We start from the raw sequence: 248,265 nt of genomic DNA, 5'->3' as shown, positions 1-248,265 counted from the left end.
AAGGGTGTTTGGGAACAAGGAAAAGGTGAGAGCATCCTTTTGGAATAAAGGACGGCCCTTTAAGTACCTCTAGCTTTCTGGAAAACTCTTGTTCTGTTCACTTTGCCGCTGATGGGGGAACACTTGGTCAAAGTTGACAGCCGTTCCCGGAACGTTTGGGACCGGTGTCCTGTGGAGGGTGCACACTCCAGCTTGGAGGGCCCAGGGCGGTGACTTTCCTGGTCCCACCCCAATCCTGGTGTTCTCAGACATCTTGCTTTCCTAATGGAATTGCACTGCCCAGTCTGGCTTTTCTTAGACCCGCTCGCACATCCTTCCCTTTCCCCCCTGCCTTCCGGGGCCCCTCTGAGCCTTGGATGTCGTTACACGCCCCCCCCAGCCCCCCTCCGCCACCATGTCTGCGAGCCAGATGTTTGGGGAGAAGCGAGGAGGTCATCTGTCCAAGCCCAGTTTTGCAGCAGCAGAGATAAAGTACCATTAGGCAAAGCACCATCAGGAAAGCTACTGGCCCTCTTCAAACTCGCAGTCCCTTTCTCTACAGCTTACCCTGTGGCCCCTTCATCCCACAGATGTGGTCCAGGTGTGTGTAAAATACAAACACTACAACTCTCATTCAAACTGCAGTTGGCCCAGCAACAAAACCCCTTTTGCTGCTTTAAATCCTGTGGCCCCTTTTCCGCCCGGCGTGTGGCTACGAAATTGCTCTACGTACACAGGTGTATGTAGTATAAAATGTTTTTTAACGTTTATGCATTTTAAAAAGAAATTTTTTTTTAAAAGAAAATTTTTTTTACATTTTTTATCTATTTTTGAGAGACAGAGCACAAGTGGGGGAGGAGCAGAGAGAGGAAGACACAGAATCCGAAGCAGGCTCCAGGCTCCGAGCCGTCAGCACAGAGCCCGATTCGGGGCTCGAACCCACGAACCGTGAGATCATGACCTGAGCCGAAGTCGGACGCTTAACCGCCTGAGCCATCCAGGCGCCCCCAGGTGTACAAGGTATAAAGTAATAGGAGCTCTGACGGAATTATGGGCAGGATGCTTTGGGCTGCATCTAATTCTCAAAGGCAGCTTCCTGGAGGAGGTGACAGCCTGGATGTGTCTCCCAGGATAAGTGGGTGGCAGGCAGCGGGGGCAGCCTCAGGGTGACGTTGGGAGGAATCTTGAGGAGCTCAGGAGGCAGGGACACAAGGAAACCAGGGCTCAGATGAGGGCCGAGGGGCGGCCGGCCTGGTCAGCGAGGGCCTCATAAGGGCAGGGCTGCGGAGGTGGACTTTTTTCTAAGGGCAACAGGGAGCCCTGAAGGGTTCTAAGCAGGGGAAGGACATGAATTTTAGGCCTGAAGCCTGGCTCCCTAGGCCTCCTAGGAGGGGGAACACGGCGGTCAAGGACAAGGGGCTGGGGCAGAGGCCCTGTGGACAGACAGGCAAGGTCACTGGCATGCCTGGCATCCCTGGCAGGGACTGGGCTGCGAAAAAGAACATCATCGAGGATGGGACCCCCCCCCCCCGAACGCTCTGGGCTCCCAGCTCCTCTCAGCAGGAGGAAGCCCCCCAGCCCCCGATGCCTGTAGGCGGGGGAGGGTTTTGCTCCCCGCAGTTCGGGTGAAGGGTGGACTCCCAACTGCCTAAGAAAGCTCCCAGGGGTCCGGGCAGTAATTAGCCCAGCCCGGCAGGCGGGGACAAGGACACCCTTGTTTTTCCAAGCCTGCTGCCCTGCCCTGACAATCCGCATTCTCCCAGCTCCTGAAGGGGTGTCGTGTTAGAATCCCACTCTCTGGGCACAGAGCTCCCTGACTCAGGAACGGAGGCTGGACCCAAAGAAAAGCTGTTCCCCAAACAGGGATGTTTTGGGGCGGGGGGGGGGGAGGAGGGTCCAGATCGGGTGTGGGGAGCACCCCGCTGGGTATCCCTCTGGCGCTGTGGTAGCGATGCAGTAACATGGATGTCGTCATGATGTGACCCTGGACGAGGGCCTCATGGCCCAGCCTCAGTCTTCTTGTCTGCAAAATGGGAATGGCTGGTGTCTGTCCTTTCGTGTTGGCGGGGTAGGAGGGGCAGAAGCAGAGAAGGTAGTCCGGAGCGGGTCAGCCCTGATCAAGGATGTGGCAAGGGACAGGGGAAGCGGCCGAAACAAACTTTTCTTCTCTGGCAGGAGGGAGGGTGTCTGTGAATGTCATCAGCAAGCTGGTTCCTCTCCTCCCCCAGCCTGGAGAGCTGGAGAGCCTCTGCATGAAACTTCCTTGGGGCTCTGTGCGAGACACGAACGGCCCCTGCCTCAGTTTCCCGACCACGGCAATGCAGCTCCTTTTCCTCGTTTAGCCAAGCTCCACGGGGTCCCAGGGGTGGTGCCCTGCAACGGGTGAGAGGGCTCCAGCCCAGTGCGGGGAGGGGCGGTGCTGATGTGGAGCCAGGGACCCAAGATCAGGGTAGTGGTAGTGGGGGGGGGGGGTGTCTCTAGATCAGTGTCAGGCTGGAGGTGGAATCCTGGGGCTCTGCCCCCAACTCCCTGTGTGATTTTGGGCAGGTTTCTCCCCAACCATCCCGGTCCTTGGTTCATAAGCACATGGGGAGTAAACTGTTTTCAGTTTTTATTATGAAACATTGTGCACTGGGGCCCCTGGGGGGCTCCATTGGTTAAGTGTCCGACTCTTATCAGGCTCAGGTCATGATCTCACGGTTCGTGGCTTCAAGCTCCGCGTCGGGCTCTGTGCTGACAGCTCAGAGCCTGGAGCCTGAGCAGGTCTCTCTCTGACCTGCTCACACTCTCTCTCTTTCTCAAAAATAAGTAAAATTAAAAAAAAAATAATAAAAAACACTAGGCTTACGAAATAAAATGTTCCCATTGCCTTTGAATCCTCTCCAGGAACCTCTCCATCCTGTCCCCGCCCCAAAGGCAGGCTTTCTTGAATTTGGTTTCCCTCCCTTGGCTTCGCCTTGCCCCTCAACAATGCTTTTAGGTTTGTGGGCTTTCAGCCCATGTGCAACTGCTGGAGGTATTCTTCTGTGGGCTCCCTGTGTTGCTCGATATGATTTTTGGCGGGTTTGTCCACACAAATTGGGGGGCCACCGAGCGTCCCCTTACGTGCCGTCCCTCAAGTACTCGCCCGTTCTCCTCCTGACGGACCTTTAGTTTGCTTCCAGTTTGGGTTCTTGTTTAGATTTGTTCTGGGTTTTCTTTTCTTTTTTTTTTTTTTTAAGTTTATTTATTTTGAGAGAGAGAGAGAGAGAGAACGGGGAGGGGCAGAGAGAGAGGGAGAGAGAGAGAATCCCAAGCAGGCTCTGTGCTGTCAGCGTAGAGCCCCCCACACGGGGCTCGGAATCACGAACCATGAGATCGTGACCTGAGCAGGAATTAAGAGTCAGGGGGAGTGTGGGTGGCTCAGTCAGTTAAGCATCAGACTTCCACTCATAACACAATCTTGCAGTTCGCGAGTTCGAGCCCAATGCTGGGCTCACTGCTGTCAGTGTGGAGCCCGCTTCGGGTCATCTGTCCCCCTCTCTCTCTGCTCCTCTCCCGCTGTGTTCTCTCTCTCAAATATAAATAAACGTTAAAAAAAAAAATCAAGAGTGGGACACTTAACCAACTGGGTCACCCAGGCGCCCCTAGATTTGTTCTGTTTTTGCTGTTCTGTCCCCGTCCTGTGTTACTCACCGCACAGGCGGCCCGGGTGCACGTCTAGGTGGGAAATTCCAGAATCTTGGGGAACGTCCGCCTTCCCCTTCACACGATAATGTCAAATTGTTTTCGAAAGTGCTGGTAGCGATTTACCTTCTCACAGCAAAATCTAAGTTCCTTTTGTCCAATATCCACGATGACACTGTGTATTCTCAGATCTTTTCACCGTGGCCCGTCTGGCTGTTGAAGAAAGACAACACAAACAAACAAAACCTGATTATGGGCGGGGTTGGGCATCTTTTAAAACTTTGTGGGCGGCGGGAGTCTCCTCTTCCATGAAATAGTTACCCACAACCCATTTTCTATTGGGTTGTTTGGTCCTTTTCCTTAACGATTTGTAGGATTTTTTAAACGTCCCGGATGTTATTCCTCTACCGGTTGGAAAAATTGCCAGTATTTCTCCTGCTTTGTGGCTTATCATCGTGTCTGTGAACTGACAGCAGTTTGTTTTTTTCACTTTGTTTTTTTTTTTTTTATTTTTTAATGTTTATTTACTTATTTTGAGAGAGAGAGAGTACCCACATGCACAAACAATCGGAGGAGGGGCAGAGAGAGAAAGGGAGAGAGAGAATCTGAAGCAGGCTCCACACTGTCAGCGAAGAGCCCTACACGGGGCTTGAACCCACAAATCGTGAGATCACGACCTGAGCCAAGATCATGAGTTGGACACTCAACCAACTGAGCCCCCCAGGCGCCCCTGTTTTTTTTTTTAATGTTTATTTATTTATTTTGAGAGAGAGAGTGAGCAAGTAAGGAGGGGCAGAGAGAGAGGGAGAGAGAATCCCAAGCAGTATGGAGCCCCAAGCGAGGCTCGAACTCATGAACCATGAGATCATGTCCTGAGCCGAAATCAAGAGTCGGATGCTTTAACCGACTGAGTCACCCAGGCGCCCAACAGACAGAAGATTTTAATATGAACGTAGTCACATTCATCATCATGTTCTTCACGGTTTAAATCAGAGAGGTTCAGTTTACTTTTCAGCCACATGGCTCTTTATTTAAAAGAAGCCACGTATGTACTCCTCACAGAATGCCCACCCCACTACCGGGCCAATTCGGTCCTTAAAGAAAACTAATTGCCAACCAGATGGAGGCCCCAGACATTTGAGAACCCTCATCCCTGTTCCCCCATTTGCTGCCACTTACAGTCTGCACGACCTTGGACAACGACCTTCACTGCGTTGTGCCTCAGTTTCCCTCTCTGGGTGAGCAAAAGGAGATAGCATTTTCTCTAGAGTTCCCATGGCACCTGGGATGCTGTGAGCACTCTGTAGGAGTAACTATGCTCTCTCAGAGCGGAGATTGCCAGGGATTTCCACCAGAGGCCGGGAACCAAGAGACAGGGCTCCCTGAGACAGAACATTCCAGTGCATTGCCAGAGCCTCCCAGCCCCAGCCAGGCAAACGCCCTGAGATCAGCCCCCTCCCAGAGCACTGCCTCCCCATCCGCATGGGGGTTGCACCCTTTTGCTCCTTCTCTCTCCTGTGCCCTGAGCTCCAGCCCGGATGTCGCCCACCCCCGCACCCTGACTTCCAGCCCTTGGTAGGGCAGAAGGACCCAGGCCCATTTGCAGCCTTGAGCCCACCTCCTCTCTCCTCTGAGCCCAGGCTGAAGCAAACTGCCAGGCCCGCGGCACGGCTGATCCTAGTAGATTCCCAGATGGTCCATTTAAGCCGGGAATGCTCGATTTCCTGTTTGGTTTTAGGTCAGCAGTTCCTAAACCAGAACTTTCTTTCCCATAAAAAGTGTTTCTTCAGGTTACTGACACTGTTACGCCACTGTGAAAGCCAGGGAAATATGGGACATTTTTTTTTTTTTTTTTTTGTATTTGGATCAAAATGGAAATTAACTCCTGCCCAAGGAAGAAGTGGAGGTTTACAGCCCTGGTCCCTCCTGGTGACCTGGGTTCAAATCCCCCCGGAGACACTTCTGGCTGCCTGACTTCGTGCAAGTGGTTCATGGCCTCACGGTGGTTCTCTCACGTATTAAACACAGGAATAAGGATTTCTTCACTCATGTTTGTAGAGACTGAATAAAATGTCACAGGAAATGGCTTCTCGCACACGCATGGCATAGGAAAAACACGCAGTGTCCAAAGAAACAAAATTTCTCCCTATTTGCCCAGGTGGCTCAGTCGGCTGAGTGTCCAACTTCAGCTCAGGTCATGATCTCGCGGTTCGTGAGTTCGAGCCCCGCGTCGGGCTCTGTGCTGACAGCTCGGAGCCTGGAGCCTGCTTCGGATTCTGTGTCTCTCTTTCTCTCTCTTTCTGCCCCTCCCCCGCTCACTCTCTGTCTCTCAAAAATGAATAAACGTTAAAAAAAAATTTAATTAGAAAAATTAAAAAAAATGTCTCCCTAACCCAGGGCCACTCAGCTAATCATCCGTGATAATCTGTCAGGGTTCCTGTCACCCGGTCCAATATTCTCTCCAATCGAAGTTTTACAGAGTGGGCAGAAGAGACAATAAGACCAAGGGAGAGGCGAAAATGCATGAGAAAAAAAGGTTGGTGAAGAAATTTTTTGAAGTGAAGGCGTCATAGCCATCCTTATATCAGACAATCTAGACTTTAAAATAAAGACTGTGACAAGAGGTAAAGAACGGCATTATATCATAATTAAGGGGTCTATCCACCAAGAAGACCTAACAATCATAAACATTTATGCTCCAAATGTGGAAGTACCCGAACATATAAATCAATTAATCACAAACAAAGAAACTCATCGATAATAATACCATAATAGTAGGGGACTTCAACACCCCACTTACAACAATGGACAGATCGTCTGATCAGAAAATCAACAAGGAAACAATGGCTTTAAATGACACACTGGACCAGATGGACTTAACAGACATATTCAGAACATCTCATCCTAAAGCAGAGGAATATACATTCTTCTCCAGGGCACATGGAACGTTCTCCAGAATAGACCACATACTGGGACACAAAACAGCCCTCGACAAGTACAAAAAGATGGAGATCATATGTTCAGACCACAACGCTGTGAGACTCAAAATCAACCACAAGAAAAACATTTGGAAAGGTAACAAATACTTGGAGACTAAAGAACATCCTACTAAAGGATGAATGGGCTAACCAAGTAGTAAAAGAGGAAATTGAAAAGTACATGGAAGCCAATGAAATGATAACATCACAGCCCCAAACCTCTGGAACACAGCAAAGGCGGTCATAAGAGGGAAGTAGACAGCAATCCAGGCCTTCCTAAAGAAGGAAGGAAGGTCTCAGATACACGACCTAACCTTCCACCTGAAGGAGCTGGGAAAAGTGCAGCAAATAAAACCCAAAACCACCAGAAGACAGGAAATAATAAAGATTAGAGCAGAAGTTAATGCTATTGAAACCAAAAAAACAGTAGAACAGATCAAGGAACCCAGAAGCTGGTTCTTTGAAAGAATTAAAAAAATTGATAAACCTCTAGCCAGTTTGATCAAAAAGAAAAAGGAAAGGACCCAGATGAAGGGAAGGCATCAGAAGGGCTAAGGGGAAAAGAAAACAACTCTGAAGTTCCAAGAAGCAAGTCCAGGCATCAACCTGAATCTGTCTCTAATTATAATTAAGGAAGAAATTTGTGTCATTTTCCAGAAATTGCCACATCTTTGGAAGGAGCATGATTGGATAAGAATGTGGAATATTCAACCAACCTATAAGGTCTCCATTACTCATGACAGAAGTTTCTATGGATATTAAAAAAAAAAAAAAATCTATGGGCCCCTACACTTAAGTGTCCTACTTCAGCTCAGGTTGGTGAGTTCCAGCCCTGTATCAGGCTCTCTGGTGTCAGCACAGAGCCCGCTTCAGATCTTCTGTCCTCCTCCCCACTCTGCCCCTCCCCACTGGCACTCTGTCTCCCCCAAATAAACAAACATTAAAACAAAAATCTGTAGCGCATATTACTAAGTGAAAGAAACCAGTCTGAAAAGGCTACATGCTGTATGATTCCAACTATATGACATTCTGGAAAAGGCAAAGTGGTGGAAAAAACACAAAGATTAGGGGCTCCTGGGTGGCTCAGTCGGTTGAGCCTCTGACTTCGGCTCAGGTCATGATCTCGCGGTCCATGAGTTCAAGCCCGAGTTGGGCTGTATGCTGACAGCTCGGAGCCTAGAACCTGCTGCAGATTCTGTGTCTCCCTCTCTCTCTGTCCCTCCCCCACTCACACACACACTCTCTCTCTCTCTCAAAAATAAATAAACATTAAAAATTAAAAAAAAAAAAAAAAGAGAGAGAATACAAAGATTAGTGGTTGCTTGGGACTGGATGGGGAGGAGGAGTGAGGAGGGATGAGTAAGGCGGGGCACAAGTGATTTTTAAGGAGGTGAAATTACTCTGTATGATACTGAAATGGTGGATACATGACATGCATTTGTCAGCAGCCATAACACTGTTTGAACATAAAAGGGGAACCTTAATGCAGACTATGGCCTTTAATTGATGCTAATGTGTTGATACTGGCTCATTAATTGTAATAAATGTACCACATTCATGTAAGATGTTAATAATGGGGGAAACTGGGTGCCAGGGAAGGAAGGGGGTATATGGGAACTCTCTGGATTATCTGCTTAATTTTCTGAAAACCCAAAACCACTCTGAAGTACACCATCTATGAGTTTCAAAATTTTTGTACTTGCAGGAAGTGTGATGTGGTGGAGAGAATATTGGACCAGGTGACAGGGAACCCTGACAGCGTATCGCTGATTAGCCTAAATGACCCGGGGCGAGACCCTTGCCCTCTGAACCTGGGTTTTCTCTTTTTTCAAAGGAGGGCACTGGGGGCTGGCTTATCTCTAAAAGTCTCCCTCCACCTAGGAAAACCTCTGACTTTCCTATAACATTTTGGAAGGATAAACAAGTGAAAGGCTGAGTGTCTCAAGAAACAGCGCTAGGAATAAAATATAGGGAACGTTCACGGCAACTGGTTTAGTTCCTAGAACCCGCAGAAGGTATAGAAAATGCCCAAATCTCCCGCCCTGGGTCACCTTGATCCGCCAATTCAAATTTCCTCCAAATACCACGCGGGAGGCGACAGCAACCGAAACACTAAACTGCCTCTGGTCCCTACCAGCTGGCGGGGGTTTCTTCCCTCCACGGCTGGGCCTAGAAACTCATATTTTATTCATGAAAATTTGAGGCCCTGGGAGGCCTCGGCATAAACAGGATGTAAATATTTGCGGGTGGTGGGGAAGAGGTGGTATTTGAGCCGGGGCTGTCCTAAGTGGGGACGTCCGGGACAATGCTCACTTGGGACCCGCCCACCTCTAGCCCGTCTATAGGTTGGGTGTGTGGTGGTGGGGGGGCATGTGCAGCATGTACCCCTGATTGGAGACCCCGTTTCGGACTCCAGAGCCCTCCAAGTGGGACGGGATGTTGCTTCACCTTCTGGTGCTCCCCCTGCCCCCCCTTTTCCTCGATCATCAGGGCTCCATCCCGCCTTCCTCAACTTGAGACTTGGGAGTGGCTTTCTGGGACTTGCAGACGTGCCTGGCCACCTCTGCAGCCCCTCACCTGGCCTTCCTGCACCTGGACACCCTTTGTCTCGGCCATTCGCTGGAGTTCCGGCCATCCCCCAAGCCGTACTGGTGCTCAGCCTTTGCTCCACCTCTGTGAGCTTTGACTTCTCTAGAAGACACCCCCCGCCCCCGCCCCTCCGCTCTTGTGTTTGCGCGCACTACACCCTTTTCTGGAACCTGGGGCAGCCCCACCTCTTGGACTCTCCCCCGAGAATAACTCCTAATGAGTTCTGGGGGCCTGGCGTGGGTGGGCATCACTTCCTCCAAGAAACTGTCCCGGCTGCTTCCCCTCCAAATCTGGGTTCAGAGTTCCCCTCCTCCTCCTCCTCCTCCTCCCCCCTCCCCCGCCCCCGCATCTGCAGTGCTGAGCTAAACCTCTTTCTCTTCTGTATCCCACACTCCGATACGGTCCCAACTTTGGTCCTGTTTACTAAATAAATACTTGTTGACTAAACGGATGGCTGGCCGGCCGGCTGGATAAAGACGTGGCTCTATTACCACCTGTGTCTGTGGCCATCTGTGACTTGCGACTCCCCCCAGATGGAATCCTTCGCTCCCACGCATCCGCACCGCGGATGGCAGTCCCCACTCTTTGGTGCCTTATGTACACAGCGTCAGTTTGTTTCTCGCTTGTGTCCTCCCCACCCCCATCCCACAGCCTGTGTTCTACACCTAGGACATTTCCTGGGGCATAAAGCTGCCGTCTTGGTGCAATGTCCCAGGGCCTCGAGGATTTCCAAAGTTAAACCCCGCACCCAACAACCTCCAGTATGAGGCAAACATTTCTACCTGTGAGACGCACCTTCTGGAATTGACACCCTCAGGGCCTTCCCGAAGAATGTTGTGTGCGCATGCGCGCGTGAGCGGGCACGCTCCGGCTAAGTAAGCCTTCTTCAGACAGTGAGACCCATGCTTGGCCGTTTCTGGGATTATGGAAAACAGAATACACCCCCACATTGGAATGCCAGCAGGTCAGGCTGGACCCGAGAAGCACCCCGTTTGCGGTGGATGGAGGTGGTCTTAAATGGCGGACGGGACCTCACGCTGAGAATAATGTCCGGAGATTGCCGTAGAAAGAAGTGTCGAGCTCCCTGGGTGAGGTTTTCAAAATGTAGTTAGTCAACCCTTAATCGATCCTGTGTGGACATGTAGTTTTTCTCAGTATAGGGCTTCTTAGCTTCAAGTGGGCTCCCTGGTCCAGCTGTCCAAATGTTCCATGCCACAGAGAACCCAGTAGGAAGCAAAAGGAGGGAAGGAAGGAAGGAAGGAAGTCTCAGAGCAGCCATAAAGGGCCTGGCCTGGTACTCCCTCTTCTACAGGAAGAGCCCCCACACCCCCACTCACACTAGAGTCCCTAAGTTTATCGTGTTTATCATTTATGGAGGCCTTAGATCGGAGGTTCATTCCTGCTGCACGCCAGGGCCCCCAGACCTACTGCATCGGAACCTCTGTGGTGCCCCCCCCTCCCCAGGCCTCTGCATTTGTGTCAAACCTTCTGGGTGATTCTATGCAGCCAGGCTTGAGAACCCTTGACCATGCTTCCTGAAACTGCATTTGTGACCTGCTCCCAGCTGATACGGATGTCGCCGTACCACACCTGATGGGGCAAGACTTTAGGCAGGATATTTTTTTACTTGAGGGGCACCTGGCTGGCTCATCAGTGGAGCATGTGACTCTTGATCTCGGGGTCATGAGTTTGAGCCCCATGATGGGTATAGAGATTACTTAAAAATAAGATCTTAGAAACATTTTTTTTACTTTAAATAATTTTTTTTTTATTTGAGAGAGAGAGAGTGTGTGTGTGTGCGTGTGCGTGTGTATGAGAGCAGGGGAGAGGGGTGGAGGGAGAGAAAGAATCCCAAGCAGGCTCTACACTCAGCATGGAGCCTGATGCGGTGCTCAATCCCATGACTCTGGGATCATGACCTGAGCCGAAATCAAGAGTCGGTGGCTCAACTGACTGAGTCATCCAGACGCCCTTGAAATAAATATTTTAGGATGCCAATGGTTCACAAATCATTCTTGTTTCAGAAGATTAAAACAGAAATTCATGGACTGAACCTTCTCCCCTTTGCCAGATCCCCAGAGGGAAACACAACTGTTTGTTCTTTCTGGAGATAAAGTTTCTTTTTAAATGCATTGGATTGGGGGGGCCTGGCCGGCTCAGTTGGTGGAGCATGTGACTCTTGATCTGGGGGTCACGAGTTCAAGCCCCACATTGGGTGTAGAGATTACTTAAAAATAAAATCTGAAAAAAAAAATACACTGCATTATATATATTTTTTTTTCCATGACTCTTTTTTGCATGGAGACTTTTCCTGCTCAGTATACAAGGATGGCCTTCATTTTTTAGTGACTACGTAGTATGAACGTAGCACAACTGGCCTCCCCCTTCCACCTACAGATGGACTTTTCTCTCATTTCCTGCTTTCCCCCATTCTAAACTGCTGCAGTGAATATCACCATCATACATACGTCTTTGTGCACATGTGTAAGCATTTCTGTAAGACAAGTTTCTAGAAGAAAATTCTGGGTCTGAGAATGTATACTTTTTTTTTAATGTTTATTTATTTATTTTGAGAAAGAGCATGAGTGGGGGAGGGGGAGAGAGGGAGGGGAGAGGCGGAGAGAGAGAGAGAGAGAGAGAGAGAGAGAGAATCCCAAGCAGGCTCCACACTGTCAGCACAGAGCCCAATTCGGGGCTCAAACCCATGAACCATGAGATCATGACCTGAGCCGAAATCAAGAGTCAGACACTTAATTCACTGAGCCCCCCAGGTGCCCCAAAAATGTGTACTTCTAAAGCATCACTAGAAATTGACAAATTATTCTCCAAAAGAGCTTTACAATTTGTACAGAACAGAAAAATAGGCAAGCAGGTAAGTCTCGGGAGAGGAATATAAAAGGTCAACGCACATATTAACATGTGCTTATCAGGAAAATGAAAATTATGAAACTAATATAATGCTGTATGTTAACTAACTGGAGTTAAAATAAAAACTTGAAAAAAGAAAGTGAAAATTAAAGCAGCAATGATATATACACACGTTATCTATTACAAATACTATGTACGTTACATGTAATGTGCCTATGTGTATATATATCTGGACACCGCACTGGCAAACAAACAGAAATATGCATTCCTGGGGCGCCTGGCTGGCTCAGTCAGTGGAGCATGTGACTCTTGACCTCGGTGTTGTGAGTTCTAGCCCCACATGGGATGTAGAGATTACTTAAAAATAATCAAGAATGTTTCAAAAGAAAGAAAAGAAATACGCATTCCTATCTTGCATCAGTCATTGATGGAGGGGTAACTGGACAAAACAGGAATGAGCTTGGTGCTCTGGTCCCCCATCCTCAGCAGATTGAGAAGCAGCCCCAGGAAGGTCAGGGCAGACAGACCGACTGAGGACAGGAAGAAGGCAGAGCATGGATGAATAAACAAACGGAACACAATTAGAAGTAAAGAATCCAAACAGCCTAACGAACCAGGATCTATCGTGTGGGGCAAATAGTCCCCCACGTGCCCTACGTAGCCCTGGGGTCAAGCCCCCATCACAGCACCCAAATCCCATGGCCACTGTACTGATGGCTCTAAAGCATTTGGAAAATTTCTGTACCCCCTTTTTTTTTTTCCCAAGAAGGCAAGGAAGTGTGTAAAGCAGGTTTTCAAAGTTTCCCGATTGTTAAAATATAACAGAATCGTTAAAACGAAAAACTTTGCATACGAAGGGCACTTAACCAGAACGTGTATTTACGTAGAACCAGCGTGTCCTCTGGGAGGATTATTAAAGCATTGCTGCTCAGAATTTGCTTAGCACAAGGCAGGCTCTCACCCTTGAAATCACCAGCCTTACCCATCCTAAAATGCCACCTTGTGAGGAAAAGCAAAGGCCTTTTAAAAGATGCATCTCAAAAAAAAAAAAAAAAAGATGCATCTCAGGAGGTGCTTGGGTGGCTCAGTCTGTTAAGCATCTGACTTTGGCTCAGGTCATGATCTCTCAGTTCATGGGTTCGAGCCCTGCATCGGGCTCTGTGCTGACAGCTCGGAGCCTGGAGCCTGAACCGGATTCTGTGTCTCCCTCTCTCCCTGCTCCTCCCTCCCTCATATGTCTCTATCTCTTTCTCAAAAATAAGTAAGGATTAAAAAAAAAAAGTTTCTGGGGTGCCTGGGTGCCTCAGTTGGTTAAGGGTTTGTACTCTGTCTCTCTCTCTCTCAAAAATAAATAAACATTAAAAAAAAAAGTTTCTTTGGAAGGGCGCCTGTCTGGCGCAGTTGGTAGAGCATGTGACTCTTGATCTCAAGGTTGTGAGTTCGAGCCTTACACTGGGTATGAAGATTACCTAAAAAATAAAATCTTAAAATTTTTTTTACAAATTAAAATAAACAAATGGGCACCTGGGTGGCTCAGTCAGGTAAGCATCTGACTCTTGATCACACAGCTCAGATCTTTATCAGGGTCTTGAGTTCAACCCCTGCCTTAGGCCTGCACTGGGCGTGAAGATGATAGATAGATAGATAGATAGATAGATAGATAGATAGATAGATAGATAGATAAAGGCAGGCACCTGGGTGGCTCAGTTGGTTAAGAGTCCAACTCTTGATTTCGGCTCAGGTCACGATCTCATGGTTCATGGGTCCGAGCCCCGCATTGGGCTCTGTGCTAACAGTGCGGAGCCTGCTTGGGATTTTCTCTCTTTCTCTCTCTCTCTCTCAAACATTTTAAATAAATAAATAAATAAATAAATAAATAAATAAATGTTTAGTTGCAAAGTTAAAGATTTTCTTTTGACTTGTAAAGTTACATATTTGAGAAACCTTATTCCTCCTCAAGCTTTCAGGTTCACTTTACAAACCTTATTTTTCTTTTTACAACTCTCGTGAATTGTGACAATACTTTTAAAGGTCTTTTTAACTACAGAATAATTGAAACCTCTTAAACATTAAAAACAAATTTTTTTAATGTTTATTAATTTTTGACAGGGAGAGAGACAGAGTGTGAGCAGGGAAGGGGCAGAGAGAGAGGGAGACACAGAATCTGAAGCAGGCTCCAGGTTCTGAGCTGTCAGCACAGAGCCCGATGTGGGGCTCGAACCCACGAACCACGAGATCATGACCTGAGCTGAAGTCAGACGCTTAACCAACTGAGCCACCCAGGCACCCCAAAACCTCTTACACATTTTAAACTACATTTATAAACGTAATATATTTGGTTTCCTTTAAGTATAAGTCTTTAAATGTATCTTATAAATCTATTAAACTTATAATATGTTGAATCTTAAGGTCCCTTAAATACTCTAATACTATTTATAAATTTAGGAAGATTTTAACCTACAATCACAAGTTTAACTTAATTCAATTTTACATTTTAAATTAGAATCATAAAGTTCCGCCTGGTAGACACCAGTATGTCTAATTCTCTTAAGCCATTTGGGACCCTTAAAATATCAAATAGGTAATGATTACACAAAAGTGCTACAGAAAAATACTAATGCGAAATTTTGACTTACTTCATCATGTTTGTATTTCTGAAACTCCCTGGGATTATTCATTCATTCAAAAAATATTTATCAATGACACCTGAAACTACTGTGACATTGTCCATCAACTATACTCAAAAAAAAAGAAAGCTTATTTCTTATTGCTAAATAATCTGTCTATCTATCTATCCATCCATCTATCTCAATATCTGCTAACTATCAAGCACTGTTCAAGTCAATGACAACAGCAGTAGTTGGCTAAGGTGGAGAAAATCCTTGCCATCATGAAACACATCCTAATGGGGGAATGCATACACAATACATACTTAATACATATTTATCAGCTGGAATTACGTGCTATAGAAACAAAAGGAAAGCAGGGTAGGAAAAGGACTGGTAGGAGGAAGGAAGCAGATGACAATGAATAGACCAATGGATGAATAGATGACACACAGCAGAGACCAGAATGAGGCAAGAGAGCAAGCCATGTGCACATGTGAGGGAAGAGCACTCTAGGCCAAGGAAATAGCAAGTGCAAAGGTCCTGAGGTAGGGATGTGCTAGGCACTTTTGACTTAGAGCGAGGAAGCTCTTGTGGCTAGAGTAGTGTGAAGGCGAGGGTGGTACAAAGGGAGGTCAGGGAGATGGCCTCATGGAGTTTAGACATATGGAGCCCCATAGGGGTTGGGTTTTTCCTCTACCTTGACCATGAATATTCTGTAAGGATTTGTCAGGAGACCTTCTCCAGAAAGTCATTCTAATGACCCTTATTAAATTGAAGATGCTCTTACTTGGGACCCACTAATTCCATTTTTATCTACCCTAGAGAAATTATCTCAGAAATGCAGTGGAATACTCTACAGCAGAAAAATTAATTCATTCAGCAAGTTTTTATTTTTTTATTTTGTTTATTTTTTATATTAAAAATTTTTTTAACATTTATTTTTGAAAGAGAGAGACAGAGCACGAGCGGGATAGGGTAAGAGATACAGACAGGGAGACACAGAATCTGAAGCAGGTTCCAGGCTCTAAGCTGCTCAGCACAGAGCCCGACGTGGGGCTCGAACTCACGAAGCCCAAGATCATGACCTGAGCCGAAGTCGGACGCTCAACCGACTGAGCCAGCCAGGTGCCCCTAATTTTTTATTTTAGAGGGAGAGTGCAAGTGAGCAGGGGTGGGGCAGAGGGAGAGAGAGAGAGAATCAGAAGAAGGCTCCGCTCTGTCAGCACAGAGCCCGACACAGGGCTCAGTCTCATGAACTGTGAGATCATGACCTGAGCCAAAATCCAGAGTTGGACACACAACTGACTGAGCCACCCAGACGCCCCAGTCAGCAAGTTTTACTGAGCATCTACTCTGTGCCAGACATTGAACATAAGAGACAACAACTCCTACTCTTATGGAGTTTACGTTCTAGAAGAAGAAATAGACTTCTACAGAGAACTCTCAAAACCACAATGCTAAGTGAAAAAAAAATTGCAAAATTATACACAGAATGATTCAACTTACAAGAAATTAAAAAACTTACCAAACAATAATACATCATGGTAATAGATAATTTATGTCTCATCAAAGTACGAAAGCCTATAAAACATACAGGCCCAGAGCTCAGATCACCTAGTGTAGATCGACTCTCCCTCCTACTCGCTGAGAGAACTTGGGGACAAAACTTGACCTCTCTGTGCCTCAGGTTCCTCTTCTGTAAAATGGGGGTGGAAGAGGGACGAAGAGAGAAAGGGGTGGGGAACTTTAGTATCCATAATGTTTGATTTCTCTTTTAAAAAAAGAGGAAAGGGGTGCCTGGGTGGCTCAGTTGGTTGGGTGACTGACTCTTGATTTTGGCTCAGGTCGTGATTCTACAGTTCAGGAGATTGAGCCCTGCGTCAGGTGTATAAACCTGGGATCAGACAGTGCATCAGGCTCTGTGCTGACTGTGGAGTCTGCTTAAGATTCTCTCTCCCTCTCTCTCTGCCCCTTTCCACAATTCATGCTCTCTTTAAAAAAAAAAAAAAAAAAAAAAAAAAAGAGGTTGGGGTGCCTGGGTGGCTCAGTTGGTTAAGCACCAACTTCAGCTCAGGTCATGATCTTGTGGTTCGTGGGTTCAAGCTCCACGTTGGGCTCTGTGCTGACAGCTCAGAGCCTGGAGCCTGCTTCAGATTCTGTCTCTCTCTCTCTCTCTCTCTCTCTGCCCCCTCCATTGCTCGTGCTCTGTCTCTCTATATCAAAAATAAACATTAAAACAAATTTTTTTAAGGCAAAATTTTAACATCTGTCTTGGTGGGTGAGTATATGCATATTATTTTCAGTATGCTTCAAATGTTTTATAATTTTAAATTTAGAGAGTCAAAGATCACAAAACAAACACTTTGACACAGTTTTCTGTTTTCCTTTTTTTTTTTTTTTGAAGTTTATTTATTTTGAGAGAGAGAGTGTGCAAGCGGGGAAGGGTCAGAGAAAGCGGGAGAGACATAATCCCAAGCAGGCTCCGTGCCATCAGCGCAGAGCCTGACTCGGGGCTCGAACTCACGAACTGTGAGGTCATGACCTGAGCTGAGATTGAGAGTTGTGGCTTAACCGACCGAGCCACCCAGGCACCCCCTGCCCCACTTTTCTTTTGTTTTTAATTAATTACAAACAAAATTTAATTTTGTTTGTAATTAATTTGTAATTAATTTGTTTTTAATTAAAAGAAATTTTAATTTCTTTTGTTTTTAATTCCAATATAGTTAACCTACAGTACTATATTATTTTCAGGTGCACAGTGTGGTGATTCAACAGTTCTGTACATTTTTCAGTGCTTAGCGTGGTAAGCGACAATTTTCTCTACAAGCACCCTTGACTCCCTCCACACCACTTGCCACATGGCAACCAGGGACCTAAAATATAAACTGGGCCCTGTGGCTGTTCCCTAACTTCTCTGGTCCTGCGGTATGGCCCCTCCAGGCCTCCTTCCTCTCCCACCCTGATTCGCACCCACCCGGGAGCCACCGTGTGCTCATCACTCCTTCAGGCCTCGTCAGGCCCCAGGGTGCCATGACCGGGACAGAGAAGAGCTCCTGTTCTCAAAGAGCTGCCATTCTAGGGGTGGGGAGACCAACAATAAACAAGGCAATAAATCCAGGTAATTGTAAGTACAACACAGAAAGAAACAGGATCTCGGGATAGAGAGCAAATGGATAGACGGAGAGGGTGTTAGGGGAGGCGCCTTCCAGGCAAAGCCAACAGACACTCAGCTCTCAAATTCAGGGTTCAGATCTCAGGTAAAATGCCCCCTCCCCGGCAAAGCCCTCCTTGACCTCTAGGTAAAACAACCAATCAATCAGTGCCACTTAACCATCATCATAATTAAGTAAACACATGACCAGTCGTTTGGTGTCTGTCTCCCTCCCTACAACACAAGCTCCTTGAGGGCGGAAGCTTGCCCTGTTCCACATCCTGTGCTTATCAGAGCGGCTGTAGGCACTCAATCAATATTTGTTAGAGACAGAAACCGCGAGTCAGGCGGAATGATGTCTATACCAGCTTCCAAATTCCGCAAATGTGATCGGCACAATTCCCGAGGACGAACGTTACCCAGCCAACAAATCCTTATACTGGAAATATGTTTAGGATATATGCTTTTTCACTACACAATGAGCCTTTTAATGTTGAAAATGCTAGTGAGAATGTTAGAAAAATTGTAAGGGTGATGGAACACTGCAGGGTCTGGGAGCGAACAGTTATTTCAGTGATAGTATCACTGCTTTAAAAAAAAACCAACAAGGGGTGCCTGAGTGGCTTGGTCGGTTAAGCGTCCGACTTCAGCTCAGGTCACGATCTCACGGTCCGTGAGTTCGAGCCCCGCGTCGGGCTCTGGGCTGACAGCTCGGAGCCTGCAGCCTGTTTCAGATTCTGTGTCTCCCTCTCTCTCTGTCCCTCCCCTGTTCGTGCTCTGTCTCTCTCTGTCTCAAAAATAAATAAAGGTTAAAAAAAAAATTAAAAAAAAAAAAAAAAAAACAACAAACAGCTACAATTCATAAAGAAAGCCCCTGGGAGACAACAAATGAGTTTTCAAAAATTCCGTGTAAGCAAGGTAAACAGCATCAAGAAGGGTCAACATCCCGGGCCAGTGGTGGAAAGCAGGTGTGTCTGGTGGTCCTGGTCCTGGGATGCCACCAGATTTTCAACCCCACGTCCTGCAAGTCACTTGGGAAGTGGGCGCCACCCTAGTGGCAAAAGCCAAGGTGTCATTTTAACCAAGATTTGTTGCCCGTCCCATTTGGCAATTTGATGGGAGGGCTCTGGCTTCTGGTAAAGGATTTTGTTTTCAGTTTGCTCTCCTTTTCCATGTCCTTCCTCTTTTGTGTAACTAATTGCCCTCGTGAGGGAAGAGTCAGGGAGCTCAGCCCAGAGCAGAGGAGGAATTCACTTTGGCTTTCCTTGCCTTTTCCTTGGTTTGGTCCTAAACCTGTGCTTTCCCCAACACCCCCTGCTCCCCCTCCTCCCCCACGTGGCTGCTGTGTGGCTCTATGGGACTGGGTGGAGTTTTTAAGCTCTGAGCTCTGTCTAGGCTCAAGTACAAGTCACAGAAGGCTCAGTCTAAAGAGAAAAAAAAAAAAGAAAGAAGGAAAAAGCCCTGATATGCTGTTCTGCCCCAAAAGTCACCTCCTTCCCTGATCCTCTTGGTGTTCGAAGGACATCAGTGAACGCGGAGTCCTGGGAGCGCCAACAGGCCTCCTGGAGAGCGGCATTTTTGGAGAATCATGAAAGGGGAAAGAATTATAAACTGTGTTCTGCATTTATTGCAAATGTTTCATTTTTAAAATTAATTTAATTTTTTTAGAATTTATTTTTAGAGGGACGCACAATACGACTGGGGGAGGGGCAGAGAGGGTGAGAGAGAGAATCTCAAGCAGGTTCCACACTGTCAGCGAAATGCCAGACATGGAGGTTGAACCCACAAACCGCGAGACCATGACCTGAGCCAAAATCAAGAGTCAGATGCTCAACCGTCTGAGCCACCCTGGCGTCCCCAAAACGTTTTGTGTTTCAGCTGTGTGTATATGCGGTTAGGAGGAGGGTGTGTATGTGATAATATTAACAATATTACATGGGAACAAACCCAAGGGAAAACGATGAAAGAGACATTTCAAGAAAAGTTTGTATTTCAAGAAAATGTGTATCTTCTCCAGAGAAATAAAAGATCTGTGAATAGTGATCTTGAAAACATGCCAAACGGCTTAAAGGAGAACGGAAGAGGGAGAGCCAACTTCAAGCCTCCCCCACCCCCAAATCATATAAAAGGGAAAAAGAAAAACACTGAGAAAGTCCTGAACCTGGAGACTTTAGTAATTATTACCATCATGCTTCAGAATCGGGAGTCATTTGAGGTCCCTGCCCAACTGGCAATAACTTCAACAGAATGAGAAATCACGTGTTCTCACCCACCTCGAGGGACGCAACTGTAGATTATGCCCACTGCTTCCAACTTGCTAGCCTGGCTGCAGAACTCGAATGAACAATTAGCAGATCTGAACTCCACATCGGTCTACTAGGTGCAAGAGAAGGCACCAGGCGTCAGGGGGCAGGCACCTCGTCCTCCAGGAGCTGACCACTCAGGTAGGAAAGATGAAGCAGAGAATTTACACATGAAAAAGGAACACAACACCAATCCTGTCTTCCCCAATACATTCCTGCAATTGGGGAAAGAAAACTGAAAGGCAAGGACAAAAAATAGAACACGATCCCTTGCGATATAGATTTGGGAGCCCGTGTTTATTTGAATGACAAATCCATCACCTGGAAAACAAGGTCTTCTACCTGTAATATATAGAGATTTGAGTTGGTGATGGAAGGGAAAGAGCCATAGGGTTTTGATCAGTTCTCTGGTGACAGCAGCCCAGTTCCTCACGGCTGACCAAACTGTTCTGGAAACGTGGATCCTCACGGTTCATTAAACACACTCAAATTGAACATTCACACTGTGCCAGGTCTTGCGCTAGGCACTAGGGAGAGAGATAAATGGGTCCCGATTCTTATCTTCAGTGTGGACATGAAAGCCAATTTTTCTCCCCAAGTTGGAATGCAGTGGTATGCTAAGTGCAATACAACAGAACTTTATATGAATTGCTTTGGCAGCACGATGGGGAATGAATGCTGGGGCCACCACCTGCAACCTCAATGGCATCGGACAAATATTTCAATCATTCTCAAGCCTGTTTCTGTGGATATTTAGGAGTATCCACCTCGGATATAGTATAGTAGGGTACACTACAGGGTTTAGTAAGAGCATAGTAAATGACGGTCCTTGTACATTATTTTTGTTTATTATGCACCCTTATTATGACATTTGGGCTAGGCGGGGAAAGATTAGTTCAGTAGGCAGAAAACGAGCCCAAAACAATGCTCAAAGCACTCATGAATATGGAGTACCTAGTTTTCCGGAATGAAATTGAGCCACATCCTACAGAGGGGCAGTTGCCGCCTCTGCAAAACGGGCGTTATTTCCACCGTGCAACACTGGGAAAACTCCCCGACCGCAAGCGCCAAGTTCCAGGGCGCAGGAGCGCACTCCATGGGAGCTAGCGTTTCCACCGGGACACCTGAGCGATCCGGACAGCTGGGCACAGTCAGGTCCCAGATGACACCGCCCAGACGTTCAGTCCCTATGCGTGTCCGCCGTCAAACCCACGTCTGGGCGGCGGCGGGATGCTCCCACCCCCCAGGCCTGCCCGCGCGCCGCCGCTCCAGGCCAGCCACGCTGACAGGGCCTCCCAGACCAATCACACAAAGACGAAAACAGCCGAACGTCCCTTCCTGGAGCGACCTGCCTTCTCGGAAGTCGATGCGGTCGGGTCTCGCCTTCCTCTCACTAGCGGGCTGGACTCCAGGCCTCCCTTAGCAACCGCGGCCTCTAGCAACCGACACCCCCGCTCCCCTCGGTCTCGCTGGTGCTCTCTGCGCAGGCGCAAAAGGGGTGGGCCCAAGTCTTCCGCCGGCGACCGGCGTCCCCCGAGTGCTCGGGGCGGGGCTTGCGTGATGGCGTCACAGGGCGGGGCTTCGGGCGCGGGAAGAGGCGGCGGGAGAATGGAGGTGCGGGAGAGCGGCGGTGGCGCAGGAGAGCTGGGGGCCCAGGACCCTGCCCCCGCCTCCGGCAAGACCGCGGGCAGCGCGAGCCACTACGAGCTGCCGTGGTGAGGACCTAGGCCATAAATGATGGGTGCTCTGGACGTGTGGGTGGGCGAGTGGGCGGGCCGCGTCCCGTGGGGAATCCAGGGGCTGGAGCTTGTTCCAGGGGCTCCTTAGCGGAGCAGGAGGTCCCGGGACGGCGTCGAGTACATTAGTATTTGGAGAGGGCGAGGGATGCGCTTCGTTCACCCCACCTAGCTCAAGAGGGGCCGGTCTGAGGTCTGGGGGGGGGGGGGTGTCCTCGGTCAGAACCGAGACCTGTGATCACAGAGTGTGTTAATAGCCGCCTCCTGTGACCACCCACTCAGCACCCGGCGCTGTGCCTGGGGCGACTCTGATGTCGGGAAGCGTTGGTTGCAGATTCGGAACTCGGGGTTGCGTGCACAAGGTGCATCCTGGGTAGCTAAGAGGAGCTGGTGACATGGGAAGCCACCTCACGGGCACAGGTGTGGTACGGATGATCCGCTCCGGTCCCACTCCCTATGCGCGTGGTAATGGCTTTACTCTCTCGCCTGTGTGTGTGCCCATCCTTCCAGACCACCCCTCTTGACCATAGCAGGCACCTAAATGGAGTGCAGTACAGCCCACTGGGCTATCCACAGCGGCACTGTCCAGTCCCCCAGCCGCTAGCCACTTGAGTCTATGGAGTGCACTGGAAATGAGGCTAGTCCCAATTGAGATGGGCTCTAAGTGTACAAAATACACTGGATTTCCAGGACTTAGTATTTAAAAAAATCCCATTAGTAATTGTTACATTGACTACATGTTGAAATAATACTCTTTCGGATATATTAGGTCCAATAAATTATTTAAAAAAATTTTTTAATGTTTATTTTTGAGAGAGACAGAGCACAAGTACATAAGGGGAAGAGAGAGGGAGACACAGAATCCAAAGCAGGCTCCAGGCTCCGAGCTGTCAGCACAGCCCCTAGGTTCAATAAATTACTAGTAGAAGTAACTTTACCCGTTTTCTTTTTATCTTTAAAAAAAATTTTTTTTGAAATCGAGACAGAGGTAGTGTGGGGGAGAGGGGCAGAGTTAGAGAGAGAAGGAATCCCAAGCGGGCTCCACTCAGCACGGTGCCCAATGCAGGGCTCAACACAGGGCTCCATCCCGTGACCCTAGGACCACGACCTGAGCTGAAATGGAGTCACATGCCGAACCAACTGAGCCACCCGGGTGCCCCTTTTTACCTTTTTTAAGGTGGTTGCCAGAAAGTGTAAAATTACATATGTGGCTTAAGTTACATTTTTTATGCACAACACTAGATGCTTACTTCATTATACAAAACACACGACTGTCATGAGCTTCCACTGGATAGGGAAAGAATAGAGAATCGACAAGTAGACGTGTATATTTGCTGATGACAGGTGGCATGGGGTAAGTGGGTCTGGTGGTCAGGGAAGGCCTTTGATGAGCTATTTCAGCAAAGGCTGGAATTCAGGGAGTAAGCCATGTGGCAATGTGGAGAAAGCTTTCAGGCAGGGGGAGCCCCTCTGAAGGCCCTGAAGGAGGAACATGTTTGCCTTGTTCAAAGTCTAGCTTAAATTCCAGCACCTACATTCCTCGGTGGTGATTCCCTTCCTCTGGGCTTCCACAGCCCTTGTATTTTTTTTTTGTTTGTTTTAATGTTTTACTTATTTTTGAGAGAGCGCAAGCAGGGGAAGGGCAGAGAGAGAGGGGGACAGAGGATCTGAAGGGGGCTCTGTGCTGACAGCAGCGAGCCTGATGCAGGGCTTGAACTCACGAACCTCGAGATCATGATCTGAGCTAAAGTCAGACGCTCAATCGACTGAGCCACCCAGGTATCCCAACCCTTGGTTTATATAACCAGTTTAGCACCGTAGTAGGATTTGTTAAGCTCTGTATGCTTGCTAATAGGAAAGGCCTTTAGAGCAAGAACAATGTCTCGCTCGTTGCTATACCTTCCACTTTGCGGCCCTTAACATCTCAAACTCCTGGGACACCAGGGTGGCTCAGTCGTGAGATCAGGCCCCTAGTTGGGCTCTGCACTGACAGCGTGGGGCCTGCTTGGGATTCTCTCTCTCTGCCCCTGCCCCACGCACACACCGCTTTCTCTCCCTCAAAATAAATAAATAACTGAAAAAAAAATAAAAGATCTTGAACTCCTTGCACAGTGCTTGCCACCTGGAAAGGGCTGAGTAGGAACAAGAAATGAGTTGGAACAAGCATGCTCCAACGGCTGGTCTTGGAGGAGAGCTCTTTATTGACTGTACTGTGTGTCAGACAAGCTTCTTTGCATGAGGCTGCTTCTGGAGGGGATGCCGGCCGAGGGTAAATTAGAGAGTATAATAAAGGGCAGAGGGGGGCGCCTGGGTGGCTCGGTCGGTTAAGCGTCCGACTTCAGCTCAGGTCATGATCTCACGGTCCGTGAGTTTGAGCCCCGCGTCGGGCTCTGTGCTGACAGCTCGGAGCCTGGAGCCTGTTTCCGATTCTGTGTCTCCCTCTCTCTCTGCCCCTCCCCTGTTCATGCTCTGTCTCTCTCTGTCTCAAAAATAAATAAACGTTAACAAAAAAAATTAAAAATAAATAAAAAAAAAATAAAGGGCAGAGGAAGTATTAATGGTCACATCATTGCAAATCCACTCCCACTTCTGTTCTCAGAGCTCGAGAAGGTCATCTTCTTGTGACCTAGCTTGCTTACTAATTTAAAAGGAGAGAAGCATGGCTCTGAGTAAGCCACTGGCCTGTCCACACAGGATCACAGGGCCGGCCTGTGGAGTCTGTCTAGCCAGCCCTGCGGTGCACCTGGCACAAGTCTGCAGAAAGTGGCAGGTGAGGGACGAGAAGGGGGCTTGGTTGCGCCCGGGTCCGTCAGATCAGGTGTCGGCGCCTCATGTTCTGAGACTCTGTTGTGACGGGCCGACTGTGGCGCTGCACAGTGTCACGTTGTTCCAGATGGCCCGCACTGGCCCTTCTCCAGCAACAACAGGTGTTCCTCTGCTGCGGAGGGTTTGAAGCCTTCGGCGCACAATTCTTAGGCGCTTAACCTTTCAAATGGCACTGAGATGCCTCTTGAAATTTAAAACCTGCAGCATTTCCTATATTTAAATTGAATGTATGTAGCCTTCTTTTTTTTTTTTTTTTTAAACATTTTATTTTTGAGACAGGGAGAGACAGAGCGTGAACAGGGGAGGGTCAGAGAGAGGGAGACACAGAATCTGAAACAGGCTGCAGGCTCTGAGCTGTCAGCACAGAGCCCGACACGAGGCTCGAACTCACGGACCGCGAGATCGTGACCTGAGCCGAAGTCGGCCGCTTAACCGACTGAGCCACCCAGGCGCCCCTGTGTAGCCTTCTGACAGGGCTCTCAGGATTACCCTCTAGTGCTTTCTTTTGGACCTTCTGAAAATAGCCCTGTCAAGATCTTTTATGTGTTTTCTTAAAAACAGGGTTGAAAAATACAGGCCAGTGAAGTTGAGTGAAATTGTCGGCAATGAAGACACTGTGAGCAGGCTGGAGGTGAGTAATTTTTTTTGTTTTGTTTTTGAGCTGATCTTAAGTCACATTCTTGTGGCTTTGACAAGCTCAAGGCATTTGCAGGAAGACGGCGGAGATAGTGAGGGGCGGGGCGGGCCTGGAAGCCAGAAGAATTAAGGGATGGAGAGACAGTCTGGAGAAGACTAGAAGCCATAGTGGATAACTTGACATGTTTAAAGGGCTGGCTAATTGGAGGGGGTTTCTCTGACTTGTTCTGTGTTGTTCTAGAGCAGGGATGGCAAACTTTTTCTGTAAAGACCTACTAGTCGATAGCTTAGGCTTTGCAAACCATGTAAGGTCTTTGTCCAATATTCTTAATTTTTAATTTTTAAATTTTTTGTTTGTTATTTTTTATTTAAAATTTTTTTTTCATTTTTAATGTTTATTTTCCAGAGAGAGAGAGACAGAGAGTGTGCAAGCGGGGGAGGGGCAGAGAGACAGAGACACAGAATCCGAAGCAGGTTCCAGGCTGTGAGCTGTCAGCACAGAGCCCGACGCGGGGCTCGAACTCACAAGCTGTGAGATCATGACCTGAGCCGAAGTCAGATGCTTAACTGACTGAGCCACCCAGGCTCCCCTAAAATTTTTTTAGTGTTTATTCATTTTGAGAGAGAGAGAGAGCATGCGTGCAAGTGGGGGAGGGGCAGAGAGAGAGAATCCCAAGCAAGCTCTTTGCTGTCAGCACAGAGCCTGATGTGGGGCTCGATCCCACGAGCTGTGAGATCATGACCTGAGCCGAGATCAAAAGTCAGATGCTTAACCGGCTGAGCCACCCAGGCACCCCAATATTCTTAATTTTTTAAAACAATCCTTTAAACATGTAGAAACTGTTCTTAGCTAGGGGGCTTATAAAAACAGGCCTTAGGCTGGATGGCCCCCACCTCCCCCCAACACCTCTTTACAGTAGTTTGCCAACCCCTTCCTAGAGGGACTAAGTGACAGGACAGCCGGCTTCAGGACGACAGGAATAGGAACAAGCAGAAATGTTCACCGCAGAGCAAGCTTTGAAATCCTAGTTCTAGAGGTCTTCAGGCGGAATCTAGAAGCCCAGCCGTTTGAGACCTGACAGAGACAATCTCTGCAGTAACTGGGACTTAGACTTCAACAGCTACCGAGATATTTATTTCTTTTACACCTTTGCTCATTTTACAGATATTTGAGTATCTTTCGTGGGCCAGATATGGTCCAGTGTTAGGAGCTGTTGATAGAAGGGTCGACAAAATAGACATGACCCCTGCCCGTGTGGGATTTACTCTCACAGGGGCTGAAATCAACAGGTACTGTGATGAGCAGTCTGCCAGAGGAGGTACAGGCTGCTGTGGAATCAATCAGGGAATAAACCTGCTCACAGTATCTTAATTCTCAAATGGAACAAGGGACGGCAAAGATAGGTAAGCGAGAGTTAGCCAGACATGGGGAGCGGGGCGGGGGGTGGGGCCGGAGCTAGGGAAGGCAGCAGGAATGGCATGTGCAAAGGCCCAGAGGTGAGAGGGCCTAGCTTGCTCTGGGGGAGGGGCGGGGATGCCATCTGAGTGGAACACACATAACAGTGCTTTCCAGACATTAATGGGTGTAGGAATTGCCTACAATTAATTAATTAACGGGTGTAGGAATTGGTAGCAATGCAGATCTGATCCAGTAGGTCTGGAGTGGGGCCAGGGAATCTGCATTTCTGACAGGCTCCCGGAGGATGCCGATGCTGCTGGTCCTTGGAGCCCACAGGGTAACAAGGCTGTAGAGCGTGTGTATGGGGAGGTATGAGAAATGAGCTGGTGAGGTGAGCACGGCCTCATGAGCCCTGTGGAAGAGTTTGGGCTTCATAGGGAGGGTGTTAAGGAGTCCTTCAAGGGCATCAGTCAGGTGCAAAGGTTTTAATAGATGTGCATTCTAGAAAATTGGGAAATTGGTTGTGGTTGCAGTAGGGAAAATGCATGGGAGTGGGGCGGGATTAAAGACCAGTTAGCGGCCAGTTAAAAGCGATCCAGGAGAGAGGTCATAGACAAAGGAAGTGGCAGTGTGGCTGAAGAGAAGGAAATGGACTTGAGATAAAGGAAAAAGGATGGCCAGGCCTCTATAATTGAGGCACTATGTGGGGCAGGGGGTGTAGGGGAGGCCCAGTCCAGGATAGCCATGACCTCCCGGTTCCCGGCATGGGCAATAGGATTGACAGTCCACACAAGGGGAAGCCTGAGTGGGGTTTCAGGTGTGAGGGGGAATGAGGACTTCGGTTCGGAATATGCAGAGGTGAGAGCTCCGTGGGGCATCCGCGTGGAGAAACTGGTGGCCGTGCTAGTCCACGGGCCTGTGTGGCTGCGGACGCTTGGTGCCTCAGGTCTGCAGATGAGTCCGTTCTGATGCACAGTTCTTTCTTCAGGTCTTTGCAAGAGAAGGGAACGTGCCCAATATTATCATCGCTGTAAGTACCTGGTCCCGGCCCTCCCTGTTGGACGTCTTAGAGTCTCACTTTCCCTCCAAGAGCCTAAGTGCGCAGAGCTTCCTGGTCAGAGAGGCCCATGGCCACCGAAGCCCTGGCCCTTCCTCTTGGCAGGGAAGCGTTCCGCTCCAGGTGGTCAGGAGGCCTGTGGGTTGGTGGCCGTATTGATTTGGGGTGGGGGTTTGAGGGGGAGGCGAGCGCAACAGTGGGGAACAGTAACTCGAGAGCTGAGGCGAGTTCATTCTGTCGGCCTGAAGCCCCCTCGATCCCCTCCTAGGGCCCCCCAGGAACGGGCAAAACTACAAGCATCCTGTGTTTGGCACGCGCCCTGCTGGGCCCAGCATTCAAGGACGCCGTCTTGGAGCTCAACGCCTCAAACGACAGGTACACCTGGGAGTTAGGACCCCCTGAAGGGTGACGAGTGTTTGAGGTTGAGTTGCCATAGAAACCGCCTTTCTGCAGTTCTGTGTTGTACCTGGAGTTTGTCTCGCCAGCTCTGTGTTTTCCTTTGATCCTCCCCCGTGAACAAGAATGAGAGTCTAGCCTGTAGACATGGCATCATAAGCACTTGAACTGCTCGTGTACTTTTTTTTTTATGTTTTTATTTTTGAGAAAGAGGGAGAGTACGAGCAGGGGAGGGGCGGGGGGGGGGGTGCGGACAGAGGATCCAAAGCAGGCTCCACACTGACAGCAGAGGGCTTGATGCGGGGCTCGAACTCATGAGATCATGACCTGAGCTGAAGTCGGACACCCAACTGACTGAACCACCCAGGCACTGCCACTTTGTGGTTTTTTTTAATGAAAGTTTTGTTTTTTTTAAATGTTTTTAGTGTTTATTTTTGAGAGACAGAGATAGAGCACAAGTGGGAGAGGAAAAGAGAGAGAGATAGAGAGACACAGAATCTGAAGCAGGCTCTGGGCTTTGAGCTGTCAGCACAGAGCCCGACGTGGGGCTCGAGCCCACGAACCACGAGATCATGACCTGAGCCAAAGTTGGACACTTAACCAATGGAGCCATCCAGGTGCCCCTTTTTTTAGTGAAAGTTTTAGAAGTTATTTTCTTATTATTTATTTTCTTATTATTTATTTATATTATTTATTTATTATTTATTTTCTTATTATTTATTTATATTATGCTTATTATTTTGAGAGCGACAGAGCACAAGCGGAGGAGGGGCAGAGAGAGGGAGACACAGAATCCAAAGGAGGCTTCAGGCTCTGAGCTGTCAGCACAGAGCCTGACGTGGGGCTCGAAACCACGAACTGTGAGATCATGACTTGAGCCAAAGTCAGACGCTTAACCAACTGAGCCACCCAGGTGCCCCTAATGTTTGTTTATTTTTGAGAAAGAGAGTGAGTCAGGAAATGGTGTAGAGAGAGAGGGACAGAGGATCCAAAGTGGGCTCTTCACTGACAGCACAGAGCCCGGTGCAGGGCACGAACTCACGAACCAAGAGATCATGACCTGGGCTGAAGTTGGACGCTTGACCGACTGAGCCACCCAGGTGCCCCTAAAAATTATTTTTAATTTTTGTGGTAAAATACACATAACCGTAAAATGTGTCATCTTAAAAAATTGTTTTTAAGATTTTATTTTATCTTTCTAAGTAATCTCCACACTCCACGTGGGGCTTGAAGTCACAACCCCCAGATCGAGAATCACACGCTCTACCGCCTGAGCCAGCTGGACGCCCCCCATCTTCAGAATTTCCAAGAGCACAGTTCAGCAGCGTTAAGTACGTTCACGCTGTTGTGCAGCCATCCCCAGAACTCGGTTCCCTGCAGAACCGAGAGTGGATATCCGTTCAACAACGACTGTCCATTTCCTTCTCCCCCAGCCCTGGGCAGCCACGTTTCTACCTTCTGTTTCGACGACTTTGACTCCTCTAGGGACCTCTCGGAGGTGGAATCCTCTAGCATTTGTCTCTTCCTAACGGGCCTGTGTCGCTCGGCATCATGCCCTCGGGGCTCTTCCGTGTTAGAACAGGTGTCAGAATGCCCTTCCCTTTTACCACCGAGTAGTATCCCCCTGCGAGGACGGACCGCCACATTTTGCTTATCCTTTCCTCTGGTTCGGCCCCCTGCATCGCTTCCGTCTTGTGGCCGCTGTGAACATGGGTGTACCAACAGCTCTTTGAGACCCTGCCTCAGTTATTTTGGATATATGCTCAGAAATGGACTCGCTGGATGATTTTCGGCCACTCAGTTTAGATTTTGTAGGAGCCGCCACACTGTTTTTCCACGGTGGCTGTGCCACTTTGCACTCCTATCAACAGCGCCCTGTTCCCCGACATCTTCACCAACGCTTGTTATTTTCTGTTTTCCTTGGTGGTGGTAGTCATCCTGATGGGTGTGAGGTGCTGTTTGCTCTTTTCTTTAAGTTTATTTATTTTTGAGACACGGAGAGACAGTGCGTGAGTGGGGGAGGGGCAGAGAGAGGGAGACACAGAATCCGAAGCAGGCTCCAGGCTCCGAGCTGTCAGCACAGGGCCCGACGCGGGGCTCGAACCCACGAACTGCGAGATCACAACCTGAGCCGAAGTCGGAAGCTTAACCGACTGAGCCACTCAGGCGTCCCCTGTGCTGTTTACTCTTTAGATAAAAATAGTAGAGGATTATGAAATGAGGAACCGTTGAATAAAAATGTCTGCCTTTGGTTATTCCTTGAGGCATGGTTCTCAGCTCTTTATTTATTTTTTTAATTTTATTTTTTTAATTAAAAAAAAAATTTTTTTTTAATGTTTTATTTATTTTTGAGACAGAGAGAGACAGAGCATGAACGGGGGAGGGTCAGAGAGACAGGGAGACACAGAATCCGAAGCAGGCTCCAGGCTCTGAGCTGTCAGCACAGAGCCCGACACGGGGCTCGAACTCACGGACTGTGAGATCATGACCTGAGCCGAAGTCGGATGCTTAACCGACTGAGCCACCCAGGCGCCCCTAATTTTTTTTTTTTTTTAACATTTATTTATTTTTGAGACAGAGAGAGACAAAGTATGAACGGGGGAGGGTCAGAGAGAGGGAGACACAGAATCTGAAACAGGCTCCAGGTTCTGAGCTGTCAGCACAGAGCCCGACACGGGGCTCGAACTCACAGACCGTGAGATCATGACCTGAGCTGAAGTCGGCCGCCCAACCGACTGAGCCACCCAGGCGCCCCGGTTCTCAGCTCTTTAATATTTTCCTGTGGGTCTTTTTTTTGGTAAATGTTTATTTATTTATTTTGATAGAGCGAGAGAGAGCAAGTGTGAGCATGACTGGGGGAGGGGCAGAGAGAGAGGGAGACAGGATTTGAAGCGGGTTTTGCACTGACAGCAGAGAGCCCGATACGGGGCTCAAACTCACAGACCGTGAGATCATGACCTGAACTGAAGTTGGACGCTTAACTGACTGAACCACCCAGGCGCCCCTATACTTTGCTGGTTTCGAAGATCCATACATCCCTGAAACAGGCAATGCCCTTCAAATATGACTAACCGCTCATCCGTTGTCGCAAATGGCCCTGGGATTGATCCATTTTGTAAATACCGAGTCCGGATGTCAGATACAAGTAGGTTCTAGCCTATTGTCACTTCCTGTTCTACTCACACTTGATTCGTCAGACTCACTACTTTTGAAAACTCTGGTGGCTTATCATCTTGAGAAAATGGCCCATAATTATAAAATAGTTCCAACTTTAGATTTATTAACACCAATTTGAACAATCAGTACAAGGATTGTTTTTTTTTTCCATCTGTTTCCTTCCGGTCCCCTTCGTATACACCGCCTACCTTCAGCTCTTGACCCCCGTAAACTACCCCGTACATGCTGGTGGGCACACATCATGGGAGATGAGAGAAGACTGTCACGTGACCTTTAAGCAAACCGGGATGGTCAGGTTCTTGTCACAAGATCCCGGGGAATGAAGTCCTTCCTGTCGAGTGACTAACTGGATGGAAATATATTGTATTTTTTGTCCTCGGAACTACACTGTGCATTCCTTGATGCTGAAGTTTGAGAAAATTCACCGACGATGCTGGCATCGTGGGGTGGTCTGACTGTGGTCAGCCTCACCGTCCTCATTAGCGTCTGGGTGCTGTTCGTTGTCTCTCTGTGGTCATTTTCTGATTTATCTGATAATATGGAATGCCCTCCTGTCATCTGTTTTCTCGTTGACGTTGTAGGTGGAAAAGGAAGCGTTTTGAATTTTCAGCTGCGGTCGATGAATGCTTTAAAAACAACAAAGAGGGCGTATTTGAACTTCTTTTGTACCTTCTGGAAAGGGAGTGCAGTGCCCCTAGGGACACAAAACACTGGAGGGTAGGGCGGTAGTGACTATTTTCCACACGACTGACCAATGGCACCCGTGTAGGCGAGTGCAGCAGCCTTGCGTTTTCTTAAGACAATCCCCTTTTTAGCGTCATTGGGAATAATTGATAAGTAACGATGAAATAGTTACTAGGATGATGACACTGCCAGTTAGTCTGAAGATACAGAGTTTCAAGAATAAGGTCGCTTAGGGGTGCCTGGGTGGCTCAGTCGGTTAAGCGTCCGACTTCGGCTCAGGTCATGATCTCACAGTTCGTGAGTTCAAGCCCCGCATCAGGCTCTGTGCTGACAGCTCCGAGCCTGGAGCCTGTTTCCGATTCTGTGTCTCCCTCTCTCTCTGCCCCTTCCCTGCTCATGCTCTGTCTCTCTCTGTCTCAAAAATAAATAAACATTAAAAAAAAAAATTAAAAAAAAAAAAAAAAAGAATAAGGTTGCTTAGACCCATGATGGACCCCAGATTATAAAAGGGTCCGTTGGACTCCTAGGGTAATTGCAAGATAAAATGAGTTTCATCCCAGCAAAAGAAGTAAATTTGGTTTTTGGGAGACCTCCAAGAAAGAATAAAAGTAACGAACTGTTGATCCTTATAAAAAGTTCGAATTGCCCCAAAACCCTAGAAACGAAAGTCGTTTCCATGGTGGCGTTCCGGGGGTTGGAAGTCCCTATGAAGGCACTTGGACTTGTCTCAGAAGGTGACGGTACCGTTCTGCCTTGTTGTTTCAGGGGCATTGACGTCGTGAGGAACAAAATCAAAATGTTTGCCCAGCAGAAAGTCACCCTCCCCAAGGGGCGGCACAAGATCATGATCCTCGATGAAGCAGACAGGTAGAGTGCTTTGCCAAGTATAGACATTGACCTTGACTTGTCAGTCCCCTGTTGGATTTAATATGAAGTCGGGAGGGAAAACTCTCACCCTTGCACTTTTGGGGCAGATTGGCTTATCGCATCTTCAGAAAGCAATTTTGTAGTGGCCTGAGCCTTGAACCTTATCTTTATTACAAACATTCATCTAAGACATAAGTCAGTTAATGTGTTGGTTCCAACATCACTTACGTGAATAATTTAAATGATGCATTTTTTTCATTGTGGTGAAATACACATAAAGTTTACCATTTTAACCATTTTCAAGCATCCAGTTCAGTGGTATTTAATCATCCTAACCCTCTGAGGTGGGTCATATCATTATCTCCTTATAGGTGACTTTGAGGCTTACGTAGGATTTTCCCCCCCTAGTGCATTTTATTTATTTATTTATTTATTTATTATTTATTTAAAAAAGATTCCGGGTGTAGTTGACACAGTGTTACATTAGTTTCAGGTGCACAACATAGGGATTCAACATCTATACGTTACGCTGTGCCCATCACAAGTGTGGCTATCGTCTGTCACTGTGCGACACTGTTATATCACTATGTTTCCCTATGCGGTGCCTTTGAAAATTTTTTTCACGTTTATTTATTTTGAGAAAAAGAGAGCAGGGGAGGGGCAGAGAGAGGGAGAGAGAGAATCTCAAGGAGGCTCCTCACCGTCCGCGCAGAGCCCGACTCAGGGCTCAATCTAACCAATCGTGAGATCGTGACCTGAGCGGAAATCAAGAGTCGGATACTTAACCGACTAAGCCGTCCAGACGCGCCTGTGCTGTACCTTTAATACCTGTGACTTACTCGTTCCGTAACTGCAAGGCTGTGTTTCCCTCTCCCCTTCACCCCATTTTGCCCTTCCCCGCCCCGGCTCAGGTAGTTTGCCTAAGATCCCATAGCGGTGAGTGTCTCACCTCCCTGCCTATGTGAGACCCGCGCGGATCCCGGAGAAAAGCTGAGCGTGCTCAGTCTGGAGATCAGGGCTCCCAGGGTCTCTAGGGAGGGTTTTGTGTCCAGTGGGCCCTGGGTCCCAGTGGCGAGCTGCCCCTGTGTTTTCCTTCTCAGTATGACCGATGGAGCCCAGCAAGCCTTGAGGAGAACCATGGAAATCTACTCCAAAACGACTCGCTTCGCTCTTGCTTGTAACGCTTCGGATAAAATCATAGGTGAGGGTCAGCTCTGCGTGGCATGGGGTCCACACGTGGCGCTCACGTTGGCTTTTTAGCAACAGAACAGCAGGGGCTTTTTGATTGCCTGCCGTGGGCTGAGCACTGCAGAATCAGCTTTTTCATTTAATCTTCTGTAATTCTATGTGAAGGTATTATCAGCTCCGCATTAGAGGTGAGAACACTGGAGCTCAGAGAGGTCGGGTCGTTTGCCCAAAGTCACACAGCAGGCGGAGGAGCTGGGACTGGAATCCCAGGCCCATGTGACTCTTGCACCATCGCAGGCACACACGACACTTTGATCTGTACGTAGCGCCACGGTCCCTGCCTTGCTCCAGACGTGCTCCTGCACTTTCTTTCGGCTCTGAGCGCTTGGCACGGTCTCAGTCTGCACGTGGGGCTTTGTCATTACCAGGAACTGCCCCCTCTGTGGAAGCTTACCCGTCAGTCCGCTCTGACCGGGCGCCTGGCCGGCCCTCCCCGAGGTCTGTCTGCTTCCTCACTCACAAATCAAGAGTCCACACTCAGCCCGACCAAACCACTCCTACTGATTGCTTTTAAATGCCAACTCATCGGAACCAATTGTTCTTCTTATCGGTGCTGATAAGCCAAATACGTAATTAAGGTTATGTTATGAAGCTTCCTGGTTCCAGAGAAGTTGAAATGGACTGACTCTTAGGACTCCCAGGATTTTTTAATGCACATAAAAACTCACAGGAGTGCATTCCTTGAAGGCGTGTGTGAGCACAGGACAGACAGGGAGACCCGAATGGGGCTTGGGGATCGTAGAGAAGCTGCTGTCATAGTCTAAATCTAGGGTGAGGGGCAGCTTCTGGAATTCTGCATCTGTCTGTCTAGCGGTTCTCTGCCCTGGCTGTGGTCAGAATCTCCTGTGGAGCCCTTACAGAAACCACAAGATGTACCGTGCTCACCCTGGACTGGCTGGGTGGTGACACCCAGCACTGACTCACCAGCAGGCTGTGGCATGTGGGTGTCTCTATCCTGGAGGGTCTTTTTCCCCTTCTGGAAGCTGCCTGGGGCAGTGCTGGGGAGAGGCCTCTCCTGTTGCCGCTTCTTGGTTGATCCTTTGAAACTTGGCCCTCATTTCGGGGGAGAGAGCACAGGCTGGGGGGAGGGAGCGCGGTGCCGGCGTGGCTGATGCTGATGCACGCACAGTGCCACCAGGCCGCCCTCTGGGGACAGCCTCACCCTCCTGTCCCTTCAGAGCCCATTCAGTCCCGCTGCGCAGTCCTGCGCTACACAAAGCTGAGCGACGCCCAGGTCCTGGCCCGGCTGATGACCGTGCTGGAGCAGGAGAAGGTGCAGTATACAGACGACGGCCTGGAAGCCATTATCTTCACCGCCCAGGGAGACATGAGGCAGGTGCGTGTCGCCTGGTCCCAGGGGGAAGGTGCGTGCCCCGGGTCCCAGGGGGAAGCAGGGAGTGGCCGCTATGCAGACGGGGCACAGCCCCGGGGCGGGGAAACCCCACACGCCATCCATCGGGGCCTGGGGCTGATGGAGGGCAGACCTGTGGGGGGGGTACTGCTCCCACGCAGGGTGAGGGGGTGGTGGGAGGAGCCTGGGAGGGTAGGGGGAGGAGCCCGGGAGGGGGAGGGGCAGGACCGCAAATCTCCCTCCACGTGCGCTTGTTCCTCCACAGGCCCTCAACAACTTGCAGTCGACTTTCTCGGGATTCGGCTTCATCAACAGCGAGAACGTGTTCAAGGTACAGGAGCCGGTGGGGCCCCCGGGGGTCCTGCACCTCGGTGTTGCCACCGCCGGCTGTGCTGGGGCCCCTGCTCCGGGTGTCCCCGTGTGCTCGCCCCGCGCAGACTCCGGAGGGTGTCGGGCGCGCCCCTGCACGTGGGGAGGTGGCCTTGGTCGCTCACCCACCCCCAGGGTCACCCCGAGGGCCCTCATGTGGCCCTGCTCGCAGAGGTTCTCAGCATCTGGTGGCCGAGGACGCAGGCTTCCGCCGCGCGCGCCCCGAGATCACATGGTCCCACTGCTGGAGGGCGAACGCTGAGCCCCTGCCCCCCCCCCCCCCCCCCTTCCGCACCCACGCAGCCCTGGGACAAAGATTCCCGCTCTCCCACATTGGCAAAGGGTTTTCCTCCCGGGAATACTTTTGAAAACTGGCTAGTGCATCCTGACAACTCGGGGTCTGCGTGCTGGAGACCAGCTTCCGTCTTATTTGGGGGTAAAGGCTGGGTAGAGCTCCCCATGTATTCAGACCTTAGCAAGTTCGAGCCGCGTTGAAAGCCTGTTTAGCCCCTGGTGGCGAATGTGTTTTCGAGGACACTCTGGGAACTTGCTTAGTCTCCTCTAGGTAGTTCAGGCCCCAGGTCATCTGGGAGCAGACGTTCCAGGGCTGGAGGGTTTCTGAGGGAAGTTAACTGAGCTGGGAAGACAAATCCCAGGGCGGCGGAGGGCAGAAGGCGTTTCACTGGAAGTTGTACATGTGGATCCTGAGCTGGAGGGTGGAGTGGGGTCTGCAGGCCAGTGGAGGCAGAGGCAGGGGCAGGGGGGCGGCCCCAGGCTCAGTGACACCCCCGCACCACCTGCAGGCTCTGGAGTGAGGGACCCTCTCCGGGGAATCCGGTTCCTATTCCAGGTAGGAGGTCGGCCCACGAGAGCTCCCGGTTCTTAAGTGGATTCTGAGCGGTTCCGGGCAGGCCCTCCCGGGACCTCGTGACCTAAGGTGTGTGGCTGATGGCTTCCAATAAGACAGAAGATTCCGTCAGCCCCTGTTGACTCAGCTTGTGCCTGGGGAATCTGTAACGACGTGTCAGAAGCTCTTCCTCACTGGGGAGGGGAACACCATATTCTGTCTGGTGACTCATCTGGTGGTGAGAGGGACGTTTCCAAACCTGGTCGTGTTTGCCGGAGAATTCGAGGAGGAAAGCCAGCTGAGAGGTTACACCAGTGGCCCCCCAGTTGGTCTGTCGGGGCTCCTTCCCGGATGGGCCCCCTCAGCCCCTGACAGGCCTTCCTTTCCGGTTTGCTCAGGTCTGCGACGAGCCCCACCCCTTGCTGGTGAAGGAGATGATCCAGCACTGTGTGAACGCCAACATCGACGAAGCGTACAAGGTTGGCCTCGCGCCTGCGTCCCTGACACGGGGGGAGCCTCTCTGTGCTAGGGACTTCACAAGCGTCGTTCCACTGAATTCTTTTTTTTTTTTTTTTTTTTTTTTTGAGAGAGGGTGTGAGTGATGAGAGGCAGAGAGAGAGAAAAGCAGGGCTCACCTGAAGGGGGCCTCCTGCTCACCCAAAATGGGGCTTGAACCCACAAACCGGGAGATGATGACCTGAGCTGAAGGCAGATGCTTAACCGACTGAGCCACCCAGGCGCCCCCTCCACGTAATTCTTAGAACAAGGCTAGGAGTTGGGTACGCGTCAGAGGGGAAAACTGATTGCGGGAGACTGAATTTCTCGCTCTAAATCCCACCGCTGACAAGCACTCAACCTGCGATTCAGAATCACACACACTTGTACTATAATTACATCCCCCACGAGGGGACTTTGCTGACCCAAGACCAGCCCAACTCCTTACGTGTCAGTGACCCCATCTGTCTGCGGAGGGAGACCTCATCCTCTGGCCCTGCCTGAGGAGTGTGGGGATGGCTCACTGGGACCCAGTGGCCCCTGGTCGTCCAGGAGAGGCAGGACCGGGGACTTCTAGACTCATTATGGAGTCCAGTCCCAAGTGCAGATCCCAGGGGGCATCTTCAGGGTGCCGGTGGCCCTCAGGTCCACCAGGGCGGCAGTGGTACGATTGAAGTCCATTGACCCGATTCTGGGAGGTCCCCCACACCCGGCTGCCAGCAAACTAGGCCAGAGGTGGACTGGGTTTAGGGGCCAGACGTAACGCAAACCCGAAGGGGAGACCTGGGCAGAGACCCCAACACACAGCCTTTATAAAGGCAGCCTTCAGATTTATGAACACTCAGCTTCCTTACCCCCTGCGTCCGTCCCAGGATGCCACCAAAGAAAACAGCTGAGCCCGGACCCCGCAGTCTGGGTGGGCCGGGTGGGGTTGGAACTGGGGCCTGGGGTTGCGAGGGCAGGAGGTGGAGAGAACTCGGCTCCAGTGGGGGTTTGTTCGAGGCTCGGCTTGCAGGGGGAGCGCCTTGTGACCTGCAGCTCCGGAGGGCACAGCAGACAGACGGTTCTGCCTCTTCCCCCAGGACTCGCTGGGATGATTCATACGGCTTTTTCGGAGCCTTGGATAAAAATACTACGTGGCCGTTGTAGTAGACCGTGCAATGCTTTTCCAAACGTTTGTGATGTTGGGGCGCCTGCCTGGCTCCGTGGATAGAGCGTGCGACTCTTAATCTTAGGGTGCCGAGTTCAGGCCCCACATGGGCATGGAGCCTACTGTAAATAAATAAACAATAAAACATTTGTGATATTCTCTCTGCTTGTTGGGAAACTCATGACCCCCCAGGCGACCTGGAGGGGGTAGCCCACCGGCCGTTCCCCTGGATCACTGCGTTGCCCAAGATGATCCGTCCACTCCCTGCGGTGTGACAGACCCAAGACTGGTGTGGCTTCAACTTCTTGTCGTCCCCCCGCCCCAGTACCCTTGTCACCACCTCGTCTCTTCCTGTTTAGATTCTCGCTCACCTGTGGCATCTTGGCTATTCACCGGAAGACATCATTGGCAACATTTTTCGAGTGTGTAAAACCTTCCAGATGGCAGAATACTTGAAACTGGAGTTCATCAAGGTCAGTGAGAGTACAGCGATGCCCCCCTCTCCCCCAGGGAATGCGGGCCACGTCGTGGGCTCTTCGTTTTGCTCACGGGCCTGGCCCCTGGAAGGCACGTGGCGAGTGTCTTGACCACAGCAGAGGCCGGCGGCTCATCGACCGGGGGCCGGGAGATGGTTGAAGCCTGTCCCGCCTGTCAGCGACCTTGGGTTCCTTAGGGTGGCTCTTCATTTGCGATTGATTTGTTCCTTTACCCTTAAGGTCGGGTTAATTGAGGTACAGTTTACATAGAGTACAATCAACCTCTTGGGTGCCTTCTGTTGACAAAAGTGCCCAGTCTCATAAACGCCATAGCTTTATGATTCCCCGTTCCCCAAAGATATGTGCCCCTCTGTAGTCAGCTCCTCCCCCAGCATCCAGAAGCCATTGATCTGCTTTCTGTTTGCAGGGACAGAATTTTCCAGAATGTCCTATAAATGGAATCAAGTAGAAGGGAGCCTTTTTTTTTTTTTTTTTTTTTTTTAAGGAAGAGAGTGAGCAGGGAGAGAGTAGACGGGGAAAAAGAGAGAGAGAATCCCAGGTAGGCTCCACACTCACTGCAGAGCCCAATACGGGACTCGATCCCAAGACCCTGGGATCATGACCTGAGTCAGACACTCAACCGACTAAACCACCCGTGCCCCTCCCCGCTTTACCTATGTATCTTTTTTCTTAAAATCTTTTTGTTGTTTTGTTTTTGGGGAGCCTTTGAGTCTGGCTTCTTCTACTTTGCTTAATGCATTTAGGATTTGTTCACGCTGTCGCGGTGGGTCCTTCCTTTTACTGCCGAGTGCGTTCCACGGTACGGATGAAGCACGTTTGCGTGTTCGCCAGTCGGAGGACGTTTGAGTGTCCGGGTTATGGGGACTCCACATAAGGCCACCGTAAACATTTATGTGCGTGAATGCGTGTGAATGTGAACGTAACTTTTTACTTCTCTGGGGTCACTTCCCAGGAGGCGAGGTTGCTGGCTGTAACGGGAAGGGTGTGTCGAACTTGTCAAGAAACTGCCAAGCCGATTTCCGAAGCGGCTGTGGTATTTTGCATTTCTGCCAGCAGCGGGAGGGTTCCAGATGATCCACGGCCTGGCCGGCACTCGGAATGTTTGGTTGATTTTTTTTTCGGTCGATTTTTTTTTTTAAAGCCATTCTAACAGACGCGTAGTAGTATCTGGTCGTAGCTTTATGTGCATTTCCCGGTGACCGAGGATGTCGAGCTCTCTTCCATGTGTTGATTTGCCTCCCACAGTCCTTAGCAAAGCAAAGTTCAGCTGGGTGGTTTTCTTGTTCTTGAGCTTTGAGAGTTACTTCTATATTCTGACTGCAAGTCCTTTATCAGGTATGTGTTTTACAAATATTGTAATATTTTTTCCAAGCCTGGTTTTGTTTTTTTTTTTTTTCTCTTTAAGAGTATCTTACAGGGGCGCCTGGGTGGCTCAGTCGGTTGGGCAACCAACGTCACTCAGGTCATGATCTCACAGATCGTGAGTTCGAGCCCCACGTCGGGCTCTGTGCTGACAGCTCAGAGCCTGGAGCCTGCTTTGGATTCTGTGTCTCCCTGTGTCTCTGCCCCTCCCCTGTTCACGTTCTATCTCTCTCCTTCAAGAGTAAATAAACATTTAAAAAAAAATTTTTTAGTTAAAAAAAAAAAGTATCTTACAAGGAAATATCTCAACATCCTCTTAGAAAAAAATAAACCGAGCTTTAAACGTAACCTGTTACGACTTAGAGTTTATTTCCCAGCTGGAGTGTGAGTTCATTGCATCGAGTTTAAGTAAACTATTAGTTCGAGTTAAAAATAAAACCTAAAGTGCTCCCTCATGTATTAACCAGATTTACGTTTGCTTTGTTTTTCAGGAAATTGGATACACTCACATGAAAATTGCAGAAGGTGTGAACTCCCTTCTGCAGATGGCAGGGCTCCTGGCCAGGCTGTGTCAGAAGACAATGGCCCCGGTGGCCAGTTAGGGGACAAGAGTCCTCCTCATCCGTCCGTGAGACCCAGTAGTCAGCGCCTTCTGATTTGGACAAAATGCTGCCTTAGATCAGCATGGGGACGCACCTTCCTCTCACACAGTCGTGGCCTTCACCTTCATGCGGCTTCCACGATAGTTTGCGCTCAGCCTCAGACTCACAGATGTGGTGACAGGATGGAAAGGCCCCAGAGAACCTCCGGGGCATGGCACCCGATCTGGGCACGTGTGGCATTTCAGCTAATAAAAAAGCTGTCCAGGGGCACCTGGGTGACTCATTGGGTTGAGCGTCCGACTCTTGATCTCGGCTCAGTTCATGATCTCAAGGTTCATGAGATCAAGCCCCGCGTCGGGCTCTGTGCTGACGGCACAGCCTGCTTTGGATTCTCTCTCTTTCTCTGTCCCCCTCCCCTGCTCGTGCTCTCTCTCTCAAAATAAATAAACATTAAAAAAATACAGTTTTATCAGCAGTAGGGTGGCAACACAAGGCCAGGAGGAAAACCGGCTTCCTGTCTCTGCCCCTAGCATCCTACAAGTAGAAAAGGTGATTTAGGAAGAGACCGACCAAGCTGATCTCAGTTCTTGCAGAAGCCTGCTGTGATTTACTACGGAGACAGACCTCTCAGAACAGCCTGGGGCAGCGGGCCCTTCGGCAGGACGGGCAGCGATCACGGGACGGTGTTACTGGGTATCCTGTGTGTGCATGCTGCCGTAGAAATCCCCAGGGAATTTTATAATAATTTGCATGACTGTTCCCACCACCCCCCCCCAAGGTACTATTTTTTTCAAATTATAAAAAATCTCAATTGTACGTAAGTGGAAAGAATGATGCAGTGAACTTCCCATATCCACCACCCATCTTAACAGTTTTACCAACATAGGGCCATCCTTGTGTCCTCTTGTGTTCCCACCACCCTCCCCCATTCCGGTGGTTGAAGCAAATCCCTGATGTGTTATAGGGGTTGGGGGTGACTCAGCTCCTGTGATTGGTGGTCTCATGTGAAATCTTCCATTGAGAACAGTTGTGTGTTGGGGTGCCTGGGTGGCTTGGTTGATTAAGCATCCGACTTAAACTTTTAACTTAAAAAAAAAATTTTTTTTAATGTTTATTTACTTTTGAGAGAGAGAGAGAGAGAGAGACAGCGTGTGAGCCGGGGAGGGGCAGAGAGAGAGGGAACCACAGATTCTGAAGCAGGCTCCAGGCTCCGAGCTGTCAGCACAGAGCCCGACACGGGGCTCGAACCCATGAACTGTGAGATCATGATCTGAGCCGAAGTCAGACACTTAACTGACTGAGCCATCCGGGCACCCCAAACTTAACTTTTTAAATGTTTTACTTATTTTTGAGAGAGAGAGTGTGTGAGCAGGGGAGGGGCAGAGAGAGGGAGACACAGAATCCGAAGCAGGCTCCAGACTCCGAGCTGTCAGCACAGAGCGCGACATGGGGCTCGAACCCATGAACTGTGAGATCATGACCTGAGCCGAAGTTGGACGTAAATTTTTTTTTTTTTTTTTTTTTTTAAGAAAAAGAAAACAGCTGTGTGCCATGCTGGCTCCTGCCCTGTGGGCTCGAGGACAGAGGGTCCCGGCAGCTTGCCTCCTGTGTCCCCGCTGCCGCAGAAACACAGATGGTGCTGGAACAGCCGGGCAAGCCCATGAGCCTTTCTTTAAATCCTCTCCCGGCCCAGGGTTGGCCACAGCGGCTCTAGAGCTCCCTTCCACTCTGCCATTCCTCCCAGGAAGGTTTGTCACCTGCCCGGGCCACAGCGTTGAATGGGACACTGAAATGATACAGGGAAGGCTCCCACGTAACTGGCTGTTTGGGTTAGGGCTCCAGTTAGGGGAGAAAAAGAATTAAGGTCCTCAAAACCTGCAAGGTGAGGTTTTAGAAAAACATAGTTTCTCCATCTTATTTTTCATCTGGAGCTTCCATGGTCCCTGTGAGGTTTGGGGGGAGGCCCAGGTCCAGAAGGTTCCCCACACCCAGCAACCGTGGAGCCCGGAGCCCCCGCCGCACCCCACTCCTGAGCCTGTGAGATCAGGACTCCTGGGTGGGAAGTAACAAGTGGCCAACGATTGTTGTCATTTTTCCTTCTCGTTTCCCAACCTGTGGCACTAACTTATGGAAAGAGGACTGACCCTGTGACCAGGTCCCTGTCCCCAGCACACCCTCTCTCTCTCCATCCCCCGACCTTGGCCTGGGGCGGGGCAAGGCCCCTTTGCATGAAGCAGAGAAAGCAGACATGAGAATTGCTACTTTTAAATGAAAATGGTCTATTGGGATGTTTCAGTTGAAGGAAGCATCTTGTTTCTCTGGCTGTGGCTTTTCTGACTCGGGAGGTCCCTTTGGGCCCCTGCCCTTCCCGTGAGACAGCTGTGTTTCTGCCCAATCAGCTCGGCCGCACGGCTCCGCTCCTTCGAAACGTGACGCACTCTGTCCACAGCAGACGTCCCTACGGGCTGCGCGAAGTTCCCTGCAGCCTTACTTCTTCCAAGTGAACTGAGGCCCAAAGAAAGGAGCGCCGGGGCTCCCCTAACTCTGCTGAAATTACGTGTAATGCTTCTAGGAGGCGAGACAGACCGGATCTCTGCCCGGAGATGTGGATTATTAAATATGGCTCCACCTATATAAATTAACTATACAAGCTTATGGACCACGAGGAAGAGCCCAGCAGCCGGCATTGGTTAGCACTTTGGAACCTGAATCCAAAGCAAAAAGCACAGGAGTACCGGTGATGCACGATGTTCTAGATGTGGGGACAGGGATGCAACTTGCCCTGAATCTTGACATCCGGTCACGGCAGGGGCTCTGGGCTCCCATGGGAGCCGGGTGGGGGCGGGGGGTAGGGGGTGATGCCACCTGTAACTGTCCTTTCCCCACCGGTCCCCCGCGGCCTGGTGGATGGCCCTCAGATGTGTCAGCGCGTCTCCCAGGAGTAACCGTGGGGGTCTAGCGGTTGAGCAAGTCAGAGAAGTGACCTTTGGGGAGGCGGTAAATAGTCCTCTGAGTTTGGTGGTCCCCTCGGCTCCTTGAACGAAGATGAAAAGGTTTGTTACGAGGAAAAGGGTTGCCTCGACAGCACTCTGTTCCCTCGGCCCCAGGGTGGCTGGGTCAGGGTCAGGGTCAGGATGGGTGGAGATGGTCAGCGTTCAGCCCCCTTCCTGCCCTGCAGGCTGAGCCCGCCCATCAAGCTGCCTTCCTTCCCTTGGAAATCCTGACTGTGCTTATCGATGCCGCCCGGCTGGGGTTAACCCGCACAGGGACGCCCTCTGCCCTGTGACCCGCGCTCACCTTCGAGGCGCGTCCTCTCCCCTCCCACCCAGAAGGCACCTGCCAAGAGCGTCTGCTCTAACTCAGCCCTGCTTCCGCCTCGCCTGGCACAGCCCTTCCGCTAATGCGAGTCCAGGGATCGTGTCACTCCAGCCTCCAGGCCACCGTGGGCGCCGGCCGTGGAGTTCGGCCCCCTGTGCCGGACGTGATGCTAGACGCAAAGGTTCCATCCAGCCGCAGTTGGACCCCAATCCTGAACCCACTATGTCGTTTCTGCCACCCTAACCTACCTCACAGCATCATTTCTTTCAGCTCAGAAACCACAGCACTCTGGCTCCCGCCCCGCGTCTCCGCTTCTCTGCTCCCTCGCTCCCCACTCTGCAGTGGAACTTCCAGAATGTTCTCCACTCCCTGTCTTGTGCTCTCAATTCCATTCTCTCCTCAGCATCCGGGGATCCTCTTTCCAGTCTCCCAGGCCGCCCCCTCTCCCATCCCAGAAAACCCAGGTGCAGGCCGCGTGGCTGGCCGCGCCTCCCCATCGTCAGACCCTCTGGGCGCACCGCTGCCCCCCTGCAAATCTCTCCCCCAGCGGGGCGAGGAGGGAGCCCCCACAGCTGCCCTGGCCTGCCCCAGTCCGACGACCACAGGGCTTATCACCCCCTCACATGCCTCTTCCTTTCCTCTCTCAGCCTACAGCCATCTGTGAAATCTCTCCCACCAGAGTGTAAGTCCTGAACCGTCAGGGATTTGGGTGGATTTTTTTTTCCCTTCAGGTTTTATTTTTAAGTAGGGGACCTGGGTGGCTCAGTCGGTTAAGCGTCCAACTCTTGATCTCGGCTCAGATCATGATCTCATGCTTTGTGAGTTCGAGCCCCATGTCAGGCTCTGCATGGACAGTGTGGAGACTGTTTGGGACTCTCTCTCTCTCTCTCTCTCCCACTCTCTCTGCCTCTCCTCTGCTCATGCCCCCCCACCCCAAGAATAAATAAATAAATTTTTTAAAAAGCTTTAAAAATTTTAAGTAATCTCTACACCCCCTGTAGGGCTCGAACTCACCACCCTGAGATCAAGAGTTGCACGCTCCACCGACTGAGCCAGCCGGGCACCCATGAGTGGATTTTATGACTGTGTCTGCCGCGCTTAAGGCCGACTTGCCCGCGGCAGGTGCTGGGAGGTATGGTTGGGGGAGGGGCAGTGGCTGAGCTCTCTGTGCCTTCGGGGCACCACGAGAGGGCACGTGGGAACATTCAGCCCCACGCTGGCTGACCAAGCGGGTGCTTCGCACGGCCCAGCCACGACCGTCACGGGCACCCTCCTCTGTCTCCAGGTCCCACCCCTGTCCCTGTGTCCCTCACATGCCGTGTCCCAGTTGCACCGTTTTGCCAGCGAGGAAACAGTCCCAGAAGGTGAAGTCACTCGCTCAGGATTGCGGAGACCACCCAGGGCCCACCCCGTCACCCCACAGCTCACCAGCACCCCCGGCCGGACCCCCCACAACAGCCTGAGGCCCTTGTGCCTGCCGTGGAGCTGTCCCCTCGCCGGGCCTGCCACGGGAGCCGGGGGCGGGGTGGGCAGGGGCTGCTCAGGGGGCGCAGCACCTAGGGGCGCGGTCCCAACGCCCGACAGAGCCCCCTCCCCCATTTCAGCACCATGGGTGCCACCCCTCGACCCCCTCCGGGGCCCCCACGTGGCTCCCCAGCCCTGTTTTTTTCCCCTTGGGATGGGGCCTCTCAGGCCTGTGAGGCCCACCGCCCTGGGAGAAGGGGCACCTACCTTCCAGGCCCTCGCTAGGCTTCTGTGGCTGCCACGCTCTCGTTCACGTAATCGGGCTCCTCGTCCGGGCTTCCTGCCAGCGACGGGGACGCCTCCCTCGGGCCTTGCTCTGCGGACCACAGGGCAGACGGTTCCGGTTCGCACGTTCACACCCACACCCGTCCCCCCCCCGCCAGAGGCTCGGGCCCAGACCCCCAGAGGCTGCGAAACAGCCTACGGGAAATGCCACACTCAACAGTGTGTCAGTCTCATCCCTGCGGTTCGCCGGAGATTGGCCCGTGGCGGGGGCTGCCGACGGGGTTCGAGGCGTCTGCGGCCACCGACGGGCCAGAGGCGTCGCTGCACAGTCAGCTGCACGGGCTGCAGGGGAGCCCTCCCGGCCTGGCCCTCCCGGGTCAGACCCCGACTCTCCCTCCCTCGCCCACCCCCGCCCACCCGATCCTCCCAGGCCAGGCCCCCCCCCCGCAAGCCTGCTGAAGCTGACCGCTCCGGAGCGCCTGCCCTCCAGCCACGTACCCACCACCCTCCTGGACTCCCGCCACTGCCGGATGGACGCTGAGTTCTGATAGTCCTCAGATCCTTCGTCCCCTGCAGGGAGACACCGAGAGAGGGGCTGGCCCAGGCCTCAGGCCAGCGGGGCGCCTGGGTTCCTCCGGGGAGGCGTCCTGTGCCCCGTGCTGGGCGGCCCCTCGGGGGAGGAAGGGGTCCTGTCGGTGCATCTCACTGGGGCCGGACCCCCGGGGCCCCTCCAGGCCTCGAGCAGGACTTTATCCAAAGGCACGGGAGCTGAGGTGAACCTTCGGGTTTCGAGGCAAGTGGTGCCTTTGAGCAAGGGGGGCCTCGGATCTCAGCCGAGGAGGCTGGCCTCCCTGCCAGCTCCCGGGACTGGCAGCCTCACCTGACTCAGTGTCCTTCCGCTTGCAGATGAGCACGTTCTCGTACGAATTGGCATCATCATCGTCTGCCGGGGAGAGGAGACGGGGCTGTGGGTGCCGGTCGGCCCTGCCCGGCAGGCCGGGCTCTTCCTCCCTCCCTCCCTCCATCCTGCCTTCCCTCCGTAGGTGACCCGTCCTGCCAAACCCTCAGCCTCTGCACCGACCTCCCCACCCCCCGCCCCGGGGGGCTCCCGAACATTCTCTTGGACAAGCTTCTTCATTGACACTGGCCTGGCTTCGGCAGCCGCCACCCTGAGCTCCTTCATTGTCTTCTGAGGTCCCCCCCAAATGCACCGGGGAGGGGGGAGTAGGGCTCAGGCTGCAATCAGGCAGTTGGCTAGTTGGGAGGGAGGGAGGGAGGCCCGTTGCTACCGGGCAGTGAGGGGCAGGGAGAGCTGCTGGAGGCCACGGAGAGGCGGGCTCCGGGCCTAGGCTGGTCCTGAAGCAGTACCTCTGGGCGGGGCGGGGCGACCCCAGGCCTATCAGAGCCTGGCACCCCCTCATGGCCCCCGTCAGCGGCAAGCTGAGCTCTAACTGCTGGCCCACTGCCTGCATCCATCTGTGTCAAAGATGGGGCCCCCCTCATCTCTGGGAGCCCCTCCCTTATTCAGAATAGCTGAGGTGGGTGCAGGGGGCGGGGAGAAGACCCTCCTCTCTACCCACCACGGGCCCCACCCCCCAGCATGGCCCAGGCAGGAGCCAAGATGCAGGAACTGGCCTCAAGCCCCAGACCCGAGCACCTCTCAGCAGGCACTGCCCTCCCTCGCTCCTCAGTTTCTTCTTCTGTGAACCAAAGGTGTTAAGGGCCTAAGATTCTGGCATCTTCAGAGCCCGCAGGGCTCAATGTCCATCAGCCCGGCCGCCCCGCCCAGAGCCTTTCTCCGAGGTCCCACGTGTACCCGTCGGTTGCTGCCCAGTCCCGAGGGGGGGGCCTGCACGACACGGGGGCTCAGCCTCCCCCGCTACCTCTGCCCCCAGCTCCCCCTCTGGTTCCCTCACCTCTGCGGCCCACCACCCTGTCCCCTCTGTGCCTCCCACACGTCCCTTCCCTACTGCGCTCCTGGGCTCTGGCCCCCGAGCTCCCCGACTCCGCCATCCGTCCAGACCTAGGCCCAGCCTCCTCCTCCACGTTCTTCCCACCGCCTCTGGCCCGGGGAACGTGGCTTCTGAAGTTTCCCACCTCCCCCTTTTCCCCCTCCTCCACCTCACCTTCCGAGGGCTTCTGGAACTGCCCCCAGTTGTAATAGTGCGTGGCGATGGGGTCTCTGGCAAGAGAACACAGACACAGGCCGGTTGCTGGGTAGGCGGGTGGTTGGGGTGGGGGCATCACGGGGGACAGTGAGGCCAGGGCTGTTCCAATATATTGTTCCCCCGGGGGCTCGTGGGGGCTGGGCCAGGCTCTCCCCTGGTCCCTCCGTCCCTGAGCCACCCAGCCTGGCTCCAGCCATCCCGACTCGTCCCCCTCTTCCCCGGGGAGCAGTCTGTGCTCATCTGTGAGATGAAGAGACATCCCTGAGGGCCCTTCCTCCCTGGGGTTTTTGGAACTTGTCTCTAGGTGATGCGGGATGAGTCCCCCAGACAAACCCTCCCTAGAGCAGGGCCATGTCCCTGTCCCCACAAAGCCATAACCACCTGAGGGGCAGAGCCTGCCTGGGCCAGTGGGTTCCGGGGCAGCAAGTCTTCCTAAAGGGGGAAGCTCAAAGCAGGGGTGGGTGGGGGCGGGGATGAGGGGCCAGGGCCCGCAGAAGACCACTCACATGAAGGCTCCATCAGATCCTCGTCTGCTTCCTGCAGGAGGAGGTGAGAATTAGGCCTGAGCCCCGGGCTGTGGGCCCCACCGCAGCCCCCACTTCCCCGGATGCCACCCACCTTTGCTGAAGTTCTCTAGGTACCTAGAGGACGCAGAATCTGGAAGAAAGGCGGGCTCGTGGCTTCCTCCCGTCTCGGCCCCACTCCCACCCCCAAGGAAGGGCCTTCCAGACCCAAGTGTTTCCTACCTTCGTAGCTTTGCACCTGCTCTCTGTCCCCTCCCCCCAGGCCTCCTGGCCCAGCACCTCAGGGGATCCCCCCACTACCCACATGTCAGTCCCCCCTTCACCCTCGCCCCCACCCCTGTGTCTCAGTCCCTCCTCTCCCTCATGTCTCAGTCCCCCCTCACCCCTGCCCCCACCCTGTGTCTAAGGGCCACTCACCCTCGACGCTGGGGGAGAACCGCAGAAGCTTGTCCTTCCTGCAGGAAAGGGGGAAGGGAGGGGCTGAGGAGGGCTGGGTGGGGAGGAGGCCTTGGGGTTTGTGAACCACAGCCCCATGGTCCCCTCGTGGAGCCCTCAGAATCCAGCTCTGGGGCTCTGAGGTTCAGGGAGGAAGCGAGGTCTTGGCCGGAGCTCAGCCAGGTGGGGACCGCAGGACCCTCCTTCCCATCACCTCCTATGGGGTCGTGACCCCTCTGGGCCTGGGGTCGGGGGCTTAGGCCTACCTTGTCGGTGCCACGTCAGAGGCTGTGTCCAGCAGGGGCCCTGGCCAGGCCTGCCTGACCACTGCGAAGGACAAGGGGGTGTTGGCTGGACCCCCAGACCAGCCTGCCACTACAGGCCCCTCACTCCACCAGATCAGGCCTGGCCACCACCTCAGAACGATGGGGACAGATATGGACACCCCCAACCCTGAGCCCAGTCCCTGGACCCTTCAGTTTGGGGACTCACAGGAATAGGTCCGGGCCACCGCAAAGTTCTGTGCATTCTCTTCCCTGGAAACACACGGAGCTGTGCTGAGCCAGCGCATGGCCTCCCACAGCCCAAGGGACAGAGAGACAGGAGAGATGGACAGACAGGGGCGAGGAACGGAGAGGGGAGGGACAGACGAGGGTGAGAGTGATCCAGGGCTCCCTGATGCCCCATTCTCCGGACTGCTCCCCAACCCTGCCCGCCGGCTGTCCACCCTTCTCGCACGGCCCCAGGCTGGAGCCACCTGTCTCCACGGCCTCCCCAGGGACCCAGGAGATGGTCAGGAGGGTCTGTGGGTGGGGCTGGGGAGGCGGCCCCGAGATTCTCCGGTGAGGGTCAGGTGGCTCTTCAGAGATCTCAACCGACGGTAACTTCAGCCCCTCTTGAGATGTTCCAACCCACCATTTGCTCCCAAATACCTGGTGAGGTAACTTCAAAGCCAGACACAGCGAGGTGTCCAGCCATCACCCCGTGTCTTCTTTCTTTGAAACGGATCTCTGATTTTTATGGAGGCCCATCTAAAAGACTGTATTTCCCAGTCTCTCTCGTGCCTAAGCATGGCCCTGTGATTAAGCCCTAGTCAATGAGACGCAAGCCAAGGTTGTTGGGACCTCCAGGAAAACGCCTTTAAAGGAGGCACTGCCAACAGGGGTGCACCCTTTTTATCCTGGTGCTTCATTCTTACTACTGCCTGGAACACAGAGATGAGGGCTGGAGCTTTGGTTGCCATTTTGGACCATGAAGCTCCCTGGAGAGCAGAAGCCACCACTAAGGGTGGGAGGGCAGGTTGGCTAAACATTAAAGCCTTTGGGGCTCCTCCTCTGGACCAGAATGGGTATCTGGCCCAGGCTTCCAGGAGCTCCTGCAAGGCTGAGGGGTCAGGGTGCCTGATTTAGGAGGGCTGTCCTAACTCCACAGGAGAGAGTCAGGCATGGCTTCCCACGGGAGCTGAGCCTGGAACACACGGCGGTCACTTCACGTAGGCTGGCAGGATGGAACCCAAGTGAAGTGGGTTCTCCTCCTGTCCAGGCCCAGTTTCCACTTCCCACCATGACAAAGTTTCACTTCTGGCTCTAACTCAGTCAGGGGCCCCGAGTGGGCAGGCACTGAGAGAGGAAGGGAGACAGGAGATACGGAGGAGGCCTGCCTTGGGGCAGGGGTGTGGGAGGCACCAGCGGGGCCCAGGTCCCCCACCCCACCCTCACCCCCTGTGGAGCTTGTGGGCTGGAGATGCAAGGGGAATAAGTGGTCAAAAAAGCCAGGAAGAGTCTAGTCCTGGGCCCAGGGCTGGGTGTGGATGGGGACACTCTATTTTCAAACTTCATTGTGGTTTTTCAGTTGCAAAAGGAAATGAGAAAGCGTGTGTTTGCAGTCATAGGTGAGTTCCTTCCCCGGGCCGGCACACGGTGCCGCATGTGTGAGAAACACACGCATGAGCAAGAATGCTGGGGGCGTGTGGGTGTGAGTGGGCACGCCAGCCTGTGCACACGTGTGCACGCGGGTCTCAGTGCCGGGGGTCTCTCCTGGGTCTCAGCCCAGGCCCGCCGTCTGTCACTTTCCTGCTCAGCGTAAGGACACCAGTGGCCCCTGCCCTCCTGACCCGGGCTGTCCTTGGGCCACACCCCAGTCTGCAGCGACCGGCACCTCTGACCCTCCCAGCGCTCGCCTGTCCCCGAAGTGCCATCCGGCCTGGGGTCAATGACCCCGCTTCACCTCTCCCCCTAGCTCCCTGCTTCCGGCTCCTCTGTGGCTCCCCCGGGCCCTCAGGACAAAGGCCACAGCCTCCGCCCCCTCGCCCAGCTCAAGTCTCTCAAGAGAGGCCTGTACCTGCCACCTCAGCCCCAGAAGACTGTGTCCGCCCCGGTCCTCGGTGGGCAACGGCCCGCACTGTTCTCTCTCTGGAATGTCCCCTCTCACCTTCTTTCTTTCTTCAGATCCTCCCCCCCCCCCCCCCGCAGGCCTCCTGATCCCCCCAGGACACGCCCACATCCTCCTGGAGCTCTGAGCTCTGTGAGCCTTTCTTCCAGGGGAGACCTGTACCCCGCTTTGCTCTGCGCCCGGTCTCGGTTCCCCACGTGGCCTAGGAGGGCAGGACTCATGTCCGCCCCCAGCACCAGCACAGCGGCCTCCCCTGGGCTGGGGGCAAGGGGAGGACCTCTGGGCAGGCAGGCTGTCCCTCCTCCCAAGGCTGGACTGCTCGGGACCCATTGGAGGAAGGAGGCAGGAAGGGGTGAGGGAAGGGGGGCGGGGACACCCGAGGGGCTGCCCCTGTGGAGGCCCACAGCCAGGGCACCCCAAGTCACTGGGCTGGGGACACCTAAGCACTCACAGGCTCCTCTGTTCGTAGATCTTCTCAGACTTCTTCACCACTGCAAGAACAAGACCAGATCAGCAAGCGTCCCAATGCTGGGGTGGGCACTGAGCTCTGAGATCCCCCCATCTTGTCTCCCCTGTGCCCTGGGCAGGCCCCAGATGGGACATGGGACATGGCCGGCCAATCGCCGCGGGCCACCTGTCACTGATACGGTGTCTGCTCTCTGGGAGAGCAGAGCATGAAGGTCCACGCTGCAGGCAGCACAGCACATCTCCACCCTTTTTCCAGAGCATTCCCCTGCCCCAGACCCCTTGACCCAGCACAACCAAAGCCCCACAGTGACCCAGACTCATGGTCTTCAGGGCTGGTTTAGGGTTTCATCCCCGCCTCGTCGAAGCCTGTCTTTCGGTCCACCCAGCGCGGCCAGGTCTGGGTACGCCCTTGTCCCCCGCCGCGCTGTTACCTGGGCGGGAGCACCGCACGCACAGGCTGGCCACCGTCCCCAGAAGCAGCAGCAGGGCCGCCCCCGGCCACAGCAGCTCGGCGTCCACGTTCATGTCCGCTCCTAGCCACTCGTCCTGCGGGGCTGCAACGTGGATCATCCCGTGACTGCCCCTCCAGGGTCCTGCCCAGCCCCACACCCTTGGATTTCCAGACCCCCTGTCCCGACAGCCCCACGGCTGAGCCCAGGCCCTGGGAGCACCGGCTCCCCTCCCTGCCCTAGCAACGGGTCAGGCTGGAACCAGCCCTGGGACCACCCTGCTCCCTCATCTGACCCCAAACTCGCAGTCCTGGCCCCAGGGCCATCACAGACACTTGGTAAGTGCTGGAAGGTTCTGGGGACCAGACAGCACCATGTGCATATGCCCTATATATGCCTTTGCTTAATCCACACAACTGCCCTCCCAACGTTTCACAAATACAAAAACTGAGGCCGGAGGGGCGCCTGGGTGACTCAGTCGGTTGAGCGTCTGACTTTGGCTCAGGTCATGATCTCATGGCTGGTGAGTTCGAGCCAGACGTTGGGCCCTGTGCTGACAGCTGGGAGACTGGAGTCTGCTTCGGATTCTGTGTGTCTCCCTCTCTCTCTGCCTCTTCCCCACTCATGCTCTGTCTCTCTCTCTCTCTCTCAAAATGCATAAACATAAAGAAAAAGAGAGAGAAAGAAAGAAAGAAAGAAAGAAAGAAAGAAAGAAAGAAAGAAAGAAAAAAGAAAGAGGAAGGAAGGAAGGGAGGAAGGGAGGAAGGGAAGGAAGGAAGGAAGGAAGGAAGGAAGGAAGAGAAGGAAGAAAGGAGAAACTGAGGCTGGAGATCCCAGCTGCAAAGTAAAAAGTCAGGACTCAAACTCCAGCCTCGGGGCCCTAAGTCTGGCTCTACCCTGTCGCCTCCTGTAAACCCAGCTTTGCTTCCTGAGCTCGGTCCACGGCCCCTTCGGCACCAGAGCCCGGCAGCCGCCACCCAGCCTAGGGCGTTTCTCGGCCCCTTTCAGGAGTGGGATCTCCTTTCCTTAAGCACCAGGGGGGTCCTGAGGGCATAAGGGGAAGAAGGGTGCGGGGGGGGGCAGAGAGGCCTGGCGGGCCCCCGCTGCAGCTGGCGGCGGGAGGTGCCGGGAGCATCAGGGGCTGGAAGGCGGACTCTGCGGGGTGAGGAGGCTCTGAATCCCACCTGGCCTCGGGCCACCGCTTGGTCAGTGGCTGGTCCCAGCCGCGGAGCCACGCTGGGACTGCCAGTCCTTGGCGAAGCCACGGGCGGCCACACACGGGGGCCCGGGGAGTGCCCTGCTGAGGGGGTTTCCGGGAAGAATCATCGCGAGCGTGGAGACGGTCTCCTGGCAGTGGCCAGGGGACGCGGCTGAGGGGGCGACAGGGCGTCTCCGAGGGGGCCCTGCCCCAGGGCGGGCACGCGGAGCCCACACCTGTGCACACCTGTTTTCCCCCTGCCTCAGCCACCCGGGAGGAGGGCTTCTCCCCACTTTACAGCCGGGGAAGGCGAGGCCGGGGGAGAAGCGGAGCCTCGTACCGCCCGGCTCCTGCCCTGGGCTCCCCGAGGCCTACAGCGCGGCGACCGGCGGTCCCTTTCGCCTCTCCGGGCTGCCTCCACCCTTGTGGCAAAAATGACCAGGAACCTCCACGCCACACCGAGCCTCCGTCGAGGCCGTCACGGAGAAGCCACCCCTCCTTCCCCAAACACCGAGTGAGTCAGTGGGAGCACGAGCGTCGCCAGATCTCAGGACGGGGCGGCCCCCGCCACCCCGCGACGTTGTCCGTGTTGAGCCCCGCCCTCTCAGAGCCGGGGCGCTGCCCTCCCGGCCTGCACAACCTCCTCCCCGCACCCCCGCCCCCACCTTGGGCCGCCCGCCCCAGGGCACTTCAGGCTGTGTGGGGTTGGGAGCACCTGGTCGTGGAGGGAGGACTCCAGCTTGTGCCTGTTTGTCTCCTGGCCTCGGTTTTCTCATCTACAAAATGGGGATCGACGCAGTGCCTTCCTCAAAGCACTTTTGGCAGATGATAAACAGTCTGGCTCACCGGCCGGGCTTCCGGAAGAGAAGCGTGCTAAGGGTCTTATTTCTGGCCGGCTGGTTTAGAGAACTCACTCGTGCTCTTGCGGCCTGGCGGCGGAGGCCCAGGACCTGGCCTGCTGACCTCTGTGGCCGTCCAGGGGAAGGGGGACCCTCGACCGCAGGGCATCCTGGCCACCAGGGCGCCCTCTTGCTTCCTGGACCCGGCTGTCCGGGGACAAGCAGCACGGTCGGGGCCGGGGTGGGGGGGCATCCTGGCCCACCCCCGTCCCCCTGGCACTGGCTGAGGGAAGGGGGGGGAGCCCGAGAACACAGCGTGTGTCTGCCTCTGCTGTGGAATCCCAGCCTCACTGGCCTTCGGCGGCCCTTCTACAACAGGGGAAAGAATGACACATCCCTCAGGTGTGTCACATGAGGCCCAGCATCGAGATGGTGCTCGGAGGTGCTAATGTGGGAGCTTGGGGGACACAGCTGGATGACAACCACGACTCGCCACCATCAGGGTCCCCAAGGAACGGGAAGGGGCAGCCACAGCCTTTTGGGGGCGGGGTGTTGCAGCGAATAGTGTGGGGTAACCCTACCAGAACCGTCCCGCCTGGTCCCCCAGACACACCGGCCTGAGCCCCCCTCCACCGCCCCACGGGGGCCATCGTGCTGGGACCCCAGGGCAGGCTGGGATCCAGCCCGGCCCCTCAGTTGTCACAGACGCACCAAGTGTCACTTGGGAGATGCCAGCTCCCTTCATCCAAAGGAGGAGAGGGAGGCCCAGAGAGGCAGGCACTCTGTCCGAGTTCCCCCAGCGAGCCCGTCAGCAGAACCAGTACCCCAGCTCAGGCAGGGCTGGCTCCAAAGGCCACGTTCCTGTACCCCTTTCTTACAATTCTATTTTTAAGAAGCATGAAATATTTTTTCGAAGAGAGGCCCCCCCCGGACTGAGCAGATCTGCCCTCCGCCGGGCTTTCCCTCCGAGGCCCTGCGAGCTGGCGGGCGCAGGATGAGGGTTGGGGGAGGAGGCTGAGCCCCCAGGAGAGGCAGGCCCAGGGGCCCCAGGAGGGCCCCAAGGGGCAGGCAGGGCTGGGTGGGGTGGGGCGGCGAGGCGGCCTGTGGCCAAAATAGCACAAAGGGAAGTGCGCAGTTTTCAGATGAACAAGGTTTGCAACAGCCCTCGGTGGGAAAGCCCTCAGGGCCGGGGAGGCCAAGCCTCAGTGTCCCAGCCTCCCGCCCCATCTCCCAGCCCTACCTCCAGCCGTTGATGGGGAAACTGAGGCCTACCAGGGCGGCAGGGCAGACTAGGGGGCAGGAGTGGAGCGAGAGATTCGGCTCTGGGCCCTGGGAAGGCTTTATCCGCTGGGCTCTGGTCTGGTGCCTGTTCCCTTTCCCATGTAATCTTGGCCTTCAGATAAGGACGACCCAGGGGCCTCTAATGGAGGCTCGTAATGCTCAGGAGGCCAGTGTGGGGGCCTGGGCAGCCCTTGTTCCGGGGCAGAGGTGGGGAATGGTGACGGCCAAGGTCAAGGCTGGCGGGGGGCGGGGTGGGGGGATGGTGACCCCAGGGCCTACGACCTCGCAGACAGCAGAGAGCTGGAGCGCCAGGCTGGGGGCTGGGTGGGGGCGGTGGGAGGGCTGCTTCCATCTGGCCTGAGGCAGGCCCTGGGCACGCTTGCCTGTGGAGTCCCACCCGTCCTCCCATAGCCCGGTGGCAGGGATGTTACAGTCCCATTTTACGGACGAAGAAACCAGGGCTCGTGGGCCTGGCCCCTCACCGGTCTCTGGAAGCGACAGGACCCGCAGGGGCTTCCCAGGCCCCCGTAGGCTGGGCTGGGGAAGGCGAGGGTGGGAAGGCGGCCAGAACAGGCTGCCTGGGTGCCACAGGGTGCCGCAGGGTCCCGGAGGGAGCACTTCCCAGCCAGGGGCGCCAGGGCAGGACCAGGGCCCAGAGGCTGGGCATCTCCCCACCCCACCCGGCGGGACCCCCCCAGCACTCCCGCTGGGCCAGTGGGGCCATTCCTGCCCCCGTGGGGAGTTCAGTGGGAGCCAGCCTCCGGACCCCTGGCCCTGGGCCAGGCTCCAGGCACTCCTGGGCAAGACTTACCTGACAGCTGGGGGCTCCTCACTGCGGCCACTTCATCCTGAGCCCACACACCTGCCCGAGCTGACACCAACGCCACAGACTCTGGCGGGCAGCAGGCAAGGCAGCGGGCTTCCTGTCAGCCCCTGAATCATCCCTCACACATCCGCTGCTCTGCCGGACAGGCTCTGCTGTTAACAGACGGAGACACAGAGACACTCGCAGAGACAGGGAGAGACGCCGAGGGACAAGGGGAGAGAGAGACGGACGCAAGCAGGCGCAGAGAGCGCACACACACACACACACACACACACTAAATACACACACGTAAACCCAAGTCACACAGAGAGGAAGAGACATACACAGAGGGACTGGGAGAAAGAAGGAAGTGGGGTGCACACACACACACACACACACACACACACACACTTCGAGAGGGAGCAGCACACAAAAAAAGGCACACAGGCAGGGAAAGAATGAGAAACAGACACACACATGCATACACACGTACAAAGTGTCCTTTCTCCTCCAGAGACGGGCAGAGCCTGAGCTTGAGCTTGACCGACAGACACAGACACACAACACAGAGACCCGCAGACTCTCAGAGACGCACAGAGGGAGGGAGAACAAGAGAGAGACACTCAGGGAGCGAGAGTCCCAGGGAATGAGACACGCTCTCACGCGCACACACCGTGCACGCTCCCGTGGAACGTGGGACAGAGGGACGCACGGCAGGTGTGCGCTGGGGCAGACAGAACAGCGCTGCAGCCCGCCCGCCATAGGCGTCAGAAGCAGCAGGACAGGGAGGTGAGCCGGAGGACACAAGGGCGGAGATGATCCGGGAGCCACGGCTCACGGCCCCCCACCCCCGCCCTGATTCCCGGAGACCCCTCCCGCGGCTGCTGCCCCCATGCCTATACCCGGTCCACTTCAGGGACTCCACACTGGCTCCTGGGGGACCCACAAATGCACAGGTTGCTTGGGTGCCTTCTGTTACTGGGCGTTGACTTGCCTAAGGCCATGGAACTGGTAGTGGCACCCCGCTCGGAGACCCCAGGGAAACCCACCAGGGTCCCAAGCCTCCATTAGTCTGGAATTTCAGAGCCCAGGCCCTCCGGTCCCGTGGGCCCCTTTTGGCCAGAGACTTGGTTTCTCTTTCGGCCCATCCCGTCCAGGCCGGGGCCAGGGCTGCCCGCGGCTGCCACCCTGTGGAGAAGATAGGTAGTGCAGCGGCCAAGCCTTGATGTGGGAGATCCCTGGGGCCTCACGCCAGGAGCTTGTCCCCCATCCCAGTGCACGGTGGCACCGGGACTAAAGCCAAGTCCGTCTGACTCCCAGGCCCGTGGCTGTGCGGGTGCTGCCATACTCCCCTGTTCCCGGCTGGGCCATGCTTCATTTGGTTCCCACGGTAACTGGCCCCTTTGATGTCACAGGCAGAGAAGGCTGGAGGCCCATGGAAGCTATGCTGGATTTGAGCCCAGATCCCAAATCTCCAGCCTGTCGTCTTCTCACCACCCACAAGTGCAGGGAGGTTGGTGGCTGTGTGCCAGCGGCCCTCCATGCTGGGACCACCTGCCCGAGCCCCACTCAGACAACTGGGACAAGCCGGTGTTGGTGTCCATCGATCCCTGGACCGTGCCCCTACCCAGGGGTCTCCAGCTGGCAGAGACGGACGGAACCTCACACATCCAATGGGAAGGAGCTATCGTCCTACATGCCTGGCTTCTGTCTCAGGCCTTAGCAATGGCAGAAGTGACCTCCAACCACTGATAAGGTGTTAAGGTCAATCTGCGGTGGGACCTAGCTCAGACCCTCTCTGAGCCCCTTTTTTTTCTTTTTTCAAGTTTATTTTGTAAGAGGGGGAGAGCACAAGCAGGGAAAGGGGAGAGGGAGGGAGGAGGGAGGGAGGGAGAGAGAGGGGAGAGGGAGGGGGGAGGGAGAGAGAGAGAGAGAGAGAGAGAGAGAGAGAGAATCCCAAGCAGACTTCGAACCACCAGTGCAGAGCCTGATGCTGTGCTCAAACTCTCAAACTGCAAGATCATGACCTGAGCCAAAGTTGGAGGCTTAACCGACTGAGCCACCCAAGCGCCCCTGGGGTCACAGACATACTAAAGGCTGATGGGAAGCTATGGATTATCCACAGAGAAAGCACCTTGAGAAGTGTGCACGTTCTAGAAACCCCGGGAGCCAGTGTGTCTGCCACCCCCAAGCCTAAGGTGCAAAAGAGCCTCCCTTCCACTCCTCCTCCCCAGCCTTCTGACACCTACTCTTGGCTGTGAACTCACTCCCCAAAGGCACCTATTCACATTCCTCCACCTCCCCCAACCTAAGTTAGCTTGTTTTGCCATCTGCAAGTACTTCTGAGGGGCTTTGAATCTAACAAAAGCGCCGTTGCAGTCTGTCCACACCCGGGCCTAGGTCCCGTCTATCACGTCGTTGTGATCCATCCACACGCGCCTGCGCTTCATTCCATTATCCGAATGCAGCTTTTGCTGCCGTGTGATCTGTCTGGGGTACATACCTGGGAGGGGAAGGTTAATTCGATATTCAAGTTCATTCCCAAAGTGACCACCCGCTTACATGCTCATCTGTAACACGAGAGACCACAAACCCTCCAGGCAACCGGCTTGTCAGTTCATGACGTGCGCCACTCGAATGGGGTGCACGACGGTACTTTCTTTCTTCGCGGTCTTGATTTACAAGGAATGCCAGGATTGCTAGTGGGGCGGAGCATCGTTTTTTGGCCTTACTTCCTCTTTCACGAAATACCTGTTAACACCTTCCTTCTCTGTTGGGTTTTTCTCTGGACAATTTGCCGGAATTCTTTACATGTATATATATACATATTTAAAGGTTTTTTATTTATTTACTGACAGAGAAAGAGAGGAAGCACGCTGGAGAGGGGCAGAGAGAATCCCAAGCAGGCCCCATACCGGCATTAGAGTCTGACACAGGGCTCGAACATACGAACCGTGAGATCATGACCTGATCTGAAACCGAGCGTCTGATGCTTCAACTGAGCCACCCAGGCGCCCCTGCAGGAATTCTTTACACACCCCTCATCTTTTGTTTTAGTCTTTAACGTGTCTTTTCATTTTCTTTATATTTTGATAGAATACCTTGAAAAAATATCTAGGGGCGCCGGGGTGGCTCAGTTGGTTAAGCGGCCGCCTTCAGCTCAGGTCATGACGTTTGAGTTCAAGCCCTGCGTTGGGTTGACAGCTCAGAGCCTGGAGCCTGCTTCCAATTCTGTGTCTCCCTCTCTCTCTGACCCTCCCCCACTCACACTCTGTGTCTCTCAAAATAAAAAAATATCTATTGAGCACACTTTTAGTTTCAAGAATATAATGCATGAGAAAGACCCTACAGATTCCAAGGCACCTTGGTGCTATTTACAGAATCTCTAGGCTACCTGAAAAGCTGCTCTGACTTCCCTCCCTCCCAATCCCATTCAAAAAGAGAAGCTTCGAGGCCAGTAATGAATAATTTTATTAACGTTTACCTTGTCTCCGACAGAGAACAAAAGAACAGGTACAGGAAACAATTCTCTCTGGTCCCCAAACTGCATACCAAAGAGCCCGCCATCGTGAAACAGTTTTTGCTTTTATTTGTATATTTGGTATTTTACGCTTAGAGGGTGGTTACAGATGGGGGAAGAGATTAGTAGTAGGTTATAATTAAGTATAGTCTTCATCGTTTTGGTTCATGTTCATGACAACAAACTGCAAAAGGAAGCCTCTCAGAAGGATGTTATAAGCCTGTTGACTTCCTGTGAGTATCAAACATCTCACCGTTGTTCAAGATTGGCCAAGAAAGCGCAAAGGACAGACCAAAGCTCTTCATCAAAACTTGAAAGGCAGATGCGGGGAGGCCCCGGCCGGATGCTCCCAAGGACGCACGAGGGGGTCCAGCCCAAGCAACTGGCCATCCGTTAGGTCTCCCTGCAGCTCTGCGGTTTCATGGCTGTTCGTCTGGCGAACCCGGTCTGTGGAGCGTGGGGCACACCAGGTGACGGCCACCTGTGACGCACCTTGGACTGCTATCCTGTATGGAGGATCCTTTAGAGATCCCAGGATGGGACACCCTGTCGGCTTCCCCTCCCGACTTCCCGGAAAGAAAACTGGCAAGAAGTCCACTGGGCAAGACCCACCCCATTCTCCACCAGACCGAGAGGTGCCACACACACACACACACACACACACACACACACACACACACACACACGACACCGGGCCCCGGTAGGTCCCACTGCAGTTAACATTCAAAAACCAATCCTTGCACAGGCTAGTGGCCCCACATGACCTCAGGAGCCATGTGGAATCTGAGAAGAGGGTGGAGGGAAACAACAGAGTATTTAAGGTACTACTCATGAAAAGAAACGGGTGCGTGGCTGGCTCAGCGGGTAGAATAGGTGACTCTTGATCCCAAGGTTGTAAGTTCGAGCCCCACAATAGACAGTTTCTCTCTCTCTCTCTCTCTCTTTTTTAAGTAAACGAACAGGTGTAAGAATCCCTCGGGGCCACAGAGCAGTCTCACTGCACAGCAAAGGAATGCTGTTTCTAGTGAGTCTCAAGCAGGAACTGCTTTCCGGGTTACTGTTAACAGGCTCTTGCTCTCAACTAACTTCTCTACCAAGCAGCCTCCTTCAACAAGAAAACCAGGCCATTCCTTAGAATCCTGAGCCGAGTGTGGATGCCAGGCAACAATTCCAGCATCTTCCTCCTCGACCCAAATGCACACCTCCTGACCTCGCCGTTTCTGCCTCCTGCTAAGACCTCTGAGTCAAGATGGGCAGCCCCGGCTTCTGGAAGTCTGCCGTGCAAACTTCTCTCCTGAGCCCTGGAGAAACAATCTGGCCTCTGACAAAATGGGCTCTGAAAGAAGAACATTCTTAGAAACCTGAGCCCCTTATTAAAAGGGCCCAACCTGGCACTCCGTTAAATTGTTTCTCTGAAGGCAGTTCAAGAATAAGTAGGGGGGGAAAATGCAGAGAGAGAAACCAGGGATCAACTGTCTGTCTACACTAAACCTATTTCCAGAATATTCATAGTTGGTATAAACTTTTATTTAGGTGCCTACTTGGGAAAAGATGTGCCTTCCTCTCTTAATTCAGTTACTTAGAGGAGACAGATACTAAAACGTTTTCGGTAATACTTAGTATTACACAAATACTACAGGCCAAGGAACAGGTGCCTGTCAAGAGAAACGCCCACAAAGTCACAGTGACATCTCGAGGGAAGCAGGGAGAAAGCTCCAGGGAAACCTCTGGAGACCCAGATGACCCCCTTCAAGGGTCTGAGCGCTCCACAGGCCTTTTAAAGATGGGATCCAAGGGACCTTTGGAAAGAAGCTTCATCGAGGGTGCCTGGGTGGCTCAGTAAAGCATCTGATCTCAGTTCAGGTCACGATCTCATGGTTCGTAAACTCAAGCCCCAAGTCAGGGGAGCCCCATTCCTCTCTCTCTCCCTCTCTGCTCCTTGCTCACTTGCACCCTTCTCTCTCTCTCTCTCTCTCTCTCTCTCAAACAACAACAACACTACTAGAAGCCTTATCGAGTGGGGTTTCAAGCCTGGCCACCAGTCCAACTCCACGTGGGGCACAGAGCGTTCAGTCGCAGGGACCTTACCCCTTAAAGAAAACACAGGCAAGTGCCGCGTCCTCTCCCCTGGTCTTGGCAGGAGAGCAGTCCAAGTGACAGCCACGCGTCCAGGAACCAGAACAGTGTCCACCCTCCCTGCCCTCCCCCTGAAGGTTAGTTAAGCTGCAGTCAAGGCTCACCTCACAGGAAGCAAATTCTGCACGTGCCCGGCCTTCCTCCACCCTCCCTGCTGGCCGGGTCTCCCCACGCCCCACTCGACACAGGGCCCAGCTCTGCGCTGCATCCCCTGGGTCACAAAACCACGCAGCGGTGGCTTCCCAAAAATACAGGATCCGCTTGCCACGAAGTAGCACCCGCCACGGCCACAAAGAGCATCTAGAACTTCTGCTAAAAATAAGCAGTTATTATTTTTTTTTTTTTAATTTTTTTTTTTTTCAACGTTTTGTATTTATTTTTGGGACAGAGAGAGACAGAGCATGAACAGGGGAGGGGCAGAGAGAGAGGGAGACACAGAATCGGAAACAGGCTCCAGGATCCGAGCCATCAGCCCAGAGCCTGACGCGGGGCTCGAACTCACGGACCGCGAGATCGTGACCTGGCTGAAGTCGGACGCTTAACCGACTGCGCCACCCAGGCGCCCCATTTTTTTTAATGTTTATTTCAGAGATAGAGCGAGCACGTGCACGCGCACATGTGGGGGAGGGGGAGAGAGAGGGAGACGCAGGATCCGAAGCGGGCTTCATGCAGACAGTAGAGACCTTATGCGCGACTCGAACTCGCAAACCACAAGATCATGACCTGAGCTGAAGTCAGACGCTTAACCGACGGAGCTACCCAGGTGCCCCCCAAATCAGCAGTTATTAAAAGCATGCACACGCTGTGCAAACACCTGATTTCTTCCATTTTCAGGAAGAAAGTCCCTTTACCCAATCAAAAACTAAGGCCACACTGCATGCAAGGCCTCTGTTCAGAAAACTGCCATTTTTAGGAAATGAGAAGAAAGGGGGGGGTGGGTAGGAAAACCTGGGCGTCCTATTTCTAATCATCGCTAGCTTTTAAACTGCTTTCGCTAATCCTGTAACTTCCAAGAGCAAGATGCTTCTCTCCTGTGGTCGCAGTACATTCTACCGGATTCGGACAGAGCTTCCCCAATTTAATAAGGGTGTGAACTTCTCGTTAAGAGCAGCTAGAAAGAAGTCAAAAATAAAGGCGAGCATTAAATATTACGTAAGGTTTTCTTTTATTTAAAAGATCATTCACAAAATACCATATCCATAGATTTACTTTCTGTCATATAGCTGAATGTGTTAAGTGTTTGGAATTCCATTCTTACATTTAAAAGTCAACTGGGATTGATTGCCCAGAAGTTTAGATGAATTTGTTTTGTTCTTAATCTTTTCCACATTGAAGATGTAAGTAGGTCATCTGAAAGCATCAGGTTTGATTACAACCACATAATGCATGTCTTTCTTAAGTTAAGTATTGGTGTTACACAAATGGTTCTTATTTCGGAAGCAGAGGCGGCAGGTGAAGGAAGGAAAGGAGAGAGAGTTCTGTAGTTGCTGAGACCCCGAGACTGAGACCCAGTGAGAGAAGCCAAGGACGCCAGCTAGCGACGACCTCTCACCTCCCCTCCCACCCCCAAACGGCAGGTCTCTTCCCTGGGCTCTAGCTGCTGGCGGCCCCCAAACTGCTCCCAACGGGACGGTCTGGGACTCGCTGCTGAAAAACCCAGGTTGCTCACACACACGGGCGTTTAGCTCAGGAGCTACGGCCCAGCCCCCCTGGCCCTGGGTGCGTGCCAAACACAGCTTGTGGGGATAGGCAACTGTGCCCCAAAGAGGAGACCTGGGGACTTACAGCCACCTACCAGCTCTCTGAAGGCTCCTGACAGCCCTGCAGGGTAAAACCCTCAATTCATCAAGTCAAACAGTAAAGTGCCAGATTTTAGGCCCATTTTCATTATAAAAGTCAGGGAGGGCGGGAAGCGCAGTATCTCACTGCTACTTACGCGAGGAGCAGACACAGGTAAACACAAGGGAGAGACAGGGACACACACGCGACGGGGTCTGAGGAGAGTCTGCGTCCGCACGGGGAGCACGGCCCAGGCGCGGCTCGGCCACCACTGCCCGTCGGTCCCCCCGGAGCGCCCTGCCCGGACAGGAGACTGGACGGAGGCTCGGCGCACCCAGCCACCCACGGGAGCCTCCGCCTCCGCCGGGGAGGAGGGGACGAGCTCGCACGACGTGCTGACCCAGCCATCCTGGCGTGCGCACGGAGGTGTGCTCGGCCCCCGGCCCGTCCGCTGAGCTGCTCACCGACTCACGCTACCACCCTCTTCTCTTAGATTCCACCTTTGAAAGGAGAGCCTCCGGCTCGAATGATCCATTCGGGGAGGGAGTGACAGAGACAGGGCTGCTTATAAATAGGGACAGGGAGGAATCTGCAAGGATCAACAGATATTTTATCCTTGTTTTGAAAACAAGGTGCCTCAAATTCTCTCTGTTGACCACAGCTGAATAAAAACAAGATGCTACCCAATTTGTGACTTCTTTCTGGTTTTTTTTGTTTTGTCTTGTTTTGTCTTTTTCCTTCCCTTGGAAGCCACAGCAATACAGAACTCCACATGCAGGTCAGAAGAGAAGCACTGAGAAAAATGAAAGGACCAACCGGGTCTGGCCAGAGTGTCCAAAGTAAAACGAGAAAGCAGGGGGAGAAAAATGGAGCAGCACCTCCATCCTAAGAACGCCCACGGGTGGCTGCCTCTGTCCCTCGAGAGAGACTCAAGTACTGGAAGGCAACAAGGAGCAAGAAGGAAAAAGGACAGAAGGAAAATGGGAAAGGACTGGCAGAGAAAGAAAGAAAAAAAAAAAGCACAAAACAGGCACTAGATAGGTTCAGCAAAGCCAAGAATGTACTAAAAACCACTTGTTAACTGCTGACATGCACTCACAAGCTCTGTGTTTCCGCTGTAAGAAAGGAGGACAAAGGTCAGGCGCAGGAATGGTGACTGCAGGACCGCTGGTCCAGGGGGCTAGCCAGGCTGTGGTCTTGCTGTGACTCCCCCACACCCCATTCCCTCCCAACCGCGAGCTCATTCTTGCTCCTTGTTAACGACTTCCTCTCTGGGCCTGGCTCCCCCGAAGATGGCAGAGTTGGGATTGGCTACTTGATTGAGGGGCGTGGCAACTGTTCGAGGCTTCAGCTGGAGCCGTGGCCTCTGTGCTCTTTCCTCTGCGGGAGAGAAACCAACGTGGTTTATGAGAAAAGGACCCCACATTCCCCGCCCGGGTGGAATGATCCGACTGAGGCCAGCCCCTACAGGCCAGCCCATTTTCTAACCATCAGGCCAGCCCTGAAGACCCATCCCATCCCCAGACGCTCTAACAAAGGCCAACTCGTTACTGAAGACTTAAGGGGCGGGCCACAGAAGCCACCGTCCGTGGCACGAGAAGGCGTGTGTGTGTGTGGGGAACAGCCAGCGCACCAGGGCAAGACAACCTCCACCCACAAAGCATCACCGTACCTTCTGTTGGTTCTCTGAAGTCCATATTGGACCCTCGAAGGGGAGGGCCATCTCTGAACCGACTCCCCATTGGGGGGCCTGTTCGCCGGTCACCTGGGCGACTCCCTCCCCTGCCTCCTAAGAAGTCATCCCTGAAGCCTGAAGGAGGAAGAGGACACCGGATTACTTTTTAAGCTACCGTCTCAAAGCTGACTGTGCAGCTGGCGTGGACTGTTCAACTTGAATTCTTTAGTTTGTCCAACATCGGAAGTTTTTGCAAAAGAGTGCATGGGGTCCAAATGAGAATGTGCTGGGTAATCTCAATGCTAACAGACGTTATACTTCTTACGAAAGAAAAATAAAGCGAGCTGTTCAAACCTCAGCTTGCAGGAAAAGTGGCGGAAACCCCACCCCCTACATAAGACTATAAAATAAGGCTCGCGACAAACAAAAATCCTCAAAGCCCATCTTATTGTGTCTTCTAACATAAAGCCTCTGATTATTAAAAAGATAAACCTGAAATGTGAAAGTTACAATTTAGAATGCGACACCCAAGAAAAGCCCAGACACGAAGACAAAATAAAAACACGAGGCCACCTCTGGGTGACGCGCCCCACTTGTCTCTGTTGTGTGGCGGGTGTGCAGCACCGTAAAAGCTCGGCACCCGTGTGGTCAACAAGGCAGTTACCCGGCACGGCTCGCCCCCTTCGCAGAGCGGGGCTCGCAGAGGAGCGGAGCACCTCGCCCCCAACCTGCGCCACCTCCGGGGGCTGCGAGGGGGAGGAGAGGTTTCCTCCCCATCCCTGCGGGTATCTGCTGGAACCGTCAGCAAAGCAACTGTCACGACAACGGTCAGGAGTGTTCCGACTCTCATCTGTCTGTAGAGAAGACGGTTTTCTCCACAGGCTTTGAGAACCCTAAGTTTTCTTCAGTTCTGTATTTCATGGAAGGACTTTCATCTAGAGGGGGCTTAAGCTGACTAGACTTTTAACAGTATCGCCTACTGAAAGGAGAGTGAGCTTCCGGTAAAAATTTAAGAAATAATATTGTAATTAAACAAACCAGTCCGCCTTCCCCTCAGCCCCCAAAGGTGACCACTTCTACTCGAAGGACGGTGCCACTGCTCAAAGCTCTGGAGGAACATCTATCTTCAAGAAGGATCCTGAGCCTGAGGAATATTCTATATATGGTCCATCCGCATCATCCGTAGATTTTGTATCTGCCCATTTGTCGACTCACTAGCCTTTGTACGTAACCCTGAAATTAAATCTTTTGGCCCTTCTGCTTTTCCAGACATGCACAGAGCAGTGGAAATCTGAGTCGCCCGACATGCGTGTCTCTCGGCTGAGGTCCAACAAAGCAACACTCTGCCTCCTTGTTTCAGCTCAGACCATAAACAAGTGTCTTTTCAAACTATTCGGTGCCAGGTTTTTGCTCTTTTGGGCTTTTCTTTGGCAATTTCACTGTTTAAAGCGGCCCCGCACATAGAGCTGAAGAGTCGTCTAGCATTCCTAAGTGCAAGAAGGCAGTCCCGTACCTCACGGGAGAAAACACGTTAGATAAGCTCCATTCGAGCAGAGTTCTGGTGGTGCTGGCCAGGAGCTCCTTGTTAAACAAATCAACAGTATAGGGGACATTAGGGGTCTTTAAACAGAAATACACGCAACAAGGTACGTACTGGTCACTCGACAAAATATTGGGACCAGAAGCTCACAGGAATCAGACCCTGTCGCTTCCCCTGGGAACAATGGTTCGGTATCTGCTCATCTGGGGTTCTCAGTGATTCTAAACTTAACTCCCCTGAATATGAAGACTCAACTGTTTGCAAGGGTGGTATTTTTCTGTTCTTTAAGGGTGGCCAAGGAATTTGGAAAGCGATCAAGTTATCTGAAACCCAGCTTAGAAACTGAGTTGGACAGTACCAATTTTAACCAAACAAGTAATGAAAACAATCCCCCCCAAAAGATTCAGACCAATAGGAGCACTGATTTGGGGAAAACATACTGGGATGTATACAGTCAGGTAGAAGGTTCTTTATAGAATCTTTTAAACCAGAGCTCACGCTGTTTATTCAACAAGCTTAACTGAGATTCAAACATCTGACTGACATTTCCCCCAATCAACTGTGAAGCGGACCTTTCCATGGGAGTACAAAAGCTACTCCCCTAGGAGAATAAATTTTGCGACCAGTGTGTAGCATAAATCAGCTCACCCCCGCACTGACAAGGCAGGTAAGCACGACTGCTACTTAGTCCGGATGCACCCAAGTAGGACAGAAGGGAAAAAACCCAAAACAACAGAAACAGCACGCATCCACGGCCAGTGACCACCTCATTTCAAAATCTCTTACGACGGGTGCCGGCGAAGATTATGAGGGAAACGCAAGGTCTGACATTACCAGGTATCTTTTAATTAAGTTTGATGACAGATTTTTAGGAGGCACGCCGTTCATAAGAACCTTCCAAGTTTTTGTTTTTTTTTTTTACTTTAACGTACTTGGCTACCTCTGGGGGTGGGACTCTGCTTTCTTCTATTTTTTTGGTATTGCTCCAATCTTCTTACGACAGTGTATGTCATTTAAAAAACAGCATCACTTTGAAGAGCAAAAAAGATCTACGTTCACAAATAACGGATACAAGCATCACTCCACCATGCGGGCACCTCTGGATTCGGACACCTGCAGACACGGCAGTTTATGCTGAACCTGGTGGGTGGCGAGGGAGTTTCTCTGGCTGTGTTCTCTGCTTCCGAGAGTAAAAGTCCCAGCGAGGGCAACAGTTCCTTACGTAACTGCCACAATTCCAGAGCCTACACACTCAAGCGCTATTCCTACAGTCCCAGCGAATTCAAAACCGGCCGGTCCCAGGCCACCACTCGTCAGGCCACTAACGGCTGCACTCAGATTGACTTTGAGAAGACATTTGCTGCGTGTTTCAATCAGAGACTAGCTTATACATAAAATTACAGGTTTGCTGGATCATACTGTACTTTTATGAATAAGCTCATTTCTGATTGGCTACAGGATTTTTAGGATTAAGTAATTCAACAGATATAAGCGGTCACCTGTTTAGCCAAAGTAGCACTGGAAATGCACTCGTAAAAATTTTGGTCTTCAACAGCTTGTGCCAGTTCTTCCCATACTTACCAAACACTATCTGCCGAATTTTGTTTGATGGGGGAGGGTGACAGGGTGGTTGGGTGGGGCACTGATGTTATCCTCTCATACAGTGGAGAGTGCAGAGTTTAGAGAAAACAGACTACTTTCTCATTTTTTACCTGTTACAACTGACGTTTTGATCACATATACAATTTATTTTTGTTAAAAAAAAACAAAAACAAAAACAAAAAGAAAGTAAAGAGATGATCAACCCTTCAAAGCAGAGGCCCGACATGCAAACCGACCTCTTAAGGGGAGACAAGGAGGCACCTGGTGGTCTGCCTTGGTAAGTTAAGAAAAGGAACAGAGCAGATCGTGTCCACCAAGAAGAGATAGGAGTTCCATGCCCTTCAAAAAAACAAACTGGTCACCACGACTTTAACCATGGAAGAAGGAGTCACCAAGAACCACGGTTACGAGGCTTTCTGTAAGCTTCCAAACCCCCCCCCCGCAACTTTCTAGAAGTAACAGTGCTTCTATTTACGCAGAGCAGCCAAGGGGATTCCTTAGACAAAGGCCAGATGGGAACTATAGGCTGAGGCATCGTAACAAAAGGAGGTGGGTCGGTCTAACTCGCCCACAGTGTGGAACCTCTCAAGTCCTACCCCGAACATTTAGGTTCTAACAGAGGCTTACTGCATGCCTGGGCATCTTTCAGGAAAGTTTCACCTGCGGAATGAACTAAAGGAGTAGTCCGGCCAGGTGGGCTACGTCCACACTAAACGTACAACAGCAGCAAGGCCATTGAAAAAGGTTAAGTGGTGATACTTTAAATACTGATACCGGAATTGAAGTCATCCCGGGAATCCCATCCACCTCTAGATTCTCGAGAGCCACCCATTCCTGAGGACACACAAAAAAGATAAAGGTGAGGTCGTACCATTACCCTGCTGCACACACATGGCAAAATTCTTTGGGAAGAATCACTCACGTGATGAGAAGTTCAAAAGAATTGTAAGAGTTTTTGTTGCCAATAGGAAAAAAACAAAAAACAAAAAAACAAAACAAAAACAAAACCCAGGCTTGTGGAAGCACCATCCATTCTAAGATTTTTCCACGTTTTTAAAAGCTCACAAAAGCCTATCAGACCGGCAAGATAATTCTAGTAGCCTTCAACAGTTGTAACCAGTGGGCATACAGTTAAGTGTTATGTTCAGTTTTAGAAGAACCAATCACCTCTGTCATCTGGTCCACCTTTCCTGAATCCAAAGCCACCTTTATCTTGTTTTCTGCCTTCTGCAATGTCCACACGAAGCGACCGATCACCCAACAGCTGATAAGGGGAAAACAGTGTAAGTATAGGCAAAGACAAACATCAAAGCTGCTAACACGACACAGAAAAACTGAAGATACTTACTGCACCATCATATGTCAAGGCTTCCTTAAGGGAATCCACCTCATCAAATTCTACATAGCAGAAACCTGTAAGAGAAACGAATCCCAATTTCCTCAAGGAATTCTGGGTTAAGACACAGTGGGATCCCCGTCCCTCCCATTTCCCCACTTTCGTTGCATCTAAGTGACAGCAGGCTGGCAGAGCCTAAAAGAGAGATTTTGCTTTTCGGTAAACAAAATACTCGACTGGTATTCCTCCCTCTCAATTATACTCTACCAGAAAGTGCCAACCAGGCACTGAAATGGCAGCTGTTTTTATAATGCTTTCTTTTTAGAAGTTTTAACCATGACGTTAGAACCTTTCCTGGGCCACTGAAGAGCTGACTTCTGAATGACTTTAGCTTCTCCCTCAACCTCCAACAGTTTCCACGCCCCTTCCTCCTCGCAGCCTGGAGTCTCGGGCTGCACTCGGCACACCCCTCGCCCCGCTCTGCTCACACTGCACCCTGTACTACACCACACCCTCCCACCGCACCCCGAGTGTCCCCGTCCCGTGCGATTACACCTCACCTTCAGGGCCCACCAGACTACAAATGCTCTGAAGGCTTGGGTCCAAACTCTTCCTGTTCACCATTCCCCCCCCCCCCCCCCCCACTACTTGCAACAAGAAGGTACCGCTTGGCTGGAAGGATTCACAATGGTCTAGAGTCCTTGTGGAAACCACCTCCCGTGCTCAAAGAGGCCACAAGAGCCCGGTCACCCATCTCACACCTCAGAGCTGCTCAAACGGAGGATGACCCTCCGTCTGATGTAGAAACTAAAACCTGCTGCTACTGACTCAGCCTCAAGGCTGGCCTCGACCACCCGTTCCTCCCCTCCCCCAGAAGCCCGAATTCCTAGCGCATCTAGGAGGCACACTGGGTGGGCCTGACTTTCACAGGCTGAACAGGTACATTTACTTCTGCTGTTAGAGCGCTCGTTATTAACAAGGCTTCCGGTTCTAAAGCCAAGAACGCCTCCAAAACGGTAAAAGCGCCACCTATACGCAGAACCGCTCGGGTGAGCGAAACCTCTGCTTCTCGCACAGCTAGTACCTCTCCTTGGATGTTCTTCTGGCTAAATGACGTAAACCGCATGCCCTTGTACCTCGCGCCATGCCCTGAACAGAGAGCGCGTTTCCCTTCAGGGACTCCGGAGAGCTAGAGGATGACGCTCACGTGACTCTTCCTGCTTACTGCTTCCCGGCTCACGTGCCTTGAAGAGACTAATCTACAGACACGAACTTTACCCAAAATTTGAGCCAACCCTCCCCCAGACACGCTCCCAAATCACAAAGATACAGCGATGATATTTGTGAGCTTCTCTTCTGAATTCTGTACAAATACTTAGATCACAGGAAAACGACAAAGAAGAAAGCCACGCGTCGGTGAAGGGGAAATGCACCGGCAAAGTCCTCTGTTCTGTCTGTTCATCTCTCTCCCGGGGAACTCCTTTACTGGCAGACAGGACTGCCAGTCAGGCAAACAGCACCTTTACTTGGGCATATATTGCACATTTCTACAAATAAGATCACGTGTAAAACATTCTCCCCCAAGTAGAACCGAAAGCCTCATGGGTTAAGGGGCTATGCGGGTTTCAGCTACTTGGATAAACACTTCCACAATTAAAGCCCTCTGGTTCCCCACCATTTTGGTTCGGACCCTCCCTCTACGAGAATATACAGTACGAATTCCCCAAACTCACCTTTAAATTTGTCTGTGTCTTTGTCTCTGACTAGCCGTACACTCCGTATGCTGAGATCCTTGAAGATAGCATCTATGTCGCCCTGAACTGTATTAAAAGGTAGGTTTCCTACATATGCTGTGTAGGGGGGCTCTGTGGGCAGCTCCTTCTGGCTACGGGAACCATGGCCACCAGCACTGCCGCGGGACCTGGAGGGGAAACAGACAGGATTCAAGTCTACTTGTCCCAGGGCGGGGACAAGGGCAATGTCTTCCACTCAGCCATACCAGTCATGTGAACGACTCCACTTGATTGTACAACAGCATCTTGAAATTATCAAGAGTATCCCAAAATACCACTTATGGAAAGGGTACCTATTGTTTGGTGACAGAAACGTCCACAGAAACACAGAATGTACGTAAGCAGACATTTCCCCGGAAAATCACATCCGAACAGAACGTATCCCTCCTTGCACGACCGGTTATTTCCTACTTACTTAGACTCAGTATCTGCAAAATGCTCATGTCCTAAAACCTTAGCAAACCCCTCCCTCACACCTGGCAGCTAACACACGCAGAGACGGACCGTCCAGACTTCTCACACTGTGTTCACAGGAAGGTTTCCAAAGCTGCTCCAAGTTTAAGCCATTCGTAACGCACCTGCTCCCTGCTGCTGTCAGATTATGGAAAACACAAGCTGGGGAAGGGCAGAGAGAAAGGCGGACAGAGGATCCGAAGCAGGCTCTGCGATGACAGCAAGAGCTCGATGTGGGGCTGAACTCCGCAACCATGAGATCATGACCCGAGCCAAAGACAAACGCTCAACCGAGACACCCCAGGTGCCCCTTAAAACTCCTCTCTTAAAGGAGTTGCCTCACAACACAGATCTGCTCAAAGCCATCCTTTTCGCAGGGGAAGCATCAATACAAGTCACGGAAAGTAACTTGGTTTTTGCTAGGGATAACATGAAAGAACTCCGCCATCTTTGAGATAAGTACCATCCTTTATGACATTTTCTTAGCAGAAGAACAAAATCACGATGTAATTCTTAGATGGCTACAATTAAGCTTAGTAACTCAAAATTCTGCTACTTCCCAATAGGAAATTCTACATTTTGTTTTCAAGTGAACTGCACCCCACCTGCTCTCACTCCCCCCACCCCACCAAGGTGAGTAAATGACTTGTTTTTGCGCTTCAATACCCTTCACAACGCCACTGTTTTTCTTTTTTTTTTTTAAAGTTGATTTATTTTTGAGAGAGAGCGAGAGAGCAAGAGGAAACGAACCAGGGAGGGGCAGAGGATCCAAAGGAGGCTCTGCGCTAACAGCAGAGAGCCCGATGTGAGGCTTGAACTCATGAACCCCAAGATCATGACCTGAGCCGAAGTCAGATGCTTAACCGACTGAGCCACCCAGGTGCCCCTGCAATACCACTGTTCTTATCTCAATAACCCGAAGCCCTAAAATACTTTCAACGAGATACTCTGAGACTGAATACCGACTATATAAGATACAATAGATGCAAACTTTTGAAAAACTATCAAAGCACACGATGAATTACAATTAATAACTTGAAAATCATCTGTTACTAAACATCTGGTGGCAACAGTCCCTTGCCCTCAAGCAGCTCAAGGTGAGCGGCACGTGTAAGACACAAACAACTACACTGGCACACACTGCCTGCATGTTTGTGTGTATATGTACGTATATACAGAAGGTGAAAAGCCACAACGATTTTTTAAAACCTTAAGGTGAAGGTGAGAATGGAGAGCTGGTAAATTGAGCAGGTGTATGTCTGATGACTCGGGAAAATGGAGGAAGGAAGGCTTGCTCAAAGGACACGTGGAACATTTACAGAACTTACGCAGGATGCCGGCTGCAGGGCCCAGAAGGTGGAGTCAGGGCTCTGAGTTCAGGCAGCCAGGTGAGCCTGGATAAGGACCGAGGGAAGGAGGGTAGGTAGTGTTAATCGGATGGCAGGGGCACGAAGAAGAAAGCCGCAGGATAAGAAGCAGTTTCTGGCTCTGGGGAAGATGGCAGAATCCTGTTTCAAGCAAGCAGTATTTTAAGAGCTAGACATGTGGAAACAACCAACCCAGCCCATTAACCTGCTTATTTCACCAGAGCCTCACAAAACTGCCGGCGGCTTACTATTCCAGATTTTCCCAAGAATCGCCACAGTCACCCTGCATACTACCCTATGTGACATAGTTCTATGGGACTTCAGCATGTCTTACAGGACAGGGCAGCCGGACTGCCCGTAATTTGCCTTCTAATTTACTGTCTCCGACGGTTACAAAGCGAGAAGAGTGGAAGTCTCCAGTGTGCCAGCAACTTGAGACCAGGGCGAGGGGACAAACCCCAGAGAGTGCATATGCGTGTAATAAAAGGATACATCCAGTCAGCAACCCACCGAATTAAAAAAAAACCCAAATGTCGGGAAATTCTGAGCGAAAACTCCCATGATACCTTTTGACAGTAACTGAAGTTTACAAGAGACTATTGTCTAAAGCTGTGTTACTCAAAAGCACTTTCTAAAACAGGTTAAAAACAACGCAGGCAGAGAAGACTCCTTTGACACCTTTCTCAGCTTGGTGTAGAACCTCTTCCAAATGACCTCTGTCTCTCTCAGTTTCCTCGTCTGTGACTTCATAAGTGTCTCAAATCTTTCTTCTACAAAGTTTAAAACCGACCATAAAACAACTCATAAATCCTGATTGCTTTATAAAAGTTTAGCAACGATTCCAAAGCATTACGGGAAGACTAAGCACGCTCCAGGCTACACGGCTGTGCAGAAGCGGGGGGACAGGCTGCCGTGGATACGGAACAGATGAGCCAAAGAGCAGGCCGCCCCCCCCCCCCCCCCCGCCCCGGTTCAGAACAGACACCTGAAGGTCTGCGCTGCAATCCCCCAGGCTGTATTGCACCCCCTCCACTCAGCATCGATCCTTCCAGCTCATGACTGCTTCTGCTCTCCCTTAGGGACAGTCCACTGCTTTTTAAAATAACATATTCAAGTTTTAAAGTTTGATACAGAGTGAGAGCAGGGGAGAGGCAGAGAGAATCACAAGCAGGGTCCACACTGCCAGTGCAGAGCCTGATGTGGGGGCTTGAACTCACAAACCGTGAGATCATGACCTGAGCCAAAATCTAGAGTCAGATACTTAACCAAGTGAACCACCCAGGCGCCCCAACATATGCAAGTTTCAAAGTAATAAATTACAACCTCGGTAACTTAGGAAATCCAAATTTCAACTCCAAACATGAACAAGATCCTTTACAGAAAAATCACTTTTCTTTACTCAAATCATGTCTATGAGGTACAGAGGGCACAAACCTAAGACCCAGTCCCTGCCCTCAAGGAGCCAATAATCCAACTGACAGGGTCCAGGCATCAGGAAAGGAGAAATCAAAGACTGCAGGCAATCTGGGAGACAGCCACAGGGAGCAGGGTCCGCAGGGGTGAACAACAGGAATCGGGACCCTTGCGTTCCCACAGCACACAGGGAAACGCTGACCTAACAAGCTGGTTTGCCATGAAGAAGCCTGTGGGAGGCAAGGAGCCTGGAGGGAGGGTTGACTGTAAGAAACAAGATAAGACAAGAGAGTATTAGGGCCGGGATCAGCTCCAAGAAGTAGATTCAAGAGAGAAGTGCTCCAGGCTTACTTTCCAAGTATAAGGGATAAGAAAAAAGGAGGGATGCACGCTAAGCTCTTTTCTAGGAAAGGGTTTTATAAAGACTTCCAGAGGCCATCAGAAGCCACACATAATTTAATCACTGTTGCTGTTACTCTCGAAAAATCAAGAGGGAAGCCAAGATACCCAAGTAAAGAGTATTAACCTCTCTGGGGTATTTGCAACATTACATGTTCTCCTATTAAGTCTAGGTTAGGGACACAGTAGTCTTAGGGCTGATCAACAACTCTGGTCTTTTAGGTCTCTCACATTCCACCCAGAAATACATACTAGCATATATTACACTGTTTCACGCATGACACCATGCTGGATCCTGTATAAATATCCCCAAAAAGATCGCCTTTGTAAGATTAAAATACAAGTAAACAACAAAGTCCACTGAACATGCTTTAAAAAAAAGAAAAAAAAAAAAAAAGTCATGGTTATGATGTGCAACCCATTCAGTTTCTAGAAAATAACCAAAAAAAGGTTGAGCTCTCAAAAGCCAGGCCCTCATTTCAGTTTTATCTTACCTACTACTAACACCTTACATTACCAAAATACACTAATTAATATCACTGAACCAATATCGATACTTTACTAAAGCTCAGTTTATTCAGATTTCCTTAGTTTTTACCTCAGGTCCTTTTTCTCTTCCAGGAGCCCATCCAGCGCCCTATTACATTTTAGTTGTAATTGAGGTTTTTAAAAACTAGCCCCAGACAACTTGGATTAAAAGCATTTCATTTCCAAGCAGATCTCCCTCTCCTAGATGTATGCAGTCTCCAAGGCCTTCAATCAGCATTCACAATTAAACCCCTTCATCTTGATAACTGGCATTACTGAAGGATGGGCAAGAGAGCCTGTGGATGTTTCTGATCAACCCTGGGATCAATGATGAACTCTTCAATGAACCCTTTCTCAGAGCTCTTTTCTGCTGTGAATGGTTATCTTCATAATTCAATCCCATCTGCAGGATTAAAAAACCCTTGCAGGGAAATGCAAAGTAGTTCTAAGGCAGAATTCTGTCTCCAGAACTATTACGGTCTCTGGTACTCAGCAGGGGTGGAAGGAATGAAGACACAGGCCTAGCAACGCCTCCAGGATCACAAATAACTTCTTCCACTAACATGAATATTCTTTCTTTAAAAATTTTACTTATTTATTTTGAGAGAGGGAGGGGTGGGGTGGGGGAGAGACAGGTCAGTGGGGAGGGGGCAGAGAAAGACGGAGAGAGAGGGAGTCCCAGGCGGGCTCTGTGCTGTCAGTATGGAGTCCTACTCAGGCAGGGCTCGAACTCATCAACTGTGAGATCATGACCTGAACTGAAATCAAGAGTCGCTTAACTGACTGAGCCACCCAGGCACCCCTGGGTATTCTTATTTGGGAAAAAAAAATTAAAATATAAGAGAGGATTACATGTACTTAGATGACATCTCCAATTAGGTACTTAAATGTCTTTCAACAAAAACTTTGGCTACGACCAACAGCAAGAGAAACATCTTTACACCACGACTAAAAACGTGACACATATATACCTGCCTGCATAGTAGCTGTACAATAACAAAAAGCTTCTCAACAGTACAAACTCACAGTATAACATACACTATTCTCTATTTCATCTTTAAAAATGCTTGTCAGGACCTCTAAGTTGATCTCATCATCTACCAACAGGAAAGAACAGGCAGTCTGAAAGCCTTGTTCCAGAACAGGGAGCACAAGGGGGACTTCTGGTTTACAGTCTTTCTGAAAATGTTTCTTACTAGGAAAAAAGGCATTTATCGCAATGTACTAAAATTTTGGACTCCCACACATTAATGAAAGCAAATAAATGGATTATTAATATAGTAGCTTCATATGGTGCAAAACATTACTCAATCCAAAGTTCCAGATTCTTCAGAGGAAATAAAATAAAAATCTCAAGCTGTTTATCGGTCCTCAGAGAGTACTGCCACAAAAAACATCTGTCTTGAAGCTATGATGTAAACCATTTCTATGGATTAGTTTTGAACTTTATAGGCCAAGAGTTCTTTTCCCTATTTATTTTATTTTTTTATTTTAGAGAAGAGAGAGAGCACGCGTGCAGGGCAGAGGGAGACAGAATCCCAAAACCTGGGACCGTGACTTGAGCTGAAAATCAAGATTAGGATGCTCGGGGCGCCGGGGTGGCTCAGTCTGTTGAGCGTCTGACTTGGTTTCTGCTCAGGTTGTGATCTTACAGCTCGTGGGTTTGAACTCCATGTGCAGGTCCACGCTGACAGTGCAGAGCCTGCTTGGGATTCTCTCTCTGTCCCTGCACGGCTCACATGTTCTCTCTCTCAAAACGAATAAACTTAAAAAAAAAAAAAAAAAAGAGTAAGACGCTCAACCTACTGCCACTCAGGTGGCCCAGGAGAGCTTTTTCTAATTTAGGGTGATTATTTGAGATTTGACATTCTACATACTATCAGCTCCAATTCATTTGATTAGTTTTTTAACTTTTTTCTTAACATTTATTTATTTTTGAGAGACAGAGCAAGACAGAGCACAAGTGGTGGAGGGGCAGAGAGAGGGAGACACAGAATCCAAAGCAGGCTCCAGGCTCCGAGCTGTCAGCATAGAGCCCGACGCGGGGCTCGAACTCACAAACCGCGAGATGGTGACCTGAGCCGAAGTCGGACGCTTAGCCGACTGAGCCATCCAGGTGCCCCAGATCCACTTCACTTTAAAGAAAACTTCACATTTTCATGTGATGTTCAATTTTATGATCTACAAATAGCTTATGTTTCAGTTATTTAGAGAACAATAAAATGCCAAATAGACCACCAGATAAAAGCTAGAATTCAAAGGCATACAAAACTAACAGTTCTTCTCCATTTACTATCTGAAAAACCGTGAATATCACACTAACACCACGTATTAATTATACCTTAATAAAATTGAAAATACTTGAAAAGTCATAAAAATCTGTTACTTGTACTAAAAGACGATATGTACTAAGATGTATACCTATTAACATTATTTATTAATAAGTGTTTCTGCTAATATCAAATTTATTTTAACCTCTAGTTGCCCTACACGTGATAGTTACAAGAATTAGGCAAGGGGGGGGAGGGAGAGAGAGAGAGAGGGACAGAGAGAGGGAATGTTAAGCAGGCTCTATACTCAGCACAGAGCCCACTGTAGGGCTCAATCCTGGGACCATGACCTGAGCTGAAATCAAGAGCTGGGACACTCAATCGAGCACCCAGGTGCCCCATCAGGAGATTTAGTGGGCACACTGACCAAATGCCATGGGCAAACTTTGGTCCTGATTCAAACAAATCAGTTGTACATCAAAATTTACGAGCTAATTAGAGAAATCAAAATACTTATGGTGGGGGGGGGGGGCGGCCTGGGTGGCTCAGTGGGTTGAGCATCAGACTTCAGCTCAGATCATGATCTCAGTTCATGAGTTCGAGCCCCGCGTCTCCGTGCTGGGCTCTGTGCTGACAGCTCAGAACCCCCACCTCCTCCCCCCCCCCATTGGATTCTGTGTCTCCCTCTCTCTCTGCCCCTCCCTGTTTCACACTCTGTCTCTCTCTGTCTCTCAAAGTAAATAAACATAAAAAAAAAAAAACTTCCTGGGAAGTTTTCAGATGTGGTAGTATCATGGTTATATTTTTAAAAGTCTGTACCTTTGAAACTCATACTGAAGTACTTCTAGATGAAATGAGACATCTAAGATGTGCTTTAAAATATTCCAGGCGGGGCGCCTGGGTGGCTCAGTCGGCTCAGGTCATGATCTCACAAGTTCCTGAGTTCGAGCCCTGCGTTGGGCTCTGTGCTGACAGCTCAGAGCCTGGAGCCTGCTTCAGATTCTGTCTCCCCCCTCTCTCTCAAAAACAAAAAACAAAAGACAAACAAAATAAACAACAAAAAACAAACTTTCTTAAAAAAGGTAAACAAAATAAAATAATCCAAAAGCTTGTGAGGAAAGTGAAGGGAGGAGGTACAGATGAAATAAAAGCCGTCACTTTAAAGAGTGGGTAACAGGTACATGAGGTGGATTAGTATTGAATTCTACCTTTATTTGTACTTTAGACTTTTTGTAATCAAATCTTTTGAAGATTCAAATAGGCCAACTATATGAAGTAATCTTTGAGACAACTGCACAAAACTGAACACGAACTGGGTAACAGAAAAACTGGTTAAAAAGAAACCCCTAATCAGTTAGCAACATGCATGTACTCAAGTTTTAAAAGTATTTTCAGACAGAGAGACAGGAAGGCTGACTGGCTTTAAAATATTCTATCCCAGGACGCCTGGATGGCTCAGTAGGTTGAATGTCTGACTCCTGATCTTGGCTCAGGTCATGATCCCCCTCCCCCCCCCCCCCCCCCCCCCCCCCGTTGTGGATGGAGTCTGTGTAGGGCTCCGTGCTGGCTGTGGAGCCTGCTTAAGATATTCTCTCTGCCCCTCTCCCCCAATCGCATCACGCTCTCTCCCCCAAAAATAAAAAGATTCTATCCCCTCCCCACAATGGGGGAGACTGATGAAAACAGGAACAGCAAAAAGGTTTATAAAGCTAAATGAATGGAAATGAAGAGTTGCCCAATGGGCAGTTTCTGAGTATCACTGTGAACACCAGTGCCACTTAGAAATGGTCAAAGTGGTAAATTTTATGGATACATTTTACCACACATACACACACACACACACACACCCTGAAAAAAATGAAACCAGGGAATGGTTACATGGGTTTGATACACTGGTTTCCACTTCTGTTCACATGTGAAAGTGTTCAGGTTTATTTTTCTAAGTTTATTCATTTTGAGAGAGACAGAGCCCGGGGGTGGGCGCGGGGGATGTGGGCAGAGAGGGAGAATCCCAAGCAGGCTCTGTGCCATTAGCACAGAGCCCAATGTGGGACTCAAAGTCCTGAAACCATGCAGGACAGAAATCAAGACCGCGACACTCAACCAACTGAGCCACCCAGGCACCCCTGAAAAAGTTTAGATTGGTGTTTAAGTGTTACATAAAATGAGCAACTGGTAAATTCTGGCCTAATTTAAACCACACTGACCTTCCTCCACAAACAGAAAATTAAGCTCAAGGAGCAATCCTTTAATATTCTCAGGTGGCCTCTGTAAACACTAACATGCACTTCCTGTGGTCCTAACTGTGCCTTCCAGGACCACACCCTTCATTTAACAGTCCCCCAGCGCCTTACTAGCTGCTACCTGAGACCTGCACTGATCTTGCAACTGACCCCACAGTAAATCAAGGCTGGGGCACCAAACTACACTATTACTCATACTTCATCATGGAGTATTTGCAGAGAAAGGAGCCTATGAGCTTCAAAACACAATGTCCCTGATAAAGCAGTAAAAGTGATTAATTTTACTAAATCTTGACCCACTTTTTAATATCCTATGTTTTGAAATGGGGGCAAAGCATTATTGCGGCTTATAGAAATGTGATGGTTTTCTCCAGGAAAAGCATTCATGCAAGTTTACAAGCTGAGCTAGCTATGCTTTTCATGGAACACCATTTTTACCTGAAGAATTATCAAACTATGACTATTCGTTTTCTTGAAAATGAAGTGAGCCTGTCCTTTAAGGAAAATGAACAGTATCTGTTGCCAGTGATAAAATGCGGGCTTTTCAAGCAAAAAATAAAGTTTTAGAAAACTCATATTCATCAACATAAGTTTGAAAGTCTCACAATCTCTGAAATTGTTCTCATAAAATCAACTGTGGCATAAATAAACATCATTTGGTACTGTATAATAAAATGTACTAACACTGGGAAGATCTGCATAACTCAATGAACTGATCTTTTCCAGATAACCAATGCCTCATGTTACAAGATCATGAGCAGGTAAAAAAATCCCTTTGAAATATAAAATGATCAATGGACTTTAAAGAATAGTATGAAGGGGCGCCTGGGTGGCTCAGTCGGTTGGGCGTCCAACTTCAGCTCAGGTCACGATCTCACGGTCTGTGAGTCCGCGAGTTCGAGCCCCGCGTCGGGCTCTGGGCTGATGGCTCGGAGCCTGGAGCCTGCTTCCGATTCTGTGTCTCCCTCTCTCTCTGCCCCTCCCCCGTTCATGCTCTGTCTCTCTCTGTCTCAAAAATAAATAAACGTTAAAAAAAAAAATTAAAAAAAAAAAAAAGAATAGTATGAAAAGTTTACTAGATAAAGTTTCAGATTCCACACTGCAACTAACTTTTGCAGAAAACTACCACTTGTCCAGTTTTGGTATAGGAGCAGAAAAAAAAATACCCACAATTATCTGAAAAGGCTATTAAAATACTACTTTTTCCAGCTGCTTACCTGTGTAAGGCTGGATTTTCTTCATGTATGTCAACCAAAGCATCCCATCTCAAGAGTGAATACAGAGGCAGGTATGTATGAGAAACCAATTATCTTCTATTAAACCAAACACTCAAAGGGCTCCAAAAACGCAACTGATTAATTACAGAAGAATAGTGTGCAGAACAGGGGAGATGATAGTCTCCATCTACCCTATACTGAATACAAGACTTAACTGGAGGTGCCACGTTTTCAATGTAGTATCTTTTCAACATAGTATCAACATACTGGAGCACATCCAGAGGGCCCCATCAAGAACACTTTTTTTTTAAGTTTATTTATTTAGAGAGAGAGAGAGAGAGCATGTGCACAGGGCAAAGAGACGGGGGGGGGGGGGGGGAGAGAGAGAGAGAGAGAGAGAGAGAAAATCCCAAGCAGGCTGTGACCGTCTGCAAAGAGCCTGATGCCAGGCTCAAACTCACTAATCACAAGATCTTGACCTGAGCTAAAATCAAGTCAGACCCTCAACGGACTGAGCCACCCAGGCACCCCCCCCCCACCCCAATTTTAGAAATCACAACATGGGAAAATGTCAAAGAACCAAGGACATTCAATTAAAAAAGACAATGTAGGTATTACAGCTTAAGTTCTATCAAAATCAAGCAATTACACTTATTTCGTGTGCAGGTCTAACCAGATGTACAAATGAAAGGCAGGGGCACCGCATGCTGTCCTGTCCAACCCTCTCTTCTACTTCTAGGGGAAGCTGGAAACTGGAAGATGGGAGTCTAATCTAGGACTGATACTGCCCCAACACTGTGTTTACATGTTTCAAGTTTCTGGGAAGACTACTTGAATTAGTGGGACATCCTCCCAGAACACTAAAGGTTAACTTCAAATAGAAATATACATTTTAACAATATACCAAGTCAGTCTTTAGAAATCTCAGAAGCATTTGCAATAAATATTTCAAATATAAATTTTGTAACAAGCCGATAATCTACAAGAAAAAATTAGTTACCACTCATTTACAATATAGCACTCTTCATAAAGTGCTTTATGCCTATAGAATAGATTTCTCTTGGCTTTAGAAATAGAGCCAGGAAAGTGAAAACTCACTCGTTAATTCAATAGAACTTTTCCCACTCTTACTGATGCAAGGGAAATATGATTAAGTGTACGAGACACTGTGCTGCTTGCTTTGGACAGCTCACTTAATATTCCCAATAAATAGCTCTACAGAGGAGTTTTTATCTTACATGGGGGAAACTGAGGCTCAGAGAGCTAAAGAACTTGTTCCAGAGCACACAGCTAATACAAGGCTCAAGGCTCAGATGACCCTTAAGCCCTGTCTGCCTGATTCCAAACTGTGTTAGGGCTTTTCCTCAAACTGTGTTAGAGACTGTTGGTGAAACCAAGTCAAGCATCTGTGGTAACGATTTTCATAGAAGATAATGATTTGGAAGCCAGCATTTGGGAGGCCGGGGAGTGGAGAGGAGGACGATAACCCCAGGCCACCTGGCATTTGGTAGGCAAACAGGATTTTAAGATAAACTTTTTTAATACTTCTACGGGTCCTACCATGACCAGCGCAAATAGCTACCATTGTTTATACCCTGCTTTCTTTCCTCTTATTAGTCTTAAAATATGCTTAGAGGGGCACTTGGTTGGCTCCCTGTCCAAATGACATCTATTGATTTCAGCTCGGTTTGTGAACCCAGGGTAGTGGGAACAAGCCTCTGGGTCGGGTCAGGCTCCATGTGTGGAGTCTGGTTTGGATTCTCTGATTCTCTCTCTCTCTCTCCTTCTGTCCCCCTCCCCGCTGCTTGCACACTCTCTCTTAAAAAAAAAAAAAAAGTTAGAACTCCAGTCCCCCAACTGGAACTTGGTAAAGAATACTTAGTGGAATTTAAGAAACAAAACAGATGAACATAGGGGAGGGGAAGGAAAAATAAGATAAAGACAGAGAGGAAGGCAAACCGTAAGAGACTCTTAAATGCAGAGAACAAAGTGAGGGTTGCTGGAGGGGTGCTGGGTGGGGGGGATGGGTTAACTGGGTGATAGGCACTAAGGAGGGCTCTTGTTGGGATGAGCACTGGGTATTGTATGTAAGGGATGAATCACTAAATTCTACTCCTGAAACCGTAATTACACTATATGTTAACTAACTTGGATTTAAATAAAAATTTAAAAATAGAGAAATAAAAATCTAGATTAAAAAAAAGAAGACTACTTAAAGGTGTAGTTTTAGTAGGTACCATTTTCAGCAATCTCGAGTCTTGCTACCTCCAAGTTCCCATCTAATTCCCAGAATTGACGGTTTTAGGCTGGAGCGCGCAAAAGCATGTCATAGTTAGAAATGTAAAAGCCTACCACTCTCCACTTTATTGCCAATGGCCAATAAAATTAAAACCCAGGAAAGAAAATTTAGCAACCTACAGAACAAAATACACTCAAGATCTAGTACAATCAACTCTTGGTAATTTGGAATTGTGATTTGCTTTGCTTTTGGGGGCAACAATGCAGTTCCAGGCTCTGTCACTGGCCGCCGGGGACATTCTCAATGGGTTGAGAAAATAACCGCCTAACACCGCTTCCTGACAACAGCGCTGGGTATCACATACAACACAGAAGACAATTACAGGGAATGTGTAATTATTAAAACCAAGCTTTTAGGTTATGACTGCATTTCACACCTGCTATTCCTTTCACCTGTGACCCAAGTGGTTTACAGTTGAGACCTCTTACTCGCTAATTTTAGACCAAAGGGAAGGGTCCCTTGGTACAAAAGCACCAAACAAAGCAATGCAGAACTGGCTTTCCCGAAGTGACCATCTTCTACAATGCCTAAGCACTGTATGCGAACATAAGCAAACAGCACTGAGACATCGATGTGAAACATGGTTCACGTAACAGCACAAATTATCACGGAAGGTTACCCACGAGCCTCTACCACCTTGCTGAATTTCTGAGGAACCAGAAACTGGTTAACTCCAGAGCTGATGAAATTAAAGTAACATTGACTCTGGAATAGGAAGCTTTTGGCCCAGACCTCACTGCTACATGTCTGGTCCTTTGTAAAGTTTCTGGACTCACTCCGGACCCTGTCTAAATGAGCACACAAATTCACCAATGCGTTTTTAGGACTGCTTTTAGGAACTGAGTGGCATTTCCCATGTACTTAAATGTGACATCCACTAAAAGTCTGACTCAAACACCTCAAGTCACCAGAGCAGCTAGCAAATCTGTCGAAAGGCGGGGGGGGGGGGGGGGGGGGGGTGGCGCAAAAAAAAAAAACCCCACAGTAACCAAACACCAAATCCCAGATTCAGGATAATATGACTAACTTATTGTAGTCCCGAACCAACTAAAACTCCTTGGATCTGCCTTAAATCAAACCACTCTGTGTAAGAGTTTTCCTGGGCACTTTTAATGTTTCTTGAAACTAAAGAAAAAAAAAATCCCAGTTATTAAATTTCAAGATGACTTTAAAAGCAAATTTGATGTCTACGAACCTACCCCAAAGGCAACAGTTTCACATGTCATCCAACATCTATTTCTTTTTTATTAGCAAATAAAATATTCTTTGAAAGAACAGGTGGTTCCACCTTCCCCAACTTCCATATTCTAGCGTCATGAGTAATATTAGGTACACTCCCTAACCAAAACAAGCCTTTGTCTGAGCCAGTCCCAAACCAAGGTATTAAAAGATCATTCTTCACCAAACAAAGATACTTTTGGGATTGAAACCCAGGAGACTGGACACCTCAGTAGGTACTATTGTGGTGTTATCCTGGGAAAGTAATCCTTTCTGTAAAAGTACACAAAGGCCAAGTGTGTCCTTGACAAATAGCAAGATGTTTATAGTCTGTCTTCTAAATTCTGCATGAGGGAACAAAAAAAAAAAAAAAGAAAAAAAAAAAAAAGAAAAATATCCAGCGCGGATTCCCGAAATTAAATACGCTAAGTTTCTTATTCACTAGTGAAGTATTTCTCTTTCAAAGGGGGTGTCTCAATTGTATACAGTCTGTAAACGACCAGAATCAGAACGAGGCTAACTGCGATTCCTTCTCCAGGTCAGAAGGAGAAACTAGGGAGAAATAAAATTTTCTGCCAGCAAGCACGTAGCACCTGCCAATAAGACAGTGACCCAGGACACAGGAAAATTAAAAATGCTATTATGTATTTTCTTTTGCTTGGTCTCCCCCTCCACCGGCGTGAATCGGACCACTCCCGGGCTCTAGCCGCCAAATCCCTGCCTCACACATAAGGGAAGGGAATCACCCCTCTCGCCCTCCCGACCTTACCCAGTCGGCTGGCCTCCGGGCGAAGCGGGCCAGAGCGCCTGCAGCGCAAGCAGAGAACAGGAGGCCGGGACCTGGACAGAGACCCGAGCGGGGCAGGCTACGGCCCCCACCCCGCGCTGCAGCAGAGCCCCGCGCTGGCCCTGCCGTGCTGGGGGATGGGGCTGGAAGCGGGAGCTCGTCCTCCAAGGCACTCAGTGCCGCTGCGGCCTGGCCTTGCGGCCAAGGCACTGGAAAGACGACACGTCGGCGGCGGCGGCGGGAGACACAGGGACGAATCTGCGCCGCGAGCAAGACGTGGGGGAAACTAACTGCCGCCGCCCCCCTCCCCGAGCGCGCCATTTCTAGGCCCCGGCCCTCCAGGCTCCTCTCTCAGGCCTCCGCGGGCCGAGCCGGGCCCCCTACCGCCCGCCGCCCCGGGTGAGCGCGGGAAGGCCGCCGCCCCGGGGCCCCTGACTCCGCCCGCCCCCCGCGCCCGGCGGGGGCCCGCGCCCGCCAGCCTCACCCTCTGCCGCCGCCGAAGCTGCTGTAGGCCCGATCGTCGTAGGTATCGAAGTCCGCCATTTGCCGTCTCCGCTCCGAGAGGAACCAGGGTGAGCGAGGAAGGACCCCGCAATATAACTCCCCCCCGCCCCGCCGCCGGGGCTGTCCGCCGCGCCGCCTGATCGCAAATCGCACGCACGCGCGCGCGCGCGCACGTACGCCGCGCCGCGCCGGGCCTGGGCCGACGGGCCGCTCCTGGCCCGGCGCGCTCTGCGGCCCACGTGGTGCGGCGGCGCGTTGGCTGGGCGCCCGGCCTTGCGCCCCCGCCCATTGTGTGCTGGCCCCCGGGCTTCACCGCAGCCGCCGGCTGTCCCCCGCCCCGCCCAGCCCGTGCGCGCAGGCCGGGCCCTCCCTTCGGGAAGCTGGGGTGGCTTGCTCCGCGCGCTCTGACGCCCTCTCCGCGGGCTGGTCCGGGACCCTGCGCCCCGGCCGGCTGGACTGCCTGCTGTCGCTTAGCTTTTCGTACTCCAGACCTGGCAGCCCCCCCCCCCCCCCGCCCCCCCGGAGGCCTGCCCCACTTGGCCCTACTCCGACACCCTCTTCTCGGCCAAGGGGTCGCCCGTCCACACCAAAGTAAGGGCCACCTCCTCCAGGGAGGATCCCCCCCCCCCCCACCCCCCAGCTGGGCACTGGCTGAGAATGCACTGGGACGAAGGGCCCTGAAGGGGTGAGATTGGGGGTCAGGATCCGAGCGTGAGAGGCGATGGGAGTGCAGCTAGGAATCCTGACTTCTGGGGTCTGTCTACTCGGGGCTTCGGTATTGGCGGAGGGCAGGGGTGTTGAGATTAGAGTGTAGGTTGCTGAACTAGCAAGAGTTCGGCGCATCTCGCTTTTGCAGAGGTCATTGCGCTGGGAAAGAATTCAACCCGGACTTGAATTTCATCTAGCTCAAGCAAAGCTTGGATATGTAATGAGAATTAATTACAGTGGTAGTTTCTCAGACACAATTTAAAAGAACCTCAGAATTTTTGCAATGTATGCCCAGTACTTTTATATTTAAGCAATTTTTGCTACTTTATCCCAGTGCTGAGATTGACAGAGCAGCTATGAAGTCATTTTCTGTTTTCGTCTCTTCTTATTTACAAGTGATAAAACCACTTTACTATGGGATAGACCCCAAGTAACTTGGGCTCCACCTCTTACTAGCTGTGTAACTTCGAGCAAGTTACTTAACCTCTTTAGTGTCTCAGTTTTATCATCTGTAAAAGGGGAGGATATCACCTACCTCTTTAATGTTGTAAAGATTAGATGAAGAAATGTTGGTAAAATTCTTGGTTCACAATAATCTGTTTTGAGCACCTGTCTCCTATGTGTCTAGCATCATTATGGCTAATTTGGTTTCTTCTCTCCTTGCCCGTTTTGAACTTGGACCCTCCCTCCACCTCTCTGCCCCATAACTCCATTACTCTAAAAACATAAGTGCCCTTGACTAAATGAAAACCTTATTGTTTATTCTTATTTATTTTCTTCCAGTTTTTTGAGACCTTAATATTTATTCTTGAATGGCCTTACATTTTTTATTACAAAGGCTCCCAGTCCAAAGTCGCTTCAAGGTGAGATCCTGGGGGACAGGAACCCATATTAAGAGTCATCTGTCATATCCCACAAGGCCCTACATGAGGGAGAAGGGTGTCATTTATCATTAATGAAGTAAAAAGAGGGAAGACTTCCAGAAAGGGCGATGGCTGGGGCTCTTCCAGTATGAGGACCATCCGTGGATCATCCCTGATTCCAGACTTGATCCTCCTTACTCTACCCAGCCAGCATCCAGGGCCAGTCTTGGGCCATGTCCCAACTAGCAAAAACCCTTTCCCTTCTTTTGGGTTCTCTTGCACAAAGCCTGCCTTCCACCCAGGATCCAGAGATTGAAACCAATCCTAGAAAGCTCCATACCCTTGGCGAATGCCTCCCTGGCAAAGTTAGATGCCCAGCCTCTCCTGAGGTTGTCCTCATGAGCTTTGATACTGATTTGCTCCCTAACTTCTTCGACAGAGTGCATATCCCAGTCTTTACCAGTCCCTGTGGGTCCTGGGGGTGGAAGTCCCCCGAAGGCCCAACAGTTTCTCTGGGAACCTTTAATGTAGTGGTGGGGCCTGTGCATTGCATTTCAAACTGCTTGTGTTTAATCCTGGCCAAGCCACTTACTACTAGCTGTGTGACCTCAAGTGAATTGTGTCAACTGTCAGTTCTCTGTAAAACATGAATAATAGTCGTGGCGATAGTTTGCAGCATTCAGCTATTTTTTGTAACTTTTTTTTATAACGTTTTTTATTTATTTTTGAGAGACAGAGCACAAGTGGGGAAGGGGCAGAAAAAGAGGGAGACACAGAATCTGAAGCAGGCTCCAGGCTCAGAGCTGTCAGCACAGAGCCTGACGTGGGGCTTGAACCCTCAAACTGCAGCAAATCATGACCTGAGCCAAAGTCAGATGCTCAAGCGACTGAGCCACCTGGGCACCCCAGTATTCAGCTATTTTTAAGTTCTGAAATGTTGGTGTTTTGTTGGTGTGATATGGTTAACTTATGTAGGATAATCTGAATATGAGTAATTTTTAGGTTGAGATTAAGGTCAGTGATTTAAATAGTCAATTTCTGTGAAAAGGCATACCGATACTCTACAAATCTGTACAGTCCGCTCCTGTGTCAATCTCAGCGAGCATCTGTGTTGAGCCACTGCAAAGCTTCTGTTACAAGCATGTTACTGTAGGTCAGAGACTTTCCATACAAATGAATAGGAGTATGAGAAAAATTGAAATTGACTCATGGAATTCTCCCATCTATATATGATGAAAGTAAAGAAGAAAACAGAGTACTGAATATGCTTTGTTTATAACCAAAACTGTAGCTCGCTAGCACTAAAAACATGCAGACTTTCCCTGTCTCTCTACCCCTTTCTTGCTCCTACTCTGTGCTCTGTCTCTCTCTCTAAAATAAATAAACATTAAAAAAATTAAATGGGTGGCTGGGTGGCTCAGCCTGTTAAGTGTCTGACTTCAGCTCGGGTCATGATTTCCCGGTTCTGAGAGTTTGAGCCCTGCATCAGGCTCTGTGCTGACAGCTCAGAGCCTAGAACCTGCTTCAGATTCTGTGTCTCCCTCTCCCCTGCTTGTGCGCTCTCTCTCTCTCTCTCTCTCTCTCTCTCTCTCAAAAATAAATAAACATTAAAAAAGGGGGGGCACCTGGGTGGCTTGGTCGGTTGAGCGTTCCGACGTCAGCTCAGGTCACGATCTCACGGTTGGTGAGTTCCAGCCCCGCGTCGGGCTCTGTGCTGACAGCTCAGAGCCTGGAGCCTGCTTCGGATTCTGTGTCTCCCTCTCTCTCTGGCCTTCCCCTGCTTGCATTCTGTGCTGTGTCTTTCTCTAAAATAAACAAACATTTTAAAAATGTACAAAATAAAAAAATAAAAATGTGCAGACTGCAAAATATCTCAAAAAACTGTTCAGAAAGATCTCAGATATATTAGAGAAGAGGTGGGAATGTTTGGGTAAGAAGGATGCTTCACCTCTGTCTCCTTGGTCTGGTCTGTTTGCCATGGAGCAGTCGTGGTGTTTTCCTCAAAAAACAAAATCAAGGCATGCCATGGTCTCTGCTCGGACCCTCCGTCCTCCAGAGTAGGAACCAGAGCCTTTCACTGTGACCTACTCACCTTCCGGCCCCTCCCTGCCTCTCCCATGGGTCTCGGCCCAGCCAAGGTGGCTGCGTGGCTCTGTATGTCTGATGCCCCAGCCTTCGGGCCTTTCCACCTGCTGTCCCCCTGATACCCACAGGACGCCCACCTTCGCCTCCTTTAGGCTTCTGCTCAGAGAAGCCCTCCCTAACAGCTCTATTTGAAATAGCAGCAGCCCCCCCCCCCCCCCCCACTTTTTTATACCCCTCTGGCTCTTCTCTCACCTGAGTTATTAACTTACTGTTTTCTTATTTAAGGCCTGCCCATCCTGAGAGCACAAAGGGAGTTTGTTTTGCTTGCTGATAAAGTCTTTTTTTTTTAAGTTTATTTATTTATTTTGAGAAATATTGCGCAAGTGGAGGAGGGGCAGAGAGACGGGGAGAGAGAACCCCAAGCAGGTCTCACACTGTCAGCGCAGAACCTGACACGGGGCTCTATCTCATGACTGTGAGATCATGACCTGAGCGGAAATCAAGAGTTGGATGCTCAACCAACTGAGCCACCGGGGTTCCCCTTAAGGCTGTAAATTTTGCCCTAAGTATTCCTGTAGGTGTATCCTCTCTGTTTTATCATATGGTGTTTTCGTATCTTCTTTGACCAGTCAATACTTAGAAAGGTATTTTCATGTTTGGAATGCATGGGGATTTGCTTATGTTCCGTCTTGCTGATTTCCCACTGTATTCTATTGTGGTCAGAGAATATGCTATGCACGATAGTGATTTTTGGTATTTATTAAGACTTGTTTGTGACTTAGCATGTGGTCAGTTTTTTGAAAATAGTCCGTGTGTATTCTCTATCTCATATGGAGTTTTATGAGGGTAATTTATTTTTATTTATTTATTTATTTATTTATTTATTTATTTATTTTTAGATTTTTTTATTTTTCTAAGTCATCTCTACACCCAGCATGGGGCTCAGACCCACAACCCCAAGATCAAGAGTCACACACTCTTCTGACAGAGCCAGCCAGGCGCCCCTGTGAGGGTGGTTTAAATCTTCCATGTCCACACTACTTCTTCCCTGCTTGCTCTAGCTCTCAACTGGTGGGAGAGGTATTTTAATGTATTTCATCACCGTGATTGTGGGTTTGTCAACGTGTGTTTGTAATTCTGTGAATGTTTGCCTTTTGTATTTGGAGACTGTTGTTATGTGCCTACAGGTTTAAATTCTTTTGTCTTGGTTAACTGATCCTTTTGAACATTATGTAGTGAGGCTCTGTGCCTACCAGTGTTTTGTTTTCTTCTGTTTTTGCCTAAAAGTCTGCTTGAATTGGTCCGTAGTCATGTTCTTTTGCCTCACGTTTTAATTAATTAATTTATTTATTTGAGAGAGAGAGAGAAACTGGGCAGGGGAGAGAGAGGGGCAGAGGGAGAGAAGAATCTTAAGTAGGCTCTATACTCAGTATGGAGCCTGACACAAGCCTCAATCCCATGACCCTGGGATCATGACCTGAGCCAAAATCAAGAGCTGGCCGCTTAACCGACCGAGCCACCCAGGCACCTTGCCTCACATGTTTTCCCCTCATCTCTTGACATTTAGTCTTTTTGAATCTTTATGTTTTTAGGTGAGCCTCTTGTAAATAGCATATGGTCAAATATTATGAATAGTGTATAATCATATAACCCTTTAATTGCCAAGTTAGTCTATTTTCATTTATTGTGATTACAGACGTATTTGAATTATTTATGTCATCACATGGAAATTGGTTAGTATCTTTTATTCCTTCCCCCAACCTTTCTTATTATAATAATTCTATTTCAAAATTTTAGAAGTTGTCGATTTCTGGCATGCATCTTTGATTCAACAGAGCCAAAAATTAATCCCAAACAAAACAAGGACCTTGGAACCCTTCTTATTTTTTTTATTTTTTAAAGCTAGCTCTGTGCCCAGTGTGGTGCTCAAACTCACAACCCTGAGATCAAGAGTCACATGCTCTACTGCCTGAACCAGTCGGGCGCCCCTCTGCCATCAGTCTTATTATGGTCAGATAATCAGCCCTGGTAGTGCCACTGGTAGCTTTAAACTTCTTTTTTCCTTTTTGCTTTTGTTATGTGTGTTCACCGTGATGGTTTTGAAGTGAAGACTTACTCTTTTTTTTTTTTTAATGTTTGTTTGTTTATTTATTTATTTATTTATTTGTTTGTTTGTTTGTTTGTTTTGAGAGAGACAGAGACAGAACACGAGCAGGGGAGGGGCAGAAAGAGAGGGAGACACGGAATCCGAAACAAGCTCCAGGCTCTAAGCTATCAGCACAGAGTGCGACGCAGGGCTTGAACCCACAAACTGTGAGATCATGACCTGAGCCGCTCATGTGAGACTGACTGAGCCACCCAGGTGCCCCGAAGACTTACTCTTTCTAAACACGGGTAGGGTTTATGCTTCTTGGGTCTTGAAACTTGTATCTTTTGTCAGTTCCGAAAATTGAGCAATCATTCTGTCTTTAAATATTGTCCTTCCCCCATTCTTTCTCTCTCTTTATTGGATCCTACTAGGCCTATGTTGACATTTGTTATTCTCTCTTCTATGCCTTCTAACTTCTCCTTTGTATTTCCTCTCATTTTGGTTTTCTGTGCATTCTGGGCACAGAGAATCTGTTCCTCAGACGTGTCTCCCAGCTTACTAGTTTTGATTTCAGCTACTTTAACCTGTTATACAGCTCATTTCCTTTTTTAAATTTTGTTTCATGGAGCGCATGTTTCATTTTTAGAAGTTCTACTTGAGGGGTGCCTGGGTGGCTCAGTCGGTTGAGCGTCCGACTTCGGTCCAGGTCATGATCTCACGGTTCGTGGGTTCGAGCCCCGCGTCGGGCTCTGTGCTGACAGCTCAGAGCCTAGAGCCTGCTTTGAATTCTGTGTCTCACTCTCTGTCTGCCCCTTCCTACTCACACTCTGTCTCTCTCTGTCTCCCAAAAATAAACATTGAAAAAAAATTTTTTTTTTTAAATAATAAAAGTTCTACTTGATTCTTCTACACACCTGCCTCCGCACCATGAATGATATCTTATTCTTTAGAGTTCTGATTCCTAACATTTTTCCCTTTAATCATTTGTTAAATCATTTTAATTGAATTATAACATACATCTGGAGAAACGTACTAATCATAGATGCATACCTCACCAAATTTCCAAAAGTGAACCAAGCCTTGCGACCAGCACTAGGGTCAGATCTCAGAACATTCTAGAATCCACGGAAGTCTCCCTCGTGCTCACACCCAGTCTCTCCTTCCCTCCAAAGGCCAACACTTTTTATATTCATTTTTTTTTTCCTACAGGGGAAAACGCGATTGTAGTCAGCCACTACCACAAGTTATGCAGTCGAGTTTCCCACATTTGGGGAAATCACAGAGGTCAGCACGTCCAGAGTGCAATGGATAAGCCTCACCCTGGGAAAACCACCTTCGTGATCATGGTATCTCCCCTGCCAGGTAAGTATATATATTCTCTCTCTTTTTTTTTTTTTTTTTTAATTTAATCTCTACACCCAACGTGGGGCTCGAGCTCGCGACCCTGAGATCAAGTTACATGCTCTTTTGCCTGAGCCAGCCAGCCTATATTCGTTTTTAAGACTCATTTGATGTCTTTTAGATTGTTGTCATCTTCTGTTTGTTGTGCTCTCTGAGTTTCAATCCAAATTGCGCCCCGCCCCGCCCTGCCCCGCCCCGGGATTTTGACATTTCTCAGCGTGAGCTTATCCTCACAGTGGCTGGTTCTTAATTATCCTTTCCTCCAGTAGAATCCATCACAGCCTGGGTAAAATGGAGTATGGCTTCAGAGCTTTTCCCCTTGGCTTATTCCCCAGGAGTATCACCAGACCAGGCTCGGTATTTATGTCGGCGTTTGGCTTGAGAGTTTCTGGACTGTCCCAGCCCGGTAAACCACGTGATGCTGGGCTGGGAGTTTGGGATTCTCTGGCTGAAACAGACAAGCTTGCTTGTCACCCACCTCCCTGTAGATGGACACATTTTCTCAGGTTCCCCCTTTCACTTTTCAGAGTTCTCAGGTCCACCTCTAGCCCTGGGTGTGCCCCAAGGATGGCTCCTGTCCCCACAAGGGCGCTAAGCATAAGCCCCTGCTGCTCACCCTTTCTTCACCCGGGGACAGAAGCCGGGTGAGCTCATTAGCTGTCATCTGCGGGGGACAGTGCCCTCTTGTTTCTGGCATCTGACGACTTCTCTTTCTTTTGTGCGAACTCAGCCATGCATTTGAGATCATTTCTGTTCTGTTTCATTGACCATTTTCAGGTGTTTGTGAGGAGAGAAATTTCAGATTATTATAGTATGCAAAATCAGAAACACTTGAAGACGTCAGTGAGCTGTTGAGCACTTGAAAGGTAGCTCGTGCGGCCGTGTGGAACAGATTTTTAATTTTCATTTAATTTTATGTTTTTATTTTTTGAATGAAGAACAAATTTACATCCAAGTTAGTTAGCATGTAGTGCAATAATGATTTCGGGAGTAGATCCCAGTGATTCATCCCCTATGTGTAACGCCCAGTGCTCATCCCAACAAGTGTCCTCCCTAATGGCCCTTGCGCGTTCAGCCCATCCCCCGACCCCAAACCCTTGCAGCGACCCTCACTTTGTTCTCCATATTTAAGAGTCTCGTAGGTTTTGTCCCCTCCCTGTTCTTACATTATTTTTGCTTCCCTTCCCTTATGCTCATCTGTTTTGTATCTTAAACCCTACATATGTATGAAGTCATAGGATCTTTGTCTTTCTCTGACTAATTTCGCTTAGCATAATACCCTCCAGTTCTATCCACATAGTTGCAAATGGCAAGATTTCATTCTTTTTGATCCCCGAGTAATACTCCGTTGTATATATAGACCACATCTTCTTTATCCATTCATCCATCGATGGACATTTAGGCTCTTTCCATCCTTTGGATATTATCGATAACACTGCTGTAAACATTGGGGTGCATGTGCCCCTTCAAAAAAGCACACCTGTATCTCTTGGGTAAATACCCAGTAGTGCAATTGCTCGGTCATAGGGTAGCTCTATTTTTAATTTTTTGAGGAACCTCCACACTGTTTTCCAGAGTGGCTGCACCAGTTGGCATTCCCACCAGCAGTGCGAAGGGGTTCCTCTTTCTCTGCATTCTTGCCAGCATCTGTCATTGTCTGAGTGGTTAATTTCAGCCATTCTGACTGGTGTGCGGTGGTTTAGTGTGTTTTTTACGTATTTATTTTGAGAGAGAGAGAGGGAGTGTGGGAGGAGCATAGAGAGAGGGAGACAGAATCCTAAGCAGGCTCCACGTTGACAGCACAGAGCCCACTTGGGGCTCAGTCCCATGAACTGTGATACCGTGACCTGAGCTGAAATCAAGGCTCGGAGGCTCAACTGACCGAGCCACCCAGACGCCCCTAATTTTCATTTAATTTTAATTAATTGGCACTGAAATTTAAATAGCCACAGGTAGCTTGTGGCTCCCACATTGGACAGTCTGGCCTTAGAAAGGAAGGAAGAACTCATTAAAGCCCCATGAGCTTGGCATGCTCGGGTCAGACTCACCCCAGGGTGTGGACCACGGGCGTTCCACAGCCCTGGTTCACGGCTCTGAGCACCTTGATGGAGGTCAAGTGGGAAGCTTGTGGGTTGGCCTAGATTCCATTCTGTGGATGTGGACCCACAAGTGCTGGATGAATGGGCCAGTCTGCCCGGAGGACAGGCCCTAGGGGGTGCCCTGGGGTTCTGTATTAGGCCCCACCTATTTGTCTGTTGAGGGCGTGGCACAGAGTTGAGAAGGATTAGGAACACCTTGAGTGACAGTCATGACCAGGACCCTTGTGGTCTCTTCTGCCCCTTAAAACCGTGGCTTGCTGTCTTCGCCACCGACCCCTATTCTGTCCTCAGCCCTTTCCTGACCCTCAGACTCTCCCTGGAGGGCCCCTCCCCTGGCAGGACTGCCCACCCCGGGGCCTCTGTTACAGCCTCACACATCTGGTGATTCCCCCGACGCCCAGCTTCTATACTCCCCACTCTTGACGTGCTTACTCTTCTGATACAAAAGTGTACATACGTATGTGTCCACGTTCACATAGATAAAACGTTTATGAAAGTAAACTTTATGTGCACAGTGGGCAAGATTCAAAATCCATCCATGAGTATACAGTGAGGTTTGTCTCCCCCACGCCCTGGATTCCAAGCCACCAAATTCCCCTTCCCCAGGGCAACGGCTGTCCTTCAACACTGGGAACACCTTTCCTCAAGAGCCTTAGGGATTTCTGTGTGACCTGCCAAACAGCAAGTGCCTGGAGGGCAGGGCTAATCTTGTCCGTTCTCTGCAGGCTCCCTGGGCACAGGAAGGCTGTGATGCTTGGGTCAACCACAGCCATCTGAGGACGAGGCTCCTGAGTAGTAACAGGGAGTATAATGGAGCCTTAGTGGGGATCCGTGAACCTCCGGCAGCATTGTGGGCCACAGTGCTCCTTGAAACTCCCCCCACTAGCTTCCCAGGGGCACCAGGCTGGAGACAGAGCTCATTCCTGGGACTGCTTCAGATTCTGTGTCTCCCTCTCTCTTTGCACCCCTCCTCCCCGCACTCTGTCTCTCTCAAAAATAAACATTAAAAAAATTAAAATGTTTTTATTTATTTTTGAGAGAGAGAGAGAGATCACATGCAGGGGAGGGTCCGAGAGAGGGAGACAGAGAATCTCAAGCAGGCTCCATGCTGTCAGCGCAGAGCCTGACGCGGGACTCCAACTCACGCTGCGATCGTGACCTGAGCCAAAATCAAGAGTCAGACACTAAACCAACTCGGCCACCCAGGCGCCCCTCTAAATTTGTTTTTCTAGCAACGAGCTGAGACCAAAGGGAAGGGAGGGTTTGAAGGGTGCTGAGGGATGGGGTCCTGAAGGGTACAAGACGAGGGTTGAGTCCATGCCAGGGAGAGACCTTCCGTACCCATTTCCAGTTTTCCTTTCTTGCACTGGAATTCTGCTCTCACAGCTCAAGCCTTGGGTAGAAGTCTTGGGGAGGTCCACATCTTGGGGGGTAAAGAGGATCAGAGAGCTGGAAAAAAATAGGGAGAGGGACAAGATTATGGGAAGGAGCAAGTCAGGCAAGTGGTGACGGACAAGGTTGAGCTGGAACCCCTCCCTGGGAGACCTCAGGGGCGTTTGGTGGGGGAGACACTGAACTTCCCGAGTCCCTGAGGCCCGGGATCTGATTGACTATTTGTATTGTAAAATCCAGGGAGCTTGGCGACCCTGGGGCCACAGGCATCATCACCACACTTGGTTGGAGGTTGGTTGGAGGTTGGTTGGAGGTTGGTTGGAGGTCACCATCGGGTGCTGACCAGCCCCAGCCTGTCCCGGACACTGAGTCCTCCTACACTGCCAGGCACTCCCAAGTCCTTGCTCACCTCTGTGCCTTTGCATGTGCCGTTCCCTCTTCCCAAAATGTCTTTCCCTCTCGGTCCCCACTGCTCCCACATGCCCACCAGACAACCACCCACTCCTTTTCTATGCTCACTGCGAATGCCGCCGCCTCCAGGGAGCCTCTCACGGCACGGATTCCTCAGCACAGTGTATTGGCGTGTCTGCCTTCCCCCACTGTGCCATGGGTCCTCCGGTCCCAGGGCCACGTGGGGTTCGCTTCTACCCCGTCCACCTACCCTCCTGCAGGCAAATGGGTATGCAGCTCATGCTTGCTGAATAAATGAATTTTTTTTTAAAGCTAGTAGCATTACTTCTAGGTAAGTGAGACTTGGCTTTAAACTGTGCTGATGTGGGGGCGCCCGGGTGGCTCAGTCGGTTGGACGTCCGACTTCTGCTCAGGTCATGATCTCACAGCTCTTGAGTTCGAGCCCCGCATCCGGCTCTGTGCTGACAGCTCGGAGCCTGGAGCCTGCTTCCGATTCTGTGTCTCCTTCTCTCTCTGACCCTCCCCTGTTCGCGCTCTGTCTCTCCTTCAAAAATAAATAAACATTAAAACAAAGTTTTTTAATAAAAATAAAAATAGACTGTGCTGATGTGGAATTTGTACTCGCCTGTGAAAGTTGTTCTGAGACGCAGTGAGCTCCGCCCCCCCGGAAGCAAATGTCACCCACCTTTAAAGGCAATGTAACAGACATCCACTGGTGTTACCCTGCCAGAATCACAGTGTCTCTTGCACTCTCCCATTTGCCACTGTAAGCGAGAAAGGACACAGGATCCAGGCTCGGACAAGCATGGTACCCAGCCTCCTGGGGACAGCAATCAATCCAGGCGGCTTGCACGTGACCCAGCAGGTCAATCAGTACCCTTCCTCGCCATTGATGCCTGAATGCAGGGAGGCAAAGCTTCCCTTCCTGGGGTTGCTAAGCTGGAACTCCTTTGTGAGCCACTGAATTTGATTTTTGTTTTGCCTTATTTTTCTTAAGCCAGTTTGAGTTGGTTTCCATCGCTAGAAACCATGTAAGTTTGACTCAATAAAGGCCAAGTCAAGTAAAGTGCATGCTTCTGACTGGTCGGGGGGGGGGGGGGGGGCGGCGTATCAGCTCTGAGCAGTTTAGTTTTACAGGTAGAGAAATAAAATGCCACCCGTTCCCAGTGCGCTGAGAAGTCTGGAGACCACGTCCTGTGTGTAAAATGAGGAAGACCTGGGGATTTTTAGCCAGGAGAAGGGAAAACTCTGGAGGCTGCAGAGAGGCATGCTGGGAGGACTGGACTTGGGCAATAGCTGAAAGGTACAAGACAAGGAGTGACTGGACAGTGACAAAAGCTGTCTGAAAATAGAGGCACTGCTTTGTGAGGTAGTGAGATCCCCATCACTGGTGGTATTCCAACAGAGACAGAGAAGGAATCAAGAGTACTGATGAGGCAGTTTTTACCTTGGTTATAACAACGGTCCACAATAGGGAAGTACACTCTTCCCAGCTGGGGGAAAACGTGGATGCTTTTTTTCCTTTTTTTTTTCTTCAGTCACTCAATGACTTAGGGAGTGCAGTTGACATATAGTGCATCTTATTCTTTTTTTTTTTTTTAATTATTTAAAGTTTAATTATTTATTTTGAGAGAGGCAGAGAGAGCACAAGCAGGGGAGGGGTAGAGAGAATCCCAAGCAGCCTCCCGATATGGAGCTCGAACTCACAAACCATGAGATCATGACCTGAGCCAAAACCAAGAGTCAGATGCTTAACTGACTGAGCCACCCAGGCGTCCCTAGGGAATTTGATTCTTTGGACTGGCTCAAATACTAAGGGTGCCTCTATTGAGAACCACTGGGAGAAAAGATTAGATTAGCAGAGTAATTTTAGATTGTATTTTAGTGATGGAACAAACCTTCTACAGAACCCTGAGACACAACAATTCCACCTCTAGCATTTTTTTTTTTTAATGTTTGCTTATTTTTGAGCGAGAGAAAGAGAGAGAGTGTGTGTGCAAGGGAGGGACAGAGAGAATCCCAAGCAGGCTCTGCACTGTCAGCATAGAGCCCAACGTGGGGCTCAAACTCATGAACTGTGAGATCATGACCTGAGCCAGAATCAAGGGTCCGACGCTTAACCGACTGAGCCCCCAGACGCCCCCCACCCCCGCCTCTAATATTTAACATTCAGATACATTCATGTTTGTAGGAAATGGTATATGTACACAGTTATTTCAGCGAAAGAGTTGGAAGCAATTTCAGTGTCTCTAAATTAGGGTTCATCATGGGGCGCCTGGGTGGCTCAGTCGGTTAAGCGTCTGACTTCAGCTCAGGTCATGATCTCGCGGTCTGTGGGTTCGAGCCCTGCATCAGGCTCTGTGCTGACAGCTCGGAGCCTGGAGCCTGTTTCCGATTCTGTGTCTCCCTCTTCCTCTGACCCTCCCTGTTCATGTTCTCTCTCTCTCTGTCTCAAAAATAAATAAATGTTAAAAAATAAAAAATAGAAAAATAATAAATTAGGGTTCATCCACACGCTGGTGTACTGTGCAGCCCTAAAATCGAATGGGGGATCCACTCTGAGCTAAGATTAATCAGAAATGCTTAACAGACTTTTGTTCATCGAAACACCTATACAAAGATCTTCCTTGACTTACTACAGGATTATGTCCTGATCAACCGATTGTATGTTTTCCACTTAAAGTGGAAAACGCATGTAATATATCTGACCTACATCATAGCTTAGCCTAGCAGACTTTAAACGTGCTCAGAACACTTACATTCGCCCATACTTGGACAAAAATCATCTAACACAAAGCCTGTTTTATAATAACGCATTGACTCCTGTGACATCCTGAACGCTGTTCAGACAGTGAGAAGCAGAATGCCTCCCTGGGCACAGGAGGGTTGACTGTACATCGGTCATTCACCCTCATGATTGCGTGGCTGATGGGAAGCTGCCACCTCCCCGTGTCACGAGAGAGGACCATCCTACACGTCGCTAGACCGGGGAAAGATCCAAATTCTAAATTCCAAGTACCGCGTCTACTGAATGCACACTGCTCTCACACCATCATAAAATTGAAAAATCCCAAGTCGGGCCTGTCTGTAGAACGTTCAAGGCAGCACTATTAGTTATCATGAAGCCTTGGAACCTGCCCAGATGCCCATCCACAGTAGAACGGATAAATGGTCGCGTATTCATTCAATGGAGTAGCTCACAGAAGAGAGGAGGAATCATTTGCAACTATACAACACGGATGAATTTCACAGACATAAAGGAGGGGAAAAGAAACTAGACACAGAAGACAAAATACCCTGAGCCCTGTCTATACAAGTACAAAAGCAGGCAAAACTGTAATGTGAGAGGTCAGGATGGTGGTTGCACGGAGGGCAGCACAATGCTTTTCCCTTATGATATGAGCACTTTCATGTATGTATATTTTACTTAAAAAACAGTTGCAGAAATGGGAGGAGAAAGCATCTCATCTATGGGAATGATGTCATCTCTGAGATTATGGGATGGAAAGAAGCAAGGGACCAGAGGAGTGTGTGTCCATGAAAAAGTGTGTGCTGGGGCGTACCTGGGTGTCTTAGTTGAGCATCTGACTCTTGGTTTTGGCTCAGGTCATGATCTCCTGGTTCATGAGTTCGAGCCCCCCATGGGGCTCTGTGCTGACAGGGTGGAGCCTGCTGGGGATTCTCTTTCTCTCTCTCCCTCTGCCCCTCCCATGCTCTCTCTCTCTCTCTCTCTCTCAAAATAAATAAACATTAAAAAAAGGGGGGGCACCTCAGTGGCTCAGTCAGTTAAGCATCTGACTCTTGACTTCAGCTCAGGTCATGATCTCAAGGTTCGTGGGTTTGAGCCCCGCATTGGGCTCTGTGCTGACAGAGCGGAGCCTGCTTGGGATTCTCCCTCTCTCTCTGCCCCTCCCCTGGTCTCTAAATAAGTAAACAAACAAACTAAAAAAATTTTTTTTAATTAAGTCAGGTTGAGAAGGATTGGTGGCGGCCATGTTTCAGAGCAACAGAGAATAAAGAGACCCAACAGGAAGTAGCCATAGGGTACTTAGTAATGTGGCCAACATAACACAACAGCTGTAAAATACTCTTCTGAGATTATTGAGGAAACTTAACTGTGAACTGGATATGAGATCATACTGGGAGTGATTGTTCATTTTCTTGAGTCTGATAATGGGATTGTGGTTTTGGAGAGGACGGGGTTTTAGGTGATGTATGTTGAAGTATTCAACGTGTTCAGGAAGTGAAATGTTATGATGCTTGGGAATCAGTTTTGAAAGGTTTCAGCAAATCCAGCCAACCAGCCGTATACACACGCGGGCAAATGTTAACAATCTTTGAATATAGATGGTGGGCATAAGGGGCTCATGAACCCATTATTTCAACTTTTCTTAATATTTGAAGTTTATCGTAATAAAACGTTTGGGGGAAGTCTCAAAGATGGCCCACTGGGGCACAGTTTTATAGTCCTTGGACTCACTTTGTGTACAGCCATTTGTGAACTAAGGAGAACCAAAAGCCCAGCTGAAGTGCAGAAAGGCCCCGGGAAGGCCGGGGTGCTCGGGATTTCTGGGGTCCGTGTAGGTTTGCAGAAGCACTGGGGTGAGGCTGGAGAGGTGGCCTGAGTGGCATGAGGAAGGGCCTTGAGTGCCAGGTTAAGGAAGCTGATTTTGTCTAGGACTCGAGCAAGCCACCAAATGGCGTGAACAATGCTGGCATATCAGCTGGGAGCAGTGAGGGTGGTGATGAACTGGAAAGAGGAGCCTTAGCGTCAAGTGCCGAGGGGCAGGGCAGCCTGGTGGGGATCTCTGATCATCAGGGGAGACGGGAGTCCCCTCTGAACGGAACAGCTGCCCCCTGGAAACAGAAGAGAACTTCTCAAGAGCATCCATGGGCACCTGGGTGGCTCAGTCAGTTGAGCGTCTGACTCTTGATTTGGGCTCAGGTCGTGATCTCCCGGTTCGGGAGCTCTAGTCCCGCGTCGGGTTCTGTGCCCACAGCTCGGAGCCTGGAGCTGCTTCGGATTCTGTGTCTCCCTCTCTCTCTGCCCCTCCCCCGCTCGTGCTCGCTCACTCGCTCGCTCTCAAAAATAAATAAGCATTTTAAAGAATTTAAAAAAGAGCATCCAAAACCCTTTCTTTGCATGAGAAATCTGGTTTAGAGCGTTGACCCATTTAAAAACAGAAGCAAAACAGAACACTGTCGGAAGCAGACAAAGCAAGACTGAGGCCCTGATCGGGTTCAGGGGCCACCATCCTCGGGGGAGTGGGGAGGTGTGACAACCCAGAGGGCAGGGCGGTGGGAAGGCCTGACTGCAGAGGTGCCCAGGGGCGGACTCCATGCAGGAGACTTGGTGACTAACCAGATTCAGAAGGGGGAGGGCGGAGTCCAAAGCGCCTCCCAGGTATCCAGCGTGGGCAGCTGGTGAGTGAGGAAGGCACTCTGGAGGCAGAATCACAGAAGGAGGGCAGGATGCTGGGGAAGGGGAGTCCGTGTCTGGGCTGGAGACTTGGACACAGGGAGCTGGAGGTCCCGGGGTGGGCAGCTCTGTTGGAGGAGGGTTAGTCTGAGAGTCTGAGGACAGATGGGGGAGGCAGGAGGGGCAGAAGAGACCACAGGGGTCCCGGTCGTGACTGTCACTCAAGGTGTTCCTAATCCTTCTCAACTCTGTGCCACGCCCTCAACAGATAAATAGGTGGGGCCTAATACAGAACCCCGGGGCACCCCCTAGGGCCTGTCCTCCGGGCAGACTGGCCCCATTCATCCAGCACTTGTGGGTCCACATCCACAGAATGGAATCTAGGCCAACCCACAAGCTTCCCACTTGACCTCCATCAAGGCGCTCAGAGCCGTGGACCGGGGCTGTGGAACGCCCGTGGTCTGCACACTGGGGTGAGTCTGCCCAGGCTATGGGGCCATAGGGAGCCACTCCTTCCTGTTTTAGGGGAAGGGAATATGACCTTTTATTGAGCAATTACAAGTCAGGGAGGATCAGAGAGAGAGGGAGAGAGAATCCCAAGCAGGCTCCGTACTGTCAGGGCAGTGCAGAGCCCGATGTGGGGCTTGAACTCATGAACTGTGAGATCATGACCTGAGCTGAAGTTGGATGCTTAAGCGACTGAGCCACCCAGGCGCCCTTGTGGTGTTTTTAGATTACACAGGAATGATCTCCACCTCCACCCCGTTTCTGGCCCCAGCTCTACTTGGATTTTGCCATACTCCCTAGCAAGCTGTATCAGAATTTTGGCAGGACAAGAGGGGCTATGAAAGCTTGTTCTGAAAAACCTCTCCATATGTCTCTGATTTGGCAGGCTAAGATAACTGGAAAACCCTGCTCGTGAAATTCTCTGAAATGTTCCATAAAATTTTAAAATTTTATTTTAGATGCACAGCTGAGCCCCCATGGAAGAGAAATCCCAGGAGCCTAGGAACAAAGAGGGGACTAAATAGGGTAGATGACAGCCAGTGAGTTTGATGAGGGAGCATAACCGCAGGCTGAGAGCAAAGTACAAGCTAGCACCCCGCCCCCCCCCCCCCTCAAGGTGGTTCATGTAGGATATTCCTTGGACACTCCCTGGCTACCCCAAAACAGGAAAGGACAAAAAACAAATGGTTAAACTGATAAGAGTCTCCACCAGTTTACAAGAAAAAGGCAATCCCATCAATAGCCTAAAGTCCAGGAACTCCCTACTTATTGTCTTAAGAGGGAACGAAAACCTTAGCTGACAATAGCTAAGCCTGCAGTAATCTGTGAGTCTTTAGCCTGTGAAAATCTCTTTGGAAACTTCCCTTTTGACTTTACCCTCCCCAGCCCCGTAGTATATAAGGAGCCCCTCTTCACAACCCCAGTGCAGCTCTTTCTGCCTACAGGCCCTGTACCATGCTTTAATTTTTTCATTTTATTTTATTAATATATTTTTGAGAAAAAGAGAAAGACAGAGTGCAAGCTGGGGAGGGGCAGAGAAAGAGGTGGACACAGAATCCGAAACAGGCTCCAGGCTCTGAGCTGTCAGCACAGAGCTCAACGTGGGGCTCGACCTCACGAACCATGAGATCATGACCTGAGCCGAAGTTGGACGCTTAACCAACTGAGCCACCCAGGCGTCCCCCAGCTCCGTGCTTTAATAAAGTCACCTTTTTGCACCAAAGACGTCTTCAAGAGTTCTTTCTTGGCCGGCAGCTCCGAACCCCACCATCACCCCAAAACCTCATCCAGTTGATAATGTGTCTTCCCTTAGGTGTCAGTGAAGGTTGGTAGCCAGGAATGACAGGAGATGAGACCCTGGATTAGGGTTGCCAGAAAAAAATAATATAGGATGCCCATGTATGTATGTATGTATGTATGTATGTATGTATATGAACAGACAGATATATGCATTTGTTTATATACATAAACAAATTTTTTTGGCTAAATATGGCAGCCCGGACCCACCTAAAATGGAAATTTTACCCAAGAGTCCTGTAAAGTTGACCCTTGAAAAGCCACTGTCCATTAAAGGGCCAACTAGAGGTAATGTGTCTACCGGAGGGTGACAAGCAAATTTGTCTGCCTCAGCCTGAGAATTCAAAGCCCCTGACCTAGTTTCACACTTGCGTGGGATTCCAGATCACTCCACAGGAATGGCTCAGTAATTTCTTACTCAGTAATTTCTTGCAAGCCAAGAAATCAACAGAAATAAAGATGCTCCTGAAGAAGAAGAAGAAGAAGAAGAAGAAGAAGAAGAAAGTGAGAATGGGGGTAGGGAGGAGCCCTAAAGGTATGCCCCCAGACTATAAGGGGTTCTTAAAACAAAAAGCAAACACAAATGATGAGTTTACAGTTAAGAAATGTCAGAGCCCTTGAGGAGATACATATTCCACAAGTAAGACTCAAAGGAGGCATCTTGGTGGCTCAGTTGGTTGAGTGTCTGACTCTTGATTTCTACTCAGGTGATGAGCTCCCAGTTCATAAGTTGAGTCCGGCAAGGGCTCTGTGCTGACAACGCAGAGCCTGCTTGGGATTCTCTCCTTCTCTTTCCGCCCCTGCTCTCTCCCCCCGCCCCCCTCTCTCTCAAAATAAATGAATAAAAACTTAAAAAATAAGACTCAAAGGTACAGCAATTAGGATAACTGGAGCACCCCATCTTGAGGTTATATAATAAAATGAAAGGGAGCATAAAATTCAATATATTGATTATGATTAAAGATGTAAAATAAGAAATCCAAACTATAAGAAAATAAGCACCCTAAAACTCCGTGGAGGGGTGTCTGGCTGGCTCGGTTGATGGGCACATGACTCTTGGTCTCCGGGTTGTGAGCTCTAGACCCACGTTGGGTATAGAGATTACTTAAAAATAAAATCTTTATTAAAAAAAAATCCTTTGTATATGACAAAGAACCAAGTAGAGTTTCTAAAAATAAGGGGCGCCTGGGTGGCGCAGTCGGTTAAGCCTCCGACTTCAGCCAGGTCACGATCTCGCGGTCCGTGAGTTCGAGCCCCGCGTCAGGCTCTGGGCCGATGGCTCGGAGCCTGGAGCCTGTTTCCGATTCTGTGTCTCCCTCTCTCTCTGCCCCTCCCCCGTTCATGCTCTGTCTCTCTCTGTCCCAAAAATAAATAAAAAAAAAAAAAAAAAACAAAACGTTGAAAAAAAAAAAATGAAAAATGTAGTAATTAAAACAAAGATCATAATAAAGCCCTCAAAACATGGATTGAATAGCCGACTGAACACCGTAGAAGAGAGGATCAGAGAACTGTAATACGAGATTTCAACAAGTACAGAGAGCTGAAATGATGAAAGAAATATGAAAAAGAAGTTAGGAGGGGCGCCTGGGTGGCTCAGTCGGTTAAGCGTCCGACTTCGGCTCAGGTCATGATTTCACGGTTCATGGGGTTGAGCCCTACATCGGGCTCTGTGCTGACAGCTCGGAGCCTGGAGCCTGCTTCGGATTCTGTGTCTCCCTCTCTCTCTCTGACCCTCCCCCATTCATGCTCTGTCTCTCTCTGACTCAAGACTAAATAAACATTAAAAAATTTTTTTTTAATTAAAAAAAAAAAAAAAAAAAAGAAGTTAGAAGACACAGACAATAGAACCAGAATATTCAACATCTATCTAATAGAGTTTCCAGAAAGAGTATAGTTCAGAGAGATGAGGTAGAGGTAATAGCCCAAGATAGAATGGCTAAGGATTTGCTGGAATTGTTGAGCCATGACTCTCAAGAAATGAGGACCACTGTGAATCCTAAACAATGAAAACATAGGTCCATGTAGATTCCCACAGTAATAAAATTCAGAAAAAGGTATACAAAAGCATTTTGTCTCTCCCAGATCCTTTCAGGAAGAATTGCTAATGATGTACTTCAGGAAGAAGAAACTTGTACTCATACAAAGGAGTGACGAATGAGGGCAAGTGACAGAAGCAAGATCTTGGCAAAGGTCTTGGCTCAAAAAAGCAACGGTAAGAACGGGTAAAATTATCAAAAACAACCATTTCAGTACTCTGGAAGTTAACCAAAGGCAGACAGCAAATTGAAAGGCAATTCAACAAAACACTTGAGAGCCTCAGTAATAACAATGGCGTCTGTGACATTTTACTACCAGGTGACTCCCGTTTCCCTTCCCCCAACCCCAAAGGCCAGGACATGGTAGCCACAAGAATTGGCTGCCTTACTGCTGCTGGAGGGGCTGACCTGATTTCGGAGCTCTGCAAAAAAAAATTCATAATTGAGAGGTGATGTTGAAAATAATATCAATTAGTGGCAAAGCATTGGGGGAACGCCAGTGTCATGGCCACCTAAGGCTTCAGTGCCATTTGGGACAAGCAAGCGACCAGCCAAAATTTTGAGAAGATCTGGGGCACAAGATAGCCATGGGGGACTTTGGGAAGCACCAGCGTATTCCTGGGGATCTAGAAGCACACACACACACTAAGAGCTGCGTGTACATGTAGGAGGGGACTCAACCCTGGATCCCTGGCTGACCATGAGGGCCTATGAGGCAGAAAGTAAAATCCAAGTCAGACTTGTAGCCTGCCTGACTTTTGTGTTCCCCAGCCCACACTCTAAGGTCCAGCTGGCAAAGGGCAGAAAGAAGGCGCTCCTTCAAGGTATTTAAGGAAAACTTCTGACCAACTAATGACTGGCCACTAAGCTGTGCTGAGCCAGGAGTGGTCCCTAGGAAGGCTGGTTTAAAAACAAAAATAAGAACTAAAACAAGCAAGCAAACTGAACAGAGGCTTTGGTTGTCCCACACTGCGGGGAAGACAAAACATACAGAACTAGTCCAGGCAAGTCACCAAATGACCAACCAGACAATAATGACGAAATCTACAATCACCACCTCTGGGAGCTCAGAAGCCTGAAATACATTATCTAAAATGTCCCATCATGGGGCGCCTGGGTGGCTCAGTCGGTTGAGCCTCCGACTTCAGCTCAGGTCACGATCTCACGGTCCGTGAGTTCGAGCCCCGCGTCGGGCTCTGGGCTGACAGCTCGGAGCCTGGAGCCTGCTTCCGATTCTGTGTCTCCCTCTCTCTCTGCCCCTCCCCCGTTCATGCTGTGTCTCTCTCTGTCTCAAAAATAAATAAACGTTAAAAAAAAAAATTTTAAACTGTCCCATCTTCGACAGAAAATTACAAGACAGATCTCATTTAATCCTCCCCACAGAGGAGTTTCTAGCTCACATTCGGGGAAAATAAGGCTCAGAGAGATAAAGTCACTTGCTCTAGATCATACAGCAAATACACGGCAGAGCTGACACACTAACTCTGTGTGAGTGATGTGCAGAGAAACAGGAGAATAGCCCAAACACAGGGAGAAAAGCAGTAACTAGGAACTTGAGTTGGAGGGGGGGCCCAGATGCTGGACTTAGTACTGACAAAGCAATGACAAATATGTTCAAAGAACTAAAGGAACACATAAAGGATGAAAGGGAAGTATGATAGTCACTCATCAAGTAGAAAATGTCAAAAGAGAGATACTGATTTTGGATGTTCTGTTGAGAACAACAGTGAGAAAAAATTTCTGTTGTTTTAAGCCATCGAGTTTTTGGCCATTTGTTACAGCAGCCGCCAGAAGCTAAGACACACAGACACTAAATGTAAAAACCGTATGCTGTGGCTATTGGGAGTGCGTTAAAAATACATAGCCATAGGAGGTAAGATGGTGAGCTCGCAGTGAGCGTATGTCAGGGATGAAAATAGGTGCGCCTGGAAGCAGATTTTAAAAGCAGTTTCTCCAGGTCGTCTTCTTTCACACCACGGGATAAGCATCTTGAGTCACCATGGTATTAGCGGCAGTAGAACGGGTGATATCAGACAGAACTACCCAGAAACATTTTATTTCCAATTCAAAACGGAGCTTTATATTGTGTTTGCCATAAATCTACGTATTCGCCTCTTCCAGACGACTATGACTGCAAAGTAGAGCTTGCTTTGACATCTGATGGCAGGACGACAGTATGCCCTTCTGTGGACGTTCTGTATGAACAAACAAAACCTATCCCACGGCCAGATCCTGTGCATAATAATGAAGAAACACATGATCAAGTGCTGAAAACCAGACTAGAAGAAAAAAATGAACCCTTTGAGCAAGGACCTATGACAGAACAACTTAGCAAAATGTTCTTTACTACTAAGCACCGTTGGTATCCTCGTGGACAGTATCGTAGACGTCATAGGAAGCTGGATCCTCCCAAAGACAGATGATATTGAGGTTTTCAGGGATCAAAGGGATGTTATCTTGGGTCTTATTTGCCATTTGAGAAAATGCAATTGAGTATATTCACTGTTAGATAGCAAAACAATAATAAAATGTCTTTTTATATATTAAAAAATATGTATAACCATAAATATATGTATTTGAGAATAAGATATATATTTTTTTCTTAATGTTTATTTATTTTGAGAGAGAGTGTGTGTGCATGTGCAGGGCAGGGGCAGAGAGAGAGAGAGAGACAGAGAGAGACAGAGAGAGACAGAGGGGACAAGAATCCCAAGCAGGGTCCTTGCTGCCAGTGCAGAGCCCAATGTGGGGCTCAAACCCACGAACCATGAGACCATGACCTGAACCAAAATCAAGATTTGGACACTTAACCAGCTGAGCCACCAGGCGCCCCGAGAATAAGATATATTTAAATAAGAAACAGTGAACTAATAACCTCAGAGACTTAGTAAAAGAAAACCAGAGTGAATACAGAGAAAATAGAAGGGCAGAAATTAAAGAAGCACCAAACAGATAAGCAGTAAGGGAGATATGTCAAAACAAACAAACACACACCTGTGGCAAAATTACCAGAAAAATACGAGGCACAAGTTAACACTTTTAGAAATGATAAAGGGGACTGAGAGCAGAGATTTAAACTATCCATCCTTTTCTAATAATAATTAGAAATCTTAGGGGTGCCTGGGTGGCTCAGTTGGTTAAACATCTGACTTTGGCTTAGGTCATAATCTCACGGTTCATGGGTTCGAGCCCTGCATTGAGCCCTGGGCTGACAGCTCAGAGCCTGGAGCCTGCTTCAGAGTCTGTGTCTCTCTCTCTGCCCCTCCCTCACTCCCACTCTGTCTCTGTCTCTGTCTCTCAAAATAAATAAAACATAAAAAAAAAAAAAAAGAAAGCTTAGGCCAAAATGGTGAGTTTCCTAGACAAATGCAAATTAGGGGCGCATGGATGGCTCAGTTGGTTAAGCATTATTAGCCTCTTGGATTCAGCTCAGGTGATGATCTCATGGTTCATGAGTTTGAGCCCCTCGTCTGGCTCTGTGCTGACAGTGTGGAGCCTGCTTCAGACCCTCTCTCTCCCTCTTTCTCTGTCCCTCCCCTGCCCAAGCCCTCTCTCTCTCTCTTTCAAAATAAGTAAACTTTAAAAAAACATTTAAAAATGCAAATCATCAAAAGGGACTCAAGGTGACATGGAAAATCATCAAAGAAATTGGTATTTTATTAAAAAAATTTTAGGGGCCCCTGACTGGCTCAGTCAGTGGAGCACGTGACTCTTGATCTCGGTGTCGTGAGTTTGCGCCCCATGTTGGGTGTAGGGATTGCTTAATTTTCAAAAAACCAAAATAATTTTTAAGGGGCTTTATTGAGATAATTCACATACGATCTAATTCACCCATTTAATGTATGTAATCCAGTGATTTTTAATATGTTAACAGGTTGTACAGCCATTAGCAGGATCTAATTTTAGATCGTTTTCGTGCCCTCCCATCGAAAAAATTCCTTACCCATTAGCGTTCTCCCTCCCTCTTGCGCCTCCCTCCCTCCTTTCTTTGTCTATGGATTTGCCTACTCTGCACATTTCATGTAATTGGAGTCACGTAACGTACGGCCTTTTGTGACTGTGTTCTCTCACTTAGTATGTTCTCGAGGCGAGTACATGTTGCAGCGAACATGAGTACTTTATTCCTTTTCATCGTCGAATAATATTCCACGTGTCTGGGTATACCACCTGTTTATCTCTTCACCGGTTGATGGATATTTGGGTTATTTCCACTTTGGGGCTATTATGAATAATACTGCTGTGAACATTGGTGTCCAAGATTTTGCGTAGACATCTTTTCAGTTCACTCTGAGAAACTGCCAGCTCTTTTCCAAGCTGGCTGCACCATGTAACCTTCCAACCAGCAGCGTATGAACGGTCCGTTTTTCTCTACAACCTCCCCAGTGCTTCTTAGTGCCTGTCCTTTAAATGATAGTCATCCTAGCGTGGGTACGAAGTGGTATTCCATCGTGGTGTTTGGTTTAAGTTTACTTATTTATTTTTAGTCATCTCTACACCCAACATGGGGCTTGAACTCACGACCTCAAGCTTAAGAGTCACATGCTTTTCTGACTGAGCCAGCCAGGCACCTCATGTGCTTTGTAATTCTTCATTCAATATCTACCTTTGATGATAAACGTCCAGATTTTCCATTAATTATGTGTGATACCTGACTGGGTGAGCACAGCAACAACAAATGACAGTATCATACATTTCTCTTTATCCTACTGTCTACTGCCACCATCTTGGCATAAGCCCCCACTGTGTTTCTCATGGATTATCATGAGTGTCTCCTATTGACTTCCCTGCCTAAAGTTTCACTGTTCGCCAGTTTCCAACATATGCTTCACCTAGCAGTCGAAGTGGGTTTTTTTTAAAAAACATTAATTTATTTATTTTGAGAGGGAGAGAGAGAGCGTGTGTGCACATGTGTGAGTGGGGGAGGAGCAGACAGAGGAGAGACAGAGAATCCCACGCAGGATCTGTGCTGTCGGCACAGAGCCCGACACGGGGCTCGGTCTTACGAACCCAGCTGTGAGATCATGACCTGAGCCGAAATCAAGAGTCGGATGCTCAACCGACTGAGCCACCCAGGCGCCCTTCGATGGGAGACTTTAAAGAGAGGGATTGTTTCTATTTAACGGTCTTTTTCTTGAATGGCATTTTAAATCTTCCTGAAATGCAACACTCATAACAGCTTTATGGATGACTTCTGCTAAACGTTCAAGGAATTGCACCAATGCATAATACATACTCTTTTGGAAATAGAGAAAAAGAAAAAGGAACAGTACACACAGATTCTATGAGGTTAGTATGAGCTCAGTGCAAAACAAAGCAAGGACTGAGTGCAGGATAAAGGGAGAGGGCCACCTTCTTCTGAATTATGCGTGTAGGTATCATCAAAACCTCTCAGCCAACAGAATCCAACTGGATGCATAAAAATGAATACATTAGAGGGGCGCCTAGGTGGCTCGGTCGGTTAAGCGTCCAACTTCGACCTAGGTCAAGCTCTCACGGCTCGTGGGTTCGAGCCCCGCGTCGGGCTCTGTGCTGACGGCTCGGAGCCTGGAGCCCGATTCAGATTCTGTGTCTCCCTTTCTCTCTGCTCCTCCCCTGCTCGTGCTCTGTCTCTCTCTGTCTCAAAAAATAAACATTTAAAAAAACCAAAATTTAAAATTAGAGACAAGAAAAGCGTGCTTACTTTTGCCATGTGTGTTCAACATTCTATGGGCAGTACAAGCCAGCACAGAAAAGCAGGAAAAATAAGCCAGTGGTATTTGAACTGGAATAGGTTACATTGGTTCAAAAAAAAAAAAAAAAAAAAAAAAAGAGAGAACTATGTATATCATCTACATTGAGGGCTTCCCTGTTTATGGAAGACTTACCAACACTTGAAAAATTCACTTTAATTTGTGTTTGGCAAGTTTGAGCTTCTTTTTTTTTTTTTTAATGTTTTTTGTTTTTTTTTTTTTCCTAAGTGTTTATTTATCTTTGAGACAGAGACAGACAGAGCACAAGCTGGGGAGGGGCAGAGAGAAGGAGACACAGAATCCGAAGCGGGCCCCAGGCTCCAAGCTGTCAGCACAGAGCCTGATGCGGGGCTCAAACTCGTGAACCCCAAGATCATGACCTGAGCCGAAGCCGGATGCTTAACTGACTCAGCCATCCAGGCGCCCCGGCATGTTTGAGCTTTTTAAAGTAAAATTTTAGAACTTTTCGTGAGTGGTTTGGGACCAACCTCAGCAGGAAGCAGAGCCCATTTTATATATACATAATTGCTCTGCTGCGTTGACTCAGCCGCTTACAAGATGGAACACACTCTAAAAGAAGGAAATTACATAATTTTATTTTATTTTATTTTATTTTTTTAAATGTTTATTTATTTTTGAGACAGAGAGAGACAGAGCATGAACAGGGGAGGGGTAGAGAGAGAGGGAGACACAGAATCTGAAACGGGCTCCAGGCTCTGAGCTGTCAGCACAGAGCCCGACGCGGGGCTCGAACTCACGGACCGTGAGATCGTGACCTGAGCCGAAGTCGGATGCTTAACCGACCGAGCCACCCAGGCGCCCCGGAAATTACATAATTTTAAAAACCATTTTAATTTGTGTAAGACAACTGGCTCTGCCATACACTCTGATGAAAAGGTAGTAACTTGATTTCGTACTTAAATGGTATTTTTGCAGTCGAAATGATCATTGGAGTGACACATGAATCCACCGTTTGCAACATCGTTTTATTGTATTCCAAAGTGCTGTGTTGATTTGCCAAAATTTTGTAACTGGGAGAAGGAATTGCCTGCTTTAAATTGTCTTTTTTTTAAATATTTATCTATTTTTTAGAGAGCTTATTTATTTTTTTTGAGTGGGAGCGGGGGAGGGGCGGAGAGAGAGGGAGAGACAGAATCCGAAGCAGGCTCCAGGCTCTGAGCTGTCAGCCCAGAGCCCGACATGGGGCTCGAACTCACGGATGGCGAGATCACGACCTGAGCTGAAGTTGGATGCTTAACAGACTGAGCCACCCAGGCGCCCCAAGAATTGCCTTCTTTAGATATGTATTTCCATAAGTCTTTGTGATTTAGAGTGTCATATTACAGGCTGATTATGTTCATAGAAAACTATTACGGGGCCCCTGGGTGGCCCAGTCGGTTGAGCATCTAACTCCTGGTTTTGGCTCAGGTCGTGATCTCATGGTTTTGTGAGTCTAAGCCCCGAGCTGGCCTCTGCACTGACAGTGTGGGGCCTGCTTGGGATTCTCTCTTTCCCTCTCTCTCTCTCTCTCTGCCTCTCCCCTGCGCTCTCTTTCTCTCTGAAAAGTAATAAATAAACTTTAAAAAAGAAAACTATTACTTACATTTTGCAGCGCCCCAGACTTAAACAGAGGAACAGTTGTTGCCATCTTTTAGCATTCTAGATTTGCCTAACTTCTAAAATCGCCATGTGTCAAAAATCACACTTCCGTAATTGCTAAAGCATGATATGTCAGATTATTTTAATGTAGTCACGTTTTGAAGTAATTGTGACCACAAAGCATTCTTTTTAAAAGGAGACTTGTGTGTTTGACTTCCAAATCAATTCCAGCATAAATCCCAGGTACTTAATGCTTTTTTTTAAATGTTTATTTATTTTGAGAGAGAGACAGAGAGTGAGCAGGGGCGGGGCAGAGAGAGAGGGAGACACAGAATCCCAAGCAGGCTCCAGGCTCCAAGCCGTCAGCGCGGAGCCTGATGCGGGGCTCGAATCCACAAACTGTGAGATCGTGACCTGAGCTGACGTCAGTTGCTTAACCCACTGAGCCACCCAGGCACCCGTCCTCTTATTTTGTTTTTTTGATGTTTTTACATTTATTTTTGAGACAGACAGAGCATGAGCAGGGGAGGGGCAGAGAGAGAGGGAGACACAGAATCCGAGTCAGGCTCCAGGCTCCGAGCTGTCGGCACAGAGCCTGATGTGAAGCTCGAACCCACAAACCGACTAACCGTGAGATCATGACCTGAGCCGAAGTTGGACACTCAACCGACTGAGCCACCCAGGCGCCTCGGGAAATGCTTATTTCTGGTTACCGAAGGCCAGGTGCCACGTGGAAAACAACACAGTTGGTGAATTTTCTTTCACGGTTCAGCGCATGCAATGACTAAGTATTTCTGATACGATTGTTGCATAGACAGCATTTTGCTGAAAAGCCATTAGCTTTTGCCTCTATTTTATACTGCTAACGTAAGCGACCAACTTGTCAGGTTTTTTACGAAAGAGAAAGTTAATATTTGCATGCAAACCACATAGTATCCTAAACTCTGTTTTCCATTTAAAAGATTGTCTACAAACCCCATGTGATCACCTCAAGAGATGCAGAAAAAGCATTTGACAAAACTCAATAACCGCTTTTATGATAAAAATCCCCAAACACACTCGGAACGGAGGAAAACTCTCTCAGCCTGAGAAAAGGCACAGCTTAATATCACACATGATGGTGAAAGGCTAGGACAAGACAAAGACGTCTGTTCTCACCACTTGCATTCAACGCTGTATCGAAAGTTCTGGGCAGGGCAATTGTGGAGGAAACACAAAGTCATCCAGACTGGAATGGAACAGTTAAAACTACCTCTATTTGCAGATGACATGATAAGGTGTCCAGAAAACCTCAAGAGGGATGCCTGGGTGGCTCAGCTGGTTAAGCATCAACTCTTGATTTCAGCTCCGTCAAGAACTCACGGTTCGTGGGCTGGAGACGCGCGTCGGGCTCAGATCCTCTGTCTCCCTCCCTCTCCGACCCTCCCCTGCTTGTGCACACGTACTCTCTCAAAAATAAACATTACAAAAAAGAAAAGATCGTCTCACAGGTCTCTGAGGCTCTGCCCATGTTTTTAAAAGTATGTCGTCCTTGTGTTTCTCAAATCGGATAACTTCTATTGATGTATCTTCAAGTTCACGGATTTTCTCCGATCGTCTCCGTTCTGCTATTAAGCCCGTCTGGTGGATTTTTTATTTCAGATATTTTATTTTTGCGTTCTAGAATTTCCATTTGCTTCTTTTTCATAGTATCCATGTCTCTGCTAAGATTTCCCATTTTTGAATTTATTGTGAAAATATCTTCCTTTGCTTTTTTTTTTGCAGAATTATAATAGCTACTTTGAAATAAAATATTATAGGGCTAATGTCCACATTTGGGTCAACATGGGAAGGCCTTGGAAGATTTTCTTTTCTCTTGAGATTGGTCATGTTTTGTTGTTTGTTGTATGCTGAAGATTTTAGATTTTAGATTAAATTTGTGACTATTATGTTGGAGAGATTTCCTGTGTTGATTTTTTTTTAAGTTTGCTTGTTTGTTTATTTATTTAGAGAGAAGGAGAGAGAGCAGGGGAGGGGGAGAGAGAGAATCCTAAGCAGGCTCCATGCTGTTAGGCATGGAGCCTGACTTGGGGCTCCAACCCACGAACCATGAGATCATGACCTGAGCCGAAACCAAGAGTTGGATGCTTAACTGACTGAGCCACCCAGGTGCCCCTGATTTTTTTTTTTTTTTTTTTTTTAAATCAGGCAGTTAATTTGGTGCACTCAAATTCAAACTCTTATCTTTTGGGCAGCAACTGAAATATCAGTTCAGTTCTTTTGTGTGCCCTGAATCTGCCCTGGTATGCATGGTGTAGGGATCAGCCAGAGATGTGGGGAGACTGGGACTCCCCTGGATCTCTTCTTTTCACAGTTCTCCCTTACTTGCCATCAGCTGTGTTTGACCCAAATACTGTCCTCAGGTTCTTCAAGCCAGAAAGATTAATTTTAGATTGGACAGAGCCCTTACGATATGACACTGTCTTGACCTCAGACTGAAAGCTATAAGAATAGAAGACACACTGTGCCAGTCCCTTCTTCCAATTTTTAACTCCTCTTCAGAATCTGCCTTGGTTCACCCTCCAGTGCCTTCCTGCTATTTGCAAATATTTGTCTAGAGTTTTCAGTTGTTGCCTGTGGGGATGTCAGGTTTGTTGAGTGCTTACTCGGCTATACTGGATGTGAACCAGCGTTTCCAACTTTGATGATGAAGAACATTAACCGATAGATTAAAACAACTTCATGAAGCCCAAACTGGATCAATGCCAAGAGAATCACATCGAAGCCAACCAGAGTCAGGCTGCTGAAATCCAAAGGGAAAGAGCAAATCTAAAAAAGAGACAAAGGAAAAAGAACGCGCAAGAGAATAGGAATAACGGCTAACATCTGATCACAACGGGTGGATGCCAGAAGACAATAGAAAGACAATGTGCAAAGGCTGAAAATACAACCTGTCTGCCTGGAACTCTATGCCCAGTGGAAACAGTTTTCAAAAATGAAGGTAAAATACAACTCTTTGGATAAAAGTAGAGAAAATTTGTCTCTAGCAGACAGGCACTATGAAATCGCAAGAGGCTGTTTATCAGAGAGGAAATGCTACCAGATGGAAAAAGATCGAAGGGAAAGAACGAAGAGAACCGCAAATTATAACTATGTAGGTAAAAGTAAAGGCTATTTTTTTTTCCTCGTCTTGATTTATTTAAGGAAACTGGTGTTGATTTCTCGTCTTGATTTATTTAAGGAAACTGGTGTTCAAAGCAAAAAAATACTAATAGTGCATGGTGAGGCTTATAACTAGCATGCGTAGAAGTAACACCCACTGCAGTAATTGTACAAAGGATGGGAAAAGTTAGCGGAGTTACGTTTGGGGAAGGTCCTTATATTATGTGTGAAACAAACATTAATTCAAGGTAAACTGAGTTAACGGTTAGTTTTGTAATCTTTAGAGCAATCAATCAAATATACAGAGAAGGATAACTCAAAAGCCAAAGAAGGAGATAAAATGGAATTCTAAAAACAAAAGCAAAAACAAAGAACTTAATCCAAAAGAAGGCAAGAAAAGAACACAGGAACGAAGGTGGGAAGCAATAACTATCACGTTAATAATGATATTAAATGTAAGAGGGTAAAATGTTATTAATGGCAGAGTTTGAAAGATTGAATGACAAAAGAAAACCAACTCATATGCCTTTTGCAAGAGATGCAGGTTGAAAGTTCAAACAGGTAAAAAGATATATCATGTAACCACTAAGTAAAGAGATACAACATGTAGCCACTACCATAAGAAGGGTGGAAATGGCTACACCATGTAGCCACCACCATAAGAAAGGTGGAAGTGGCTACATTAAAATCAGAGACAAAGGGCATTTCCTGAGGATAAAACGGTCCATTCATTAAGAAGACACAGCTATTCTTGTGGCTGGTAGGTGGCTCAGTCGGTTAAGCGTCCAATTTCGGCTCAGGTCATGGTCTCACGCTTCGTGGGTTTGAGCCCCGCGTTGGGCTCTGTGCTGAGAGCTTGGAGCCTGCTTTGCATTCTGTGTGTGTGTCTCTCCTGCTCATGCTCTCTCTCTCAAAAATAAAATAGAACATGAAAAAAAGAAAAGACGACACAGCTATCCAAAATCTGTAAACACCCAATACAAGAGCGTCAAAATGTAAGAAGCAGGGAAAGGGTAGCTTTTCAACAAATGGATTAAGGACTCTAATTCCAGAATATATAAAGAACTCTTACAACTCAATAATATGAAGAACATAACCAATAGGAAATGGCAAACATTTTTATTTGTTTATTTTTAAATTTATTTTTGAGAGACAAAAAGGAAGAGAGCGGGTTGGGGAGGGACAGACAGAGGGAGACAGAAGATCTGAATTGGGCTCTGTGCTGTTGGCAGAGAGCCCGTTGCAGGCTCAAACTCAAAAAATGAAAGATCATGACCTGAGCCAAAGTCAGACGACTAACCAACCGAACCACCCAGGTGCCCTAAAAATGGCAAACATTTTGAACAGGTACTTGGCCAAATGAAATATACAGGTGGCAGATAAGCAAATAAGAAGATGCTCAATATAATTGGTCACTAGAGAAATGCGTATTAAGTTCACTATGAGATGCTGATGGCTTAAAAGCAGAGACTGATGATACGTGTACTGCCCTTAAAGATGCAGAGAAAGGAGAACCCCTAGCCATGGCTGGAGGAAACTAACAAGGGTACAGTCACTTTGTCAGTTTCTTTCTCTCTTTCTCTCTTAGAGACAGAGAGGGCATAAGTGAGCAAGGGTCAGAGAAAGAGAGAGAGAATCCCAGGAGGGGCAGAGGGAGAAAGAGAGAAGCGGAGCTCATGTTCACCCAGTGTGGGGCTCGAACTCACGAACCATGAGATCATGACCTGAGCCAAAGTCAGATGCTTAATGCCTGAGCCATCCAGGCACCCCTGGCAGTAGGCAGTTTCTTATAAAGTGAAGCATAAACATACCAGGACCCAGCAATTGCACTCTTGGGTATTTATTCAATAAAAATGAAAACATACGTCCTTATAATGGCTCGTATATGGAAACCCAAACCCAGGAACAACCAACTTGTCCATCAACAGAACTCAGAAACAAATAGAGTACATTCAAACAATAGGATACAAATAATGCAATGCAGAGAATAAAATACATCTATACTCAACAGCATGGATACACCTGGAAAGAATTAGGTTGAACAAAAGAGGCCAGACATTAAAAAGTACATGCTGTCTGATTTCATTTACTTGAAGTTCAGGAACTGGAAAATGTGCTCTAGGGTGATAAAAATCATAGCAATGGTTGCCTCTTGGGCGGTAATGGTGGGGATTGATAGGGAAAGCCCCAAGGGAACTTTCTGGAGATAGGGAAATGTTCTCTACCTTGATTGGCATGGGAGCTACATGGGTGCGTGCATTTATTATTCTTCCAGTTGTGCACTTAAGATTTGTGCATTTTGCTGTGTATAAATATTACCTAAAAATTATCTTGGCAGTTTGCTTTCTGTATTTTATATTTTAGGCTTATTTGGTCTGTTTTTTTCCCCCCTCGCTAATTAATGGAGTCCTGGACAGGAGGCTTGGAAAAGCTGCTAATAAAGAAAAATCTTAGCTATAAAATTTTATAGCTTAGTGTCCTTAAGCTGCAGAAATGCAGATATGGAATGTTATAAAGCCATTTCTGATGAAGTAAGTTGAGAGCATCACAAAAATATCATTTCTGTACTCCAGCCCGACGTGAGAGTGTGCAGATGTATAATCCTTTTCTAGAAGTGCAATTTGTTCAAATGAGTTTTTTAAGACACCACACCCGGGCTTCAGGGTTTTTTACTGTGAGCTTTAACCAGTAATCCCCCAAAGTCTGCATTCTTGTTATCTTATTTGATAACTTGCTGTCCTTGTAATAATGTTTAATTTGTTGTGTATTCTTTTCATGTATATAGAAGATATAAATAATTAAGTTTCTTTTTGTTAAGTCAGGAAAGAATCGTTGACGCTGTTTTCCTTTTCCTACCTACAAACATTTAATAAAACTCCAAATTGATTGGATTTCTTATTCAAACAGAGGGTTGTGAAGTCTGAGTCTCATTTAAATTTATAATGCTAAGAACTGGGCATACAAAGTGTTCATGGACTTGTTCGATGGAGAGGTCAAGAGGTTAACATAAACAGAGTAAATGTTGAATGATGGATGATGTAATTATTGAATGAATAATTCAGCTGTTCGTCCTGAGGGTAAGATGGCAGCCGGGAGTCCTAGATCTTGTAAGTTCAATTACTCATGATTTTACCCATGAACTTATCCAGCAAATATTTCAGCCCTACTCCTGGTACCAAGTACTGTAGCAATCAGGGACGAGTCTGGATAATGGAAACCAAAACTGATAATTTACCGGGGCCCAAAGCTCTAAGCGGTATCTCCATGAAATGCAGCTGGTGTTCAGAACCCTAGGGAAAGGATGTGCCCTTGGGTGGTGCCCAAACTGCTGAGAAGGTGGTGTCCTGCTGCCGATGCTTGGACCACTCGAGAGAGAGCTTTGGGCAGCCTGGACTTATGCATGTTGCAGGTGGCTAGGGGCAGAAGCCAAGGGCTTGCTGCTACTTGAGAAAATACAACCAGTGGCAAACTGGAAGGAAGGCCTTTCTCCCCTTTGGGTATTTTACAAAGTCCCTTTAGTGCTTCCTCCCGCGGTCAGAAGTTAGAAGGAAATCGGCGGGCAAGAGAAAGAGACCTTCAAAGGTGGGATTGTGAAATTGATTTGGTTAGGTTTTCGACCTTGAACCCATGAGTTATGATTTGGTTAGGTTTTCGACCTTGGACTCGTGAGTTAGTTAACCCAATTAGGTAACCCAATGTGGTGTGGAAACAAATGGCCAAGGAAAACTGTAAGGATGGTGAGGTGGGCTGGCTATCCTCACTACCCTGCAGAGTTACAGGAAGAGAAGGATTAGCTTGGGGCTTTAAATTCTCAGCTCAAGTCATGCTCAAAGAACCAGACAGATTTGTTAGTTAATTAATTAACTAAAATATTTACTGATTTTGGGGGGAGAACGCAAGCAGGGGAGGGGCAGAAAGAGGGGGACAGAGGATCTAAAGGAGGCTCCACACCAACAGCAGCGAGCCACATGCGGGGCTTGAACCCATGAGCTGTGAGATCGTGACCTGAGTCGAAGTCATGACCTGAGCCGAAGTCATGACCTGAGCTCAACCGACTGAGCCACCCAGGTGCCCCCAGATAGGTTTTATGATGGCTGTATCAGCTGTTGCTACGTCACAAATTATTCTAGAATTTAGTGGCTTAAAATAATCAACATTTATCTCATAGTTTCTTAGGGCCTGGAATTCAGAACTGACTCATCTGTGCTGACTCAGGGTGTCTCCTAAGCTTGCAGTCGTGAGACTGGCTGGGGCCACGGTCAGCTGAGGGCTTGACTAGGCTGGAGTGTCTATTCAAAGGCACTACCTCACATGGCTGGAAAGTGGGTGTTATGTTGATTTCTCCTTTCAGTTCTAGCTGTTTTTGCTTCGTGTATTTCAAAACAATGTTTTTAGATGCATACACATTTTATTTTTTTATATTTTTAAAAATTTTTTTAACATTTATTTATTTTTGAGACAGAGAGAGACAGAGCATGAACAGGGGAGGGTCAGAGAGAGGGAGACACAGAATCTGAAGCAGGCTCCAGGCTCTGAGCTGTCACCACAGAGCCCGACGCGGGGCTCAAACTCACGGACTGCGAGATCATGACCTGAGCCGAAGTTGGCCGCCCAACCGACTGAGCCACCCAGGCGCCCCAGATGCATACACATTTTAGATAGTTATGCCCTCTTGGTTAGGTGGCTCTTTTATCATTATTTAATTTGCTCTTTATCCTTAATCATTTTCAGTTCTGAAGACTACTTTGATATTAATTGACTTGAATCTAAATATAGCCAAGCCAGCTTTAAAAAAAAAAAAAAAAATCAGGGCGCCAGGGTGGCTCAGTCAGTTAACTGTCCAACTCTTGATCTTGGCTTAGCTCATGATCTCACGGTTCATGATTTCGAGCCCCAAGTCAGGCTCTGCCCTGACAGCAGGGAGCCTGTGTGGAGTTCTCTCCCTTCTCTCTCTGCCCCTCCCCGACTCGTTCTCTCTCTCTCAAAATAAACTGAAACAAAATTTTAGAAAATTAGTGTTTTGTGGTATATGTCGTTCCATCCTTTTAATCTACTGTATCATTATATTTCGTTTCTTTCCTGTAAATATAAATGGCATATAAATTATTTTATGTATTTATTGGGGAGGGGCAGAGAGGGGGGTGGGGAGAGAATCCCAAGCAGGCTCCATGCTGTCGGCACAGAGCCCGACATGGGGCTCGATCTCATGAACGATGAGATCATGACCTGAGCTGGTATCGAGAGTTGGACACTTAACCAACTGAGCCACCCAGGTGCCCCTCCACGGATTGACTTTTAAACTCCTGGACCACTATTACATTCCTGGGATAAACCCTACTTGGTCATAGTACATTATTTTTATATATTCCTGGATTGTATTTGCTAATACTTTGTTGAAGATTCCTGCTTTTACATAATATATTTTTTAACGTTTATTTATTTTTCAGAGAGATAGAGTGAGAGCAGGGGAGGGGCAGAGAGAGAGGGAGACAGAATCCGAAGCAGGCTCCAGGCTCTGAACTGTCAACACAGAGCCCAACGTGAACCCATGAACCATGAGATCATGACCTGAGCTGAAGTCGGACACTCACCTGACTGAGCCACCCAGGCACCCCTACTTTCTTATTCTTTTTAAAAAATATTTTTAAACTGAGCTTTATGCCCCATGTGGTGCCCCATGTGACCCTGAGATCAAGAGTCACATGCTCTACCGACTGAGCCAGCCAGGTGCCCTTACATATTTTCTTTGCTGTGTGTCCTTCAACTAACTTTTCCTTCCCACACCATTTTCCTTATTTGATGTCAACATATTGATCTTGATGGTGAACTTCACTATTGAAGTCTTTCAGTTACAGGGAATACTCAAGTGGAATTCTGCCTGGAATTAACACAGGTCGATGGATACGGTGTCTCTAGCATGTTCTTGTCCCTCCCCTTTCGGAAGAGAATGACGCATCTGTGTACAAAGCATCCATGCTCCTTGTTGTACAAAGCATCCATGCTCTTTGTCGAAGCACAAAATTGTGAGACTCATATGGAGATCGAGTGTGGTAGGAAGGTGTGTATGGGTGATGGGTAGCCAAAGGGGTGGACTGTGCTGGTTACTGTATCTCAGCCCCAAGCCCACTCCACTTTCTCTTCTGTGATGCTGTTGATGGATTACCGAGAACTACATTTCCCAGGCTTCCTTGCCAGCAGGTTTCCTGTGAAAGTGGGCCTGCTAACAAGGGTGAGCTGAGGGAGACCCGGAAGTGAGACATAGGAAGGGACTTGCTTGTGCTCTCCAGCACTCGTCAGCAGCAGTGGGTTTTAGCTCCAGCACGTATCAGCTTTGTACCCACCTTCTTAGAAGTTCCAGCATCGACTGCTTAGAATCCAACCCTTTGTCCCAACACATATCAAAAATCCAAACACTGGTTCCTAGGGCTCCTCCCTCCAAGGTCCTAGCCCCCTTCCAAGATTACCCTTAACTTCCCCTTCTGGTACAGGTATTTGTGGCCTCGGGTAGTCCCCTCTCACACTGATTTAGGGTTGACCTGTGTGACCAATGGAACATGGTAGAAGTAATGCTGTGACTTCTGAGATTGGGTCATAGAAGGCAGTGGAGCTCCCGGTTTGCTCTCTTGGGAGGCTCACTCTAGAGGATGCCACAGGGACACTCAAGGAGCACTGTGGAGGGGCCCCAAGAGGGACTGAGGCCTCTGGTCATCAGCCGGCATCAACTTGCAGCTCTGTGAGTGAGCCCCATACAAGGTCCTTGGGAGTCCAGCCCCGGTCACACCCTCAAAGGACTGCAGCCCCAGACGGTATGTGACCACAACCTCAGGAGAGACCCCAGACCAAAACCACTCACCCAAGCTGCTCCCAGTTCTTACAGAGAAGTTGTCAGCCACGAGCGATTACTGTTCTTCTGGGCCACTGAGTTTAAACGCTGCTTTGCTATGCCAACACTCGATCACTAAAGTAACCCCTCTTGCCCTAAGGGCCCCTGCCAGGGGGTGGTAGCTGCTTTCCAAAGTTCACCATCTCTGGGTCATCACAGTATCTACTTTTTGCCCTTCCGCTGTCTTTCGACCACTATATAAGCAGTTCCCTGGATGGGGGTGCCTGGGTGGCTCAGTTGGTTAAGTGTCCGACTCTTGATTTCGGCTCAGGTCATGATCTCATGATTCCTGAGATCGAGCCCCTGCTTGGGATTCTCTCTGCCCCTCCCCGGCTTGTGCACATGCTCTCTCTCAAAAATAAATATTAAAAAAAAAAAAAAAAAAAAAAAGCAAAATAATTCCCAGGGTTAAGTGCCCTCTATTTGAAAAAGCTAGTGTGGTTTTCCTGATGGGATCCCTTAAGGTTTAGAAAGAAGAAAACATTAAATGAAAGCAATACATTCCATAGTATCTCATCCGGCCAGGCCTCCACTGCTGCCCTGTGCCTGGCCCTCCTGCTCGTCCCCACCTGCCTGTCCCCACGTGCCCCTGTCCCTCCTGCCCGTCCCCACCTGCCCCTGTCCCTCCTGCCCGTCCCCACCTGCTCCTGTCCCTCCTGCCCGTCCCCACCTGCCCGTCCCTCCTGCCCGTCCCCACCTGCCCCCGACTCTCATCTTCCCACCAGACTCCTAGTCACGAAATTCTGTTCTTGTCCTATTTCCTCGGAGCCCCAGACACACATGGCAACTTGGAACCCGGATGGGGAGTATGGAATTTATTTTATTGTTCTGGGTCTGGGTTTTGTTCCTTAGACATCACGATTCCTGGACGGCGGGGACGTGTCCCACCCCCTGGACTCGCGGTCCCATGGGCCTGTTCGGATTGTTTTCCAGTTTCAAAGTGCACTGAGAAGGCTTCACAGTTTTAATACTTCCTAGATGCTCAACTGAGGCAAAGTGACAAAATGGCCCCCCCACCCCCGCCCGCCAGAAAAATAAAACCCCAAGCCCCCCGGCAGCAGCTGCTGCAGCCGTATGAAAAATAATACAAACTCTTCTTAAAAAATAGATTACACAGGAAGAACCCAGAGGACTGAGGGCCGTGGGGAGGGCAGGGAGCCTGGGGAGAAGCCCGGAGGGGCACGGAGATGAACTGCAGGGGTCGGGCTGCTGGGGGACGCCTGCCTCGTCCGCTCTGCCCAGCGTCCCTCTGCGGCTCCTCCCAGCAGCTCTGACCCAGGGACCCAACTACTCCCCTTCTCCCTCAGTGGGCCCGCCCTTCACCCTGAGGCCTGGTACCTGCTTCTCACTAAAGTGGCTTCAATAAAGAAATGAAAAGATCCAGAGCAAGAGAGGCCTGCTGCTTAGCCCCCAGGGAATTCCACCCTGCAGGAGCTGACCTCTCCCTGTTTTGGGGTTCGGGCAATTATCGATACCTGCTGCTACCGAGACACCCCACCCCCCGGGAGGTGAAGGACCCCAGGGGCTTGGCCTCGCCCTCGTTCCGCGCCCTCCCACATCCCCGGCCGTTACCGGGCCCGGTCTGAGGCCGTCTGCCAGCCCAGCCTCGGAGTAGCTGCGGACAGGTGGGGTGTGCGCAGGGCGGCCGGGGGCGATGGGGTGCGGGATGGGTCCTCCGGCTCATGCAAAGAGAAGCGAGAGGGGGCGGCCCCACCAACACAGAGGTAAGGCAGGGTGAGGTGACGGTGTGTGTGCAGCCAGGCCAGCGCCGGGGTCGGGGGCAGAGACGGGACAAAGGGGCCGCGGCCCGCAGGGTAGGAGAAGGCAAGTCGGGGCCCGGCGCCGGGGAGGAGCCTGCCTGCCTGCTGCCCAGCTGAGGGCTCCGTAGCCGGCTGCCGCCCGCAGAGGAGTCTGGTGCTGGGTGGATTCTCTGCAGGCGGGGACGGGGGCAGCTGGGCGGGCCGGGGTCAGTCGGGGACCTCGGGGTGGGCAGGCAGTCCACTCTCGCCACGCCGGTAGGTCTCCCAGAAGCCCCGGTCCAGCTGCTCCAGCTGCGGGCCCAGTGGCAGGTGGCCGGCCAAGTGCATGCGGAGGGTCTCCAGCCATTGTTCCAGCTTCACGAAGGAGGGTCTGGGGTGACAGGTGGGCGGGATGGTGGGTTCTGTGCTGCCGGGGGGGGGGGGGGGGGGTGGCCCCACCCCTAAGGATTGCTCCGGGCTGAGCCCCCGGCCCCACTTACCTCTTCTCGGGGTCCAGATCACAGCAGCGCACGGTAATGGGGAAGAAGCTCGGCGGGCAGTTTGGGGGGCAATAGCGGTCCAGGAAGCCTCGCACGTTGAGGCCAAAGTCCATGGTGCGGGGTAGGTAGTCAGGGTCAGCGTTCACCCGCCCGATGATCTGTCCAGCACAAGGCCCAGCGGTTACCCGCGGTGGGGGTGGGGGGCCGCTGGGACTGACGCCAACCAGGTGGGTTTGAGGGCAGGTCACACTTGGTCTGGGGCCAGGCTGACCACTGCACCGCCCCCCCCCCCACCCCCCACAAGCTTGCAGGTTCCCAGGAGCCCCAAGCCCGAGGCCAACCGCCACCCACCCCCACCTACCTCGCACAGGACGATTCCAAAGGAAAACACATCCACCTTCTCATCGTAGCTGCGGCCTGGATGGAGAGATCGGCTGTCAGCAGGTGAGGCTGGGTTGGGGGCCAGCAGGGCGGGACCAGGAGAAAGAAGCGAGCGACTGGACTGCCGTGGGACCAGGGCTTAGGTCCCTGTGTTCCCGCCCCTGCCAGGTCTGAGCAGACCTCTGCGGGGTGAGGATGACAGCCCTGCCTGGGGGGGTGGTTCCAGGCCCAGCTCAGCCACCCACCAGCTGTGTGACTCTGGACAAGTCATGGACCACACGGTGACCCCCAAAACTACCCATGTCAAACCCCTGGAACCTGTGACCATTACTTCACTGGAAAAAAGGTCTTTGCAAATATGGTCATTAAAAGGATCTTGAGATGAGATAATCCTGGATCATCCGGGGGCGGCCTCTAGGTACCGTTGCAAACATCCTAAGAGAGACTGAGGAGGACGACACACAGGGAGAGGCGGCCGTGGCCACGAGCCCGGGAATGCCAGGGCAGCCACCAGAAGCCAGAAGCCACAAGGAGTGGGTGCTCCCCGGAAAGCCCTGGAGGGAGCGGGGCTCTCCTGGATTGCAGACTTCTGGCTTCCAGAACTACAAGGGAATAAATGTCTGTTGTTTTAAACCACCCGGTTTGTAGTAATTTGTTAACAGCACTCCCAGGAGCTGATACAGACTCTCTGGGCCTCAGTTTCCTTGGCTGTAGCGGCGGGTGGGGGGTGGGGGGTGATACATGTAACCTCATGATGTTAAAAGCAGCCAGTACAGCCGCCCTCATGTGTCAGATGTGGCAGGCCCTCACAGCAAACCCTTAAAGGTAGGGATTTAGCCCCCTTCTGCAGGTTAAGTTACTGGGTGGGGGGGATATGGAGGGCTATGTTAACTCTGGTCAGTGCTGGCACCGAGATGCCCCCGGCTCTGCCTGCCCTCTGTCTGAATGTCACCTGCCCGTGTTGGGTGTCACCTGGGGTGTCGTATGTAGTCATCATGTGACAGGCCCGATAAAAAAGAAACCGAGCGGGAAAGAGGCCCCGGGTGGGCCAGGCTGTCCGCCACCTGATCCCTGGGCCCTGAGAAGATGTCACTTTGCAGGGGACATGCTGGCGTGACTGAGTTAAGGATCTGGAGATGGGGAGAGGACCTGCGATACAACCGCAAAAGGTCCTCAGGAGGGAGGCAGGCACGGAAGGAGACTGGGCAACGGACACAGACGTCCGACAAGGTGCCAGGGCCCCGGCCTCTGATGGAGCCAGGCAGCCTTTAGAAGCTGGAGAGAAAGCGGGACCTCCCCCACCCCGGTTGACCCCTGACTTCAGGCCAGTGACGTGGACACTGGACTTGCCACCTCCAGGACTCTGTGATAAGCGGGTGGCGTGCGGGACAGTGGCACGGGAAACGAGTTGCGGGACCCAGGGAGGAGGCTGGGGGGGAGGGGGGGCTGGGCAGCGGGGGCTGCAGCCCCGCCTGGGACCCCCGGCCCGGGGGGCCCACTCACCGTTGATCATCTCGGGCGCCATCCAGTACGGGTTGCCCACCACCGTGTAGCGCTTTTTGCGGTCTGGCTTCTTGAGGCTTCGCAGGTCTTCGGGCTGTGTCTTCTCTTCCACCATGAGCCGTGCCAGCCCAAAGTCGGCCACCACCACGTTCTTGTTCTGGGGTGACCACGAAGCAGGGCCGCACTGAGAGGGGCTCCTGGCAGCACATGCCCGCCCCACTCCTAGTCCGGACGGTTCCACAGACAGCCCGGAGGACACGCCCCTGACACCCCGGGGCCCGTGAGTAGTGCTCTGTGTGCCCCATCAGGGCACCAGGGCTGCCTTGCTGTGCCAGGGAGGGAGTAATTCTAATTCAAGACCCGGGTCCTGTGCTTGGCACGTGACAGCTGTGTCTCTTCCTCCTCCAACAGTCTGGGGGGGGGGGGTGTTATTTTTATCCCCACTTTACACACGAGGTTACTCAGGCCCAGAGAGGTTAAGACAGTTGCCCGAGGCCATCCAGCCGGTCGGCTTTACTGTTTTAGGTTTGTAGGAGTACAGATGTCAACCCCTGTGTCCACCCAGCAAGGGACAGACAGGCTGCCCTGGGTCACCGGTGCCAAGCCAGGGGCCTGGAGAGGTCTCTATAGGTCCGGCAGCCAGGTCTCTTAGACGTGGCGTCCAGGGTCCTGGAAGTCCGGACTGTGTGTGCCAGCCCCAGGATGGACCACTGGGCACGGACACAGAGGCCGTGTGTGACAGGCCAAGGGGGCAGGGGCCCAGCCAGGGGGGGTTAGGACCAGGCTCAGTCCACAGGGAAGGACTCTGCTGTTTCTGCAATGCCAATGTGGACAGTTGCCTGCAGAAGACTCTGCAGAGACGGCAGACAGGGGAGGGGCCGAGCTCGCACAGTGTCCACCAGGATCGTTCAAGTGCTGGTCCCTCTCAGGACCTGCGCTTCTGAAGACTCCCCCGGGGTCCGATGGTACACAGCCCCCAGACCCTGCTGTGGGAAACAGCTCCAGGGAAACCAGCAAGGGTGACCACTGGATTCTTAGAGGCCCCAAACGATAGGTGAAAGTTCTGGTTTGTGTACACATGGATTCTTGGGATGGGGAGCTCACAGCGCTCATCAGATTCACAGGGGATGGCCCCCGCTGTGGGGTCCAAGCTGGGACAGGCCGCCCCTCCTCGCCCTGCACACCCGCCTGGCTCAGCCCTGCAGTAACACCCATCACCAGCAGGGGCGGCCGGAGCAGGCTCCCTGGGAGGCCGACGGAGCCCGCCTTGCCCACCTCTCTCGTGTGTTCACTGCCCACAGCTCTCGGAGGCCCAGAGTCCCCCAGAGCCTCCCGGAAATCCCCAGAGGGCTTAGACCACCACCTCCCCCACTCTATAGTGACCAACTCATTGCTCCCTAAATGTCGTATCACCAGCCCTTTGCACGCGCTTTTCCCACCACCCGAAACACTTCTTGTACTGAATTCACTTGGCAAACGTCTGCCTGGAGGACTTTTGCAGATGCTACCAGTTAAGATGAGGTTCTACTGGATTAGGGTGAGTCCGAAATCCAGTGTCTGGTGCCTTTATAAGAAGGGGACAGGGGCACCTGGGTGGCTCAGTCGGTCGGGCGTCCGACTTCGGCTCGGGTCATGATCTCGCGGTTCATGAGTCTGAGCCCTGCGTCGGGCCCTGTGCTGACAGCTCGGAGCCTGGAGCCCGCTTTGGGTCCTGTCTCTCCCTCGCTCTCTGCCCCTCCCCCACTCGGGCTCGGTCTCTGTCTCGCTCTCAAAAATAAACATAAAAAAAAAAAGAAGAGGACACACAGACACACAGAGGGGAGAACGCTGTGTCAAGACCCAGGCAGAGACCGCAGTGATGTGGTTACAGGCCAAGGAGCGCCAGGGATCGCCGGCCGCCTCCAGAGCCTGGGGGAGAGCGCAGGACAGGCTCCCCCTCACAGCCTCTAGGAGGAGCCAGGCTTCTCAACACCTTGATTTTGGACTGTTTGTTTTGCTTCCTGCCCCCTGCGAATACATTTCCGTTATTCCAGGGCGCCCGGTCTGTGGTTCTGTTACGGCAGCGACGAAACCAGGGCATTGCCTCTCCGGTGGGGCATGGTCAGCCGCCCCTTCCTCTGCCTTCTGTGGACAGTCCACGGTCCCCCTCCATCCCCCACCTCAGGCTACCCCCACACTTTTTTTTTTTTAGGTTTACGTACTGATTTATTTTGAGAGAGAGACACAGAGCACATGAGCCGACGAGGGGCAGAGAGAGGGAGAGAGAGAGAATCCCAAGCAGCCTCTGCACTGTCAGCTCAGAGCCTGACAAGGGGCTCGAACTCATGAACCGTGAGATCACGACCTGAGCCGAAACCAAGAGTCGGACTCTCAACCCACTGAGCCACCCAGGCGCCCCCCCCCCCACTCCCCTACTTAAGTGTGTCCCCCAGAGCCTCTTTCCGAAGCCTGTCTTGACCTCCCCAGCCCGCGCGCCCAGGCCCTCCTCCAGACCTGCAGCTGTTGGCGTGGGCCTGGCCACTCTGCCGTGGGCTGTCCTGTCAATGCCACCTCGCTCACCGCCCGTTACAGTTTCCACACCACTCTCTCCTTTATCGATTTTTCCGAGCCTCCTAACGACCTGGGACCTGTTGATGGCTCAGAGCGCTGGAGCCACAATCCACGTGGATGGCGCAGCCGGCTCTGTCTGCCTCTTGGCCTGGCGCTGTTTCCGCCTGGGCCGAAGGAGGCGTGGGTCTGGGCAACCTAGGACCCCCGTCCGGGGCAGGCCACGAGGCCAGGAGTGGGCGGGCGGGGCTCCTGCAGTCTCCCTCCCTCCCCGGCCCGGGCTGCTCACCTCTCGGACCAGGCAGTTGTGGGAGTTGAGGTCCCGGTGGATGATGTTCATGGAGTGGAGGTAGGCCTGGGGGCAGGGGGCACAGAGGTCAGGAGGCAGCTGCGCCGAGGGACCCCAGCCCACCCCTGGCCCCCCAGAGGCTTCTACCTCCCCTCCTGCCTCAGGGACACTTCCCACCCTCAGCCGATCCCCCTGCTCTTTCTTGGCACTTCCTGATGGCTTCTGTCTCTCAGTGCCTTCTAAGGTTTAAGGTCAGCAGGACAGAATCCTTTCATCGGTGGGGTCAGATCACCCAGCCGCACCCCCGGAGCCTACTCACCATCCCTGAAGCGATATCCTTGGCAAAGCTCACTCTCTGACTCCACGGGTACTGGCTGTCCTGCGGGGGGCGTGGGGAGAGAAGGGCCAGCGTGGACCAACGGGGCCACAGTGGCAGGACAGTTGGGTGAGAGGGAAGCCAAGGCAGCAAGTGTCTCGGAGAGTCCAATGACCCCCCCCCCCCACTTTCTTTTGCACCCACCTTTGTCTGCTTCTAAAGGGTGTGGGGGAATAACTCAAAAACACCACTTTCCAGTATGTGTTTTCAAACGCAAAGTGGGGGACACTCCTCTGTAACTCCTGAGCCAGCTCTTCGCGGGGAAAAAAAAACTCTATGTTCGACACAATCCCATGCCTTCGGGTTTTTAGGAAATCTGAACCTACTTTCCCGTGCAGGCAGAGAGGGATGGGCCCCGCGAGATCGCCTGCAGAGTGCCAGCAAGTAGGGCTTTGGGCTCAAATCATCTGGGAAACGCCGGGTTCTCACACCCCAGCCCCCTACAGAGATCAAGTTGGGGGGAGGTAAGGACATGAGAGCGTAATCAAGACCCAGAGTGCAGCAAGGAAGCCCAAGTGGGTGGAGGCTGTGATTCCAGATTGTACTTGACCACAGAATCCTTTCTGAGAACTCACACCTGTTACAGGCCTGCAGGGACCACAGCCTGGGGCAATGAGGAGTCTGCAGGTGCAGGAGGGGGTCAGGACCTCTTGGTGTCCGGGTGATGCCCAGGTGGGGACCCCCGGGGCACTGTGCGAGAGCACCAGAGCGTTAGAAGCTTCTCTCCAAATACTTTCCCAGTTGGGATTTGCAATTTCATCCAAGCCCTTAAAGAAAGTTCTGAATTTTCGGGTGCCTGGGTGGCTCAGTTGGTTAAGCACCCAACTTCAGCTCAGGTCATGATCTCATGCCTCGTGAGTTCAAGCCCCACATCGAGCTCTGTGCTGACAGCTCAGAGCCTGGAGCCTGCCTCGGATTCTGTGTCTCCCCCTCCCCTGCTTGTGCTCTGCCTCTTGAATTAAAAAATTAAAAAAAAAAAAAAGAAAGTTCTGAATTTTACAGAACATAGTAAATAGTAAATATGATTTGGTTTCTCTACAAGCAAAACAAAGGCCCACAGGGGAGAGGTAACAAGGTGCCCCTCCTCAGGTGTTCAGCCCTGGGGCAGGCGAGGCTGGGTCTGGCTGCTCTGGGGCGGGGCAGGGCGGCTGCCCCGAAACAGCCTGTGTGTCCCCTCAGCCAAGCTGCCACCCTCTCTGCACCTCGCTCCCCGTCTGATTCGGATTCAGGGTCTGGAGGGCCTTGGAGACCAGAGGCCAACCCCACCGGAGAGCTGAGGAGGCCCAGAGGGCAGCTGCCCCCCCGGGGCCTGTGGCGCTGGCTGTGGGGCCGGGGCGACAGGTGTGGGCCCTGCCCACGCACTCACCATGCTCTTGATGATGCCACGGAGGGTGCCCCCCTTGATGTACTCAGTGATGAAGTTGAGTCTCTTGTCCTTATAGAGCACGCCGATGAACTTGAGCACGTTGGGGTGCTCCAGGCATCGCATGACCTTCACCTGGCGGGGTGAAGGCAGGCTGGGCCTGGGGCTCTGCCCAAGTCTCTCTCTTCCCCTGCTGCCCCGCCAGAGATCGCAGCTGGTTCCCCAAGGTGCCCGTGTGGCCCCTGCCACCCTCCAGGATGCCCGGGCCCCCCTCCCCCTCCTGCCGGGATACTTTCTCTTCTTTTGGTGTGTGGGTGGAGCATCACATCCTCCCGGAACCCCGGGCCACCCCTGTCAGTGGAGAAGGGGCGGGGGCCATGGGATGTCCCAGGAGTCTGGTGAAGGGGAGGGTGCAGTTCTGCTCACTGACCTCCTTGAGGAATGTCCTCTGGGTCTCTTCGTCAAACCGGATCAGCTCCTTCATCACCATCACCTCGCCCGTCTCCCTGTGCGTCACCTGCGTGGGGACACAGAGGCACGGAGCCTGGGTACCGACGGAGGCCCCAGCCCCACCCCCAGAACCGCAAGGGGGACGGGCAGATGGCTTCAAACTCTTCACAGACATTTCGTGTGGTGCCTCATCAATTCCCTTACAGACGAGGACACAGACACTCCGCAGGTTTCCTGACAGTGGCCAAGGGCACCCAGCAGGACGGAGGGGGTGGCTGGGTCTTGGGGGCCAGGACCGCCTGACTCAGAGGCTAGCTCTTTCCTCTGCTCTGCCGGGCTGCTTCCTGGAGGTCAGATGGGACTTCTCCCCTGGGAAGGGGACCAGGGACAGGGCCTCGCCGGCACCTTCTGTATAATCCTGAACCTTCCAGCCTGGTGACAGCCAGGTGACCTCAGAGCCAAGGAGGGGCTTGTGTCTCTACTGGGGGAGCATGTGAAGGGGTGAGCAGCATAGAGGCCGTGAGGGGTTGGCTTCAGGCTCAGTACAGGGCCCCGGGGAAGGAGCTTTCTGGGTCAGCCCGGGTTGCCCTCCCACCCACTACCATATCCCCCACATAACGTTCTGGGTCTCTCTGTAGTGGGTTCCCTCCTCTAACTGACTCAGGGAGGTCCAGGGGGAGGAAAGTACCGGCCAGGAAGTCTGGAAGCCCGGTACCCCTTCCACTGTGGATTCCTGCAGGCGGGACTGATGGGTCTCACCTGGCCTGTCCCCCATTCCCACCTCTGGCCCCGCCCCTGCCCAGGCCCACCCTGTACCTTGATGGCCTGGCCGAAGCAGCCTTTGCCCAACACCTCCCCGTGGATGAGGTCCGACGGCCGGAAGATTCGGTGCGGCCGGCAGACCACACGGAGGGATTCAGAGCGACCCAGGTCCTTGCGCTGGGAGGCTGGGGAGCCCAGGGAGCCAGCACCTGGGGACCTGTCGATGCTGTAGCTCCTCCTGAGGAGGCACACACGGGGCTCGGTGTCACCGGGGCAGGTGGGCACTGGGCCTCGGTCCTGTCCCCTTCCTCCTGCCTGCCACGCTCCCATCCGTGCCAGTCCATGTACCTCCACCCCAGTCCGGGAGAAGGTGGCACAGGGCCGCTCTCCTGGGCGGTCAGAAGGCTCATGCCCCATCCAGCACCCAGACTAGACTAGACCTCTATCCTGGGCCTGCTGTCCTGCAGGTGCCCTTGGTGGGACCATTTGTCCTTGGTCTACTCTGGCTGGTGGCCCTGGGGCAGATGCTTTGTCTCCCAGCATCTGAGTGCCGGGCCTTGGGGTGCAGAGGCAGACAACCTATCCAGGATGCCCTTAACCCTGCCATGTGGGTGGCTCCACAGGGTAGCGTGAGCTCTAGACACACGCACGCAAGGAGGAAATACGTGCCTTCGACACCATTAGCTCTTAAACATTGTCACCCCAGAAGATATGCCCCCCCCAAAACCTTTGCCAGGAGTCCTGAGCAGGACCCAAGGTAAGTGGAGTGAGGACCAGGCTGCCTCTGGGTTTCTTTCTTGTGTCTCCCCTCCCTTCAAGAGGGTATGGGGCCCTTGGCACCTCCCGCCTGGGCCCCCGCAATGGCCCGCAAGCCACCTCTGGCCTTGGGCACCCTTGTGCACGGGGGCCCGTGCCTCCCCGACCGCACTCGATGCTCCCGTCATCCTGAGCTACCTGCCTGCTGTTCCACCCTGGAAGTGCTGTGGGACCCCCCGGCTGGGGCAGCTGCACCCCTGCTTTCCTACCTCTCACAGACCTTTCTTTCTCATCCCTCCGCACCCCTTGCTGGCCTGCTTTTTTGCGGGCCTGCCTCCCCCATCAGACTGGGAGCTCCCAGAGGGCAGGAACCAGGTCTCATCCCCGAGGCCCAGCGTCTGTGAAAGTACCTAGATGTGACAAGGCACGGGACTGACTTACAGGACGGGCTTCTGCCGGGAAGAGCTGCCCACCTCCCCGCTGGGAGTGTGGATCGGAGAGCCCAGGGGGCTGGGCTCAGGCCCTGGCCCATGGCCCAGCGTGTCGTGTGGGTCATGCTCAAGAGTTAGCTGGAGCAGGCGGCTGGTTTCCTGGATCAGAAGATCAATCTGGGGAGAGCAGGCGTGCGGACAGGTGAGTCAGAGGTGGTGCAGGTGGAGCTGGGGGAGGAGTCAGGCATGAATGCACCACCTCCAATTCTGCTCACCAGACTCAGGGCCCATACCTCATCCAGGGGCACGTTGCGGATGGGCGTGCCATTGATTTCCAGGATCCGGTCTCCGACGTGGATGGAATTCTTCACATCTGGGCTCATGCAGCCTGGGTCCACTCTGTGGGCATAGAGTAGTGGTCAGCCAGACCCCTGCCTGCCTGTCCCCTGGAGCCTGGATGGGAAACCAAGCCCAAGGGGATCAGACTGGGGTAAAGAGGCAAATTAACTCTATTTTGCGTGATTGATAGATGGCAACTGCCTAGAATTTGGAGTTCTGGTTTGATGGGGAAGAACTCTATAATCGATTACTAATGTCTGCTGTGGGTGTGAAATTGGAGAAAAGCCCATCTATACTGGATGCACAGAGGCTCCCATTCAACAAGGTGCTGTCTCTGCCATGGAGGACAGACAGATCCTTCCAGCTGCCTGGTATGCTTCCGGCAGATACGCATCATCTCGTGAGAGGAGTCCGAAGAGAGTCTGGATCCCCTGGATTCCTGATTCCCAAACTTGCCATGCAAGATGAGGCTAAGGCTTCCACTTCTCCAGAATCAGCAGCTGGGTGGAGATAGGATGACACCCAAAATCTAGCTCACAGAACGGCCGTTTTGCCAAATATACTTTGCTGCCGCTTCTTTTTTTTAATGTTTATTTATTTTTGACGGAGAGAGCGTGAGCTGGGGAGGGACAGAGAGAGAGGGAGACACGGAATCCAAAGCAGGCTCCAAGCTGTCAGCACAGAGCCAGATGCGGGGCTCGAACCCACAAACCATGGGATCATGACCCGAGCCAAAGTTGGACGCTTAACAGACTGAACCACCAAGGTACCCCTATACTTGCTTTTTTTAACTCCTTGGTCACCGTGTTTTCATTTTGTCTTCATGAAGGCTTTTTAAAGGAATGTTTACTGTGTCTCTGTCCTGAGATAGGGAAGGGGTAGGGAGCAGAATGGAGACTGGGAACTTTAAGAAAAAGGTTCATATGGGATGCCTGGGTGGCTCAGTCGGTTGGGCGTCCAAGTTTGGCTCAGGTCGTGATCTCACGGCTCATGAGTTTGAGCTCTGCGTGGGGGCTCTGTGCTGACAGCTCAGAGCCTGGAGCCTGCTTCGGATTCTGTGTCTCCCTCTCTCTCTGCCCCTCCCCGCTCAAGCTCTGTCTCTCTCAAAAATAAATAAACATTAAAAAAAAAAAAAAAAAAGGAAAAAGGTAATAAATGCAAAAGGAAGAACGGAGTTAGAATATCGCCATGGTGTAGTCGTCACAGTAATAATTGATACAGATAAGAATCCTCTGTGGATGTTAAAACCATTCGGGGAAAGGCTGGTGGGGACAGGATATTCACAGAACCAAATCTCACAAATAACTTACTGATTGTGTTACAAAGGGACAAAAAATCCTGGGCAGTAGACAGCAGACTGTATTTTACCCAAGTAATCAAAGGTGACATCTCCCAGCAAAGGGCTTTATTGGCAATGTGGGTCTGGTGGGAAGATCCAAGAAGGACACAGAGTCACTAATGCAGTTACCAGGTCAAAATGCATAACCTAAATCGAACAAAGGGGACACAGCAGCCCAAATTGAACGGAGGGGTATTCGACTTGGCAATCGGCTGGGATTCTTCATAAATGTCAAGGTCATGAGGACAAGAAAAAGCCGAGGAACTGTCACAGAGTCAAACAGACTGAAGGGACGTGAGGGTTCAATGCACTGTATGGTCATGGGTTGGATCCTGGGTCTAGGGAAATTGCTATAACGGCTGGCGTTGAGAAAATTGGCAGAATTTGAACGTGGACTTAAGATTGGGTGAAAGTGTCACGTCAGTGTTCAATTTCCTAAACCTCATAATTGCACCCTAAGACACAATTGATAATTATGGAAGAGGATGATCTTGTTTTTAGGAGAAGGTATAAAGTATTTGGTGGGAAGGAAGGGTCACTAACGCCTGCTATCTACTCTCAAGTGATTTAGTAAATAATAGCAATATGTACCTATGTGTATATATAAATATGAATAAGTCATACAAACATACACATAAACACACACATATAGGTAGGAGACACACATAACCTAAATGTGGCAAAAAAACCCGTTAAAACTGGTGAACACAGAAGGAGGTGGAGGTATTCAATGTACTTATCTGTTAAATTTGCTGTAAATTTGAAAATTTCGTGACAAAAAGTTGAAAAATAGTGAATATATTTCATTGCAACAGGCTTCTTGTGGCTCTTAGAAGCATATTCCTTGGGGTGCCTGAGTGGCTCAGTCGGTTCAGTGTCCGACTTCAGCTCAGGTTGTGATCTTGCAGTTTGTGAGCTCGAGCCCCGCATCGGGCTCTGTGCTGACAGCTCGGAGCCTGGAGCCTGCCTCGGATTCTGTGTGTGTCTCTCTCTCTCTGCCCCTCCCCCACTCAGGCTCTGTCTCTCTGTCTCTCTTAAAAATAGGTGAACGTTAAAAAAAAAAAAAAGGGGTATATTCCTTAGCCTCTTGTCATCCCTCAGTCTCCTGCGAGGGCGGTGGGGGGGCCGGGGCACAGATAAATTAAGCTTTCCTTAAAATGCTTAGAAAAAAACAAAAAGAAAAGCAGTCCACTGATTCGTTTAGAACCAACAAGTAAATCCGGTGAGCAGACTTCGGCGAGGCTGGGCGGCTTCTCAGAGGGGCACGGTCCCTGCCGACGCCGTTGGGAAAGCGGCTGCTGGCGGGCAAGAATGCTCATCCAGGGGCGCCTGGGTGGCGCAGTCGGTTAAGCGGCCGACTTCAGCCAGGTCACGATCTCGCGGTCCGTGAGTTCAAGCCCCGCGTCAGGCTCTGGGCTGATGGCTCGGAGCCTGGAGCCTGTTTCCGATTCTGTGTCTCCCTCTCTCTCTGCCCCTCCCCCGTTCATGCTCTGTCTCTCTCTGTCCCAAAAATAAATAAAAAATGTTGAAAAAAAAAAAAAAAAAAAAAAAGAATGCTCATCCAGCGAGGGATGCCGGGAGGAGGGGCTGCGGCTCCCGTTTCTAACATCCCGTCTGGTTTTGAGGGCCCAGCTGGTCTGGGAGTTCCCCACCTCTGCCCGGTCTGTCTGCCCGCTTGTGTAAACGAGACAGCTGCTGGCCTGGCTGGCGTGCAGGGCAGCAGAACAAGCCCAGTACCACCTCCCCTTCTGACCAGTGCCCAGCCCTGGTGCTGGGACCTGACAGCTGGTGAGAAGCGTTCGCCGGATCCAATGGAAGCTGGCACTCGGCTCCCACACCCACACAGGCGGACGTTACTTCTCAGGAGCCTGGGTGGCTCAGTCGGTGGAGCATCCGACGTTGGCTCAGGGCACGATCTGACGGTTCAGGAGTTCGAGCCCTCCATCGGGCTCTCTGCGGTCAGCATGGAGCCCCCTTCAGCCCCGCTGTCCCCTGCCCTCTCTGCCCTCCCCCACTCACTCTCTCAGTCTCTCTCAAAATAAATAAACTTAAAAAAATCATAAAACTACTTCCTCAAGGAGTCCATCAAAGCCCAGAAGAGACCTTAGAAGGCTCCAAGGTGTCCAACTGCCTCACTGTTCAAAGAACCCCAAAGCCCAGAGAGGAGAGCAGCATACTGTGTGGGCTCTTCAATCTGCATTCCTTCCTGCATTTCAGACTCTTTCTACATCCTTTAGAAGTTTCTTTATGGATGACCTATCCAAGTCTTGGTTTTGTCCACCTTACCGTGGTTTGTTTTTTTTAAGTTTGTATTTATTTATTTGAGAGAGAGAGCGCGTGCATGTGAGTGGGGAAGGGGCAGAGGGAGAGAATTCTAAGCAGCCTTGTTGGCACGGAGCCTGACGTGGGGCTTGAACCCACGAACCGTGAGATCATGACCTGAGCCAAAATCAAGAGTCGGACGCTCAACCGACTGAGTCATCCAGGCGCCCCACGCCTTAACGTGTTTTTATTTTTCCCTTTTGCTTGAAGGGTATTTTCCTCAAGGATAGCATCCTAGGTTGACGGTTATTTTTTGCTCAGTGCATTGAATACACATATCATTTTGCTGATTTTTAGCTTCTGTCGTTTCTGTTGAGAAATCAGCTGCCCTTTTTTGGAGGTAATCTATTTTCTGTGGCTGCTTTTAAGGACTTTTCTTTTGCCTTGGGTATAGCAGTTTCACTATGCGGGGTGGGTGACCCAAGGGTGGATATTTTATTTTGTTGTTTGGGATCTACTGGGCTTAAGTCTGTGATTTGGTGTCTGTCAGTTCTGGAATGTTCTCAGGCATCGGATCTTCAAATGCTGCCTCCCTCCTGCCATCTTATGCTTCTCCTGGGATGCCCAATGGATGTCCAGATCCTCACTCTGTCCTCCATGTGTCCTAACCCCTCTGTCACAGCTTTCATCCTTTTATTTCATTTCTAGGAGTTCCATTTGGTTCTTTTCCATATTTATCTGCTCCTTATTTTTTTTTAATGTTTATTTATTTTTGAGAGAAAGAGAGGGAGACATAGAATCTGAAGCAGGCTCCGGGCTCTGAGCTGTCAGCGCAGAGCCCGACATGGGGCTCGAACTCATAAACCACGGGATCATAACCTGAGCCGAAGTCGGACACTTAACCGACTGAACCATCTGGGCGCCCCCAAATTTCTCTGCTCTTTCCTCATTTTTTTCTAAACCTCTCTTATGATTAAAACACATTGAATAAAATTATTTTACATGGTTTCTGATCATTCCAGTATCTGGAGGTCTTGTGGGCCTGGTTCTATTTCCTGTTGTGTCTGCTGGGTCTCACAGTGCCTTGCTTCCTTACGCACTCGCTGAGTTTTGACTGAATCGCTTCCTTGGGACACTTAGCTCAGTCCACCCAATGAAAAGAGCTGCGTCTGATTCTACCAAGGAACACTGCCAGTTGGGAAGTACTTTAAACTTACAGTTGTGACTTCGTTTTTTTTTTTTTTTTTTTTTTTTTGAGCCACCCCGGCATAGGAATTTGTTTTGCAAACCTGTTTATAAATTCTCGGGGGAGATTCCCCCCTCCCCTTCCATTCAGCTCAGATCAGTTTATCCTACAGTTCCGGGAGTGAGGGGCTGATGGAAGGTGTGGACTGTTTCTCATTCATCCTCATCCAGAGAGCCCTTTGGGACCCCAGTCGAATGGAACAGGAGTTCTCTAGTTCCGCTGGCTTCCTCTACAGGTCAGGGCTTTGAGAGGCCCAGCCACAAAAGGACTTAAAGACAGAAGCTTAAGTTCACTCAATTTCCATTTGGCCTTAAGGCAAGGCTGTCTTCAGTGGTTCTGCTGACACTCCTGGGCTCCCTACTTGGCCCCGAGCTGCTTACTCCCCTCTTTCTTGTTGGGTTATACATGGACTCAAGAAGAAGTTTTCACTATTTTTCATCTAGCATCTGCCGTGGTTTTTAAAGGAAGGACCGGGCCAGGGACGAGGTACAGCAGATTGTCAGAGCTGGGTTCTGTCTGTGCCCAAATACTCACCCGCTCTCAGGGTGCCCTAGACTCCAGCCGCCCACCAAGAGCACCCATGGCCACAGCCAGACCGGCCGTGGCCTCGGCCAGCCACTCACCCCTGGACGCGGACGGTGTGGGAGTGCTCTGTGCTGCAGCCCGGCGGGCCGTGCGGGGGGTCGATGGAGACCGAGAGGCCACGTTTGCCATGAGCCGACGCTGGGATGGATACTAGGGTGACTGTGTGGGGCAGGCGGGAGCCGGGGGAGTCGGGCAGGATCTGCTCGATGACGGGGGTCACCACAGTCTGGTAGTAGCAGTGGCCGCTGCAAGGGACCCAAAGAGGGGGGAGAAAAGACTGTTAGGACAGTCCCCGGCGCCTTCTCTCCTCCCTGTGTCCCTTTATGGCTCCCCATGGCAAGAGGGGTCGTCGCTGCCTGATAGGACTGGGGCAGGAACCGGGATCAATCATTCTGGGCTTGTCCGCTCCTGACATGCTGTCAGCTGGCCAGGAAAAGGCCTGTAGACACATCCGGTTCAGGAGGAAGTCATTAAAAGTCCATCTGGGATTAAGCCATGCTGCCTGGGAATCCAGCTTGATCGGCAGTGGATGGTACAGAATTTGTCTGGTCTTTGTCCTGGCTCTCAACCCTTGGAATACGAACGTCCCCGAGACCACACCTGAGCTTTTGTTAACAGATGACTCAGGATGGGGGCTAGTCACCAGAAAGACCGGACCGGACCGTGTGATCAGAGGGTGGACCTGTGACCCAGCCTGACCTTGAAGGAGGCGGGGGAGGGGTGTCTGGAGAACCAGTTCAATCATGTGCCCAATGGTTCAATCAATAGCGCCCACACAATGAGGCCCTGATAAAAACTCCGGTGAGGCCAGGACAGGTTGGGGGTGTCACACGTCCTGATTCCAGGCGGGGTAGTGCACAGAAGCTCTGTCTTTGGGGCCCTCCAGACCTTGCTCTTTCCATCCTCTAGCTGGCTGGTCCTTATATAGAGGGATTTGTACCCTTTATAAAACGCCCTGGAATCCTAAGTACAGGGCTTTCCTGAGTTCTTGGAGCTGTGTAGAGAATCGTGAAACCTCCTCAGGGGTCGTGGGAACCTCTGAACTTGGAGCTGGGCAGTCTCGTTGGGGGACGGGCCTGAGCTTGCAGGGTCAGGGTCAGAACTGCACCTCAGTGACACATCAGCAAGAGCGATGTCTGCCGCGTTCTCCGTGGGACTCCTGGGTTGTTTCCCACGCACTCCTACCCCATGGCTCCTATTAACGACCCACCGTCCCACATGGGATGTGGAAGACCTGTCGGGGGGGGGGGGGGGGGTACCCCGGGCTTGGAGGGGACCAGGGCGCTCACCAGTACAGCTTGGAGTGCTCCACCAGCGTGTAGGTGTCCCCGTCACCGATGAAGGTCCCGCACGTGAGGCAGATGAAACACTCGGGGTGGTATTTCAGCTCCCCGGCCACCTGGCGGGGGGGGGGGGGGGGGGTGGCAGGGATGGCCCAGATCAGCTGCCCCTTCCCCCCCTGGCCTCCTCTCAGAACGGCCCCCAGACAAACTTTGGGGGCCCGGTTGGCCAGCTGCAGAATTCTGGTTCCGCAGACGGGCACACAGACCGAGGGGCTCAGAAGGCGGGGCGGGGAGGTCAAAACAGGCAAAAAGAACGAGAGGGAGGCTGGGGTAGGGAAACCCGTGAGGACACGCGCACGCGCACACACACTCACCAGGGGCGATGAGTAGGGGCGGGTGCTTACCATGACCAGCCCCTTGGTGATGTGCTCCGAGCACCCATGGCAGGACTCTCCATAGCGGGCCCAATAGTCCCTCTTGCAGAAGAGCTGCCCATCCTTCTCGTAGTACTGGTGCGAGAGAGAGGCACTGCACTCACAACACCTGGGGGGGGGGGGCACAGGGACTCAGTCTGGCCCACTGCACAGCTGGGCCTCGGCATAGTCTGTAAGCTGCCTCTGTAAGAATCAGAAAAAGGTGTGCCCCCCCCCCCCCCCGGCCCCTTACCCTCCTTGGGCAGAAAAAGCCTGCGCTGGGGCAGAGGGCTTAGCAGGTGGAGCCAGGGATGCCCCGGTCCCTCAGCTGGAAGCCTCTGTGCAGTGCACAGCCTGTACAACCACCCATGTACTTCTGCACCCGGAGCATCTGGCCGGGCTGCTAGCCCCAGGGTGAGAGATGCTCCTCACGTTTGAGCCCCTGTCCCTTGTCACGCAAGGAAGATGGCCCAGAGAAGGCAAATGACTTGCTCTTGGTCACCAGTCTGGTGGAGAGGGGAATGGAACCCGGGAGCCCAGGCCTCGGCAGGGTGGGGGTGGGGTGGCTGGACGAGTGCCAGCTGATACAAATGGCAGTGACCTGCTGGAGCTGTGGAGACCTACCAGATGCTGGCACCTTCCCACCGTCTTGGCGAAATGTACTCAATCCACACAGGCCACCATGAGAAAGGTTAGTTCTGGAGGCTCTAAACTGCCCTGGGCCACACGATGGGTGCCACAGACCCCGCAGAGCTACTCCCCGTTCCACGACCATATGAGGCAGACGTCTAGCTCAGCAGAACCAGCCAGGATCAGCGAAGACAGACAGAGGGTCTCCCTGTTTCCTAGCTATCAGATGCTGTAGTCACAAGAAGGGGGGGGCTCAACCAGAGCCCCAGTGCCCACACCTTCCCTCACAAGGGCCATGGCACCGTTGCAGAGACCGCCCAGATGTGCAGTCCTCAAGGTCAGGATCCCCCTGCAGCGTTGGGAGGGGCCATAGGGGAGGCCTGGTTGGGGCAGACGGAGAGAAATGATGCACCGGCTTCTATGTGTGATCCCACAGGCCAGGAGCTAGACCTACATGCCTGGCTGCCCTCCACCCAGGAGTGAGCTGGAGGGGGACCAGAGGCCAGGCTGGCAGGATGAGGAAGCGCAGGGTGCCCGGTGAGCCAGCGGGGGCAGGAGCCACACCTCGTTCTGAAGAGCCTGACTCAGGGTCCTGGGTGCACAGGTACGCCCGGGCCAGCATACACAAGGAGCAGAGAATCTGCCCGGCTCTGCTGCTGTTTGAGCACTCTGGGTCATGTGCCAAGGTCATGCAGGGACAGGGGAGGAGACTGTGAGCTCAAGCCCAGCAGGGAAACAATCCAGGAGAGCAGAGGAAAGACTGGGGCCTGAGTGAGACTGCCCAGTCCCCCAGGCAGCCAGGGAACCCTCAGCCTCTGCAGCAGGCATGCGGGAGATCTCACTGAGGGCACACGGATGCTCTTTAGGGAACTGGGAATGAAGAGGGAGAGGCCCGCAGGCAAGAGTGCTGGTGGGACACTGTCCCTTTAAGAGGATCCAGACAGTTCCCCATTGTCTGGGAGCCTGAGGGGAGGGGCGGGGGACCACAGCCAGTGGCTGAGGGTTGGGGAGAAGGCACGATAATGCCCGGCCCAGGTTCAGAAGCACAGGGGTGGGGGTGCATCCAGGAAGACGGGGAGTTCGATGAGCTCCCCCTACAAGAGGAGGGTGTGGGGGAGGGAGGGCCTCCGGAGACTGCTCTGGGATGTGAGACCAGGCAGCGGAAGCAACGCTGGCCCGGAGCCATGACGTCATTCTCAGCCCTTCCTGCCCAGCACTCCCAGGCCCCCAGCCCCAGGCGTCCTTAGGGCACGCATCTCACTGCGAGGTGGGCAAGGTGGGCGAAGGGGCAAGTAAGGCACTGGGCCCGGAGGGCGGCAGCCCAGGCTGAGGGGATCCCTGGTGCATGCCCCCAGGGGGCTGCAACCTAGCTGGAAGGCACAGAGGAGCGGGCTCTGCAAAGAGGCTGGCTGGTGTGCAAGCACCGTGACCTTGGGGAGGCTCCCCCACCTCCCACGCGTCCTGGGGCAATCAGTGAGTGATTCACTTTGCCCTTCCACCCACCGGACCAACCAGACCGCCCTCGAGTCACAGCAGTGTCACCACAGAAGTCTCCCCCTCACTCCTGGCTGCCAGCCTGCAGGAAGCAGGGCCTCGCCTGCCTCTGGGTGGGTGGGTGGGTGGGTGGGCTGGTGGGGGCTCGGGAGCAGCTGTCTTCCTATGGGGGAGAGAATGCTCTTCTCCAGCCTGCAAACTCCTACCCCTTCACTCCCGCACATTCATCACCGTAGCAGGCCTGGAAGACCCGGGTGGCGCTGACTCAGGGCTGGGTGAGTGCAGTCGGCTCCCTGGCCACCACTTCCTTGAAGTCTGCTCAGTCACCTGGAGGGGGTGCCTCCAAGCAGTCTGCACCTCCACCGGGCCTGTCTGCATCGCCAGCCTCCGTTGGCCCTACCAGTCTCTGCCATCAACCTGAGGGCTCTCTGAGGTCCCACGTCAGGCATCCACAAATGCTGGACCCCAGAGAGGTGAGCGGCTCCTGCTGGACGCTCCACCCGGAGCAGGTCTCATCCGCCAGCACCCTCAGAACTGCTCGAGGGCACCCGGGCGGGGTCTCTATCTCAGAGAGGGGATCTAGCCCAGACTCACCCAGCAGCTTGGTACCGGCACTCAGGGCCTCGGCGTACCTTTGTACGAGGAAGGCACATAGGAACCCCTGGCCCCTGTCCATCCCTTCACCCCTCAGGCCTCTGTCTGGGCCAAGAGCCAGAGGAGGAACGTGGGGTGGGCAGGCCTGGCTCTTAGGGGTGCCCCGCACGTGCTGCTGCCCCCAGCAAGGATGTCAAGACAGGAGTACCAGTACTGAGGATGTGCAGAGATGGCCGAAGGGCCAGAAAGAGGAGCTCCTGGAAGACGGTCTTTGCCCCAGTCCAAGGCACACTTCCCTGAGAGCAGGCACCTACAGAGCCAGGCTCGGGTGGGGAGGAGGACCCTGGGGAGGACACGGAGAGCTGCGCTGGGAGGCAAGGTCTGCAGCGACAGGTCCAGCCCTCCCAGGGACACTCTCGACCCAGGGCCACATCCCGCAGAAAGAGCCGCTGGAGGACCAGCTTCGCGGGGAGACTGGATCAAAGGACCAGAAGTCTCAGCAGCGGCCTGCTTCCCCCAGCAGGCGGCCAGACAGTGACCTAGAGGTTTCGGTTCTCGGTTCTCCTGCCCCACAGCCGGGTCCCAGGTAGGTCTGCCCCACCGTGGCCTCCGGGCCCGGGGCGGTTGGGGGGCGGGGGGCACACCCTGCCTAAGGTTTGGGACGGGTGGAGAGGGGCTCTGCACTCACTTGGCTCCTTTGAGGAAGCGGCTTCTTCTCAGGGCCAGCATCCTTTGCAGCAGGGGGCAGCGGGCTGCGCTGCGGTGGGGTGGGCCCAGCCAGCTGCTTCCCCATCCTACCCCAGGCCCTCAGGATTGGAGGCTGCAGAGGGTGGGGCTAGCTCGGCCACACAGCAGCGGGGACGATGCAGCAACACGGGTGAGCAGGACTTGGTCCGGGCCCACAACAGGAAGCAGCTGAGGGGCCTTCTGCCTGGGCTCCGCTGGCGGCTCGGGTGGCCCTCAGCCCTGCACACCTTAGGAAGCACCCTCTGTGCCCCTCGGCCTCTGCTTAGACAGAGGTACCGGAGGCTTGGGACTCTCTGGGGACAGGGACAAGCTCAAAGGCAGCTGTTCCTGCCGGTGCTGCTCCCAAGGGAACGGAGGTTGACTTCCACAGACAGTTTGTTCCCCTTGCCTGAAAGGTCCCCCGAAGCGGGGGAGACTGCCTCCCGGCCTGGGCTCTGAGCCCTGTGCCAGCTGTGGGCTCACCCCCGTTCGCCCAGGGCAGCCCTCCCCACCCCCCCCTGCCCCAGGCCTCCAGGGAGATGTCTCCAGAGCTACGGTGGCCCCCGGGGCTCGAGTGCCACGGGCTTCTGGGAAGGGACCTCACCAAGGCAGCAGCTGGACCAAAGCAGAGCTTGGACGACTCAGCCCGGCCATAACCCCCCGGGAGGTGGGAGAGCTAGAGCTGAGGAAGGAGCAGGTCCTGTGGTGACAGGGACCCCAGCGCTGATGCCAGAGGCATGCCGTATGCACTCACAACCCTCTCACCACAAGGCCTGGGGAGCCAGCGACTGCTGCCGGTGCACGACATGGACTGAGAGGCTCTTGGGGACAAGGCAAGTAGAGACCAGAAGCTGGCTGCTGGGTAGCCGTGGGGCGCGGGCAAGGAGCGAGTCCTGAGTGATTCCTCACTGTCACGGGGGTAAGGACGCTGCTGGCCTTGCTCAGATTTGGGGGCGGCTGGGCGGGGCACACACGGCTGGGCCAGGAGCACTTGTGGAAGCCAGCGTGTGGACGCTGTGGCTCCTACTGCCTGTGGACCCTCTCTCACTGCGGGAGCCTTCTCTGTGCCCCCATCACAGCCGGCTCAGTGGCACATGCCTTTTCCCTAGGGCCCTGACCTGGGGCCTTACCCCTCTCTTGGTTATGAAGGGCAGGAACCCGTCCTAAGCTAGGTTGATACATCCTGCCCCCCTCCTTCCCCGCTGTGGCTTCCGAGGCCCGGCCCTCCCCGGCCCTCCCCGGCCCTCCGGCATGACTCCCCAAATCCCACCTCCCTCCCCACCCCCAGCACAGGGGACCCCAAAGTTCTTCCTGATTTCTCTCAGCCCCATCCTGAATCCCACCCGTGACCGAGTGGTCTCAGACCACCACCCCAGCGCCAGGCAGGGCACTGCCACCCTGGATGGTCTGCTGCGTTTCAAATCAACCATGGCTGGGCACGGCTCATCACCCACCGGGCCCCAGCTTCACGAGAGCCAAGGGCCCACCATCCTTCCCAGCACTTGGGGCAAAAGCCCAGACTTTCAACTCCGATCTTAAGTACACATAGCCTTCTGTTGACTGGAAGCCTTACCCGTAATATAAGCGGTACAATTAACACAGATTCTGTATTTACGTGTACTATCTACCGTGGTCTTACAGAAAAGTAAGCTAGAGAAATGGTGGTGAAGAAAATCATTAAGAGGAGAAGATACATTTACGGTACGGCACCATGCAAATCTGCCTATTAAGTGGACCCCGCGCAGTTCAAACCCGTGTTGTTCAGAGTCAATGTAATGTTAAGAATGCCCAATAAATGCTGGCTGCTGGGACAGCCACTTGCCAATACTGTTCCTTCTACAGCTGAAATTCTCTCCATTTGTAGTCCCTGTCCTAGGTCAGCCCTTATGAGCTCGGATCCCTGAACTACCGTGACAGTTCCTTCTCTGCCAAGTCACCGCCATCTGCCCACTGGGATGGCACTTCCGCTCACGTCCCTCCCCTGCTTTCTGCAAACCCTCTCTGCTGGCTCCCTCTTGCCCTTGGAAGGTCCTTATCTTGGCCTTAGGGCTCTTTCGCAAATTGATCCCAACCTGGCCTCCTCCCCCTGCTCTTTTCCAACCAAATGAGCTATTGTTCCTGTCTGTGTCTGTCTCCGTGCTGGTGGCCGCCTTCCCTGAAGGCCTCGTAGTGGACTCCTGACTGGCGCACCCCCCCCCCCCCCCCCCCCCGCCCCAGTCTGGCGCCTGCCTCTCTTCTGGCCTCACTAGCCAGGGTGGACGCTGTGTGTCCCTTTCACTCACTGGCTGTGTGTGACTCTGGTCAAGAGAATTAACCTCCGTGTCCCCATTAATGGAGACGACACAATAGGTTAACTAGACAAAGTCCTTAGGAGGGTGCCTGGCCCTTACTAAATTAGAGAAAACGTTGGGTGCTGTTCTTAAAGAAAAATAAAACAAACCTTGTCAGAGGTTTCCACTGCCTAAAAGAAACCCCTTCAGCTGGTGGTCACAACAGAGACAGCACCAGAAGGAAGAGCCAGGTCTCCCAGATTGCTGACCCAGCCTCTCGTCTCTGGCAGGCCTTGCTTAGGGCCCCCTCCCCCCCTACCTGAAGCAGTCTGCGTGCCAGTCAGCATTCAGGGCCTGGAGGTACTGGCCATCATAGATCCTCTGGCCGCAGCTCGCACACACAGGCAACTCACTTCCTGCAAAGTGGACAGGGAGTCAGGAACCATTCTTCGGAGGCCCAGCCTGCCCTGCCCATCCCACGTGGACTTGCCCATCCCTGTGCACACACAGGCAGCGCCCAGGCACTGTGCCGAGCAGAAGGATAAAGGATGCAGGTCTGAGAGTCTTGCTGAGACTTTGGCTAAGTTGCTAGGCCTCTCTGGGCCTCGGTTTCCCTATCTGTAGACTCAAGAGGGGAATCAGATGTCCACCCTCCAGCAACAGCATTCTTCAACTTCAGCTACTGTCTGGCAAGGCCGATAGGGAGAAAGAAAGCAGCAGGATTTAGGGATAAGGCAGCAGGTAACTCTCTTGTCACAGCCCCTCTCCTCCCCTGCCTGCCCAGGAAGAGGAACCTTCAAAGAGTAAGGACTGGGCTGGTGCATCTGGGGCTGAAGCCGCTACAGAAGGAGAAAGGCAAGGAAGCCCAGAGGTGCTTCATGCTTAGTCTGAGCCTTGGCGATGCCCGGGCTTATGAGGGGCTGCCGGGGTCGCAGAGCTGGGCACTCCCCGACACCTGCTCTGAGGACGACTGGCACCTCTTTAAGCCCGCCACCAGGCATGCTTAGTCATCCTAGGGGCCTGGCATCCTTGGAGCTGGGTGGGCCCTGGCGAATCCCCCAAACCTGCCCCTCCCCATTGTACAGATGGGGAGACTGAGTCCTGGAGAGGGTAAGGCTTGCCTGGACATACAGTTAGGCTCCCAGGCCACAGCCTGTCCTTCCATGAGGACACAGGAACCTAAGACAGGGGTGACAGTGAGGTGGGCCCTTGCCCCACGTAGGCCTTCAAGGGCCTGGGACAGGGCTGGAGCGGGTTGACATAAACGGGACCTGCATTGGACCAGGTGAGCCTGTGTGATGGCTGTTGGCGGAACCCCGGGAAGGGGACCCCGGGGAGGGAGTCTCGGGGGTCTTTATACCCTAACTGTCCTGCAACCCAAGCCTTGGGCCTCCTGGTAAGGGGGAAGGGACTGAAAAGGAGGCTAGGATGAAAGTCATCCTCCCAGTCAAGACTGATGCAGGCATGGAGTTTGGTGCAGAGAGAGGAGGTGGGGGCCCCCAGGATACTGTCGACGGTTCCTTGGAGGAGGTATATTTCTGCTCTGCCCATCCGGGCCCACAACCACCAGTACCGGGGCGCCAATTACCCAGCCCCCAGTTGTCAAGACGGGGAAACTGAGGCCTGACACGTAGCGCCTGGCTCAAGGTCACGGAGCGGGGCGGGCAACTCGGACCCAGGGCTACGGCTTCCCCAGCACCTCTTTCTTCCCGGCCGGCTTAGAGACAGGATAAGGGGTGGCCCCAGTGCGAGCCCCGGGTGGGCAAGGCACGCGGATGGAGGCCGGGGCCGGGCGGGCAGCGCCTGGGACTCCTCCGGGGTGGTCTTCGGTCGGGGGATGGGGCAGGCGGGGATGAAAGGGAGGAGGGGCCCACCCCGCCGGGCCGAGGAGGGGGAAACAGGGTGGGAGCGTGTCAGGGAGGGGCCTGCGGGCTCGGGAAGGGCGAGCTCATCCCCGAGGAGGCAGGGGCGCGGCCTCGCAGCAGACCCGGCCTCCGCGGCCACCCGGCCCGGCCCCCTCCCGTGCCCCCGCTCGCCCGGCCGCCCCGACGCGGCGCCCCCGCCCGCCCGGCCCCCGGCGGGCGCCCGGCCCGGCCCGCACCCCGCGCACCTTCCTCTCCCATACGTTCTTCCCTCCAGGTGCAACAAAGTAGCGTCAACCTCATGCACTCGGCGGGGGGCGGGGCCCGGCGGGCTGGGGCTGGGGGCGGCCCGGGCCCCGCGAGCTCGCCCGCAGCCGCCGCCGCCGCCGCCGCCGCCGCCGGCCCGGGAGGCGGAGGCGGAGAGCGCGGGCCGGGCCGGAGTGGGCTCGGGGCTCGCGGCGCCGCCGCCGCCTCTCGGACACCGGCTCCGGCACCGGCTCCGCTCCGCGGCGGCCTGGGGAGGGAGCGGAGGGGCGGGCCGGGGCGGGGCCTGGAGCTGCGGCACGGGGGCGGGGCGGGGCGCGGGCGAGCGGCGGAACTGCCCTGCGCGGCCCCGCCCCGCGCCCTCGGCGGCGCCCCGCCCCGCCCTTTCATTCATCTTCCCCGGAGCGCCAAGCGCGTGCTGGGAGCCCCAAGGCTGAGACCCGTAAGGCGAGAACTGCGGCGTCGGAGGGGAAGCTCGGGTGCGGCATCCTAGAGGGATGCAGAGGCCCAGGGAAGGGGCCTCGGTTTCCCCGCGGAGAGCCCCACACATCCGAGCTGGCTGCAGGAGGCAGTGTGGACCCTGAGGACTGTGGCGGTCGCCTTGGGGACGGGCGCCGGTCTGGTCCTGCAGCGAGGGCAGGCCTCGGCGGGGGAAGCCGAGGGTCCACGTCTCAGGTCCTCACCGGCTAGGCAGGGGGCTAAAGGAGGAGGGTCTGGGGAGGAGTGAACCTCTGCCGGCTGTGACAGATGTGCTCAGGGGTTTGCTCTTCCCAGGGCTGGAGACCTGGAGCTGGCGCCGCCCTGCAGGGGGTGCAGGAGAGGACGCAGCTGAAACAGGGTTTGGGCTGAGCGAAGTGGCCGGAGCAGTTGGGCCGTCCCCAAAGCGCAGGCCCCCAGTCGAGCCCTGAAAAGGTGGACCGCGCTGCCTAGAAGTGGAGAATCGTAGAATACTGGACCTGGGGGAGGGGGCGCGACCCTTTGTCCCTTTAGCCCCATCCTCGCACTGCATCCCATTGCCGAGAAGCGGTGAGCGGAGAGCTTGAGCAACATGCCAGGTGCGCCCAGGGAACAAAGGGACAGAGCTGGCCAGACTTGGACTATAGATAGTCACGTCTGTGTAGGACTCTTCTAGCCAGGGCCCGCAGTCAATGGCCTGCAAGGCAAGGGCGCTCGCCCCCCCCCCCCCCCTTGCTAAACAGTTACCTGGGGGAGGGAAGAAAATATTAGAATTTTAATTTCTGATAAGAAAGAAGCTGGGCTTTTAAAAATACTTAATATTTAGATTGGTGTGAGAAGGCCACAGTACAGAGTCGACCTGTGCCTTGTTAGCTGAGTGGTTTTAACAAAACTAATGCTCACAGAATGGACTCGTGGCTGCAAAAGATTCCTGAAAAGAAAGCAGAGATTGAAGACGATGCTAACACTGGTCAGCCCCTGTTCCCAGTGACAGCAGTGACTGGCTCAACAGATCTGACAAACTCAATAGCATTGCTCATTAGAAGGTATTAATTTTTTTTTTAACTGAAAACAAAAAGAGGGATTTTGTATTTTTAAATATTATAGTTGTTCAAATATTGTTTCTCTCATCTTTATTTTTTTTTTTTTTTTTAAATTTTTTTTTTTTTCAACGTTTTTTTTTTTTATTTATTTTGGGACAGAGAGAGACAGAGCATGAACGGGGGAGGGGCAGAGAGAGAGGGAGACACAGAATCGGAAACAGGCTCCAGGCTCCGAGCCATCAGCCCAGAGCCTGACGCGGGGCTCGAACTCACGGACCGCGAGATCGTGACCTGGCTGAAGTCGGACGCTTAACCGACTGCGCCACCCAGGCGCCCCTCTCATCTTTATTTTTTAAAAGTTTACTTGTTTATTTATTTGATAAAGACAGAGACAGTGTGAGTGGGGGAGGGGCAGAGAGAGAGAATCCCAAGCAAGCTCCGAGCTGCCAGCACAGAGCCTGATGCGGGGCTTGAGCTCATGAAACTGTGAGATCATGACCTGAGCTGAAACCAAGAGTCAGGTGCTTAACTGACTGAGCCACCCAGATGCCCCTGTTTATCTCATCTTTAGATGAGTTTAGATAACTCTGCTTTTGCATGGTTATGTAATGAACATAGGTTATTTGGGAACAAATTAAGAGCTCTGGCTCGGATGTGTTATGTTTTAGGTGCCTGTTTGCCATCCGAATGGCAAATATATATGTGATGTTTGCTCAAAAATATTTTACTTATGGGGTTCATGATAAAGATTTTCTAGATGAGGTGTCAGGAGCCCAGTGGGAAAGGCATATTTACTCCAGGGCAGTGATTAGGATTTGTCCAAACTTGCTAAATTGGTGCCTGGCTGAACACAAGCTGACGACAAACAAGAGACTCCCTGGGGACACTGTCACAGGATGAGCCCAAGACTGTCACCCAGGGCAGGGGCCAGAGCTTGGACTGTCCTAGCTTGGGGACAAAAAGAGCTGGCATCACGGGATCCCTGTGGTCAGACACAGTCTGTCCCCTTCTCACCCACTCTGGGTGACCTCACCCAGACACGTGGCTTGGTGACTCCCTGTCCTGTCTTTGAACCACGAGACATAAGGACCCAAGCGTCAGCCCAAAGTGGCACCTCCACTTTGACGGTAAATGGGCACCTCACACTTCATGTGTCCAGGCCAGAGCTCTTGATTTGTGCCTGGATCTGCTTTTCTGTGGGTGTTTCTCATCTCAGTAAGTGACACTGCCATCATCTAGCCGTTCAGGCCAAAACTTGCAGGTGGCTTTCTCTCACTCTGTCCTCCTGTTCCATGCACCTGATCCATCAGCAAATGCTCTTGACTTTCTGCACAAAATATGTCCAGAATTCCACCACTGCTCCCTCCGCTCTGGTCTAGCTGGGTGCGATAGCCCCTTCACCTTCAGAGCCTCCGAACATACTGCTTTTAAACCCAAAGCCCTTACTTCCGCCTTCACAGGACTTAGCCCCTGGCTACTTCTTTGCTTTTATTTCTTCTCCCCTTGCTCACTTTTTTTTAACCACAGGCACCTCTTCTGCAGTCCTAACTTCCCAAGCATGTGCTTACAAATCACGGGGACTTTGACTGGAGGTCAGGTGTCCCCAGCCATCCCGAACCTAACATTCTTTGTCAGTATCTTCTCTCTCGGCTTTTATTAAAAAAAATTTTTTTTTAAATGTTTGTTTATTTTTGAGAGCGAGAGAGACAGAGGGCAAGCAGGGGCAGACAGAGAGAGAAGGAGACACAGAATCTGAAGCAGTCTCCAGGCTCTGAGCTGCCAGCACAGAGCCTGACGCGGGGCCTGAACTCACAAAACCGTGAGATCATGATCTGAGCCGATGTCAGATGCTCAACCAACTGAGTCACCCAGGTGCCCCTAAAAAAAGTTTTAAGAAAAAATTTTTAAAGTTTATTATTTTTTTTACTAATCTCTACACCCAACGTGGAGCTCGAACTCACAACCCTGAAATCAAGAGTCACATGCTGTTTGTGCTAAGCCAGCCAGGCACCCCCCTGTCCTGGCCTTTAATTCTCATGGCAGGGATTCACCCGACATTAGAATTAATCCTTTATTTCCAGTTTCCTGGGGCCGCCAGTAGCAAATTACCACAAACTCTGTGGCTTAAAACAACAGAAATTAATGTTCTCACAGTGCTGGAGACCAGAAGTCCGAAATCAGTTTCACTGAGCCCAAAGCAAAGGCTGCGCTCCCTCTGGAGGCTCTAGAGGAGAATCAGTTCCCTTCCTCTTCCAGCTTCTTCTGTTCTAAATTGCAGCAAGAACCCCCACATAATATAAATTTACCGTCCTCGCCATTTTTAAGTGTGCCTTTCAGTAGTGCTAAGTTAGTCAAGCTGTTGCGAAACAGATCTCCAAAACTTTTATAAATCTGAAACTCTGTAACCGTTAAACAGCAGCATGGTGGGGGCGGGGTCCTCTCCCTCTCGCCGAGTCCCCGGGGACCACCATTCTACCTCCTGTTTCTAGGAATTAGACCGCTTTAGATACCTCGTGTGAGTGGAATCATACAGTATTTGTCTTGTGACAGGCTTATTTCATGTAGCATCATGCTCTCCAGTCTCATCCATGTTGCAGACTGAATAATATTCCGTTGTATAGATATACACGTGTTTTTATCCACTCATCCGTCGATGGATTTCAGGGTTGCTTCCGCCTCTTGGCTGTTGTGAATAATGCGGCCATGACCATGGGTGTGCAATATCTGAGTCCCTGATTTCAGTTCTTTTGGATCTATATCCAGAGGTGGGAATGCTGGATCCTATGGTAGTTCTAATTTAAAAAAAATTTTTTTTAATGTTTATTTATTTTTGAGAGAGAGAGAGAGAGATGGAGCATGAGCAGGTGAGGGGCAGAGACAGAGGGAGACTCAGAATCTGAAGCAGGCTCCAGGCTCTGAGCTGTCAGCACAGAGCCTGACATGGGGCTTGAACTCACGAACCGCGAGATCATGACCTGAGCTGAAGTCAGACGCTTAACCGACTGAGCCACCCAGGTGCCCCACTTCTTGTAGTGTTTTTGTCTGGTTTTGGTGCCAGGGCAATGCTGGCCTCTTAGAATAAACTTGGAAATGCTCCCTCCTCTTCAGCTTTTTTTTTGGGAGGGAGAGTTTCAGGAGGATAGGTGTTAATTCTTTAAATGTTTGGTAGAATTTACCAGTGAAGCCATCTGGTCTTGGGCTTTTCTTTGTTGGGAGAATTTTGACGACTGATTCAATCTCCTTACTTGTTATTAGTCTTTTCACATTTTCTATTTATTCGTGATTCAGTCTTGCTTTTGTTGTGTGTTTTTAGAAATTTATATATTTCCTCTGGGTTGTCCAATTTATTGGCATACAGTTTGTCTAAATTCTTATAAGGATACTTAAAATAATTTTTTTTAATGTTTATTTATTTTTGAGAGAGGGAGAGACAGAGAGCAAGCAGGGGAGGGGCAGAGCAAGAGGGAGACACAGAATCAGAAGTGGACTCCAGGGATGCCTGGGTGGCTCAGTCAGTTGAGCATCTGACTTTGGCTCAGTTCATGGTCTCATGGTTTGTGAGTTCGAGCCCTGCGTCGGGCTCTGGGCTGACAGCTCAGAGCCTGGAGCCTGCTTCGGATTCTGTGTCTCCCTCTCTCTCTGCCCCTCCCCCACTCATTCTCTGTCTCTCTCTGTCTCAGAAATAAATAAACATAAAAAAAAAAAAAAAAAAAAAAAAAAAAGAGGCGGGCTTCAGGCTCCAAGCTGTCTGCTCAGAGCCCAACCTGGGGCTTGAACCCACAAACTGTGAGATCATGACCTGAGCCGAAGTCGGATGCTTAACTGACTGAGCCACCCAGGCGCCCCTAGGATACTAGTGATGGCATTTAGGGCCAACCAGGGTAATCTGTCCACTTCATGACCCTTAACTGAATCACATCTGCAAAGACTCTTTTTTGCATATAAGGTAAATGTCGTGGGCTGAATTATATCTCTGCAAAATTCTTATGTTGAAGTCCTACCCCCAGTACCTCAGAATGTGACTGCATTTGGAGATAGAGCCTTTCAAGAGGCAATTAGGTTGAAATGAGGTTATTAGAATGGGCTCTGATCCAGTCTGACTGGTGTCCTCATGAGAAGAGGTGATCACGAACACATAGGCCCAGAGCGAACACCATGTGAAGACACAGGGAGGAGAACAAACAAAGAGAGAGGTCTCAGAAGAAGCCAGCCCTGCCGGCACCTTGATCTTGGACTTCTGGTCTCCAGAACCGTGAGAAAATACATTTCTGCTGTTTAGGCCACTTAGTCTGTAGTACTTGGCCATGGCAGCCTGAGCAGAGGAGGGCGGTGATATTCACAAGGGTCCAGGGATTAGGACCTGGATGTCTTTGGGGCTATGATCAGCCCGACACCTTCACTTGCCATCTCTCTACCTGGGTGTATAACTAATGAAAGCAAGGAGTTTATGTATTTTGTTCTTTTTTAAGTTTATGGATTTATTTTTTGATGAAGAGCGCAAGCGGGGGAGGGACAGAGAGAGGGGGAGAGACAGAATCCCAAGCAGGCTCCATGGTGTCAGTGCAGAGCCCCACGCAGGGGCTCGACCTCATGAACCACGAGATCATGACCTGAGCTGAAATCAAGAGTCGGTCGCTTAACTGAGTCACCCAGGTGCTCCTGTATTTTGTTCTGAAAACAGTGCTTAAGGGGCGCCTGGGTGCCTCGGTCTGTTGAGCGTCCGACTTCGGCTCAGGTCATGATCTCACAGTTCTAGGATTCAAGCCCCGCGTCCGGGGCTGTGCTGACAGCTCAGAGCCTGGAGCCTGCTTCGGATTCTGTGTCTCCCTCTCTCTCTGCCCCTCCCCTGCTCGCGCTCTAGCTTTCTCTGTCTCTCAAACATAAATAAATAAACGTTAAAAGAAAAACCAGTGTGTATCCTCAGGGAGTTAACACGCTGGTGTGTGGAGTCAGGTAGTGAACAAAAGAAGTCAAATACATGGTCTGTCACATGGCGACGGGTGCTCTGGAGAAAAGGCAGGGACAGGTGAGGGAGGAGGATACCGTTTGTAATGTTAGAAACAGAGATTGAGGAGGACCTTCTGAGAAGGTGACACTGGAGTCACTGAGGGAGGCGAGGGAGCCAAGCACGTTGACAGCAGAGGGAAGAACGCTCTGGGCAGGAGAGACAGCAGATGTAGAGGCCTGCGGGGTGGGGGTGGGGGGACGGGGGGCTGCTCCCTACAAGGGAGAGAGAGAGCCAGGGTAAGTGCATGGCCTGGCAGAGGGCCAGGTAGCAGGGCGCGTGGTCAGAACAGCCGGGACACTCCTGTGGGGACTCCTCGGCCATCAAAAGTTCTCTGGCTTTGGCCCTGAGTAAGCCGGGAGCCATGGCAGGATTTTGAGCAGGTGCTTGACTTGTCTTGACGTATGTTTTAAAAGGATTGTTTTGGCTGCTGCGTGGAGAGAAGGCTGGGGGGCGTCAGGGAGCTCAGTTAGGAAGCTGTGTCAGTAACTGGGGCAAGAGCTCCTGGGGGACCAGGACGCCACCCCTGGAGGCTGTGAGAAGTGGCTGGAATCTGGGGTCTTCTGGCGGTCGTGCTGCAGGATTTGCTGGCCAGTCTGCTGTGGGGTGTGAGGAGAGAGGGGTCCCAGATGGCTGCGAAGCTGCTGGCCTGACTACCAGAGAGCCACCCGAGCTGCCATCTAGGTGGGCAAGGCGGGAGGGGGCAGGCTTTGGAAGGTGGGGGGACTGGGCTCCAGCGGGGTGTCCATGGGACTCCCAGGTGGACGTGTTAAGAGTTGGATGTGTTAGCCCGGAGCCCAGGGGAGAGATCTGTGCTGAAGGTGTCACTCTGGGAGTCGCCAGTGCAGGGGTGGTGTTTAAAGCCATCAACTATGAGAAACCAAAGCAGGGAGACTGATGGGCTGAATGCTGGGACTGGCAGACTTTCAGAGGCCAGAGAGTGGAGAGGGGACCGGCAAGGGATATTGAGATTTTTTTTGTTTTAAAGTTATTTATTTGTGTGTTTATTGGGATGGGGGGAGAGGGAAATCCCAAGTAGGCTCCACACCCAGCGCAGAGTCTGATATGGGGCTTGAACCCACAAATCACGAGACCATGACCTGAGGCCAGTGGGACGACTAGTCAACTGAGCTACCCAGGCACCCCAGCAAGGGATATTTTTGTTGAACGAGTAAGTGAGTGAGTGAGTGAGTCTCCTTTGTCGCCACTCTTGGGTGAGCTGTGTCATCCCTCACGGACTGTCACAGCGGTCCCCTTGTGGGTCTCCATGAACCCACCCCTCCCCCCTTTCCTCCCCCTCCCCGCTCCCTCCAGGCACTCCAGCTGTCCTGACCCTCCTCCCTGCTCTTCCTGCTGAATTGCTTTTTGCGCTCCTCTGTCCTCTGGGACATCCTCCCAGAGCATCACCCCACCGCCTTCTCTTTCCATCCGACCTCCTCCTGGCACTGCTCACACAGACAACCACACTCCCAACAGACAGCTCCCTCGCCACCCTTCTGACCTAGGGGTATGCCCACTGGCCAGGCGGTTGGCTCTAGGACGGACGGAGGGAGGCCTGAAGCCACGTGGGCCCTGGGACGTGGAATTGGTGGTTTGGGGAGGAGATTCTGGAATCTGACACGCAGGACGTGCTCCAAAGGGGAGTTGTGGGCTCCACGTGGGCGTGTTCCCGTGGGCCGTGTGGGTGAATGGCTCTTCCTTTGAGGGGATGTTTCAGAGGGAAACGCTTCTGGTTTTTCTTAGGTGGGGCCGTATCTCCCTTGTCTGCATGGCTGTTCACCAAGGCCGAGGGTTTGGTCTGGACACAGGGTCATTTTTGTTTTCTCCACCCCTTCGGCTGCACCCTCAGCATCTGGAGGCCACCCACTAGGCCCTGTGCTCCAGCTCTTGGGCCTAAGGGGGAGGCCTGGGGAAGGTGTGGCTGGGTGGGTGAGCCACCTCCTCAGGGGAGACCTCCGGGAGTGGGCATGTGTGGGGCCGGCTGGCCATGCTTCCCCTATAAAGGGGCTTTATTATTAAAAGGCAGATTGAAGATGGAGAAGGATGGATCTGCCAGGAGCCAAGGGCAGGTGATTTTGGTAAATAGCACTCCCAAATACACTTCGAAGAGTGGAAGTTCCTTCCGTCCCTGGGGCGGATGAGACCGTACAGAGGAGGCCATGATACCGTTTCCTTCAAAAGGTTTTCACTTATTAGGCTTTTCTGAAGCAGTTAATTCTCTTTTCTTATTTAAAGGAAAAAAAAATATGTTTCATCCGGAGTTATACCCAAGTGATTAAAATGAATTTTCTGCTGGGGATATAGCTCCCCAGATCAGGAAAAAAAAAAAAATTTGTTTTTTAATTAACCACGCAAATAAAACCAAGAGAGCATTAACAATCAAAAACAGTCCCCAAATATCCAGGACAAAAAATAAAATATTTATTGATCTATCACAGCGAGACACAAAGAGATGGGCGGGGCAGGGGCGGGAAATGCTCTGAAATACAGTGGCTCCAGGGAGGGCTGGGGGTTACAGTACTGCATGGGGGGGACCCAGGTTGGGGAGGAGATTCCTGCTGCCCCAGCTGGCACAGCTCCTCACACCCTGGGTGCTCAGGCCCCATCGTAGGGGGGTGGGGTGGGGTGTGGAGGGGTGGAGGCAGGGCACGGGCCGCCGGGACAGGTTAACCAGGTTGACGGTGGGGGCGCCCAGCCAGCTAGTGGTGCGGGGCGGTCAACTGGGGACAAGGATGGATGGACGGATGGACAGACGGGTGGATGGTTTCCACAAGAGCAAGAGGGCTATTCCCGATGGCGGGGGGCGGGGGCGGGGTGTTCCCATCCGAAGGGGTCCCAGTCACGGGGAATAGGTGGGAGACGAGGGGGCCAAGAGGTGGTATGACCGAATCCAGCTTGAGGCTTTTGGTGCTTGGGTACCAACTGGACCACAGCCGAGGTGGGGGGAGAGGTTCTGGTGGGCAGGGGGAGATGGGGCTGCCCAGGAAGTGTCTGCACCATCTTCAGAGGAGCCCCAGGGAGGGGGTCCCCGAGGGGCTGCCCTTCCCTCCTCCCTCCCCCCCCAGGAAGATGAGAGCACCAGCACGTAGCACCAAGTTCCCCTGGAGATGGAGAGCGTATGGAGGGGGGAGCTCCTGGGTGGGAAGGGGGTGGGGGCAGGGGGCCGAGCCCACCCGCCCCTGGCCTCTGAAGTAAGGGGCTTCCTGGGGCCCACCTGGCCACCACTCTTGTGTCCTTGCTTTGCGGATTCCCGAGGCCACCCAGCCTGGCCTGTCCCCTCCCGGGGTGGGGACTGGGGAAGGGGAGTGGGGGAGGGATCACGAGGGGTTTACATTCTCCACCAAGCAGTAGCACCAACGTTGATGAGGTCGCGAGTCAGCGGTCCTGGGAAGCTCACTTTCTCTTCCGGCCACAGGATTTCCCCAGGCAGGCCCCACCTGGGTGGGAGGAGGCACGCGTGACCGTCCGGCCCCCTCTGGGTCCCGCTCAAGCCCCTGCCCACTCGGACCAGCTCCGAGCTGTTCTTGCACCCACATCACCGAAATGGGGAACAGAGGCTCCAAAGCCATGAGCAGTCTGGCCGCCACCTCCCGCCAGACTCTGAGCCGTCACATTGCACAAACTCCTTGTGGGCAGCTGGGTGGGAGCAGGGATAGTGATGCAATCAAGACTCAGAGAGGGGAAGGGACCTGGCCCGGACCAGGTCTCTATCTTCTGAGTCTACTGTATTTGAGAAGCCTTTAGCCAGCAGCTCTGAGCAGTCCCCCTAAGGGAAAGGAGGGGAAGGGACAGCTGACAGAGTCTGGAGGAGACGGTCCTCCTAAACATGAGGGTGCATCAGATGAACAGGCTCAGAGAAAGGGAGAACTCGTAGCGGCTGAGCTGGGACACACACTCAGGACTCCTGCCCCCTCCAGGGGACCGATGGATGGGCAAGCCTTGTTTTAAGCCACTGAGGCACCCACGGTCTGCCAGTAGGGCCTGGAGCTCGACGTGGCTCCTACCGCCACCTGGTGGCAGTGGGCAGCTGAGCGGGACCAGGACCGGCTTCTCTCTGTGAAGCTCACGCTGGGGGCTTAGAAAACGGTGTGACAGGGCCACAGGCATCAAATAGTGCCTGACGGAGAGCTGGGTACCCTGGACAGGGTCAGGCTGGTCTCGCCTCTGCCTCTTCCTGCCCTGGCCTCAGCTGCCTCCTCTGTGTAGTGGGGATGCAGGGGAATGTGCAGCCTGAACGCACACGGGAGTGGAGCTGGGCTTCTTTGGGTCTCCTTTGGGCACTGCTGGGAGGTACCTTTGGGGGTGCTGATCATGACCGCCCCCCGCACTCCCAGAGGCACGACTGCATCTTTGAGCGAGGGTGTGGCTCTGGGCCGGGTGATGGCCTCTGTACATCCTGCCCAGCTAGGGGCACCTTGGGTCCCCCACCCACCCCTCAAATTCCCTGACTCTAGGGTCTATTGTCCCGCTTTCTCTCTTTCCTTCCCTGTTCCTCTGAGTTCTTCCCTTCCCCACATCCCTTCTCTTTTCCTTGGCTCCTCCGGGTGGGGGTGGGCAGCAGGGAGCGAAAAACTGCCAGGGCTGGCTTGGGGTGAGCCCGGGGGATCCGGGCCCACTCTTAGCTCTGAGTGTGCATGTCGGAGGTAGACGCAGGGATGGGGGGTGGGCGTCCAGCTCCCCCCAGCCTCTCCATACCCTGCTAGGTCTAGTCCAAATGTGCTCCCCTCTCCTAGGCTGATGGACCCCAGCCCCCTGCCTCTGTCTGCCCCTCCCTACTCTGCCCTGTCCCCAGGGGCTGAGTCTCTACTCACCTTGGTATCCTAGGGCTCCCAGGGCCCCTCCAAAGGGCTTGGGAGGTTTGCCTGTGGAGGGGAGGGTGGGGGTTGGGGAGGGGGCCAGGCTTTCCTGCTTCTCCTAGAACCTTACCTTGTACCAGGTCTCCACCCTGTCTCAGGAGGTTCTGAAGGCCTTCCTGCCCCCAGCCTGCCCTTCAGTCCCACCAGCCTGACCTGTGCTGTCCAGTTATGCTCCTTGTGGATGGCATCCCACCTGTGGAGGTCTGAGCAGCTAGGAGGGTGCCCCCGCCCTGAGTCAGACCCTGGCCATGCTGACTGCCCCATCTAACATGCCCTGGGCTTTGGCCTCCCTGACCACCTACTTGAACGGACCTTGTTTCTCCCCTTACACACTTCCTTTCCTTTTCTCTGGGACCTTGTCCGTCTCTCCAGTCACACCAGAGACGGGGTGGGGTGGGAGTGGGGGGTTGGCCAGGTCTCTGTCTCCCTCCTGGTGTCCCATCAAATGCCAGGCTGGGAGCCCCAGGAATGGGATCACTGCCCCCATTCTTACATCCCAGGGCTGAATTTTCTTGGCATCAGAGGGCCAGCCCGAGGCCGTGGCCACCATAGTATTGTACCCCGACTCCATGAAAGTAACTAGGGCCCCGCCTGAAGCGGGGCTCCTCCTTATTGCAGACTCACTGCCAATTCCCAGGCCCCCAGCTCCACCACCTGTGGGGCAGGGAGAGGGGCTGTGAGTATGTCTGCTTCGGGGGAGCCCGCCAAGCCTTTCCGGACAGTGTGGGCCCCACCCGAGAGGGCCAAGTTCTGAGCCTGGGTGTCAGGAGCCCGGGGCTCTGCCTCCCTCGGTGTGTGACCTTGGACGAGTCCCTCCCACTGTCTGAACCTCAGTTTGCCTCATCTGGGACACGGGGCTTTGGAAAAGCTGATGCTCCCTGGCCCTTGCAAGGGAGGTAGAGAGGACTGAGGGGAGGCCCTGTTTCGTGTGATGGAGGTCATGGGTCTGCCCCCCGGGCCTGGCCCTTCTGAGCAGATGGCGTGGGGGAGTTGACAGGAAGGGGCCCGGGGACAGGGAGGCTGGGTGTACCTGGGTAAATGGGAGACAGTCCAAAGCCCGGTCTTGCCGCAACTCCTGTGGGAGGGGTTTGAGGTTGGTGTAGGGCAGGCCCTGCTCCAGCCGCTTGGCCTACTGCCTCTCTGCCCAGGACCACCCCCTCCCCCTGCGTGCCCCTCACTGGCTGAGCAGCTTTCTTTACAAACCTTGTCTCCAGCCCCGTAGCCCCAGCTCATCAGCCTGGTGTCTGTCACCCACAGTGTACCCCCTGACCCTGAGGCCTGCCCCTTTGCCCAGGATGTTCCCTTTCCTGGACTATCCTCCCTCTCTCTCTCTCTCTCTCCCCGCCCCCCCCCCCCCCCCCCACCGTGTCTTTGTCCCCCGGCTGCTATCCAGACAGGCCTCCTCTAGGCCCTGGGCAGAGCTGAGGATTTCACAGAGAGATGGATGGCCCCTGCCTCCAACTGGGAATGGCCTGGTGGCCCCTAGGACACCTCCAAGGCCAGTGGCACCTGCAGGTGGACAGGGGTTAGGACCACACACGATTTAAGGGGTGCCGAGCACCCTCTCTGGGTTCTGGGGGCAAGAACAGGCCTTCAGGGCTATTGTGAGCAGGACTGAGGCCTGAGTTGGGGTGGGGACAGGGGACAGGGGTGGGGTGGGGTGCGAAGCAACCTCACACCTGGGCAGAGGAGAGGGCAGGAGAGAAACTCACCGTATTTGGCCGCTTTAGCAGCTGCAGCTGGGGACACACCTGGGGAGACACGGGGTATGTGGGCTCAGGAACAGCAGGGCCCTCCCCGAGTCATGTCCCCTCCTGACCTGCTCGCCCCACTTACCATCTGCCCACCGACTCATCCGCCCTGCCGCCCTCCCTTATCCATCCCTCTTCCCAAAAGTCTTTAGTAAGCTCTTCCTGTGTGTCCAGGCTGGAGCACGCAGGACGAGATTCAGGCCGGCTCGGATAGGGGGACACAACGGATGACCCACGGAAGAGGGAAATGTCAACACGAGGCCCGCCACGGTGGCAGAGATTTTGGGGGGAAAAAAATTCCCTCCTGACTTTGCTTTCCTTCTCTGGAAAATGGGCACAACCATCATTGTCTTGATGTACTCCCACTTAAAGTGGTCTGGGAGGCTGATGAAAGAGAGGGAGGGGAGGGGGTGCCCAACTGCAAGAGGGTGTTTGCTGAAGGTCCCCCAAATGCTGCAGGCCAGCCTGAGGCAGGTGCGTGGGGTGGGAAAGAAGGTCAGTCTCTGCGTGTCTCTCTCTCATACACACACACACACACACACACACACACACGACCCATGAACGCTCTGATTCCAGAGTAGCCACTCACCTCCAAAGCCCCCAACCCCTGGGATGGCTCCGCCGGCTCCGAGCCCCCCAACTCCCAGGGCTCCGGCTCCCCCGAGGCCTGTGGAGAGAGCCGCGTGTTCAAATCCCGATGGTGGGAATAGCTGGTCTGTCTGCAGACAGTGGGGTTCTCATCCTTGGACCCACGTGGAGCCTGAGCTCCTGGGGCCTCGAAGGGCTGGGCCCTGGGGAGACGATGCCTCTGAGGGCCCCGGGGGCAGGTCAGGGACTCTGTGCTCCATGGTGCACGGTCAGAGGCCTCCCCGCCCCAAACCCCAGGGCCTGGGGGCCACCCCCACCTCCAACCAGCACTCACCAAACTGGGCAGCTTTGGCAGCGGCTTTGGCAGCAGCAGCTGAGGCAGCAGGTCCGGCTCCTGGGGACACAGGAGGAGCTCAGAGTGAGGGACGCTCCACTGGTCAGCATTCCTCCCTGCCCAGCCTTTCCTGGGCTTTATTTATTTATTTATTTATTTATTTATTTTTTAATGTTTCTATTTAGTTTTGAAGGAGAGAGAGAGAGAGAGAGAGACAGAGCATGAGTGGGGGAAGAGCAGAGAGAGAGGGAGACACAGAATTCGAAGCAGGCTCCGGGCTCTAAGCTGTCGGCACAGAGCCCGACGCGGGGCTCGAACTCGCAAACGGTGAGATCATGACCCGAGCCGAAGTCGGACACTTAACCGACTGAGCCACCCAGGCGTCCCACCTGTCCTGGGCTTTTGACTCACCTACCACACCGCCTGGGACACCTACTCCGCCAAGAGCCCCCACCCCTGCAGCTCCTGTGGAGAGATGATGGAAAGTCAGCACCCCAATTTCTGCAGGACGAGGTCTCCCTGCCCCGGGGATGCTAGGCAGCGCAGACGGGTGGCCAAAGTCACGTGACCCAGCGGAAGGAGCCTCGGTATGGGTCCTGGCTCTGTCCTGACCAACCGGGCAAGGGGGGGGACCCCTTTGAGCCCCGGCCCACCCATTTTGTCTCCTTCCCAGACAGCTGGTGTTGGGAGCCACAGGTGGCCACAGCGGTGGCTACGAGCTGCGGAGGGCAGAAGACGCGCGTCTCGGGTCCTGCCGATCCTGTGTTCAAATTCTGCTTTCTCACTATAGCTGTCGCCTCGCTGACCCCCAGAGCCCCATCTCCCTAACGGGGATGATGATCCTTACCCCACTCACACTACGGGTGTTTGGGGAGCGGACGTACTCTGAGTTCCGAACCTCCGTCCAGTATGGAGCTGCTGCGTATGGCCAGGGAACGCCTTACGCAACAGTCACGGTTCTCTGTGCTTTGCATGCGGCGGCCCGCTTATTATTCATTGCGACAGGGCAGGCAGGCACTGTTATCGTCCCCATTGTGCAGATGAGAAAATTGAGGCCCGGCAGAGGCTACGCGGCGTCCTCAAGTTTCCGCGGGCAAGAAATGGGAGCCAGCGCCCTTAACTGCTTTGTTTCCCTGGCAACGTCTGTCAGACTCAGGCAGGCCAGCAGCCGGCAAGGAACAGGAGAGGGGCCTGTGGGCCACCAGGCCCGTGGGGGGTGGGGTGGGGGCCAAGGAAGCCGGGATTTTCCGAAGTGGAAACGGGCCCCAAGCGGACTGGCCGGGGCCGGTTGGCGGTTCCCTGGCAGAGGCCGAGTCCGGCTCCTAGGAGGCCAGGAATGCGGGGGCCACAGACAATGTGGGTCTGTCCAGGCGGGCTGCCACGTCCTCCAGGCTCGTGGCAGGCACAGTCATGCTGACAGCGAGGCAGGCGGGAGGTGAGCCTAGACGAGGTGTCCTGGCTGTGCCGGAGAGGAGGCAGGAGCTGCCCGGCCGACAGTAGGCGGGGCCCCTGGCCTCGGGTCCCATGAAACTGTCAGGGCCAGAAGGGCCTTAGGGACCATGGTCCTCATCAAGGAACCGCCACCGGCGGGGGGGGGGGGGGGGGGGAGGGGGGGGCGGGGAGGAGGAGGGGGTTTGGAAATGTGAGGGGCGTTTCAAGTCGTCCCGGAGCTGGAAGCATGATAGGCATTTAGGGGGCAGGAGCCAGGTCTACTGAACCATCATTAATGTGTCCTAGAAACTGCCTTTTTCCACCCTGACCATCCCAGCCGTGCGCTGCAAGCTCCGGGCCCCGGGCCCTGGCCCCGTGGAGGAGCGAGGGGTGACCAGGTGTTCTCAGGGCTGATAGGGCGGCTAGCAAGCCACCCAAGGGGGGTGGGCAGTGGGCAGGGCGCACTCACCATATTTGGCTGCTTTAGCGGCAGCCAGGGATCCAGGGACTGGGGGAAAAGGAAAAGAGGGCTGGTCAGCAGCTGAGCTCTGTGCCCAGAAGTTCTGCCTCCTCCAGGCAGCCCTCCCTGACTTCATCAGCCTTCATCGTTCGTCTCAAAGCCCTGGAACAGAGACTCCCGGCCCGGAGCTCACCCTGACAGGTACAGAGCTCCGGGATCTAACCGTGCCACTGCCAGTCTGGTCTGGGGCTGCTTGGAGGCTGAACTGTGCCTCCTTCTTCCAGTGTGATCTGCCTGAGGCTGGACGCAGAGCAGGGGCTAGGTGAAGAACTGGAGGTCCTAGTGGCCCTCTTGCCACAGTGCACTGCTGAATGGGAGCCAGACTGGCCCACTCATGCCCGCTGACCCCAGGGACCTCCACCCTCCTTTCCTGGGTTGTGGGCTCCTTTTCACTTCGGAACCCCGTCACTCCTCTACTGAGCAGGCAGGAACTCTGAAATCTAGCAGCCTGGGGGCACTCCCTTTGCCTGGCCTGCCCCCCATCTGTTAGCCTAGTCGTCTCTGACTGCTCAGGAGGACCTGATGGGGAATTTACTACGATCCCCTGAGTAAGGCTCCCGGGAGTGTGTGGCCAGGAAGAGAGGTCTCCCTCCTCCGAGCTCAGGGGGCAGTTTCTGCCCAGCCCCTAGAAGGCCCCTCACCCGCACCTGCCCCAAAGCCAGGAACGCCAACGCCAACTCCAAAGCCAGGAACGCCAGCACCAACTCCAAAGCCAGGAACGCCGGCACCAACTCCAAAGCCAGGAACACCAGCAGGAAGCCCAGCTGCAGCCCCTGGGGGAGATGGGCAGGGGTGCGGTGGCAGCAGGTAGGGAGCATGCGCCCCTGGGGGTGTCCCACCCAGGAAGCCGAGTCAGGCCCCAAGGGTGGGGCCCAGACCCATGCAGGGGTCTCCTTGCCCTTTACCTGCCCTCTCTACTCCTACCAGGAATGGTCTTCCTAAAACTCCCACTGACCACCAAGTCCAGCCTCTCCCAGTCTGGCATTCAGGGCCAGACGGTGGCTGTGGACACCACCGTCCTTTCTAGCCTGATTCCCCACCCCCCTACCGGCTCCTTCCCTCTTGGATTAACTCACTTCTGACAACCATCTGCAACATTTGCCGTCGGCACCCGTGTGTCCCATATAAGGACAGGAAACTCGGAGGTTGCTTCGCTAGTGTGGGACCCAGGGCTTGAACCCAGGTCTCCCTCAGGCCCAGTCTATGCTTCCAACCCCTCTGGTGCTGAGGCTGCATATCGTGGCTTGGGTCACACTGGGCCAGCCCCAGGCTCGCAGGGGTGAGGGGAGAAAGGTGGCAGGGCACTCACGGTACTGGGCTTTGGCGGCCGCTTTAGCAGCGGCTTTGGCTGCATCTGGGGTCCCCACTCCTGCAGGGGGAGGGAGGGGGGTTCAGAGATGGCACCCATGGAGGATTCAGAGGTCCCTCAGGCCCTCTTACTCAGTAGCTCACCTGTAACACCACCAGGGCCAATGCCAATGCCGGGGCCAATGCCGGGAGCCACGCCGGGAGCCACGCCGGGAGCCACGCCGGGAGCCACGCCGATTCCAGGGCCTAAACCTGCAAGAACGGAAGAGCTAATTCTTAACCAAGTCCTGACCAAGGAAGACAGAGCTGCAGGCTGGAAGTCCAGAGCCTTGAGATCTTGTCCCAGCCCAGACACAGACTTGCTGTATGACCTTGGACAAGTTACTCTCCCTTGATGGGCCTGAATTTCCTCATTCCTAAAATGAGACATGTGTGGGATCAGGAGCTCTTAACCTTTGGAGGACAGGGGCCCCTTTGAGACTTTCGGGGGTGATGGAGGCGGTTACACAGCAAAGGGAACTCTGCAAGACAGGTAGACCCGGGCTCACAGCTCAGCTCCGCCGCCATTTGGCTGTGTGAATGTGGACGTGTCTCTTAAGCTCTCAGAACCTCAGTTTCCACATCGGTAAAATGGGAACGGTAGTACCAACTTCGCAAAGTCGGTGTAAGGATTGCCTCCGCAAACAGCAGCTTTGTATAAAAGGGGTTGTTTGTCATATGTGAGTTTGGGGGTCAGCAGCCCCGACGTTGAGATGTTCTCTGGCCTAGACAGTGCTGAGTTGCGTGGTCTGAACCTTGATATCTGCAGGTCCCCAAGTTGCCTCTTTGCCCCCGCCCTGGCCCAGGGCCTGGCTTACAGATGGGAATCTAGAAGGGCTGCTGTGGTTTGGCATATTCAGGAAGGTGCTGGTCAGGGAGCCAGAAATACCGGCCATAGCTCAAGGAGATGGGAGTCCAGTGAGCCCAGCGTGAGGTGCCGAGGGGGGCAGGCCCCGGCTGGACTCGGAGGCGGCGAGGGCTTTGGGAAGGATGGGGAGCCCGGTCCTGGAGGGCTCACCAGGGCCCGCTCTCACTTTGCTTTCCTGATCAGGACTTCACCCACACCCCTAAAAGTGGTCAGATAAGCCAACGATTGTGAGAAAGCCCAGGATGTGACAGCCCGAGGGGACTTGCCTCCTTGGGGGGAGTGGCGCCGCTAGACCCTAGAACAGGGAACATGAGAGAGCCGTGCTCCAGAATGGGGGGTTGGGGGGGACACTTACCAAACTGGGCGGCTTTGGCAGCGGCTTTGGCGGCTGCGGCGGCCGGGGTCCCCACTCCTGGAGGGGTGAAGAACAGGGATCAGGGGGCAGTCCCTGGCACCCCTCCCCACATCCTCCCTTCCCCTTCCCCGATTTTGGAAAGACCACCCATAGGGAAATGTCCCCTCCCACAGCAGACCCTCCCCACGCTGCCTCCTTGCCCCTGCAGACAGAGAGGGAAGCACATGGAGTCGGCCTGCGTCCCACTCCGAGGATGGCCCACTAGTCAACCTAGGCACGTCCCTTCCCTGGGAAGCGGCCCTGGGACTGTGACATTTTAGCTCTGGCTATGGCAGACCGGAGCCCAAAGCTGATGAATTGAAGCACAGACCCTCTCCTCATCCTCTAGAAGGCTTGTGCAGCTTTCTGCTGATGGTGGTGTTTATTTAAAAAAAAAGAAGAAGAAGAAGAAAAAAAAAAGAGAAATTCCTAACAGTGCCCGTATCCCAAATGGGAGGAAACAGCCCATTTCTTAGGGGGAAACTCAGAAGGGAAATTTTCTCCCGGAAAGAAGGCACACAGAAGAGAAATCTGGTGGGGAAAAGCCACCGAGGACGTGAGCCCAACGGTGGTATAGACCTTCCCGCCTGATCAGGAACCAGAAAGGCCCCTGGAGTGAAGGAGGCCATCCAGCCCTGGCAGAGCACAGCTCGGCCATCTAGCTGGATGACGGCTGACTTCCCGAGCCCCCCCCTCACCCCGGCAAGCTGGGGTCCCCTGGAGGGTCTTCCCTCCAAAGGGGAATTCGCCCTCTCCCCTCCCCACCCCTGGGCTCCGTGAAGTCTTGCCATCTGCAAAGTGATGTACTTGACCGGTCAACTCCAGGGCTCCTTTCGTGAGACAGAGCCACCCCTCCTCTGGGTTGGGGACGCAGCTCACCTGGCACCCCTCCTACGCCTGGCACGCCTGCTACTCCGTCTCCGATGCCTGGCACCAGCCCGCCCAAGCCTCCGACCCCTCCAGCACCTGGAAGAGCAAAGAGCGTCAGGCTCCTGGGAGAGGGAAGGGGAGACGGTGGAGTGGGGAACAGAATGGCTGCATGGGCACCTCCACCTGGCTGATGTGGGGTACAGCTGAGAAGAGGGGCTGATAACCATAGTGGTGAGCAACTGAAAAGGGCAGAAGAGGTCAGAGTGGCTTCGGAAGATGGGGTCGGGGGACTCCTGACCTTGACCCAGGCCATTCAGCCCCAGGGGCCTGAGGGTGGGGTTGCTCTGCCCTCTCGCTGGAGAACTGCTCTGAGCTTGGAGCCTGGGCCCCAGGGGAGAGCAGGGCTGGGGTGAGCAGGAGGGGAGGGCACCGCCCTGGGTGTGGGGACAGGCAGGGCAGGGGCACTTACCGTACTTGGCTGCCTTGGCGGCTGCTGCTGCCTGAGCTGCGGCTGCTGCCTGGGCAGCGGCTGCTGCGAAGAAAGAAAGTTGGGGGCATCTCAGTGGGGCTGGGCGAGCAGTGCTCATACCCAAAGTTGCTGGAGGCCGTCCTCGCGCGCGTTGAAGCCCAGTCTACGCTCCCTTGCGCCCCCCTGCCTCTCCCCCCCCCCCCCCCCCACCGCCAGCCCTACAAAAGAGAAGTTTCCCCAGATGGAACTAAGGCTCACCGGAAAGGTCAGCTCCAGGGACAGCTCCAGGGACAGCGCCCACTCCAGCTCCGACACCGTAACCAGGAAAGCCCCCGGCGCCGATCCCAAAAGTGGGAATGCCTCCAACTCCCACTCCCACTCTGGCCCCTGCAGAGGGAAGAGAGTTGGGTGGAAAAGCATGTCAGTGAGGGAGGCTGGGGAGGGCTCTGGGGGGTGCCGGTCAGCCGGAAAGACGATGCAAACCTCTCCCAAGTCTGATGAATGAAGGACCGGAAACCATAGAATGCACGGGCCTCCTGCCAGCCTCCTGCGGGGAGCATTTACGGACACCCTGCCCCCTCTACTCTCCAACCACTGTCTTCTCTGAAGGGCCCCTTTGTCGGCTATAGAGAGATTGTGGGCAGGTCCCGCATCCCCAGTCAGGCTTGGGCTCCTCTGAGAGGGCCCCGGCCAGGGCAGGGAGGCTCAGGGACGTGGTCTCCACTGGGAAGGCCGTACTGGGACTCTCCCATCACTCAGCCCCATGGCCTCGTGGTGGGAGACGACCAGAGGAGACATTGCCCTGGGGCCCAACAGTTCCAAGTCCCAGCTCTTGTCAGTGGCTTGTGATGTGACCTTGGGTAAGTCACTCCCCTTCTCTGGCCAGAACAGGATGGGGCAGAGCTAACCACACAGCGCTCACCGTATTTGGCTGCTTTGGCGGCTGCTTTAGCGGCTGCAGCTGGTGACACAGCTCCTGGAGAGGCCAAGGGGGACACAAATGACTCAAAGTTCTACCTATCCGTTCACCCATGCATATCCGCATTTACTCCTCTGACCATCTGTCTACTTAACCACCCGTTCATCCACCCATCGACCTACCCACGTGTCTGTCCATTTGTTTGGCTATCCTTGGACTTCAGTCCACCCGCTCAACGACTTATCTCTCTGTCCCTCTGTGCACCTACCTATCCATCCACTTATTCACTCATCTGCCTATCTGGCCATTCATCGATCCATCCAATCATTCATTTTGCATTTGCCTTCCACACACCCATCTAGTCATTTGCTCACTGAACCATGTGCTTATCCATCCATCATGCATGATCCAGGCACCCATCTATCCAGCCATCCATCTTTCTAGCCACTTATCTAGGGCCCCATCTGCCCTTCCATCTGTCCTTCCATCCCTGCGTCATCTATCCATCCATCATTTTACCCATGTGTCTAGTCATCCATATATCTACATATCCTTGTTCTGTCCCTTCATCTACCCGTTCCCTCATCCATCAACTTGTCTACTCACCTACTCACTTGCCATTCACCTACATACCCAGGTGTCTGTCCATCCATCCATTCATCCATCCATCCATCCATCCATCCACTTACCCACCATTTACTGAGCACTTATTCAGCTAAGGGCTGGGAACACAGAGATGAAAAAGAAATGGCCACTGCCTCCAGGAGCACACTGACAGCCAGAGGATGAATTAGAGAAGATGACGCTGGCAGTGACTAATTAGGAGGTTGTTACAGCCCAAGGAGGAGAAGGTGAGGCATGGGCAGTCGTATGAAGAGAAGAGGATAGATGCGTGAGGTATTAGGGGGAATCTGAAAGTCTTAGCAACAGTTTCAATATTTCTCTCTTACCCGCGCGCATATGCACGCACACACAGCCCAGCTCACCTAGTCAACCCACAATTCCCCGGGCCCCCAGTACCTGGGACTCCAACACCTGGGACTCCAACACCTGGGACCCCAACACCTGGAACTCCAACACCTGGAACGCCAACACCTGGGACCCCAACACCTGGAACGCCAACACCTGGGACCCCAACACCTGGGACTCCAACTCCCGGGACAAAGCCTGGCCCACCAGGCACCACAGCTCCGGCAGCTCCTGTGGGAAGAAAAGATTATTTTCCTGGCCGGACCCTGTGGGAATCTCAGAGGGCCTCCAAGGGCATGGCTCTGGTGATCTGTGGGAGAGGCAGGTCCTGAGTGCAGATCCCAGGCAGGCTGGCCTTGCCCCTGCGTGGATCCAACCCATCGGAGAGAAGGGGAGGCAGACGGAACCTGCACAGAGCTCTGCGGGTTTGGATCGGTGGACGGGAAGAGCCCGATCTGTGTCTAAAGTAAAGTCAGGTCTCTCCGCTGGGCGCCCAGGCAGTGGGTGCGGCAGGTGCGGGCAGCCCTGAAGGTAGGAAGGGAGAAGCCAGAGGCTCCGTGGGAGCCCCCTCACCCGCCACCAGCTGGGCCAATCAGTGGAAAGTAATGGCCTTCTGGGCAGAGTGGCCAGAACAGGCAAAGGCAAGGAGGTAGGGCCATCGCATGTTTGGGGCGGGGGCGGGGGTGGGGGCTAGAGGCTGCCATAGATGGATGGAGGTCTTGTAGGGCTGGGCTGTGCAAGGCCCATGCAGATGGAGGGTCTGGGGGCAGGCTGGGACCCCGGGCCTGCTCAGGGCACTCACCGAATTTAGCTGCCTTAGCGGCGGCTTTAGCAGCAGCAGCAGCAGCAGCAGCAGCAGCAGGAGTCCCTGCCCCTGAGAGACAGTCACAGAGGGTGAGGCCCTTTCCCGGGGACCCTCTCAAGGACACCCCCACCCCCCAGCAGTACAGATGCTACCTGCGATGCCTCCAATCCCAGGAATTGCGCCGGCCGCACCAGGAATGCCGCCACCTCCAACACCAGGGAGAACCCCGGCTCCAGCACCTGCCGGGATGGGGACAGTGATGTGGCTCCCAGGGCCCCGCCCCCGAGAGGCCCCGGCAGGAAGGCTCCTTGGATGCCAGCATTTTAACCAGCACAATCTCCACTGGGAACGAGGCCCAGGCATCTCCGGATGGGCCTGCTGGAGAAGGCCCCCACCCGACTGTTCCTTGACTCACCCCCAAAGTGTCCATTTCAACACGCTCATTAAGGGACTTGTATGTTTTCAGACAAATCCCATCCTGATCACTGCCACATACTGAGAAACCACAAGCGGCCGCTCCCCGGGCCAGAGGGGCCCCTGTAGGAATGTTCAAGGCTTCCTCTCCCTGTGTTCCAAAGCCTCGGCCAAGTTTGTAATCCAAGCGCCTGGCTGCCTGGCTCTGGCAGCCCCCCTCTGTCCCACTCTCCTGCTCCCACATTCCAGCCATCCCCTCCAGCCTTGGGGGCCTAGAGGGAGGGCCTGCGGGGCCTCCAGGGAGCAGGCCTCCCGCTCAGTACTCTGCCCCTCCCCCCCATCCTCCCACCTTGGGCCAGTGGGGAGATGTCCTCTGTCCCATCTCGGTACAGGAAGGGCTCCCCCGGGAACTAGAGATGAAGCCAAGGGCTTCAGTCCCAGTAGACTGATTCTGAACTGGGGGATGATCTGGGGCAGGGGCATAAATAAATGTTCACTCTGCCCACTACACGGGCGCAGGGAAGGCCTTGCCACCTTTGCTAGTCAAAGCATCACTGACTTGAGCGGGTTGGACGTTGTATAGCACACATTAACTTGATAGTGAACAACAACATTGTTTAAATGCTCAAGTATGCACCACCCAAAATGATCATTCCAACCACCATAGAAACCCATCCCCTCTGCCTGGGCTTCTCCTTCCTATATTCACCACATGGTAAACTCCAGAATCACACATGATTTTCCCTGAGAAGCCTTCCTGATTTTCCCCAGGTAGATATAATGTCTCCCTCTTCTTGACTCCCACCACAGTGCCTGCATTTTCCAGCAGGGCTCTTAGTTGACCCTGGTCTCTGAAATAGATGGAGGGAGGGAGAGAAGGGGAGAGGGAGGGATGGATGGATGGGTGGATGGATGGATGGAGAGATGCAGGATGGAGGGATGGGAGAAGGAAGGGATTGGTGGAGACAGGGAGGGATGGATAGATGAAGGAGGGAGGGATGGAGTGAGGAATGGAGGGGAGACAGATGGGGGATGGATGGATGGATGGATGGGTGGATGGATGAAGGGATGGGAAGAAGGAAGGATTGATGGGTAGATGGGAGGAGGAATGGATAGATGGAAGGAGGGATGAATGGATAATGGATGGATGAAGGGATGGAAGGAAGAATGGATAGATGGAAGGATGGAGTGATGGAAAGAAGGAAGGATTGATGGATGGATGGATGGATGGGAGAATGGATGATATTGAAAACACTGGATAAATGGTGGGTCAGAGGCTGCCTTTGTTTGTTCTCTGTGAGGCAGGCTCCCAGTGATAATAGGGCTGGGGGGCTGGACGGCTGGGGGCTGGCAGGGGCACTCACCAAACTTAGCTGCTTTAGCTGCCGCTGCTGCAGCCTGGGGGCCAACCCCTAGGGAAGGGGAAGGAGAGAGAGACTCTGAAAACTGCCCTTGTGTCTCTGAGCCCACCCGTTCCAGCCCCACGAGAGCCAATCCTTTCATGTGTGGGTGTGGGTGAGGGACTTCACAGCAAGCAGAGGCTGATGGAACTGCCCCCACCTGAGAATCTTCTCCAGGCTCAGACTGGGGTCTGGATGCACGGTGGGCTGGCCTGCATTCTCGAGAGACCCTGGCCAGCCCTGCGGCTCCGGAGCCTGGGTGACTAGTGCCCCTTGAGCTGACAGTTGGGTGAGATTCCTTACCTGTCCCTGTTGGGTACCCAGCCTTGCCCGCAGCGCCAGCCACTCCTCCTGGCCCATAGCCTGTGAAACAGAGAGGCTCAGTGGGCATCTGTACAGATCTCACTGTGGCTGCCCTCCCTGCCCTGCCCTGCCCTTCAGGGGTCAGGCTGCCCGGAGTCTCCACCCTATCACTCCCAGCCAGAGTTAAAACAGATTCAAATGCGTGTGGGATGCTTCTTCCCGTTTTACAGATAAAAATACTGAGGCTCAGGGAAGAAACTGGTTTACCCAAGGCCTGGGGCTAAGTGTGAGGACCAGAATTGAGAACCAGGCTGCCTGAGTCCAAGATCTGTGTTCCCTTGTTAGGGAATTCCCTTTCCAAGACTTTGTTCCATCCCCAGGTGGCTGCTCTCCTAGTGGAATAGGTCCTTGCTAAGACCCTGCGGCTGGAAAGCACTACAAGCCCATCCGTTTAGGAGGGTCTTACTCACCATAGGGCAGTTTCCCAGTGCTGTAGGGCAGTCCGTAGCCACCTGAAGAGAGGGCAGGGTGGGCTTAGGGGCTGCTCCATGGCAGTCCTGTGCTGGGCCCCCACTGCCTGGGTAGACGGACCTACCCCCACAGGTACTGAGGCCTGAGACCTCCCTACGCGCACCAAAGGTCCTGCGCAGAGGCTCTCGGGAGTGCAGATGCCCTCGCTGGAGGAGGGAAAGGGATCCCTGCTCCAGGGAATGATGGAACAGCGCTCCCCCCACAGATCCAGGGCCTGCCATGGCCTTAGAATCCTAGTATCTTCCTGATTAGTAACCTCCCAACAGGAACCATCTCATTGTCTGAGCTGATTGCGGGGGTGGGGGCTGACATCGGAGGCGTCTTTCCATCGGAGGGTGTTTCTTTCCATCAACACAGATCGCTTCCCATCAGGGCTATGGGTCTCTGTACCTGTGCCCACGTGTGCACATGTGTAAACATATGTGTGCATGTGAGTGAGGCCCAGTGAGTGGCACCTCTTGAATCGTCCTTCTGACTTACCTGGCAGCTTGGGAGCCTTGATGGGGTACCCCAGCGGGACTCCAGGCTGCTGGCCCCCAAAGGGTCCAACTCCTGCGGGAACAAGGAGAGCAGACTCAGGTCCCAGCAATGTGGGCCAGCAGGCCTGCTCAGCCCTCAGCCTCACACTTGACTTTCTGCTCCGTGGGAGCAGCTGATCAGTGGTCGGCTCAGTGCTGGGTCACTTCCTCCCGGGAAACTGCCGGGCGCTCTCCCTCCTGGGGCTCGAGCCATGAGTTGGGGCCTGCAGCTCTCACAGCATTTGGCACAGACTGGTGGGGTTTCTGGGTTCATCTGGCTGCTGCTTGGACGGAGGGGTTGGGTGGGGGGAGCAGCGTGCTGTGCCGAAGTCCGTCCGAGGCCTGGGGCAGGAGGCATGAGGGAAAGTGGACAGGCCTCCAGGGGATTCTGGGTGGCCCCGCCCCTCCCTGCCTGGCTGGTTCCTCTGCTGGCCTGCCCGCCCACCTGGGGACACCCAGTTTGGCCTCACCTGGGATTCCAGCAAAAGCTCCGCCTCCGCCTGCAACGACCAATGACAAGGAGCCGTCACTGGGGCCCTGACGCCATGGGGACCAGTAACCGGGGCCAGGAGGCACTGAGGGGCGGGCTGACCAGAGCACGGCCAGTTCTGCCCAGATCCCCCGTTCCAGGCTGCCCTCACACACACTGTGGGATTTCTGAGAGGAGTGCTACCCATCTTGGCCAGTTGTACCAGGACTGGAGCCCAGGAGGTGCCCGTCCAGAGGGCCCTGAGCCCAGGGTCCCCCTCCCCACCCCCACTCCTGGCCGGAGAGGCCTGAGGGTGGGTGGAGATTCCCACCATGGGCTCCCAGACCGCTGGCCGCATACCTGGGGTCTTGGCCTTGACTCCTGTTCCGGTGGGAACCCCGGGGAGCACCCCCACACCCGGGAACCGAGCTCCTATGGGGGCAAAGGGAGGGAGCTGGCGGTGAGGGTGGGAAGGCAGGCCTCGCAGACACCCACGCCTCCCTCGGGTCACACAGCTGACCTTCTGTGCTGTCAGCGACAGGCACGGCTCAGGTGGTGATAGGGGCACGTGGGGGTGGTGACTCTCCTTCCCCGTCTGACCCAAGGTCAGAAGACCTGAGTTTGCACCCCATTTCCTAGCCTCTTGAGCCCGCGCCTCAGTTATTGGAGTTAATTTCCAGCCAAGCAGCACATCGTCCCCAGAGAAGGCAGAGAGTTAAACCCTGCTCGAGGCAGCAAGCCTGCGCCCCTCGGGGGCTCTCGCTGGAGGTGCGGCCACACCAAACAGGAAGTGGCCATCTGCCGTGGCTGGGAACTCTCTGTTTGCCAGCATCTGGTGGTTCTACCACTCATGTCTCCACTGGGGCTGGGCCACCTCAGCCGGAGGGACAGGGGGAGGGCCACTCTGTCAGCAAATCCCTCCGAGCAGGCTGAATTTGGGCTTTTGGGGGAATTCAGGAGGTCACATGTTGGGTGGGGTGGCCAGGCCCTGGCAGGGAAAGGAGGGCGAGAGGGCAGCTCTGAGGGGTCTCCGGCGGGGCGGATGTGCTGGGCGGGCCCCCTGGTGACTCACAGCTTTTGGGAAACAGCTGGCCACACTGGGACTTGGTGTGTCCTCGGGGGGCCCTTCTCGGGCCGTGACGAGGGTCTGGGTTTGGGCCGAGGGTCAGGGTTTGGGGCGGGGTGGGGGGGTGTGTGTGACGCTGACCAGACTTTGTGGGGAAAGATGGCCAGGCCTGAGCTTTGACGCTTAGGGAGACAGGGCTGGTCCGGGCCCAGCCGGTGGCCCTGGCTTGTGGGGAGGTGACGGGCCACCTGGGAGGCTGCCAGAGGCTGCTCTCCTTGCTCTAGGGTCCCTTTCTTCGTCTTGCCCTCACCTGTGCCTGGGAGCACTCCACCTGGGTAGACACCTGGCAGGCCCACACCTGCGGCCAGAAGGGAAGGTTTGGGCCATGAGCAGCAGCCTGGCCTCTGGGGACCCCTCCCCGCTCCTTCTCTCCCAAGCGGCTCCGGGGCTCCGGGACCAGCCTCCCAGGGCCCAGAGGGCATAGCCAGGGACACATGTGCAGCGGCCGCAGCTCTCCCACGAGTTTCAGAAATCATCCGCAAACCCTTCTGCGTGTGGATTCATCTTGTCTCCTGGAGCCTGTTTACATGGCCGGCTCAGCCCACCTCCAGGCTAACAGCTTCCAGATGTTCCCTCCCTGCTGTGTGGACTCAGGCAGCCTTTTGTTCAACCTGAAGTCACTTCCTCAAGGGCTTGGGGCAGAGGAACGAGCACCAGATGGGGAGTCCGAGTGCCTGGGGCTCAGCCCTGCTCTGCCGTGACAGGCCCTTCTGAGCTGACTGTCCCTCCTGAGCCCCGGTGCCCCAGCTGTCATCTGAATGCCTGCCACAGAGCCTGTCTCTGAGGTCTCCTGCTCTAAGAGCTGGAAGAACGGCCCGGAAGGCGGGCCAGGGCCCGTCTCCCAGGTTTCGGACGAGGCACCAGACGCGGGCCTAGCTGGTTTCCCCACCTACTGCGGCCCTTCCTGTGCGGTGTGCAGGTGGGGGCCTCTGCCCTCCCCGCCCTCTGCCCCCCCAGGGACAGCCCCGGGGACAGCACACTGACCGGGCACTTTCCCAGGCTTCCCTCCGACTCCGACTCCGACTCCGGCTCCGGGCTGAGGCACCACTGCACCTGGCATGGGACGGGCCGCATCACAGTGGGCTCCCCCCAGGCCTGCGGCCCTCACCTGGCCGACTCAGGGCTCACCGCCATACCTGTAGACACTCCTAAGCCGCCGACCCCGCCGATGCCACCGACGCCGCCAAGCCCAGCACCTACGGAGCCGGGACAGGGGGAGGCAAGGGGTCATGCAAGGAATAGTGGGACGCGGGAGGGCCCCGGGCTGCCAGCGGAACGCCCCCCATTACGGTCTGGCCCTGCCTCCGCCTCACTTGGGGCCTTGGGCACAGCCGGCTGCCTCCCCGAGCCCCAGTGGATTGGAGGTGAGAATTCCGCCCTCCCGCCTGCCTTCCAGGAAAGGTGCTTTGCAAAGTTGTGAGCCCACAGAGGCCAGAGGGCCTGAGGCCCGTCCCCAGGAGTGACACTCACCAGCCTTGGCAGCTGCTTTATAGGCCGCGGCAGCTCCTGCCACTCCGCCGGGCACCAGAGCCCCCGGGTAGGTGCCTGCAGGAAAGGCCCCGAGCCCTGCCGAGGGGAGGACCTGGTGAGGCCCTGAGCCCCAGCGCACCGGGCCCTGTCCCTCCTGGGAGGCACATTTGAGGCGGTTTTCTGCTCTCTGCAGGACTTTCACGCCAAGCGGTGGCCCCTGGGCCAGGACCAGGTTCGGCGTCGGAGAACAACATATGCCCAGGCTGCTCTGCTCAGCCTTGCGAAATTATGGGGATCTTGTTGGGTCAAACCGCCATCCTCCCCTCCTCCAGAAAGCCTTCCTGGAGCCCTTCCGAGTTGAACGACTCCTCTGGGCTCCATTGGCCCCTGGGGCTTCTGTCCTGCTCTCACCCAGCACCCAGCTGTGACCCACTCGTGCCCTGGACAGACGCTCAGCACAGGTGGTCTCACCCTCCCCCCCCCATGCTAGCACCCAGGATAGGCCTGGCCTGCGTCCCTGGACCCCAACGGCCCTCCACGCCGAACAGACGCCCTGGGCTTGGCTCTGGCCCCCAGATGTGCACATTGCCTGGATGTCAACGCTCACCTGCCCCGGGGGCCAGCTCCCGCAAGCCCACCAGCCCTTGCAGGGGGAGAAGGAGACAGAGCGAGGTGAGGAGAGGAGAGGCTGGTGTGCGGGCATTCCCGGGCCCGGCGTGGGAAGGGTCTCATGGAGGGTGATTGGGAACCAGGCAGTGCTGTGGTCAGCTGTGGTCAGGCGCTCAGGCCCCTAAGCTGGACCCAAGCAGGGCTTATGACAGGTCCCCCATGGCAAGTACCAAGCGTTGGGACTTGGGGACTGATCCTGATAAAATGGCAGCTACCATTCAGTGACCAGCTACTATGTGCCATGTAGGCACGATTGTACTGACCCCCCATAACACCCCTAAGCCACACCGTGCTTCCCCTAAAAGGCCTGCCAGATAAAGGGGCGCCCAGCAGGGCTTTTGGGCCGGGGGGGGGGTGGGGCTGGGGCTGAGCAGTCTGCCAGCAGGACCCCACCCGGGCCAGGCCCTGCTCTGTTCCTACCATCAGCCCCCGACCCCAGGCCTGTACTGCTTCCTTGCAGGGAGTCCCCTGGCTCAGCCCAATCTTCCTGCCCTGTATCTGGAACCCCTTCTGTCTCCCACCATCTGTATATCTGTCCATCCAGCCGCCCCTGCTGTCCAGGAGCCTCCGTGCTTGTAGACGGATGCTAAAATGTTTATGAGAAGCCGAATGGGTCCCTTTGGCTCTCTCCTTCCCACATCTGGGCCCAATTGGTCCTTCTCCCCCTCCAGGAGACATTCCATGGCTTTGGCCAGGACCGATGGGCAATCAGGTTGGAGTTCACAACCGTGCCAGGTTTGTTTCCAATTCTGTGAGAATCTTTCCTGCAAGCTCCAGTCTTGGCTATCCTGAGCCCAGGGGCAGCCTTCTCTGGGGACAGACCCCAGACATGGGGGGCTGCTGAGCCCCGGAGGGTCTACCTGGCTTTCATGGGGTGTGGTCTCCCCTTTCCCCCATCTCCTCCTTGTGTGAGCTGACCGTGCCTGAGACGCAGCCGGCCCCTCTGTAAGGTGGGTCTCTAACTGCGGCCCCTCTCCCTTCCGGGCAGGTGCGGTGTGGGTCAGGGCGGGCCTGGGGTGTTCTGGGTTCACTTCCCAGGACTGCAGGCCCTGCCCCTCCCCAGGTCTGTCAGGGGCCTCTCTCAAGCTGGGCCCGTTTCCTGAGCTCCAATAGGGCAGGGAACACGCTCAGGCTTTTCCTGACCACAGAAGGGCTGGGAAGAGAAGATGGGGACCCAACAGGAAGTGGGAAGGAGCTGGGGCCTGTGAGGGTGGCCTGGCAACCTCTGGGCAGCCATCTGTCCTTTTCCCAGGCTCCCCCGCCAGCTGCCTGATCCCAGGGCCACCTCAGCACGACCAGCCCCACCCCTGCTGGCCCTCCTTCCTGTAGACTCACCTGGTCCAAACGCCCCCAGGAGTCCGGCCCCTGGAAAGGAGGAAATTGGTGAGGAGCTGACCGTAGCCGGCAGCCAAGGGGCCTGGCCGGCCCAACCCTGTCTCTTCCAGAGTCCAAGAGCCCCGGCCTCAAACTCTGCTGCCCCCACCTACTCTGTGTGTGAGGAAGCAAGTCACCTCACCTCTCGGAGACTATACAATGGCCAGTGTGTCCCCGACCTTCCTGGGGCCAGTGGGCTGGTGAGCAGAAAGCACCTAGTGTGTGCAACCTGCCGGGGCACCCAGTGGGTGTCCCCCAGCCCCTTCTCGTCAGAGGGAGATATCCTGACTCCCCTTTTGGTCTTACTCCTTTGCCCTGAGCTGGAAGTTCTTTCAGAGTCCCCACTAAGGCTCATCCATGCCTCACTCCAGCGCCCATCCATTATGGGACCCTGTATGCAGCCCCCCCTGTCTTCCCTCTGGTCGTGCTGACACTGGGGTCAGCCCATCCCCCATGCCCCTCCAGCTTTGCTGTCACGACCCCCACTGCTTGGGTTTTCCGGGCTGAGCCAAGTCCTGCGTCCACGCCTTTGTGTCCTCTCTGCCACCGGAGACCCTGTGAGGGTCGCCCCTCCAAGGGAGACAGGACACGGGTTCTGGCCGGATAAGCAGCGAAGCACAAAGTCTCCCGGACTCGCAGACCCTTCCAGACCCCAGGACACCCCTTGCCCAAGATTCCTGCTGTCCTGCCTCTCTCTCGCCTGGCCCGGCCCTGGAATTTCACAACCCAGATGGGCTTGCAGGGAAGAGGGATCTGGGTCCCGTAGATTCATTTGCACTTGGATCATTGAGCATCAGCATTTCGTAAGAGTCGTTGGACATCCAAACTGTCCCGGAGCCTCCGGCTTCAGAGCCAGGGAGACGCAGAGCCGGGGGCGCCAAGGCCACATGTGGAGAATCTCATGCCGACGGCGCCACAAATCTGGACCGAGACACTGCTTCCTCCACCTGCTCCTTGTCTAAGGGCTTCCCGGAGGGACCCTCCCTCCCCCTTTCCTGGGGGTGTATTGTTTGAGCTGACGGTGGACCTCGGTGGCAGATCCGGGCCCCCCGGGCAAGGCCTGGACAGACCCGACCAGATCCTCTTACTGGAAACCTCCAAGGTCTAGACACCGCCGGAAGGGGCCTGGTCGGGAAGGGAGCTCATCTGGGGCTTAGGGTCGGGGTTCGGTCTGGGGTTAAGCCCAGACCTCGGTCTCGGGTCAGGGTTCAGCCTGTGGTCAGATAAGGACTCCGATTGTCACGGAGGTCAGAAATGTCTAGGGTCTTGGCCTGGCGTTAGAGAAAGCTCCGTCTGGGGTCAGGGGACCATCCAGATGGAGTCTGGAGCCTACCATTTGTATCTGAGCGCCAGACTGACATTCACAGGCTTGGTGGCCCCTGGAACATCAGTCCCTACCTTTGCCCCTGGGGCTGTTTCTGAGACCCTGTGCCGAGGGGACTCTCCAGGCAGCTGGGCACACAGGCGTTTTGCCGGGTAGATGCGAGGCACTCCTCACACGGGGGAGACCTCGAGCGGCCGCCAGCCGCCTGCTCCTTAGAAGCCCCGGGGGTCTGGCCCCAGCCTGCTTATCTCCCTCCCGCCTCACTGGGTCCACCACTCTGTGGGCCCTCCCCTCCCGTGCTCCCAGCCCTCTCGCCATGCCCCGAGGCCTCGGGTCTTACCTGGCTTGGGTGGTTTGCCTCCTGGCCCCAGAGCTGCAGAGGGAAGAGGTGATAATGTATAGAGAGCCCCACGCCACCATTTATCTACTGTTTATCTTCCCCGGGGCACTGGGGCTTCTCACTCCCCGGGTTCTAGAAGGGCTGCCAGGGGATGGTCCCCCCACCCTTTGGACAGGGAGCTGCTGGGAGCCCGGTGTCTGGATGTGTGGGTAGGAAGCTCACCGGATTCATGGCGTACCCTCTCTCAGACTCAGTTTCTCAGCCCCAGAAGGGAAAGGTGATACCCACCCCGTAGGCCTTGCAGGGGTGTTACGGAAGATCAAAAGAACCAGGGAAGAGGGCAGGGGAGGGGCCCGGGAGGCTGGTGGGCTCTCTCTCCCAACACTGGACACTCCGTCCATAAACTGAGGGGCCCTTGATGCTGAGGCCTTCTGGGGTTCTGGGGCCTGGGGACCCGGTTGGGCCAGAGTCACAGCCAGACCCCATCAGTGAGAACCAAGTTTGGTTTCTGAGCTTACCTCCTCCTCCCAGACCTCCGAGACCAGCCCCTGCATTGAGAGGGGGAGAGAGAGAGAGAGAGAGAGAGAGAGAGAGAGAGACAGAACGAACCATCAGAATGCCAACGGCATTCTCACTCATGGAGCGCTCTCTTTTTAGCCAGCCAGAAAGCTGCCCACTGACCCACAGTCAAGTCCCTCGCTGCCTAGCCACACGATGGCGGGCCAGCCTTAAGCTCTGTGAGCCTCAGTTCCCCACTGGGCCAACAGCCTGGTGCCCGCCAGTGTCTGGGAGTGTCCGTGGCTGCCCTCACCTTCATAGCAGTTCTGAGCACTCAACTGCCTTTTTTTTTTTTTTCCCACTAGATCTCTAGTTTATTATAAAAGGATGTAACCCAGGAACAGCGAGATGGAAGAGGGCAAGGTGTGGGGGAAGGGTACTGGGCTTCCCCATCCTTTCCGGGCACCTCTCTTCCTACACCTCCAGGCGTGCACCTCCCAGAAGCGCCTCTCAAATTACTTTTTCAGTATTGAAAGCATTACCTTCGGTTTTTCAATCTACTTTAAAGCATGATGCCTTTTTCCAAATTAAAAGAAAACGCGCCCCTTCACCCCCCCCCACCCCATGCCACAGCTGCAATACATTCTGCTCATTATCTTTTGGGGGCGTTCCCAGTCTCCAACGCTGCTTTTCTGTTGTTTGCACTTGAAGAACATTTCGCCGTACGGTTGTGCAGGTAGCGCACTCATACTTTTGAGTAGCTGGGTGTTATTTCAGAGTGTCCTTGATCACTCCCTTCAGTCAGGTGGGCTTATGGTTTTACGTCTTTGCAAATAACCCTCCAATGGACCTTCTTCGGGATCTCTCGCTGCTTTTCAGTTATTTCCCTTGCGTGGATTCCCAAGACCGGGGTTAAGGGTTTGAAAGGCAGGGGTGCCTGAAGGCGCCCACTTTCCTACAGCCTCTCAAGCATCGTCTTTCAACTTTCAGAAAATTTATGCTCTGAGTGCTTGTGAAAGTGTCACGCAGACTGCTTTTGAAAGTAGGAGGGGGGGGCGCCTGGGTGGCTCAGTCGGTTGGACGTCCGACTTCAGCTCAGGTCACGATCTCGCGGTCCGTGAGTTCGAGCCCCGCGTCGGGCTCTGGGCTGACGGCTCGGAGCCTGGAGCCTGCTTCCGATTCTGTGTCTCCCTCTCTCTCTGCCCCTCCCCCGTTCATGCTCTGTCTCTCTCTGTCCCCAAAATAAATAAACGTTAAAAAATTAAAAAAAATAAATAAAAGTATAAACCTCTTAAAAAAAAAAAAAAAAGTAGGAGGGGCTTGTGGGTCCACTTTGCTAGGCGTGCCAATGTCTCCCCTTCCACATTGTCACACCGTGCGTTTCTTACGAACTAATCAGGACCTTGCCTTCCCCGAGCGCACGGAAGTCTCCTGTACGTTACCTGGGTAGAAGACGCCTCCGGGAACTCCTCCGGGAACAGCCCCTGGGACCCCTGGAAGTGAGTAGGTAGAACCCTCCATCAGCCAGAACCAATGAAAGCACAGTAACAATAATAATGCAGATGATAATGATGATGTTGCACATCTACAAAGAAAGATATGCTGGCCGAAGCAATTTATGTTTACAAAGCATTTTCTCATTCATGCTTCTCAGAATGGCCCCCGGGAGGTTGGAAGGGCAGAGATTACGATTTTCATTTCAACAGATGTGAAATCGGACTCAGAGAGGTTAAGAGGTGCGCCCAGGGACACACAGCTGGGAAGAGTGGCGTCTGGGCTTAAAGCCAGGCCTTCCCTCTGAGCACGGTGTTTTGCACGGGGTCACCTGCTTCTTCTCCCCTCCGCCCCCAGAGAGGGTCCGGCCCGGGGCGGGGGGCTGTCTGCCTTCTGCTGGGCGGTCAACCCTCTCCAGCCGTAAGCAGCTTGAGCAGGGCCCAGAGCTGTGGGAGGGCAGGCTGGGCTACGACAGTGAGCCCTAAGGAGATGTGGCTGCTGCTAGCAAAAAGGCAGCCATTCCCACACTGATAGGATGGCGTGAGGTCAGCGTCCTCAGCCACTGGGCAGCGATGGCTGGGTGGGGTTCTGGCCGTCTGACACCGGGCTGTCTTGGGAGGCGCCGGGGCCCAGAGGGGGACACCATGAATGAGCAAAGTGAATAGTTTCCTAAGGAAAAGTTAATTCACCGGCCAGGCCAGGGGCTGTCTGCCCGGCCAAGATCACGAGTTCACTCCCCACGGACCCGCGAAGCTCTCGCTGGGGAATGCCGTGGCGCTGGGCCCCAGACCGGGCCCGAGCGTGGTCATGGCAACAGACGATCCCGGGGCAGACCGGGCCCTGACTCCACCACCACAGTGGCCTCAGCTTCGTGAGCTGCCTGGCCGATGCCCCAGCCGGGGCCCCGGCACCACCCTGCTGAAAGGGGCATGGGCGGGGTCGGGGGACGGTGTGTCTAGAGGCCTCACGGCAGATGTCTGGCCTCCGTGGCCTGACGATGCTGCACGCTGGGCTTGTTGGCCCCGCAGCCCCGTCACCCCCAGCAACAGCCCAGCAGGGTGGGGAATGCCAGACTGTCATGGTCATAGGTGCCGAAGCCCCAGAGCCACACCCCTCCCCCTCCTCCCCTTTCTCTCCTTGTCTCTCCCTCCTGACCGTGCCTCTCTCCCTACCTCTTTGCTCTCCAGCTCCAGGACAGAGGGCAGGAGCAGCGTGGGGGTGGGGGGTGGTGGACAGAGCACGGGGCTCGGGACAGACCCATCTGGCCTCGGGCTGTGCCACTGCTTCCCGTCTGTGTGCCCTTGGGCCAGTCACTTAACCCCTCTGAGCCCGAGTTTCCTTTAAAGAAATGCGGGGCTGATAACCTCTGCCCTGCAAGGCTGTTGCAAATTGTCAAATTGTCAAATGTCAAGTGGTTCCAATAAGAGACGTGTCCTGCCCTGGCTTTGGGCTACAGTAATTGCAAAAAAAAAAAAAAAAAAAGGAAAAGATGGTCAGCCTTTGTCTCTGCTTTGCTGCACCGTACCTGGCCTGTGGCCAGGTATGCAGTAGGTATTTAATAAAGCATGGGGGAATTAGGTTGAGGGGAGGATGCTGCCTGTGGGTTTCAGTCCAGCCTATTCCATCCCCAACCAGCCCGGGAGTCTCCCTACCTCGTCCCGGCTGAACCCCTACTTCCTCTGCCCAGGATCTGCTCCCCCTCCTATCCTCTGCCTCCTCTCTCCCCAGCACCTGCCCGTCTCCCTGCAGCCCTCCTGGCCCTCCCCAGTTCTCCCCCGTCCCCCACCCCCAGGATTCAGATCCCAACAGCGCCAAGCTCTGTGCCTGGACCACGACGGCCTGGAAGGGGCTAGAGATTTGGACCGTCATTTTGAGCTGACGAAATAGAGAAGGTTCAGGGGGGTGCGAAGGATCCCCACCCTGCCCGCTCCGGGCAAGTGCAGGGGAGGTGAGAACAGATGACGACAGGAGTCGGTCAGGGGCCTTCAAAAAGGCAGTGGCCTCATTTCGTGCTCCAGCTGGTCACCCTCCTTCTTACCTCCTTGGCGAGAGCGCATCCTCCTGCCAGGATGCCTCTCTGCTCCCCAGTCCTGCCCTTCCTCCAAGACTGAGCTCAAATTCTTCCCTTCCTGCCTTCTCTGGGCCTGTGGCTCTCACTGCTCAGCTGGCCCAAAGCAGCTGGCTTGGAGCATATGCTTGTCTTGTTTTATGTGGGTTTGGCTTGTTTCGCGGGCTAGCCCAGGGTGGAACTTGTCTCTTGCGTCTTAGAATCCGGATCCTAGACTCTCCGAGATCGTAACAGTCTTCTTGGCCTGGGTGGAAACTCCTTCCGCAAACATCCCTCCCTCCCCCGCCTCCCGGGCTTCTGCTCACACGCCTCCAGTGACAGGAAAGTCACCCCCTCCCGACACCGTCAGCCCTACCTGCAGAGAGGTCTTCTTTCTGCTGAGATAGAATTTGCCCCTCCGTCTCTCCAATTCTGCCTCTCAGGGCACCCTGGGCCCAGGCTCATCTCTCATCCACAGTCAGCCCCTCAAACACTGACCTTTCTTTCAAGGTCTAACTCAAAGGCCTCTTCTGCTATGAAGCCTTCCTGGATTTCCTGGGACTCTTCTGGGCCTTCCCCCGCCCCGTTCCTAGCTGCTTCCTCCATCACTCACCCCTGCTGTGCCCAGGAGACAGAACGTGGGGGTGAGTAGCGAGAGGGAAAGTTAAACCTTAAAACCGGGCACTGATTATAAAAGTCAATCAGCCCGAATAAGTGCGTCCGAACACGAAGATCTATCGTTTTAGCAATTCACATCCCCACAGTGCCCTTATTTGATGTTTGCAGATGTTCCGTGGCTGACGCCTCCCACTGTGCCTAGGAGATAAATGCAGCAGGAATGTTTTCCCTCATTTTACAGCCAGGGAAATCAAGCGCCAGGGAGATGAGGCGCCTGGCCCGGGACCCACAGCTGACCCCAGTCACACGCAGGGCCTTCTGCCTGGGCCCCCGGGCTTCAGGTTCAGAGATGTGGAGAAGGCTGTTCCGGAATGAGCATGGGGCCAGCAGGCCTTGGCAAGGGGCTCTGCCAAGCCCAAGTCCAGGGGGCTGGCAGGGGAGCGGATCAGTCCGCACGAAGCTGTTTATTGTTTGCGTGGAGAAAGCCTGCCAAGGGCTTTTCAAAAACAATCCGTCCTCTAGTGTGGGACTCTGTCCCCTCCCTTCCCTGGGCACGTCTGACCTCCTGCCTTGGCCCCAGCAAATGCGGAGAGCAGGAGTAGCTCAGCCGGAGGTCCTTGGCCCCAGAGGCTCATCGGAGTTACCTGGACAGTTTTTACAAAACCTCCACGTCCAGTTTCCTCCTCAGACCAAAGAAAGCAGGAATTCTTGGGTGGGACCCTGGCATTCGAATTGTTTAAAGTTCCCCAGTTAAGTCTAATATTCAGCCAGGGGCTGACAAGCCCTGTACTAAATCATCCTTAGTTCCGAAATCAGAAAAAGAAAAGGCTGATATTATTTCTGGGTCCTGGGAGACAGAACTCTGTCTGATTTAATTCCTCCCTCTCTCTCTCCGTTTATAAATGGCATAGGGGTTTGGGACAGCTGGTCCTCAAAGCTACTTTGGAGCTATCCTGAGTGGGTCTAGACACCCCTTGCCACCAGTTTTTCTGGGGAGCCCCCTCCACTGACAATATGGTTCCTTGGGGGCTGGGGAACTCGTGGGGGTGATATCTTCTCAATGGAGGGCGGGGGGAAGCTGGGCTCCCCAGGAGAGCCAGGAGGGCGGTTCTGTGTGTGTGTAGACGTACGGCCCTTTCCACACCCCTTTCCACACCCCGACCTCTTTAGATTTTGGTAGTCCCTGGGCAAAACCCCCAACAGATGGCATGGATTCACGTCCTCCTTCCTGGGACCCAGCTGGTCTACCACGTGGACCAGAGCTGAGACTTATGTGTAAGAAAAGAAGCAGGGCGGTCGAGGCTTGGTAGTGTCACTGAGGGCACCTGCTCTAGGGTGTGCCCACTCTAGAGGACTCAGTCTCGGGCGTGGGCTTTCCCAAGCGTCGCCCGGTGCCCTGCATCCACCCGTCACCCTTTGGCAGAGAACTGGCTGGTGTTAACCCCCTTTGGCCGGTGTTAACCCCCTCAGAGCTGCCTTTGGCTGTCTGAGCTCCCATTTCCCTATTTGTAAAAGAAGGTCATAGGCTCAACTCTTAGGGTTTTTGAGGGGATTAATTGCCACGCTACATAGCTGGTGGAACTGTCTGGAGAGACGGGTGTTCGGGGGCCACACCTGAGGGAGCCGGGAGGAGGCTCAGGAGGCCCCAGAGCTGCTGCTCTCGGTGCTGGGGTGGCTGGTCCTCTGGGATTGTCTCGCTCCCCCTGCGGGGCCCGACCGATGGTGTGCGTGTTCCCCCCTGCCCGCCTCCCAATCCAGGCCTGGGAGCTGACCTCTGTGCAGGAAGCCTCTGCTCTCTGGGGTCCTGTCTGGCCGGTCAATCTCACGGAAACAGTTCCTGCAGCCCCAGCCCCTTACTCCGGCCCTCTGGCCTGGCCCTGTTCCATCCTGTGCCCCCCGACACCGGCCCCACTGAGGGTCTGGTTCCTAAGGCGAGGAGGACTCCCACGGAAAGCGGACCCCACCCAGGCCACCCCACCACATGGCTCAAGTGTCTGCACTCCTCTCTTCCTGTGGCCAGAAGCACCTTCAGGGGTCCCCTGGGAGCCATTCCCAGGGTCCTTCGAGGTGTGCAGTGGCCCCACAGAGGGCACTCTTGTGGCCTGCAACAGAGAGCACGTACAGGACTGCTCCGAGGTCCCCTCTAGCCTCTGCTACTGGCCACCCTCCCTCTGCCAGGTGAATACCTTCCCCAGCTTCCCTGATCCTCATTTGTGTTCTGTACCACACACACACACACACACACACACACACACACACACACAGAGTCACATGCACAGTGACAATCCACACCTGGAGACCATATTTCCCACGTGTACATGCCTGTCAGGTGGCAGACTTTTGCACATGCTAACAGGCACTGTCACATACCCTTCAACCCTCACCTCAACACACACACACACACACACAGATGCTCAGATGTCCCAGCCCTCCTCACCAGGGACAGACCACAGCAGAGGCTTTCCAACCCACAGCCCCGTAATCAACTTGACTCTGACCTTCCTCAGAGGGGGGTCCTGGCTTCCCAGGGGACAAGGAACCTGTTGAGGTCACACAGCTCACCGCGGCTGAGCTGGCCTCCAACCCAGGTCCCCTGCCCTCAGGGCATGTGCGCACCCCCGCTGGGTTCACAGGTGTGCAAACCGCCAGTGCCCCACGACCCACCGGGACCCCCCACTGGCCCTTCCCCAGTGTGTGCTCCAGACCCCCCCACACCCCCACCACCCCCCACACTGGCGGAGCTCCCAGGACAGAACAGGGCGGTCCCCAGCCCTGTCGGAGCGGCAGAACCTGGACACGGTTGGGACCATCCTGAGTCTCGGGGTGTCTGTGTGACAGGTTCCTCCTCTGCACGGGCTGGCTCCCGGGAGGGGCCGTTCTGAGGATCCAGTGGCTGAGGGACCCCCTGGAGGACGGCGGGGTGAAGGGCGCCCTCTGGTCTGTCAGTCCGGCCACCTGGCCGGGAGGCCCTCGGGCTGCCGGCGAGCCCCGGGGGGCAGGGTGAGGCCTACCTCCAGGCTGCGAGGGGTGGACGATGGACAGCAGGAGCAGGAGGACTCCGGGCCGCAGGGCTGCAGTTCTCAGACCCGCCATCTCGGGGAGAAATGCCCCAGCCCGCTCTCTGCGCCTCGTTTTATCCCCAAAGCGTAATTGCTGCCTCGTCGGCTGAGAGGGAAGGAGGGAGGGAGAGAGGGCGGGCGGGAGGGCGGGAGAAGGGGGAGGCCTGGGGGAGGGGGCCGCGGGGAGGGGGGCAATTACGAAAGGCCCGGCTCACAAGCCTCCCAGGCTGGGTCTGACTGGACTGGACTGTGGGCTTTTTTCCTTAAAACACACTCACGCGCACACACACACACACACACACACACACACACACACACACAGAGTTCCTTCATCTCTCTCCTGCTTTCCCTCTGTAGCTGTTCCCTCACTGCTGGCCCTGTTCCCGCCAGAAAGTGCGAGGGGGGCCTCTGCCAGGACAGCCCTCGGGAGAGGAAGCGGGAGGGAGGGCCCTGCAGCCCAGCCAAAAATCCGGCCCCAGCCAAGGCCCGAGTGGCCAGGCCCCCGCCCCTCTGGCTGGGCCCCGGGCCCAGTGTGGGGACACAGGCCAGCTGTCCCGCGCCTCTGTCTCCACCCTGGCCCTCCAGACTCCCCTCAACACCCCCAGGTCTGGTCAGAGACGGTCCCTGCCCAAAGCTGGGGAGGTGGGGTGTTGGGCAGGTCTGGGGTCCGAGGCCTGGGGCCCAGGACTCCAGAGGTTGAGGGGCTATGAGCACAATGGCCTGGAAGGTGAGATCGCTGTCCCCCGGGGCATCTGGGGAAAGGAAGGAGGACCCTGACACATTATAGGGCTCCACTCTTATTGGGTAAGGGCACACTCCCCTGCCTGGCCGCTGGGGAAGGGGTGCTGCGCAGGTCCGGGATCCGTATCTACGAGAGCAGACGGGCTGCACCAGGGGAATGGCCGCCCGGGAACGAAGACCATGCTGGTGTTGTCCCCTGGGACATCTGAGGGACATGTGGGGGATCCTGACACACCACAGGGATTCCATTCGTCACAGATCAAGGTCGCAGTCCCACACGCAGGCCTGTGTAGGCCATGGTGTCTGGTGAAGTTCAGGCAGGGTCCCCAGGTGCTCTATGGGGGACCGGGGAGTTGGGGACCTCACCCACACTGACAGGTGGCCCAGCCCCCCTTTTATCACCCAGCCCCTATCTGTCTCAACGCTGAGCGCTGTTAGCATGCAGACCAGACTCAGAGTCCCCAGACTGCCTGTTCTCCCCAGGCCCCAAGGAGAACGCTCGGGGGGCTGACATTCCTCTGGTGGCCAGGAGGGGGCAGCCCTGCGCCAAAACAGCCGCAACCAGCATTTCCAGAAGGACTCAGGTGGTCCCAGCCTGCCTGACACAGGATGAGGACCTCGGGGATTTTTCTGGGGTGGGGTAGGTCATGCCTCCCCAGCCTCTGAAAGTGGGGGATAAATTTGGGAGCTCGGGTGAAGAGGGAAACTGACGCTTGCCTTCATCAGAGCCTCCGAGGGGAAAAAGTCGAGGCCACAAGTTCTGTGAGCTTTCCCCTGTTCCCAGATGGGGAGTGAGGGGGAGAGGCCACCCCAGCTCTGAGCAAAAGAGCCAAAGGACCCCACCTCCAGCCAGGAGCACTGTGGCAGCCTGGAGGTCTCGCAAGGCCACGCACTGGCCTCGGGCGAACCTACCGCTAACTTCCAACTCTAGCACTTTCTACTGGGGTAGCCTCTTCACAGATCTTCAGATTCGTCATCCGTCAGAGGGTGATAAATATCCCTGCCTAGGAAGGTTATTGCAAAGATAAATAAAATGTGGTCATATATTTCTGTGCCGTGCCTGCCAGATCCCAAATGCTCTCTCCTCGTTTGCTGCAGGAACCACCACTCTAGTGTTACTCTTGGTATCGCTCATGCTGCAAGCCCACTGCTGTGTTTAGGGTGACTGTTAGGTTTGGCTGTCTGCTGGGCCACCTCGGGACCCTGGGCCATCCCTACCTCTCCCTGGTCTCAGACAGCAGCTGCGCCCGGAGTTTGGAAGAAGGTGGGTGCATGAGGAGAACTGGCTTGAAGCCGTCTACCCAGTAAGTGTACAAGGCTCTTACTTCCAGTGCGTGTTGTTTGGGGATACTTTGGGGTAGCTGAAAGAGGTCAGGAGCCCGAACTAGCCTTTGCTGGTGGGGGTAGGGGCTGCTCCGGGGCCGGGGTCTTGAGGCTCAGTGCCCAGGATGAGCTAGCACGTGGGTAGGGGAGTCTATGGGGTGCATCTGCGTGCCCCCCCCAACTCCTGGGAAGGGGGAAGGAAGGGGGTGCTGGGGAGGAGATGGGCCCCACTCTTCTCAGGGCAGTGACGTGGGCAGGAACCGGCTTTCAGACTTGCAAACCGCAGTCTGTTCAGAGTCTTTATTAATTCCAGGACTGGAGAGAGGCTGGAGCCAGCAGGAGAGTGCTTGCTGCCTGAGATCCAGGAGAGGTGTGGAGGGGCGCTTGCAGGGATAGACTTGGGGCTGCTGGGCCACACCTCTCCCCGCAGGGCCAGGCCCTGTGCGTCACCCCTACCCGGGGCCCCCTTCTTCTTAGCATCCGGTGCTCACTTATAGCAGGTCCAATAATGTATCCAACGAGGCTCCGTATGCCTCGAAAGGGGCTTCGATCCAGAATCAAACCCATCGGTGCAGTTTAGCCCAATGCATCTAGTACATAATGTAAGGACTGGGGGTTACAGTTATTAGCCAACATTCGTTCGTTCATTCACGCATACATTCAAGAAACCTAGCAGTCCTCAGTTGCTCTGTGCCCACCTCCCCGCATAGCTGCATAGATTAAATAAGGTCATGAACATAGCACTGTCCACAGGGGGCTGCATAGTGTGCTGCGTCCTGGGTGAGCTTGGCTTGGCTGTTAACATTGACAAGCCTCACCCGCCCGCTCGCTGCTGGGCATCCCGGGGTGGGGAGGGGGGGCACTGACAGCTCCCCTCTATCTGTCTTCCACGTGCACCCAGTTTAGAAAGGCCAGAGCGGCCAGCCCCACACAGCTCTGAGCCTCTCATTGCTTTGCTCAGAAACCCTCAGCCGCCTTCCGGAGAAAGTCCAGACTTCTGAGTATGGCCTTCAAGGCCCTGCATGACCCAGCTCAACTAGAGAGTCGAGTGATGCTCTCCTTCCTCTTGGCAGGCCTCCCTTCTGGCGCTAGAGCTGGACCCTAGCTCCGAGACTTGTCCTGGAAGGCTGGACGTTGGGCCTTTGTTGGCAAGGCCCCCTAGTCTCAGCTTCTGTCCCTGCGGGTCTGTGCCCTCTGCATCCCTGCCCCCAGCCTCTCTGAGGGTCCTTGGTGGGAGCCTTCTTGGTTGGGCTTGGTGCTTCCTCTTAGGCCCCCTCTGGTCTGGCTGTTCCTGAAGGTCGTTTGAGGATGGACCCATTTCTGTCTCCCCTGTCGTCCAAGAGTGGGATAAAAGCACAGTTGTGCCCTCCAGGAGATACGGGCAGAGGCTGCTGACGTGAACCGACCCCCAGAGTCCGGGTGTGGTTTCTATTTTCTCCTTGTCTACACATGGTCCTTTTATCTATTGACTATAGGATGCACTGTCTGCGTGGGACCTGGAACCAGAGGGAGAGAAAGAGATAGAGAAAGAGAGAGCATTTGCTGCAGAGCTAGCCTGGGGACAGCTTGGTGTTAGTGGGACCCACGAGCCCTGCTGTGCCCCCTCCTACTGCCTGGGTCCCCTGCGGTCTGTCATTTCCACCTCCCTGTGGGTATGGCTCCTTTCAGCTAATCCCGTGGGTTAAAATAAGGTCAAGGTTACACGGGCAGGGGAGCCTGGATTTCTCATATGGACCCAAGTGAGGTTTGGGAGGGAACAGAATGCTGGCTGGGAGGTTGGGTTCGAGTGTAGGCACTTCTGGAGAGAATCCACAACAAGGCGGAACGAAACACCCCTTCCCCCGGCCTGATCTATCCCCGCTCATCGGAGAGACCCAGCTGGAACCTGCCCCTGATTTTAGATTTTCTAATAGCCCCATAAAATAAAGAAAAAGGAAGTAAAAATAGATTTTAATGATATGCTGTATCTCTATATTTTACATTATTTTTTTTTTCTAAGTCTTGAAGCTGGGGTGTACAACTCAATTCCACTTCTGGGTGTGTATCCGAAGGAAACAAAGATGTTAATTGTAAAGGACATCTGTTGGGCGCCCGGGTGGCTCAGCTGGTTGGGCATCTGACCCTTGGTCTCAGATCAGGTCATGATCTCGTGGTTCGTGAGATCGAGCCCTGTGTCGGGCTCTGTGCTGACAGCGTGGAGCCTGCTTAAGAGTCTCTCTCTCTCTCTCTCTCTCTCTCTCTCTCTCTCTCTTCCTCTCAAAAATAAGTAAACATTCCAAAAAATTTTAAAAAAAGACATCTGCACCCCATGTTCATTGAAGCATTATTTACAATCGCTAGAACATGGAAGCAAACTGAGTATCACCAACGATGAAGGGACAAAGAAAAAAATATATACATACATACAATGGAATGTTATTTGGCCATAAGAAAGAATTTCTGCCATTTACAATAACATATGGACCTTGAGGGTATCATGCTTAGTGTAATAAGTCAGACAGAGAAAGACAAATACTGTATGACCTCACTTATATGTGAAATCTAATAAATAAATAAATAAATAACCCCCAACTTGCAGATACAGGGAATGGGTTGGGGGTTGCAGGGTGGGTGGAACGGGAAAGGTGGTCAAAAGGTATAAACTTACAGTTATAAGATAAATCAGCCCCGTGGCTGTAACGTGCAGAATGGAGACTATAGCTAACAATGTCATATTATAGGGACGCCTGGGTGGCTCAGTCGTTAAAACGGCCGACTTCCGCTCACGTCATGGTCTCACGGCTGGTGAGTTCGAGTCCCGCATCAGGCTCTGTGCTGACCGCTCAGAGCCTGGAGCCTGCTTCAGAGTCTGTGTCTCCCTCTCTCTCTGCCCCTCCCCTGATCATGCTCTGTCCGTCTCTTGCTCAAAAATAAATAAACGTTCAAAAATGCTGTATTATATATCTGAGAATGGCTAAGAGAGCAGATCTTAAAAGTTCTCATCCCAAGAAAAATGGTTGTAACTATATCTGGTGATGGATGTTACCCGGACTTATTGTGGTGATCATTTCACAATATATACAAATACGGGGGCTCCTGGGTGGCTCAGCCAGTTAGGCATCCGGCTCTTGATTTCGGCTCAGGTCACGATTTCGCGGTTTGTGAGTTCGCGCTCCGTGTCAGCCTCTGGGCTGACAATGCGGAGCCTGCTTAGGATTCTCTCTCTCCCTGTCTCTCAAAGTAAATAAAATAAACACTAAAAAACCCAAATATATACAAATATCAAGTTATCATGTTGTACCCCTGAAACAAATGTTATACGTCAATTACACTCAACTAAAAAAAAAAAAACTGGCGTGGAGGTTACATTTAGAGCATCTCTCAGTTTGGACTAGTTGCATTTAGTTTTATTTATTTATTTTTTTGGAAGACTAGTCGCATTTAAAGCGCTCAGTAGCCATGTGTGGCCAAGGGCCATCGGACTAGGCAACGCAGGTGGAGGTCACGAGGGGGACTGGTGAGGATGAGCCTGAGGGGTTCCCGCTATTCAAAGGCTACAGGGCATGATGGGGAGGGCGAGGCCTGGGGCGCAACCTTGGCAGGCAGCCCCAGAGGAGAGGTCCTGCCTCATGCTGGTGACCCAGCCAGAGCAGGTGGGGCACGAGACAGCACCTCGAACTGACACTTTGGCTGGAAAACGATAAAGGCCTTTGGTGGCCCGTCCCTGCCCAGAGGCAGCCAGGGACCTCTCTGACTATGGGCCAGCAAAGGAAGGGAACTGCCAACGGGGCAGATGTCAGACTTTGCTGGGCATAAAGGGTCTGCAGTTAAAAACGGGGACCCGGGGGTGCGGATCATCACGCAGGATTAGCCTGAGGGAGGAACAGGCGGTTCTCAGAGGCGGTCTGGAAGTTGGGGAGGGGGCTGGGATTCCAGCACAGGGTGTTTCTGCTTCTCTCAGGCTGCAGGCTGCAGGTGCAGAGGGACCCGGTGGTCGTCACTGATAAGCACGTGAGCTTGGACAGATCACCGAGTAATACCCAATAGTGGTGACATCGATGCTAATGAATTAACCCCCAGAAACCCCAGTTTCCTCTTATGGACACAGGGGTCTTCTTTGTAAGCCTTTGAGGTTGAAAACTCATGTCTGTAAGCATCATGTATACAGCAAGTGCTCAGACGCACGATGGGCTCCATGACACCACTGAGGCAACCAGGGCCGATGGCTGAGGTTGGAGGGAGGGGAGGGAGGCCCAGGGAGAGGCCCCCTCCCCACGAGTGCCACCTCCACCCGTCCTACCGCCCCCACGCCCCGGCTCCTGAGCCCCTCATCTCCGATCCAGCAGCCTCTGTGCGACGCCTCGCCTCTGCCCAGGCCTGGGTGTTTGTGTGTCTGAGTCATTTGTCAGTCTGGGTCCTTGGCCGATGCGCGCTGGGGGGTGGGTGTCCCGGACAGGCCGTGCTGTTCTGCCCCGTGCTGTTCCCACATCGCCTCCTGAGCCGTCTGCTGCTGTCTGTGGGGGAACATTGCTGGCCGGGCAGACTCTGCACACCGCCCCCCCCCCCCCCCCCCGCCTCCCCAGGGACCTAGGACGGATGAGTCCAGAACACGCCTTTCGTTTGTTTGACACTTGACAGTTTACAAAGCACATCTCCATTTGCGATTGGGGATATTATTATCCCAAGTATAAACACAGGGGTTAGGAGCCCTGTCTGCGAGCTCGGACAGCCAGGAAGAGCCCTCTTTGTATCTCCTTCAGATCTTTTTAATTTTAACTCGGAGCCCCTGTCACATGGCCAGACAGCAGTAAATTCCTTCCCAGTAACTGGGTCTCTCTGTCCCCACCCTCCGTCCCCAACCCAAATCCAGGTGTCTGGTGAATGGCCCCTGGCCTCGCTGATCTTACCGGAGCCTCGGTGCCTTTGCGTACCCCGGGGACCGTGATCGGACTGGGGAACACAGGGCCTGGGCCATCTCTTGGGATGCTTGGCAGTAGTAACCTGCTCCTGGACCCCCAGGGGTCTCTCCCATCCCCGGGCTCCAGGCCTCCTGCCCCTCTAGTATACTCACTCCCAGAGAAGAAGGCTTCTGGCCGCTTTGGCTTGCAGCCCGGTGAGCTGCAGGAGGGACGGGACACACGATGGACACACACAGGTATTCCCGGCTCCATAAACCAACCCGCTACCCAGGTGAGGAAACGGAGTCTTTCGGAGGTGCACAAGGTCACCCAAAGGCATTATGGCCTGGAACTGAGGCCTCTGGAGTATTTTACCCTGGCAGCTACCCCCCTCTCTGACGGGGTGATGGCCATAGCTTTGGGGCACACTCAACATCTAGAGAGCAGGGCCCTCTCTTCCCTGGGCAGGGCACCCCAGTTCTTCCCGTGCTGGCTCTGGGAGCTGGTGGGCAGAGCTGTCTACGCCTTCCCTGCCCGGCCCGTGCTCCCTTTGCCTGGCTCAGGGCGATGCTCCCTCCTGCGCGCCCTTATCGGCTCACCTCCTCCAGCCCATCGTGCCCAGGAGCCCTTCCAAGAGCCTGAGCCGGGAACACTGTTGGGCGGGGAGCTCTCTTCCTCCTGGGTTCTGCCGGTCTCCATCCCTACACCACGTTTGGCCACTCCCAGCCTTGGGCAGACCCCTCCACCCATGCCCGGAACCCTCAACTGGCCTGATCCCTGTGGCGCCAGGCGGGTCCCACGGGGCGGACAGGGCAGCTGCCAGGATGCAGGGTGGGAGGCAAGCGAGGCTGGGCCAGGGGCTCCCGCTGGGCCCGGGTTATCTCCTCCCTCGTTCCTTCTGGTCTCCACATTCCTGAGCTGCCTGCTTTGGCTGGGCCTTGGTCTTGGGAGGGGTGGGGACAGACGGGACACCAGCACCTGCAGTCTTGGGAAAGGAGATGTAATCAGGAAGGCTTCCTGGAGGAGATGATACCAGAGTTGAACCTGTTCCTTTCTCTCCCAGGGAGATGTGTTCCGGGTAGTGTATGCAAAGGCAGGAAGACTGAAGGCCCTGGCCTTTGCCCTTCAGCCCACCCACGGGCTGCCTGCCTGTCTGCCTGCCGGGGAGCTTCCGGAAACACAATCCCAGCTGTCCCGCCCTGGGTAAAACCCGCCAGTAACTGACCTTGGGAGGATGCTGGCCCTTCCTGCTCAGCCTTCACGCTCTACCAGCACTTTTCAAATTGTAGGCTGTGACCCATCGATGGGTGTGAAATTGATTTAGTGGCTCAGAAACGGCATTTTATTTTATTTGCTTATTAAAAAAATTGTTTTTCGGGGCACCTGGGTGGCTCAGTCGGTTAAGCGTCCGACTTCAGCTCGGGTCTGATCTCACCGTTTGCGAGTTCGAGCCCCGCATCAGGCTCTGTGCTGACAGCTCGGAGCCTGGAGCCTGTTTCAGATTCTGTGTCTCCCTCTCTCTCTCTGCCCTCCCCTGCTCACCATCTGTCTGTCTGTCTCAAAAATAAATAAACATTAAAAAAAATAATAAAAAAATAAAGAATTTTTTTTCATGTTTATTTTTGAGAGAACGAGAGAGAGAGAGAGAGAGAGAGAGAGAGAGAGAGAAAGAGAGAGAGAACATGAGCTGGGGAGGGCCAAGAAGGACACAGAGAATCGGAAGCAGGCTCCAGGCTCCGAGCTGTCAGCACAGAGCCCGACGCGGGGCTCGAACCCACAAGCCGCGAGATCATGACCTGAGCCGGAGTCGGACGCTTAACTGACTGAGCCACCCAGAAGCCCCCAGGAACAACATTTTAAGATGCAGAGAACAGGGTGGAATGGAATGGATGAAGGGTAATACTTGTGACCGGATCAGCCTTGCTGTCTTCAATCTTTTGTCTGAGTTACATGTGTTTGCGTGCGAGCCCTGGATTCTTGTCCTGGATGTCACGGTCAGAAAGTCTGCAAGATGCTGTTGCAATCCCTATTTACGAGTTGTCCGTGTACATGCGGGGAGACTCTCACAGTAAATGTATCAGTGAACAGGTGGGGGCAGGAAAACCTCCTCCCTTTGACACACCTCGTTGACCCCCATGGCTTGGCTACACATCAGGGTCTTGCCAAGCTGATAAGAACTGGGGTCTTGGCCCCCAAGCTTGGGTCACATTGTTCTTGCGGTGTGGACTATGCGTGCTCCTGGCCCCAAAGCCCTCCAGACTCCTGAGGGTCGCCTCCCCGTGCCGCCCCGGGGAGGACATCATGAGTTAGGACTTCGCTCCCGAAGACAGAGGTGGGGTCGCCGGGTGGGCATGACTCCTGGCCCCACGCAACAAATACCAAGGCAGACACGGTTTTGTGTGGTTTATATACTGGGGCTCTGAGTAACGTTTCATTTGAAGGAGGGCTTTGGGGGCGTGGAAATCCTGGAAAAGGCCACTCTGGTGGGAAGGCAGGGTCCCTGCCCATCCATTCCCTGACCCGCCCCAGTTGCTGTGTGACCCTGGGTAACACCTCCCCGCTCAGGCTCGGACCCCCCTCTGAACAATGGCTGTGCAGAGCGGAGAAGGTGCCGTCCTCTAGCTGTACGTCAGAACCCGTGGGGGTTTCTAAGTCTCACTGCCCAGGCCGCACCCCGGATCACAATCTCTGGTCTAGGGCCCGAGTGTTGGGGTTTTCCCAAGACCTTCTGATGCACAGCAGAGCTTGCAAAACATTGGGGCCAGATGGCCCATCTCTGCAAGTGACTCTCCCACAGGGGACTCCGGCTGTCTGGCCCGCGGTTCTCAGGGTTTAACGAGCACGAAAATCGTTGGTTCTCAAAGTGCGGTCCCCGGACCAGCAGTGGCATCAGCACCACAGGGGACGAAACTTGTTAGCAACGCAGATTCCCAGGCCCCGCCCCAATCTTCGGACTCGGACACATGGTGGGGGGACCAGCGATCCGTGCTATAATGAGCCCACCAGATGATGTGTGAGCACCTTCAAACATGAGAACCACGGGCCTAACCTTGACCATCAGACCCCTCTGTGTGAAGGTCACCTGTATCTTCCACCCACAGCTGCTGCTTCTGGAAAGAAGGAAGAGCCACCAGAGGGTGTACTAGTCAGCCATAACCAAAGGACTACAGACTGGGGGGAGGGGGGCTCAGACAGTAGGAACTTATTGTCTCGCTGTTCTGGAGGCTGACACTCGAGATGAAGGGTTGGTTTCTCCCGAGGCCTCTCTCCTTGGCTAGCAGATAAGATGGCCGCCTTCTTGCCGTGTCCTGTGTGGTCATCCCTCTGTGTATGTCTGTGGCCTAATCTCCACTTCTTACAAGGGCACCCATTCTCCTTCAATGACCTCATTTTGACTTAATTAGCCTCTGTGAAGACCCTAGTCTCCTCCTTCCTGCCAGGCCCCAAGTGCAGCGAAGGAACATTCTGGAACTAAGCCCTCCGGACGCTCTGATTCCTTCCCTGACCATCCACACGTCCGTTGCACCTTCTCCCGAGAGCAGACCCTTTGGTTCTGATTCTTGCCTAGAAGGACAGAATACCCCGCACCCACTCTGACCTCTCTGAGGGGTCTTTCCCAGTCACACGGTGGAACCCAGCGCCATTCTGGGAACTTCCATGACACTAGCTGGTTTAATGTCCTAACAAAGGTGGGGGCGCTGTTATTCCCTTGTATTAATCATATCTTTTTATTCTGCGGTTTTGGTGCCTTGATGTCTTGGGGCTGCGTTGACCCTGGAGGGGCCACCCCTCCGAGGGCGAGCTAATTCCTGGCGGCAGCAAACAGCCTGTCTGGGGCCATGCTTTTCATGGATGAACCAACCCATCCAGAGCCTACACCTCAACCCCCAACTTTATGGGGCTCTCACGCTCCAGGCCAGTACCCACTGGCCCTAATCACGCCATGGCCAGACATCAGACAACTGGGGGCCATCTCTACACCCAAAAGCCCACCTAACTTATTCAGAGTAGCCAACTCTGAGTCCGCTTATCCTGACTTACCCGCTCCTTCCCACGGCAACCACAGCAAAGGGTCCTGTCCGCATTCCTTCCCCCATGGCCTTCTGACCAGCCCTGGGGCTTCCCCGTGTGGCTCTGCCTAGCTAGCCCCTCTCTCTTGGGATCTGCGAGTAACAAACTACCTTTCCTTTTCTTTTTTAAGTGTTTATTTATTTTTGAGCAGGGAGGGGCAGAGAGAGAGGGCGAGAGAATCCTAAGCAGGCTCTGAGCTACCGGCACGGAGCCCCATGTGGGGCTCGATCTCATGAACCAGGTGAGATCATGACCTGAGTCGAAATCAAGAGTCGGATGCTTAACCGACTGAGCCCCCCCAGGCGCCCCTTGGATCATCTTTTCAATGGCGATCCTCTCCTGATCTGTTGGCCTCACCATACTCGACCTGTATTTTGAAACATTCTCTTGCCATTATCAAAAGAACAAACCGAGGCCCAGAGCGGTTAAGCGACTTGCCCAAGGCCCCACAACCAGTCATGGCAGATGGATCTGAGCCTTCATTCAAGTCCAGCGTCTCTCCCCAGCCCCTGTCCTCAGACAGAGCAAGGCCTGGGAGAGATCGGAGGGGAAGAGCAGGGTGTTGGGAGGGGGGCTGATGCACATCTCCTGGAGCTGGCCCTTTGCCCTGGGGGTCCTCCCCTGCCTGGCCCATGCCCTCCCCAGGCTGGCCTATCACTTACTCTGCTTTTGGGATCCGTCTCATCTCTGGATTCTTGAAGGAGGTGTGGAGAGAGGGGGGATGAGACACCGGCTCTCTCGGGAAGAGGGGCAGACCTGACTTAAAGTCTGGCCCCACTCCCTCTGGATGTCAGGAATTTATTTCACCGCCGGGAGCTCCTTGGGAGATGGCTCTAGTCTCGACCCCTCTGCGTCCCCAGCACCCATCTTGACCTGAGCCAGAACTCAGACCCAGAAGGGGGTAAGTAAATGGGTGGATGTCTCCTGCTGTCTGTCCCTTTCTCTCTATCTCTTGATCTGTGTCTCTCTGCCTGCATATCTCTCCTTCCAGTCTCTGTGTTCCTGTGTCTTTCTCTGCCTCTGGGGGCGGGGGTTCACTTCTGCAGGGCCTGAGCATTTCAAGTCCCCGGGTTTGCATTTAAGTAGTTTATGCTATGCAGACTCGGCTGCCTGAACTTTCCTTCCAGGCCCCAGGGGAGGAAGTGTGCCCCGTGGGGTGGTCTCTGTGGCCCTGGGCATGGGTGGTGGCTTTCAGGTTTGGGGCAGATACATCCCGTCTCTGCCTCATGGTCCACTTGAAATCACCAGGGCGGCCTGGTCAGCCCTCTTGCCGACCCCTGCTGATTGTACAGGACGACACCAAGGCCTGGGGGAGGTGTCCATGAGAGTGAGTGGGCCTGCATGTGTCAGTCTTACGTGGGTGTTACCTCAATTCCACAAGAGCATTTCCTTCCTTCTTTCTATCTTTCTTTCTTTCTTTCTTTCTTTCTTTCTTTCTTCCTCTTTCTTTCTTTACCTCTCTTCTTTCTTTCTTTCTTTCTTTCTTCCTTTCTCTTTCTTTCTTTACCTCTCTTCTTTCTTTCTTTCTTTCTTTTTTTCTTTCTTCCTTTCTCTTTCTTTCTTTACCTCTCTTCTTTCTTTCTTTCTTTCTTTCTTTCTCTCTCCTTCCTTCTATTTTTTTTTAATGTTTATTTATTTATATTTGACACACAGAGAGAGACAGCATGAGTAAGGAAGGGGCAGAGAGACAGAAGGAGACAAAGAATCCCAGGCAGGCTCCACGCTGTCAGTGCAGAGTCCAAAGCAGGGCTCAAACTCGCGAACCGTGAGATCATGACCTGAGCTGAAAGCAAGAGTCCGGCGCTTAAACGGCTGAGCCACCCAGGCTCCCCCCACAAGGGCATTTTAAAGTGGGAATAGCACACGCAAAGTGCACAAAGCTTAGATGGGCAGCTCGAGGAGTTTTGCATGTGTATATACCCTATCACCACCCCCCACATCAACGTACAGACCATTTCCAGCCCAGCAGACTCCTCTATGTCTCTTCCAAGCAGTACCCGCCGGAGATCACCGCTCGAGCTAGTGTCTGTCACCATAGATTAGTGGTGCCTGTTCTTGGACTTTGTAGTGGGGTGAGTTGTGTCCCCCCAAAAGATACATTCAAGTCCTAATCCCTGGTGCCTGTGAATGTGACCTTATTTGGAAATATGGTCTTTGCAGATATAATCAAATTAAGATGAGGTCATACTGGATTAGTGTAGGCCCTAAATACAGTGACTGGTGTTTTCATAAGAAGGCCATCTGAAGACATAAGGACATAGAGACACAGGGAGAAGACGGCCAGGGGAAGACACAGGGACACACAGACACACAGGGAGGAAGACAGGCACGTGAAGACAGAGGCAGAGATGAGAACGGAGCACCTGGAAGCCGAGGAAGGCTGACAGTGGCTATCAATGACCAGAAGCCGGGGACAGGCAAGGAAGTTCTTCCCCAGCGCCTTCTAACACCTTGATTTTGGACTCCTGGCTCCAGAGCTGTAAGAGAACACATTTTCGTTGTTCCAACACACCACGTTCGTTACGGCAGCCCCAGGAGACTCACGCAGACTTCATATAAAAGGAACGTCACAGTCTGTGTTCGGTGTCTGATTTCCCACGCTGCTACTGCGTCTGTGGGATTTGTCTGTGTCGTTGTGTGTATAACAATAGCACATTCGTTTTCGTCGCTCGTGGCATTTCATTTTATCAATTTACCACAGTTTATTTACCCATGCTGATGGCAATGTACATTTGGGCTGTTCCCACGGTTTTGCTGTCACAAATAATGTCGCCGGGAACATTCTTGACACTTTGCGGAGACGTGTCCTCATTTCTCGTGGGTACAGGGCTAGGAGCGCAATTGCTGAAGTTTATGGTAATCGTATGTATAATTTTTGAGGAACTTCCAGACAGCTACAAAGTGGTTGTACGGGGGCGCCTGGCCGGCTCAGTTGGTGGAGAGTGCAACTCTTGGTCTTGGGGTCATGAGTTCGAGTCTCACCTTAGGTGCAGAGGTTACTTAAAAATAAAATCTAAAAAAAAGGGGGGGTGCAGTGGTTGGCCCATTTAATATTCCCATCAGCAATGTCTGAGTGCCAGTTGTTCCTCATCCTGCCAACACTTAGAATTGTCAACTTTTTAAATTTTAGCCATTCTGGTGGGTGTATAGGGGTATCTCATTGTGATTTTAACTTTTGTTTCCCTGATGAGTAATGATGGTGAACACTTTCCCACATGCCTTTGGGCTTTTGAACATCCTTGTTTGTGAAGTGTCTGTTCAAGTCCTGTCCACTTAAAAAAAAATTTTTTTTTTACATTTACTTATTTTTGATAGAGAGAGACAGAGCACAAGTGGGGGAGGGGCAGAGAGAGAAGGAGACAGAATCGGAAGCAGGCTCCAGGCTCCAAGCTGTTAGCACAGAGCCCGATGCGGGGCTCGAACTCACAGACTGTGAGATCTTGACCTGAGCCGAAGTCGGACACTTAACCGACTGAGCCACCCAGGTGCCTCTCCATTTTTGAAAATTGGGTCATTTACTGTTTTGCTATTGAGTTGTAGGCGTTCTTTTTATATGCTGATATAATTCTGTGATTGGTTATATGTATTTGAAGGATCTTCTCCTACTCTGTGGCTTGCCTTTCTTTTAATGTTGCCTTTTGGTGAGTAGAAGTTCTTGATTTTAACAAAGTCAATTTTATCAATCTTTTCTCTAGTAGTTGATGCTTTTTCTGTCCTGTTGGGAAATCTTTGCTTACCCAAATGTCATGTAGTTATTCTCCTAGGTTTTCTTTTAGAAGCTTTACAGTTTTACCTTTAGCTTTTATTTTTATTGTTATTTTTTTTAATGTTTATTTATTTTTGAGAGAGAGAGAGAGAGACAGAGTGTGAGCAAGGGAGGGGCAGCGAGAGAGAGTGAGAGCGAGAGACAGAAGCTGAAGCAGACTCCAGGCTCCAAGATGTCAGCACAGAGCCCAATGTGGGGCTCGAACCCACGAACCGCAAGATCAAGACCTGAGCCGAAGTTGGACGCTTAACCGACTGAGCCACCCAGGTGCCCCTACCTTTAGCTTTTAACGTTGACCCAGAGAATTTTAAATCTCAGAGAGCCAGGCCTCAGCCTGCCCCCACATCCCCTCCCCGAGCTTGGTGGCCCCGGTGTCTGGGAAAACTCCCTTCCTCCTGGGTCACTGGCCTACTGCCGCTTTCCCTGGCCCCCGTTCTTCCTCCAGGCCCTGGAATTAATAAAAGCTCTGAGCTGCCTGTGGTTTTTGGAATGAGTGTTTGTTCCGTCAGGATTCAGGCAGCGAGTGGGGTCCCCCATCCCCTCTCCATCCGCACTGTTTTTTCCCATCTTGTGCAGGACAGGCTCACCGGTTCACACAACTCGGTCTGAGGGTCCCCAGACTGAATCTCCAGGAAGCCTCCTCACCTGATCTTTTCTTCCTCTTTCCTAAACCCACCCGACAACCTGGACCTTCCTGGTCACTTCTCTCCACTCGTTCATAGATTCAAGGCCAGGGGAGCTCATCCCCTCTCAGGATGGCAAATAGCTTCCATCACCAACCATGTTTGCCTGGCAACGGTGGCCTGAAATGGGGTTAAGAAGGATTCTGCGGATATCCCGGTTTAGCGGGTGAGAACCATGCAGTTGCTTGGTAATGTCTGCCTGGGAGCAAGCGGCAGGGGTTGTGCTTTTCATGCCTCTGATCTAGTCTGAGTCCCCATTCCCCATTAGGACTAATCCAAAGTAGAGGTCAGATGCTTAACCAACTGAGCCACCCAGTGCTCCCTCCCGCCCTTTTAAAAGTTAATTTATTTATTTTGAGAGAGAGAGAGAGAGAGCATGTGGAGGAGGGGCAGAGAGAGAAGGAGAGAAAGAGAATCCCAAGCAGGCTCTGCCCTGTCAGCACAGAGCTTGATGACGGGCTCGATCCCACGAACCGTGAGATCGTGACCTGAGCTGAAATCAAGAGTCGGATGCTTAACCCACTGAGCCACCCAGGCGCCCCTCCCGTGATTTTCTTGATGCCAATATTTGAGATATAGAATGAATGCATCCGGGGTTTCACGTGATGGTCACCTGCCCACTTCCTCCACCCTCCAGCCCCAGTCATTTTAAAAAGAATGGAACTTGGTGGCTGACTGTGGTTCCCCCTTTGAAATAGTTCTCTCCAGGCGACTTTCAGGAAAGGCCTCCACAAACAAGGTGGGTAAACACAAAGGTGTGAAAACCCTAAGTGCTGATGAAAAGCACTGGGGAACTCTGGGGTGTCTAAAATAGTCCTTGGGGACTGCTCCGGCACCTTCTGTGACAAACCCACCCGTCTTGACCTGCTGCACCACCCTTTCCCGCTCTGAGCTGGCCTCGGGATCCTCTACCCTTCTCCAGACGTGATACACACTTAACGGCACGCACACACGCACGTGCACACATACGCACACACGGGGACGTGAACACAGACAGTGTCTCTCTCTCTTTCTCTCTCCCACTCACATGGCAGTTAAGAGCCAAGGTTCTGGGCTCATGTATCTCAGGTTCAAGTCCCCACCGTCCCATTTTGAGCTGTTTGACTCTGGGTGAGTCACCCTCCCCGAGCCTCAGTTTCCCCTGTGGTGAGGAGTCAAGGAGCACGTTGCACACGTCGGCTGTGGGGTAGCCGCTCGGCAGACAGTAGCTGCAGCCTCCTTGCAGCCCTACTGGGATCCCTGGTGCAGGAAACTGGGGCAGTGAGAGGGGTGTGGCCCGGCCCCAGGGGCTCTGCAGAAAATTCGTCTCCGTGCCCCCTGCCCAGAGCTCGGCACTGGGCCGGGGACATAGTAGAGGCTCAGTCAAGCCCTGTCGCGGGAGGGAGGGCGGGCGGGAGGACCAGGATTTTGCTCTCAATCTTGGGGTTGTTTTCCCTCCGCGAAAGACTTAATTTGCTTCAGAGGCATAAAGGGGCATAAATTCTGCCTGTTTCTGGACCAGCTAAGCTGGGAGAAGGCCGCTGCAGCCTCCGCTGGACGAGAGGGGCCCCGGGAGGCGAGCCCCACCCTGCTGCTCGGTCTCACTGCCCTCCTGGGCCCCATGTTCTGTGCCTTCTGTCATGTCCGCCACCCCAGCTGGGCCCCGGCCAAGCCCTTGCTCGCTGGTGAGGGCCAAGCCGCGGCCGTGCCAGGCTTAGCGGAGGCCCTTGGCCAAGAACAGCCGAGCCGTTCTCAGGAAAGCTGGGGGATTAAGCCGCGGGCCAGCGGGGACTCAGGTATCCGCCTCTTGCCGCAGCTTGGGGATGAGGGGCACGGCGACCTCCCAGCTGCCAAGGCTGTGAATGCGCGGGGACCGGCGCGAGCCGCCCACCCGGGGACATGGGGACACAGTGCTGCCTGGGCCAGCTCGCTTGGGGACGGCCTTCGGGAAGGAGCCGAGGCCACATGGCTCCTGCCTCCTGTCTCAAATAGTCCTAGGTCCCGGGGCCTGGAGCACTGTCCCCGCCCCGGCCCAGAGCCGGACTGGAGCCTGGATGACAGCAGCCTAGTTCCTGTCCCTGATGCTCCAGACGTGGGCTCTCAACTCCTTGGAGTCTCCTGGGGTTGGGTACGAGGATACGGATGGCTCACGGCAGGTGGTCGCTTCTGCTGGGGCCACCTCTCTGCCCAGCCAGCGTGATGTGGAGTCAACAGCCTGGCCTCGCTGCGGGCAGTGGTGTGACGGGAGGGTTCTGGCACCTGTCCCTGGCTGTGGAGGGGCCCACCTTGCTGGGGTGTGGGTCCGAGCTCTGCTCCTCATCTCCCATCTAGAGCGTGCCTCTCCAGTCCTGTCCTGTCCAGATCCAACCCATCCTTCCTTCAGGACTTGCTTGCCTCCGGGAGACTTCTTTGACCTCGGGCTGGATTGAGGTTTCCTTTGCCTCCCTCCCTCCCCCGCCCCCCCTCCGCCCCCCGGGGCCCTATGGCGTGACATCAACCACCTGGACTGCCACCACCATCTGCAGTCACCTCTGTCTCCCTTAGACAGGAGGCCCTTAGAGGTCACCCTTCCTGCCTCGACTCCCCGGACTCTCTCTCATGACCCTAATGTTCCCGTTGCCCTCTGGGCTGTGCCTGCCACTGGCTGGGCCCCATCAGAGCAGGTGGCCGCCTGACCTGGCCTGGTCCTCTGTCTGGGCCTCCTCTAAGGCCCCTCCCTGTGGGCTCAGGCGGGTGGGGGTGTCTGCAGGGACGCTGACTCAGATGTTATTTTGGGCTCCCCTTGGGCCCGGCATGCTCTGGGCCCTCAGGCCTGTTTAGACGGCTGGGCCGGATGTGACCAACTCCAGGCACTTGGTTCTCCGCAAGGCTGGGTGAGAGGCAGGCCAAGGCAAATGCCGGCTGGGGGTGGGGGGGGGGGGGTGGTTCGGGCAGGAAGGACAGGCCTGGCAGGTCAAGGGACCCAAGGAGTGACCGAGGCCCTGCTCACCTCAGGCTTTGTTCTTAGCTCCAGGGGTCCTAGCAGAGGCCCTGAGCTGGGGGACAGGTGCACTCGGCCTTGAGAGGTCATTGTCTGGTAGATCCATGGTCTCAGAATCTCAAATTAGAATGCCGGTCAGAGGGGTCAGACCTCAGAGGGCATGGCCTCGACGGCCCTCACACAGACATAACACCTGTGCCCCTGGGGCAGGGGCCTGAGGCCCATCTCGACCTGGGTCTCTGACTGTCCCCCTCTCCCACGCCCCACTTTAGAGCTGTCATCTCAAAAGCCGCTCAGCCAGAAGCCAAGAGGCAGGTGTCCTGTGGGCCCTGGGCAAGCTTCTTCTCCCGGTGGGCCTCAGATTCTTTGCCTGTGGAAAGAGGTATTTGGTTTCAACACCCTTTGGACCCTGGTGCCCTGTTCACCTGTGGGCCAGGACAACCCCGGTTCTGCTGTTCTGATGTGGCCCTTCCAGACGGGGGCTGGTCGTGCCTGACTCTCTCTCCCTGAAGTCATGTGTCCTGAGCCTCTGCCCCAGGCCCTAGCCAGGAAGAGTCTAAGGAAACGTGAACATCGTTGCGCTCTGTCCACCACGTCCAAATTGAAAGCAGAAGAGGCCGGAGCCTTTGCTGTTAGCTCCTGCAGAGCAGGTGACCAGCCTAGGGCTGCGGCCGGACGCCCAGGTGCACCCCGGGGGCTGACGCCTGTGCAGGGTCCCTCACCGCCACCAGCTACCTCGGTGGGAGGTCTTTCTGAGGGAGGGTGGGGCTGGGGCACTGACACTCTCTCCAGCCGCCCTGGGGGACCAGGGAAGCACACCCATCCCAGAAATGTTCCGGAGCCACCTGAGTGCTGTGCGTGTGGACAGCACTCGCCACCACCGCCACCTTGCTTGGTCACCCGCAGCACAAGACCAGGGACCAAGGTGAGATGAGACAGAAGGCCGAAGGGGAAGGAGAAGCAGGGCATGTGGTCAGAGGAGGTGTCCCAGGGAAGGCCCCGTGGCTGGCTTCTGAGCTCAGAGCAGGAAAAAGGAGGAAAAGCGGTTGCAGGCATCCACGGGAACAAAGCCTGATGTGTCCCTGTCACAATGAGGTGAGGGTGTGGGGATACGGGTGGGCCCCTTCCTATGCTCCTGTCTAGGTGGAGACTCAAAAGTTTCTAACTCTAGACCCCTTGGAGTTGGAAGGCCTCGAGGGAGCCCCTTGTATGGAGGGTAAGACTGAGGCTCAGAGAGGGGCACGGCTTGCCCAGAGTCAAGGCCCGTGGCCAGTAGGGGAACAGGCATCCAGGTCTCTGTCTCCCACGTTCAAAGACAGTGCTTGGCCAAGAGGAGCCTGGGCGTGGGTGGGGGGCAGTAGACCTCCATTCCCAGCAAACTGCGCCCCCCCCCCCCCCACTCCAACCTGATCCCAAACCCAGAGATATTCCCACCAGGTCTCCCAGGCAGGTGGTGGAGAAGGGTGGCCTTCCAGGGCCCGGGACCCTTTGGACTGAGGACACGGTTGGCCCGGGAAGCCCAGCGTTCAGGCAGCCGCCCAAGTATGTGGACGGCAGTGTGGACAGCATTCTCGCCACGTTCCCAGAGCACGCACCAAGGAAAACATGGAATGTTTCTTGGATGACACAGTCTCCATCCAAAGTCATGCATTCCTGTGGGAGGGCAGTGAGGAGGGGTCGTGGCTGTCTGCAGACGTGGGTCCCCAGGTTGTGCCCAGAGCCAAGGGAATCTGTGTTGGATGCATCACCTGGTGGCTGTGCCATTGGCTCGTGGCTGCAGTGCCTGGGCAGCGTGTCAGCAGACGCTGGCCTTGTGCGGACGGCCGACGCCCTGGTTCTCTTTCCTCCCCGGGGCGCTCAACTAGGACATCTCCCGACTAGCCTGCCCTGGCCCATGTGTATCTCCAGCCCCGAGCAGGCAGCAGGTGCAGCCCTCGACCTTGTACACATTGACTTTCCCTTGTTCATGTGTCCTGCCTGGGCACCAACTGGTAGGTTGGTACTTAGAGGGGGGCGTGTCCTCAACCTGGTCTGGACACAGGGTCACTTAAGGCAGTTTACCAGCTTAGGCTCTACCACCATTTGAGTTTGGCTTGAATAATACGTCCTCTCCCCACCTCTAGCCTCAGTTTCTCCCTCTCCTAGCAGTCCTGGCCATTGCCTTCACAGCAGTCACTGTGGTCAGGATGGAGGGCAATGGGCCAGGGCTGGGCTGGGGGGGGCGGCGACAGAGTGAACATGTGAGGGCGTGGTGTGGAGGCCCCATCCTTTTGGTGTCTCAGTGATGGCCTTTTTGTAAAAAGAGGGAGCTTCTGGCTTTGAACTTGGAGATTCTGAGTCCTGGACAGTCCGAGGTGGAAGTTGGGGACCCAGAGAGGGCACACCTGAGGCTTCCGGCCTAGACGAGCCCAGTCAAAGGGGGTACAGTCTGGGAAGAGTGCTGAATTCTCTGACCAAGAAGGCTGGGCTAACACTGGGGGGCAGTGGGAGCTGAGGGCTCCCTTCCCTCTACCTTCGAGAGGCCGCGATGACTCTGGAAGAGCGGACCTGGGAGATGGGTTTTGAAGGTTGAATAGGAGTTTGCCAGCAGATCAGAGCAGAGAGGGATTTGGGAGCCAAGGCATCATGTGTGCAAAGGCCCCAGCGTGTCAAGAAGTGTGGGCACATCCAGGGACGTGCGGGAGGTCAGGAAGGCTGAGCGTGAGAAGGGCCATGAGGAGCCACGAGGGACGGACCTGGCCTGGGGGCGGTGATGAAGGGGAGCCTGAAGTCAGGGAAAATTCTGCAGCAGGTCTGCCTTGAGAGTGGATGCAGAGTTGGGCAGGGTTCAGTGATGAAGCAGAATCTGAGCGGGAGGGATGGGGATGGTCTGAGCAGTGGCACAGAGGCGGCAGCATGGGGAAGAATGAGGGGTCCAGGACGGCTGGTGAGGGAATCGAGGCCTGGCCCTGGAAGGCCCTGGAAGGTCCTGAGGCCTCCTTCTGTCCAAGACGGCTGCCTCGTCCTGCTCTGGTCTAGGTGTCTCTGGCTGGTACGGAGAAACCGCAGTGCTCACCCCACTATGGTTTACATCGCTTGCATACCTCTGGGATCTTATCTCCAAGGGTCTGTCGTGCGTGCCCACCTTGCCAAGTGGTCCCGTCACTACTTGCCTCATAAATCAGGCCTGTCTCTCTCCACCACCTTCCCGCTCCTACCACACCCTCCTGGTGCTGCCTGGCCTCACCCCGAGTTCCACCCAGCTGGGGAGGCAGAGAGGGGCCCGGAAGCAAGCCCAGGCCCTGCCCGGGAGCTCCAGAGCTGCAGGGAGGATGTCCTGGCTGACCTGGTTTTCAGGAAGTATTCCCAAAGATCTCCAAGGATGGCTCCTTGGCGGGGGGAGTCAAGCCTGCCCCTTCCTGCTGTGGCCTGACCTAGGGTGGGGTCAGGAGCGGGCAGATCCTAGTTGCCATTCTCAGGAGGCTGGACACCAGCCCTCTTCGAAACTCACAGGCCTGTGTCTATACTCCATGTGAATTACAGCCACCACTGCTCTTCCAGGCCTCGCGTCCCTTGTCTGGAAAACGGGTGCATTCACTCATTCATTCAACAAACACGTACTCTGTGTTTGTCCTTGTGCCAGGCCCCAGCATGGAGATAAATCGAACAGAGCCTCCTTTCTTAGAAAGAGGCAGAAGATAGTTGGGATCTCCCACCCTGCCTAGGCTGCGCCCCATCCACACCGGCTCAGTTCAGCTCACCCTGCAGGACCGCCTCCGACAGGACCACGGCTCAGGAGGCTCTTCCGGGCCAGAAGGCGGCTCTTTGCCTCCAGCACCCATCTTGCTTTCCCACTGGGCGTTTCTGGAAAGGGCCAGGGAAGGCTTGGGGCCCAACCCTCTGGTCTCATTCCTGGCTGCCCACATCAAAGGCATCCGCCTGGGAGCTCGGCAGATGCCCCTGAGGCCTCCCCGGACTCTGGGAGGACCTGAGCTCGAGGCATTTATTCTCTGGAAAAATCTCCTTCTAGGCTCTTCTTCCCCAGCAGTGGGCTCCTGAGAACTCAGGTGGGGTGGGGGGAGAATGAGGGTGGTGTGGGCTGTTGCCTCCAACGAGCCCACCAAAAGCCACCCGTTGTCAACCACTGGGCTCAGCCTCGCTGAATCTCAGACACGAAAGCAGGCGAGCTGGAGGATTCTACCTCTGTCAAGTTCAGAAACGGCCAAAGTAGTCTCTGGTGGGAGACGTCAGAGAGGGCTTCTCCTTGCCGGGGCAGGGGCCCGGAGGGGGGGGGGAGGAAAGAGCTGTGACTGGAAGGGGGTATCAGGCGGCTTTGGGGGGGCTTGACCGAGTTCTGTAGGTTGACGGGGGCTCTCAACTCAAGTGTGAATTTTCACACACTGAACGCATTGGTTCAAAAAGGAGTTGCGGTATTTTACGATATGTGTATGTATATGTACGTGTGTGCATGTGTGTGTGTGCAAATCTCTCCCTCTCTCTCTCTCTGTCAATAACAGCAGCCACTTAGCTCTATATTTGGGACAATCTGGCTAATGCTCTCTCTCCATGCGATTGGGTTCAATGCTGGGGAGGTGGGTGGGTGGAGGGAGGTAGGGACTATAGGTCCCGCCCTCTCACCCTGGACTGGCACCCTGGGGATGGGGAAGGGCCCCTGGGGCCCCGTCCAGCTGCAGGGACCAGCGGCGCTGGCCAGAGTGGACAACTGTAGCCCCCTCCCGTCCCTGCTAACTGGCAAAAGGGGGCTGCCCGGGCTGTAAACCCCTCAGGGCAGACCTGTGCACCCCGGAATAGCTCATTGTTGACCAACCGACTGCCCACCATGCAGACTGCTGCCCACCGCTGGTCAGGATGCCCAGAGGCAGGCTGGAGCACGGTTGTCCCAGGGGCCAGGGAACCTTCTGGAAAAGAGCCGTTGGTTCAGCTGGCATAGACTCGGGGACAAAACAAAGGGGACAGATGGTTGGATATTTGCACACACACAGTCACGGACACATGTGGGTGTCCACATGCCTAGCTTGGCCCCAGACATCCAGACACACACGTACCCTGCTGTTGAGGGGCGCTCGTCCCACCCCGGACTCGGAGAGCCTTGGGGTCAGCGCTGGGGCCTGTGTTGGGTGGCCCTCTGTTGGATGACCAAAGGGGTGAGGCACAGCTACCTGGAGCACCCCAGGGCCGCACCCTGGTGGAGTATAGACACACTGGGAAGGGTAGACACGTCCTTGCCAGGTCTCTCAATGGCTTCTCGGTCTGGCTATGTCTTGGCTGGAAGGTCTGGTTCTAAACAACCATTGGAAAAACCAGAGAGGATTCTGGGAGGAGCACTGAGGTAGGGGGGCACAGATGGAGTCCTACACTGGAGATCTGAGTCTAGGCCCCTCTGTTCCACGAGGATGCCACACGTGTCCCCGTCCCCTCGCCCCTGCCACCTCCTGATGGCATTAGCCTTTCACCTCCCCCAGCCCTGGCAGCTGGCCGGGGTCCTTCAAGGGTCTGCTTTTCCTGTGCAGCATTTGCCAGCGACCCCTGACCTCTCCCTGACCCCTCCCTGACCCCTCTGCTGCCTCCTGCCTCCCACCCTCATTGCATCCCAGCCCTGACCTCATGTCTGCAGGGCTGCGGGCAAGGGTGAGATAAGGCGGGCATTGCACCGCTCCCTCCTGGGGACCGACGGGAAGGGCGGGCCGGGCTGCCAGCCTCAAGTGCGCCCATGACTCACCAGGTGGGCAGGGCCGAGGCTGGCATCCGGGAGGAAATGCCACTTCCTCTGGATAAGGCTGCAGGCCCTCCGGTTTTGCCTTATGGTGTGTGCACTCGGGGTTTTTTTCAAGTTCTCCCCCTCCTATGTTACAAAGATATTCTCCAACGGTTTATTCTCCTCTTGCTTTTCCTATCTAGGTCTGTCTTTTATCGCTTTGGAGTCACCTTCTTAGGAGAGACTAAGTCTGCTTCGGTGGTAATTTTTCTCCATAGAGTGAGCCCATGTCCTCAACCCGACTAACCATTCCATCCTTAACCCGTGGACCTGGGGCTGAGTTCAGCTCCCTTTGAACCGGCTGATCTGTTCTGTCGCCCATCTGGCTGTTTTTGTACCTGGATCATACTGTTTTCCCGACCGGGGCTTCATAGTCTGTGCTAATAGCAGGCAGGGCCAGTCCTCCCCTCTTGGTTCTTTTCTTCTCAAAGTCAGCTAGCCACTTACAAATCTTTATTCTTCCAAGTGGGGGAGGGACGGGGGGGGTGGGGGGACAGAGGATCCGAAGCGGACTCCGTGCTGACAGCCGAGAGTCCGATACGCGACTCGAACCCATGAACCGTACAATTATGACCTGAGCCAAAGTCGAACGCTCAACCCCGACTGAGCCACCCAGGCGTCCCCTCCATATATTTTAGAGCAAGTTTATCAAGTTCCTCAAAAATATCCAGCTGGAATTCAGGATCTTGGTTCAGAGGAGGACTCCACCGGCAACACGGCAGACGGGAGGAGGATGATATTTGTGCGTCTTAAGCAACAAGGGACTGAGGTTCTGGAATACACATGGGATGGCTGTGAAGTGAGGACGGATAGACTGCAGCCCCTATAGCAAAATGGGCAAAGGGTATGAACTGGCCATTTGCAGGAGAGGAAATGTAAACAACCAGAGAACAGAAAGGACCACTCAAACTCACTTATAATCCGAGAAATGCAAATCAGAATAATAAGAAGATACTGCTTACCACCCATCAAGCTGCCAGGCAGTAGAGAGGTAAGTACTGGCCAGTGTTGGCAGGATGTAAGCAGGAGTGGCCCCAATGAGGGGCCATCCAGCAGCGCTCTGTTCAGTCAAATCCATGTAGAGGCAGGGAGAGGGCTTCCCCAGGTGCCCATCAGTGGAGTGTGTGTGCAAAAGGTGGCCACGCCCACACCAGGGCACCACGTGACAGTCACGTGTGAAGCCACAAGCCCAGTGGAGATGAGACTAGGTCGTTAGATCTTAAAAACAGAGCACGAGGGGCGCCTGAGGGGCGCCTGGGTGGCTCAGTTGGTCCAAGAGTCTGACTTCGCCTCAGGTCATGATCTCGAGGTTCGTGAGTTCGAGCCCCGAGTCGGGCTCATTACTGTCAGTGCAGAGCCTGGAGCCTGCTTCGGATTCTCTGTCTCCCTCTCTCTCTCTGCCCTCTTCCCTGCTTGCACACACTCTCTCTCTCTCTCTCTCAAACAAATAATAAAATAAAACATTAAAAAAAAAAAGCAGCGCGAGTGGAAAAAATAAGAAAGAAGTACAGCCCACAGCCCAACTCCACTCATGTAAATAACACCCCCTCAACAGCCAGACACATTTTAAAAAATGAGGTGAAATTCACATAGCGTAACATTGACCCTGTTTTGAAGCATACAGTCCGGTGGCATTTGGTACAGTCACGATGTGGTGCAGCCACCAGCCTAGTTCCAAGACATGCCATTCCCCAAGAGGAACCTCCGTGCCAGTTAAGCATCCAAGAATACACAGGAATAAAAAAGACATGCTTGGGAAAGTTTGCCTGTGGGGGCACAAACAGGATTGAAAGGAACAATATAAATGAAGCTTCCTCGGCACGGGGAATATAGTCGATAATACAGTAACAGTATGATAATATGGCACCCAGACTTGGAGAACGCATGTGCATATGTATTGTTGTGCACCTGAACTCATACAATATTATTTTTAAAAAAATTTTTTAATGTTTATTTATTTTTGAGACAGAGAGAGACAGAGCATGAATGGGGGAGGGTCACCGACAGGGAGACACAGAATCCGAAGCAGGCTCCAGGCTCCTAGCTGTCCGAGTACAGAGCCCAACGTGGGGCTTGAACTCACGGACTGTGAGATCATGACCTGAGCCGAAGTCAGATGCTTAACCGACTGAGCCACCCAGGCGACCCGAACTCATACAATATTGTATGTCAATTAGTCTTCAATAATAAAAAAAATTAAATCAGTGAATCCTCTCTACTTGAGGGCCAAAAAGAGATTTAAAAATAACATATAGGGGCACCTGGGGGGCTCAGTCGGTTAAGCATCTGACTCGTGATTTTGGCTCAGGTCCTGATCTCACGGTTCATGGGTTGGAGCCCCATGTTGGGCTCTGTGCTGACAGTGCAGAGCCTGCTTCAGATTCCCTCTCTCTCTCTCTCTCTCTCTGTCTCTCTGCCCCTCCTTGGCTCACATGCACTCTCTCTCTCTCAAAATAAATAAATAACCATTAAAAAAACCCCACATAAACTGGAGGTTCAGGTTCCCTCTACTCCAGGCATCCAGGGATCAGAGACCCTGGAAAGACCCCGGTGCCCCAGAGGAGTGTCCCCTATCCCCTCTCGGCTCCTGGCACACGGCAGGAGACCAGGGCAAAAGTGGTAATTTGGCCTTGGAAGGAGGTGGTCGGGAGGAAGCAGCCAGTGTCGGGCGGGGGTGGAAGGGGTGGGAACCTGAGGGCCGTGTCAGACACCCCCCTTCTGCTGGCCCCTGGTCTCCAGGGCAGAGCAGGGCTTCATTTTCTGAGCAAGAAACCCAGACATGAGGTTTGCCAGAGGCCTTTTTGTTTTTTTGGATTTGAGCATTTATTTATATGAAAAGTCTTACCAAGGTATAAACATTCTGGGCCTTTGCACATGCTGTGGACTTAGCTGGAATGTTCCCTCCAAGCCCCCCTCCCACTGGGTGTCCGCCTGGTGAACTCCGGCCACCCCTGGGGGGCACCTCCTTCGGGCAGCTTTCTCTGCCCAATGTCTTTCCCTGCACCCCAGGGTGCTCACTCCCACCCTGGGGGGACCCACAGCCCCTCACGTGATGGTCGCCATCCGTTTCCGTGTCAGTGCTCCCCCCCGCCGCTTGCCAGGGATTCTCCAGGGCAGGAGGCTGCCTTGTTGTATTTTCCCAGGTGGTGCAACCCCATGGGGTTCAGAAACGTCAGGTGCACAGATAACCTGTGGGTGTTTAGCTGCACCTGCCTGGGCTCTGGACCATGGTGGGGGCTATCTTCCCAGCGCCCAGTAGTTGGAGTCTGAATTGAGGTGGTCTCCAGGCCCCTCCTCAGCTCCCTAGGAGGCTGGGGCAAACTTATTCTCTCCTGCCAGAGACTCAGGGCCTGTGACAGGGAGCTCTGGTCCCCAGGGTGCTGGGCATTCAGTGTGTGTGGGTAGTCAAGACCCCCGACTCCGGAAGGGAGAGGGGAGAGGGGGCAAATGAGGCTGTCACGTTGGGGGGCTTTCTGAAGGGCCCAGGGCTCCTATTTCCATCTCAGCTGCCCTCGGTTGGCTCGAAGGATGGGGACACATGCGTAGCCTGCTCACCACCCACCCCGAGGCCTTCCATGGGCCCCCGCCCCAGCAGCTTCACATGCCTTGTCTCCAAACGGGTTCAGTCTTCCCAGACAAGGGGCCTTGTCTGGGCCAGTCTGGGGGACTTTTTTTAAGCCCCCAGTTTGGGAACGTGAGGGAGAGATGGGATTTTTTTTTTTTTTTTAATGCATGTACTTTGGTTTTCTGTGCAACCAGCTCCCAAAGTCACTGCTCCCCTCCTCGCTTGGCAGGGCTGCCCCCCTCGTGCTGTTGACCTTGGCTGCGGGTTTGCGGGGGCTGGAGCTCTCACACCATAAATTCCTGTCTTCTAGGAATCCAGCCTGGGAAAGAAAGGAAACACGGAGGAGAATATTTGATTAACATTTTTCCAATGTGACCACATCACAGAGACGTGTGGCCGGAATTCTCACCCTGGACTGGGCAGGGCAGGACTCGGCTCGTGCCCAGCCGTGGGGAGGGTAGGCTGGGCTGGGGGCCCTTCTGGCCCGAAGGAAGAGTGGGGTCTGAGCTGGACTTGTCCCTCGGGATGGAGGTTTTTGGATGGGAGCCGGGACAGGTCAGACCCCGGGACAGATCTCCCCTGGGAGAGCTCACCTTTGACCTCAGTGGTTCTAGGGCTGCACCCTGAACTCGGGACGGGCCCCAGAGATGCGAGGCTCTGACCTTGTTTTAACCATCAGCTCTCCACTCTGGACAGAGCCCTCCCTGAGCCCAAACTGAATCTTGACCCTAATTCCAGACTCAGACCTGGCCCAGTGACCTCTGACTCCAACCCCAGGCCCAGCCGGGGCTTTCCTCTGTCACTGAACACTCACACAGAAGCCCTTCATGCCTCCCTCTCCGTCCCCAAACCCTGAGCCTTTGTCCTCAGCCTGGAACTAGTTCAGTGGGACTGTCCTCAACCTCACATCTCCAGGCCTCTGGCCAGCCGGCCCCTCTCCTCCCCTGTCTCTCCAGGACAGACCCCTTCTACCAAGGGGTGCCCACCTGCGCCTGGGCCCCTCCCCCCACCTGCTCGACCACCAGCTATCATTGGCACTTAAGCACTGCACCATCAAAGGAAGAAGAGAACCTTCCCGGAGCCCCACTCCCACCTCTGGCTGCCCCGTCTCTTACCTCCCTGCCCCGGCCAGTCTCCAGAAAGCTGTCTGCATACTTGTCTCCACTCCTCACCTCCTTCTCACTCCCCAGCACACTTCGTCGGCCTCCCGCTCCCACCCAGGTCAGTGGGGACCCCATGGAGCCCAGCCCCACCGGCACTGCACTGGTGTCACCTCAGCCTCATTCAACACCGGACCACCCGCCCCTCCCTCCCCCAATACCGTCCCCTTCCGGGCTCCTGGGACCCCACTCGACCCTCCTTGGTCCAGATGGGCGGTGCTGTCTCTGCCTGGATGTCCATCTCTGGCACCTCAATCTCAGCAGTCCGAACCCAGAGACCTCCTCTTCCCCCCAAACTGCTCCCCCCCCAGTGCTCTGGGTCAGTGACGCAACTGTCCCTGTTGAACAAACCTGAGTCACTTCTACACACGTGCCTCTTCCTCCCCGTCCCAGGTCCAGCCGCCGGCATGCCAGGAAATCTCATGCTTGTCCATGTCTAGATTTCCACTAGGACAGCACTGTCCTGTTACCCACACCCACCGCTCCCTACCCTCGTCACCCCTCCCCCCTTACCCCTCTGCTCCCCGCCTTCCCCTCGAAGCTGCTATCCGATTTCCACCCTATCTCTTGGGATAGCTTTCCCACCCTACCCTCATCCCCTCCTGCCCCTTCTAATCCAGTCTGACCTGTTAAAAACACCAACCGTAGAGTGTCACTTGCCCTGCACTAACTGCCCACCACCTGTAGGACAACATAAGAAACCCTTGCCGTGCCCACAAGGCCTTGTGTTCTATGGCTTCAGACCCCCACAGCGATCTCGCCTCGAGTTCTCTTGTTCCGACTCTGGGTCGGCCACCCCGGACACACCCGGGTGTATCATGTGCCCCTCTCCCTGGAGTCCTCTTTGCCTCGTTCCCTCCGGCTGGTGGCAGCGTGACTGGCTAATGTCTGCTCAACCGTCGGCTTAGTGCAGACATCACCTCTAGCGGGAAGCCTTCCTTCCTTCCGAGGGCTGGTCTGGGCCCCCTGCTCTGGGCTGCCATGGGGACCCGCGGAGCGCAGATCACATGAGTGATAATTTCCTGGCTCACTGACCTGAAGTTTGGAAGTCCCCCAGGAGCAGAGACCGAGTCTGGGCGCCCACCACTGTTTTCCCTGTTCCAGGCACACGGCAGTCCCTCCAAACCATTTTTAGAATGAATGAGACAGGGGGCGCCCGGGTGACTCAGTCAGTTCAGCATCCGACTCTTGATTTCGGCTCAGGTCATGATCTCACAGATCGTGACATCAAGCCCTGCGTCAGGCTCTGAAGCCTGCTTAAGATTCTCTCTCTCCCTCTCTGCCACTTCCCGCCCCCCAAATGCAATGAATGAACTAAAGAGAGCTCTAGGTGGGTGGGTCCCTGGCTTCTTTCCCTCCGTGTCCCCAGGGACAAGAAGAGGGCAGGTACAGAGGAGGGGATTTGCGGGCTGCTGAACTAATGCATTCATGAAAAGCCAAGGTAGCAGTGGGGCCAAAGTGAAGGAAGGCTGTTTTCCCAGAAGTGGGGACTGATGGACCCAGAGTGGTGGGCGGGGAGGGACAGAGTCCCGGTAACTGAGCATTTCCCCTTTCCAGGGACCAGGAGGACATTAAGGCTCAAGGGAGGTAACAGGAAAAGGAAGCAGGCCTGGGTGTCTGGGGAGAGAAAGAATAGGTTGGGGGGCCCGGGGGACACCCCTCAATCAGGTTTGCAGCCCTGTGGCATGGAGAGGACCCTCATTTGATAAAGGGGCTCTGAGGCCCAGGGAGGGTCTGCAGCTTGCGACAGCGGCCAGCGGCAGAGCTGGACCCTGGAACCAGGACCTGGACTTCGATACACGTTCTCAGTTCCCAGAAGATTACACCCCCTTGGCTTTGGTCTTCACTTCCCGTGCTCACATCATCACCCCTGGTTGCCCACCTGGCTCTCCTCAGCTGAGAGCCCACCTGGCTCTTGGGAGCTTCCTCTACCGCTCACTCACAATCCCCGTCTTTGAGCCTCTGGACCTGGTTCCACACTGGCCTCCCATTCCCCAAACCCACTAACCTCTCCACCCACCCATCCTTCCTCTCCCTGCTGCCCACCTCAGTCCTGTACCTGAACCAATCCCACACCCCGCCCTCCCCGACCCCCGGGATCATTTACACATTGATGTAGCGTGTACTGAAATGGTGGGGGGTGAGCCAGGTATTAAGGACAAGCATTTTTTTCTTAGAACACCACCAATGGACCCTGTATTTCATCTGGAAAAATACATGGGGGACATTTTTTTGTAAGAAATTCAAAACAAGAGGAGAAGGAAAGGGAATAGGATCCTGTGCATAAGAACAGTATTTGCTGTGCACCCACGTGTCAGACACTGTACTGAGTGCCTCACATGCATGCTGACTACAACCCCATGTGAGGTTGTCACGGGGGGAGTCTCCACTGCCATCCCCACCTCATATTTCTATGAGAAGGGACTTTATCAAGAGGATGTTCCTGACCTCTCTCTCCTCCCTTGTTCCTCTTTCATCAGGATACTTGTATTTCAACTGTGGTCTGTAGTAACTTGATGGGAGAAGGCTCTTCCAGCAGGTGGAGGGAAGACCCAGGGGGTCCAGCACTACCTATGACACAGGTTCAAGTCTACCTAAGTCAGGGATGAAGGATCAGAGTGCCCACTGAGGCTTTGCTTTTTGGCTTGATTTTCTAATCATATTTTCATATCTTTTTCTTGCCTTATTGCAAAGGCTGGACTCTCTAGTACAACGTTGAATCAAGCTGTGGCAGTGGACAGCAGTCCTCAGTAATAAGGTTAATGTTTTATCTCTGTGACTTATTCCTGTAGCTATCTCTCAGTTTGTTCTGAATGTGTGAGGAAGATGTTATTTATAGAATTCCTAATACTCCATTTTACAGCTGAAGAATTCTGAGGTAGCTTGCCCAAGGTCACACATTTACTCAGTGGCAACGTTCCTATATATAAATCCCAGTGAGTTCGACTTCAAAGACCATAATCTTAGCTATTATGCTATAAAGCCTTCCATAAAACATGTTCTAAAAGAACAATAATTTAATAGCGTGCTACTAGAGTAGATCAGAAACACGCACCATTGGAACAAAACACAAAGCAGCAATTATATACAAGAGCCTACTATATATAAAAACGCAAGACTTGGTAAAGCAAGTATTATAATGAATTGGAGGGACAACAATTTGGGGTGTGAGGAAATTAGCTAACACTTTATATTTATAAATTTATATTTAAATTATCTCCAGGCAGATGACAGAGTTAACACTTACATAAGTAAGTAATAAAATTCTACAGTAGCTAGTAGGAAACATTGCAGTCTTTCTTACCTTCTGGAAAAGCATTTATACATTTTTGTTAACTTCCTTAGCTTTTCTTAAACTTCCCAAGTGGTTTATAAGTTTCCAAGCAATAGAAGAAATCACAAGGAAAAAGATGAATCTTTTTGGCTCTGGGATGGGTGGTGTGTGGGTGGCGGGGGGAAGGGGTAGTGCCCCAGGAGTGACCACAGGGGACAGGGCCACAGTGACCAGAAATCATCTTTGAAGATCGAGAAATACACACCAACACACCACTGCCAAGTCACCGGTGTCTGGAATCCCTGGGCAGCCTGTGAATGCCCACATGGGTCACACTGTCAGGGCACACTCACACCCTTGGTTGTATGCTAGAACTCTGGTTTGCAATCTCACACCCTTGAACTTCCATAGACATGTCTTCTCTTGGCTTCGCCACCCCCATCGACCTCCCACCAACGTGCACCATTGGGGACTTGCTTTGAGATGTCTGTGCACATGTAGATGCTTGCACACCCAGTGGGAAGGTGCAGCCTGTGGCTGGGCACAGGTCAGGGCTCCACCCGTCTGCACGGTCCGGGCCTCTCTGGGTGGCCACCTCTCTCCATGGTGTGGTAGCTGTGGACCCTGTTAGACTCCACCAGGCCAGGAGGCCTGAGCCCAACCCACTGGCCCAGTGGGAGCCCACTCGGTCTGCTGCTTCACTCCCTGCCCCCACATGGGACCCCTCTCCAGCCCAAGAGGGATGGCACATCTCTGTCTGCTCTGAGGCCTATCTGCAGGCCCTGAAGATGAGTGGCATGTTCTTGGCCAGGGTGCAGGGTCCCATCATTCCTTTCACCTGCAGGGTCAGCTCTGTTCTCCAAGGGCACCTACCCAGGCTGAGGCACCACCACCTTCTCGGGGGGGCTCCGAGGGAGCAGGGCGGACCTCCGCTTTGTGCCTCCCAGGTCTGCTCCTGCCCACCAAGCCCCACATCTGCCCTTTACCCTCCTCTAGTTGGTCCAGCCCCAACACCCAATATCTGTCTAGGCTTGCCTCCCAGCCCTGGAACTCCCCCCACTCCCCCCCACCCTCAGGATTTGAGCTCTACCCACAGTTGTGTCTGGAGCTTGGCTGAGCCTGCGTCCAGTCTCCAGGCCCTTGTGAGCCCCTTCTCTGGCAGGCCAGACCCCCATGCCCTGCCTCTGTGCTTGGGGACTCCAGCCAGAGCTGAGCACAGTGCCTGGCACATACCGGGCCCTCAACCAATATTTGCCAAGGGAGTCAATTCCTCGATCATCCCCTCAAATAGTCCAGTGAGCTTCTCGACCCATTCCCTTAGTCTGGACCCTACAGGTGGGCTGCTTTGGACCAGGGGATGAGAACTTGCTTGACTCCATTCTGTCCGTGCCCCCTCCTCCCTGCCCCCCCCAACGTATGTATGCAGGGATGGTGCGTCCTTCCCAATTCAATGTGCCTTCTCCTGGACACGAAGACCAGGGCCTTCGTGCCACAAAGTACCCTGAATGGTGCCCTTTCTGTTGACCTAAGGTCTTCTGCAGGCCTGGCTCACCCTGGACCATAGCCACTCTGTCCCATTTGCCAGTCCGGCTCTTCCATCCGGACCCTCCTGCGTCAGGCGACCTTATGCATTTCCCTCTCGGGGCTGGATGGAGGGTTTCCAGGCAGCTCCAAGGACATGCTGAACCGCTTCCCTTCTCAGCCAGCCCTTGCTTCCCCCTGCCTGTCGTCCTGCAGCCTTGTGGTTCGAAATGAAAAAGGTGATGGGGGGAGGGTTAATCTCTTTGTAGGTCAATGTTGCGCAAGATTTACAAGAAGCGTTAGGGCAGGTGGGACCCACATCTCCCCACACGCCTTAGAGAGTCTCCCCACCTTACTGCACGATGACCCCGACAGAAAGCTCGTCCTCCCGTCTCTGATCTCGAAGAGCTTGGGTTTGCCCTCAGCCCCAACATGTGACGCCCTGTCCGGCGCACCCACAACAAGACAGGGAACTCTGGGAACAGCCGGTGTAGGGGAGAATGCTTCTAGTCGCCTGCACCTGTGTCCCCGAGCTGGATGGCTAGTGTACCCCTCTGGCCAGGGACAAGGCTGCAAGTGGGGCTCAGGCTTTTTCTGGGCTTCAAATGCGCTGACTTTTCCAGGGACTTGCCCCCAAACTTGGATTTCGTGGGTCCTCGCTGTGGCCCCCCACGGGACAAGTAGCCCGCTCTTGGGCACCCAGGCTGATTGCTGCCCGACCTGAAGTCTTTGGGGAGGGAAAAGCATGTTTTAAAAACACACAAAAACCCCATCCTGTCTGAACTGAACATTTTTTCCTGCTTGTCCAACACCATCATTTACATTCTTGGGCTGGTCAGCAGCCAAGATATTTATAGCATTGCCCTGGCACTCCATCTTGCCTAATTGGCGTGGCCGACGGGGCCCCCATCCGTCATGGTAAGTGGGCCTTTCACCGGCCTCTGGCGGGCGCTCAGCTGCCCGGGACATTCCCAGGCCTGGGGGAGGCTGCCTCCCCATGCCCCCTACCAGTGGGCCCGGCCATGCCAGGGGAGCCCCCAGAGCGAGCGTGTGACTCAGGCCAGCGGCCCCATCCAGTCCGAGTGACTTGACGGCCTCTCCCCAGACATTCCCAGGCCTCCCTGCTGCCTTCGAGTTCCCAATCACCCCTCACTCCACCCTTCTGATGCACAGAGGTGGCTCTGTCATTCTGCTGTCTGGTGACTTCTCGGGCTCCTTGCTCTGCAGGATTGGAGCCTCAGCTCCATCAGCCTGGGGAGGACCATCACCATCCATCCCATGACCCGTCCAACCTCCTGGCTCGCTCTCCGCCCCAGCCACATGCCGTTTCCCACAAGGGAAGGTGTGCTCCAGACCTTTCTATGGGCCCTGCCCTGTGCCTGGCATGCTTCCCCCCCCTCTCAGCTTGCTTAACCTCTGTTCCTCCTCTGGTGTCTGCCTTCGACGCCCCCTCTTCTGTGAAGCCTCACCACCTGCACCCCGCACTTCCCACCCTCTGGGGAAGCCCAGGGCTCTCTCACCACACCATCCAGCACATTCATCATCAGACTGTCCTTGCTTGACCTTGAACTCTCCGGGGGGCCAAAAGGCGGGCCTCCTTTGTGCCCCCAGGTGGTTAGGGAACAATCCTCAGCACTGCTGAGAAATCCATTACTGTGTCCCTTGGGTCCTAAGGATTGAATGGTTTTTGTTCCCCAAGTACCGTATTTCACCAATTCCCAGATGACGACGCTGTTACCACAATCTCACATCTTTGAAATTTGGGATGGCGCGTGCTGATTTAGTTCTTGGAGTCTTTATCTGACTGAATGGGCCGTAAAACAGCGGTACACCTTGCAACCGCTGACTTCTCGGACTCGACGGCCTATAGCAAAGGCATCGAGGACGGTTCGTGACCGAGACGGCAGGGTGGCTAGAAGGTCAGACCTCAGAGCTGCCCGCCGTGGGCTCTTAACCTGTCTCTGCCGTATTCTGGTTGCGAGATCCTGGGGTGACTGACCCTGGCTTCTGAGCCTTGGTTTCCACGTCTGAAACTTGGGGGGTGTTGATGTTGCCTCCCTCGGTGGGTGGTGAGGTGACTGCATTCAACACGAGAGAGCGCTGGAAATGCTCAAGAAATAATGGCCACTGCAATTACCCCGCCTGGTAATGCGTCCAACAGAGATTTGAATGCCATCCCGGGATGGGGATGATGGCTGGCAAGGCAGACACGGCTCTCACGGGCCTTGGTTAGTTGGAGAGACAAAAAGGTAAACACGCAGTTATAAATCAAGGAAAATTCCTACAGAGTGGCTCTGAGGGAACGGACTCGGGGCGACCCGGTTTGGTGTGCTGAAGGATGCAAGGTACGTACCAGCCGGGATGGGAGGGACCGGGGGCGGGGACCCGCTCGGTGCAAAACTGCAGGGAAGGGCTTCTAGACAGAGTGAGCAGTGAGTGTCAATGCACAGATGCAAAGAGAGCGAGACAGCACGGGGACAGTAGATGGAGGTGAGGTCACGAGGTCATGCCAGGTCACGGGGGACCTCGTAGCCATCGAGGGGTGTCAGTTTGGCTCCAAACGCAGTAGGAAGCCTCTGGGAGGAGGCAAGAGAACGGTGGGGTCTGCTGTATGTTGGAAGCTGGGGCAGTGGGCCGGAGGGGGTGGAGAGCAGCTTAGCGGTGCCGTCCAGGGAGAGTGGGTGGTGCCTTGGGCACAGCGGTGGCAGCGGGAACCGAGGGAGGCGGGTTCGGGATTTATTTTGGAGGTGGAATTGACAGGTCTTGGCAATGGATCGATGTGGGTGGCGAGAACCAGGAGGATCCAAGGGTGCCTCCCAGTTTTCTGGCCCCAGCAACTGGGCGGACGATGGTGCCGCTTCCTGAGACGGGGAAGATACGAGGAGGAGCAGGTTGGGGAGGAAATCGAGAGTTTACTTTCGGACGCGTTAGGCTTGAGCTGCTATTTGCCTTTGCCTGGCTCACGGCTAACAGAGCTCCATGGGCCTCAGAGCTGCAGCGAGGCCAGAGAGCAGGGTGTCTCCAGCCCACGTGTGGCCCCAGGAGGTGTCTCAAAGCGCTGAAATTGCTCAAGCATCTCTTATCCCGCCTTGTCAATGCCAGAGGCCACCAAGCCTTCCCGGTCCCTGGTAGCAAAAAGCCCTCCATCCTGCGGCCCAGAAGGACCGAGGCCTGGTCTACGGGCCCAGCTGGCGGTGGGGGGGGAGGTGCCCACATCTCTCTTGGGACTCCCCAGCTACTACGCGAACTCTGGGCCGGCCCCTTCTCCATCCCCCAGTTCAGCCCCCACCTGCACATCCTGGAGCCTCTGTAGAATTCTCGAGAACCATGCAGACTCCAGTCCAAATTCCGCCTCTCCCAGCCACATCTACCAGCTATGAGCTAGGTGGCGGAGGGCGAGCGTTCCACATCTGTGCAGTGAGGGTGATGACATCAGTGCCCCCCTTGGGGGTGCTGTGAGCAGGCGTTGAGCCAACGCTTGTAAGAGCTTCAAACCAAGGCTGCTCGAAAGCAAGCCCACAGGCTGCTCTTTTAATTATTTATTATGGTGAGGCACCTCGCTCAAGCCGGCTGTAAAGCCCCGAGTGTGACATCCCCAGGCTGGGACCCCAAGTCTTCCCTTCTTTCCCGGCCTCCCCTCTGGGGGACCCCCGACAACGCTTGGATGGTGGGTGGCAATGCCAGTTAACGGGAAGGGAGGGGGCACTGAGTCACCCCCTATTGGCACACGGTGGCCTCTGGGGCCTGCAGGCAGGGTTGGCCTTGTCTGGTGACTAGAGCAGGAGCTGGAAGGGGGCCAGGGAAGGGGGGACAATGGGCCCTTGTCTTTGCCGAGCTTTCTCCTTCCAAGATGCTCCAGCCCCCAGACAAATATGACCTCACTCCTCCTTAAGGATCCAGGATGGAGGACAGACACCGGCCCCAAGTTGGACCCACCCATCCCGTTTCACAGACTGGAACACCAACTCGCTGCGGGGGAAGAAGACAAGGGGGCACTGAGGCTCTGGCCCCGGTACCTGGCCTGAATCCATGCCCTATCGGGTGGCCACCCCCAGGGCGGGGACCCCAGAAGGGCGAGGCAGCCACAGCCCAGATGCTGGTGGGCACGCTCATGGGTCAGACAGGCTGTGATCAGGTCCCGCTGCCGCCACTCCCAGCTGTGTGCCCTGGGCAATTCAATCAGCTTCTCTGGGCTTCAGTTTCCACATCTGATAGGGGCCTGGCCGCCTCTTCCTGGCAGGGTCCGGTGTCCTTGAACATCCCTGACGAAGGACAAGGGCTCAGACCAGGCTGCTTAGAGCCGTGGTGCCCACCCTCTACCGGAGGGGTGATCTTCCAGGGCAGACAGGTTTGCTTGGTGATGGGGATTAGGGCCCACTTAACCCAAGACCCCAGGGGATGCTCATGCCCCAGCCTCCACCCTCCGCCCTCCACCCTCCGCCCTCAGCCGGGGGTCCTGCAACAGGAGGGCCAGGTGGGGGCCTGGCATTTCCCACTGACCCGTTCTGAAAGGACATTTTCAGACACTGGTCCTGCTAGCCTCACACACCCCTGCCCGTGGCAGCCCTGACTTCTGACTACCTCCACCCTGCCCAGAGGGTCTTCTTCTAGCCCCACCTCTTCCCGGAAATGGCCCCTGTGCCCCACCTCCTCTCTAAAGTGCCCTATTGGTGGGCCGGGGCCCTATTGGTGCCGGGGTGGCTCAGTTGGTTAAGTGTCCGACTTCGACTCAGGCCGTGATCTCACCGCTCGTAGGTTCGAGCCCTGTGTCAGGCTCTGTGCTGATGGCTCAGGGCCTGGAGCCTGCTTCGGATTCTGTGTCTCCCTCTCTTTCTGCCCCTCCCCTGCTCACACTCTGTCTCTCAAAAATGAATAAATGTTAAAAAAAAAAAATGTGCTCATGGTAATCCATGCAGATGTGTGAGCCTCGGGTGAGAGCAGGGACCTCGGGGCTAGAACATGGTGGCCACAGGATGGGTGCTCATTTCATGACAATACGCATTCATTCTCAAAGGTCATTTAGAATAACCTCCCACTGCAATGAAGCAAGGAGGGCCCAGAGCGGTCAGCTCTCCACGAGCTCACACGGCCTGGGCCAGAACGTCTGGGCCCCATGTTAGTTCTCAGAGACGGACCCCCTTCCTGCAGGGTTCAGCCCAGGGACCCAGGTAAGGGAGACAGGCAAGTGAGGCTGGGGCTCTCCTGGAGGCCACCCAGGCTCTGGCCTTTCCCTTGGCCCCAATTTCCACTGCGCTGCATTCCCAGTGAGATAAACAAGGGATCAGTGGGAGCAAAATGAATGAAGTAACGGGGAAGATATGAGCAGCCGCACCCAGCCCCCGGCCCGCCCTGCCCGCTGCCCGACAAGGAGGGCTTTGGAAGAGGCCAGGCACCCCCAGCCTCGGCCGGTGCCAGGCACCAAGGGAGCTCCGCCCGGGCCAAGCCTCGGCTGATCCCCAGGCTCAGGACACAAGCCCCTCTCAGAGCTCCTGGACCCTCCGTGGGCCCTGTCCCCGGGCCCCACCCTCCTCCCTGGCCTCCTCAGCCCCCAGCCCTCACCGAGCTGGAGTTAGTTCAATTCTGGAGGCTTGGTGATCTGGGGAACGCCTCACTCCTGTGCGCAAACTGACCGAGCCCCCGAGCCATCTGGAACAGCATGGGGCTCGCCACCCTGGCTCAGTTGCGGCTAAGGTTTGGCCCGGGGCGGCCCATCCACGTCTGTGGGAACCCGCTGTGCCTCTGCCCGTGAGTGGTGGGAAAGCTGTTTATTCCTCAGACTTCCCCACGCCCAGTGCCAGCCGCTTGTCCCGCGGCCATCCTGTCCTCTCTCACTGGAACTCTGGGGGGCAGCTCCAGGACCAGATGGGAGGCTGGCACTGCTGGTCTCCAACCAGGCTGGACGCGGGCTCAGGCACCTTCCGCTGCTGAGATGTAGACAAAGAGCCAGTGTCAGCTGGACGGGGCCCCGCCCACTGGCTCCGGGGCCTGGCTTCCACTGCAGGGAACCGGGGCCTGTCTGTGATCAGGGACCCCCAGAGCAGAGTGCCCAGTTGCACCCTGAGCAGGGAGCCTGACACAGACGGGGCCCGCCCACCGGCCTCACCCTGGGCCTTCAGGGGCCCACTTTTCCAGCCGACTTCCCGCCACCCCCACCCCACGCACCTTCCGCTCTGACCATCGAGAGCCACGTCTGATTTCCTGACACACCTTCCCTCCTCCATGTGAGGGTCCCTCGATCTGGAATTCTTGTTCACCAGCCTCCTTCTGCACTCGACATCCTGGGCCTCACTGCCTGCTCCAATGTCACTCCGAAGAGACTTTCCTGCTCCCCGCCTTGTCTGTACTCGCCCTTCATTCTGACAGCTACTAGGAGCACGTGTCACCCTGGACTAACTTGCGTCCCCTCCTCACCGGCGCTGTCTGAAGTCCCAGATGGGGTCAGCCCAAGACAGCTGGGAGAGAAGGGCCGACCGGCCTTGTGATTGTGCACACATCTTAGGGGTCCCAAAGCATGTATTAGCGTGTAGCTGGCTCTACCATTTTTCAAAGAAGATTGAGCCCCAGGCAGGGAAGTGACGTGCCCAGACTCGTTCGGCTTCGCTGGCCCCAGGGCCACACTGGTCTGACCCCTGTGATCATTCCCTGCCCCGCCGGGGGGGTGGGGTGAAGGGGGAGCTCAGGGACCGGGACCACAGCCTTGGATGGTGGTTCAGACACAGGCTCACCTGGTCCCAGGTCCCAGAAGGGGCTCAGGGGAACACACGGCAAAGAGAAAAAGAAGAGTTCTGAGACGGACGACTTACCCAGAGCCGAGGCCCAGAGCCAGGGGCCTGGACACCGCGAGCAGCCAGCAGGAGACCATGCGACACAGGCACCCAGGACACAGAGCAGCCCGCCCCCGTGGCACGCCGGGAACACGGGTGGTGAGACCCGCCAGCTCACTTGAACTGGGGCCCAGAGCCCCACCCCCACCCCCCAGCCAGCACTGTGTCTGCCCCCAAGGGCCTCAGGGCTCCCCCATGAGTCGCCAAGTAGGGCTGCCTCTCAGACCTGATGCTAAACACACCCGATTTCAGCAGACAGACGTGGGAGGCACCCCCGAAGAGGCCAGTGCCGTCTGAGCAGAGCAGCGATGAGGTGACCCCTGACTCCCTGCCAGGAAGCCACTTAGCGGCAGCTGCGGGCGCACCGGAGACACCCAATCTGTCAGCATGGGCCACGTGACTGGCCGGCGTCCAGCCATGGCCTCGAGGGGAGCCACCAGAGGAGGGCCAGATGTGGCTGAGGGCCCCGGCTCAGAGGCGGGAGGGGGCTAAAGTCACCATCCTGAAGGAGACACCTGGCTTGGTGACGAGCTCTGAGTTCTCGAAGCCAGCTTTGACGACAATCCACCTGCTGCCTTCTCTGTCCTCCCTGTGAGGAGCACCTCGGAGGCTTGCCCGGAGCACTAAGGTCAAGGTCCTAAGGGCTGTGCCTTGGCCACTTACGAACTGTGCAGTGGCTGTGGGCAGGTCCCCTCACTGCTGACCTTCATCTTCCTCTTCCATAAAATGGACAAAAAATCTCCATCTTGAAGGATGATGCTGAGCAATGCATATGAGGTGCTCAGGGAGGGGGGCAAGAGGAGAGAGAAGTTGGGGTATTTACCCCCAGGCTCTCTTCATGCCTGGTCATAGCTTTGTCAGTGGTTGTACCTCTAGGGTCTTGGCTTCCGGGGTGGGGGGTCCACACTCCAGGAACACCCTCCTTTCCGGGGCCCCTCCAGGCCTGAACCGGGCAGATCACAGCTCCCCACATTTGCTGTGTTGGGCCTCAGCCTCCCTTCTTGGTTCCCTTGCCCCCACCCCTTTCTGCACACACTCCCTTCCTTATAGCCACTCTGTTAACCTCTTTGGAGGTGTCCCCACCCCCTGCCAAGACCCCCCTGATACAGAACCCAACACAGGCCCTGTTGTCCCGGAGCTGCTTAACAAATGATATTCACTCCCACCAGCTTCTTCACCCTGGTCTCAGAGCTGGGAACTAGGTCCTTTAGCCCTGAGACCTGAGACGCCTCCCCCACCCCCTACCAAGTTGGCTGACTTCTCCCAGTGGCCCAGGCTTCGCCTTTCTCTTCATCCACTGCACAGCCTGGTCCACAAGTCCAAGCTTCTGACTCAGTTTCCCTATCAGGACAAAACTCCCACTTCCTTGGCTCAGGACTACTCACGCTGGCACCTCCTTCCTCATGGAAGCCAGCTGTGTCTACCAATGGCTGGCCTGGACCACCCCACTCCCGCTGGCCATGTGCATTGTGTATGGGCCAGATGGGGCATCCCCTATAGCCAACTTCCCTTCCCTCCTTACTGTGCCCAAGCCTTGCCTGATCTCTCTCTGGACAGTGCTGTGGGCCTTCTGTAGCCTTGCCTCAGCATGCCCAAAAGGTCCCTTAGGCTCACATCTGATCTAACAGGCTAAAGAAATGGAGTGGGCCACAGAGGCCTTGAATGCCGAGTCCAGAAGCTCAAGTTGTAGCCTGAAGCCAGTGGGCTATCGAAGGGTGCCAGCAGGGGCTGGTGAGACTGCAGGTGAATAGCAGAGGGATAGAGGTGGGACAGGAGTCTGGGGAAGCAGTGAGGAGTTTGCTAGTACTAACCATGAGAGAGGAGAGGGGCTAGTGGAGAGGAAGCCCAGGCTGCAGGAGAGAAAGCCACCATGCTGTCAGAGGGGGACTGAGCCTCTGCTGTCTGCCTTGTGAGCCAGGATTTGTTCTGCCTATGCTGCTGGCTTTGAGAAAGATGGCCCAGGGAAGTGTGTTGTGACCTCAGGTGCCAGGGGCCAATGGGGCAGGAATGGGAAGAAAGGGAGTGGACAGGAGGGATATGAGCAAAATGGGGATTGTGTGGCTTCAGGCAACACAACAATGGCTCAGTTGTGTCTTGTGGGAAACTGAGGACACCCAGGCCTAGGAGAGCAGCAGTGACATATGCACAGTGACTCCTTGTCAACCTTGAGCCCTTCTCCTTCCCTGTTGTAAGAAGGCTTCCTTCAGCAGCGTCTGAAAGTATAAAATCTCTCCACATCCTGCCAACACTAGGAATTATTGGTTTTTTGCATTTTAGCCATTCTGGGTGTGTATGTGTGTGTGTGCGGGGCATCTTATTGTGGTTTTTCATTTTCATTTCCTTGCTGGGTAATGATGTTGAGCACCTTCCCATGTGTTTATGAATCATTGGAATAGCTTTGTGAAATGCCTGTTCAAGTTTTTTTGCCCATTTAAAAAATAGGGTCTTTTTTTTTTCCTTTCTGATTTATGAGAATTCTTTATATATTTTGGATGTAAGTTCTTTATCATATATATACATTGCAAATATTGTCTTCTGGTCTATGGCTTGCCTTTTCACTTTCCTTCTTTTCTATCTTCTTTTATTAAGTTATAACTTGAAGGCAATTAAATGCACAGGTCTTAGGTACAGTTCAATCTTTGTTTTGAAAAATGCATGTGTTACAAACTTGCAACTAATAGACAGGTCCTGGAAGTTTAATGCATAGTATACCAAATATAGACAATGATATTATATTATAATCATCAGACTTGCTAACAGTCTATATTTAATTATTCCAACCACAAAAGAAATGATCATTATTGATATGACATAGGTGCTACCTATCAATACGATGGCAATCATATTATAATACATAAATGTGTCAAATCAACATGTTATATCTTTTTTTAAAAGTTTATTTATTTATTTTGAAAGAGAGAGTGAGCGTGTGAGCAGAGGAGGGGCAGAAAGAGAGGGAGAGAGAGAATCACAAGCAAGTCCTGTGCTGTCAGCGGAGAGCCCGATGAGAGGCTCGATCCCATGAATGAGGAGATCATGACCTGAGCCAAAATCAAGTCAGATGCTTAACTGACTGAGCCACCCAGGTGCCCCAACATGTTGTATATCTTAAATTCACACAATGTTATATGTCAAATATATTTTGATAAAAAAAGAAACCATCTAAAAAAAAAAAAGGAAAAATGCATACACTAATGTAACCCCTACCCCATCAGGACACAGAACATTTCCATCATTCCAGAAAGTTCCCTCATGCCTTTCCCAGTCAGCCAGCAACCCTGATCTATTTTGCATCATCATAGATTGATTTTGCCTTTAGTGATGATTTTTGATAAACAGAAGCTTACAAATTTTAAGAAGTCCAATATATATTTTTTTCTTTTATGGTCAGTACTTTTATGTCATGTTTATTAACAAATATTTGCCTGCTCCAGAATCATAAATTCCCTTATAATTTCTTTATGGTTTCTGCCTTCATATTTAGGTCTATGATCCATCTGGAACTAATTTGTGTGTGTGTGTGGTGTGAGGTAGGAATCAAGGTTCTTCCTGCCCCCGCCCCCGTCCCCATACATATATCCAGGTGTTCCAGTAGCATTTATTAAAGAGATCTTTCTTTTATCATTCAACTGACCCCGTGCTACCAGCACAGAGCCCGACGCGGGGCTCAATCCCACAAACCATAAGATCATGACCAGAGCTGAAGTAAGATGCTTAACCGACTGAGCCATCCAAGTGCCCCAACATGTTGTATATCTTAAATTTATTAATCTAAATTTACATAAATTGTATTTGTCCCTTTGTCCTAAGTCTAGTGACCATACAGGCAAGGTCTGTTTCTAGACTCTATTTGGTTCCATTTGATTCCTTTTTATCAGCAATTAAACATGGTCAGGTCTCCCCGCTGCCTAATCCCCTCTGACCCTCCCTTAACTCCATTCTCTCCTTCCAACTCTCTACTTCAAAACAAAGCTATTTTAACAGTTCACCATTTCCACCCCTCATCTCCCACTTTCTTCCGCAATCCCTTCCCAAGGTTGGCTCTGTCACACCCATAAAACAGCTCCCTCCTCGTTCACCAAGGACCTTTTGTTGATTAATCCAATTCATCTTGCCTTTTGCCCCACGTGGCCACAGCCTTTGACAGCGGTTTCCACCTTCCAGTCCATGGATCCCTTTTCCCTGTTCTGTGACTTGCACTCTTGATTTTCTTCCTATCTCTTCAGCTACTCCCATCTCTTGCTACTCTCCCTTTTCCATCCCTAAAGTCAGGGCTCCTTGAGGCTCGGTCCCGGGTCCTCTTCTGTCTCACTTCCCACATCCTCATCTGGGGCACTCATCTCCTCCCACGACTTAAATCACCCTCCACGGTGAGGGTTATCCACTCTGGCTGCACATTAGAATCCCCCTGAACTATGGGGAAATTCCAGTGCCAGGTAGAATCCTCAGAGATTTTATTGGTCTAGAGGTGGGGCCCGGGATTTGGTGTCTTTCAAATCTTTCCAGTCTGAGATCCGCTAGTGATGCCCAAATCCTTCACTCCAGCATGTCTGTCTCCACATAACGCCACACTGCAAACTCAGCTCAAGTCTGAGCTCACCTTCCTCTCCTTTCCAAACTCACACCCCAGCAGCATTTACTTGAGTTAGAAACACAGGGGTTATTTTTCATTCCTCAACTTCCCTCACTTCAGACATCCTCATGGCTAGCCAAGTATTTCTAAATTCCTCCCCAGACAATTCACCTTTTTCCACCCCTGTGCCTACTACAAGCTGAATGTTAGGGGCATGGGGGTGAGCAGAGCAGACTTCCTGCCTTTATAGGACTTACAGTTCAGTAAAAGATGAGTGGGAATGGGAGTGAGTGAGTGAATCAACAATCATGTATTTAATCTCCCTGACATGGTCCTGAACATCGCCCTTGCCTCCCTGGTCACTTGGTGTAATTTGTACGTTTATTTTTTACAGCTTTATTAAGGTTCGATGGACATATATTAACAGCATGTACATTAACAGGCACAGTTTGTTATGTGTTGACTTATATACACCCATGATCTGATGGGATCAGCATCACATTTAAGATAACGAACGCATTCATCACGCCCAACAGTTTCCTCCTGTCCCGTAGTAATCTCCCACTGCTAACCTCCCACCAAGTCCCCAGACAACTCGCTATAGATTTGCTTGAATTTTCTAGAATTTTCTATACTTTTTTTTTTTTGGTCTGGCTTCTTTCATTCAGAATGATTATTTTGAGATGTATCCATATTGTAGCAGGTATCAGTAGTTCATTCCTTTCATTCCATCAAAGGAATATGATTATACCTCTATTTGTTTTTCCATTTACCCATTAATGGACATTTGGATTATTTTCAGTTTGGGACTCTTACAATTAAAGCTGCTATGAATATTCATATATCGTGTGTGTGTGTGTGTGTGTGTGTGTGTGTGTGGATAGATGCTTTCATTTCTCTTGGGAAGTACCTGGGAGTAGAATGGCTGGGTCCTGTGGTGGGAGTATGTTTAGCTTATTAAGGAACTGCCACACTATTTCCCAAAGTTGTTTCATGTTTATACTCCCACCAGCCATGAATGAGAGTTCCAATTTTTAAACTGGGTTGTTTGTCTTCATACTGAGTTGTAAAATCTCTTCATATATTCCAGATACAAGCCCTCTGTTGGCTATATTTTACAAGAATTCCAGTCTGTGCCTTTCCTTCATCATTTTCTCAACAGTGTCTTCGAGGAGCTAAAGTTTTGTATTTTAACAACGTCTAGTTTATTGGTTTTTTCTTTTATTATTTGTGCTTTTTAATATTGTATTTCAGAAATCTTTGCCAAACTCAAGTGGTAACTAGGACTTTTTCCCCCTAGGTTTTCTTCCAGAGTTCCATAGTTTAGCAATGACAGGTCTGTGATCCATTTTGAATTTATTTTTGTGTATGGTGTGAGGTAGGGGACTTCTACCGGTCTTACTCCTCCTCTAATCCACACTGTAGGGTGGTTTGGCCAACGTTCAAATCTTACCATGTCACTCCCCTGCTTAAACAGTCTCCCACAAGGCAAACCAACCAGCTGCAGCTGTGTAGGTGCCTTGGCTCACAGCTGGCCTTAGCTAACCTCTCCAGTCTTTATCTCCTTGTTCCGTGACCACCAAAAGCCACTTCTCAGACATTGAATGTTCCTCCCTCACCCCTGGGTTTGGCACATGCTGTTCCTTCTGCCTGGATGCACACTCCCCCCACAACCCCATCTTCCCTATCACCATAAACCTCTTGTGGGTCCTTCCCAGATTAACTTAGACATTGCCTCCTCCCCCAGGAGCCTTGGACAGGGTTCAAATGATGCCTCTGAGCCCCCAAATTGTGCTGATACACTGCTGGTCGCTGGAATCATAATTATCTAGTTACCTGCTTGTTTGTCCCTCATCCAGCTCCTTCGGGGCAAGGACAGGTTTCCCTCATTCAAGACATGAGTCAAAGTATTTAACAACCTCTCCAGGAGGACACACCGGCTGAAAATCAACCCGGCCTTGGGGCGTTTGGGTGGCACAGTCGGCTAAGCATTCAACTCTTGACTTCAGCTCAGGTCATGATCTCAGGGTTCGTGGGATCGAGCCCCGTGTGGGGCTCCATGCTCTCGGTGCAGAGCCTCCTTGGGATTCTCTCTCTCTCCTTCTCTCTCTGCCTTCCCCCACCCCCCTGCTTGTGCTCTCTCTCTCTCTCTCTCTAAATAAAATAAACTAAAAAAGAAATTGAAAATCAGTCTGGTCTTTGTCTGTGTCCTCGGTGGCACGAAGGAGGCCTGGCCTGTTGTGGCGTGAATGCCCCAGGCATTATGCCTGCACACCGTCCCCTCCACCTGGGCATTTTGCTCCTAGGCACACTGCCCTCATGTGTGCTCCCTTGGGGGTGGGGAGGAGGCCTTTGGGAAAAGGAGGAGCTGGGGCTGGAAAGGGCTGCAGAAGCGGAGGTTTAGGCAACGCAGGTTGTGGAGGTTGAGGAAGAACGGGCCCAGGACCTCAGTTCGGGGTGGGTTTCGGGGCCTGAGTCAGGGCACAGGGGGGAAACCCTGGGGAGGATCTGTGATTCAGGAGCTCCGGGCCCCAGGCAACTTCAAGGCTTTTGCACGGTCCTGCCAGCTCCGGCCAGGCAAGGGGGTGAACCTGAGGTCACCCCAAGCCTCTCGCTTGCTCTCTCAAACAGCCGCCTACCACAGGGGACCCGGGAGGCCAAGTCAATAACGCGAAACCATAAAATGTCGAAGGCGTTGAAAGTTTGGACAGAGGAGCAGACGCAGCAAATGGGGCCTTTTCCCAGGCAGCTCGTGTGGAACAAGCAAAACAGATTTATGAGCGTCTGGTGGACACGGAGTTGTGGGGGTTGGGGTGGGCGCTGGCCCGAGACGCGGAAGTTTCTAGCGCACAGGGCAGATGATGAGAATTAATTGCACAGGTCCCATGACCATGATTTAATATGCGCGAAACTCTGCCTCTTCCTTTTGTGTGTTTTGTTACAGCGTCATTTGGAGGAACATAAATGCATTTATCGGCACTTTTGTGGGCTCTCCCAAGGCCTCCTAGTCCCCACTCAGTCCTCTGTTCTCCGAAAGGCAGACAATCAGAGAAGGATGTTGGCCTCTGCGTGTGTATGGGGAGGGGGGGCTGCAAGCCCGTCCTTGGCTGGGATTGTGGGCTCCCATGTAGCTGCATGGCCTGCCTTGGGGTCATGGAGCACATCTCATTCTTGCTCTAGACTCTGGACCGTCTGTGAGGCTTCGAACGTGCACGCGTACATGTGTGTGCACCCTTGAGCTTTTTCTGAGTGCCAGACTTTGCCATAGGGAGGACCGAGGAGCTTGGCTGTTCGGAACCATTCCTCCCTCCAGCCTGTCTCTCGGGGATCAGCTGCTTTGTGGGGGTATGGTTTTCCTGACACCCTCGGCAGCTTCTTACCTTCCAGCATGGTCCAGGAAAGATGATGCATCCGTTTCTCAGATGCCCTTGGCTGGTGTGGAACAGGTGGAGGCTTCTCGGGTTCCAAGGCAGCCTTGAGACGTGGGAGGAACAGAGATTGTCTGGGCCTGGTCACCTCAGCCTCTTCGGGTCCTGACGGGAGCCCCTGTCCACCCAGGTTAGTGGAGATGGGTTGACCAGAGTCAGAGAGCCTGGGAGGTGGCTGCCTCTTAGGGAGCTGCACGTCCTTGGGCTGACCCTTCTCCCTCCCCAGGGCATCCCTGAGCCACCCTGCCTCAGTCACAACCACCCCACCCACCAGCACCTCGGCCAGCCCCAGAGGGCCCCGGGCTGGTCCCCAGTCTCCAGAGCCCTGGGCCCAGTGCCGGGGGAAGCCGCAGGGGCCCCAGGGGCTCAGAGGCCGCAGCTCTGGGGGCAGGAATCCTAGGCAGGTGGCCGGGGACCTGGTGTCTTCGAGGAGCTTACAAACCCTCCAGGCCTGCCGTCTGGAGTCTCAGGCAGTAGTCGTCTGATTGCCACTGTTTGCTTCTGGAACTCCAGTCCTGACGGAAGGGAGTGTGTTTGGGAAGTGTTAGGCCGGGCTGTCAGCGCATCATAAAGGACGAGCAAGATCAACAAAGCCCCCGCCACCTTGCACACCACCCGGCTCTGCCACCGGGCGGTGTCCTCCCCTCCACCCCCCCTCCCCGGCCTGGGGATCTACAGCCTGTTGGGGGCCTGGTGGGGAAACCTCAGCCCAGGGCCGCTCAGCTGCATGAGTACTCCAGCTCCCGAATTTCCCGAGGTTGGGGCACCAACTTTGGTCATCAAATAATCTAGGGTGAAGGTGTGACCTCAGGTAACCTGTCATACTGTCATACCAGGGTGTCTGAGAACTGCCCCAGTATTTTGCTTCTGGGTGGAGAGAAGAGAGGCGCCGAGGGGCGCCTGGGTGGCTCAGTGGGTTAGGCGTCTGACTCTTGATTTCGGCTTAGGTCATGATCTTGCAGTCCGTGGGTTCGAGCCCCGTGTCGGGCTCTATGCTGATGGGGCACCGGAGCCTGCTTGGGATTCTCTCTCTCCGTCTCTCTCTCTCTCTCTCTCTCTCTCTCTCTGCCTCTCCCCCACTCTCATTCTCTCTCTCTCAAAATAAATAAATAAACTTCACAAAAAAAAAAAAAAAAAAAAAAGGAAGAGACAGGCCTGAGTAGCAGCTTTGGGTCCCTTAATTGTCTCTAGGGACATCAAGGTGACTGCCATCACCGTCGTATTTTGCTGTGAAAAACTCTAGGCCTCTGAGGATTTTCCTGTCCAGCCCCACAAGAGGTCTTTCACCAGAAGATTCGTGGAGGGACATCAGAGGACTTGCTAAATTTTACCTGTATGCTTACAGGTGCATTTTTCCGGGCAGAGCCTCAGAGGTCAACAACTGTAGCTCAGGGAGGGGAGGGACAGAGGGACGCACAGAGAGACAGGCCCCGGGTCTGCAGTGAGGGCTGAGCACAGCCCTTCTAGATGCCCAAAGGCGTGCTGTGAGGCTGGTATCGATACAGCCCCCCTTCTATCCAAAGGAAAGTGAGAGGCGAATGAGGCCAAGGTCACACACACCTGTAAAGGAGAGAGCCGGCCTGGAAGCCTGGCCTGGAGGTCTGCGGGCTGTCTCTATCAGAGACAGAGCTGCAGATGGCAGGCTCTGGGTGTTGTGTGTGTGTGTGTGTGTGTGTTCACACCCTCACGTGCAAGCCTCCCCCCCCCCCCACGCACATGCACACACACATGCACATCCATGAACGCAAACCCCAACACACACACGCGTGCGCATCTGTGAGCACCCAGGGCACGCCCTGCCCCCCACCCCCCAGCATGTGGCAGAAAGAGAGCAGGTTCCCACCTGGCTCCCACGGGCCGAGCCCTCGCTCACGCCCGTGGGTGATAAGCTCTCCCACCATTGCTCCGGGAGGGTGAGGCTCAATGAAATGATGGATGAGAAGCCCGGGGGCCAGGGGCCCAGGGCCCGGGCGACGAGCGAGGCCTCAGCAGGATGGCATGCAAACCCCGTCCAGACTGGGGCGTCACCCGGAATAAGATCATGAGGCAAACACGAGCAAGGCTGTAAACACGGGCAGACGATGGGGGAAACGGGCCCTGGGGCTCCATAAAGAGTGTCCAGCCCGCCAGAGCTCAGGGCCCGCTTGGCTCGGGGGCGGCCGAGGGGACGGACGGTGGGCGGGGGGCTGCTCCGGGCTTGGCCGGGACAGCCGTCTCGGGCCGCGGCTGGCCGGTCCAGCTCCGATTTGGCTGGGAAGCCTGGCCTCCGCACAATAAACAACAGATAAATCGCAATGTGTCTGGAACTGGTGGAGAGCGGGGAGAGGTGCACGGGGGTCACCAGAGGGCCTCTCTCCCTCCCTGGCGGCCTCCCCCTGGGAGGAGGGCCCGGCGCTCCAGGGGGACTCAGCCCTGGAGCCCCTAGAAACCGCTGGGGGTCAGGGGTGCTGGGACCAGAGACGGGATGAGTTGAGTATGTGGAGCCAGAGAGGGCCTTTGAGGTGAATTTCCACCTGGAAAATTCCAAAGGAGTGTGAGGGTTCAGTGTTGGGTTGAAGGGCTGGAGGGCGGGGGCAGGGAGCCCCCCCCCCCCACTCCCCTCCCCCAGCCTGCAAAGCCTCAGCTGCTCTGGGCACCCCCAGCCAGGGACATGGCCCCGAAGCATGGGACCCTCCCCTTTTCTAGAAGAGGAAGCAGAGACAGAGCAGTGAGGGCTTTGTCTTCCCGGCCTCTACCCTGCCTCCTCTCTGTGCAACCCCCCGGAACCCCTCCTTGGAGTCTCCCCCTCGCCCCCAGGCAACCTCATGCACCCGCTCCACCTGCTGAAAACCCCCTCCGGGGGCTGCATTCTGGAAATGTCCACCTGCACGGCCCCCAGGCTCCCTGTAGGCTCGGGCCCCAAAGGGCCCACTGCACTGCTCCCCTGCTGTGGACCTCACCCTTACTGCCCTAGCCAGAAGCCGGGGTGCTGGGCCTGACCCGCTCACCCTTCTCCACTACCAGGCCCATCAGTTCCTCCTCCCCAGGTGGCCCTTCCTGTTCCCTCCCGTCTGCCCCCCACCCCTGGGCAGCTCGGCCTTCCATTCCCCGTGGCTGACGTGGCGGCCAGGAGGTTCTGCGAGAACGACTTTGTTCCCCTCATTGGCTCCGTGCAGTCTTCAGGACAGAAGCCCATTCTTAGGGTGCCAGAGGGCCCACCTGGCTTGTCACTCGTCACCCATTACCTTCTGTCCTCTACCACTGGACACCCACGCAGGCGACCTTTTGCAGGGCCTTGAATTTCACCATGTTCCACCCGCCACCAGGTGCTCCTGGAATGTTCTGGCAACTCACCCCCTTCCCTAGTCTGAGCAGGAGTTATGGCCCTGCCCCAGGAAGCTGATATGAAGGAAGAGACTTGGACCTGCCCTGAGAAGTAAGTTAGTCTAAGGGGGGAGACACAGTCATACTCTGCAAAGGGTTTGAGGGGGGAAGGCACAGCCTTGGCTCAAAAGTCTAGTCTGAGGGGGGCACGGGGCCTCCTCTGAGAAGCCCTGATCAGAGCAGGGAGCTGTCACCCTGCCCTGAGAGCTGTGACCTGCGGGAGGATGTGGCCCTTCTCTGACAAGTCTGCATTCAACTGGGAAGGTCACTGGGTGTGGGCCTGCCCCCAGGACACCTTCAGTTCCGGGGAGGGCCTGTCAGCACAGGGTACAAGCCTGCATCCGCCTTCAGGAAGCCCGGGCCCAGGCGATGCCAGAGAGATGCCAGACACAGGGCCAGGCCCGATGACAGCGTTGGCCCTGCCAGCGGCTGTAGGGCCAAAGCTGGGCACATCCAATACTGGCCCCGACGGCCTGCCGAGGAGCGCAGAGGGCAGGGGCACCGGGTGGCCTGTGGGTAGGAAGGGAGGCGGGCACCCCTGTTCCCCTAACCCAGGCAGCCCCTTGTCCCAGGGCAGAGACATCTAGGACCACTCTGCTGCCCTCACAGGCCCACCCGGCCACATCAGGGCGACTTCTGTGAGCAGAGGGGACCCAACTCCTTAGTTCTTGGAGTATAGGTCCCCAGTGGCCCACCTTGAACCAGAAGCTCCCTAGAGAACGTAGGGGTGGAGAGTCACTATCTGCCAAGAGCCCACCTTGTGCTTTACCAGCACCGCCTCATTGCTCACAGCACCCCCGGGGGGAAATGCCCTTGTAGGCTCAGATAGGGTGAGTGGTTTACCCCAAATGCACAGCCAGGGGGTGGGAGAGCTTAAATTCAAATCCAAGCCCTCCCACGTACCAGGCTGCCTCAAAACCTCCTTGGAGGGGGTCGGGTCTCCCCTATCAGACACCGATAACTTGTGCCTCTCCTGGGTCCCATCAACTGGTCGCAGACCCCGTGGCTGCACACAGCTGTCCTGCTTGAATACGTAGTCCAGTCTTCAAAGAACACCCCAACAGTACCAAATGCAGGAATGCATTCCTTGTGTCTCCTCTCCGGGCCAGATCCCACACAGGCCACTGGGACCACAGAGAGAAGGAAACAGGGTTGATTCCTGATTAAAAAAAAAAAAAAAAAAATTATGTTTATTTTTGAGAAAGAGAGAGAGAGAGCGCGAGTGCGTGCGCGAGCAAGTGGGGGAGGGGCCGAGAGCGAGGGAGGCACAGAATCCGAAGGAGGCTCCAGGCTCTGAGCTGTCAACACAGAGCCTGATGTGGGGCTCGAACCCATCAACCGTGAGATCATGAGCTGAGCCGAACGCTTAACCGACTGAGCCACCCAGGCACCCCTGATTCCTGATTTTCTTGAGGACAGCCTAGAACCCAAATCAGTGCCCCTGAGCATAATAGTCAACAAGCCATATGGGGTCACCGGGAGGGAGGGGCAGCGAGGGGGGAGCAGTCCACCCCTCAGGCCAGAGAGGGGAGTCAGCAGCATGCTTCATGGGGTGGGGGGGGCATTCAGCCAAATCTTTGGGGAAAGATTTTCCAGGCCTAGGGCTGAGGAGATATTGCCAGACAGCCCAGACTTTCCAGGGGCCACACGTGTTTCACACAGGGAGACTGGGACCCAGGGAGCATGGAAGCCAGGGGCCTTGACGGCTGACTAAGGAGCTGGAACTTTCTCTGCAGTCAACAGGGAGCCAGGGAAGATGTAAGGTTCAGGGCGACACCCCCAGCTTGTCACTACTGTAAGCCCACAGTGATGGTCGATGAGGCTGGACAGGCAGGGTGGGCCTGGGGACAGAGGATGGTGAAGCGTTCCAGTAAGGGACGGGGAGGTTCGTGCTGGCACAATGGCCATGTGGCCGCCATTACAGGGCTGCCAGGACATTGGTGGGGAGGGAGGGGCTGGCAGGTTCGCTCGCTGAGAGAAGACACCCAGAGGAAGAGGGAGCGTGCTGGAGGGGAAGGTGGTTGGGTGCGTAGGCCTCAACTTTCCCCCTCGTACCTGGGCCCCAGCTCCCCCCTCTCACCTCAGATAGCTTTCCTCCAGGTGGGTGGTGGGCAGTGAGGGAATCCTTCACCCAGGCAGCCTGGAGCTAAACTCAGATGACAGGCTTGGCCAGAGGCGGGCTCGGAGGCCTGATGCCTCCCGTTCAGTGAGGCTGTGTGCCCACAGGCAGAACCCAGGCACCTACTCAGACCCCGCGGCTGCCATGGCGGGCTGCAGGGCCTGGGCTTGCTTTGGATGGGCACTGAGGCCTACTGGTGTGAGAATCTGTGCCAGGGCCATGGGGAAAGAGGGTGGTGGCCCCAGGAGCTTGGGCGTTCCAGCCGCCCACGGAGCAACAGGCAGCAGGCCCTGGCAGGGAACAGGCTGGACTGTGGGTGGCAGGGAGCCCTGGCCCGCAGGCAGCTGGCTTTCTACTCCTCCCCGGACCACCATCCAGCTCATCACTTTTCCCCACGGGCCCAGTCAAGTGGATGGAGACGGGGGGCTTTCCTGTGTGTCTCATGAGGGGGCATCAGACAGGCTTGGCATCTAGCCCCAGCCCTGCTCTGGCTCAGTACCTTGGGCAACGGACTGAACTTCTCTGAGCCCGTCTCTCCACTCCGACATGAAGAGATGAACTTGGCATCGTGCCTGGTCTCTGGTGGGGACTCACTGAAGAAGGGAAGCTGTAGATGAAGACAAAGCAGGCAGAGACCCCTGAGCGTGACTGCGGCACGGGAGGAAGGGTCTAGATCTCCTGCCAGAGATCTTAACGTTGTCGTCACTGGCTTGATTATTGCCTCCTAGAGGCCTCCTCTGGACAGGGGTCCCGGGCCTCTGGGACCAGCACAAAGAGCACAGGAAGGGGGGAAAGTCCAGACTCCCCTTCACCACCCCTTGACCACCAGTCTTCATGACATTAGAAGGTTTTGCTGAGGGTCAGAAAGACATCACCAGCCCGAGGTGGCAGGAAAGAGGGGAGCCCAGTTCTGGCTGTGGTTCCACCCTTACCTGGCCTTTCTCTGGCTTTAGTTGTCCTTTGTACCCAGTGGCCGGGCATCCAGCTTCTTTGACCCCACACAGGCCACTCCCCTTCGGTCTCCAACACTGCTTGCTCAGATTCCCATAATCGGGACGCCATCTTCCTCTTCTCTGGTGTTCCAAGCCCTCCTGGGGCCCCAGCACTCGCCCAGTCCCGGGATCCTTGCCCCAAAGCAGCCCAAGTACTTTTTACTGAGTCCCACGGCCGGGTTTGGGCCTGTACACTCCCTCTCAGCCCAGCCTGATGGCCAGGGGCCCAATCTTCTCCCCTCTTTGGCTCAGGCCATGCGCTTCAGGGCAGGAAGTGGGCCTCGATGTCCCCATGTACCCCTCGCAGCCTGGGCACGTGACCTCAAGCAGTTCTCCCCCCTGATTCTACCCCCACCAGCTCTGCGTCCCCCTCTGTCACGGCGGGTGACACTGCCCCCGTGTGCCTCGTGCACAGGTGAGAATTCGAAGTAAGTGCTGTCCGTGGATGTTCTCAGTGAATCCTCATTGCAGTCCTGGGAGGTAGAGTCTGTCGTTTATTCCCTGTTCATAGATGAGGCGGTGGAGGTTTGGCAGAAGCAGTGAGTGGCTTCCCCAAGGGCTCAGAGCCGGTGAGAGAGGGAGACGGAAATGCACCCGGGACAGCAGACAAGGCGCCCTGCTGGGCCGCGCTGCCTTAAAGGAGCAGAGGCTGTGCACACACCGTGCACCCTGTCGAGCTCTCCGCGGGGAAAGGGAGGGTCGCTCTTGTCATTTGACCTGTGGGAGAGGGAATCAGTGACTTACGGAAGCCACGCTGAGCCCATGGCACAGCCAGAGCGCTGACCCCCACTTCAGGCTCTTCCCCTACCTCGGGACCTCCCATTTCCTTGAGTCATATGTGAGGACAAATCTCCTTGGAGCCAGAGCGCGTGCATCAGGTGGCTCCGACCATGATCTGCCCACAGAGTCTTAGGTATTGGCTGCATGGGCACCGAGCCAGTCGGCCCCGACCTCTCCACCACCAGGCCACCATCACCGTGCAAGGCAAGAGTCCCAGTTTACAAACGCATGAGCCCAGAGGCAGCCAGGACAGGTGGTTCTGGCCACACCCCGCATCTCGGATCACCTCTTCAACCAGAGACATGCCTGTTTGTTAAGAAATGTCTAGGGGCGCCTGGGTGGCTCGGTCGCTTAAGCGTCCGACTTCGGCTCAGGTCACGATCTTGCGGTCCGTGAGTTCGAGCCCTGCGTCAGGCTCTGTGCTGACAGCTCAGAGCCTGGAGCCTGTTTCAGATTCTGTGTCTCCCTCTCTCTGCCCCTCCCCCGTTCATGCTCTGTCTCTCTCTGTCTCAAAAATAAATAAACGTTAAAAAAAAAAAAAAAAAAAGAAAGAAACGTCTAATGTGGGGCACCCGGGTGGCTCAGTCAGTTGAGCATCCGCCTCTTGATTTCGGCCCAGGTCACTATCTCATGTTTGTGGGATCAAGCCCCGGGTCAGGCTCTGCGCCGACCGTGGAGTCTGCTTAAGATTCTCTCTCTCCCTCTGTCTCTCTCTCTGCCCCTTCCCTGCTTGCACTGTCCCCACCCCCCACCCCCCAAAAAAGAAATGTCTAATGACGTCAGGGGTCCGACCTGAGAGCTGGGTGGGGGATGATGAACTTCCTAGAGGTGAGGGTGGAGGTACGTTTGGAGGTGAAGGTAGAGGTGAGGGAGGAGGAAAAGATAGGATGGAGGAGATATCAATGGTGACGGTGACACTGCTGTGGCGAGTGATGTTGGAGGCAACAGGAACAGAATTAACAGCTGGAGGAGAATTGCTGAGAGCAGCTCTTGCTTGACCCAGGCCCCGACCCTGAACATGGCTGCTCGTGCAGCCACAGATTTCACTTCAGTCTCAGGAGCCCCTCTCACCAGTGTCACTGATGAACATTTGGCTCCAGGTAGGATAAGGGGCAGTAAGGGGACCCAGCTGCCTCCGAGGCATTCGCTAATGTGAACGAAACATCAGGCCTGAGTCTGGCAGCTGATGAGGTGGGGGTTCCCAATCCAGGAAGAGGCCCAGTGCCTGGGGGGGGGCGGGGGGCAGACTGTCGGGAGGTAACCTGGGGACAGCCCCTTCCGGTCCAGAAAGGAAGCGAGGCCCAGGCCGCAGTCACGCATGATAGCAAAGGCATTACTGAGTGCATGTGGAACGGCCCTGGGCTCCCGGGCTATCAAGGGAAGGAGGCCAAGCCCAGCAGAGGGTCTGCTGAGGGTGACACTGGTGACAAGAAGGCTCCAGGTGTGGTCCGAGCGTGCGCTCTGGGGCGGCCCCTGGGCACTCCAGCATCTTTGGCGAGCGCCCGCAAATCCCTCCTCTGTGGTCATCATCAACACGCGGGTACTGCAGGCCCGCCATGACCGGGGCTCAAGCTTTTCCATTACCCACGGGCGTCCTGCCCCAC

The 248,265-nt window shown here is 53.4% G+C and overlaps 5 protein-coding genes, 4 long non-coding RNA genes, 1 other non-coding gene and 1 pseudogene across 23 annotated transcripts; 4 read left to right on the top strand and 7 right to left on the bottom strand.

The window, feature by feature from the left end:
- The first annotated feature begins 21,702 nt into the window (after window positions 1-21,702).
- On the top strand, window positions 21,703-42,363 carry RFC2 (replication factor C subunit 2). Its single transcript, XM_060649182.3, has 11 exons — window positions 21,703-21,858; window positions 25,267-25,336; window positions 27,729-27,770; window positions 28,066-28,172; window positions 32,820-32,921; window positions 34,022-34,122; window positions 35,348-35,505; window positions 35,786-35,851; window positions 37,135-37,215; window positions 38,741-38,854; window positions 40,732-42,363. Exons 1-11 carry the CDS (start codon window positions 21,704-21,706, stop codon window positions 40,840-40,842), a joined length of 1,107 nt encoding a protein of 368 aa, XP_060505165.1. The 5' UTR covers window position 21,703; the 3' UTR covers window positions 40,843-42,363.
- Window positions 42,364-43,101: 738 nt separating this feature from the next.
- Window positions 43,102-56,907, bottom strand: LAT2 (linker for activation of T cells family member 2). Of its 3 annotated transcripts, XM_060649183.3 has the most exons (14): window positions 56,474-56,907; window positions 54,258-54,396; window positions 52,327-52,449; window positions 51,879-51,918; window positions 49,529-49,572; window positions 49,303-49,363; window positions 49,019-49,056; window positions 48,696-48,734; window positions 48,584-48,614; window positions 48,036-48,091; window positions 46,790-46,852; window positions 46,408-46,479; window positions 45,892-46,000; window positions 43,102-43,876 (listed from the first exon to the last, which is right to left on the bottom strand). In XM_060649183.3, the coding sequence occupies exons 2-13, from the start codon at window positions 54,316-54,318 to the stop codon at window positions 45,906-45,908; spliced, it is 723 nt and encodes a 240-aa protein (XP_060505166.1). In that variant the 5' UTR covers window positions 54,319-54,396; window positions 56,474-56,907; the 3' UTR covers window positions 43,102-43,876; window positions 45,892-45,905. The 3 variants fall into 3 exon arrangements, with proteins under 3 accessions (XP_060505166.1, XP_060505168.1, XP_060505169.1); XM_060649185.3 differs by lacking the exon at window positions 54,258-54,396; XM_060649186.3 differs by lacking the exons at window positions 43,102-43,876; window positions 45,892-46,000; window positions 46,408-46,479 and adding an exon at window positions 46,486-46,688.
- LOC132689434 (uncharacterized) lies at window positions 56,900-58,316 on the top strand. The gene is made up of 3 exons (XR_013552778.2): window positions 56,900-57,141; window positions 57,185-57,256; window positions 57,883-58,316. It is a non-coding gene; the product is annotated as an uncharacterized LOC132689434 (long non-coding RNA).
- Window positions 58,317-59,925: 1,609 nt separating this feature from the next.
- LOC144614735 (uncharacterized) lies at window positions 59,926-62,457 on the bottom strand. The gene is made up of 2 exons (XR_014136336.1): window positions 61,941-62,457; window positions 59,926-61,903 (listed from the first exon to the last, which is right to left on the bottom strand). It is a non-coding gene; the product is annotated as an uncharacterized LOC144614735 (long non-coding RNA).
- An 807-nt stretch (window positions 62,458-63,264) lies between these two features.
- On the bottom strand, window positions 63,265-86,699 carry EIF4H (eukaryotic translation initiation factor 4H). 2 transcript variants are annotated; one of them, XM_078439738.2, is made up of 7 exons: window positions 86,527-86,699; window positions 71,789-71,976; window positions 70,068-70,132; window positions 69,887-69,983; window positions 69,494-69,553; window positions 65,575-65,712; window positions 63,265-65,282 (listed from the first exon to the last, which is right to left on the bottom strand). In XM_078439738.2, exons 1-7 carry the CDS (start codon window positions 86,583-86,585, stop codon window positions 65,143-65,145), a joined length of 747 nt encoding a protein of 248 aa, XP_078295864.1. In that variant the 5' UTR covers window positions 86,586-86,699; the 3' UTR covers window positions 63,265-65,142. The 2 variants fall into 2 exon arrangements, with proteins under 2 accessions (XP_078295864.1, XP_078295865.1); XM_078439739.2 differs by lacking the exon at window positions 69,494-69,553.
- Window positions 86,700-86,864: 165 nt separating this feature from the next.
- Window positions 86,865-109,405, top strand: LOC132689435 (large ribosomal subunit protein mL42 pseudogene; annotated as a pseudogene). The gene is made up of 4 exons (XR_009615007.3): window positions 86,865-87,137; window positions 88,038-88,117; window positions 93,501-93,653; window positions 106,899-109,405. The product of XR_009615007.3 is annotated as a large ribosomal subunit protein mL42 pseudogene (transcript).
- On the bottom strand, window positions 93,498-93,661 carry LOC132689806 (U1 spliceosomal RNA). The gene has a single exon (XR_009615158.1). It is a non-coding gene; the product is annotated as a U1 spliceosomal RNA (small nuclear RNA).
- Window positions 109,406-125,004: 15,599 nt separating the features above from the next.
- Window positions 125,005-150,882, bottom strand: LIMK1 (LIM domain kinase 1). Of its 2 annotated transcripts, XM_078440334.2 has the most exons (16): window positions 150,593-150,882; window positions 148,802-148,898; window positions 142,760-142,898; window positions 142,362-142,471; window positions 141,111-141,317; window positions 135,595-135,700; window positions 135,312-135,478; window positions 134,169-134,352; window positions 133,333-133,419; window positions 132,906-133,037; window positions 131,483-131,542; window positions 131,164-131,229; window positions 128,328-128,484; window positions 126,805-126,860; window positions 126,444-126,601; window positions 125,005-126,334 (listed from the first exon to the last, which is right to left on the bottom strand). In XM_078440334.2, the coding sequence occupies exons 1-16, from the start codon at window positions 150,645-150,647 to the stop codon at window positions 126,172-126,174; spliced, it is 1,944 nt and encodes a 647-aa protein (XP_078296460.1). In that variant the 5' UTR covers window positions 150,648-150,882; the 3' UTR covers window positions 125,005-126,171. The 2 variants fall into 2 exon arrangements, with proteins under 2 accessions (XP_078296460.1, XP_078296461.1); XM_078440335.2 differs by lacking the exons at window positions 148,802-148,898; window positions 150,593-150,882 and adding an exon at window positions 146,175-146,298.
- Window positions 150,883-159,511: 8,629 nt separating this feature from the next.
- On the bottom strand, window positions 159,512-191,211 carry ELN (elastin). Of its 9 annotated transcripts, none has more exons than XM_078439978.2 (33): window positions 190,840-191,209; window positions 185,112-185,162; window positions 183,690-183,719; window positions 183,172-183,204; window positions 181,469-181,498; window positions 179,465-179,560; window positions 179,131-179,190; window positions 178,979-179,047; window positions 178,245-178,292; window positions 177,229-177,300; window positions 176,870-176,899; window positions 176,362-176,433; window positions 175,821-175,862; window positions 175,351-175,410; window positions 175,012-175,059; window positions 173,386-173,472; window positions 173,231-173,302; window positions 172,480-172,659; window positions 171,463-171,516; window positions 170,799-170,927; window positions 170,541-170,600; window positions 170,081-170,167; window positions 169,163-169,219; window positions 168,045-168,152; window positions 167,902-167,961; window positions 167,240-167,365; window positions 166,542-166,580; window positions 165,053-165,106; window positions 164,642-164,701; window positions 164,309-164,386; window positions 163,681-163,719; window positions 162,999-163,043; window positions 159,512-160,549 (listed from the first exon to the last, which is right to left on the bottom strand). In XM_078439978.2, exons 1-33 carry the CDS (start codon window positions 190,919-190,921, stop codon window positions 160,506-160,508), a joined length of 2,202 nt encoding a protein of 733 aa, XP_078296104.2. In that variant the 5' UTR covers window positions 190,922-191,209; the 3' UTR covers window positions 159,512-160,505. The 9 variants fall into 9 exon arrangements, with proteins under 9 accessions (XP_078296104.2, XP_078296103.2, XP_078296106.2 ...); XM_078439977.2 differs by having other exon boundaries at window positions 170,541-170,603; window positions 190,840-191,208; XM_078439980.2 differs by lacking the exon at window positions 162,999-163,043 and having other exon boundaries at window positions 170,541-170,603; window positions 190,840-191,210.
- A 17,904-nt stretch (window positions 191,212-209,115) lies between these two features.
- On the top strand, window positions 209,116-215,520 carry LOC132689436 (uncharacterized). The gene is made up of 3 exons (XR_009615009.3): window positions 209,116-209,200; window positions 209,580-209,957; window positions 215,206-215,520. It is a non-coding gene; the product is annotated as an uncharacterized LOC132689436 (long non-coding RNA).
- Window positions 215,521-238,177: 22,657 nt separating this feature from the next.
- Window positions 238,178-247,372, bottom strand: LOC132688789 (uncharacterized). Its single transcript, XR_013552775.2, has 3 exons — window positions 245,822-247,372; window positions 239,846-239,922; window positions 238,178-239,453 (listed from the first exon to the last, which is right to left on the bottom strand). It is a non-coding gene; the product is annotated as an uncharacterized LOC132688789 (long non-coding RNA).
- Window positions 247,373-248,265: the final 893 nt, after the last annotated feature.

Source organism: Panthera onca, chromosome E3 (assembly GCF_046562875.1).
Source record: "Panthera onca isolate mPanOnc1 chromosome E3, mPanOnc1 haplotype 2, whole genome shotgun sequence".
Taxonomy (NCBI): Eukaryota; Metazoa; Chordata; class Mammalia; order Carnivora; family Felidae; genus Panthera; species Panthera onca.
The sequence above is the reverse complement of the archived record's forward strand: the minus strand, read 5'-3'. Positions and strand labels throughout refer to the sequence as shown.

What these genes read in the sequence shown, in the direction of transcription:
- LIMK1 (XM_078440334.2), bottom strand. Translation starts at nt 150,647, where the DNA reads ATGAGGTTGACGCTACTTTGTTGCACCTGGAGGGAAGAACGTATGGGA. An exon ending in TCACCAAGGGGCTGGTCATG is followed by an intron (nt 142,472 to 142,759) that starts GTAAGCACCCGC and finishes CCCCCCCGCCAG; the next exon opens with GTGGCCGGGGAGCTGAAATA. An exon ending in GCTTCGGCCAGGCCATCAAG is followed by an intron (nt 133,420 to 134,168) that starts GTACAGGGTGGG and finishes GTCCCCACGCAG; the next exon opens with GTGACGCACAGGGAGACGGG.
- LAT2 (XM_060649183.3), bottom strand. Translation starts at nt 54,318, where the DNA reads ATGAGAAAACCGAGGCCAGGAGACAAACAGGCACAAGCTGGAGTCCTC. An exon ending in GGTGGCCCGGACCTATTCCT is followed by an intron (nt 49,364 to 49,528) that starts GTGAGTCCCCAA and finishes TGTCCTTCGCAG; the next exon opens with TGGTCAGGCAGGCCTGGCCA. An exon ending in GTTCTCCCCCAGCGTCGAGG is followed by an intron (nt 48,735 to 49,018) that starts GTGAGTGGCCCT and finishes CCTTTCTTCCAG; the next exon opens with ATTCTGCGTCCTCTAGGTAC.
- EIF4H (XM_078439738.2), bottom strand. Translation starts at nt 86,585, where the DNA reads ATGGCGGACTTCGATACCTACGACGATCGGGCCTACAGCAGCTTCGGC. An exon ending in CCTTGACATATGATGGTGCA is followed by an intron (nt 69,984 to 70,067) that starts GTAAGTATCTTC and finishes TCCCCTTATCAG; the next exon opens with CTGTTGGGTGATCGGTCGCT. An exon ending in AGGTGGACCAGATGACAGAG is followed by an intron (nt 69,554 to 69,886) that starts GTGATTGGTTCT and finishes GTGTGTCCTCAG; the next exon opens with GAATGGGTGGCTCTCGAGAA.
- RFC2 (XM_060649182.3), top strand. Translation starts at nt 21,704, where the DNA reads ATGGCGTCACAGGGCGGGGCTTCGGGCGCGGGAAGAGGCGGCGGGAGA. An exon ending in AGCCACTACGAGCTGCCGTG is followed by an intron (nt 21,859 to 25,266) that starts GTGAGGACCTAG and finishes TCTTAAAAACAG; the next exon opens with GGTTGAAAAATACAGGCCAG. An exon ending in ACATCGACGAAGCGTACAAG is followed by an intron (nt 37,216 to 38,740) that starts GTTGGCCTCGCG and finishes CTTCCTGTTTAG; the next exon opens with ATTCTCGCTCACCTGTGGCA.
- ELN (XM_078439977.2), bottom strand. Translation starts at nt 190,921, where the DNA reads ATGGCGGGTCTGAGAACTGCAGCCCTGCGGCCCGGAGTCCTCCTGCTC. An exon ending in AGGCAAACCACCCAAGCCAG is followed by an intron (nt 181,499 to 183,171) that starts GTAAGACCCGAG and finishes CCTCCTTTCCAG; the next exon opens with GGGCCGGACTCCTGGGGGCG. An exon ending in AGCTAAAGCAGCTAAGTTTG is followed by an intron (nt 173,473 to 175,011) that starts GTGAGTGCCCCT and finishes CCATCCCGGCAG; the next exon opens with GTGCTGGAGCCGGGGTTCTC.